General features: G+C 36.8%; 1 protein-coding gene across 2 annotated transcripts; it reads left to right on the forward strand.

Moving 5' to 3' along the window:
• The first annotated feature begins 38,298 nt into the window (after positions 1 to 38,298).
• Positions 38,299 to 171,803, forward strand: LOC128863604 (putative neural-cadherin 2). Of its 2 annotated transcripts, none has more exons than XM_054102838.1 (13): positions 38,299 to 39,766; positions 65,573 to 65,716; positions 86,569 to 86,684; positions 100,950 to 101,114; positions 106,867 to 107,004; positions 123,615 to 124,035; positions 124,164 to 125,066; positions 126,225 to 128,541; positions 131,148 to 131,318; positions 135,390 to 135,631; positions 167,731 to 167,952; positions 168,238 to 168,459; positions 168,558 to 171,803. In XM_054102838.1, exons 1-13 carry the CDS (start codon positions 39,715 to 39,717, stop codon positions 168,842 to 168,844), a joined length of 5,400 nt encoding a protein of 1,799 aa, XP_053958813.1. In that variant the 5' UTR covers positions 38,299 to 39,714; the 3' UTR covers positions 168,845 to 171,803. The 2 variants fall into 2 exon arrangements, with proteins under 2 accessions (XP_053958813.1, XP_053958814.1); XM_054102839.1 differs by having other exon boundaries at positions 168,238 to 168,408.
• The last annotated feature ends 116,555 nt before the right edge of the window (positions 171,804 to 288,358 follow it).

Raw genomic sequence — 288,358 nt, forward strand, 5'->3', positions numbered from 1 at the left:
TGAATGTTTGGAAGAAATTAATTTTTAAATTCTGTGTGGAAGAAGAGTTTTATTAAAAAGTTGAATCTTGTTCTAAAAAATTAAAAAAAAAAAAATTTTAATTGAAAAATAAGAAAAAAACTTATCCTTTTTCTGCAAAACTTAGAATATTAATGGGATGTGTTTCAAAATTTGCCCAGAACTTTTAATCAAAGTACTGAAATACAAGTATTGAGAAGGTATATATTTTACGGAAAAATTACAAAAAAATAATTTTAAATGAAAAAAACACAATCAAAAAAAGTTATATCTATTTAAAATATAGTACAAATTTAATATAATATACATTAGAAAAAAATTTCGTCGTTATTGTCAAAAATTACCAAATATTTCAATGGAATATTTTTTAAATTAATTTTTATTCCTTTTTAATCCTTTAAAGATATTAAAATTTTCAGAGATATTAAAATTTTTCAAAATCTTTTGCAGTTTACTTCTTATTGTACTCAATGCTACAGATAAAATAGTTCTTAGCGCCATTTTCTCATCTAACCAATAGAGTACACTTTGTTAGCGAAAAAATATGCCTCACTTTTAGGTGCACTTTGGCTCGTTTCGTTTTCTCAGCAACTATGCGATCAAAATATTTTCAATTGCGAAAATAAGGTAATGAATTTTCAACTGAAAAGGAAAATTCGTTCATCGCCTGTAAAAATAATTAGAGTAGTTGCCGATAATACCGAAAATGCTTAGATCACCTGGTACGGAATCACTCGACTGCTAATTCTTTTAAATTTTCGCCTGCTGTTATGTTATCACTTCTGACTCTTTTAAATTCAATCGCCGTCTGCGTACAATATTCTGAAGCGCCTTTTTTAATATTTTTGATGCATCAGAGCCTTAAAGCACCAACTACTTCCTTATAAGTATCACACATATTTTGACCTCCTTTCTTTTATTACATGCGTACCCACAAATACATATCTACGCATATGCACGGCTGCATTTCTGTATGTATAATTAATAAGATTTTTTTTCTTAGCATCAACTAATGATGTAGTTTTCCACGTAAATTCTTTTACTTTTTTCCCACGAGAGGTAAAATAACTCGTCTCAGCATGTCTGCTACATAAAGCAGTTATGTGATGCAATTGCGTGCCCCAATTGTACCACAAGTAACGCGAATCCTGCTGACTTGAAACTTCGGTAATGCTAAAGTTTGGATAAGAACCCCAGCAGAAAAGTAAGTTTTCTTTTATATTTTATTTTGCAATTGAATAAACTGCCTGGGGCTAATAATAGTGAATGAAAAGTTGTATGAATTGTTTTATTTTATTTATTTAAAAAACACATAACTTAAATCCGTTGACTGCGTTGTGGTGCAGAGCTGCGAGTTGTACTTATTTATTTTATTTATTAACCAACTCTTAAGCGGCAGAAAGTTTGGGAATTCAAGCATCAGCTTTGTGGAAAAGCACAGCGATCATTAATATACTTTGAACCATATGAGATAAGGTCTTAATGTGCAAACAGAGTCTCCAAATTTTCATGCGGGTCTTTGTGAAAGAATCGACCACGACTATAACAAAACCAACTCTTTAAGTTGGGAGTAAAAAAAAATTGATCACAAAAAGATCTCGATTTGCAACTGAAAAGTTAAATAACGTAAAATATATATGTACTAGGGCGGGGCGATTTAAAATTCGCTCATTGGGCAACCATACCCCTAAAACGAATTCTGATGTCCCCCAATTTGGGTCGAACGAAAAATCCCACTTTGACCCATTTAGAGTGCTCCAATCGAGTCCAAATGTATGACCGACCCCCACTAACTTTGGACGGCCGATCCACCCATGCCAGTGGTACACCCCCTAGAACTCCCCTGAGGGGTTACCCATACAATCATTTCAAAATATCACCATTTTTGGCCTTTACATGAGAAAAGAAACTAAAAAGTTCGACCCAAATTGGTGGACATCAGAATTCGTTTTAGAGGTATGGTTCTTTCGGCAAAGTTTCTTATTTTTATCCCTAGAATATGATTTTCACAGAGCAATGGGTGATTTTTTTGCCTCCCCACAAATCGACCCGGCCTAATATGTAAATATACATATACAAATATTCATGAGTCATTAAAAAACTACTTTTTAACAATATTTAAAGTAAAGTTGATTTATAACTGCTAAAAGTCCTGGAAGTCTAGCCCTTTAGCTTTGAGCTTTCAGCGCTTTCTACTTTTGACTCTTTAAAAATTCAATTGCACTGCAGGGTATAAATACATATACACACATATACTTTTTTCATTTATATGTGCATAGATACGTGCCTTTGTATACTTCAGCCAATTTTCGCGCATGGTTACGTTTGAATCTGGAAATAGAGCGCTCCGAAAATAAGTACGTCTGGAAAAAAAAATACGCACAACAAAAATATAGGAAACCCCATAAGTGAGAGTTCATTACACTCTCGCCAATGCCGAAGCGGTTTCGCACGCAAGCTAAAGCAAAAATAAAAAAAAATTATAGTTTCAAACAAAAACAAAAAAATTTACGCAATGAGAAAATGGAATAAATGCGCGAATTCTAAAGAGAAAATTTTTCAATAGAGTACGCATTACTAAAGCTGCAGATAAGTATAGTGCATAGATGAAATTGCAAACATTACAAAAAACTCAGAGAGAGTAAATAGTTATACAAATAAATATATGTAGATGTATTTACTTGTAGGAAAAGAGCTCAGTTCATCTATTGTAGAATTAAGTTACGTAACTTAACTTATTTTTGCCTGGTATATGGAAAGCTGAGTTAGCGCTTCGTTTAAACTTAGCTTAACGTAAGAAATTTGAGACTCTGGATGGTTAGAGATTTTTAAGTTTTAGTCTTATCTAAATGAGAGTAGTAGCGAATCGGGTTTGCCATGTCTTCGATTTCTTAAAAATAGTTACTTATAGAAATCTGGTAGCGAGAGGCTAATCACCTACCCTGCCAGAAAGCAAAATAGATTAACGAAACCAACGCAAGACTGAGTCTTGTCGAGGCTCCCGAGTGGAGTGAACAAGGAAAAAAGAAAAAAACTTATACATAGAAATAACTTCAAGCACTCAAGCATAGTTAACTTTTTGTCACAAATGAATCGTTATTTTTGTTTACCCTTCGGCTGTACTGCCTTACTATTGCGACACCTATCGACTAAAAGGAACGATAATAGATATTAAAAGATCGTAAATAATTTTCAAGTCGAGGCAAAATCTGCAGTTAATTTGAATAAAATTATTTAGTAAAATGAAAATCGTGTCAGTTGAAAAGATTTTATTTGATGTGGAGTTATAGGAAGCAAGATGTTAAATGAATGAAATTGGAATTTTTAATTATAATTCTTTAAGTTAAGATATACTAAGTTATGTTATGTTAAGTTAAGCAAAGTAAGGTTAGGATAAATTGAGTTTAGATAAGTCAACTTAAGTTCGGATAAATTACGTTAAGTTAAGATATGCTAAGTTAAGTTAAGTTAAGATAAGTTAAGTTATGTAAGATAAGTTAGGCTAAGGTAAGCAAAGTTAAGTTATCGTAAGTTACGTTAAGATAAGTCAAGTTAAGTTAGGATAAATTAAGTTAGGTTGAGTTAAGTTATGTTAGAATAAATTAAGTTAATATAAGTCAAGCTAAGTTATAATATATTAAATTTAGATGACTTAAGTTTAGATATGCTAAGTTAAATTATGCTAAGTTAAGTTAAGATAAGTTAAGTTAAGTTAGTTTAAGATAAGTCAAGCTAAGATATCCTAAGCTAAGTTAAGATAAGTCAACTAAAGTTATGATATATTAAGTTCAGTAAAGTAAAGGTAAGTTAGATTAAGATAAGTTGAGTTAAGATAAATCAATTTCTGATATGCTAATTTAAGTTAAGATAAGTTAACATAAGTCAAGTTACACTAGGATAAATAAAGTTAAGATAAGTCAACTTAAGTTAGGATAAATTAAGTTAAGTTAAGATATGATAAGTTAAGTTAATTAAGATAAGTTAAATTAAGACAAGTAAAGTTAAGATAAGTCAAGTTAAGTTAGCATAAATTAAGTTAATATAAGTCAAGCTAAGTTATAATATATAATATTAAATTTAGATGAGTTAAGTTAAGATATGCTAAGCTAAATTATGCTAAGTCAAGTTAAGATAAGTGAAGATAAGTTAAGTTAAGTTAGTTTAAAATAAGGCAAGCTAAGATAGTCAACTAAAGTTATGATAAATTAAGTAAAATAAGCTAAGTTAAGTTAAGATAAGTTAAGTTAAGATAAGTTAAGTTAAGTAAATATAAGTTAAATTAACATAAGTCAAGCTACGTTAGGATAAATTACGTTAAGATTAGTTAAGTTATGCTAATTGAAGTCTAATTGAGTTTTGAGTACGGGTGAAAATTTTAATAAAGAATTGGTGTTAGTGGTTTTAACTAATCTACGACTAGAATTCGAACTGATATCTGCCAGTTTAGTGACAATCTGGTTTTTATATAACTTTACGCGTCTAATTGCTTGGCTGTTTGTCTACTGCATTGACTGATGTATGATGTCATTTAAAAATATTATAAATCTTCCAATAGGCGAATTAAGTTTGCGCCACCTCGCACTAGAGTTTTCATCACTCAAAAACTTCTTTTTTTACTCAGTCATGTCATATTTCGGGTTGGGTCTCTTTGCGCGATATCTCTAGGTCACACAGGTCGTCTCTTCCCTCACACTTTCGCATTGCATGTCATTTTTTAAAGTATTTCGCCATGATTTTGGTGATCCTCTTTTTAACTTCTCCACCTGCAACACTTGCCTTATTGCGTGGTCCTGTGGTATTTTCATTACATAGCCGTACCAGCGAAAGCGAATTTCTTGAAGTTCTGCGCTAATTGGAGCGACTTTTCTGCTACCAAAAAACATTGCTCTGTATCTTCTGGCATCTGCACTTCTCTACGTCCCGTTTCTCTTCTAATTTGCGGGATATAGCCCAGCAGTCGGAGGCGTATGCCACTGTTGGTTCGATAATGCTTTTGTAGATTTCACCGTTTAGCTTTTGTGGTATTTTCTTCTCGCACAGTGAAATAGAAGCTGATGCCCGGTTATACCATAAGCATTAAATTCGGTGTGTAATTTCTCGTCCATCTTCACTAACATACGAACCCATGTATTTTAAGCTGTTCACCATTCTGATAGGGACGTTATCGATTGATAGAACTGGCCACTCGCAACTCGCTGCTGCAAAATGGAAATCTATAGCTTTGGTTTTTGTGCGGCTTATTTGTAAGGGCGTGTAAGGTTCAGCTTTTGCTGAAGGATGATTTTGTCGGGTACGAGAAGGGCTATATCTTTGTTTAAGGGGGATTGCTCTGGACTTCACGCGCATGGAAGCCCATCACCTGATTAAATAGCAGCGAGCTTAAAGCTGAATCTTGATGTGATCCCACGATTACATTAAAGCATTGGGCCAGACCGCTTGCACATTTTACCTGGGTGATAACTTGATCGTAGCTGTCGATGACATGTTTTTTGATGTTTTCCGGAATGCACTTTGACAACTGAAAAGTAGAAATACTCTATTGCAGAATAATAATCACACTCTGCTATTGAAAAGTGAAGTCCGCTCTTGTCGCACATCGGCGTCCAAAAGCTTGAATAATGACAGTAGAGACCGAGGAGTCTGTTAAAATAATCAAAAAAGAAAACTCTGACTATCCTGAAATTCGGCCTAATGAACTTCCTTCCATAACTTTGACATTTTATAACCAATTTAACGATATAACGATATACTGTTAACGAATAAACGATATACTGTTGTATTATTTAACTCTGAAGACATATTTCAATTGTAATTATATCAAAGGTACATAGATTTTTGATTGAACAAAATTTAAAGCGAAAAGTTAAATTTTCAAGCCATTTTTCGACCCACTCTAATACATGCGCTCGCAAGGCAGCTACTTACTTTGCAGTGCAACTGAATACTTCATGTTATGTGCATCATATGCTCCTACATGCGCTTATTTGCGCACATTTATGCAAACCTACTAAGAGGAGTAAGTATATTTGTATGTATTGTGTCGTGAATGCGCACAAGGATAACAAAAGTTGCAGCACGCTTGCCAAATGCCGCAAACCCATGCACTCTAAAGGGTGCACACGCATGCAGTATGCATACGACGAGTTCATATATACCTACATATGTGTATGTATAAGTGCATGAATTTTCCGTGCAACTATCAACTTGAAACTTGAGACTCGCAGCTCGCAGCTCGCAACTCTTAACTCGCAACTTGGCTACAGACAATCCGTATACAACAATACTTATAAAAAGGGATAGTTTCAAAGTATATATGTACGTATATACATATATATGTATGTATGTGTATTTGCACGCGTATATACTCACTGCGTTCTATTGTTGTTGATTTCGCTAAATATTTGTTTGCTTTGATTTTTTTCTTTTTCAATCTTGAATTTTTAATAGGTAATTAGCTGCACAGCTGCTACTCGCAGGATACGTAATTAAGAATGAACAAACAGGTGCTTCCTGTAAGGATGCGCACAATATTCCGTGCTTTTCTTGCATTGAAGTGGCTAAGCTTGACGTGGCAAGGAAAAACTAGTGCAAAATGCAATTCTCGATATTAGTTTTAATTTTGTGAAAAGGCAAGTGGCGAAAGCTGTTGAGATCCATATTTACTCCACTCAACCATTTCGTGGCGTAAGACAATTTAATAAATACGAATACTACTCAAATGAGTTATGAAGCTGCTGGGAGAATTCTCATTTAAACTTTTTCCTTCAAACAGTTCCATTCTTATCTGCTATTATGAAATTTATAATTAAATTGTTAGAAAATAATAATTTCTGTTAACGCAGCGCGAGGCGAGTCGAAGTGTATGGATGATTCCCTTCTAATGGGGGTACTTTTTTTATGTAAATATAACAAATATGAAGCCATAGTAAATTCTCGTAGATATTATCACTTGCACTGTGATGTACCCACTAGTAATTAGTAGTTGTTGTGGTAGTTGGTAGAAGTAGTGGCTCATTTTGCGCTTTCTTAAAGCTTTTCGTTATTGAAATTTAGTTGCTCTACTGAATAATTTTTTTTTTTTGTTTCTTTGTTTGTTTGAGCATAGAAAAAAATACTTTTGTTATTAAAAAAAAGCAAAACTATGGTCCGTTCATGGTAAAAAAATAAAAGTTGCTTTCCGTTTGCAATTTTTCGAGGAATACTGGCAATTTTGAAAATTCATAATTTGTTAAGTTAAGGTTTTTTTCTTACTGATTTATTTAAGCCTTAATTTCTTTTTTGTTGACTTTTTAATAGTTAAATTCCGTCAAATATGCTCCCGAAAACTAATCGCTTTGCTCGAAATCTATGTTTCATTTCCACAGAGGATTTTGGTATATCTCTCTGAACTTGAACGAGCTTTGAATATGGATTCTTTGAACTCCTAAAACAAAAATTGAATTTGGCGCATAAGTACAGAAACCTAATCAACCAAATAACTTTTTTATTCTTACATTTACGCGCCAAATACTTAATTTACGCTAAAAAATTAACTACATACTTTTTTGTATACATTTCCCTTTGTAAAACTCAAACAAAACATGGAAAATAAAAATTACGTTCAAAAATAAAAAATTAAAAAAAATTCGGATTTTTCTAATAGAATTTTTACCAATATTCAATCAGTCCTCGATACAATAGACCTAAAACTATTGTGATTATGGCCAATGATTATATGATTATGCCATTGGAAAACATTATAAATCTGCGTATAGGGTGATTAATTTTGCGCCACCCTGCATAATCTATATATATATATTAGGTCAGGTCGATTTACAAATCACTCATTGCTCTGTGAAAATCGTATTCTAGGGATCAAAATAAGAAACTTTGCCGAAGGAACCATACCTCTAAAACGAATTCTGATGTCCCCCAATTTGGGTCGAACGAAAAATCCCACTAGAGTGCTCCCATTTATAGTGCTCCAAACGAGTCCAAATGTATGACCGACCCCCACTAACTTTGGACGGCCGATCCACCCATGCCAGTGGTACACCCCCTAGAACTCCCGAGGGGTTACCCATACAATCATTTCAAAATATCACCATTTTTGGCCTTTACATGAGAAAAGAAACTAAAAAGTTCGACCCAAATTGGAGGACATCAGAATTCGTTTTAGAGGTATGGTTCCTTCGGCAAAGTTTCTTATTTTGATCCCTAGAATATGATTTTCACAGAGCAATGGGCGATTTTTTTGCCTCCCCACAAATCGACCCGGCCTAATATATATATAGAATTGGCGCTTACACCCATTATACCTCCTTCATATATCACCATATGCCTATATCTCATGCATCTATGAATACAATTTAATATAGAAAGAATCTAACTAATTTTGTTTTTTTTTTTTTTGTTTTTTTTTAATAGAATTGTTCATATTTCGCTACATCACAACCTGCAATAAAAATGATCAATAAAAACTAATTCTCCTTATAATCTTATTTTTAGTTAAAATACAAATGCAATCAAAAAAATATTACATTTGCAGAGTTTACTTATGAGATCGGTCGTTTCTTTTTCGAGCTAACTGATGGCAAATAGACAAATCAAGTGAAGGCAAGCCTGTCTCCGGCACTTACTGGGCTGGAGCATCTGAATCAATTCACATAGCGTAATTTAGCTAGCGAAGTCACTGAATCTTTCTTTCCCGCACTATTTATTTATTTCTGGAGACTTCGCACAAAGAGAGCCGACCCGAAATAGGATAGGGCTAGGTTAAGAAAGAAGAAGAAGTGCTAAAGCTCATCATTCATTCATATGCGTTCTTCGCCGTAGTCAACGTTCAAAGGTCTAAAAATCTTCAACAGAATTTTTTTAACGTACACTCCAAGGGCCAACTCATCGAATATTATCATCGCCCAAGCTTCTGCACCATACTTTCTTCTTGAAGGCAGTAATTTTTTTATTCAATGCTTTTCCAGGTTTGGTACTTGCTTTCGTTACTCTTTTTAAAGTATTTTTTATATTCGAGCGCTAAAATTATTATTGATCACATATTCATTCCATTTACTTTTCTTAAAATTTCTACTTGAAATTGCTTTCTAAAAATTAAGACTTTGCAATGAAAAAGTATGCCTGTTGGGAGAAACACAAGCTACTTTTTATAGACGACTCCAGAAAGTATAATCGCAATATTGATGAAGTGAGTCGCTAACTGAATTGTAAGATATCTATTTTGAAAGTAAATTCTTTAGGGATGTTTAGAAAAGTAATCTTTTTTCATCTCTTTATAAAATGTATCATATTTATTTGAAAACAGTAAATATAATTACATAAAAAAAGGTCTTCTTATCAGGCATATGGTATACAAGGTAGCGCATAATTAATCATTCAAATTTTGTCTTGAATAATTCTTTTACTAAATAAAAAAATATTTTGAGTGCTTAAAATCTTCATTATGGCTTTTACGCGTTTCATTGCTTGGCTGTTTGTATACTGCAGCTGTCCAGTTCACAAGCCTCAAATATGATTGACGTACGACGCCATTTCCGAAAATTATAAATCTTAAAATAGTGCTTTTTCATGCCTCAATTATTGAGGATGATTTTTTGATTAACTTTTTAGGCTAAATAATCAGTTAAATAATTTTTGTGTAAAGGGAGTTTTTTTTAGAGGTTAGGTTTTCAAGTTGGCACTACTTTTTTTCGTAGATGGTCTTTTTGACAGCTGTCACTTGATTTATGCTCAGTTTGGTTTGCCATTTCATAATGAAAAGACTTACACCTGAACAACGCTTGCAATTCATTGAATTTTATCACAAAAATTCGTGTTCTGTTAAGAAAGTTTAAAGTCGAAAAATTTTGTTCAGCGATGAAGCTCACTTTTGGTTGAATGGGTATGTCAATAAGCAAAATTGTCGCATTTGGAGTGAACATAATCCACAAGCCATTGCTGAGACGCCGTTACATCCTCAAAAAGTCACTGTTTGGTGTGCTCTATGGGCAGAGGGAATCATTGGTCCATATTTCTTTAAAAATGAAGCCGGCCATAATGTTACAGTCAATGGAGAGCGCTATAGAGCCATGATTAATGACTTTTTCGTGCCTGAATTGGACGATGTTGATGTGGACGACCTTTGATTCCAACAAGACGGCGCTACATGCCATACAGCCAACGCAGCAATCGATTTATGGAAGGAAACTTTTGGTGAGCGCATTATCTCGCGCCGTGGACCTGTGGCGTGGCCTCCAAGATCGTGCGATATAACACCGCTGGACTATTTCTTGTGGGGCTATGTGAAGTCGCTTGTCTACGCAGATAAGCCCGAGACGATTGACGTCTTGGAAGAGAATATTCGGCGCGTTATTGCTGACATAGCGCCCCAATTGCTGCAAAAAGTGGTCGAAAATTGGGCCTCTCGGCTGGAATTTATTCGAGCCAGCCGCGGCGTCCACTTGCCCGAAATCATTTTTAAAACATAGTGGCAAACCCTTACCTTTATAATAAAGCTAAATTCTTGGTCATAACATTAAATTATATACGTTTTATTTCATCTTGAAAACCTAACCTCTAAAAAAAACACCCTTTATTTCCCTTTTTGGAACTCTTACAAATCATATGGAATTAAATTTTCGTTCAATAAAAAATATTAAAACAAAAATATTCTAATTTTGATTGCTTTAATATTTTATGTAAGCGATACTTTCTACCAATATTTATCCAGTACTCGATACAACTGAAAGTATTTTTTATATTTGGTCGAGGGTAGATTTATCAGGTCTGATATATTATATTATATAATCAGTTCGTTTCCGGTGAACTACTTTCCTTCACATAATGCGCTGAAATGAACTTCTGTGCGCTGTTCAAAAAACTTATTAGGCCACAATTGGCACAGATTGCAAGACCACTTTTTTCGATTGAGCACAATATATTTAAGACATGTATTGAACCGACGGTATTTTGGATAGAAGCTATTGCATGCGCTTTACCCACTGATTGACTCCGTACTTAGATACTATGAGAAAGCCTACAGTCTAATAAAGTTTATTTTTATGTAAAAAATAAAATAAAGTAAAAGGCAGTTAGACCAATGCCACCTCAATTTGTGATTTTGCTCAGCCACTAAAATCCAAAAAAAAAACAGCAAACTATCTGGCAAAAAGTGGGCATTTAATTGTTCCCCGCTAGAAATTTGTTCTATTCACATACCATTCAAGTAAGAACTAGTCACTACCGAATTTCCACTAATTTGATAGCATTCAAAAATATACAAAGGCGCTAAATCTTCAAATTTCCAAGTTTCGCAAAATTTCTAAGTTTTCATGGCAGCTGATTTCCTTTGTTGGCGTGCAACACAAAGAAGCAAAAAAAGTAAAAATAGTGGATTAAATTTTCTAGCTAAGTAAACTCATTAATTAGTCGTATTAATAGCTATTGCTATAGCTATTCCTCATTTTTGCAAGTAGGCGTTTATTAACGCCAAAAAATTATCCATCACTCAAAAATTCAGAAGGCAAAATAACAGTTCAATGCAAGGGAGACGCTCATTTTATGTTGGCAAATTTTCGATAGCAAAAATTATCCATCACCACAAAAATGTGATCTGAGAGCTCTTGACCGAACTTTTGGTAAAAAAAAAATTTTTTTTCTGTAAACTTTGCCATTTTATGCACCTCTGCCCTTGCGCCGGTTTAAAATTTGTAGTTTAAAATTTGTAGTCACAAATGATAATTTTACTTTATGACAATTTTTTGGACAACACAAAATTTGTAAACAAACTTAGCAAAGCTCTTCTTCCGATTTTTGCAAATGATGGCAAATTTTCCGTTGGACTACAGTGGGTCGAACGAAACACTGTATCACAGAACAACGAAAGCTGATTCTGAAATTGAGAGCAGATGGAAGATCTTACAAAGTAATACAAAATATTCTTTCAGGTTCAGCAAAAATTATTCCAAATGTAATCAAATTTGTGGAAAAGCCGGTAAAAAGAGGAGGAAAACGAAAAACCTTTCTGTAAGATCGCAGAATTGTAAGGTGAGAGAAGAGAGAACCCCTCGAAGTCAACCATACAAATTAAGAAGTGGTGAACTTAAATGTTTCTGGCATGACTGTATGTAAAATATTATGGGAAACTGGATTAGCAGCTCGCTGCCTACGAAAAAAGCCTTTCCTGACACCAAAATATAAGGCAAAACGTTTGGAGTTTTGGATAGCTGGACTGACGAGTCTAAAATAGTTTTGTAACACGGCAATATGTTAGGCGCCTACCTGGCACCAAAAATCGGCAACAATACACTCTAAAAGCCATTAAACATGGGAGTTCAAAAAATACATGGTACTGCTAGTTTCGTGTTAGCATTTAAGGGGTTTTCCACCTTCCAAAGGGTGTTAGGTGTTAAACAGCAGAGATAATTAACGAGAGGTGATCACAATTGGCCACCGAGATCTTGTGATTTAACACTTTGTGACCTTTTTCTTTGGGGCGACGTGAAAGAGAAGGTCTACGCCAAAATCCCAGGTTGGAATTCGTGAAGCTATCGAGGGCATAGGGCAGCCACTTTGCGATTGGGTTATGGAAAATTTCATGAAAAGGATATTGTCGTGTAAGCGTGGTCGTGGTTGTCATTTGACTGATGTTATTTTCCACTATTAACGGCATACCTTCCTCTTTATAATGAAATAAACATCCGATCATTTATATTAAAACATAGCATTTTTCTTTGAATATCAAAATAACAACTCTTATTGAAAAACCCTTTATATATATATATGTCATACATATATATATACATTTTTTGGAATTTCTTTTCATTGGGAGGGAATTTTTATTTACTCTCTCGAGGTGATTAGTGGCGGGGGTGATACAACGACACTAGGGACGATAGACCCTAGCACTTACAATAAAAACGCTCGTATAAAAATAATATATAATCTGTGGCAAAATTGTAGGGTCATGCTATGACTATTTATTTATTTGATTTTTAATTTAAATTATTTTTTATTTTTAACATAGTTCTCCCTGCAAAAAATATAAAATTAAGCCTTCGTTGGGGACCCGGATCTGACCAGACTATTTCGACTTTGGACGTGAATATAACATATTTCTATTATAGCTAACGACTTGAGCTTACAGGATGCTTCTTAATTTCTAATTTAATTTTCTATTGAACCATGGATACAACCTTTTGAAAAGGATTCTCGAACTGGACGAAAGAAGGCCAGACCCGGGAGCCCAACTGAGGCTTTTAAAAAAGGTGTTCAACGATGGGTTAATCCACGATTCAAAATTAGAAAAAAAAAACATTTAGGTACCCAGTTTTATAACTCATTAAATTGTTGTATAAGATGGCGCAAAATTAGTCATCAATTTTGCTTTTGAATAATTTTGTTACTAAATAAAAATGGTATGATTTTTGGTGATGGAAATCTTTATTTTGACCTTTACGCGCTCCATTGCTTATCTGTTTAATTACTGCGGCTGTTTAGTTCACAAATGTCAAATACTATAGGATGATTATTTTTGCGCCACCTTATATAACAAAATGCAGTTTTGAATTTTCTGAGAAATCTCGTGGATTTTTGATAATTTTTCTCCTTATAAAAAAATGACATGGCGAACTCGTTATATGGGGAAAATATGCAGCACCATCAAGCCAAAAAAATAACTACAATCAGCTAGAATTTTCAGCAACTTCAAAAAACTAAATAGGACATCCAAAAATTTAACAAAAATTCCGAATAAATAGTGCGAAATTTTTATGGAAATTGGTTAAATACTTAACAATTTTACAAATGCCATAGTTTGAAACTTCGATTTATGTGGATTTTATTATAGCATGAAGTACATACATTTTCATAAAACATAATAAAAGCTCTATTAACAAAAATTTATAAAAACTTGGTGAAAATTTGTCTCTGTGTCATGACTTTATCATTAAGTCACTCATTTTGCATTTATTCGATAAACTGCCGTAGAGTCACTCATATCCAGTAAATCTTGAAAATATGAAAGGCTCATTTTATTGCGACAAAACAAAAAGTGAATGATTTGATAAACATTTAAATTTACAACATAATTTCAACGAGTATTTAAAAGCTGCTGATCTTTATTAAACAATAAATTTATTCGCTACAGTAAAATGTAAAATCGTTAGTTAACTGTGAGCTAACACACCACGGCTTAACAATGAAATACATATTGACTAGTAAAAATTCCATCCAAGCTTCAAGTTTCTCTTCTTTATATCTCTCAATTTCCCCAGCTTTATGACCAACCAACCAATTAGGTCAAGAAGCTGAAGATCTCGGCTAGCAAAGAGACTTAGGGTCATTAGAGGGAGCAAAAGCTTAGTCGTAAACAGTTAAGTCCTAATCATTTATGTACTCATAAACACATTAACCATTGCAACTGCCATACACACTTAGATATATATCTGTCTTACTAAGTAGTAACGCTTGTTATATACTTATATATATATATATATATATATATATGTATATATGTAGCACCTCCTTCGTTTGTTTTACGATTTGTTACAAACATTGCCACATTCTTATCGTCATCATTTAGTCTTCCGCCATCTTTCGTATTCCACTTAATTTGCTTTTGTCGTTAGCTGGTCATTGTCCCTTAGATCATTATCAACACTTTTATGCGCAGTCATGAAGTGTCACTCGCCATTATCTGATTTACTATTTGAGTGCATTAGTGTGATTGTTTAATGAAGAAAAGGAGAGCAAATACAAGAAAGAACTCGATAAAATTTAGTAGGCCAAGTAACTTGGTATTAAGGGAGGACCTCATGAATTCTGTTTTCAAAATTTTTCATAGAGAAAGGATATGTAAGCGCGGTATGAAAGCAGCGTTTGGTTTATGAAAATGGGCTCGCTATGTACATATGTATGTATATGATGGAAGATGGTTTTAATAGGCACAAGTCGATGCTCATGATATTTATTTAATCAGTGATGCCAAATCAACAGAGTTTCACGATTGTGGATCATGCACAAATGATACAACTTTATTATGAATGACTTAGCATAATGGTACCACGCTAGTCCCAAAGTCAACATAACTTAGGTCAGTGCTAACAAGCAGATGGATATATGCAGTAGAGTTATTGAAAGCTTTACTCAGATTCGTGTTGAAATCTCCGTGAACACTTGAACGAAACAATATTTCATACATAACGGTATACCTGTAATATAAAAATGTAAATTCTCATACCTCACCAACAGCTTTTTATTCCATTTCAACATCAAGGGAAACTTAAACAAATTAAAAATTGTTTTTTTTTTTTTAATTTTCTGAGAATTGTCAGTGACAAATAGACTATGCAATGGTCCACAAAATCCTACTTTCTTCTTTCAATATTACACTTTTAAAGATATTAAAATTTTAGGTGACTGTATTCAAAACTGATTTAGTTATGTGTGCAGTCAACATAAAAAATGCAAGCTTGAAGTTCAAAAATTTAAAAGAAGGGCTTCAGGTTTTAAAGGAACTCCCTGCACAACGAACGGTCTTGAATAAAAATACATTAAACGAGTGCGTAAAATTGTTTTTGCAGACATAATTTTTTATAAATATAAGTTTTCAGGTTCTGAGAGTTCCTTCTGAAAGTTTTTTGAAAAAACTGGAGCAGCAAATACGAAGGGAAAAAGAAAAGAAAATTTTCATCATCATCAACGGAACTTTTTGGGATATAAATTTCGAGCTCCTATAGACCCAAGTGATCATTAAAAGAAAATATGTCTCAGTCTAAAGCGGTCTTACTTTTTTATACGTAGAAAAAAATAAAGCGAGCTTAGCCTATAACTAGTCGAATTATCAAGTTACAAATATTTCTGAATAATATAAAAGCTTAATAAAATGTTTCTATTGTATAATTTTTTAATATAAAAGAATTAGTTTCAATTTACATTTTTTTTGCAAATAGAAAGTATTTGGACTCCTACTTTCGGCCTTAAACATTTTTTTTTTTTCGTTTTGCAAACCAAATCAGAACTAAAAATTTGGAAACTCCGTCCAATCTTTTCTTTAATTAGTTATTTTAAAGCATACCGGGTGTTTTCTGAGATGCATGAGAAATATCGATAATTATAGTCCGGGAGCCAGGGGTCATTTTGACCTCATCATTTCATGCCGACTGATTTTAATACTGAAGGCAGAGGCCATCCAATGAATGACGAAACCAACCGTCAGCTGGTCCAGTAGCGGTGGGTACGCGCGTGGGATGCTGCGAAACGTGTCGTAAAAAATTTTTAACAACTCATTTAATACCGGCTGAAATTTTGTTTGTGTATTGTTGACATTTAGTAGAATAAAAAAACAGATAGTCAGCTGCGCCGTAGAGGGGAAAAAATACGTCAGCTGAATAGCCGAACTTGCAAAATAAATTAAAAAGTAAAACTACTTTATGCCGATTGAAATTTTTTTAATTTTTTTTATTATTATAAGGAAATTTAGCACTGCGACCTAAAAGATCTGTATAGTTATATAATATAATTTTTTTTTTTTTTTGAAAAGTTACATAAAAATAAGCTTGAAACTTCGTTTTGATTTTTACTGTGAAATAAGAAAATAATGAATGAGAATTTGATAGTTAAAATTTGTGGTATTATTTGAAATTTCATAATTTTACTAGTTCACTGAAAAACAATAAATTTTCTCGAGCCGAATTGTGCAGAAGCACTCAATACAAGCAGAACCAAATAACGAAAATTTATATTTAAAATTGAAGAATAAATTGGGTTGCATCGGTTGTCCACTAGGGGATACACTCAGGCTCATAGCGCACAGTGATGTCGCTTGGGGAACTTGTCCTTATCAATCCGCGATTTGCAGATATTTTAAAGAAATAGCATTATTGATTGCACCCATTGGTGTGAATACCGATTCTGCAAGAATGCTTTTCATGACAGATCCCCCTCTTGCCAATTCGTCCACTTTCTAATTTCCTTCAATGTTCTGATGCCATGGGACCCCTTAATCTTTGGTTATGGTTTACACTCAAGGTGGTAAGACTATTTCTGCTTTGTTCCGAGAAGACATTGAAAATATTGGAAGAGTCTAACATTAGAAACTAATTTAATAGGTCTATTTATAAGTTCGTGCGGTTTTACAACAGATGGCGTAACTTGATTATTATTCCATCGATCCACATTTCCAAACATTCATTGGAGAGCTACTGTCGTAAGGCACAAACGTCAGTATAAGTTTTTAATTTGAAGCGTAAACAACAATATTTTTACCACACTTGAAAATGTCGAATTTCGTGCCAAATAATGTGTTTTTGCGGGGAATTCTTTTTCATTATTTTAATATGAAGAAAAAAGCAGCCGAAAGTCATCGTATCTTGGTGGAAGTTTATGGTGAGCATGCTCTATCTGAGCGAACGTGCCAGAAGTGGTTTGCACGCTTTAAAAGTGGTGATTTTGGCTTGGAAGACGAAGAACGCGAGGGTGCGCCGCCAAAGTTCATGGATACCGAATTGGAGGAATTGCTCGATCAAGATCCGGCTCAATCGCAAGAAGAGGTTGCAAAAACTTTGGGAGTTGATCAATCAACCATTTCCAAACGTTTAAAAGCCATGGGAATGATCCGAAAGGTAGGCCATTGGGTGCCGTATGAATTGAAGCCAAGAGACGTTGAACGCCGTTTTATGGCATGCGAACAACTGCTTCAACGGCACAAAAGAAAGGGTTTTTTGCATCGAATTGTGACTGGCGATGAAAAGTGGGTCCATTACGACAATCCAAAACGTCGGGCAACGTATGGATACCCTGGCCATGCTTCAACATCGACGTCGGCGCAGAATATTCATGGCCTGAAGGTTATGCTGTGTATCTGGTGGGACCAGCTGGGTGTTGTGTATTATGAGCTACTGAAACCGAATGAAACGATTACGGGGGATGTCTACCGACGACAATTGATGCGTTTGAGCCGAGCACTGCGAGAAAAACGGCCGCAATACGCCGATAGACACGACAAAGTTATTTTGCAACATGACAATGCTCGGCCACATGTTGCACAAGTGGTCAAAACATACTTAGAAACGCTCAAATGGGATGTCCTACCCCACCCGCTGTATAGTCCAGACCTTGCGCCATCCGATTACTATCTCTTCCGATCGATGCAACATGGCCTGGCTGACCAGCACTTCCGTAATTACGATGAAGTCAAAAAATGGATCGATTCGTGGATTGCGGCAAAACCGACCGAATTTTTCACAAAGGGAATCCGTGAATTGCCAGAAAGATGGGAAAAAGTAGTAGTAAGCGATGGACAATATTTTGAATATTAAATTTGTAACCATTTTACGTCAATAAAGTTTCAAATTTCGAAAAAAACCGCACGAACTTATTCATAGTCCTATTAGAAGATAGTCACATGTATTCTTTAGAACTACACATGAAGTATATCTGGAAAACTATTTATAAATATAATTGCAACAGACGCTCATACAAACTAACACAAGGCATCTTAAGTAAAAAGATGTTTTGGCTTAAGCATCTGAACGACATAGAAGTTTGAAGAAATCATCACCGACACAGACTGGCAAGATCCCTGTGTGCAACTTCTTACCAAAATGAAAATGAAATACATCAACATGGCAAGGCAAAAAGCACAGTCAAGCGCGACGCGAATTTATAAACATTTAGACTACTCAAAAGGGGAATCATATATTACAGAAGATAGCCACATACAGCAGATATTACGCCAAATTTCAAAGCAAGATGTGGTTTACTGAAGCTAAGTCCAACTACGTATGGAAATGTTCAGAAAATATGCACCCTCTGCAATTTAAACGAGGAAGAAGATATGCAGCACTTCCTAGGAAGATGTCCGGTACTGAAGGAGATCAGAATAAAATATCTAAACGCAGCGAAGCTAAATGAAGCAGAAGTAATAGATATACTTAATGGCCATAATTGGAAAAGACTTACTTTCATTATATATACTCAGCCTTATGCTATAGAAATTTTCTTATTGCAGAGTTTAATTTTTGAGCTGTGACTGACAACATTGTTATTGCCACAAATTTATTATTTTTGTCTCTATATATTTATATATTTAAACGAATTATTGTAAAAATTATTTAAATGTATGATGAAATATTTATAAATAAATAAAGAATTACTACTACTACTACTACTACTCGTACACCAGCTCCAACACCACATTCCATATTTGAATCGTCAGGGTAGATTGTAAAGTGGGTGAAAATTTCCTGTTGAATGTTAAGGTCGGGATGATGTAGGCAGTCCTCACCGAGTTTGTCGCAAAAAGAGATTGGCAAGATCATAAGTTTTTTCCCTCCAGCGCCCCGCTTCATTTAACAAAAATGAACTCATGATTACAATTGCTGGCGTATGCCGATGATATTGACATCATCGGTCTTAACAACCGCGCTGTTAGTTCTGCCTTCTCCAAACTGGATAAAGAGGCAAAGCGAATGGGTCTGGTGGGGAACGAGGACAAAACGAAGTACCTCCTGTCATCAAACAAACAGTCGGCGCACTCGCGTATCGACACCCACGTCACTGTTGACAGTTATGATTTCGAGGTTGTAAAAGACTTCGTTTATTTAGGAACCACCATTAATACTGATAACAATGTCAGCCTTGAAATCTAACGTAGAATCTCTCTTGCCAACAAGTGCTACTTTGGACTAAGTAGGCAACTGAGCAGTAAAGTCCTCTCTCGGCGAACAAAACTAACACTCTACAAGACTCTCCTCATGCCCGTCCTAACGTATGGCGCAGAAGCTTGGACGATGACAACATCCGATGAAGCGACGCTTGGAGTGTTCGAGAGAAAGATTCTGCGCAAGATTTTTGGACCTTTGCACGTTGGCATCGGCGAATATCGCAGACGATGGAACGATGAGCTGTATGAGCTTTACGACGACATAGACATAGCGCAGCGAATAAAGATCCAGCGGCTACGTTGGCTGAATCAAGTCGTCCGAAAGGATACAAACGCTTCGGCTCTGAAAGTATTCGATGCGGTACCAGCAGGTGGTAGTAGAGGAAGAGGAAGGCCTCCTCTGCAATGGAAAGATCAGGTGGAGAAGGACTTGGCTTCACTTAGTGTGCCCAATTGGCGCCGGTTAGCACGAGAAAGAAACGACTGGCGCGCTCGGCCACAATCGTGTAAGCGGTTATAGCGCCAATTAAGAAGAAGAAGAAGAAGAACTCATGATAGCCATCTTCTTGATTTTAAGATCTACTGTCTCTACCTTTCGTTGGTATTTTGGGTAAAAAATGACGCAATTTACGAGTTTTTCGATTTTACGAATTAATCGCACAACATAAAGCTCGTTATAATGGACGCTTACTGTACTGAGAAAAAATTTGATGTAGAAATCGTCTGAAAAATGAAAAAAAAAATATTTTGGTATATCTAAAAATTAATTTTACTATTGTAAAAAAACTTTACTTAAAATATTCCTATAAACACATTTCTGTACTTAAAATAACCCCAAAAGTTATCTAAACGTATCACCCTGTGCTTAAACCAACGCAACGGTCATTGCTAAAAATATTTTATGCATACACAATAACAATAACAATGCATTTGCGCAAATACCATAAATATGCTTCCGAAAATATTGAACTGCATTTCGGTTGACTCGTCTGTTACAATGCTAAATTTCTATTTTGTTTACATACCTACAAATGTATGTTTTCCAAAATTGTTGAAAGCCAACACATGTTTATGTTACGACTATCAACAACACTGAACAATTTTTATCTGCAATACCGTTATTTATATTATGTAACTACTTAATATTAATGTGTATGCAAATGAAATGCCAAGCCAGCAAAGGTCGAAGCGCAAGCACACACACGAACCGGATAGCTTTATGGTATTTTAGTTTAGGCAAACTATGTTGGTATCGATCACAATGGAAATTTCGTAAAATACTCGTACTATCCATGCCCGTGGGTAAATACATAGACAGACTAGCCATATTCGATTACCATCAAGTGCATATTTACCATAAATAATCGACTACAATTTAACTAAATGATGGATTGGATATTTTGCCATTCATGCGCGTACATTTAGGATGGATATGTATGTGTCCGACTATGGAAATTTGAAGTAGAACTTCACAAATATGTATGTATGTATGTATCTACACAAGTCAAAAAAAGTTAAGTGTAAACTGTAATCTTTTGCTAAGCAAATAAAAAATTTGTAAATTTTTACTTCTCTACTGGGATCAGTAACTACAGCACTGGGACTCATTGACAGGTTTTTACATTTTATTTGTTTCTTATTTAATTTTAATAATTTTTTATGAGAAAATAGCTCATGCTGTTACAAAAACCATAGAAATGGAAGTTCCGAACTTTCTGCTGGATGAATCGTATTTTACTCATAGAGTGAGTGCAAGTATTTAATACCATTTTGTGAAATTTTAAAGACCTCTAAAAACTAATTTGATTAAAAATTAAAAATTTGGTACGAATGTATTCCCGGATAACCTGAACTGTCGCACGAACGCTACAAATTTCTCAGTAACTTCGAGTTCATTTCTATGACAACAGAACAGCGCACACCATTTACATCCTCAAAAATAATTAGCGGATTGAAGGCAGCTTCTAGAAATAGAGAGCAGCGAAACTATGCACGGATAGCTCGAAGTTCGATAGAAAGATTGGGGGAGGTTTTTTGCGCAAGTAGTTACATATTAAGGTTAAATTTAAGCTTCGGGATATCTGTATCATATTTTCTGCAGTTATACAGGGTTTTATTGAACAGTAATGAGCCTTCCCGCGCGGAGCGTTTGCCAAGCGATCAACTGAAGCGGCTGGTGGGGGAAAATGATCGTTGGACCTTCCACTAGAAACCGGTCCCAGTTCGCTGGCAACAGCGGTGTAGTCAGCATCGCTCCGCGCGTGAAAGCTGTTTTAAAAGTGTGTTAGGATTTTGCAGTGGCGAAAGTGCAGCGATCGTTGGAGCAACGTTACTCGATCAAATTTTGCGTAAAGCTAGACAGTTTGTATCTCCAGGAAGCACTGTAAACGCGGCATTTTACAAAAAAGTGCTCCTTCGGCTGAAAAACCGCGTCGCCCGGGTTCGGCCCGACCTCGTCAACAATTAGACCCTTCATCACGACAATGCGCCGGCGCACACCGCCTTCTTCTGCTTCTCCACCCTTCCTACAGCCCAGACCTGTTTCCTCCGGACTTCTCCTTGTTCCCGCGCCTGAAAAGAAAGCTGAAGGAGAGGCGTTTCGACTCCATCGAGGCGATCCAAAAAACTGTGACAGCCGAATTGATTCCGGCGGATGAGATTAAAAAATGTTTCCTGCAGCGGAAGGACCGCTACCAGCGGTGTATTGACGCTCAAGGGTCCTATTTTGAAGAATATTAGTTGTACAAGCCAAAAGGTTTAATAAAACTGGTTAAAAAAAGAAGGCTCATTACTTTTCAATCAAACTAACTACGATCAGCCGCCGCCTTAGCAGAATGGGTTGCTGCGTGACTATTATTTTAGTCCAAAGGTTCGAAGTCCTGGACAAGAAACACCAAATGATACAATAAAAAAAGTTGTTTTCTAATAGCGGCCAGCCCTCGGCAGGTTATGGCAAACTTTCGATTGTATTTCTGTCATGTAAAATTAGGTGCCATAAGCGCGAAGTATAATGGCTGTTATACATCTATAGACTACTCACTAAGGTAACAATATTTGAGAATATAAACATCTGAGAGCCAAATACGTTGCTGAAATTTGTCGGTGAATGTCTGATTTACCTTTCGGTCGCATCTGAGTGTCTCCATCCAGCTTAGTAGCAGGACACCAGGAGCAGAAAAAGACGACGTAGTTTCGTTTTGCAAAGAGAGTTCTTAATCTGCGTGGCTACTTGATGTCTGCTTTTGAAAAGGTAGGCCACCAGTAAACTCAGTGAGCGATGAGAAGGACGCTCACTAACTTGTAAGTCTTTCTGGTCATGCAAATATTGGAAACACTCAAGTAAGCTTGAATCACTAACAAAATCACGACTCTCTATTGTGGTTTATGTCCTAATCGGACGTTGTTAGCTAGGCATCCAAGCAGTGAAACTAAATGAAATGGAATCATTTCAGCGCTTAGTCCTCAAGCATTCTGCTTACGTAAACTAAACTTAAAACTTATTCGCTTTGCCAATTTTAGTACACCCATACAGCTATCGAGCTTCGGTATTAGCCGCTTGCGGAATTTTGTCATCAACACGCAATTGACGCTTACTCTTCCACTCTTTCTCACTTTCAATGGTAAATCACAATGAGCTAATAAATTTTCCCGCATTTTACTATGTTCAGTTATGCACCTCAATTGATGCGATAACGTTTTTAATAGAGCTGTAAACTTTACGGTTCCCACAAACTCAATTAAATTCAACAAATTTGCATTTGATGGCTGAAAATATTTGTGAAAATAGAAAAATTTTGAGAAACTTAGCTTTTCAAGAAAATTTAGTGAAGTCCTCAGTATCTCTGCGGAGATGTATCCATTTTTACGTTGGCTACGAAGCTTCACTCGCGAGTGGCCTCAAATCAAGGAAAACCGTCACATTACGCTCATTTCGCCCAAGGCTTCTCCTGTTTTTGATTTTAGTGCTTTTTTTATACAATTTGAAAATAATTTAATAAAATTAAAAATAAATTTTCCTACTGTTTTTTTTATATATTTAGCATCAATTTTGCCACCCAGTTGTTTTCTCATTTTTGTTGCCATAAGTACTTCAATTTTAGGATGGCCTAATTGGACAACTTGGGTGCATGTCTGCACATAGTTTAAGTGAGCACAAACCTTGGATGTGATTATCTGGGGCTGGTTTATCGAAAAATCAAGCGCTGCCTCCAGAACTCCTCAGAGTGTTCCCTTACAACACATTTAAGGGATTTATCGAATGTTGTGTCTAGGTAATTGAATTTAAAAATTCCAAAAAACAAACATAAGGCGGCCACCGTAGCGGTTTGGTTTTGTGTGTGACTACCAGTTGGAAAGTCCCGATTCGAAGCCCACTGATGATATAAAACATCGAACATCGGTAGAAAATTTTCGAATAGACATCGCCGTCATGGAAAAAAATTGCATGAAAATTATTTCTAGCAGTAAATGACTCCACTTGTAGCACAACATCATAAATTGTTTCACAAAACGGTTCAACACAGAATAAACGCTAGTTGTACAAAATTCACAAAAATTAAAAAAATATTTATAATAATTGTTCCGAAAGTCTCAACTTTTTAATCAGCACATGATGGAAAATCTTTTACAATTTGCGCAAAATTAGTCCCCCAAGTTTATTTTTTAATAAATTTAAATAATTATTTTGTGCGATCAAACTCTTTATTTTCACCTTCACGCGTTCCACTGCTTGTCTGTTTGTATACTCCACTCGTCTAGTCCATAAGTGTCAAATGTGATTGACATACAACCCTATGTGCAAAAATTATAAATCTTCCGATAGGATGATTAATTTTGCGCCACGTTTTATATGAAAGAAAATGTTCAACATCGTATGCAAAAAAACAAATTTAAATCAACGCGGTTTTTGAACAACTTCTAACACTCAATTTATTTTACTAAAATTAAATGGGCTGCTGGGAATGATCCGAAAGGTAGGCCATTGGGTGCCGTATGAATTGAAGCCAAGAGACGTTGAACGCCGTTTTATGGCATGCGAACAACTGCTTCAACGGCACAAAAGAAAGGGTTTTTTGCATCGAATTGTGACTGGCGATGAAAAGTGGTCCATTACGACAATCCAAAACGTCGGGCAACGTATGGATACCCTGGCCATGCTTCAACATCGACGTCGGCGCAGAATATTCATGGCCTGAAGGTTATGCTGTGTATCTGGTGGGACCAGCTGGGTGTTGTGTTTTATGAGCTACTGAAACCGAATGAAACGATTACGGGGGATGTCTACCGACGACAATTGATGCGTTTGAGCCGAGCACTGCGAGAAAAACGGCCGCAATACGCCGATAGACACGACAAAGTTATTTTGCAACATGACAATGCTCGGCCACATGTTGCACAAGTGGTCAAAACATACTTAGAAACGCTCAAATGGGATGTCCTACCCCACCCGCCGTATAGTCCAGACCTTGCGCCATCCGATTACTATCTCTTCCGATCGATGCAACATGGCCTGGCTGACCAGCACTTCCGTAATTACGATGAAGTCAAAAAATGGATCGATTCGTGGATTGCGGCAAAACCGACCGAATTTTTCACAAAGGGAATCCGTGAATTGCCAGAAAGATGGGAAAAAGTAGTAGTAAGCGATGGACAATATTTTGAATATTAAATTTGTAACCATTTTACGTCAATAAAGTTTCAAATTTCGAAAAAAAACCGCACGAACTTATTCATAGTCCTATTACATTAATTCTAATTAACTACTTTAATTAAAGTAACGATAAATAGTTTCTTAAAATTTTTAGCAGATTCCGTAAAAAACTAGCTCAGTGCGTAAACTTTTTCCAACTGGTGTGTACTTACTTCTTCATATACATATATACTAAGCACATTTAAGTGCATACACATATATGGCACATAGTTATATGGGTATAAAAGCATTAAATCCACAAGGTTAATAAAATAAATATTCCACTAGCCGTTTATGCATATTGAAGCACAGAATATGTAAATAGAGCAATGAATCAATTATTTTACTGCAGTAGCAGCTTCCACTTCGTCCATTTTTTGTTTTTTTTGTATATTTAGTGCTTTAGTTCGGGTTGTATGAATGCTGGCTGCTTGATTTCTGGTGCTTTCGTAGTAGGAAATATGATAAAATAAAATAAATAAAAAATAAAAAAAAATCAAGATTGAAGAAATAAAATAATACAAACAATTGCAATACTTCAATGCAACACTTGCCGCATAAATTTAAATGAAAGTCGCATTATGGCCCTCCATCTGTGTTTGCTGTTCCATGACTTATTTCCACCAATGCGGTCATTCTATGCAGATGCTATTGCTGATGCAGACTGATGAATGCTTTATATGTAGTTGGTAGCTTAATGCTGACCGGATTTCCAAACAGAAAGAAACAGAAAGCTCAACTAATGTTTGTGAATACAACAATCGTATTATTTTTATTTGAGTACTACGACGTTGGAGTATCACTTGTGTACGCATTCACTCCTTGCGGCCAAGTGGAAGGAAATGCTAAAACTCTCTTCACTAAACTAAAACAACTGAGTGCCATCTACATATATACATATATATATATATATATATATATCCTAGTATGTATACAACAATAAATAAGTGGGTGAGCATGAGTGCAATAGGAGAAAACCAAAAAATTGAAGTAAAAGCATGAAGAACAGTTAGGCTAAATAGTGTGGAAGGTAGTGTTTTTGTAGAGGCAGGCGAGAGTAGTAATAGTGACGAGAAGGCAGCTTCGTCAGTCTTCAGCTGAGCTAAGTGCTTGCTCTAGAGGACACTTTAGCAAGTGAATTTACCTAATTTTCTGTTTCTTTAGTGTTCATTGTAGGGGAAAATGGCAAATTTGAATGAAAATAATGTATTCATTGAGACTGTCGACCGTCGTGCTTTATGAGTAATGGCAAACAGTAAAGAAATGTACGTAAACATAAATGAAATTAAAATCAAGGAATGTTAGGCAAAAATGGAGAGGAGAACTGAAATAAAATTTGAAAAAATGAAATAAAACTTGAGAAAATGAAATAAAAATTAAGTGAAAATTGCGCACACAATTTTTTTGTTTTTTTTTCTTTTTGTTTAATTTTGCCATGCAATCTAGGTTAGTGGTGATTTTTTAAAGATTTTCTTAAGCAAACTGTAGCGCTGATGGGGAAAGTAAAGAAAACAAAATTAAATAAAAGTTCGTGAAACATTCTTTAATTAGTTATAAATACAACAGCTGCTGATTTTTCAGCCCGTTTTGCTACGAAATACTAAACAAAAAAACAAGGAGTCCACCAACGAAGTGCCAGAGGAACAAATAAATTGAAGCAGTTTTTTAGAAGTCCAACATGCAGAAAGAAGAAGAGTAATTTCTGCAAATGCAGATTCCAGCAGACTGCTAGCGAAAATACCTTTTAATTATTTTTTTGTTTTGTTTTGTACATTCGCTCTTACTTAGGCCCTCACTTAGGCCCTCACTGAAGTTTTGACATAGACATGGAAATATTCTTTTGAATAAATTGAACTGAAGGTCAGAATTTAAGTAAACCGCGCAATTTTATATTATTTCATTTATTTGGTCGGTCGATATTTCCATTTCACCTTTAGGATTTTAGGGCTATGCCTGGTCGGCATAATATAAAAAAAAAATATTTATAATTAGACAAGTAGAATTAAATTTGTATTATCAAAAATGGCTTTATTGTTTTTCAAATTGAATGAAAATCAATACATTTTTGTGAACCAATTTTCGTAACACTTTTTGCATTCTGATTGAGGTAACTCCAAATTATGTGATGTGAATGCATCCACCGTTTCTTCAGATGCCAAAAAATGTCAATCTAAATATATTTGATTTTTCATCTGCAGGAATAAGTAGAATTCCCAAAGCCAGCGAAACACGACGATACTTAATCACTGAAAACCGAAGCAAGTTGACTGCTGTTGGTTTCGTGCAATTTGGAGGTCACAGAAACTCAAAGCACGAAAATATTCACGATTTAATCCCATTTTTTACCAAGATGGATTTTTCTCGTACCTCTAGCAACCTAATTTCACTCGTACGATAAAATTTTCTAAGTCAATTATCGCTAAAAAGATTAATCTCTGCGCCAATAATGTCGGATTTCACGTATGGTGTTGCCATATCTCAAAATTCAAGTAGCTACCATAGCAAAGGAGTCTTTATGCGATTAGCCCCTTGCCGTGCTTTAACAAGGCTGATTCGGGATGAACATTTTGGCCCAAACAAGAATATGACGAGCCAGGCTCGTGAATACATCGTCGGGCCAGACGTAAATATCACGAGCCAAGGTCGTGTACACATAGTCGGATCAAACATAAACATTACGAGCCTGGGTTGTGATTGAATATTAGTTTCTATCTGTATGCCACCAGAGTTAGTCACGAGTCTCATAATTGCTGTTACAGCATCTCGCGCATTAGTCTGATCTGCTTAGAACGCGTTGACGCGCAACACTTGGGCCCAAGTTCCGTCGATCTAAATGGCACGACAAGCGATTAGTCTTCAAAATTTAAAGCTTTGTGAAGAAAATATCGGATTAGACGTTTTTACAGTTATCATATCTTAAAACTTAAGTAATTACTGTCGTAAAATAATCTACATATGATTATCATTAAAAATGTGCGATGACAATGTCAGATTTAGCATATTTAAACTGTTGCTACCATATCTCAGAACTTAAGTAGCAACCCTCGTTAAAGAATGGATATTAAAAAATTGGAATGAAAGTATCAGATTATATGTTTTCCCACTGTTGATACCATATCTCAGAACTGAAGTAGCAACCCTCGTAAAATAAAAAGTATCTATGTATTGTAGTATAATAGAGTAAGACGGAAATCCCTAAAATTTATTAAACCAACGTCGAATTAGTCCCAGTCACACTGGTTTTGCCATTTGTCAAAACTTAAGTAGCAACCCTCGTAAAGTTATCTATACTCGATTACCATTAAAACTGAAAAATTTCGAATGAAAGTATCAAATTGGATTTTTCAAACTTTTGCTGCCATATCTTAAAACTGAAATAGCAACCCTCGTAAAATAAAAAGTATTGTATATAGGAGTAACACTGAAATTTCTAAAATCTATTATAACAACGTCGAATTAGTCGCACTCACACTGGTTTTGCTATTTCTCAAAACTTAAGTAGCAACCCTCGTAAAGTTATCTATACTCAATTAGCACTGAAATTAAAAAATTTGGAATGAAAATATCAGATTAGATATTTTCACACTTTTGCTGCCATATCTTAAAACTTAAGTAGCAACCTTCGTAAAAGAGTCTGCAAGTGCACCGGATAATCATTGAAATTGCTTAAATTTATTAAAAAAACTTCGGATTTCTCGTGCTTCTATTGGTGTTGTGATATCTCAAAAATTAAGTAGCTACCCTATTATAAAAAGCTACAAGTATTCATTAAAATTGTTAAAATTTATTTAAAAACGCCGAATTTGTCGTGCTCACGCTGGTGTTGCCATATCTGAAAAATTAAGTAGCTACCCTAGTAACAGAATCAACAAGTATATATATGGGATTTCCTTTAAGAATGTCCAGCTTTGCAATGGCAATCTCAAATTTAAATTATTCCCACAGTTGCTACCATATCCCAAAACTTAAGAAGCAACCCTCGTACAAGAATCTACATTCAAGTACGATTAAAATATCCTGCCTAGCGATGGCAGTATCAAATGTAACATATTAGCACTAGTGCACTAGTTACACTAGTTAGTGTTGCGATATCAAAAAAAAAATAAATGCCTACCCTCGTAAAGAAGCCTGCATAATTCTGCAATTGTAATTACTATACCTATTTATGAATTTTCGCTGGATATTCCATTATTTTCTAACCATATTAAATCTCAAAAGTGCACTTTGATTTTCAGCGGTCACTGAGGAATGCAAATAATCACGAAAAGTTGTGTGCATTTCTAAACCAGATTTCATAAAAAATAGAGAATTTATTTTTCTTCAAAGTTAAAATGATTAATTTCAGCATAGAAAATACAGTAATGTTACAATTATGAAGTTGATAGAATTTCTGAAATAGAAAATTTGATTATAGTCGGATTGCAAAGAAACACTACGACTACACACAATCGTGCATATCCTGCCAGTGAATTTAGCTGCATACGAGTATGTTTGTATTTGTGTATAAGTATAAGCATATACAATACTGATGTGCGTATATATGTATAAGGGCACCCTTTTATGTGCATACGCCAAAAGCAGATAAGAATTAGTCAGTTTGTTTTATTTATTAAAAAATCTTATTTAACTCTTTGAAGTCCAATACTCGTTTACTGAAGACCATTGCGAAAACGAATGAGCAGAGCTTTTCGATTTACTATGGCATGCATTTTGCCAAATATTTATGAATGCCGTTTTATAATTGACATTAGAATATTTTTTATTTTTTTTATTTTCGTCTGTTTTATAATTGACATTAGAATATGTTTTATTTTTTTATTTTTCGTCTGAACAAATTCACTTCTGCTTGCTTGCTTTGGTGTTGCAAATGAATATTCTTAATTATACTGTGGAAAGCATTTTGTTGTGGCTTTTATAGAATACTTGGCTTGTCTGATATAATTGAATTAGAAATTGGTCAAGCATGCACACAGTTATAATTGAATTGAATAGTCGCACATACATACATATTTATGTGCACAAATTTAAGGCAGACACTCTCTGAAATATTTTTGGAGCTGTTAACTTTATTATTGAACTTTATTTAGTTGTACATTTCGAACTAAATTCTTTTGCTTTGTTGGGCTCTTTTTTGTAAACAATAAATTTTAACATAAATTGGCAAACAATTTTTTTTTGTATTTTTATTTATACTTTTAAGCATTAATATTGGCTTAAATAAATAGCTTTTTGCTTTGGTTTTGGAATTCGTTGCTTTCCATGATTTTATGCTTTTATCAATATTTTCGACGATTTACCCACTAGAATAGATTAGAATTTACTATTGCATTCTATGCTGAGTTAAGCCCATAAAAAGCAGACATTTCAGTGGTCGCCTGCTCCGATTTTCCAACTTGGTATCTTATTTTCGCCTTTTTACTTCCATTTTGGAACGCTGTTAAATAGAACTAACTTTATTATAGAAAATCATATGAAATGCCCCTATGCAATGTATACATCGAGTTGCGTGGTTCACGGAAACTGGATATATCTAAGATTATTCGTACTAATCTCAGTACAGTCAGTAGAAGATATTCCCAATAAAATGCAGGTAGCTCTAAACAATATTGAGCATTAGTGAAATTTGCATAGTCTTTCGGTGAATCCCATAAAAAGTGTCTTAGTACTTTTCAATATATCGCAAATATCATACTTAGCAGTAATCCCACATAGTAAGATGACCTGTAAGACGCACATTGAACAGAAGACCCCTCGAACACTAAAATTCTTCTGGCAGTGTAAGAGAACCTTTGACAAGGCGTTGAGTATAAGACCGGCAATAGTACACTGCTCACACATCACCCGGATTAGACCCATATTATACACGAAGACTCTGCAAGCATACCACCAGGCCCTGAACCCTTTCTAGGTGTCAATACTTCATTGATTCACTATGGATTGACGACTCCATGAGGTCTACCCATAGAAGGCTTTTTTATAAGTTGGGCTCCTGCAGAATAGCCAGTGCTTTGTGAAATAACCAAACAAGAAATTAGCGGCCTTTCTCCTAAAACTTAATAGGAAGGGCCTGGGAGTACTAGTGTTTGTAATCACAGGGCACAACGCTTATAGTAAGCACATGGCTACCATGGGAATCATTGGCGACCCAAAATGCCTACCCCGTCGTGAGAATGAGGACACTATAAAGAATATTCTCTGTAGCTGTCCGGCGTTTCCTAGAATCAAAATTAGGCTTTTGGAGTGCGATTCCGGATCTCTTAAGATTCATCAGAGAGTCCAAAAGATTCCAGAAAGAGTGCAAACTAAATTTTCCGCCTTACTATCCATACTTTATCTATCCTGCTCCCCTATTCCTTCCACTGTAACATATCCGGGTGTACTATAATGGTCTTCCTAACTTAGTTCATGAACTATATGGTCCAGTTTAAAAATATGCAAGGTGATTTCAAAACAATAATACACTTGAAAATATGTTCTTTGACACGTTTGTGTTTAAGGCGGCCCGTTGTACTTTACAGCCATCTAAAGTGAAGATATGAAGTTGAAAATGTCATACATTCTCCAGTATCTACCTCTATGACCAAGCAGAAATGTTGGAGCAGGCGGTGAAAAAGGTTTGCACTTTTATGTTATGCCAAAATATGAAGCTACTAAGATTTTCTTAACCATTTACAGTAAAAAATCGTTAGAAAATAAATTTAAGGAGTTATTCCAAAGCCGAATTTTATTACGATTTGATCGTTTAAGTAAACTTTTTTGATTTCCTGAATGTATTGGGGCAGACATTCTTCTCAGCTTCTCCAAAACTTGCTGTGTGCATTCTATGCAATATAAGCAATTTAAGTACCTTGGAGTAACCATTAATCATAACAACAAATTTTCTGCTCACAGAACCCTTTTGGCGAACAGCTGCTAATTGTCTTTGTGCAATCATCTAAAGAGTTGCCTTCTAGTTGTCTGGGGTGTCTTACAGCCGCTCACACTTACTCAGATAGCTCTAGAGAATCTTTAGCAGGTCTGCAGGTCTTCGAAAACTTTCTCGCCTCTGTTAAAGGCGATTCGTGCATCAAGCGTGTTTTAGAGGTGTTTTTTAAGAAGCGTTTCTATGTCAGAACTGCGCTCAGAAACTTGCACTGCAACAATAATATTCTCAACAAGTCAGATTCTGAGCCAGAGCTGGTAAAGTATTAATATAGTGTTTTAATGTTTCCGAATTGGTCACCTAGGAGCCGTTATAATGTGGCAAAAGTCAGATGTTTCTTTATAAAAAAAAAATCATTTTCATAGCAGAAATGCACTCGGCGGATAGAACAAATTTTGTTTGATGTTTATGGTTGATGTTTTATTTCATTGGGTATTCAGGAGGCTTGGTACTGGGACAACCGATTAGTAGTCACTCACATATTTACTTGGCTACAGCAATACGTAGTATGAAAATAATTTATGAATAATTCGAGTACAATTTCCAGCTCGTTTTATGGAATTGTTTCTACTAAAAAGAATCGAGCGCTAAATATTTTGGAAAATCACAGAAATTTACGCATGAAAATTCTTATAAAATATATAATCAAATCCATTAGGATTGGAATTAATAGGTCTATTTATAAGTTCGTGCGGTTTTACAACAGATGGCGTAACTTGATTATTATTCCATCGATCCACATTTCCAAACATTCATTGGAGAGCTACTGTCGTAAGGCACAAACGTCAGTATAAGTTTTTTATTTGAAGCGTAAACAACAATATTTTTACCACACTTGAAAATGTCGAATTTCGTGCCAAATAATGTGTTTTTGCGGGGAATTCTTCTTCATTATTTTAATATGAAGAAAAAAGCAGCCGAAAGTCATCGTATCTTGGTGGAAGTTTATGGTGAGCATGCTCTATCTGAGCGAACGTGCCAGAAGTGGTTTGCACGCTTTAAAAGTGGTGATTTTGGCTTGGAAGACGAAGAACGCGAGGGTGCGCCGCCAAAGTTCATGGATACCGAATTGGAGGAATTGCTCGATCAAGATCCGGCTCAAACGCAAGAAGAGGTTGCAAAAACTTTGGGAGTTGATCAATCAACCATTTCCAAACGTTTAAAAGCCATGGGAATGATCCGAAAGGTAGGCCATTGGGTGCCGTATGAATTGAAGCCAAGAGACGTTGAACGCCGTTTTATGGCATGCGAACAACTGCTTCAACGGCACAAAAGAAAGGGTTTTTTGCATCGAATTGTGACTGGCGATGAAAAGTGGGTCCATTACGACAATCCAAAACGTCGGGCAACGTATGGATACCCTGGCCATGCTTCAACATCGACGTCGGCGCAGAATATTCATGGCCTGAAGGTTATGCTGTCTATCTGGTGGGACCAGCTGGGTGTTGTGTATTATGAGCTACTGAAACCGAATGAAACGATTACGGGGGATGTCATTCCCATGGCAGCCGGTTCTACGTTACCGGAATGACTCGGGCTTTTATTCCCGACCAAGGGCTGCCGCCCCAGTACACTAGCCCTGTCTAGTGTATCGTATATCACCCCACCCCTTACGTCACAGGAGCAAACTCCCGCAGCTAACCTGCTCCAAATACTTCTCCTCAGGGCTGGTGTCGAATCCAACCCTGGGCCAGAGGTATTCTACTGCTGCGTCTGCCATCAACGGCTCCACCCGAACTCCACCTCGGTTAGGTGCAATAAGTGCAACGGGTGGAGCCACCTTAAGACCTGCTCAGGCCTTAAGTCGCACAGGGAGTGGTCCACACGGTATGTGGCCACGTGTTGCTCCCGCCAACAGGCGTCTGATGCCTCCACGGCTACTACACCCCCTGATAGGCCGGCACTACCAACCGCCACCACAACCCACACCTCCACGGTGAGGAGCCTATCGGAGCAACACAACTCCCCTTCAACCCCTCCTATCCCTTCCTGCTCCAACCCCAGTGCGGGGACAAACCAGCAGCTCCTGGTCCCCCGTACAGTCTGTTCCGTGTGTCAGACCGTAATACCTCGGAATCTGGTATCAGTCCAGTGCAATTCCTGCAATGGCTGGTGCCATTTTCGGAGATGTTCCGGCCTGCGCACCACCCGTGAGTGGACAACTGCCTACGTTGCCCCCTGCTGCAGAGCTCTGCACCCACTACCTCCCCCGGAGGAGCGGCCGCCCACCACCATCAGGCCGCAACAACCACAGTGGATTGCACAGCAGGTCCAACGTAGACAACCCCACGCGTCCCTCACCCCCCGGATTACACTGACCTCACCGAGAAGCTTCAAGCTTCTCCAGTTTAACTGCAACGGACTTACGAGTAAGGTCGACGAGATAGTCGACTTTATGAACCGGCACAGTATCAAGATAGCTGCGGTCCAAGAAACAAAGTTGCACGCTAGGTCATCTCTGATCACCAGGGATGGCTATAACGTGCACAGACACGATCGCGAGCGAGACAACGGTGGTGGCCTAGCGTTTATAGTCCACCACACTGTGCAGTATCGTCTTATCGATGAAGGAATCGACCCCAGGGACAGCACCTTAGAATGTCAAGGCATAGCTGTCCGGTCAGGCGATTCCGAGCTCGAAATTTTTAATATATACATACCCCCTGTCACCTGCTGCCCGGCAGGATATCACCCTGATATAGGTGCGCTCATCAGAGGTGAAAACCGATTGGTTGTAGGTGACTTCAATGCGCATCACGATCTTTGGCATTCAAGCCTGCCAAATGATCGTAGGGGACAGCAATTGGCAGAGCAGATAGACGACTCGACATTCAGCACAGTGAACGACGACGCCCCCACCAGGGTAGTGGGCAATTGTAGCAGCTCGCCTGACCTAACAATAGCTAGCGCGGGTCTGATAAATAGCATAACGTGGCGACCTATGCTATCGCTTGCATCAGACCACTTGCCCATTATCGTCTCGATCGAGAGACCTGCCGATTTCGTTTCCGCGAATCACCGGTCCTATTTTAACTTTATAAAAGCTAATTGGGCCGGCTTCACGGAATTCACCGAGGACACCTTCGCCGCTCTTCCCATCCCCACTGATGTGCGCGTCGGCGAACGCGCATTCCGCAAGGTGCTCACAGCTGCTGCGGCTCGCTTCATCCCAGCTGGATGTTATAAGGACATCCGTCCCCACTTCCCAGCAGAAGCAGCCAGTTTAGCAAACGAGCGTGACCACCTACGCCAGGCCGATCCCGGGGATCCCCGCATAAGGGATCTCAATTTGGAGATCCGGCAACTGGTAAATCAACATAAGCGGACTAAATGGGTTGAGCACCTGAAGACTTGTAACCTCACCTCCGGAGTGAGTAAGCTCTGGTCCACCGTTAGGTCCTTGTCGAACCCGACGAAACACAACGACAAGGTGGCTATCACCTTCAACGGTTGTACTTCGTCGGACCCGAAGAGATGCGCGAGCTATTTTAGCCGGCTGTTTACACTGCATCCTCCGGGCGACAGAACCAAACGTCGTGTTACCAGAAGGCTGCACAAACTGACGAACGACAGTGCGCCACTCACTTTCTCCGGTGATGAGGTTCAGGGGGCCATCAACAAGTCGAAATCTTCGAAAGCCATTGGCCCTGACGGACTTAACGCGCTGATGCTGAAGCACCTGGGACCCCTGGGAGTAGGATACCTCACAAGGGTCTTCAATTTGTCTCTGGCCACTCTCATCATCCCTGACAAGTGGAAAGCAGGGAGAGTGGTCCCACTATTGAAACCTGGGAAACCCGCCAACCAAGGGGAGTCTTATCGGCCGATAACTCTCCTTTCCCCAGTAGTGAAGACACTTGAAGCCCTCCTACTCCCACTCTTCACGACCCACCTGGCCCCAGCCCCACATCAGCACGGATTCCGACGAGTGCACAGCACCACCACGGCACTCACCGCCATAAACGCCCAGATAAATCGCGGGCTTAACCAAAACCGCCCCTGCGAGAGGACTGTCCTAGTAGCGTTGGACCTAAAGAAGGCTTTCGATACAGTCAGCCATTCCACGCTACTAGATGATATTTATCAGTCGACACTCCCGCCAGGGCTGAAGAGGTGGTCCGCGAACTACCTGAGCGGTCGGCACTCGTCAGTGATTTTTCGAGATCAAATGTCAAAGCAGAGGAAGATTAAGCAAGGCGTACCGCAGGGTGGTGTCCTCTCACCCTTGCTTTTTAACTTCTACATCTCGAAGCTCCCCCAACCACCAGCGGGAGTTTCCCTGATCTCATACGCTGACGACTGCACGATAATGGCGTCGGGCAATGACATCGATGGCCTGTGTTCCAAAGTGAACAACTACCTCACCGACCTTTCTCGCTTTTTCACTGCGAGGAATCTCCAACTTTCCCCCACTAAGTCCACGGCGACCCTTTTCACCACCTGGACAAAGGAGGTCAAGCTGTCCCTTAAGGTAAAAGTCGACGACACACCAATTCCGACCGTGAATAACCCCAAAATTTTGGGTGTAACCTTTGACAGCTTGCTCTCCTTCTCTGCGCATACAACCGCAATTGCCACTAAAGTCCAAAATCGCAACAAGGTCCTCAAATCGCTGGCCGGCAGCACTTGGGGCAAGGACAAAGAACTGTTGCTTTCGACATTTAAGGCAATTGGCCGGCCGGTTCTAAACTATGCTGCGCCTGTCTGGTCGCCTGGCACTAGTGATTCGCAGTGGATAAAGCTTCAGACATGTCAGAATACCGCCATTCGGACAGCGACCGGGTGCCTCCTGATGTCACCCATACAACACCTGCACAACGAGGCACAAATGCTCCCAGTCGCGGAGCACAACAAACTGCTCAGCAAGCAGTTCCTGCTGGGGTGTTACCGCAGGTTTCACCCCTGCAGACACCTGCTTGAGCCTGAGCCGCCTCCCAGGCACGTCAGGAGACACCTCCTCGACTACGCTGACGAACTCCAGGACAAAACTGACCGAGACCTACTGGACCGGACAGTATTCAGACAGTCAATAAACGACATTCACCGGGAGTCCGTTACCACCTTCATGAACTCCCGTCCCGTGAATGCCGTAATCGGAGTCCAACCACCACCCATTGCAGATGAAGAGCTCCAGCTTCCCCGTGAGACTCGTGTAACATTGGCACAATTACGTTCTGGATATTGTAGCAGGTTAAACTCCTACTTATCCAGAATTGACCCCGACATACCAAACACATGTCCGGCATGTGAAGGTACCCCGCACGACACTAACCACCTCTTCACATGCCCCCTTAATCAGACTCATCTAACCCCCCTCTCCCTCTGGACCCAACCCGTCGAAACAGCATGTTTCCTGGGCCTACCCCTAGATGAGCTAGACGAAGACGACCGATGATATACCCACACTGACAGGGCTAACTATGCTGTTAAAACAACAACAACAACATTACGGGGGATGTCTACCGACGACAATTGATGCGTTTGAGCCGAGCACTGCGAGAAAAACGGCCGCAATACGCCGATAGACACGACAAAGTTATTTTGCAACATGACAATGCTCGGCCACATGTTGCACAAGTGGTCAAAACATACTTAGAAACGCTCAAATGGGATGTCCTACCCCACCCGCTGTATAGTCCAGACCTTGCGCCATCCGATTACTATCTCTTCCGATCGATGCAACATGGCCTGGCTGACCAGCACTTCCGTAATTACGATGAAGTCAAAAAATGGATCGATTCGTGGATTGCGGCAAAACCGACCGAATTTTTCACAAAGGGAATCCGTGAATTGCCAGAAAGATGGGAAAAAGTAGTAGTAAGCGATGGACAATATTTTGAATATTAAATTTGTAACCATTTTACGTCAATAAAGTTTCAAATTTCGAAAAAAAACCGCACGAACTTATTTTCAAGTTTTTACAGAGAAAATAAATATTGAAAGCTCTCAAGTCATTTTATAAATGTTCTTCTTGCTCAAAATTAAAACGCGCTTAAGCTCCTTGAGCAAAGCAACACAACTGATAATCTGTGGCATTCATGAAAACCAATTCGGTGACGTCACCATACCAGTGATTCATTTCGCCAATAACTTCAAAGGTATACATATGGATGTATGTTTGTATTTTCCAATTTGTTGTGATTGCACTGCTTCGATTTCTTCAACCCTGAACTTAACAGCTTCTGAACGCCATTACATACAAATTTTTAGAAGAATGTACAAATAGCTCAGTAAACTCGTTTATTTGTTTTTATGTAGACTTAAGATTATTTACTGATAGCAAATAACTAATAAAATAAATGAATACAGCAGAGTAAACAATGTTGCGAACAAACAAATCTAACCGCAATACATTTGAGCTTTCGACGCCTATGTAAACCGACTTTCGTGCAAATGTGGTTGTGTGTGTGTATGTGTGTGAAGAAATCAATGGGGAAAAAACTCCTTGCTAAGCCGAATTGAGCCGGCAAAGGCAAAAAGTGGCAGAGAACAACAACAATAACAATAGCAACAACAAGAAGGCATACATATAATAACAACAAAGCGTATAGAGAAAATCAAATTGAAAACGGTAAATCGAAATTGCCAAATAGTAAATAAACTAATAGAAGAAGCAATTAATTGGTGGTTGCGACACTTGTGGTTAAACAGAACATTTTTTGCGTTGTGCTGTTGGTTTGTACACATACGTGTTGACTTTAATTATGCAAAAAATTCATAATAATTAATTTTTAATAAATATTATATTAAGCTAGCAAACGCTGAATCGTGAATTTACAGAACAAAAAATGGTACAAGTGGAGGGCAAATATTTTTTAAACTACACAAAAAACTAAACTAAAGACTACGTGGAAAAAAAGCGAAAAAAGTGTGCACGTGTAGGTGCAAAATGTAAAAAAAATGACTTCACCGAAAAAAAAATAAACTCTGCAAATAGAGGAGGCAGAAGAGAATAAAATAGTTTAATAAAAATTTTAATGAATTATAGTACACGAAACTATAATACAAAATTTAAGAAAAAAAATAAAAAACAAATAAAATAGTGTAACTAAAAGTAAACGAAATTCAAAGAAGAAATACAAAACAAGTATATTAATAAATACAAAATCAAACCCCTTCAGCGCGCAAAAAAGTTAATTTTATTTCACCTCATATCAGCACCGTTCAATCACACTAGCTCTTTAATTTCTAGTAAGACACCTTTACCCTAAAGATATCATCATAATTATTGTCCACACAGCAACAATTTTCTCTGTCACCCAACACCCTGCACATCCCAGTGACGTGCTTCGTCTGCTTGCTGCCTTTGCCTGGCAGCATTTAGTGTTGTTGCTTTTTGTATTGACACTGTTACCGCAAGCAGCAGCGCTACGATCATCTATTATTTCATGGAGTAGAAAAGAGTTCCAGCAAAGCTGTGTTCCGCACATTTTCTCACGCTTTGTAGTTATGGTCGATCCGTTAAAGATCTTTTGGGTACTCACAAATAGCACTTATCTGGGTAAGTAATAAAAATATTTAATAATTATCTTAAAAGTGAAGCAGTTATGAATAAAATACTACAAAAGTATTGTTTTTTTTATTGATTTAACACCGTTTAAAAATATCAATTCAAGGCCAATGTGAAGGAACACTCGAAATTTAGTCTTTTATATGAAAGAACTCACCCAACACCGTCAGCGAAAAAAATTAGCAAAACACAAAGAAATTTTTGAGGTACTTCAAACTGGCACTTTATTAGACCCAAATTTTATGAGAAATTTTTGAATAAAAAAAAATTTTTAATTTTTCCAAAAATTCTAAAAAAAACTTTGAAAATTTGTTTAATTTTTTTTTAATTTCCACAAAGTTCGAAATTTAATATAAAAGTTTATCGTTTTTGTTGAAGAATTGCAAATATTTGCACAATAAATTATTAAAATTATAAAGGAAACACATAAATTGTCAAAACTAGCCAATAAGGTCTTGTTGCTTAATGGTACATTTCGTAAAGGTAAGTAGTATTTATTAGGTATTTATTGCGGCAGGCTAATCACCAACCCTGTCAGAAAGCAAATAGATTAACGAAACCTTATAACTGACATAAGAAATAAAAATTCCTTTTGGTGCTCAAACAAAATTTTCTTATTTGTGACTAAGGTTACTTCAAAAAATTACAAATGACGTTTAAAGTATGAATCTGAGCTAATTATAATCTTCGGACACGTGAAATAAAATTTAAGAAGCAATTGCCTCGTAAGATATTTTAACCCATTGTTATATATCTTAGTGGGTATTTTCCAACCTTTATTTCAGAAGTATCTGACAATAGCTGTTAAAATGAAGTTAGAGGGTTAAAATCTTTCGCAATTATATTCCTTGGAAAATTTCACTTTGGGTCTTCTCTCACAATAACTTCATGCAATTAATAAAAATTCCTGAAAAATTAAAAAAGGAATACCTACGGCTTGATCTTATATTTAATGCGAGTTGGTTAGATTAGAAATGGTCCCAAATGATAAAAGGTTTTCCAATAAGAGATGTTATTTTGATATTCAAAGAAAAGTGCTATTTTTTAGCATAAATAATCGGATGTTTATTTCATTATGTATTAATAGTGGAAAATAACATCAGGCAAATGACCACCACGACCACGCTTACAGGACAATATTCTTTTCATGAAATTTTCCATAACCGAATTGTAAAGCGGCTGCCCTATGTCCTCGATAGCCTCACGAATTCCATCTTTGAGGTCTTGAATCGGCCTTGGGCTGTTGGCGTAGACCTCCTCTTTTACGTGGCATCAAAGGAAAAAGTCACAAAGTGTTAAATCACGAGATCTCGGTGCCTAATTGTGATCACCTCTTCGAGAGATAACCAGGTCCGGAAACTTTTCCCTTAAAAGTTCAATGGTGTCGTTGGTTGTGTGGCACGTAGCGGCGTCTTGTTGAAAATAAACGTTGTCCAGATCAATACCATCCAATTCCGGCCATAAAAAATCGTTAATCATCTTTCGATAGCGCAATCCATTCACCTGTAACACCTGTTATTGGAAAACCCTTTATTTAAACCATTTCTGTGAATTGTGTTTGTATTTTAGTTTCAAATGTGTAAGTTCCAAAATTAACCTTAAATTTTCCCCACAACATCTGAGAACATCGCTCAATTATCGAGCCTGAGCTTTGATTACCTTCAACAGCTTTTCTATTTTTCCTTAATCACTTATGTAAATGGTCGAAGTGCCAATCTGGCCCTCCCCAAGTAGCACTTAAGTACCGTTTTGATACGATTAGGAGGCCTCCAACAGGCAGATATCTACAGCCAACAGAGTTGTTCATATAATGGAGAATATTTATGGGATTTAGGTTGGCGCACTGCTCCAAGCTGTCGAAGAAAGGAGCATCCAGTGCTTTTAATCGTCTAGCTGCCCAGGCCGGAGGTTTGCAGAGAAGGTGCTTAACAGTCTCCTTCTCTGAAAGGTCCCAAATGGAGGTCTGCAATGGAGGTTAAATGGTAAACCTAGCTTTTCCACTTGTACGTCGATTGTCCAATGACAGATAAACAGCTACGAGCTTGGAAATTGAATGGCGTGGAGTCCCCAGGACTTTCTATTGTATTGGGACAAAGGGTTTTCGAAATAGCTCATGCGCTTTCCTAAGAAATACATAAGTTGTGCAATTCCCTTTTAACAAGTGTCAAGGGGATGGCGATGTCTAGGTAGGAGGTCTCTGTGACCAATTCCCTCCCCTTTCTGGCAAGCTTATCAGCAATTTCATATTTCTCTTTGTTCCTCTATCCCGGAAGCGGGTTCAGAAAAATACTGCCTGTATACCCAAGAGATTTGAAGGATTACAGGAGTTGACTAGTTTGGATCTGCACCATAGCGTCGCCAGAGCCCTGATCGCGACTGAACTCTCGGAGAAAATTTTAATATTTCCCTCGCTCCCACGATCTCTCAGCAATGTGCATGATTTCGGGATGGTAACGGCTTCTGCCTGAAAAACACATATTTGTAACTGGATTTGGAATTCTTCTTATTGATTGGCGCGATAACCGCTTACGCTATTCTTGCCGAGTTTAATAAGTCGTTTCTTTCTCGTGCTAACCGGCGCCCTTCTCGTGCTAACCGGAGCCCTTTTCCACCAGATATTTCCAACGTATAGGAGGCCTTCCTCTTCCTTTGCTACCACCAGCTGGTACCGCATCGAAAACTTTCAGTGCCGGGGCATTTGTACCCATTCGGACGACATTACCCAGCCAACGTAGCCGCTTGATCTTTATTCGCTGCACTATGTGTACGTCGTCGTAAAGCTCATACAACTTATTGTTCCATCGCCTGCGATACTCGCCGTCACCAATGTGCAAAGGTCCACAAATCCATCGGATGTTGTCATCGTCCACGCTTCTGCGCCATACGTTAGGACGGGCATGATGAGAGCCTTATAGAGTGTTAGTTTTCTTCGTCGAGAGAGGACTTTACTACTCAGTTGCCTACTTAGTCCGAGAGTAATTAAGATTAAGAAAGTAAATAGCGCTAAATTGGAAAACTATCATTTTCTATCCCCAAGAAAAGTTTAGGGACTTTAGCTATTTTTCGATACACTTTTTCACTGGCTCTCCACGAGTCACCCCATTGGCGTATTTCTTTACCTACAGTCCTATATTGAATTTAGTTCCCTTATTAAGGGACTCTCGACACCATAGTCTATCTGGGTTTGTTCTCGGTCTGGTAAAATGTTATTATGTTCACATTATATTTCCTTTATTGCCTTAGTTGTTACATTAATGTATAGCGTTTTTCAATAGGTGCGCTTCAACTTTTTTCCGATAGGGAGGGCGAACGACGCAATATTTTTTATTTTTCGCTTGTCATTTGTAAACTTCATTAGTATACATTTCATCATGGAACGCTACACACTTGAGCAACGCTTTCAAATCATTAAATTTTATTATAAAAATGCGTGTTCTGTTAAGAAAGTTTAAAGTCGAAAAATCATCTTCAGTGATGAAGTTCACTTTTGGCTCAATGGCTTTGTCAACAAGCAAAATATGCGTTACTGGGCAGAAAGCAATCCACACGTGATTCATGAGGCACCGTTGCATCCCGAAAAAATCACTGTTTGGTGCGGTTTACATGCCGGCGGCGTAATTGGCCCATATTTTTTCGTTGACGAGAACGATCACCACGTTACTGTGAATGGAAATCGATACCGCAACATGATAAACGATTATTTTTGGCCGCAATTGAATGGTATGGACTTAGACGATATGTGGTTTCAACAGGACGGGGCCACAAGCCACACAGCACACGCTACAATTGATTTGTTGAAGAGTAAGTTCGATGAGCGCATTATTTTCAGAAATGGACCGGTCGAATGGCCGCCGCGCTCGTGTGATTTGACGCCTCTAGACTATTTTCTTTGGGGTTATGTGAAGTCATTGGTCTACAGTAACAAGCCGGCGACGATTTGTGAGCTCAGAGCCAATATTGAACGCGAAATTGCTGGAATTTCGGCCGATTTATGCAAAAGAGTGGTCGAGAATTGGGTTCAACGATTGGACTTCGTAAAACGTGCACGCGGTGGTCATGCAAAAGAAATCGAATTTCATACTTAAATGTATATGTTCAAACTCGATAAAAAAAAAAAAATTAATTAAAAAAGTCAAACCGTTTGTGTTTTATTCGAAAAAAAAAGTTGAAGCGCTCTTACTGAAAAACGCTTTACATAATATACAAGAGGATTTTTGTAAACTTAAATAAATGTAGGTTGCTTCTGTGCCCCTAAAAACGGGGAAATAAGTTTTCAAAATTGTAATTTGATCCAACAAAAGACGGTAAGTTGAAAATTTTAAATTCTTTCTTGAAAATCTTAATTTCCAATAAGCTGATTATTTAGTGCTGCGTATTATTGAACATTTTTTGAAATTATATTTAAAATTTTTAAATTAAATTAAATTTTAAATCAAAAAGCTTTGAGAGTTTTTCTTTAGTATTCCAGTACCTTAAATCCTTTTTTATTTCCATACTTCTATTTACTTTGTATTTGTTCTTTTATTTACTTTTATAATTTATCAAGGAATAAAAAAAATCCTGAAGCTCTGTCATCGTGCCACCAGGCAATGATTCTAAGAATATTGCATTGACGCCTACAACTTTGAAGAACAGGGTACCAAAAATTCAAGTTTCCCTTAGTGCAGAAAGTTCTCCATCCATTTACAATTAAACTTTCTGAACTATTTTCCTCCAACTAGAATTTGTTAAGTCATTTTCTTACCTGGTGCCCTATGGAATGCTGCTTTTGGATATATATCGTTTAAGTAGGTGACTTTAGGCTTTTTAGCAGCTGCTAACAGAATTTATTCAGTTATGTGAATGGAGTTTTTACACAAAGAAAAAAAATTAAGTTTTTTGGGTAACGCCATTAAGTACGAAAAAGTTTACATCAAATGAGGAATTCGAAGTATTTTCTCACCTGAATGAAAAATTGTTTCACTCATGATAAAATTTGTTCTTCTCTCATGACACATTTTCTACTATGATACATTTTTTTTCTCCCATGATACATAGTGATTTTTACATATGATGGGTTAAAATTGTGTCTGCAGTGGTTGCTGCTCGGCAGGTAAAAACAAATATCAGAGCACGATTCTATCATAAGAAAACACTTATCGCTAAACCCTATAGGTAGGGGCTTCGCATTGCTCCTTTTTATGTAGAGCAATAAGAAGGGCATCAGGAGTTAGAGAATAAGGTCGATCAATCATATAAATTTGTGGGGTATGTACGTCTTTTCGTTGTTCTACATAGATATGCTACATTTTACACATATATGTATCTAATGCAGTATGTATGTATGTAGTACTTCTTTCGATGTACCCCGTTAGTTATACTTTTTAATACTTAACCTTTGTACGAATGTTTGATGCACTGGGGAACTTTAACTTGTTAGAAACAGAATATTACGCTTCTCACAAGCTGAAATACCAAAAGCATTCATATGAACAGGGATTTTCCATTTTCGCGAACAACCATAAAAATATGAACGCAGGGATGTAGACGTATGCGAATAAGTAAGGTTAAGCCGCGCTTGAGAGATCAACTTCGAATGTTGTACTCATAAAAATGGAAAATTATGTATAAGGTGCGTTTCATAACTATAGGACACATAACATGAATATTTAATCTTTACTCCAAAAATATGTAGGTACTCTGTAAAAATAAATGAATATATGGAATAATACCGTTATTCTTCTTAGTATCAATAAACAACAACTTTTCATCGTGGTGTTTTTGTGTTTGTTTGTACCGTTACTTTGAGCACGAGTCAGAGCAATTCGTTACTACTTTTCCCGTTTCATAAAGTGCATACACGTGTTCGCTGAGTACTACTTTTAATTAAAATAGTTTTTAAAGACAATAAATGTCAATATGCCACGTGGTTCAAAACTTTCCGAATTCGAGAGAGGTAAAATTACTGCGTTGGATGAGGAGGGTTTCTGCGTCACAGAAATCGCGAAAAAATTAAGTCGCAGCCGACACGTGGTGACAAATTTTTTATCAAATCCGGCAGAATATGACACAAAACGACGCGGAGGACCGAAACCGAAGCTTTCTGATCGGGACCGTCGAGTAATAATAAAAAATGCCAGTAATAAATCTACAAGTTGTTCGCAACTGGTGAATTTAACTTCAAAAAAGGTGTCAAAATCAACGATTTGGAGGGTGCTCCATCAAGCCCCAAACATATGCCGCCAAAAACTTAAGTTGGCACCGCATTTGACTGCTCGTCACAAAGCTGCTCGAATGGAATTCGCCAAACAACACATGGCCACGGACTGGTCTCAGGTACGTAATACCACACTCAAAAAATGGTAATTGTAAAAAAATTTCTATCACTTTAGATAATTTTTTCAGATGAGAAAAAATGGAATCTTGATGGCCCTGATGGCAACCGTGGCTATTGGAAAGATTTAAGAAAGGAGCCCCAAATTTTTTCTAAGAGAAATTTTGGTGGGGGATCGGCTATGGTTTGGGGAGCTTTTTCGATGGATTCGAAGTTGGAGCTGCAATTCGTTTCCTCCAAAATGAAAAGCCGGGACTACACAAACGTGCTCCAATGCAGTCTGCTGCCTTTTTTAAATGCAAACAGGCAGAAGTCATGGATTTTCCAGCAGGACAATGCTGCAATCCACACTAGTCGGGAAACGAAAGGGTGGTTTTCAGACAAAAACATCCCTCTTTTGGGCTGGCCAGCATGCTCTCCGGATCTCAATCCAATAGAGAATATTTGGGGCCTGCTAGCCAGGAAGGTTTATGCTGAAAATCAGCAGTATAATAAAGTTGACGATTTAAAAGCTGCCATTCTACGAGAATGGGATGCTTTAGATGGAAACCTCCTTAAAAATTTAATTAATTCTATGCCAAAAAGAATATTCAAATGTATTCAAACGAATGGAAACACAATTTAATAAACAAATAATTTTAAACCGTTTTTCTTTTGTTATTTTGTTATATGTCCTATAGTCATGAAGCGAATAATATAGGGCCAAAACATTATACTCTTAATTTAAAGCAATATTACATTCACAAACGGGTCGGTCAGATAATAAAAGTATTATAGATGCAAGCTTAGAAGCGTTTGCTACGTTTTCATATTTTCCACGCCGAAATCTATGAGGGTAAGCTATGTCCTATAGTTGTGAAACGTACCTTATATGTATGGAGATATGAGCGCACATCAACTGACCTACCAATCTACCGCCCATTAATAATCACTTTTTACCCCTTTCAGCTTTAGTATATTAATTTTCCTTTCCCGCTTTTTGCTGCGCTTTTGTACGATATCTTTCATGCGGCGTATGTTTGTTATTTTCGGAATTTTCTTTCACACAATTAATTATTATGTGTAATAAGGCATATGTGAAGAATGCCGAAAACACCATAAAGAAAGAATGAAATAATAATAATAAAAGCTTTTAGTGAAAACATTGCGCACGTTAGTATGAAATACTCCTTTAATGGGTGTGTATGGGGATGATAAAACAAGAATATTTTTAAAAATTCATTTAAATTAATAAACGTTGCTCTCGCATTCGTCAATGCTTCATAAATTCGCCAGGAAAGCTAACCTCAAAACCAAAACACAAAAAAGGGCTGCTAATTCAAAGTTTTTCAGAAAAACCATCCGTTTTATATGTAAATATTTTGGGTCATCTCATTGAAATTCATTTGTTTCCTCTCAGAATTGCTGCAAAAACATCTGTTAGCGGAATTTCGTTAGTAGTCAAACTTATTTTATGAACAAATATGCACAGAGCGCCGGAAAAACTCCAGAATCATATTTTACTCCAATGCTTTGGTACGCGTTGTCATTTGCATTCGAAGTTTTCATTTGCAAATTTTCGCGCGCATTTTTAATTATGAGCAAATTTCATTTTCTTGTTTTTGCTGCTATGCGCAGCCACAGCGAGCAGATTCATGATTATGCGTAATTAATATTTTATGAGGATGGCTTTTTCTTGTACCCAGAGGCCAATGGTTAGCAGGGGATGGGCAGGTGGCAGCGGCACTAGCATAAGGGTCAGTGAATTTAATTAGTTACAGAGTGACGCACCGCACTAATGGGTAATAGAATAAGGGTAGATGACCTGCAGGTACATGAAAAAATGCAAATAAATTAAATGAAAACAAACTCATGAAATATTAGGGACACTAAATTCAGAATAATTCAGTTATAAAAAAGAAATATATGGGGTAAATATGAATTTGTTTATTTAGTGTTTGTCGTAGTAAGGAAAAAATATGGGGAAGGTTGATATTCGCCGAATTGGGTTGATTTCAGTTTTTTTTTTTTTCAGGTATGATTTTGAAGAATTTTTTGTATTTCGGGAAATGTAGATATACAAAATTTGATTGTTTCTAAAATTCGACACCTTTATTTTATGAGAACTGGAAACTTCTTTTTCCCTTTGACTGTAAAAAATAAGCCAAAAATTAACGTGGAAAACACGTATATTCTCAAAAAGAAAGAAAAGTACTTGGTATTAAAATCAGAGACCTTCACTAGCTTTTAAGTCGTCATTCCCAAGTTTTTGTCGAAAGCAAATTGCTCTTATACTCAGGAGTTCTAAACCTCGTGTGGGCATATGGTATTCAACTTTGGGGCACTGCGGCAAACTCCAATATCGAAATTTTACAACGATTTCAGTCAAAAACATTAAGAATGATCAACAACTCACCCTATTATATTACAAACTCGCAAATACACCGTGACCTCCAAATATCTACTGTTATGCAAGAAATAGAGAAATATGCAAGATCCCACAATCTCAGGCTCTCAGCTCACTCCAACTCCTTTATAACGGAAATGATAGCAAATCCCAGCGCTTTTACCCGACTCAAAAGAAAATCCACCACAGATCTTCTCTTTTAGTGGGAAAAAATGAAATGGGTTGTACCACAGGGTGCATCCTATAAACGACTGAAATTCTCTAGCTGCTAGTTTAAGTTATTCTACAAATATTGCTTAATGTATGTATACAGCTAAAAGTGTTATTAAAATAAAAAAAAAAGTAAAAAAAAATAATGAAATTGAAATATCGTTCGCCAAATAAGTAAAACATGAAACTGAGGGATTTTTTTTTTAATTTTGGTTAAAAGTATGCTTAAAAACAAAGTATTTTCAAGGCTTTTAATTTTATTTTTTTATCTTAATTTCGGATTTATGTTTACAATTTTGCGATTTTTTTTCCGCCAAGTTCCTAGCTGAAATAATGCCGAATAATGTGTCCTAGAAATTTAAACTCCGGGCTAAAAATCATTTTCAAGCTAAAAACCATTTTCAAATTTAAAATGATAAAACAGATATATTGTTCGAGATCCCGAAATTGCCATAACGAAATCCCGAAAGTTTCGGCATCATAATAGAAAAATTCAGCCGCCATAGCTGAATGGATTGATGTGGGACTACCATTCAGGAGTGCGTACGATCGAACCTCCGTGCATCAAACAGAAAAATCTAAATTTTTTTTTTAATAGCGCTTGTCCCTGGTCAGGTAATGGCAAACCTCCGAGTGTATTTCTGCCATGAAAAAGCTCCTCATAAAAAATAACTGTCGTTCGGATTCGGCTTAAGGGGGCAGATACTTGTAAAATTTCGAAAAAAAAATATTTTTTTGTTTTTTCATAAAATGTTAAGCTGATTCTTTAAGAATATGTCAAAAAAATTTTAGAACGTAAATTTGAGTATTTCAAAACTTTGGCGTTTTTTTTCAAAACTATATTTTTCGAATTGGCGTACACGATATCTCGAACAGTTATCGACCGATCTCCCTGAAATTTTGCACACATCTTCCTTATGATAGTACTTTCTATGTGAATTTAAGTTTTCGAAAATCTTTTCAAAAAAATAATTTTTTCGAAGCAAAAATAGTAGGAAAATTCGCCCCAAAATTCATTTTTTAAGAATTTTATTCCGCGGATTTTTTTTACATTTGTTTTTAATTCATATCGAAATTGTGACATTAGTAAACAAAAACATTTTTGGTTTTTTGTATTCAGGTCACTGACGCAGATGCCCGCCGATTGAGCAACTCCGCTGCGACCTTCCTGGAAGAATTGAGTGTACATCCGCCATTTTAAATGATAAAAAAAAATTGTGTATATTATTTTAATGTATAAATTGAAAAATATCATTAAAAAGGTCAAAATAAAAAAAAATTGCGGAAATGAATTTATTTTATTTAAGAAGGTTCTATTAACTCTCCAATTTTCAAATCAAACCGAGAAGCAAACATTTTACTTTTTTATTGTTTGTTTGTTTATGTGAATTTGATAGCAAAAAATAACTACAGAAAAGGTTTAAAGAAAAATGCAAACTAAGATTGTGTAATATAATTTTATTGAAAGATAATTTTTATTAAAAGAAAAATATTACTGACTCGTAAAAACTCTTTTTTAAACTTTCAACTTTCCAGCATTCATCATTCTCACCTGCCATGAAAAAGCTCCTGGTTAAAAACTGTCTGTAGTTTGGAGGCGGCATGAAACTGTAGGTACCCCCATTTGTGGAAAACTATCAAAGAGGAGAAGCTCGACCCAACACCCCAATATATAATTACAATTTAAAATAATTTTGAAAAACGCTTTTTTTATTGAAATTTAACTCTTAAGATAAGTGAATCATTTTCAATTAAAAAAAAAAAGAGAATAAAAAAAAAAGTCAGCGTCTGAGTTAGTCTAACATCACTTAATAAAAATAAGTAAGCTGTGAATGACACTTGAAACTGAAGACTTAAATTGGCGGCAAATTTAGAGGCAAAAAAATTTCGTATTTTTGCAGTAACAAAAGATTCAACCACATAAGCGCCCGCAAAACACATTGAAAAAAATTTTTTCACATACTCGCATCCCGCCAACATCACTCGAGTCTGGTCTACTTTTGTGCCACTATGGGTATGCATAATCTTACAACACAAAGCGAAAACAAAGAAAATATAGATCTAATAAACAAGCGAAAATCACAAAAATATTGCTGTATTTTTTAAATCTTAATTTGTTTTTATTCTTTCCAAAAACTCTTTCCCTATCAGCAGTGCATGCGAATTATGCAAGTATCCGCACACACACACACCTATACGTATTTGTGTATGTATGCTGCACGTGAGCACACATGCAAACATATACAAGCCTTCATGCAAGTACATTTGAGCTGCACATTCATTAAAAAAACGCCCCGCAGCTCTATATCATCAACGACAGCAACCGGAATCGGTGCAAAAGAGCTCCGCATACAACAACAGTCAGTCAACAATGTAACCCAGATTTCAAACGAAAAAGGTATCAGAGATATGTACGTATAAAAGTAGCGCCAAATAAGTTAAAACAAAAGCCTCTGAAAAAAAATCGGCTAGGCAACGACTGCACAACATGCCTTTGGTGATGTCTGTTATGACATTATTGCAACATACATACGTGCCTCATGCACTCACACACACACACGCGCAAACGTTCGTCAAACAAAAGCTAAGATTTCAGCGAAAGCTGCCACATTTAGTGGCATCAGTTGGATCTCTACTGACTTAATGGCCATCGCCTTGTTTCGCAAGCAATGAAATATTTTGTTACACAGTGTATGCAAATTTTATGAATAACTAATTTCGTGTAAGGACACAGATTCCCAAAGAGTAGACGAGAAGGGGAAACCATGATGAGGTCAGTAAGCCGTATTAGATTTAAAGGTTTCAGGTATACTAACAAATCCGCCTGTTCGGGTCAGAAAATTTTGGGATTGATAAATAAAAAAAAAATAAATAAAAATAAAAAAAATTATGAGGCTTTCTTGCACTAGAAAGAAATTAATATTTCCAATGCTTGGCTTTAGTAATCTGCATCTCGCGGTTCAAAAATGTGATTGGGGTTGAGCTGAAGACGTTAGAAATTCGAAGTTTTAGCAAAACGATTGACAAGGAATCATCTATGCCCTATCGCCAAGCTATTATGACAAACCGATACTTAGAATAATTTGGCTTACTAAAGGAAGACATTGCCCAGGAGAGGCCAGCTTAGGCCAAGAGGAAAGGACTTGTGTTACGTCCGCATAATGTCACGCCACTCACATTGACAGTGAAACGCCGAAAGCTTCGAGAGATGGATTAGGAGGATCTTAGGCATCCACTGCGTGATCTCGTACCAAGTGAAAGGAAGTGTTTGGCCTCTCTAAGGCAAAAAATTTTACAGTAGGAGTCTCTGGAGTAGCTTGCAGAATTGCCGACTTTTTTGCCTGGGACGATTCTAGCAAACTTCTGTGTGTTGAGTTCTAAATGAGGATTCCCCTTCTATGATGTAACAACAATTGCCAATAACTTTGGAATTTTTTGCGTCATTTAAATTTAGTTAAAGCTAAAGTGCTCTACTATCACGTCAGCCGGCGAAGCAGATGAAGATGTCAACTGCAGGCTAAACCAAGCAAGGGTGGCGTTCCGACGAATGCATACAATAAGTGCGAGTTCGCAAATCTCCAGGCACTCTAAACTGCAAATATTCAGCTCATTTGCGAAATCAGTATAATTTTATGGAAGTGAAACATAGCTGGTCTTTAACACCATCACACAGAGGCTGCAATCTTTCGTCAACAAATGTCTCCGCATCATCTGCAGAATATTCCGAGCACAATCAGCAGCGACGCGCTGTGGAGATCAACGAACGAGGAACACATCCTATTACAAATCAAACGCAGAAAGTGCAATGTATAAGTCACATGCTTAGCAAACCACCAGATAGCATCATGAGAATGTCATTGGACTGGAACCCGCATGGGAGCAGAACACGTGGTCGGCCAAAGAATGAAAAAGGTCGATTTTGCGAGAGCTAGCAGATGCCGATATCACATCAGACGGCGCAAAAATAACAGCCCAGAGCTCAGTACGACGGAAGAGTCTTGTGAAGACCCTATGCTCCCGGGCGGAGTGAAAAAAGAGCAAAAATAAAAATAAAATAAAAATTGCAGTTAAGACTCAGAGAGACTTTGCGCTCGTTTTCGAACCAAATTTTGCATAAAATGCAGTAAAAAATAAAATACGAGGGGTGCCTTTTATATGTCGGGATTTGGCAACCCTGGTGTTGCAATCTGGCAACTGAACTCTCTATCGCAAAGTTTGACATTTTTTGGCTTTTACGTAGTCAGAGCGTTTTGAAATACCAGCGCTATTTGTGTTGTTTACAGTAACTTAAAAGATTCAGATGGAATTAAATCGTGAACATTTTCGTGCCGTGGATTAACTCAGCAACATTGCATGGCTGAACTTAATTCATTTTTTGGCGATGAAGCTCCATCAAGGACTAGTGTTTATCGATGGTATGGTGAAATCAATCGTGGCCGTAGTTCACTCCAAGACGAATTTCGTGAAGGTCGTCCAAAATCAGTTGTTGTTCCGAAAACCATTGATGCTGTGCGCGAACTGATATTGCAAGATCGTCATATGACCTATTGTGGGATTGAGACAATCTTAGGCATTAGTAGGACCAGCATACATTCAATATTGCATAAACATTTGACTGTCAAAAAAATTTGTTCGCGTTGGATCCCACACAATTTGTCAATCGCTCAAAAAAAGGCTCGTGTCGATTGGTCGAAGGAAATGCTCAAAAAATACGATCGCGGGGCTTCGAAACACGTCTTTGACATTGTATCAGGTGATGAATCATGGATTTACGCGTATGAGCCCGAAAGTAAACAGCAGTCGACGGTATGGGTGTTTCAAGATGAGCCAAATCAAACAAAAGTTGTTCGCGCACGAAGCACTTCCAAGCAAATGGTCGCCTGTTTTTTCGGAAAACTGGACATGTCGCAACCGTACCAGAACAACGCAGAACAGTGAATTCTGAGTGGTACACAACCATTTGGTTGCCAGTTGTCTTCCAAGAAATTAGGAAAACCAATCGCCAAAGACGGATCACTTTTCACCAGGACAATGCGAGCTCTCACACATCGGCTCAAACAACTGCATTTTTGAGCACTCAAAACATCGAATGAATGGGTCATCCGCCATATAGTCCTGACTTAGCACCGAATGACTTCTTTTTATTCCCGTGCGTAAAAAACAAACTGAGAGCTCAACGTTTTTCGACACCTGAAGAAGCGGTTGCGGCATTCAGAATGCATGTTTTGGAGGTACTTCATTCAGAGTGGCAAAAGCGCTTCGACAATTGGTTCAAACGCATGCAAAAGTGTATAGATCTTCATGGAGAATATTTTGAAAAACAATAAAGTGATTTTCGATGATTAAAATTTGTTTTTGTTCTCTAATCCCGACATATAAAAAGCACCCCTCGTATAAGTAAAAAAACTCAGCGACTGCCGTAGCCGAATGGGTAGGTGCTTGACTACCATTCGGAATTTACAGATAGAACGTAGGTTCAAATCTCGGTGAAACACCAAAGTTAAGAAGAAGTTTCTTTCTAATAGCGGTGGCCCCTCGGCAGGCAATGGCAAACCTCCAAGTGTATTTTTGCCACGAAAAAGTTCCTCATAAAAATATCTGCCCTTCGAAGTCGGCTTGAAACTATAGGTCCATCCATTTGTGGAACAACATCAAGACGCACGCCACGAAAAGGGTATACGCGCCAATTATATATATTATATATAAAAATACAGTAGGACATGCTTTGGTGATATATTTCTTTTTCCATTTCGTCTCTCAGTTTCTTTCACTGTTTCTTCAATACTCTGATTAAAATTCCCCAAAACAAAATAAACTGACACCTCTTACGAATACATTTGAGACCACAACACAATGGTTTCTGCTTCGAAGAAAGGCGGTTATAGAGGTCTTATGGGCGATGAAATTGTGAAGTTTTCACTTGGGCTTAACTATTTACAAGTTAGCAGGAATTCGATATATTAGCTGGCATCCAAAATATTTCAGTAAACTTCAACAAAAGTAGAAAATGGAATTTTTTAAGATTTCAATATTTTATTTTTTTCACGTTGTGTCAGGGCTTCAAACACTTTCTTCTTCATTGTTTGCGCTTCATTTTATAGGAAATCCTTTTTTTTCTATATAAATATTCGAGCAAACGAAAACTTATAATTCTACTTATAAATAAGTTAAAAAATATCGATAGGGCCAATTAACTTAAGAAGGCGAACCACTTAGTAAATACGTTATTAGTAAATCTTACGACTACTCACTTTCATATCTGACTAAAAACAAATTTTATATTTCTTCGTAATTTTATTTTACATTATCCTTTTAATTATTATAAAATGAAAAAGATTCAGAAAATTTCTAAATTCTTAGTACAGTTATGGGAAGCATCTAGCCCGAGGAACAAAATTTGATGATTTGGAAAAACGACTACAAAAATTCAAGTTTAAAAATTTGAGTAAACAAAAAAAAATTAAAAATATTCACTAAGACTTAAAACCTTTTAACCAGAATTTTCAGAAAAAATTGGCTATGCAATTTTACAGCCAGTTGAGTTTTGGTATAATTAAGTGTAAGTTTTAAGATGCTCAAAATTCGCGTTGATTTTTGATAATTACACAGGCCAACAACCAAAAAACTTTTCCGATAATTTTAACTAATTACTTTGTAATTTGGTGTCCTGATTACGAAACAAATTATTAAAAAGTTATATCACCCATCAATTTTTCACATTTTACAATTAAGTAAAAATAAAGTTTATGTAACAAATGTATCGGATATATTTCACAGTCCTGCGAGGTACAGTTTCTAAAACGGCTATGGGTGTTTCTTGAAGGTTTTTTTATGCTGAAAACGAATATGACCTTGAAAAAGCTCCAGCACGTCAGGATTTTTGGCAATTCGAGGTTAAATAGTCAAAAAATGCAAATTTTGGCCATTTCAAAAATTTTTTTTTTTTGCAAGATAAAGTTTTTTTTTAATTTTCCACAACGGCATCGCAAAGTACTAGTCTTCAGCTTTAAAATCCATTTTTAAAAATATTTTTGCGATTAATATCAAAAAAGTTATACTATTTTGAATTCGCCCTTTACAGGGGCGTTAGAGAGTTGGAAAGATTGAATTTGCATATCTAAAAGTCTCCAATTCAAAATAGAATAACTTTTTTTATTTTAATCGTAAAAATATTTTTTAAAAAGGACCTTAAAGCTAAGGAGTAGTACTTTGCGATGCCGTTGTGCAAAATTAAAAAAAAACTTTATCTTGCTCAAAAAAAATTTAAAAAAATGGCCAAAATCTGCATTTTTTGACTATTTAACCTCAAATTGCCAAAAATCCTGACGTCCTGGAGCTTTTTCAAGGTCATATTCGTTTTCAGCATAAAAAAACCTTCAAGAAACACCCATAGCCGTTTTAGAAGCTGTAAAAGAGCGAGATTTTGCAGGCCTGTGTTGTATGTTTTCTATACATGAAGCAAATTTCGAGCATTCATTACACAGAGAAAATGCGCTTGATATACAGCAGAAAAAAATTTCAAAAATCAACACGATTAAAAAATTTCAAGTTTTAATGAAAGTTTTGGACTTTTTTTTTCATTTGCACACAGTCGAAAACTGGAATATTTTTGGTTTTTTTTTTGGCGAATGAACTATGTTTTTATAAGAAAATTATTAAATTCATATATGAAAGTGTTCAGAGCGCCATTGCATAGTTAAATGACATCACCTACCATTATTTTGGAATTTATTTTAATTTTCGCATAGTTTAAAACTTCTATTTATATATTTTTGATATAAGAATGAACTATATTTGTATAAAAAAATGTTTAAAATTAAATTAGATATAAACAAGAGTTCAAAGCTCTTAATCAATGCCAGTGCTATAACTATTTAACGCCGTGTACTTTCAGTTTTTCTGCTCATTAGCGAAAAAGTCGGCTAAAATAATAATGTTTGCTACATTTTTTTGGTACTCCCAATTAATGAGGGACCAAAATTTTGCTTGAATATCCCACTACGGTACCACTGTGCCCTGTGAGCCACCATTTACTTCTTACATTCACTTTCGGCACAGATTTGCGCTTTATGTCGTTGTTGCTTCTATGGTTGCCATGTCACTGTCCAGTCAAAGTTTAGCTGTAACTGCTTTCAACAACCTGACTGGTAAAAACAAAGCGTTGACATAACGATGAAAGCGAAATTTATGGCATGCAAAAGAGGAGACTGTGCCAACAATTATCTGAACCCCGCACTAAGCATCCTAACTGAAACAAAAGAAGAGTAAAGGCAAAAGCAAAAGAAAAAAATTAAGCAACAAAAACTGCCTGCAGATTAGAGATTGCAGCTTACGAAATGCAAGTGTTCGAAAAGTAAAACAAATATTGCTTATCAAAAACTTTCCTAGTGAGGAACACCGCCAAGCTGAGAGTGAGGGTGAGAGACAGTGCCTAAAAATCGCAATTTGCGCAAGCTTTTGTTTATATTTTTGATGCCATAAACTTTCCATCCAGGGCAGCGCGCAACTATCTGTAAGCCATTTACGTAGTTATACATTTTTTTATGTATGTGTATAAACAAGTAATTCATTGTGAATTCCCTTTTCTTCCTGTCACACAGAGTCAATCGGATTAGATCCACCCACCGCTTTTCCAGCTAGTTCATGCAACATGTTTCCCTTTCAGCTACTCGTTATCCTTGTTGTGTGTTTTTGTTTTTGTATTTCATGCTCGTTTCTGATGCTTTGGCTTAATTCTTACTTCCTTTGACATTTATCAACCTTAGCGTGGAGCGCAACAAAAGAGTGGCATGAGCCGTTGAAAGGTCCATCGACATAAAAGGTAAAAACAAAACAAGAGTTGTATCTCACGGCAGGTTTAAATTGGAGTTGTAGAACGAAACAAAAAACAAGTATGAAAATATAGGTATGCAGTTTGCGTAATAGGGGCATTTTTATTACAATTTCCTGCATATAACCAATAAATCCAGAAAATAGGCATTGCCGTCATTGAAAGTGAAAATATCATATGTAAGACATTTTTTTTTGGAAAAAAATTAAAAATTTCTTCTAATATTAATACATAATACTAATACTTAGGTATAACTTTACACTCACATTCTCATTTGTGTCCTAAAATAATTTAAGAGAGCATTTTTCCATTTTTCAAGATCTTCCTCTTTTGTTTGATACCCATTCCCATACATAACCCAACGTACAGTTCCCGAAGATTATTTTAATTAAGCTTCGACAAATAAATAGGAAAAATTATTGAATTTGTTGTTTAATCATTTTTGAACTGTTCTAAACCTCCAGATACAGTGAAGCTCCAGAATCACTTAGAGAAAGGTCTGTCACGTTGAAGAAAAATAGGAAATAGTTATTATGAGCATTTAAAAAACCATTTTTTTTTTAATTTTTTTATACTCGTATATAAAACGCTGTTCTGCCGTAAGGGCACACTACATATAATTATATGTACAATACATACGAAAGAGTAATGAGCAACACTTCCAAATCCGCACAAATAGAAATCCTCTTTTCATCTTTTCATCTTTGGTCCGCTTATTTTCATTTAGTGAAGTTTGGCATACCCAAACAGAATTTTTTAATTTTGATTTTGCTTAAAAATTTTAATACTAATAGAGAATTCTCTGGAGGGTAAACAATTCACACAATTTCCAGTTTTAATGTAAATACACATTTTTTATGTACCGATTGAAAGCCCAGTTCATATATTAAACTTGAGATTGAGATGAGCTGGGCTGAGTGTAAGTGCCCTTCTTCTGGCCGCAATTGGCCGAAATGTCTCAATCTTCTGCGCGCTAAAGCGCCCTACATATTGACATAAATTTTTCAGTTTTAATCTAAATATAAGTTTCTTGTGTACCGATTGAAAAGTCCTCTACAACAAAGAAATCTTTTCATATGCCTGATTACTTTTCAAACGGCTATAAAAATGAAAAAAAATGAGCTTGCACGCGTCACAAAGGTAAGGCAAAGGTCTAGCCTATACACTAAGAAAACAGGCTTTCTATTGTTCGACATAACTTCCAAATTTCCTTTTTTTTTGAACTTGCTAAATTTTTAAATTACTTTTCATGCTTCTGCTTGAACGATTCACCGACCAAAAATAGCAGTTGACGTTCCTAAATTTCCAAGTTTTCCGAATTTTGCTAACTTTTAAACTTTTATAAACTTTGTTGCTTCTTACCAACTTCTTTTAACTTGCCACGTTGAGATTGCGGATCGCAAAAAGTAAACTGGCATTGGCAGTTTGACAAAGAAAGTAGAAGTCTTACTGAAAAATCTCTTATATACGTATGCATGCATACACCTGCACACCCTTCAACACACACATATTTCATAGAAAAAAACTCAATTGACACACGTTACCTTTATGTAAAATATTATTTAATTGCTGCATGTATGCAAATGAATTTAGTTACACAACAATTCCCTTGCAGCAACTAAGGAATTACAAAATTTCTTTATTTGCCTATACTAAAATCTCTAGCCTTGTAAAAATAAAATATTTTGCAAGCTCCGTTCACATCTCACATCAGAATGCAAAGAGCGACATAGCACAAGCTTTGCATGAAAAATTCGAGCTCATATTGCTATGAAGTTGAAAATACAGGACAAAAACGAATGGTTGAAATTGTCTAAATTGTCTGCAGTGAGTGTGAAATTTGTAAGCAAATATGTGTAAACGTGTGGAATTGCAAAGAAAATGCCCTCCCCTCTCTCCCAATTAATGCGCTTCATACGAAGGCAGTAGTTCGACCAGTTCGCTAAACCACTGTCAATTTAACTACTTACTCGTATGTTAGAGCTAGCACGGAATTATGTACATAGGTCCTTAGGACTCGATACTGTTTATTGATGTATCTCTAAGTACTGCTTTCATTTGCCTACTTTTACGTGCTGATTCCCTGTGAGTTATTCATTGTCGCCATTTATAGAACTTTGGAATATGTTCCATACTAGTTACTTTTTGGACGGTTTGTCGCCTTAAATTCCAAAAGCGGAAAAAAACTGCAAATCAGCTCTGGCTACCCCAAAGGTCAGAATGGCCGATATAGTAGAAGATTAATGAAACATTGCAGCGTTTCTAACCTCAAATCTGCAGAAAGGAAGAATTTAAGTCATTTTAATGCGGTCGGTATCAAATGGGGACTAACACCTCGTATTACGCACTGGCTCTATGGTGGCCATCTGCTCAAAAGGCGACTTACGCTAAAATCATGAGCAAGGTCCAAAGAACAGCTTTTCTATGCATCTCTGGCGCTTTAGGACTACCCCAAACAAAGCGCAGGAAGTGCTAATCAATTTACCTGCCCAAAATCTGGTAGGGAAACACGTGGCCGCCGACTCGGCGCTTAGACTCAAAAGTATGTCGCTATGGAAAGACCGGTGGTTTGGTCACGCTTCTATTTTGCACTCTCTGAATAGTCACAATTAAGAAATAGACTACTCTATCTCTAGACTCACCTTTGAAAGGCTCTTCAAGACGAGTATACCGTCAAGAAGGGAGTGGCAGAGACCAAGGCCATGGAGAGGGGGGGAATTAAACTTTTATACAGATGGTTCCAAGCTAGACGATAAGGTTGGCTATGGAGTTTTCTCAAAGGAATTAGGACTGGAACTATCCGTTCGACTACCAGACTACTGCTGCGTCTATCAAACAGAGGTACTAGCTATAAAAAGAATGATATTAGTGACGTATTCAAGGTCAACTTTATTTGGGTTCCGGGACATAGAGATATTGAGAGAAACTGTAAAGCTGATGAGCTACCCAGAAAAGGTACTGCTCTCCAACTGCTCAGTGATAAAAGTACCATTGGAATACCAATGGCCACGACTAAACTAATAATAAAAAACCACATTATCCAAGAGGCCAGTAGGTCATGAAGAAATGAAGATATGTCTGTTAGACACGGCTAGGCTACTATGGCCGCAAATAAACAAGAAAAGAACAAAGGAATTGCTTAGTCTCTCAAAAGACAATATCTCGAAGGTCGTGGCTTGTTTAACCGGACGAGGAGTTTACTCCCATGAATATTGCAGAAGTTGCAGAGATGATGAAGAGGAAGAAACAGTCGAGCACTTCCTTTGCAATTGCCCAGCGCTAGCTAAAATCAGAGCAGGTTGTCTAGGTAAATACTTTTTTAATTCTCTTACAGAACTGTCTGGCGTGGGGTTGGCATCAATACTACGTTCCATAAGAGCCACAAAATGGTTCCACGAAGGAAGATAAATGAGGTTCCCGTGTAGCACAGTGATATCACAACGGACTTGTAAGGTCTAAGTGAGTTGGTCGTGCAGACCGACTACCACCATAACCTAACCTAACCTAAAGCAAACATTATTTATTATTAATAATTTTTTTATTTTGAAAATAATCTGCCGAGTATTCTGGCCAAACATCATCTCAAATTCAAACCTCTACGCTTTGACAAACTCAGAAATAAATAGGAGAAAATGAGCTGGAATGGTTATGATCTCCGAAAAGACAACACAGACATTGCGAAAATGGCGTGCGAGTGGAATCCGCAGGGAAAAGAGCGCGTGGTCGATCAAAGACGAAGTGGGCGCAAACGGAGCGTACTGAAAACGAGAGTTTTGGTTCCTAGAGTCAAATAAGGAGTTATAGATACCGCAGAAGAAGTTGGAAGAGGCTAGGCTCCGTCCTATGCTCTGACGAAGAGTTTAACATTTTTAAATTTTTGACTGAAAAGTTTGAAATTTGAATGGTTTTTCGAATTTTTTTAAATTTAGTATGAAGTTTGAAGCGTTGAGTTGTATGGTTTTTATTGTAGTATAAACTGCTACTAACGGGTGATTTTTTAGCTATTATCTTTTTAAACAGTTGGTTTAAACAGCTGACGCACGTTTCGTGTTTTGTTTCACTATCAAACATCTTCAGTTTGGTCTAAAATTTAACCACGAATCTTACAAACGAACAACGCTTGCAAATCATTGAATTTTATTATAAAAATGCGTGTTCTTTTAAGAAAGTTTATCGCGCACTTCTTCCATTTTATGGTCAGTTTAATCGACCCACTGAAGCGGCTATTCGAGCTATTGTGATTAAATTTACAATAGAACCAAATTTACATTATTGGACATCAAACCACCAACACGCTTACGTAAAGTGCGAACTGAAGAAAATATCGCAGCCGTATTGGCCAGTGTTAATGATGACCATCAATTATCGATCGTCGCCGTTCGCAGCAATTGGGCCTCTGTTACTCAACAACGCTTAAAATTTTGCGAAAGGATTTAGGTGTGAAGCCTTTCAAAATACAGCTAGTGCAAGAATTGAAGCCGAACGACCTACCGCAACGCAGAGTTTTTGGTGAATGGGCTCTTGGAAAGTTGGCCGAAGATCCACTTTTTTATCGAAAAATTGTGTTCAGCGACGAAGCTCATTTTTGGATCAATGGGTACGTAATAAACCAATGTATCCAGAAAAGATCACAGTTTGATGCGGTTTATGGGCTGGAGGTATCATTGGACCGTACTTCTTCAAAGATTCAGCGAATCGTAACGTAACTGTGAATGGTGAGCGCTACCGTGAAATGATATCCAACTTTTTTTTGCCCAAAATGCAAGAGCTTGACATGCATGACATGTGGTTTCAGCAAGACTGTCCCACATGCCACACAGTACGCGTAACAATGGACTTGTTGAGAGGCGATTTCGGTGAGCATTTTATTTCACGTTCGGGACCTGTCAATTGGCCACCCAGATCATGCGATATAACGCCTTTAGATTATTTTTTGTGGGGCTATGTTAAAGCTCTTGTCTATTCAGACAAGCCTGCTTCAATTAACGCATTGGAAGACAACATTAAAGCAGTAAAGCTTGTGAGATACCGGCCGAAACGGAGAAAGAAGAGTATGCCAAAATTGGACTAAGCGGATGGACCATTTGAAGCGCAGTCGCGGTCAACATTTGCATGAAATAATCTTCAAACAAAACATTAAATTATATGGACTGTACTATCGATTTAAATAATAATTTCATGAATTTTTCTGAATTTTGCGGGTGTTTTTTTTTTGAAAAATTTACTATAGCTCTTAAAAAATCACCATTTTTATATTTTGTCACAAGCCTGTAAAATCCCCATGAAAATTTCTTTTAAAAATTTTAAACATTGTGCTTAAACTAAAGCAGTTTCGTGATTTGTGAGCTCTTGATAGCCTGTCAATTGCACTTATTCTTTGGCTCCCTTTCCGTACACTTTCGCTTAAGATGGAATTCGCCTAATTATATCCCCGCATTATGTTTCGCTTTCTTTGAAAATTCATAGCGTAAGACTTGAATATGCTCACATCCACTTTGTATCTCTTGATGCAACTGATAAAATCAGCTTAAAATCTCAAAGATCGCATAACACCACTCTTAGTCTCATCATTATGTCGGATGTTTCTCGAACATTTTCGAAAGTTCTACTAACCGCCTCTATTGCTTTTTGATTAGCCATTTTGAACACATCTCATATTCTTAGCTGCAATGGCTAAAAATTCTTGTTTTATCGCTGTTCCTGGAAATGTAACATACTGGGGGCTCACCCACTAAGAGTTGCTCAGTAGAATAGACATAATAGAATAAATTTTGGCTTTAACTTCGACCTAATGGCCTTTTCAACGCTCTACTCATCACAGTACCTCAACCAAACCCAATTCCGTTATTAAACTTAAGATTGAGGGGAGTTGGGCTGAGTGTATATGCCTTTCTTCAGGCTACAATTGGCCGAGATGTCTCCACCTTTTTAGCGTTACAATTCCACATTTAACAATAAGGTTCATTGGAACATCCGGGGATAAGTCGTAGGAACGAACCATGTCCCATATCGCCGGGCATAGCCTCATAATTCGACACCAGCTAACATCTTTTGGTTTTAGCTTTTCACTCTTAAGCTTCTCCTTGATGTGTTATTCCTTAGCAAGTAAGCGATTCGGTCCAATGCGTGAGTTACGTCGTTTCCAGTTATACTCCTGGAGTTGCTCAGTGATATAGGTTCCGAATTTCAACTGATGTGAAATATGAATAAATATTTTCAAAATTTCTTGACCAGAAAATGTCTAACCGGCAATTATCGGTAGAAATATGTTTATCTGTGTGAGTAACATAGTAATATATGTTTTTACTTATCTAATTAATAATTTTTTTAAATTTGAGCTGAGCCGCCATATTAATGAACTTTTCATAAGCATGTCGACGTCAGCGCCAGCTTTTGAGTAATACTCTTAAGGGAGGAAACCGGTTTAGGAGGCCGAAATTTTGGTGTTTTCGATAACTTTTGAAACAGAGAAGGAATAATCAGACATTTTTTAACATGGAGGGTATTTTACTCACATCTTTAAGTACACTTTAGAATTCTTTCAAGTCATTTCCGCCGGAAATAGTGGCGTTTGAGCGTGTTTTCCATGGATCGCCATCCGAGTATCTTGCTGGTGGGTATTCCTGAAGTTGCAATTTTTCTCCGTAATCAACAACAATTTTTTTTTTTTTCGTTAACAACATATTTCCTAAGAATATGAACCTAATTGTGGTAAAAATATATTGAAAATTGCATGCTTTTGAGGCGCTTGAACACAAAGTAGTTTTTTATGCCATATTTTTTCATCTATTTTGCTTAAAAATATATTTTTAATGATAATATAATCCCAAAATTAGGTTCATATGGATTAGGATTGAATAAAGAATACTCCGAAAAAAATTTATAACGATTGGTGTATAACTTTTTGAGCTAGAGTGCCCACCAGTTAAAAAAAAAGTAGTTTCGAGAAAAACGTCGTTATAACTAACGCGCGGTATGGTGCGGAACCGACGGGCAGTCACTTAAGTGCTCATAGAATCGGGAATAATGCGAATTTCGCTTTAAAATTTTTACCACATATTCTTCAGTAGTTATACTAACAATTTATGCAATAAAAAAAGCCGATTTTTTGATAAGTCTAAACTGGTTTCCCCCCTTAAAGTAACGCACAGCCTATACCCTGATCAGAACATTTCTCTACTCATCAGTGAAAGTGCCGTCCAAATCTGTTTGCCTACTCAGGAGTTTAATGTATACAGAAAGACAGACAGAAGCTATAAAAAAAAACTAGTTAAAAAGTTCAAGTTTTTTCAAAAAGTTCGATTTTTTGATAAGTCTAAACTGGTTTCCCCCCCTTAAGGTAACGCATAGCCTATAACCTGATCAGAAAATTTCTCTACTCATCATTGAAAGCGCCGTCAAAATCTATTTGCCTGTTCAGGAGTTTAATGTATACGAAAAGACAGACAGAAGCTATAAAAAAAAACTAGTTCAAAAGTTCAAGTTTCCCTATCAACTAAATGTTCTGTATATATATATTCTAAGTAAACACACGTCTTCGTTTCCTGTAGACTTAACACATTTTGAACTCAACAGCGTTCCCTCTTGCGAAAATGTTGCAAATTCCATTTAAATAAAACAAAACATGCAAATATTCACAAGTAATTGTTCTGAACTATCGCATGGGCAACCAAATTCCTTTGCAACGATTGAAGTGCGTTTCCGAGTGAGTGCCATAGAAAATCAATGAAATGCATTGCAAACATTTGCAACTATTTGGAGTGAAGTGAACAACTTTTTTTACATATTTTTATATATTAACATACATACACACATATTTCGCATTGTAAACTTGTGAATATCAGAACTTTTATCTCCATTTAAATCTCTTTCAAGAGGAATAAGCAAATTTTCTCAATGCACATTTTGCATTTTAAAATAGAAAATAAATAACAGCACAAAAGTTAGTTTGAAATACTTTTTTCCAGCAACTTAGGCAAATGAATAAAAGCTTTTTAATATCAAATATTTATACTTATAGTTATATATTTATATTTTATCCTTTGTATCTCTTTGCAGTTACAAAATTTGTACGCATTGGTATTGCCGATAAAAACGACTCTCCACCGTATTTCGACAGATTTCTCTACGAGACTGAAATTGATGAGAATGCCGATCTACAGACAACTGTACTCACTGTCAATGCCAAGAATCACAATGATTGTAAGTATTCGTCATTAGAATATGAGTAATATTATTCAAATATAGGCTATTAACTCACTAGTGTCCTATGATGCCATTTGGGAAAAGTTATGCATAGTTTGAAGTAACAGTGGCCGCCTATGCGTAACAAGATAATATTAATAATAACTAAATAAAATTCTGACAAATTTATGCATTTTTAAACTGCATATGTAAGTGGAAGATGTTCATCAGAACTGATGGCTTCATCAGTATTAATTATTATTTCAACCAGGCTTGCTGCTGAGATTTTATTTCTAATTCAGATAAGATTTAGGAATTCATACATCACTTTTAATTATTATCACAAGCAGACCAGATGCGAGTAAGCGGAACAACTGGAACGAGATACAAAACCACACACATGAAACTTTTGAAAAATTAAAGTAAATGGTGAAATAGATTTTACTTAGCATTGACGATGATTGAGATGTTCTAGTTGCGGTAGTGCTAATACTCTCTAAGGAGAGAGCTATTGGCTAGTGATTGGTGACTAGTGACTGGAGATTGTGGACTTGTGACTGGTGACTGGTGACTTGTGACTGGGGACTGGTGACTGGTGACTGGAGACTGGTGACTGGTGACTGGTGACTGGTGACTGGTGACTGGTGACTGGTGACTGGTAACTAGTGACTGGAGATATGTGACTTGTGACTGGTGACTGGTGACTGGTGACTGGTGACTGGTGACTGGTGACTGGTGACTGGTGACTGGTGACTTGTGACTTGTGATTGGTGATTGGTGACTGGTGACTGGTGACTGGTGACTGGTGAGTGGTTACTAGTGACTGGTGTGTTGGCTAGTGACTAGTGTGGTGAATAGAGTGACTGGTGACTGGTGAGTGGTTACTAGTGACTGGTGTGGTGGCTAGTGACTGGTGTGGTGAATAGAGACTGGGGACTCATGACTTCTGTTTTTCTTATAACTGGTGACTGGTGACGACTGACTAGTGATTAGCAGCTATTGTCTGAGTAGCGGAATAACTTGAATCAACTTATAAAACAATATTTTTTTGTACTTAAATGTGCATAAATGTAATTCAGAGTACCCAATTAAACAAAAGTAGCTTTTATTAGTTCACCGGCCAGTTTCTAAGACATACTTCAAATAATAATCCTCTCTAGTGGAAAGAAGTCAAGTTAAATTGACTTAAAGGCTCAAATACTAATTCGAAAATAACTCAATAAATTATGGTTCTATAACTCTAAAACCAACTATTAATGTAAATAGGAAGGAGTTGAATATTCCATAATTCCATCTATATAATTCGTGACTACGAATGTTGGGTTCTGAAGCAATAAATAGGAGAATTTTGTAAAAATATGTCAAAACTCCTTTGAGTGGCTTTAATGTATTTTTAATAGGCTGATAAAAATGTTCCCAATACATCATTGGATAGCTTATTAAAGGTACTTATATAACTTTTAAACTTATATACAGAATAATATCAGCAGCAGCTAATACTGATTTGAAATAATTATTTTGAGTAAGGGAAGTTTCGATTTTTACCTTTATGCGCTACGTTGCTTGTCTATTTGTCTGAACTGTCGGCTTCATAAGTGTCAAAAAATATAAAGCCATTAGCAAAAAATATAAAGCTTGCGATATACTTGTATATACAAACGGCGTGTATATCCTTTATTGGTAGTTGACCGAGCTCCTCCTCCTCTTTGTGGTATGCGTTTTGATGTTTTTGGTCCACTTTTGAACAATAAGATCACATTTGCTGGCCTCTAATAGAAAATTTTCATCCAAAAACCCTATACTACTTAATGCTACCTTAATCTGGATCTCGGAACATCGGAACATTGAAGGTAACGAAAAAGCATATGAACTGACAATAGCGCGTTCCGGCACAAATAACTAGGCTGGGGCAGGGCTGAATAGAGCTAGAGGGAGACGTGACTTAACCAGTGCCGCTGTTGTATTTTCATCCATTAGGATAACCCAATAAAAGCAATTTCTCTAATGCTACCCCTTAAATTTGCTATATAGCCAACAAAAATAAGACACCTATTTTTTATTGCTTTATTAAATGCATTAAGCATTTCAATGCCATCCGACTAGAAATTATAAGACACCTAAAAGAAAGTACAAGTTGTTGTTAGGTGGCCTGGCTTCTTTTCCTGTAATGAGCGTATCCGTATTTTCATTTGGGTTGTATTCAAATCGTATTTCTATTTTATTTCTATTCAGAAATAATAACACGTTCTTCATATAAAAGACTTTGTATGGCGGATATTCATTTGGAAGCTTGTTATTGTCTACCAAGCAGTAATTGTTAATAAGGGTCTGGAAAATTCTCACAGGACTAACTATCTCTATCTCTGTCTCTATTCTTTCCTATCTCTTTCTCTGATACTTTTCTCCCTCCCTCCTTGACTATCTACCCCCTTTCCAGAGCTTTAAATGCAATGGGCTCTTTAGCCTGAGTGTTTTAGGAGCACCCAAATCTCCTGGTGCTCCTTGGCTCGACCTTTTTCAAATTCAAATTCAAATTCAACTGTTAATAAAATCAAATCATCTATTCTTGTCGATATTTTCTTCCTGAAAAATTGGAATCGAACTGACAGCATTCAGATTCATTAAGGAATGGAGAGCATAATTCTCCATACATATAAAAAACAGTCGATACTGGTTTTTCATCGAAATCACAAAAAATATTTTATAGTAAGTTTCCGTCAAAATATTTTGAAAAAATATTTCTACTTAGATGAGCTATGCTAACCAAAAATCGGGCTTTTTAAAAATATAATAAGTTTTTATAAACATTTTTTCCAAAAAAAAAAATCATCTAAGACGGTCGAAGAAAACACCTGCATGGAAATATTGAACAATTTTGTCAATGTATATTAATTAAAATAGCGAAATTTGCGAAAATTACTCAAACATTAAAACGAAGGAATGAAACGGGCTAGAAAATATCTTTACAATTACGCCTTGGAAGTCCAAATCAATCAAAACTTGGCTGAGTTATTCAAATTTTCCTTGAACCTGTCCTACAAACAAAATTTAATTACATCGAAAAAATATTTACCGAGACTTTCTAAACTTAAACTAATCCATCATCTCGGGGTCACCAATGCGAACAAAAAAAATTGATTAAATTCGTCGATACGGCGCAACCGGCATGCCTTGGGTGGTTTCTTTGAAAAAATATTTTTAAAAACTAATTTTTTTATAGATTTTTGGAAACATTTAGTAATCTGCCCAACTCACGGAAACCTTAAAATTTTTTTGGAATTTTTGCGCTACTAAATTTTATTATCCGCTGGTAAAACTGTAACTCTAATGTGCTTACGTATTACAAAATCTGCTACTTCCAGTTGGAATTTATAGCCGATTTCAACCGCATCACTCGAATTTCCACCCAAGTGTTGCATCAAAACTGTACATTTGCCTACAGAACTGAGTTAACACATCTTTGCTCACCTAACAGCAAATGTTATTTTAATAGCACTAGCAGGTAAATATTTTTTAATAGACACTTTCAGGCAGAGCCAGGGTTGTTGCTATACAAACACAGGAGTACACAGTAATTAAAATTTCTGCGTTGAAAACTTTTTACAAAAAGTAAGTTTTTTATCTAAATATACTCGTATATATATAATTGGCGCTTACCCTCTTTTTGGTTGCTTGGCCAAGTTCCTCCTCCTACTTCCGGTGTGCGTATTGATGTTGTCCCAAAAATCGAGGGACCTCCAGTTTAAGCCCGGAATCGGCTTATTATTTATGAGGAGCTTTTTCATGGCCGAAATTCATGGCTGTTTCAAGCGCGGAGACTCGAACCTTCCGACTGCAGAATGGTATTCACGCACCAACCCATCCCGGAACGACCCGGATGTATATCCGGCCAAGTACTGTCACTCCAGCAGCATTCTCCGTCCGTGTATGTTTATGCTGCTACAACAACAACAAGTACAGTGGCCGATTTTCTTCTATACTTAGCGTAAATATATACACAGTAAGCACTCTCATCATTTGGAAATCAAAAGTGCTAAAAAAGCAAGCGAATAGCATTAAATTTGCAGATTACTGCCGTAATATAAAAATACAGACAGCTCTGTTATGAGGAAAACTCAAATGTAAATAAAACTCGACTCTTTAAATTAGTTTATTGTCTAGGAAATACTCGATATTTCCGAAATTTAACGTTGCTCTTAAAAGTGGTAAAGTTCTTGTTGTAAATAGCCTGTTGGATTTCCTTAATGTAGACGATTTTCTTTAACATCTTACAAACTCTTCAAATTCAAAAGCATTTAATTTCGTTTGTATGAAAAGCAGACATAAAATTTAAATGGAAAATGAATTTATGTAAAGTTGTACAATTGCAATCATAAATTAAATCCGCTTTCTGTAAATGACATAACACAATTTGCGTAGCGGCGGTGTAAAACGCCTGAAAATATGCAAATGCTTTCGTTGGTTAAGCATTTATTTCGAACACAAATATTTTTCCATTGCTCAAAGCTTTCACACCAATTGCAAGAGGCGCGAGAATTACGAATATAGAGATTTGAATAATACCCTTACTCCCGATTGCGCCAATCGCACGCTAGTGTTTAATAAAATTGACATCCATTTCACGGATAAAGAAAACATACATACATGTCCGTATATATATGTGTACATGTGCATGGAAGGAAGTGATTGTACTACCCTTTTGTATATAAATACTTGTAAGGAAATTCGCTCGAGCGCGCTCAACAAAGCCCGCAACGTCGACAGACGCCTTCAAGTCTCTGCCTTAAATAGCAGCAAATAATAAAAGGAAAATATTTCAAGACAAATGGCGAAGGCAGAAAAGGAAGCTGTTAGTTGAAGAAGTAAAAATATGAGAAAATGTGAACGTAAGGTCATGGGATGGTAGCGAAAAGTAACGAGTAGTGAGCACATTAACCCAAATGGAAAGATATTTACGGCAAAAGTATCCAAAGGAATGCGCATGAAAAGGCTGTAAACAAAATAGTAAAATGACAAATTTCAAATGAATTAAGGATGAAAGGATACACTTTGAGAATGTTGAACGAGCATGGCTATACCCTACATTAAACCTTTGGGTATAGAATGCAGCAAGGGATTTAAATTAGATACTAAAGTAATTTTGTGGGCAATGAATCAGGGTGATAAGAAGCAGAAGATAAATTCAAAAGCCGTTAATATTTTTGTGTAGTCAATATAAATTAGCTATGCTTGGTATGTACACAAAAATTTTCGATTGTAATTCAAAACATGAAAAAACATTTCCGGCATGTAGCGTGCACTACACGCGCTCAAAGGCACTCGTGTGCGCAGCTATGGTACATATTTCCACTCATATGTTTACACTCATGTCAGATGCCCTCAGTACAAACACATATACGCTTCACACACACTTGCATACTTATAAATGTGTTTATGCTCATAATGTTTATGCTGAAATTGTTAAACGTTTGGAATTTATGAGCAAAAATTTATTTATGGCATATGATAACAGCCTCAAGGAAAACAGAATTAAGTAGGAAGGAAAGTTATTCCGCTAAGAAAAGATTTTTCAATTTAAGTGTCGGATAACTTTTAAAAAATAATTGAATATTTTCTGCACATACTAAATAGTATAGTGATTAGGAATTGAAGAATTGTCGCGGAAACTTTTAAAAATAAAGCGAATTATCTATAAAAGCAAAAATTAAATATAAACTATTAAGAAGAAAGGGAAGTATTCAGCTAAGGAAAGATTTCATTCGAAGATTTTGACAATTTTTAAGACACATTTTCCTTTTTCTACAAAAACCACTAAAGTGATTCAAAATTTGAGAATTTTTTTGAGAATATAAGGAAACAAACTATCTTTTTTTTCAATTATTCAGAAAGAATTATTATTTATTTTTTCTACAATTTTGCATTTTATTAAAGTTCATATAGTTTACCAATTTCAATTTCATAAAAAGGGCAACAAAACAAAGTGTAAAAACTAGCGCGGAATTTCACTTCCAAACACAACTTACAAATTAATTGCAAAAGTTGCCAACGATAGATTTATTAACTACGCCGAAAAAGTCCCAGACTAGGAAAATCGACGACACACCAAATATTCTATCTGAAAAAGTCAATGGAAATGTGCTATAAACACAGCATCGACTTTACCCCTTATATTTCAACGATGTGGAGTCCCACAAAAATTAACGCGCATAGTACAGGGTCCGGCACTCGAAGTGTAACCAATTAAACAGACTATAATTTAGTTAAGAAAATTACTTTTACTAAAATGTGTGAAAATAATACAAAATTATAATTCAATTTCTGCTCGATATGACCACCTTTTGCCTTTACTATGACCATGAGAGGGAAAAAACAAATCGCAAGCTGCCGGAATGTCACTTGCAGGTATTTTGGCCCACTCGTGGACAATGGCTTTTTTCACCGGCTCGAGACTGGCAAATCTTTTAGTTCAGACGTTGCACTCTAAAATGGTCCAAAGAGAATAGTCCATCGGATTCGCGCCTGGTGAATTTGAGAGCCATTGTGTGGACATTATGAGATTCGGAACGTTGTTTTTTAATCATTCTTGGTTCACTAAAGCTTTGTGAGATGGTGCCCAGTCCTGTTGAAATGTCCATGGTTTGCCACTGAAATTTGTGTCTGCTCACGGCTTCAAAGTAACCTCCAGAGTATTTTCCCGGTAATATTTCGCATTTGCCTTGACGTCAAGCTCGATGAAAATGATTGGAGAGCGCCCATCTGCGGTTACAACGCCCAAACCATTACCTGTGGCGGGTGCTGCCTCCTGGTGGCCAATCGATGACTCAAATTCTCGTATGAACGGTTGTTCAAATAAACCCTATCGTTTTGGGAGTTTACGAATTGCTCAATTTGAAAAATTTTCTCAACAGGTAACATAATGTTGGGTAATTGATCGCTTTCAGCCAAGCGAAGCAACTCCTTCGCTCTCTCAAGTTTGACTTGTTGCTGCTTTTGTATGAGATCATGCGCCTTTTGGATCTTATAAGGCTTTGAGATCAGTATTCAGTATGCGGCGGATGCTATGGTCAGATATTTTCAAATCTTTCGCCATTTGATTACCACTTTGCCGGGGATTTCGCTCAAGTCGCTTCACCACTTTTTGAACCATTTCACGTGACGTTGTAATCTTTTGATGACCACCTCCATGACGTTTCGCGATGCTACCAGTATTGTTGTAACGAGTAATGGTGCGATAAACAAAAGCTTCATTTACTTTAAGGTGCTCAAGTTCACGAGCAATCGGTAAAATTGCATTAAAAACTAATGAAAAAAATGAAAAAAATCAAATAGAAGTTTTTGTCTAGAAACCATCAGATAGTACCCAGCACAAAGGAAAAAGGGACATTTGAACTTGAGAGTGTGAACACTTTTCATATTTGGGATTTAAACTAAGTTACCACAACTCAATGGGCATCACAAATGGCTAAAAAATACTGCTCTATGGTATTTATGGTATACCTACTTTTCACTTTCACGCTCTTCAAATCAAAGCTGTTTAATAGTCCGAGCAAAATTACGATGTATAAATCTGTAGTCCGACTAGTTTTATGCTACGGATCAGAGTCGTAGACATTAAGTGAAAAGGACAAAGCCAACATCCAAATATTTGAATGAAAATATCTTCTGAGCAGTCAAAAACAACAAAGGTGAATGGCGCATAAGATGCAACCATGAACTGGACCGACTAATAAAACGAGAGAATGTTGTGCGCTTCATCAGAGCCCTAAAAATCAGATGGCTAGGTAATGTCACGAGAATGAACCCGACGAGGGTTCAGTGTAAAATAAACATTAAACATGAAAGACGACAGAAAAAGGTAGACCAAGATCAAGATATATTAACGAACTGGAGGCTAACATGAGAAAACTCAAAGTAAAAAACTGGAAAGTATCAAACAAAGATCGAGTCAAATGGATACATTTTGATCAGCGGGCAAAAGCTCACACAGAGCAGAAGCGCCAAACGATGATGATGATAAAGTTTACCAATTATGTAGTCGAACCAATTGGAGAAAACAATTATTAGCAGTTGTGCATTTGAATGGGACTGAACATTTACTTAAATTTAGATTAAACATTTACTTTTGATTTCTCTGCTCTATCCTCTTCGATATCTTTTTCCATTTAGACGAAAATTTAAAAAATTTCCGTGACTAAATAAGTGTTCGTTCTTATTCTGGAGCGGCTCATTTTCACAAGCGTCTCATGGATATTAAGAAAATTCTGTAAATGCTTGAAAATACAAGTATGATAATCGCATGTCTGGAGTTGACTGTACGGTTAGGCTCTTGAAGCTTCTGGTACGCAGCGAAAAATGTGCAAGGCCTAGTGTTCCCTTTTGTGGCACGCAATATTCTTTCTATCATATTTGCTAACACTTGGTCGGTTGCTGACAGCAAAGATCTGATTTGAGTGTTTGGTTCAATTGGAACAGCTTCTTTTCGATGACTGCCTTTTAATCCACCCAAACATTTGGAAAAACGTTCGAGTCAACTAAATCATGCTAGGCGAATCTTTGGGATGGCTTACCGCGATTTGACAGCTATCTTTTTCAGCTGCGTTTTAATAACTATGTTTATCCACTTCAACAATTGGCCAAATTTTCTTACATTTCAACCAAGAACGGGAGATATTAATTCGACACTCGAACGTGTAGAGTCACATGTTTATGTGTTATGCAAGTTGCTTTTGCGTCAGTTCGTTGGCACCTAAGCAGCTAAATTCTTCCTTAGAACAGCCACATGCAAAAAGCACTAAAGGTCTTCTGGTTAATCTTTTGTTCCTAAGTAATGAAAGGGTTGTCAATCAAACTTTCCGATTTTGATAATTTTATCGACATTTTTCACGGCTGGTCTGCAGAGCGTAACGCATATTCGACACTTATCTCGCCAGGACGAAAATATTCGTGAGATTATTTCTGGATGTGACGTAAAAAAGGGTAAACAAGAAAGCGAGCAGCATAAAACGATAAATTAGCTCGTTAATAACAATATAAATGCAAAAAAAAACCGATGCAAATTAAATTCAGAGAAAGCGGGAAAGCGGTTCGCAGATGTCACGACCTTCTGTATTCTCTCGACCGTCGAAATCGTTGCAACCAATGGTGTTCTGTTACATGGCTTTTAATTACTTACCTATTCATCAGCATTCTGGAATGATTGAAAGAAGGTCCAATTGGTTCTCAGTGAAAACTGTTGAACTCCTGTTAGTTTTGTTCGTCAGGGTTTTGTTCACCTTTAAACTAACCTAACATATCGTTTCTTGTTTACAAAAGCTCACTATTTGGACACTTTCTTCTTAGCTCCAATATCATAGTACTGATCTTGATCAGAGCTCCCATGACGGGTGCGTTCTTTTCTTATAGAGTTCTCCTAAATCCAATATGGTAAAAATCAAAATTACGATGCGCTCTAGATGGGGTATTAAGATAGGTTCGCTTTAGCAGGTAGGGGCAATCCATAACGCCTTGAGTAGTATTAAGCAACAAAGATAAAGTCAAAATAGATCACCGAGACAGCAAAGATTTCAAATTGATAAGCACGTACTCTAGAATATTAATGGGCATAGGAGCATGAAAACGAAGGGAACGTAGAGCACAGTCAATGAAAACTTTTTGTATACTTTCAATTCGAGTCAAGTGACAGGCATGATATGGTCCCCAGATGAAGGATGCATATTCTACTTTAGAAGGAACTAATGACGTGTAGAACAATTAGATAGTATAAGGGCTTATAAATTCTGTACAGTTGCGCCTTAAAAGCGCTAATTTAATGTAAGATTATTGTATGTATATAATTAATATAACTAGTAAAAAAGAACTTTGCGTCAAAAATAACTTCTAATATTTCACCAACCGATCGCAGACAACAATTAGTGATCAAATAAGATACTTTCAGGTGTGAAAAAGTAATGGCGATATTAATGTTCCGAGATATCTTATATAGTTAAGTACTAATACTCTAAGAAAGAAGCTCATTTTGAAGCATTTGTGAATCGGATGAGTTTCTTACAATAGATTAGATTTTAAGTTCGCCAGCATAAAGTAAAAACTTGGCATATGAAAAAAAGTTATGTCAATGATAAACAAGACAAATAGCAAAGATCCCAAAATACTACCCTGTGGGACCCCATCTGACACAATAAAAGGATACTCGTATGAATGATTATTGCCAACAACAACCACACATCTACGATTCAAGAGATATCACTCCAACCAACGGAGAAATATGGAGTGGAAGCCAAGGCATAGAAATTTTTGAACAAGCATTGAATACAAAACTCTGTCAAAAGCCTTAGAGAATTCTGTGTATACAAAATCAACCTAGAAACCTCTCTGAAAAGCTGATATGCAATCTTTTGAAAAAACAGCCAAATTTGAAACAGCCGATCTACCAGGGATGACACCGTGCTGATTGGGACGTATTAAACTTTTGTCAGCGAAAAAAGATTTTATCTTTTACAATGCATTCAATCAACTTAGAGGTAGTAAACAGCTGGGAAATAAGTCTATATTTTCTCACGTAACTCTAGTTTTCGCTTTCAAATAGAGGTGTAATAAGAGCCAATTTCCAGTTTTCAGAGCATTCTTCATGTAATAGTTTATAGTTAAAATACAAGCGAAAGGTGACACCAAATTTTGTGACCAGTGGCAGGACAGATTTCTTTTCGGTGTCAAGACTGAGGATGATTCCTTTGCGTGCTAGTGCGCAGTGGTTCTAAAATATGATTTCTTTTCCGGAAGCCCCGAAATGCCTGGTAACTGTCGTAAATTTTTGGATTTTTTGTTGCCAAACCACTAAAATATCTGATATTGGCTTTTTCGGAGTCAAGCGATCGCATATTATGTGGCTCTACTTTTATGCTTGTGGCTTATCGAAACAATACAGATAATATTAGACTAATACTTTCATAAGTTTCTTCTCCGGACTTACCTCGCGGACCCTGTGTAGGTGCAAATATACTTGAATTTACATTTACACGAGTATTGTTGTATATCCTATTTGTTGTATCTAAATTAATTTATGCTCATGTATGAGTACAACGCAAAATAGCAGTCATGAGAAATAACAAAAGCAACAACAAGAAGCTATATGACAAGCTTTATGATGATATGCGTAAGGTATTGATAAGACACGTATAGCGGGCGCCAAATATTAAGACAGTTTAATGAGAGATGAAGGATGCGAAGTATTATGAGCAATAGTCTATTTGTATGCATGCATGGGTGGGTGTCTAAGTGTGTGCAAGTGAGTGTAAGCGTGTCAACTCGTGTGTGCCGGTATGCGAAGTAATTTCTAAAAACACGTAATTTCATGCTGAGCTGTTGTACAACTTTTTGATGACACTGTGTTTGTTGTTTTAATCTATACTCATTATCAGCCATTAAGTGTGACGGCAAGGAAGAGATACGCAAAGTAGACACTTGTTTAAGTATACGCGTATAATTGAGCTACGTGATATGTTTTCGTGCTGTTTTGGCAAAATATTTTGGCTTTTTATGTAGCTGATGGTGGCCGTCCTTGGCGAGTGTGATTGCTCGTGGTAAAAGATTCGAAACTTGTGGGTTCGTTTTTAAGCTTTGGGTCGTAAAATATGTGAAGGTAAATGATGACCACCATTCAGGGTGCTAACAAACAAATTCTGTTGGATTTTATTTTTTTTTTTTTCACTAAAATCTTACTATGTATGAACGAGACTTATTTAATAAAACACAAACGGTTAATTATTGTTCAATTTTTATTTTATCTCCTTCAAAGTAATCACCATTGGAGGCGATACACATATGCCAACGTTTTTTCCAATCATCATAGCATTTCTGGAAGGCCGATTTCGCTATGGATTTCAGTTCCTTCTTCGAATTCTCTTTTATGACTTCAATTGTCTCAAAATGTTTTCCACGGAGCGGCAACTTGAGCTTGGGAAACAGGAAAAAGTAAGGCTAATACGGTGCTTGGGTATGAACATTATTTTTGTTCAAATAATCGCGAACAAGACGTGATGTGTGAGCTGGTGCATTATCGTGATGCAAGAACCATGACTTGTTGTCCCACAATTCCATCCTTTTAAGACGAATTGCCTCGCGCAAACGCTTTAAAACGTCTAAATAATATTCAGCGTTAACCGATCGGCCTTGCGGAAGAAACTCCGAGTGCACCACACCTTCGTAATCGAAAAAAAAACAGTCAGCATAACCTTAATTTTTGAGCGACTTTGGCGTGGTTTTTTGGGTTGATGTACGGCCCTCTTTGAACGATTTGTACTACTGGAAAACACGTGCACGCGATAGAGCAGAGTCCTTATAGGTTGTCTGCAACATTTTTAAGGCGTCTGAAGCCGAAATTTTGTTGGAATAACAAAATTTCAAACAAATTCTTTGTTCAACTTGAATTTCCATCGTTAAATTCGAAAAACACACTCGAGCTTGGCTTGTTTACAGTAGCACAGAAAACAAACTATGTGACATATCACGCTGAAATTTGCCATGTAAGCTTATAACAGTCCTACCATCCAACAAAAAATTTATTTTTGCCATACCTATGTCATCCGCGGACCGTTTTATTGATAAAGTCTCGTTCATATTTGAGCAAAAGTATTTATGTATTATCTGTCACTTGGTGGTACCAAAAAAGGGTGGGCTTTCCTGCACTAGGCCAAAGCTTTCCTGTCTCAGAATATAATTACAATTATTATAAAAGTTTACATACGCACCACATGTGACAACAAAATTAAGATAATTTTTTCTCCTTTTTTGCTTTCCTTTTTACTTCGTAAATTTTATATTAAAACATATTTCTTTGTAAAACAAAACCTTATAAATTAAAGTTCCATGCTTTATACCCAATTCACAAAAATTTAACAAATTTACTAATATTATTATTAAACGTTTAACCTTTTTTATAAGAATTTTTAGAAAAAATCAGATTAAGCAATTGTATATCTCTATAAACCCCCTCTTTTGGGTGTTTGGCCGAGCTCTTCCTCCTATTTGTGGCGTGCGTCTTGATGTTGTTGCACAAATGGAGGGACCCACAATTTTAAGCTGACTCCGAATGGCAGACATTTTTTATGAGGAGCTTTTTCATGGCAGAAATACACGCGGAGGTTTACCAATGCCTGCCGAGGGGCGACCGTTATTAGAAAAACGTTTTCTTAATTTTGGTGTTTCGCCGAGATTCGAACCTACGTTTTCTCAGAATTCCGTATGGAAGTCACGCACCAACCCATTCGGCTACGGCGGCCACAATCGCCATTTTATAGTCCCTTCAATTTTAGTATAATATAGTCGCTCAAAACATACGTTTCAAACTTGAGTATGCATCCTTCATTTGGTCTCTGTATCATACGTGCCATGCTGCTGGAATTGAACGAACCCAGAAAGTACTCCTACAGCTAATCTTAAATCGTAATTTACGACTTTCGGATCCTATCCCTATATATGAAACGCGATGCTTATTGATTAACTTAAAATCTTTGCAGAACAGAGAATAATCTTATTTTTGTCTTTCATTCTTGATTTGAGCCGTGATGCTGTTGACTGTCCAGTGCTTCTTGAGAGGTTTTTCTTTAAAATTCCGGTCAGAACTCTTCGTAGTTCTGAGTTTTTCTATGTTGGTATCTGAAAACACCTTTAAGCTCGAAATGTTCGTATTGTTAGAGTCTTAATCGAGTTTAATAATAAAATCACTAAATTTGTTGATGTTGATTTTTAATTTTCAAAAGATCGCCTATTAAAATGTTTGAGTACCATATTTATTGTATTACAAATAACTTAATTGTACTTTGTGTTTTTTAATGCCTATTAACCTTAAAATTGTTGTATTGAAAGTATTCCTCTGGTAGCAGAGGAAGAGGAACGCCTCTTTTGCGTAGGAAAGATCAGGCGGAGAATGACTTGGCTTCACTTGGTGTGTCCAACTGGCGCCGGTTAGCACGAGAAAGAAGCGACTGGCGCGCTTTGTTAAACTCGGCCAAATTCGCGCCAATTAACAAGAAGATTAACCTTAAAATATGTGTACTTAGCATATAAGAATCAGTTATATTCATTGGCTTAATAATTAAATAAATAAAAATCGCGTTGATTTTTTTAAGTTTTTTATATGCAATTTTGGGCATTTTCTGTCATATAAAAGACTTTCGAGCATGCGCTTTATATGGAAGAAAATTGTCAACACTGTAGGAAAAAAAAATTAAAAAATTAAAGTGATTTTTGAACGGCTTCAAACCTAGATTTACTTGAACAAAATTTTATGAGCTGTAAAACTGCGTACATTGAAGTTGCCTAAAGATTCTAATTGAACATTTTGACGAACATTTTTGAAAGTTTTGTGAAGTTTGTACAAATTTTGGTACGTTGACTTACCAAGTATTTGTCCAGCAACGAACTATGTTTTTATAAAAAATTAACGAATAAATGTGGCTTTAGAAATATTACCCATATATTTATAAAGAGGAAGTGACTACCTAAAGTATGAGAACACGACTGTAGCTCGCAAATTGTGTACTCTGTGCAACATTAAGCCAATTAACATCATATTCTTGGATGTCGCGCCATTTGACTCGCAGCAGAAGGCAAGCAAACTGGAGAAATTTAAATTGTAAAGAGCAAAATAAGTTGAAAAAATGAGTAGAAGGAAATTGGAGTCGCAGCAATGCATTTAGCGCAGCGAACTATGATACTTACGTGCCTTTAACTTTACATGTCGGCACTACCTAGCAGCAGAAAAGTGCAAGTATTTGAAATTCTACGGAAATAAACCTTTCAATAATACCGTAAAGCTTTCACCTTTGCCATACTTATACGTACATGTACGTCTGAAAGCCATTTTCCTTTTTGTACAAACAAGCGCTTAACGCTTAAATTAGTGAGGTCTTGTGTGCTTCGGAAAAATGCATTGATTTATGCAACCTTGTGAGTGAAGTTAAGCTGGGAATGCAAATGGGGCAACTTTTACTTTCCCTCAGATATATACAAAATTGGCTGATGCGGAGGAGTAAGAAGAAAGCAGGACCTTTTTACGATGTTTTTGTTTTCAACTTACTTTATTTCTTATATTAAATTACTTGCCACTCAACACAAAATTGAGTAAGTCTGATATTTCTACTTGCGTCACGTCCACTGGGCTTATAAAGAAGCGAACTTCAAATTTTTGAGACACGGGAGCATTGGGCACTGCCATAGAAAGTGGTGAATTAAGTATTTCTCTTCTTCAGCTTGACTACTTCTACAGAGGATTATTGGCCACTTCTTCAACTTGGCCGCTTCTACTTGCACTAACCCCAAATAAATTTGAGAATCTATTTTCTATGAGTAAAAATACGCAACACATTTGCGAAAAAAAATTATGAAAAATCAGCGGTATTTTGTTGTCAATTGAGACTTAGTCATTTTGCTTTAAAATTCAATGGGTTATAAAACAGCATACCCAGAAAAATTCCGAAAATTAAGTTAGAAAAATGGAAAGTTATGTCAAAATTTTTAAAACTTAATGTTTAAAACGTTTTGTTGTAGGATGAAATATGTATTTATAGAAAAAAAAAATAGTGGCGTGCTTATAACTTTACAAATGAGGCGTATATGAAAAGCAATAATGGGCATACAATAGGCCAAAATACTAAGGTGCAAAGTAACGTTATTTGTAATAGTAGTAGAAGTTTTATACAGCCTTGAGCGAGCGTTTATATTATACCTACCCAACCTACGTCAGAACGATGTTGACATTTCACCCGAAAGCAAGAACGCTGGGGTATATGGCACCAAAACAAAACTGTCTGTGTCGATGTTTTTCTAGTACCTGTCAAGTGAAATATATTTAGAGAGACATGAGTAAATTGTCTCTTAATGATATGAAGTTTGATATGAAGTTCTCCTTATTCTGGCAAAGAGAGATTAAAGAGGCTAGGCTAACGCACAATCGCATTCATTTCATATGAATATCGCGACGCAGAGGCATACTTGGGAATGAAGCAGCATACATCTTGGTTATTGACGCTCAGAGCTCGAAATTAACAGAACTCAATCTTTTCCGTGCCAAATGAAGAGCTAACGCTACGAGGCGTAAGCTGGAACGAAAATGTTGGACTACACCAGACGAAGTTCTTATTGTGAAGATAATAGGACTATGAATAAGTTCGTTTCGGTTTTACAACAGATGGCGTAACTTGATTATTATTCCATCGATCCACATTTCCAAACATTCATTGGAGAGCTACTGTCGTAAGGCACAAACGTCAGTATAAGTTTTTTATTTGAAGCGTAAACAACAATATTTTTACCACACTTGAAAATGTCGAATTTCGTGCCAAATAATGTGTTTTTGCGGGGAATTCTTCTTCATTATTTTAATATGAAGAAAAAAGCAGCCGAAAGTCATCGTATCTTGGTGGAAGTTTATGGTGAGCATGCTCTATCTGAGCGAACGTGCCAGAAGTGGTTTGCACGCTTTAAAAGTGGTGATTTTGGCTTGGAAGACGAAGAACGCGAGGGTGCGCCGCCAAAGTTCATAGATACCGAATTGGAGGAATTGCTCGATCAAGATCCGGCTCAAACGCAAGAAGAGGTTGCAAAAACTTTGGGAGTTGATCAATCAACCATTTCCAAACGTTTAAAAGCCATGGGAATGATCCGAAAGGTAGGCCATTGGGTGCCGTATGAATTGAAGCCAAGAGACGTTGAACGCCGTTTTATGGCATGCGAACAACTGCTTCAACGGCACAAAAGAAAGGGTTTTTTGCATCGAATTGTGACTGGCGATGAAAAGTGGGTCCATTACGACAATCCAAAACGTCGGGCAACGTATGGATACCCTGGCCATGCTTCAACATCGACGTCGGCGCAGAATATTCATGGCCTGAAGGTTATGCTGTGTATCTGGTGGGACCAGCTGGGTGTTGTGTATTATGAGCTACTGAAACCGAATGAAACGATTACGGGGGATGTCTACCGACGACAATTGATGCGTTTGAGCCGAGCACTGCGAGAAAAACGGCCGCAATACGCCGATAGACACGACAAAGTTATTTTGCAACATGACAATGCTCGGCCACATGTTGCACAAGTGGTCAAAACATACTTAGAAACGCTCAAATGGGATGTCCTACCCCACCCGCTGTATAGTCCAGACCTTGCGCCATCCGATTACTATCTCTTCCGATCGATGCAACATGGCCTGGCTGACCAGCACTTCCGTAATTACGATGAAGTCAAAAAATGGATCGATTCGTGGATTGCGGCAAAACCGACCGAATTTTTCACAAAGGGAATCCGTGAATTGCCAGAAAGATGGGAAAAAGTAGTAGTAAGCGATGGACAATATTTTGAATATTAAATTTGTAACCATTTTACGTCAATAAAGTTTCAAATTTCGAAAAAAAACCGCACGAACTTATTCATAGTCCTATTATTTTGTTAGACAACTCATAAACCTCACTGACGACAAACTGAGAATGCTCGCTGGCAATCTCACAGATCACGCAAAATATTGCAGCCATCTGCATAGGTTCAGCAACTTTCGTCGTTTTTGTCACCTAGTCCAGGAAACCTCTACACTTGATTCTCTAACGCGATACCATAGCAAAGAAAAGAAGTAGGCATTTAGACCCAGTACGAACAATCGAAAGGCGCATACACCCAACTCAGACCTGTTTCGTCCTCAGTTTATGAAGCGAACTGGGTTTGGATGAGGCAGTCTGATGATTTGGCCTTCAGGTCGAAATGCAAACCTCCTTTTCATTCCATTCCATTTCTTTAACAGCTCAGGCTTGAAAGTTCCAATATCTTAACTGCCAATATTATTTTCAATGATGACTTGTAGAAAACAACTACTTTATCCTTAGAGTTGTGAAAGAACTCCTCCTGAAAGCGGGGGTTGACTGTCTAATCAGCATGTTTCTATAGAAAATACTGGCTCTGGTACCTCTCTTTATCAGCAAGTCAACTGTAGCAAGTACTGTTGTTCACTATTTATAGGTCCATTTCTCTTGATTGTTGAAAAGTTAGGTTTGGTTGACCTGGCTGGCTGAAAGCCATCACATAGACTTGTTAGTAATACCAAATGGAGCTAAACCTTTAGGTTTCTCTATAGTAGAATTCTTGTAATAAGTCTGCGTATTTTGCGAATCTAAGTAAACTCTGAAGCTCTAACGCCGAGATTCATTCCAACTTCTCTCAGTTGCTGAAAACTTTATAGGAATCTTATTTATTTAAGTTATTATTTTTTATGTACTTAGCTGGCTATGTCTATATTTGGCTGACTTCATTTTGTTTATTTTTAACTAGAGCATATATTTTACGAGCAATTGATGACATTTGAAATATTTCGATGCCTGCGCCACCTAGCGGTTAATAATTTTAGAAAAAAACCAGCCCGTAACAAAGTCTTTTACCTGTCACCTGCATTTCATTGAGCTTTGTCTCCAATTTTTAGTGTTCGCCTTGGTGCTGTCCGGCAGATGGAGGACTCTATAGTTTTATATCAACTTCGCCAGTTGATTTTTATGAGGAGCTGTTTTCATGGTAGAAAATTCACAAGTAAGACTGTAAGGCGGCCGCCGTAGCCGAATGGGTTGGTGCGTGACTACCATTCGGATTTCACAGAGAGAACGTAGTTTCGAATTTCGGTGAAACACCAAAATTAAGAAAGCCATTTTTATAATAGCGGTCGCCCCTCGGCAGGCAATGGCAAACCTCCGAGTGTATTTCTGCGATGAAAAAGCTCCTCATAAAAAAAATATCTGCCGTTCGGAATCGACTTGAAACAGTAGGACCCTCAATTTGTGGAACAACATCAAGACGCACGCCACAAAAATGAGGAGGAGCTCGGGCAAACACCCAGAAAGGGTGTACGTGCCAACTATATATATATATATATAAAGGGTGGTTAAATTTCAAGGGCCGATGTTGAATGGGAACCACACCTAAAAGTCAACGACACCGTTGAACTTCTTTCTTTGGGGTTATTTGAAAGGAAAGGTGTACGTTGATAAGCCAGCAACAATTCAAGAGATAAAAGATGAGATAATTCGGAACATTGACGGCATAGAACCTCAATTATGCCTGAGCGGCTATTTGCCGCGGCGGCTATTTGAGTGATATTGTATTCTATACGTAATTGATATGTACCAGTATTATCATAATAAGGAGAAATGACAATAATTTCTAAAAACAAATGTTTTTTATTCAAAATCAACACCGGCCCTTGAAACTTAATCAGCCTTTATAAGACTGGCCCTATCTGTCAAGTAGTGGCTGCTAATAAAAAAAATATAAGAAAATGCTTTTTGATTTGAACTGTTTTAATAATGTCCAAGTATGATGGTAAAGCTTTTTCAATATTCTGTTGCTTTACATCCACAGTGAGACTATTCGCGTGATAATCACGCATGACACCAATTGGCACTGGCGGCCGCCAATCACAGACATATTTTATTTTATTATACAAAGTGGCACAAAATTAATCACATGTGAACCAGACAGATGCAGTATTTAAACAGCGTAAAGTCAAAATAATGATTTCCATCAATCAAAATAATTTTTATTTATTTAGTAAAAAAGTTATTCAAAAACAAAATTTAATTAATTTTGCGCCATCCTGTTTAACTCTATGAACTCATAAAAGTTATATACTAAAATCATAGACATATGCACTTATAGTACATATATATATTACATATCCACTTTTTTCAGTTTTATTTGAAGAAAATTTTCTTGGAAGTACTTATGAAGAACAGTAATTCTTAGAAAATGCGAATTCCTTCACAGTTATCTGGCTTTGAGTGACAGTACCAATTTACCTTAAGCACTACCAGTAATGCTTAAGCCTTAGTACAGACATTTAGACAAAAAATACATAAGACGCCATTGCTTTACCGCTGCTTATAATTATTTTGCAAATATTTCGAGTGTGTCGCTGTAAGCTGTGCCGAAAATATGCTAATCTCTCGGAAATTGCGCCCTAAAGTGAATATTTTAAGTGCAAATTAATCCAAAGTGGCATTTAATATTTCTATTAGGGAAATAGCAATCGTCGTAAAGAATTTGAAGATTACACATGCGGCAGTAAGCCTCAGCGAGGAGGAAATCGATGTGTGGGAGTACTACAACTCAGTTGCAGAAAGTTTGCGTTTTTAGGTTTTTAGCAGCGTACAAATATGTTTTAATACTTTTAAAAGTCTTTGAAAACTTCACTATAATCCTGTATATGAAAAATAATTATGAATCTATAAGATTAGTTACAGCAACTATCAAATGAAAGGGGAGTATAAAAGATATGTGTTTCCTGTATAGGTGACCTTATTGAGGGGTGTGAAAAATATTTTTTGGAATTTGTATTTTTCAAGTAAATAATTTAAGAATTTGGCTCTTCTCTTATATTACTTATAAAGTAAAACTTACCAATTTGGTAGCGAAACTATTATTAGCTTTTACATTAATGACCGGTGCTCATAGGTCAATGCTGCCTAAACGATTTGTAATACAAACCTTCAAATAATCTGAAGGAACTTTTTACATTTATTATTTTACAAAACTAAATAAAATTTTATAAAAATATAGAAATTACAAAATAATAAATAAATAATTAATAAATATATTTTTTACTTATTTTAATAAGTTTTATAAAATTGCAAAAAAAGTTACTTGTTGCATTGCCTCACCTTGGTTGGGCTGGTCAAAAATAGTCACATATACTGTACATATGTACATATATGTATGTGGATCAAAATTATCCAATGAGTTATAAGTAGACCTTCGCATTTAAAATTTAAAATATTATAAAAATTTTCGTATATAAAGCAAACATTTCAACATATTTTTCTTATTTTCTCTCTTTCTTATAGCCTCGAATATTCGATACCAGATCACAGGCGGTAACATAGGCAATGCCTTCGGCGTACAAAATACAACTGGCGCGATTTATGTTGCCAGTCCACTCGACTATGAAACCAGACCAAGGGTAAGTAGTGGTATTTATTTATGAATATACGAATGCAATGATGTGTTATCCCAGCAGAAAAATGCAATAGTTCCAAATTGGTTTCTTACAAATTTCATTTAATGGCGATGTAATTTTCTGTTAGCAAACTAAAAATAGTATGAATAAAGGAAATACTTTCTTAGACGAATCATACGTATGGAGATGTATAAGTGTAAACTTAGGTATGCTTCACAGTGACGAAAACTAGTGAAGAACTTTTAGGGCTAGTTGGTGGCCACATAAATAACATACAAGGAAGAATGAAAGTATATAGATGAAAACTCGGATTTTAAAACACATAGTTTTTTATTGTAAGGGCAAGTTTCCCACGAGGCATCACAAAGGGCAATGAACCTGATTGTGTGCAACAGTGGAAAACCACAGACCACAGTGGAAAACCACTAACCTAACCTAGAGAAATTCATGGCAAACTTTGTCCAAAAGAATTAAACAACTGTTTCTAAGGCACCGAAGGAAGAAATAGTCTAATTAAGCCATTTTTTAAGTGAACAACTGAAATCAGGCGCACCAACTCACAATCGATCTCCACAACTTATCATTTCAAGGGCTTGCATGATTAGAAATTAAGACAAGATATGATTGTAGTTACAGCAACGTGGCACACAACATCACACAACTCAAGAAATAGTCAATCTTTTACGCATTTAAATCCCTAATGCGGTTAAAAGCTGTTTAGTCATGTCAGTTGGCCTCTCTGAAGCGGCAATTTGATGCGGTTCCATTTCTGTCTTTAAAGCTCGAGAAGTGCAGAAACGATACAGATAATATTTAGGGGCGATTATCGTCCTGGTTATTAATGAGATAGAGTCCGAAAACAACAAAAAGGTCCTTGAAAACTGTCCACTGTTAATCTAATCGATGTAGCCACTGGAATAGAGGCAAAATTATAAAAGCACCACATGTTGACCAGTTTTGAGTACTTATTTATTTTTTAATTTCAATTATCTTAAAAAAAATAAAGTTCAAAGGCATACAAGGTGGCGCAAAACTAATCACCCTATGGGAAGATTTTAAATTTTTGTAATTGGCATTTTTCATATTTGGTATTTCTAAACCAAACAGTCGAAATATAAAATCAGACAAGAAGACAAGGTCAAAGTAAAGGCTTCCATTACCTAAAACTAATCCTTTTTTAATTACAATAGAAAAAATATATATTATGTTTAAAAATAAATAGGCATGATTAATTTTGCGCCACCTTGTATTTATCCAAATTTCATATTTTGTACGAGGCTTATAAAAATTGGACAAATTTTCATCAAAATTTCAAACTTTTTAATCGATATTTAAAGAATTGAGTTTTAAATTTTAGTCTAATAAAGTTCATGTTTGAGGTGTCTCAAAGTTCTCGTTGACTTTTGATAATTTTTTTCCCTAATGGCGTTGTGCATTTTCGGCATACAAAAAAAAAGTTGAGCATTCATTATGAGAAGAAAATTAGTAACACCGCTGTGGAAAAAAATTGTCAAAAATCAACGCGAGTTTCAGGTAATTTCAAACTTTCACTTTAAGTATTTTTCGTGAAATGGCTGCCGAAATCCACAAAAATTGTATCACCCTGAAATTTGTGTGAAATTGCGTATGCATCTCACGGCTGGGGTACCCAGTTCAAGCCACGAAAACAGTGTGCAACATGATGCCAGCAACGTTTTTCCTCACCTATTAGAATGCACATGGCATTTAAAATTAAGCGAAAACTGTCAGTTCATTTGCGAGTGCAGTGCCTCAATTCAAATACTTCGAAGAGATGGCGTTTTTAAGCGAAACATTTAAGAAAAACTTCTTTATATTTTTTATGTGTATTAATTTGATTAAAAACACTTTTCTTACAAAAATTTGCCTACTAGTTTTGGGGTAGTGCTCATAAATTTGTCGTTTCTTATCATTTGACAATCGGCAAGCCAAATCCATGTTGCTGACGAAATTTCACAGCGGTGAAGTTAGTACTAACCTTTAGATCTAAATAGGCAATAAATCAGCGTACCCAGCATTACTTTAAAAGTTCTTAATAAAAAGTGCTAAATTATGAAGGAAATTTAATGAAGTTTTAAAAATTTTCAAACTCGTACTTTTGTGGTTTTTTTAAAGAAAAAAAATATTTTTGGAAAAAAAAAATTGTTCAAACTAAAAATATATTGTTATAAAAAAAAAATATTTTTTATTAACGTTAAAAGAAAAATTGTCAAAACTTATAGATGAAAGTTATTAATAATAGAACTTATTTTTTTCTAGTAAACCAATAATATGTATGAATATACGAGTATATTAGAGTAACCAAGGGTACCATATATGGGCAAATAAAAAAGCAGATGTTTAGCTGGTGTTGCTGATCGACAATACTACATTTTAGAGGACACTCCGATGTAGTCCTTTTTCTCCGGATGTATGTCTTAGTTTCCACGTGTATCTTAACGCATCCTCTTTTAGTTTCAGTAATCCACTAAAATAAATGTTAGTAAGGGATTGCCCTTCTGTATATGAGTTGGATGGAGTACGGGTTTCTGGACTTTACACCAAGGCTGACAGGATGAAGGGATTTCCTTTGGCTTTGTGGACATTAATTTTTCTATTTAGTGCTTGCTGACAATTTTGGTAAAAGGTTTTGTGAAGTTAAATGTCTTCTGTTCATTTTAACATAAAAGGAAAGAATATTTCTTACTTTTTTTAGGGTAAAATATAATTTTTAAATCAATTTTTCTCAAAAAAATATTTTTTGTTCAAAATTTTTAAGACATTTTTTTATTTTTTTAGGATAAAATATACTTTTAAAAACTATTTTTCTTTAAAAAAAATTTTCTTTTAAGTTCTATTTTTTTTACACAATTAGTGGACAATTTTTCATTTTTTTTATTTTAGAAAAACATTACCCCTCACAACTTTTTCTTAATTACTCATTTTTAAATTTTTTTTATAATTTTTATAAGATAGAAAATCATTTTGTAACAATTTTTCTCCACAAATTTTATTTGTTTGTTAAAAATGTGTGTTCATATTTGAAAAACGTTACTCCTCATAACTGCTTCGTATTTTTTTATTAACTGTCCATTAATTTCTGCAGCACTAAGCCGAGTAGTGAATCTTCTGGAAATGGAATGTTCAAAGAAAAATGTTAGTAGGGGAAGGTCCTTCTGTGTACGAGTTAGATGGGGTCCGCGTCTGTCGACCTTACACCAAAAGTAGTACGAGTAGAATGAATAGATTTCCTATCTCTTTGTGAATATAAATTTTTCAATTTAATGCTTGCACATTCGAAATATTATGCGTATACACGTGGACCGGAATTTTCTCTGGACTAGCGGGTTTTCTTGCATTTGCTTTTAGACTTTGTCACTAACTCATCTGCTGACAGGTGTGAAGTGCTTTCCAATCGATAAAATCGTACCAGTTATGTACCAACAATTTGTCTCACATGCTCCCCCCAACATGGATTATTTGCGACTTTATGCGCTTAAATTTACACGTAATTGATTGTTCTTTTGTATATTTTTTATATTCCCATTTACTGCGAAAAGTTTAATTAGGTCACTGTCTAGACTAAGTAAAAATTGTATTAAAAACGCGATGGAAAATCAACTTAAAAGGGTTTATTTATAGAGGATTTCTTTATTTTCATAACCATCCAAAACAGTTATTGAGTTTAATAATTTTATTAGCAAACTCTTGAATTTGAGTAAGCCTTTGGCTATTAGCAAATCTCTTTCTTTGTTCCACCCTTTTGTTGCCACCCTTGCACTTAACTGCATCTGATGTTCCTTGGTCAGCTACTTCGCTGCACGCTCGAAATCTTAAGCGTGAAAAGAAATTTATAATAAAAAATAAATGCGATTTTTTTTGTTGTTACTTCTTTTAAAACTCAAAATTAGCTCGTATACTCTAGCGTGATTTCCGCACACTACACTTGAGTGCACCGGCACGCGTGAGGGACGACGATAATGATGCCATCAGAGCCATAGCCTTGGCGAATCAGGCCAACAACCCATTGAGAAATCATGTTTACTAAAAAGCCAACGAACTTATGGTGCTGTCGCCACGTAAATCCATGCCCAGAAAACAAAAATTCAACTTTCACTCTGTCCCTCACTCTAATTACCATATATTCGCAACTGACTGCACAATTTAGCCACATGCACGTACATATGTATTTACATCCACAATCAAGTGTATATGAATGGGTATACTCATACATGTACAGTGGGATGTCAGTATTCTAAGTTGAGCACAGTAAAGTAGGCACTTATTTTCAAAAAAAAAATTATATTGAAATTTATTAAAGGATAGTTACGCGATCCTAAAATGCATGCAAATACATAAAGGTGACTGGAAAGTCCATGAAATGTATGGCAAAGCTAAAATTATACAAAAGAGTCCTTTTCAGCGATAAAGCAGGATTAAAAAATGCAAAAAGAAGGGATTTGGGAGACTGAAAGTTCACACCTTTATTTAGCAGCTATATAGTAAACGTCTAACAATGAACTAGTTTAAGACTTCCCGTTCTGATCTGCTGAAGTGGGCTTTTATAAAATCTATTCGACAATTTAAGCCCATCTTAAGCTCAGTTCGCATATAATTGAAATATTATAAAGTGCATAAGAGCGAATCCATGCTAAGTGATCCAAGTATTTTGAACAATGTAGTCAATTCTTCTGGAGATTGAGTTATTTGTAAGCCCGAGGATAATAAGGGACAAATTGAAAAAATTTTATAATTTAGAAATTTGATCAATGCTGAAAATTTTAGTATAGGGCTTTAAAGTGAAATGTCTTCGGTTCTTTTTAACATTTTTACAAAATCTATATATATAAAAAGAAGTTACATTTCCTTGGTAATCTTATAACTCAAGAACCGCCAAACCGATTGACATAAAAATTTTAGAGTTCTTTTCTATCTTTAAGGAGGTGGTTTGTGTGAAGTTTGATTGAAATCGGTGCAACCGTTCCTGAGTTATGACATTTTATGTGAGTAATGGTTTCCTCTCATACGAAATGCCTGTATGGGAAAAACAATAACAAATACACAGCCGCTTATGAGCGTTTCTGTTGTACTGTTGTGGTTGTAAGTGTATTATGTTAATATTAATTTTGGACGAAAATATAATAAAAACTGGAGCATTCAAGGAACTGGAAAAACATTTTTAACTTTATTTATTTTAGCATAATTTATTTAGCGTAAAAAATTGAAATGGAAATTAAAGAATCAAAGTTTAATTACAAGTTTTTATCGGCTCTTTCACCTTACCTGTATATAGGTGACCACCACAATCAAATTTTAAAAAAGTACAGAAAAGGCTATTGTGACATCTTTAGAAAGTATGTTGAATGAAAAAATCAACTAATTCAACTGTTTAAACATTTTACGAGTTCTATAAAGAAAACTTAATATGAAAAATTTCTTGCGATATAAAAAAAACATTTTATGTATGGTGGTGCGAAGCCCACTGGGAAATGCTAGTTATATTATATATTTCTTTTAATTTATTTGGACCAAATATAATTTTTAAAACAACTTTTCTGGAAAAAAAATTTTAAGTATAAAATATATTTTCTGCAAAAAATTGCATATTGTTTCAGAAAATTTTTTTATTTATGTTTTATTTTAAGTATAAAATATGTTGTTAAAACAATGTGCCTGGAAAAAACTTTGCTTTTTCTTTAGTTTCACAAATTTTTTTTTAGTATAAAATCTAATTTTTAAAACAAGTTTTCTGGAAAAAAACTTTTTAATATAATAAAATTTTTTTCTGCAAAAAATTGTATTTTGTTTTAGAAAGTTTTCTCATTTATTTTTTATTATTATTATTTTTTTATAAGTATCAAATATATTATTTAAAACAATTTTTGTGCTTTTTTTTAGGTTCACAAATTTTTTTAATGGTAAAATATATTTTTTTATAAAATTTTTCTGGAAAAAAATTTTTAAGCATAAAAAATATTTTTTAAAACAATTTTTCTACAAAAAAAAATGTATTTTGTTTTAGAATTTTTTTTGTTTGTTTTTAAGTATAAAATATATTTTCTGCAAAATATTGCATATTGTTTTAGAAATTTTTTTTATTTATTTTTGTTAAGTGTAAAATATGTTATTTAAAACAATTTTTCTGGAAAAAAAATTTGCTTTATCTTAGTTTCACAAATTTGGTTTAGGATAAAATATATTTTTTAAAACAATTTTTCTGGAAAAAAATTCTATATTTTTTGCAAACATTTTTTTAATTATGAAATACATTATTTAAAACAATTTTTCTGCAGAAACAATTGTGTTTTTTTTTATTTTTACAACATTTTTTAAAGATATTTATTAAAAAAAATTTGCTGGAAAAAAATTAAATTTTTTGTTTTTCTTTTATTTGTACAAAATTTTGTTTAAGGATAAAATATACTTAAAAAAAACAAAAATCTGGAAAAAATGTAAGTTTTTGGAATAAAATATAAAATTAAATTAATAAATAAAATTAATTTTTTTTATGTTAAGTGTTTTTCAGATAAAATATAATATTAAAACAATTTTTCTTCAATTATCTTCTTCTTGTAAGTTTTTGTTGAACAGTTTGTGAAAAGGCTTATATTTTTGTATCACTTTTGAAAAACATTACTCCTCATAACTTTTCCTTATTCCATTATTAATGGTCCAGTAATATCTGCAGGAGTGGCTGTCTGCTGCGAGTTCAGCTTTTTGATGTCGAAAATTCTTTCCGCAGTTAGATGCACATTTATTGCTGCACCGAGACGCGTGCGGATTTTGGCTGCAGCAAGATAGTTAGCCGAGCCGATGTTGAGTCCTTGGATCGTACGTGTATCTAAAATGCTGGAAGCATGTCTCCCATTCATTCGATATGATCGTTCCGGTTTCGCATTTTCGGCCATGAAACACCCAGGTAGCTTGATACCTTTGTACCGAAATCTGGTGCTATAGGCAATCATTTTTCGAACTCCGGCGAAGTCGATTAGCCTCAGTCAGTTAGGGGATGATTGCTCGAGTAGGCTGAATTTTCTGGTTATGGACACAAAACTTCCTTCATTGTTCTGCCTGGAATTAAAGTCACCAAGCACGATGATAGCGGGGGCAGCGCTCAAGTTCCACTCGCACATAGAAGCAGTGCAATGCAATCAAAATTGCCCTTCTCCTCTATTAGAGCATGGGCGCAAATGGCCGAGATGTTGAGGAATCTCACTTTGATGCGGAATATTGCGAGACACCGGAGGGAACGAAATTGCTTGGTGCTAAGGTCTCTTTCCCGATAAAGATTCCGCACCGAATTTGTGCTCCGTTTATCCTAGCTGTAGTAAACATCGCGAGGTTCAATGGCATTCTTGCCTTACCCTGTCCACCGCATCTTTTGAAAGGCGGTTCTCATCTATTTTGCTCTTACGAAGACAGCTCCCCCCATTGAGGGATCAGACATTCCTGGAGTATCTCTTAAATCATAATCCTTAGTTTGTTAGCCATGGTTGTTATCAGAGTAGGGAGTTGTCGTCCGAGTCGTTGTTTTTTATTTTCATTGCGAGTTTCTTTTTCACTTGGCGCGTCACAAACCCAGCGCGCAAGCAGATATCCTATGCTATATCGCCATCTCGCTCCCAAATGGGTGTTCGGAAGCTACCCAGAAGATATTTGGCAGAATGCCAATCAGGGTATTTCCCCCCTTATATGGACTTCTACACACGGATGCATCCTCTTTGCCATGAAATTGCTCATATAAATATAATACGTTATTATTATTATTAGAAGGCCATTACGCACTGCGACCAGAGCTGATCTATTGTGAAAGGCCTATTTTGTAACCCTAGAGTTTTAGGCTTTTTAGAAATTTTAGCACAGTTTTGGGTTTGTTGTTCCAAAGATTGCATGGAGATACTACGATACCACCAAGGTGGTGAAGTCTTTGTCTGCCCAACGCAGGACATTCACAAAGCACATGTTCTGAGCTTTCTATGTCCATTTCGCAAAAGCGGCAGACATTGGTCTCGGATAGACCAATATTATTTAGATGGTACCTCAGGCTGCAGTGACCTGTAAGGTATCTGGTTAAAAGACGCAGATCTACTCTGTTTAGTGAGAGAAGTTTGTCAGATATTCCTTTGTTGGGACTTAGGAATAGTTTGGTTTGACGCTGACCGGCACAGTTTAGCCAGTGTGCGGCAAGTTTCCTTTCTTCCCATTTCCTAAGGAATTCATTAATGTGGCCTTTTGTCAGTCCACAGAAAGGCTCAGGACCAGTAAGTTGCATATTTGCTCCTTGTTTTGCAAGGTCGTCAGCCATTTCATTTCCCTCATGTCCTTCATGTCCCGGAATCCAGCATAGTGTTACTATGTTGAGGTTTCCTAACGTGTTTAGAGGTGATAGTTGTTGATAGAAGTGCTTTTAGAGCCGCTGGGCTATCCGAAAGTATGTAGATGTGAGTACCTCTCATTCTCCTTCTAAGGCATTCTCTCACACATATTTCAATGGCATGTATTTCTGCCTGGAATATTGTTGGGTACGATCCCATCGGAATCGATTTTTTGAATTTGAGCCCATTGATTCCTGCCCCTGTTCTACCATTTTCCAATTTGGATCCATCAGCAAACCATAGCTGGGATAGTATATCATCCCTATGAAGAATGGGACTATGTAGGAAGTCTTCTAAGATCTTTAAATGTCCTTTCATATCCCCACTTTTGAGTTCAGATATGCCTTTTAATCTTAAGGCACTCGAGCGAGCTGATACGTTAAAGTTTTCACCAACTTTTTGCGTGAAAAAGTTACCATATTTTAGCATTTTAAGCCACTGTTACATTTTGATACATTTGTGTACATTTTGTGTATGTATATATGCGCATTTTTTAAGTGTGTGTCCATGCTGAATTGCATGAAAAAATTATTACGTAGCTTACAAAAAACTTGTGCACGCAAAGAAACATGCAACATCCTGTGGCGAGCTCGACACAAGTGTAGCGGAAATAGCATATATACACATACATACCTACTACGCGTAGATCGGTGCTGCCTTATGGAGCGCGCTAAAATTCAATTCACAACTCAGCTGCCAAAATATTCGAAATTTTTCGACAAAATGCCAACCCACGGCGGCATGCAGCATTCCCAGCACGCCAAAAAATTTGTATATAAGGAAATGTGTATGCACGCATGGATGTGTTACATGATGTAGTGATATTTGCATATGTATGGATATATACATATGTACACATGCATCTTCATGGAATTCTTCACATCAACCAGTTCAGAACTCTGCTCAAAATTCTTCGCAATAAAAATTAACGCATTCTGTTCGTCAAAATACTCGCAAACCTATACCCTTTCAATTAACAGAATTTAATATTCAAAATGTCGTCACTACTGTGGCATGCAAAAGACGCTGAAATCGCAATTTATAAGTAAAATGCAAAGATGGACGAAAGACATCGCCAAGACCAGTTCACAAATCTTTTTATACGTAATTGAGTATTCATAGAGGTCGGTCTCCATCTGGTATCGCTAGGAACCAAAATGTCTATGCGTGGCTTATTGTCAACCAGGCTAACCTAACCTAACTTATCGAGTAAATACTTTAATTTACATTTTTTAATTTAATTATTTAATTTTATTTATTTATTTTATTTATTTATCTACACAACTAAAAATCAAATTCTTAAATCTAATGTTAAATAAACAATTGCGAGAATTCAAATCAAATTTAAGATTAAAATTAAGACATGAAAATAAACACTGGATCTTTATAATTTTTACATTTGCTTAATATCGGATGTACAACTAATTAATTTCGTATTTGCTAGTAACCTCATATCTATTTATGTAGTCAATATTTTGACAGTGGTAGCTACTGGGTTGCCCATATTCGTGTTTTTTTTTAATCAAAGAAAAACCCAATTTTTTTGATGTTGACGATAGTAATCATTTTATTTGGTTCAAGTAGATTTGTTGACATCACTTTTTGAATAATGACATCTCTCAAATGGCTGCCTTGAGCCTGTACGGCGTATTGTGTCCATTTTGCAGCATTTTCCATAGTTTTAGCTAACATTTCGGCTGGAATAGTGGCTATTTCCTCACGGATGTTGTTCTTGAACTCTTCTATGGTCTTTGGCTTATTAATATAAACCTTTGATTTTAAATATCCCCACAAGAAGAAGTCAGGTGGCGTTCAATCGGGCGAACGCGGTGGCCAGTCAAAATCGCCATTTTTCGACATCAAACGACTAGGAAACAATTTCCTCAAAAAATCGATTGTGGTGCGAGCTGTGTGTGGTGGAGCGCCGTCTTGTTGAAACCAGAACTGCCTCATACGCTTTCGACGAATAATTGGCATCACAAAAGTGGTTATCATATCGTGATAATGCTCCTGATTGACGGTAACAGCTTGACCATCTTCATTTTCGAAGTTTTTGGGATGTCCTTGGCAACGTCTCAACACTGGCCCGTACAAGAGCAATATTCTCATCCGATCGCCTTGGTCGGTTTTGATTTGGCCTCTTTGGATTAGAAAGAGCATCAGCAGTCGAAAACCTTTCGTTTAAACGTTTAATGGTGTTCTTAGAAGGCGCACTTTTCACATTATTTAATTTTTTATACGCACGTTGAGTTTTTACAATTGACTTCTTTTGTTGAATGCAAATTTCAACAATTTGGGAACGCTCGCGTAGCGTGTACTGTTCCATGTTAAAAATCTGCTTGGACTGACGTTTCCAACGCGGTATATCATTAAGCGATCTGACGTCTCTGTCAAAAGATACAGGGTTGCCAGATGGGTCCGTGGAATAAGGGGTTGCCCATATGGGTCCGTGGAATATGGGCAACCCCTTATTCCACGAAAAAAAATCAAGTAAATTTGATATGTCACAGTGAATATTAGTATGCACACAATTTTTTTTTTTTATTACAGTAAAAATGTCAAATTACGTTGCAACAAAACAGCATTTGCGGGGAGGTTTGCGTTTGTTCTTCAATTTAAAGAAGAGTGCAACAGAATCACATCGTTTACTCTCAGAAGCTTATCCTGAATATGCTCCAGAGGTTAGAGTATGTCAGCAGTGGTTTGTACGATTTAAAAGTGGTGATTTTGACACAGAAGACAAAGAGCGATCAGGCCCATCAAAAAAGTTTGAAGACGAAGAATTGGAAGCATTACTCAATCAAGATCCATGTCAAACTCAAGAAGAACTTGGAAAAACATTGGAAGTCACTCAATAAGCCATTTCTAAATGTTTAAAAGCAGCCGGATACATTCACAAACAAGGAAATTGGGTGCCACACAAATTGAAACCGAGAGACATTGAGAGACGATTTTGCATGCCTGAAATGCTGCTTAATCGCCTCAAAAAGAAGTCGTTTTTGCATCGTATTGTCACTGGCGATGAAAAGTGGATTCATTACGACAACCCAAAGCGTAAAAGATCATATGTGGAGTTTTTTTCAGTTTTTAATCCAAAAAATACGAAATAATTGAAATAATAATATGATTCTAATAGGGGCGATAGCCAGTGATGTTGTAAACAACATATTAAAATTTCAGACGATTTTCTGAATAGTATTTTTTTTTTTGACAACACCAGACTGAAAAAAGTAGTTTTAAGATAATTGAGTTTAAAATTTTGAGAGTGGATATTTTCCATTTATGCCGCTGCGTAACGAATCTGACTCTAACTGATAAAACGGCGGTTTGATGGTATATTCTTAAGAGCCTATACTTTCGAAATATCAAAAAAAAATTGATTTTTCGAAAATTCTGAACCACCGGAACCCCCTAAACGGAAGCTGGATCGGACCACAAACTTCGTTTTCTCTGTATTAATTTTTAGCCCAGTATTTGGTATTATTGTTTCTAGTTTTATAATTCCATTATTTAATTCACTTCTGCCGTTCGCCATAATATGATAAGTTTATCATAAGCATATGCACAAAGCTGGAATGGCTTGCTGTATATAGTCTCATTTGATTTTACGATTTTTCTTGATTCTCCTAACACAGATACAATTTGAGTTACATACAAGGATACATGATTTCCGAATCCTTGTCCGAAGTAGGCTGGCTTTAAGATAAGCTTATGCTCTCTCTTACTTGCGAATTATTTTTTCATAATTTTTATTTTTTCGTTTATTCCGTTCAAAGTCAGTTGAATTTTATTTAGTGGAATGAAAAACAGGGTTTGATGAGGACAAATAGGAACTTTTAGGGAAAGTCAGTGATTTATGCCTGCAAAAATTAGTTAATTTTAGTTTCTCATAAAGATTTTCCGGAGCTTTGGCATAAACCCTAATCATTGAGTACAATATCCTAATCGGATCCATAAGCACTGTTCCAGTCCTCTGCCAGCTCTTTGATAATTAATTGACTTGATGGAATATGATCTCTTCTGAAGCGTTCATGCCACTCATAAACGGCTGTTTTCTTTAGAGCCACCTTAGCCGAATGGGTTGGTGCGTGACTACCGTTCATTAAATACGAAACGGTAGAAACTGTTTTTTCTAATAGCAGTTGGCGCTCGACGATCAATGGCAAACCTCCGACTGTTGTTCTACCATTAAAACGCTCCTCATAAAAAACCATTCACCGTTCGGAGACATTCTAAAACTGTATTTATTTACAATAATTTCATTTAACCCATTATAAAATTTTTCTGTGTATAAGCTTAATTTTTATTAACATCAATATTTGAAATTTTACCACTTTTGCACGCACATAAATTTAATTTTATGAGCAAATGACAGTTTGTAAAAGCATCAATGATGCGATCGCGGATGTTATAAAGCCGAAACTTGCTAAATTCCGTCCGTTCACGTATCGTATTCCGAAATATAAGTTATTCAGTCACAATTTGGGCCCAGATTTGTGTGAGGCAGCTTTGAATATCACCTATTGAGTTCTTGCCATAAGTTATCTTTTAGCCTAACAGAGCTATATTTGCACAAAGGATACCATAATTTATTTATAAAAAAAATAATAAGTCTTCAAAAATCAAAAAGTCAAAAAGAGTTGAGTCTATTCATATGTTGTTAAGTATTTTCAATCAAGCCGTAGAGCAACTATGCTTAGGTCTAAATTCGGACAGTCACGGGAATAAAATATTGTATTTAGGAACAAATGATGAAGCCTGTGCCACAAGAATTTCTTAATAAAGCGTTTTTCAGTAAGAGCGCTTCAACTTTTTTTTTTAATAAAACACAAACGGTTTGACTTTTTTAACTAATTTTTTTTTTATTATCGAGTTTGAACATATACATTTAAGTATGAAATTCGATTTCTTTTGCATGACCACCGCGTGCACGTTTTACGAAGTCCAATCGTTGAACCCAATTTTCGACCACTCTTTTGCATAATCGGCCGAAATTCCAGCAATTTCGCGTTCAATATTGGCTCTGAGTTCACAAATCGTCGCCGGCTTGTTACTGTAGACCAATGACTTCACATAACCCCAAAACGGGACGGCTTGTTAAATGGAAATGGCCGTAATGCTCTTTAAGTAGCAGCAACAGAACGATTATTTTTATAAAAAATTTGCACGATTTGCAATCGTTGCTCAAGTGTGTAGCGTTCCATGATGAAATGTATACTAATGAAGTTTACAAATGACAAGCGAAAAATAAAAAATATTGCGTCGATCGCCCTCCCTATCGGAAAAAAGTTGAAGCGCAGTAGATTAGTTCATTTATTTCAAAAAACCCTATTTAAAAAAAAAGTGCAGCCTTAACGCCAATCACAAGAGGGTGGGTCATTTCTACACCGTGTTTTTTTTACTTCGAATTTCCGCGGAAGAATAAGAAAACGTCGCACTGATTTTTGAAATTGGTTAATTTTTATTTTGGCCGCACTGGGTGTTTTCTTCCATATAAATTCCGAGCATTAAAAAAAAATACAAAATTAAAAAAAATAAAATAATTCCGAGTTTTTAGCGAAATGGAACCTGCACTTTATTACATCAAAATTCAGTGGGCTTTTCAAATGTGTACTTGAAAATTCTCTACGTATTCTGAAGTTTAAAGTTTTGATGAAAATTTGTTGAATTTTCTCTTTTTAATTTACATAATCCTGGATTTTCATAAAAGATAGTATTTAAATTAAATAAGAAACAAATAAATTGTCAGCACTTTTCAATAAGTCCCTGTGGTATAGGGTACGATACAATTTGGAACTTCATTTTATGAGACATTGAGAAATTTATATAACTCTATTTACGTCCTTTCTTACTACCCTCAAATTTATCTTTCACTCTTGGATTTTTTCTTTTTCAGTACGAGTTACGTTTGGAAGCGTCCCGCAATCGCAAAACCAACTACACCACCGTCGTCATCAACGTACGTGATGTCAACGATAATCCACCGTCATTCGATCGTCAAACATATCGCACACAAATCACCGAAGAGGACGATCGTAATCTTCCCAAGCGCATACTGCAGGTTTGTCAAAATTCAAAATATTTATCGCATATGCAGAAAACAAATCGAAAAAAGGGAACAAAAGGTTTGGAAATGATGGTGCGTGAAGCCCACATATACTTGTACGTACATTCATAAATACTTATATTAAAAGTGCAACCTAACTTCTACTTGTTAAGATGGACAGATAGATGCAGTGGTAAAAGCTAGTCGAAATAGAAAGGTATAAAATATTATTATACATAAAAATCTTGGGCAACTGCGAACGTAGTAACACAACTGCAGTTCATTTCTTCATTATTTACTTCAGTCAAAGTTGTTAACTTTTGTGTCACATTTAATTTTTTATTGATTTTTTGATTTTCTGCTTGCTTTTGAAGAAAACTGTTGCTGAGGTTGATCAACTATGACTAAATCTTAAAATTATTAGTATTTTCTCAAAATGTGTTCTGTTTATTTAAAAAATAATAAAATAAATAATTGGCGCATTCACTTCTGTTAGGTGTTTGGCCGAGCTCCTCATCCTATTTGTCGTATGCGTCTTAATGTTGTTCAAAAATGGAGGGGCCTACAGCTTCAAGCCGACTATGAACGGTAGATATTTTTTTTATGAGGAGATTTTTCGTGGCAAAAAAACACTCGGAAGTTGCTATTGCGTGCCGAAGAGCGAACATTGTTCAATGGCGATTTAGAGGTTTCGAGAAAAGCTTAAGAGTTTTAGTATTTGGTGTAGCCAAATAAAGCCAAAACAAAAGTAAGAATGAGAAAATTAAATGGAACAGTTCAGTATAAAGCAGGGTGAGAAAATGCAGTATGAAAAGCAATAGCAAAGCTATGGTTCTGATGATTCTGCTCTGGTCGACTAAACCTGTAAAATGTAGAAAAAAACAGTGAAAATCAACGAGCCGGATGGAGATGTGAGCAGTTATTTCAATATTCAGAAACTGACAATTGTAATAATTTTCGTAAGAAAAACTATAACTTTATTGATTTCATTTTTGGAAAAAAACGGAAAACTATTTGGAAAAAATTGCATACGAAAAACTGTCACTTCATCTTCGAACTAAAGCGAAAAACCATTGAACACTTTTTACCTCACCTGGTTTCGTATGTGTTTGAATTTTCAGCCATATAGGCATTTACCAACAAAGCTGCTAAGCCGCATAAGTATAGCGAAAAGCATTTAAGTGCGCATATATGCCGTTAAATCCTAAGTACCCACGTATTTTTGTGTATGTAAAAACATCCGCAACGATTTTCGTTTGATTTTCCAGCAGCAGTAGGGATTTTATAAAAATGTGCCAATTTTAAGCGCCGAATACGAGTAGTGTTGAAAATCAAATGGAAATCCGCAACTTTGAAAAGGAAAATAAACATGCGATTGAAAAAGTAGAAATAACAGTTCGAACAAAAATAACAGTTTGGTTAAAAAAGAAAATTTAAATATAAACATTCGATTGACGCACGATTGTGAAAAGTGTGAAAGTAGCATTAAAAACGATTTGAATTCCGCTGTTTTTTTAAGCCGCGAAAAAATTAAATACAAACAAAAAACTTTGAAAGTGCCTTTCTATCTACACCAAAATAAATGCAGTCACTTTGGCAAACGTAATATGTACATTCATGCATTTGTACGTATGCACAGTGGCTCAATAAAGAACTCGGACATGCATGGCAAGCAGCTTCAATATCAAAATTTTTGTAAGAAACGCAAGTTAAATATTTTTAATTTTTATATTTTCTTGCCATTGGGTATTCGAATTGGATTTTAAAAATAGTAATAATAATTCACAAATCCATTACCTCCTTGGTATAAAAAATTTACCATGAAGCATTCGCAAAATTGGTATCAAAAAATGAGTTGCGATTAGTTGGCACTTTAAAACGAGGAACCCCAGATTTACTTTCCTCTCGGTAGAACAGTGCCTCGAAGAGAACTGACTACATTGTCCCGACGGTAACATTCAATAGAAATTTTGCCACTGTCTTTACATCTAAGAAGGAATGGAATAAGGGTCACTAAACAGTAAAATAAATTATATTCTCCTAGACTTAAAATTGAAAAATCTGTGCCTCTCCCTAATGCTTGCAGTGTCTTTCGGACAAAAGTACTGGCAATTGGAGATTACTAATCGCAGATCCCTCTTTTAAGGGCAATATCACTATTCTTTCGCATAGCCAAACTGCAATCCAGGCACTGGATTCAGCGACAACAATCTCTAAGCTGAGCGAAAACCATAAAGTTATTCTAATCAGGAGACATCGGAGCATTGAAGGTAATGAAAACGCAGGTAAACTGGCAAGAAGTGGTATCAAAATGGGCATCCCTCACAACACATGCTGTCACTGTTGCAAACAACTGGAGAAAAAGAAAACAATCTTCCGTTTCCTCTGCGAATGCCGTGCCCTATGGAAAAACAGAATGTTAACCCTGGGCAAACCGCTGCTCGAGTGTCTCGAACAACTGTCTAGTTTAGATGTCAACAACCTGATAAGGTTCCTGAACCACAAAGACTGAATATAGCCATGCTGTAAATAACTGGTAAACAAGTTGGTAACGAGGATGTGGCAACAAAATGGTGCGGAAGTGCTAGTTGTATTCTGGAGGAATCACCACTTAAACCAGCCAACCAGTGCAAAGAAAGAATCAAACGTAATAAATTAAAGTGAAACTTCAGTCGTGTTTTGTTGAATAAAAGTCAGCATTATAAACGTGGGTAGACTGCGAGGACAAAGCTCAATACAAGTCAGCAAATTGATTATTAGTCATCATGAAAAGGATAAAAACGTTCGGGAAATCGCACAAATAGTGAATAGTGCCTGTTCGACTGTATACGATATGATAAAATGTTTCAAAGAAACAAAATCCGTTGAGAATTAGAAGAAATCGGGGCGACCAAAAACGTTTTCGCATGCAGATGAGCGGTGGATTGTGCAACGAATTAAGAACACTCCACATTTGAGCGCTCGTAAGCTCGCAAGAGAACTCGCCCAATACCTTAATATTAACTACAACTCCGAAAGTATATGTGAAGTGTTGCGGAAGAATAACTATAATGGAAGAGGTGCACGAAAAAAACTTTTCTACAACGTGATTAATCGGCGCAGGAGAATAAAATTTGCAAAGCGTCATGGGGATAAGGATTTTGAGTGCTGGAATCACGTTTTATTTGCAGATGAAAGCAAGTTTAACATATTTAGGTCACATGGGCAATCATGTATGTGGAGCAGACCTAATAAAGAGTTGCTGGAAAAAAACTTATGTTCGACAGTTAAACATGGGGGTGGGTCCGTACTGGTATAGAGGTGTATGTTCGCTGCTGATACTGGAAATTTGAGCTTCATTAACGGCAATTTGGACCACAAAGAACTCCTTACAATTATAAAAGAAAATTTGGTCCAAAGGGCTGAAAAGTTGGGAATTAAGTACAATTTCCAGTACTGTCAAGACAACGAACCCAAGCATGAGGCATTTGTTGCCCATCTTTGGCTTAAGTACAACTGCCCTAAAGTACTTGAAACACCTCCACAATCTCCAGGCATCAATGTAATTGAACATCTGTGGGCTATTAGGAACAAAAAAGTCCTAGAAAATGCTATTAAAGAAGAGTGGGCGGGAAATAGATCCTTTAGCATGCAAGAAGCTGGTCGAATCCATGCCAAGAGGACTGAATGCTGTAAGAAAAAATAAAGGCTTGCCGTCTAAATATTAATTTTATTGTTTTTTTCTTAAATATTATTTGCCTAACTTTACTTTATATTATCAAATGTACGAGTCCTTTTTTGTCATGTATTTTTGCTAAGTTTTTATGTTTGAATGAGTTGAAGTTTGTTTATGTTTTTTGTACTTTTAAAAAGTACGCTTGAAGAACAAAAGTAAATTTGACACATAAACGCATTAGATTTACATTTTAACACATATTGGGTTGGCAACTAAGTAATTTCGGATTTCACTCATAGATGGCATCAGTTGAATTTTTATTTCCGCAAAGGGAAAACCGCATCGCAGGCTCATAAAAAGTTATGTGCTGTTTATGGTGACGAGGCCTTAAAAGAACGGCAGTGTCAAAATAGGTTGGCCAAATTTCGTTCTGGTGATTTTTCACGCAAAGATGAAAAACGCTCTGATCGTCCAGTTGAAGTTGATGACGCCATAATCAAAGCAATAATCAATTCGGATCGTCACAGTACAACACGTGAGATTGCAGAGAAGCTTTATGTATTACATACATTCATTAACAACTTGGTTATGTTCAAAAACTTGGGTTCCTCACGAGCTGAAAGAAACGCTTTTAACGCAACGCATTAGCAGCTGCGATTTCCTAAAGAAACAATGAAAATGATCCATTTTCAAAACGACTGATAGCTGGCAATGAAAAATGGGTTTTTACCAAAATATTAAGCGGAAAAGATGGTGTGGCAGGCCAGGTGAACCCACTCAAACAACATCAAAAGCTGATATTCATCAAAAGAAGATTTTGTTATCAATTTGGGTGGGATTACAAAGGAATTGTCTACTGTGAACTCTTACCACCCAACTGAGCCTTTAATTCTGATGTCTGTATTGAAAACTAACAAAATTAAATAATGCAGTTCAAGAAAAGCGGCCCGAATTGACAAATCGAAAAAGTGTTGTGTTCCATCATGACAATGCACGGCCACACGCATCTTTGGACGCTCGGCAAAAATTATTGGAGCTTGGTTGGGATGTTTTGCCACATTCACCATATGGTCCCGAACTTACACCATCTGATTACCCTTTGTTTCGATCTTTACAAAACTTCTTCAATGGTAAAAATTTCTACAATGATGATCATATCAAATCGTACCTGATTCAGTTTTTTGCCAATAAAAACCAGAATTTTTATGTACGTGGGATTATGATGTTGCTTGAAAGATGGCAAAAGGTCATTGATCAAAATGGGCAATACATTACAGATTATAGTTATTTAGTTCCATGAAAAAATTGTCTTTGAATTTCCAAAAAAAAATTACTTAGTTGCCAAACCAATATTTTTCAGTTTTAAAACCACATCATTGGGTGTCCGAGTTCTTTATTGAGTCACTGTATGTACCCACAGGCATAGCATATACGGCGCACACACACACACATGCCTGAGCCAGTTGGCGCCATAAATTGCCCAGCATATGCAATGAAATGGAGTTAACAATAAATTATTGTTGTGTGTTGCATGTTGCACGTAACGCAGCTTTTTCGTGCGAATAAGTTGAGAAAAAAATTTTAAAAAAATCAGCAAGTAACAAATACATACCCGCTTTTAATGAAGAATAATAAAGAAAATTTGTCGAAATTTTTTTTTGCTGCGCACGAAAATGGGCGCTGTAAAAACTTTAATGTTTTTTAAGCGGAAACAGTTGTGTACCTATATCTACATAGTAACTCAACATTTCGGGTGCACCTTCTACCCTTTGCCCTGCACAATTTTATTTATTTTTTCAATTAAATTGAAATTTTAAATATTGTTTCAATGCGGCGGGGGTACGCATACACATCTGTATGTGCTTAAAAAATGCAATTATTGAATATATATGGAGTATTTACATAAACGTGTGTGTGTGTGTGTAGGTAGTACATGCACCTTCATGCACGCATCGCTGCAATAAATCTCGCTGGTATTTAATAAAAATCTCAGCAAACTTTAGCCATCATTTCCAAACAAAACCCATCTGAGCTTGAACAGGTAATTTATGATTGTTAACCTTTCGATTATGTTTGTTTGTTTTGTTTTGTTTTTTCATCTCCTACATGCAGGTTACCGCTACGGACGGCGACGTAGATAGACCGATGAGTATTGTATATTTTCTAACCGGTCAGGGCATCGATCCGGATAACACAGCAAATAGTAAATTCGATATTAATCGCACAACTGGCGATATTTTTGTACTAAAGGTAAGTGGATGCGATAAAAATTTACAAAAATACATCCATAATATATAAGAACATTTATTTATATGCTACTAAAATCTCATACATGCCAGGGCATATGCAATGCAAGCGTGCAATGAGTTTGAATTTAAAAATAAAAATTTCATTTGTTGGAGTTTCACTTTCATTTCACGTAGTTCATAATTAGTAAATAATAGAAGAAAACTATTCTTCATAAGAAATTGGGAATAGCTCTTGGGTGAAAATTCTTGAAGTGGGCCGTACAAATACAGGGCCCGCCATCTATCGTTATGGATTTGAACTAGGTATTATTTGAAGAATGGTAACACTTAGCTGTCATCTGATTTGGTAGAAAATTAGTTTTATTCTTCCGCTGAACGAAAATGGTTGTGTATACGCTCAAAGAACACTGGGAAATATTGCGACATTACTTTGAAAATCATGGTAATGTTGCAGAATGTGTACGAAAATTACGTACGGCAATGGGAAGAAGAAAAGCACCGAATGAAGCGTATGAAGCGGTTATGTTAACAAGCAAAATTGCCGCATTTGGGGCTCAGAAAACCGGCACGCACTCGAAGAAAAGCCGAAGCATTCACAACGAGTCACTGTTTGGTGCGGATTTTGGTCGAGAGGCATCATTGGTCCATTTTTCTTCAAAAATGAGCGAGAAGTGGCCGTAACCGTCAATGGAGAGCGTTACCGGGCCATGTTGAACGAATTTTTGTTCCGAGAAATTGAAAAGGAGGATATTGGTGGCATTTGGTTCCAACAAGCTGGCGCTACTTGCCCCACAGCGAATGCTGCGATCAATCTTTTTCGCACTGCCTTCGAAGATCGCATTATCAGCCGAAATTCTGATATCGTTTGGCCGCCTCGGAGCTGCGATTTGACACCGTTGGATTATTATTTTTGGGGTGCCGTCAAAGACCAGTGTTATGCCAACAAACCAGCAACAATTGATGCACTGAAGACCAACATACGCGATGTCATAGCTGAAATACAGCCACATACAATCGAAAATGTGTTGAAAAATTGGACCGATCGTATGGGATGGTGCATGGCTAGCCGAGGCAGCCATATGAATGAAGTTGTATTCCATCATTAACCGGAAGGATTGTACTTCAAAATAAAAAAAAACAGTTTGCAAAAATATGGAGTAGTTTCTTTTTTATAGCATTTTTAATTCCGTAAAGTTATATTGCGGACCCTGTACAATATTGCTTATCATTTTAATACCTAATGCTATCTAGTTTTTTCTTAACAGAATTTCTATTACTACGATTAGTACTCACTCAATGGTTGAAATTCAACCAGTTTCATCTTTATCTTTGCCTTATCGTAAAGCCTGTTTTCAAAGTAGCTGGATATGATTTTTGGAGATACATATGTCGGCACCGCGAAACCTCTCAGTGCATTCATAAACTGGGGCCAACTTGCGATTTTATACACATTTTTTATGTCTAAGGTAACAACAGTGAAGTATTTCTTCGTGCCACCTTTCTATTTTCTGCCGCTAGTGGTTTGACGAGCAATACTCATTACAGTTTGTATTGCGTCCACGGTTGAACGGCCTTTTCTAAAGCCATATTAGTTTGGGTAAAGCCCTGTTGGTTTCTTCAGAAACTCTTACCATCTGTTACGTATAATGCGCTCTGTACTTTGCCGAGTGCATCTAGCATACACAGTGGAGAATATGATGATGGATGGTCCGGCGGCTTTCCCGATTAGAGTAGCAGTATCAACCTTCAACACTTTTGGAAAACCGCCTTCGTTGAGACAGGTGTTGTACAATTTAGCAAAAACCTCTAGTGATGATTTAATTGCTGCTTTCACTGCTATGTTTGGGAAACCATCTAAGCCCGGAGCTTTGTTATCAGCAATGCGCTGTACTGTGGAAAGCATACAAGAAGTGACTCCTGGGATATCAGCCACCATCACCCGTTGTGTCTGTCGGTGGTTTGACTCCACCTGATATGGAAATAATGTGGAAACCACTACTCGTAATAAAGCTGGGCACGTTGGTTGTGGTCCTCTTGGATTCTTAAGGGTTCTCATAACAACCTTATATCCCATTCCCCAGGAGTCGACGTTCACACTCTCACAAAGCTCATTAAAACAGCGGATATCGCTGACTTGTATACCTTTTTCAAGCGCAATTTTACGGGTTTTATGTTATGATAATAATGCGTCGACGGCTGGTGTATCCCGTGCTCGCTTAAGCTTTCTGCGCACCCGATTGCAGTCTCCTCTTGCTCTTGCGATGGGACTATTTCACCAATATACCGCTTTTCTGTGTGGGCTTCCCGATAACCTAGGCTTGGTTAATTCATGGCATGCGTCTTTATATTATCCACCAAGCAGAGAGGTCTACAATTTTGTACACCACTAAATGGCAGCTGATTTTTGTGAGTAGATTTTACTTATAAGAAATGGACTTGGAGATTTGCCATTCACCTTGGAGAACCGGAAGCTTGAGAGACTGCTAAATTTAATATTATTGCTCTGTTTCCAAAGCCAACTTGCCAGTACTGCTTTACGGCCAGTTTAGTCCCGATTTTGTGGGCATGAAGTTTTCGGCTGCATTTAACACCCCTCGAAAAGCTGATCGCAAAAAAGGTTTTGCAATTATCATAGATTACATAACAGTTCCATACTTTCTTTGTATAACTCAAAACATAATTTTTTTATAAATATTCTGCCATGGTCAGTATGTATGCTCGGAATTATGTTTCAGATAAATTATATTCGAAGACAATGCTGCTACATCAATGATCTTTTAAACAAATTTCGCTTAGATCCTCCGTTGATTTTACTATAGATATGATATGATTTCGAGCTTAGTCGTTGCACCCTCTTTTGTTCCAAATTTTTTTGTCTTAGGTGCGTGAAAATATAAAATATCTGGGTATCTCGTTAAATAAATATGTACTATATTAGATTTAAGAAACGCCCCATTTTTTACGCTTTCTGAGACTCTATCGCATTAATGCAACACAATGTGAGCACCGTGATCGATAGAATTTGGAGAAGTTTTGGTGTGAAGTCATTTACATAGACACCTTTGGTTTCGCATCAGTCCGATTCACATACTTTCTGGTATACCATGGCACAACACTATCAACCTGTATACGCATAACCAACTATTTTACACATGGCCTTGAATAGTCGCACGGTCTCACATAATTAATTGGAAAATGCCCAGCGGTGGCCTCACGTCTTGTAGCGAAACCCCCAAAACTAATACCGGTGGGCAAATATAGCGCCAAGTGTTGAATAAAATTACTAATTAAACGCTTTTTCTATGACTTCGCTTCTGTGCGTCAAATTTACCATGATTTTCGTCAGCAATTTTCCAAAAGGAAAATTTTCAACTCGATTGACAAACTTGAAAGTGAAATCACAAAAGTTTTGCAACTCTTAGCGACACAAATTACATTTGAACAAACACTAACAAAAAAATAACTAAATAAATATATATATATGTATATTAGGGTGGTTTGTTTTTAATATTAGGAAAATAAATACCTGAATGTCTCGATTTTTCCATGAAATATTGTAGAACGGCAAACGTAAGCAAGAAAGTTTGTGGTTAAATAACATTCAGCCAGAATGTTCAATGTAGTGGATATGGAATATGAGGTGCAAGAAAAATTAAAGTATTATTAAAAAGAGAAGGTATTTTTAATATATTATAAACTAAATTTTTTTCGCTCAGATCCACTTAGATTCTTAGTGACCAGTCCTGTCAATTTATGATTGTGAATATTTTGTCGCCAGAAAAATTGTGTGTATGGCTTAAATCGAAGAACACGATAACGAAAATGTCAATATGTCCCTACGAGTATATATTGACACTAACACATTTTATTGCGTTTTTGGCCCAGCTTCTCTTCCCATTTGTGGTGCGTGCCTTCATGTCTGCATTTTATGCCGTCTTCAAGCGTCCGATGATATTTTCTATAACAAGCTTTTTCAAAGCAGAAGATTCGGAGATTTGTAATTTCCTGCCGAGGGCCAACAGCTATTAGAAAAAGCTGTTCCTATCATTTGGTGTTTCATGCACGAAGTTTCGAACCCAGGCACACGAACTCGCGCACCAACCATTCGGCTACGCCGATATTTATTTATTCATTTAAACCACTTATCTTGAGCCAGCAGAACAAGTATCACAGCTTAACACAAATCGACCGTCTTTAGTGAATAGACGTAAAGTTTTGTTTCACCACGACAACGTAAGACCTCATACCGCAAGGCAAACATTAGGCAAGCTGAACGAGCTCGGATGGAAGCTAATGCCGCATCCACCATACTCTTCGGGTATTGCACCTTGTGATTATCACCTCTTCCGTGGTCTTCATTCCCATATGAGTAACAAGAACTACTCCTCAAAAGAAGCTTTAAAAAGTGATATCGAAGCGTATTTTGGCTCCAAGGACAAACAATTTTTTGAGCAGGGAATTAAAAATTTGCCTAAACGTTGGGAAGACATTGTTAATAGGGAAGGAAAATATATTATTGATTAATAAATACTTTAAACATCTTTTTTATTAATTTTGAAACCACCTTTAAAAAACGCACGAACTTATGGACTGACCTGATACGAGTATTTTTTTCTTCTTTACATATAACACCGTACGGCAAAAATTTAATTCTTTGTTGTCCAGGAAAAATTGCATATGCACAGCAAACTATAGGTTATAACGAGTAATGTTGCTTGCATTTAAAGTTTCAAAAGACAAACTTTTTAAAAGATTGATATACTTACCATATAAAGGCTGATCAATTTAGGAGGTATCGGATTTTAAATTGAAATAAAACTACGAAAATTCAAATTGATTTAGCAAACTTTATTACTTCTGAGTAGAACCATTTATGACATTTATATAATCAATTTCAAATTTCGGCCATAACTGCGCCGTAATTCGGCCATACGTAAACACCAATTTCGAGTGACTCCCTGGAAGATTTCGGCCGGTCCCTTAGTCGGATAACTTTCGTAATGTTGACTTCCAATACCTCAATCGAAGCTGCTTTATCCACAAAGCACTTAGACTTTACATACTCCCACAAATAAAAGTCAAAAGGTGATCTTGGTGGGCAATCCACTGCTCCGATTGTAAATCTATTGTCTCATGGGCTGTTACAAGTAAAGTCGGCGTATGAAAATATAATGAATTTAGTTTTATTTGATCATGGAAATATTAAAAAAAAATCATTTGAAATGGTCACTATTTGCTTTTATACAAGCCTTCAAACGATTAGGCCTTTCAGGCCATTGACGTCGCTGCTCGAACCAAAGATAGTTTGAGGCTCTCCAAATTTGTGTGAGTTCTTCGACAGGTCATGTTCTCCTATTCTGACCACAAGCTGTACTCCACTAGTTCGGACGACGCGAGGTCGACCACTTCTTTTTTCTCTGTCACTTCAGGCGTTTGGAAAAAACGATTGCTCGTGCGGTGAACAAAAATTCTTGCATTATTAAGTTTTTCGGCAATTCGTAAGTCTCACTTGCACTTTTGCCCACGGCTTTTGTAATGCAATCACAGCAATGCGATTTTTCTCAGCTCCCCACTCCATTGTGAAGAAATGAAATTTGCTACGAAACTTAGTGGAATACGAACAAAAGCGAGAATAACGAAACTTTTTTCTGCAAATTTGTTCTTGCCGTAAGCATTCTAAAATTTGTCGCAGACTAAGTAGACTTTTTTTGATTCTTAGTTAATAGAATAGACAATAATAATAAATATTTGCAATAAAAATTATATTTGTCATATACCACTTTGAGAGATATCCGAAAAATCCGATCACCCTAATGTACAAAGCAAGCCAAAAACGTACAATAGAAGGCATACATGTGAATAAATGAAAAGTAGCACGCACACATACACAGTCACATATTGGTAAATTAAAAGTTTGTCATGCTGGCAGAACATATCGTATTACAAGCGAAGCACTCGATCCTGTGTATTCTCATGTATGTATGCAACCGCCTGTGTCTGCGTTTACTTGTTTGTGGGCGTGTTGACAAATGCCAACAATGAAATTTGGTAACACATAAACTTGTGCATATACATATGTTAGCATCCAATTGTTCACATGTTTTTTTTTTTTCGGGTACGCATTGCAGTCACAGCTCGCACATGCAGTTGAAAATAACGCATGGTTGTTGATGGTGACTTCCGCGAAACATGATGGTGACAAGCGGTATTTTATTATTAGAAAATTCCAAAGTTTTTTACCATTTAGTTGCCAACACAACTGCAGTACAGGCAATCAGCTTAGAATGAACCAGAAACTCGTCAAGTGCCATGCTATTTTCGATCACCCGTACATACAAATTTAAAATTTATTGGCGTTTAATTACGTTACATACATGGGGGCGTATGAGTAGTATTTATAAATATGCGCTACTTACAGACACATGCTCATTTGAGTTCATCATGTACTTGAATAAAACTTTGTATATCCTAAATTCGCTGAAAATAAATATTTCTGCTCTTACTTGAATACTTTATTGCCTACGAAACTGGTGCGCTCAAATTTACAAAGGCTGGGTTTAAGCTTCTGATTTGAGTATTTTTGCTTCCTATTTACCGATTATTTTGAGATTTAATTATTAATATATTCCTTTTGCTCGGTTCAGTTAGTTGCAGTTCGACGCAAAAAATCAAATTTCCTAGGTAGCCTCCCAAAAAGTTTCACTTTAATTTAAATCAGGAGGATGCGGTAGCAAAGTGCATCTTCCACATAAAATAAAGTACTATACATGGAAGCATCAAGTGCCTTATTAAATTTACTAAATTCGTCTGAACAAGCTTTCTAAGCCGTCTTACTCAGATAATGGAAATTTTATTTTTTTCCTACCGCGTGAAAAGTTGTAAATTTTCATACCCATCGCCAAAAAATTAACTGTTGCATCGGCACTTTCTGAGTTTAACTTTATAATAATAATGGTATGGATAAGACTCTTCTAAGATATTTGAAATGTGTGCGGCGCAACGTACAACTGAATTCATCGAGGTAAATAAAATGTGAAATCCACTCCTATGACTCGCATTGGTGCAGTTACAAAAGTGTTTAACGACATTCATCAACCATCACCCAATTGATCGGCTCATGTAACACCGCCTTGTCGTCTGGTCTTTTTTAAAGCTTTCATTGAGCAACACAGCTTATTGTGCGCAGAGAAAGCAAACCTCATATCTGCCTTAAATAACTATAACACTAGGACTTATTAATAAATATAGGCAATTTATTTGTTCCTTATTTAATTTTGATACTTTGTTTATGAAAATATATTTTATTCTTCTGAAAACCCATACAGGTCTAACTTTCAAAATTTAAAAATACATTTAATTTAAAGTAAAATTTAAAATTATTATTTTTTGTGTTATCATTGACAAAGTTGTACTTCTAGTTAAAACCTAGTTACAACAAATATCTAAACTATGCCTGCGATGGTCTTAAAATCATATTGTACAACAAATTTCCAACACAATTTCCACTTAATCTGAATTTTCTGAAAAATTTCTGGTTGCAATTTTATATTAGGTGCGCCACTAAGTTCCCGCTGTGTGTCAATAGATGCCGTCAGCAGTGTGTGCTAGTCGATTCTATCATAACCTAAACGTCATTAACCAAGCTTCGACATATGGTAAACAAACTGCTTCGACACATTAGTGATTTTATTTTGGTTTTGTAAAAATTTCTGATTTTGCGCCGAATAATCGTCATTTGCGGGAAGTGTGGATTTTCCTCTTTCATTCGAAATGGCGGCTGTAGCGCATCGAGAGCTACAAAAAGTTTATGAAGATGCTGCTTTAAGTGAAACAACGTGCCGCGATTGGTCCCGTCGCTTCAAAAACGGTGATTTTAATGTTGACGACCGTCCGCGTGAATGAAGGCCAACAACCTTCGAAGATGCTGACGCATTGGCATTGCTCAATGAGGATCCGTGTCAAACACAAGAAGAGCTTGCCAATCCATTTCCAAGCGATTGCATGCTTTTGGAATGATTCAGAAACATGGGACTTTGGTTCCTTATAAGTTAAAACCAAGGGATGTTGAACGTCGTTTTTCGCCTATGAACAACTGCTCCAGCCGCAAAAAAGGAAGGGTTTTCTTCATCGCATCGTGAAGGGTGATAAAAAATGGATTCATTACAGCAATCCAAAGAAAAGAAAGTCATGTGGACTGCCCGGTCATGCGTCTACGTCGTCGCCTCGGCCGAATATTCACGCTGCGAAGATTATGCTATGTATTTGGTGGGACCAAGTAGGTGTTATTTATTATGAACTATTAAAACCAAGCAAAACCATCACTGGGATCAAGATCTACCAGAAAGATGGGAAAAGTAGTAGCCAGCAATGGGCAATACTTTTAATGATTCACTTGTAACCATTTTTTCAGAATAAAGTTCTATTTTCATCAAAAAAACAGCGAAAACTTAGTTGCACACCTAATAGTTCATTGAATTTGAGTGAAGAAGTGAAAGTTTCAATTTGCTGAAAAATTGCGTTAATTTTTGACAATTTTTTTCGTTGAAAATCTGGTAAATTTTTCCCACCTACCGAGTGCTCGATATTTTTTATGGGGAAGAACAAAATCCAACACCGTCTACAAATAAATTGTCAACAATCAAGACGATTTGTAAGCTACTTAAAGCTTGCACTTTCTTATATCAAAATTTAATGGGCTACAAAACTGCATACTGAGAATTGGATTTTCTTTTTTACAATTTAAAAAATTCATGTGAAAATATTTGAAATTTTGATGAGACTCGGCTACATTGATTTTTAAATTTCGTAGAGTTCAAGTTTCGTAAAATTCCTTATGGTTTTTTAGGAGAATGAACTATGTTTTCATAAAAAAAATTATTGGAATTAAGTAAGGAATAAATAATTTTCAAATTTACTAAAGTGCTGTTGCATTCTGTACACAAACGTAGTTATTATGTTGATTTCTACCCTGTAGCTCGCCAATCCTCAATTCTTAGAGCTGCAAGTTGAAGCGTGGGGCCACTATGCGTTATGAAGATTCATGATGCCAGTTAACCAACGACAACTTACGAAAGATTTTCGATTAGTTCATAAACAACTCGGTGTGATCCATCTTTGCTTAGAAATCATATGTAATTCTAGTATGGAATAATACCTGAAAACTTCACGAGTAAGGGTTTTTCCCCCAGCACTCGCTGAATTGAGCACAGGTAGTAAAGGGGTTCGAAGAGACCGTTCACACGATTATCGGTTAGTGCGCACAGTTTCTTTCTGAGATGACCCCTTCTGAAATTTTCAACGAAATGATTTTTTTGGAACATTTTAACACTTGGACAACAGCAAAAAATTTCTTATTTTTCAGATTTTTAAAAATAAGTGTTAAAGGGATCCGCACTGGTAAGAAATAAGCTAAGGGTATCACAAAAATATGTGCCATATAAATTAATTGCAGGCTCTTAAAGACAAGAGAGATGCAGTTTCGTAAGAGGTTTTTCAACAAATTTAGATCAATTTGAGACCAAATCAGTAAAACTTCAATACACCGTGAAAAAAATGTTCATGGTTGGAGGCAAAAGCGCGGTTGTCATATATTTAGCAGTTCCTCCTCTTTCATTATTTTCATTATATCGTTGAGGAAATCATTGCGTGAACACAGTTGCAGAAACCTTTTACTGATTATTTTTCTAACAAATTACAATGAAAGAATGGCAATATATTTTCTTATATTTTTTCCACGTATTTTTGAATATATAACTCTATACATAACTCTCTCTTATATACTCTAGCCATTTAGCGTTTGTAACGGCAAAAAAAAATAATCATTTCTTGTAGACTTCTGCAGTGGAAAAGTTTTGAAATAAGTACTTTGTTGTGCATGTCATGAAGTGTATTAATTTATGTTTTTTTTAAATGTCCTTAAAATGTCTTAAAGCCTAAACTTTCGGCTGCAGGCGTCAGAAAAATTTCCTTTTTTTATTCCTTATAAGAAAAAAATTAAAAAAAAAACAACGAACTCAAAGTTGCACTAAAATTTAATAAGCTGTAAAACTGCATACCAAAAATCTTTTTAGAAATTCGTATTAAAAACCGTGGAGTTGGGGGGAAAGTTAATGGAGTTTTTCTAATTTTTGTATGAAATTTTTAAATTGAATTTATATGGCATTCCTTAGGCAACGAGAGAAACCACTGAGAGTAACAGAAAGGGCAAAATATCTAGGACTTATACTAGATAGGAAGCTACATTGGGGGCTCACAGTCGCAGACAGAGCACGTAAAGCTATGACCGCAATGTACTCCTGCGGAAGGCTAATTGGAAAGAGATGGGGATTGGAACCCAGAATGATACACTGGCTGTACACAGCAGTGGTTAGGCCTATTCTCTACTGTGGTATTGTAATATGGTGGAATGCCCTTGAGGAGGGGGTGAACATCAAAAAACTTGACGAGGTTCAGAGACTAGAATCTATTCTCATAACTGGCGCGATGTCAACCCAAGTCAAGCCACCATCGAAAGCATTATATGCGACATTAAACTTCCTACCGGTAGATCTGCAGGCAAAATATATCGCGCGCAGCACGGCAATAAGGCTGAACACTCTAAGTAAGTGGTCAAATAAGAGCTACGGTCACGGCAAAATCCTGGCTGGCACTTCGGAGATTCCCCGATTGGTGGACTATGCACTCCCGCCCACATTTGCCATTACATCGTTCACGACCCTCCTACCCTCAAGGGAAGAGTGGGAACAAGACGATGTAAGACAGGGCGAGTATATCCATGTATACACAGATGGCTCAAAGCTCGAGAGCAGGGTGGGCGGAGGTGTATATTCTGAGCATCTGGCCGAACTGATGGCAATAACGAAAGCCCCGACACTGGTACCATGTGATGCGATATCCGGAAATGACATCTACATTTTCACTGACAGCCAGGCGGCGATAAAATCCCTCACAAAACAGTCGACAACCTCCAAGGTTGCCATGAAATGCCGCACATCGCTCAACGAGATGGCTGAGTCGTTTCGCCTAAGGATAATATGGGTTCCTGGCCATCGCGACATTAAGAGTAACCGTAGAGCCGATGAACTACCGAGACTCGGCACTAAATTTTCTGACAATCACATAGATAAGGATATAGGGATACCCTTACAAACATGTAAGCTTGAAGAACATCCTTGAAGAAATTGGAAGGAAAGCAAACGGGAAAGCAAAGATGGCGTAATGGAGCCACCTACAAAATCGCCCATCAACTGTGGCCGACTCTCATTGCTAAACGCACAGAATCTCTGCTAAGCCAAAATAAACACAGTCTTAGCACATTGATCTCAGTCAAAACGGGACATTGTCTAATAGGTAGGCACGCGCAAAGGATGGGTGTGCAAGCACATGACTTCTGTAGAAGTTGTCTTGATGAGGAAGAAGAAGAGACAATCTTACACCTTCTGTGCTCTATCCAGACGGAGATTTGGTACTCTAGGCAGACAATTTTTTAACGAATTGGAAGATCTCAGTTCGGCAGAAATAGGAGATATTCTAAAATTTTTGAAAAGCTCACACTGATTTTAGGAGAACTAGGGAAAGCTCCTCACACGGCATCACAATAGGCTATGAGCCTGAGCATGTCCCACAGGACAACCGCTTCAACCTAACCTCATACATTTTAGATAAAAATAATGAATATTTCAAAATTTCAAATTCAAAAATTGTCAAAATGTTGATGCGTTAATATAATTTTATATTATATTTTGTCACAGGCTGCTTACAGGGAATTTCCTTCCATGAAAAATGCTGTTCCAAATATACTTAAGACATTTTCACATTATGAGTCGACCGACTTAAAAAATGTGTTTTAGAAAGAGACTCAAATAAAATATGCACATATTGGCGTTTACATCCCTTTTTGGGGGAATGGCTCAGCTTCTCTCCTTTACATAAGAGAGAGCCGAACCGAAATCTCCAATTCACACATTTTTCTCGCTCTAGGCAATTTCTCTTAGGCAATGGCAATTTTAAGATTTTAGTGACTATTTTTTTTTTTTTTGTGAAATTCCTGCAGAGATCAACTCCTTAAATTAGCATATTAAATCATTAAACTAAAATATTTAATACTTTTGCCGTCTACTAAACAAATAAAGGGATTTTAGTTTTTCGAAGACCTGATTTTGACCACTAATAGCACATTATTTTTAGCAAAAAAAAAGTGATATGCTATTTAAACAGGTGGAACACGTGGATAATGGCCATGTTTTTACTTTTTTAGTTGTTCACACGCATTAATTCTAAAATTTTTTACTAAAGCCCCAACTTCGAAATCTCATATCTCGATTTCGGAGGGTAACTTCGAAAATTGGAAAAATTACTTTTTTACTTATGACTCAGACTCTTAAAATCAATTGGTTTGGCCCAATAAAATAAATATGTAAAACAAAGTGTTTAATATTTCTGGTATCTACAGTGACATTTATTTGATTGTTGTGCCATAAAACATTTCCTCTCAAAACGCTAATAAAATACGAAATAGACAAAAGTAAAATTAAAATTGAAAATTTAAACCATTTGCAATTATTTTTATTGCAATTGTCTGCATTGCTATTAATATCATCGCAATCACTAATATTATTTTTTTTCATAAAGTTTTCTTTTTCATTTGGGTCACAAACGTTTCAGTTGGCTGTAGTTGCACGAAAACGTTCATTATTCAACTCTTGATTTCTTCCATCAAATTTATTTTTAGTTTCGTCTGCGATTCTCATTGTTAACTGTAAATATCATTGTCTCGCCAGCCTGGCTGCATTTCACAAACCAATAACTGGGTCAGTGTACGTCAGCGTAATTGAAAAGTGGGCGCGAAGTAATACTTTATTGCTTTTTTGCTATTCGGCAGTCGTGAGATATCCTCGCTAGAAAATCATTTATGTCACAATTGTCGGATTTAAATGGAAAAAAGAATGCAATAAGCAAAAAGAGTGGTATTTGTTTTAAAATTTATATAGGTATTTTAACTAATATTTGAAGTGACATTTTCAAAAAACAAGTAAAAAGTCGTTTTGTAACAAAAGTTGGTCCAGTATTTACTACGATGCCACGCTTCTGTAACTTATATTGCGCAAACTGGAAATTGAGGTCAAAATATTCACTTGAGCAGCTTCAGATAGGAAGTTAAGGCAAGAGTGAGCAACTTTTCTGTTATCATTAAGTCTGCAAATTTGTAGCAGTCAAAAAAAAAAATAAAAATTAAGAATCAAATTAATCATTTGGGGCTTTCCCGGCTGACTTAAAATATGTAGTAGTTATTATATTTATTAAAACATGAAACAAGAAGGATACAAATCATTACAGACCTACATATATCCCTGCTAACACCCATGCCCGAAGTTTTTGAAAAAAATTATGAAGAATGACACTTTTAAACTTTAAAATATATTCTTCGTACTCACAAAATGATACCAAAACCAGCGATTACAACGAGATTCCAAGTATAGTGGCCTCAGGATAAACGGCTTCAATTTGACTGAAGTATACGGCAGTAAAAGACAGTTAATCACCATGAGTAAAAAAAATAATAATTGGCGAGTACACTTCTGTTAGGTGTTTAGGCGAGCTCCTCCTCCTATTTGTGGTGTGCGCGTCTTGATGTTGTTGCACAAATGGAGGGACCAACAGTTTTAAGCCGACTCCGAACGGCAGATATTTTTATGAGGAGCTTTTTCATGGCAGAAATACACTCGGTGGTTTGCCATTGCCTGCCGAGGGGCGAACGCTATTAGAAAAATGTTTTTATTAATTTTGCTTTCACCGAGATTTGAACCAACGACCTCTCTGTGAATTCCGAATGGTAATCACGAAGCAACCCATTCGGCTACGGCCACCATGACTGCACCACAGCAAATTGAAAAATTGGATAATGGAAACTACGACTTCTGGTCCGTTCAAATGAAAAGTCTTCTCGTGAATGCAGATCTTTGGGAGATCGCCAGCGGAAGCCAAGCGAAAAGTGACGACAAGAAGTTTAACACTAAAGACGAAAAGGCATTGGCACTTATAATCCTGACTGTTAAATCGTCACAGGAATGTAATATTTAACATGCAGAGACTTCAAAAGGAACATGGAATAAATTGAAAAGTGTACACCAGCCGCGTGGTCCGGCAAGAAGAGTTACTTTTTATAAATCCCTAACCAACTTGAGTATGCCTGAGAGTGACACAGTGGTACACCACATAAGGAAATTTTGTGAAATTGTTGATAAACTCTCCGAAGTTGGCGTAACAATAAACGATGATTTGCTTGTTTTAATTCTTCTTACAAGTTTACCCAAGTCATTCGAGAATTTCGTTATAGCGGTCGAGATTCGCGATTCGTTGCCTAGCCTCGAAATTTTAAGGGCAAAGTTGCTGAAAGAAGGGGCGCGGCGAATGCAGCACAAAACAGATCAAAATGGCAGTGAAGGTCGAATAGCGTTCGTAGTACAGTCAGATCGGAAACATGTCAAGAAATTAAGTAGAAATTCGGGTTGCCAACTAGTCACAAATTCATTATTTTCCACTAAAACCATTACAATCCAAATAGTCATACTAGAAAACACTATTGATTTTATTGGTATTGGTATTTTTTTAATTTTTCTTATTTGGAATTTAAAAATTTATAAGTTAACAAAAAGATATTTAGTTATTTAAAAACAAACAAACATGTCTGAAAAAAAAAAATAAAAAAATTACTGATTACTTAAAGACAATTTCTAAAACAATTAAACAAAAGTTCCAAAAAAATGTGTCTTATTTTTTAAAATGTTGGTATTTTCCATTTACATTCAAATCAAGGTTTGGAATTTAAAAATTTATAAATTAAAATATAATTAAAAGTTATTTAAAAACTAAAAAAATTCTAAACGAAATTAAAAAATTACTGCTTATTAAAAAATAGTTTAAAAAAATTAAAAAAAATAAACATCTTCGAAAAAAATATCTTCTAAAAAAGTTCTGATTTTTTTCAATTTTCGACATTTTTTATTTTTCTTTACTTATGTTCAAATCAAGGCTCAGAATTTTGAAATTTATAAATTAAAAATATTTTAACAACAAAAAATTTTTTTTTAAATTTAAAAATTACTGCTTTCTTAAAAACTAACAAAAACTACGTCTTCGAAAAAAAATTGTGTCTGATTTTTCACAATTTCAGCATTTTTGATTTTTTTAATTATTGTATGTTCAAATCAAAGCTCGAAATTTAAATCATTTTATATAAGAAAAAAATTAATTACTTAAAAACTTAAAAAAAAATACTGCTTACTGAAAAAAGCTTTTAAAAAAATTAATAATTTTATTCGAATAAAAAATTTTTTTTTTAAGCGCATTGAATTTTTTCAAATTTTAGTATTTTGGATCTTTTTGAAGTATATTAAAATCAAGGCAATTAAAAAATATGGAATTAAAAAATTTTAATTATTGTATGTTCAAATCGAAGATCGAATTTTAAATTTTTATATACTAAAAAACACTTAATTATTTAAAAACATAAAAAAAAAATGTTCACTGAAAAAAGCTTCAAAAAAATTAAAAATTATATCTTCGAAATTTTGTTTTTTTTTTCAAAAAACGTACCTAACTTTTTCTAGTTTTGGTATTTTTCATCTTTTCGAATTATTTTCAAATTAAGGCTTGGAATTAAAAAATTTTAATTAACTAATATAAATAATAAAAAAAAAATTCTGCTTACTTAAAAAATTTCCTAAAAAAATTATAAAAAATACTTCTTAAACAAAAAAAATATTTTAAAACGATAAAAGGTAATTCTTACTTAACATTTTTTTACAAAAATGCTTCAAGGCTTGGAACTTCGTTTTTAAAATGACACTTATGGTTTTATTGTTTGCTCCATAATTAATGATTGAACTTTGTTTGCGAAAGTTAATAAATGCATGTTCAGTACTCAACTGGATTTTTTCCAACAACTGTCCTTTGTCCACTACCAAACACGGTTTCAGATTTCACCGCTTAACAAACTCTTGCCTTTCTTGACCCAGCTCTGTACGTTTCTATGTATCTTTTGAGTGGGAGAAGGGCAATCGTTGCCTTTATTATCAAAGAAATGCATTATTTTCGAATGAACTACATTATTGAAATAATTTCCGACAAGAAAAAATTGACTCTGGACCCGCTCCCACATGATGAATATCATGTACAAACATATAAATATCTGTATCTGTGACTGTTCGAGCTGGTCTTCGCATTACCAACACGTGCCAATTTAGCTGACATTGTTGTAACTTTTTGGCTGAAATGTAAATCACTTAGGGCTAAATGCCATCAAAATGAACCAATGATATCCACATCAAACGAAATTCGATAAATTTCACTCTTACATTCGCTTTTAACTTTATTTTGCTGATATCATTTTCCAATGATATTTTTAAAAACATACTTAGGAGGCTGTTTCTCTTGTTCAAATGTAAACATCCGCAAGCAGTCAGCACACAACCTCATCACTCACCCAAGATTTGCTCGCTCATCAATGTACTTTTCCTAACTACATTCTAATTCTAATTCTCTTTTTCTTTCTTTCTTTTGCCCTTTTCTTAATGCCTCCGCTATCGTTGCCATTTCAATCTACCACAATAGCCACTTGACCGTGATCAACCACATGGCAGGCCACAATGGCGATTTACCGTCTTTGCACAGGATGAGGGAGGCGAGGGTTTGGTTGGCTATGCTGATATCCAAGTGAATCTAAAGGATATCAATGACAATGCACCACAATTCCCGCAAGGCATTTACTTTGGCAATATAACAGAGAATGGCACGGCCGGCTTGTCGGTGATGACAATGTCAGCCGTCGATTACGATGATCCCAACGAGGGCACGAATGCCAAACTTATTTACTCCATAGAAAAGAATGTGATCGAAGAGGAGACAGGTGCGGCGATATTCGAAATCGAGCCGGAAACGGGCGTGATAAAGACTGCTGTGTGTTGTTTGGACCGCGAACGCACACCCGACTACTCCATACAAGTGGTAGCGATGGACGGTGGCGGACTGAAAGGTAAGAGTACACGCATATAGTACACTCAAAAAAGCAAATTTAAAGAGTTGTTGTATAAATACTGTATATATGTATAATTATAATATGTCTTTATTTGTATTTATAAAAATTTATTTTTCTTCTCAAAGGAACTGGCACTGCATCGATAAGGGTCAAAGATCTAAACGATATGCCACCGCAATTCACAAAAGATGAATGGTTTACCGAGGTGGACGAAACGAATGGCACAGCCATACCTGAAACGCCGATACTCACGGTGACCGTGCAAGATGAGGACGAAACTAATTCATTTCAGTACAAAGTGGTGCCGAACAGTGGTTTTGGCGCGGAGAAGTTCGCCATGGTGCGCAATAGTGACGGTACGGGTTCCTTGAAAATCACACAACCGCTCGACTACGAAGATCCAATGCAGAGCAGTGGCTTTCGTTTTCGCATACAAGTCAACGATATGGGCGATGACAATGACAGCGATAAATATCACGTAGCCTATTCATGGGTGGTGGTGAAATTGCGCGACATTAACGACAACGAACCGCACTTCGAGCGCGACCACATCGAAATGGCCATTTACGAAGACACCAAAGTGGGTACAATACTAGAACAATTACGTGCTACAGACGCCGATCAGGGGGGTCATAGTAGAGTTACGTATCGTATAGTACGCGTCACAAATAAGAAACGTCAATTTGCCATTAGTCCAAAAGGTGCGGTTAGTGTGCAGCGGCCGTTGGATCGTGAAGAAACCGACCGACATTTTGTGCAAATACTTGCTGTGGATGATGGCAGTACGCCGCGTACAGCGACTGCCACATTGACGGTGATAGTGAAAGATGTAAATGACAATGCGCCGGTATTCGCGAAAGACTATCGGCCGGTGTTGCCGGAGAATGTATCGCCACGCAAAATTATCGAAATAGCGGCGACAGATGCTGACGATCGAGCGCGTGGCAATGGTGGACCATTTACTTTTCGGCTCGATCCCTTGGCCAGTGATGTGATACGTGCCAGTTTCAAGGTGGACCAAGACAGACGTGAGTATTGAGAGATATTTGAGTTTTTAAATGACATAAGGCAGTTTGTACTTTGATAGAGTTTTACTCCTTTTCATTGATTTTGCAATTATTCTTTGATCGTGACCGAAACCATACTTTTAAATGACATTTTGTCACATACCAATGTCACTGATTTTCAGTTTGCTGTTATGTCCTTTCTTTGTGAAAAATGTTATTGGATTCTAGGCAATATGCAAGAAACATCACTCTTATTCTGATTTCAGAAATTTTGGCTATTCATTTTTTTGGCTCTCGTTCTGGCAGGATAGGGTAGATGTTTCTAAAAACGGAGGATGTTTCTATATTTAGAGTGTAATAGTGTCTCTTAGTCAGAGTTACCCCGAAATAATTTACCGCCATGTGGGAAATCAATTTTGTTCCCTCTCAAGGGGAGTTTGCTCAGATGAACCTTATTTTTTTTCTGAATTCCCCCAAAAAGGTCTGACTTTAGTAAACCTATCAATTTTTCATTTACAATGCATCACACTTTGAATTAATTGTATGCCATACAAGAGCATTATAATTGCTTAACCCACACAAGTTATAGAATGGAAAAATATTGAAAAAAGGAAAGCGAACAAAAATTACAGCATCGACCTTTACAAGTGTGTCCCAAATTGAAAGTTCTGAAACTTTAATGTTTTGCGACTTGCCGAATACCTTGCGAGTAGAACCTCCACCTTTGTTTGACGGTGGGTCTTTCCACGGTATGGCTTCCATACGCACACATTAAAGCAAGTAATTAGAGCAACTATTCTGCAAGCGGGTCAGGAAGGGAAGACATTTTCAACTTTAGGCATTCACTTAACTTTGCTTATTCGACAGAAACGTATTTTTTATATTTCTCTTCCATTTACTTTTCTTGCTACGCAACCCAATCCAACAAAAACAAAAACATCGTTAACAACGGCTTACGCGTCATATTAACAAACCATCCATTAAAAACAAAACAAATGCGAAACTCAACGGAAATCCACTTAAATGTGCTTTACAATCAACCAAATTAACCATGGACGGCCTTCTTATAACCTACCAAAATACCAACACGTGCCATATTGCCCACCAAACTCTTCGACCCTTTGCTCTTCTGTCATCGTGTAAACAAAACAATTTCGTATACACACATTCCATCCGCAGGCGGTGACAGTGGTAATGGCATAGCCATTGTCTCTTCACTGCGTCCCTTCGACCGGGAACAACAAAAGTCCTACCTCATACCAATCGAAATTAAGGACAACGGCACACCGCCCATGACAGGCACCAGCACTCTGACAGTCATTATAGGCGACGTGAATGATAATAAAATGCTGCCGGGCAGTAAGGATGTTGTTGTCTACAATTACCAAGGACAATCGCATGACACGCAAATAGGGCGAGTGTACGTGCACGACTTGGACGATTGGGATGTGCCGGACAAGAAATACTATTGGGAGGCGCAAGAGCATCAGCGTTTCAAATTGGATACAGACACGGGCATCGTTATGATGCGTGCGGGCACGCGTCGTGGTCGCTATCAATTGCGCTTTAAGGTCTACGATCGGGAGCAGGGTCAGGTGGATGTGCCGGCGAACATGACTGTCGTGGTGCGCGACATCACTCACGAAGCGGTGCAGCAGGCGGGCTCAATGCGCCTGGCGGGCATCAGTGATGAGGACTTTGTGCGCGTATGGGACTACACACAGCACAAACTGCAACGCTCCAAGCTTGAAAGGTTTCGCGAAAAATTGGCGGAGCTACTGTACACGGATCGTGACTACGTTGATGTATTTAGCGTGCAATTAAAATCGGAGCAGCCCTTGTTGACGGACGTACACTTTTCTGCGCGCTCTCCCACACAGCAGCCCTACTTTAAGGCAGTGCGTCTGAATGGTGTGGTGCTGATGCATCGCGACGAGATCGAAAAGGAAGTGGGTATTAACATTACTATGGTGGGTATTGATGAATGCTTGCAAGAGCGTAAGCACTGTGAGGGCTCGTGCACCAATCATGTTGAGATACACAATCGCACGCCGTATACGGTGAGTGTGAATAAAACGGCGGTGGTGGGCGTGCGACTTAACACAAACGCCGAGTGTGTTTGCAAAGCGCGCACCTTCAGCCGAGAGGAGACATGTCGCACGCATCACTGCTACAATGGCGGGCGTTGTGTGGATACGCGCAGTGGGCCAAAGTGTGTCGCGTGCCCTGTGGGTTACAATGGACCACGCTGTCAGCAGACAACACGCAGTTTTCGCGGCAACGGTTGGGCGTGGTATCCTGCGCTGCAAATGTGCGAGCAATCGCACCTTAGTCTTGAATTTATTACCAGCGAAGCGGATGGACTTATACTCTACAACGGACCTATAGTTCCACCCAAACCGGACGAACAGCTGCTGCGCGATTTCATTGCAATCGAGCTGGAGCAGGGTTATCCACGTCTGCTCATCGACTTCGGCTCTGGCTCTTTGGAGTTGCGTGTGAAAACGAAAAAAACGCTTGACGATGGCATTTGGCATCGGCTGGATGTGTTCTGGGATAGCGAGAATGTGCGCATGGTGATTGATTTTTGTCGCAGCGCAGAAGTGTTTGAGCTGGAAGATGGCTCGGCACCCGAATTCGATGACAACTCCTGCCAAGCGCGTGGTCTAATACCACCTTTTAGTGAGACGCTGAATTTGAATGTACCACTACAGTTAGGCGGTCTGTATCGGCAACACTTCGATCAAACGCTCTATCACTGGCAGTATGCCTTCACGTCTAAGGGCTTCGATGGCTGCATACGCAATCTCATACACAACTCGGAACACTACGATCTAGCATTTCCAGCATTGGCGCGCAATAGCTATCCCTCCTGTCCGCAAACAGACGAAGTCTGCTTAAAAACCGAGCACACAGCACGTTGCTGGGAGCAGGGTAATTGCGTTGCGAGCCTAGTACAAGCCAAATGCTATTGCCGACCCGGCTGGACGGGACCCACCTGCAATCTACCCACCATACCTACCACATTTAAGCCGCAAAGTTATGTTAAGTTCGCACTCAGCTTTGAGCCGGATCGCTTTAGCACGCAACTACAGTTAAGGTTTCGTACACGCGAGCAACAGGGGGAACTGTTTCGTGTTAGCGATCAACATCAACGTGAATACGCGATACTCGAACTCAGCCGTGGCCACTTACAGTTGCGGTTTAATTTAAATTCGCTGCGCACCGAAGAAAAGCGACTGCAACTGAATGACATAGCAGTCAATGATGGACAATGGCATGTGGTGCGTGTGAATCGTTATGGTTCAGCAGCTATGTTGGAGTTGGATGGTGGCGAGGGTCGGCGCTACAATGAAACATACAATTTTGCCGGGCATCAGTGGCTCTCTATCGATAAGCAAGAGGGCGTATATGCGGGCGGCAAAGCGGAGTATACGGGCGTAAAAACCTTTGAAGTACAATCGGATTTTCAAAGGAGCTGTCTGGATGATATCAGGTGAGTGTGTTTATGATGATAATTAAATTTCGTAAGAAGATTATTAGTGCATTGGTAGAGATTATAAAGGAGTGTTACCTGCATGTGAACGGCACAATTGTATTGTGATGCAGTTGAAATGTGCATCTACATTGGAATGTTGGGTAAAAGCCTAGGGAACTAACGGAAATTTCGCAGTTACACTTAGAGTGATTATTTTCCTATTAATCTTACTGGCATGCAAATATACTAGGGTGTCTCACCAAAATGAGTTGCAGTCGGAACTATAAAACTTATAGTGCAAATTTTAAAGCCTCTGCAGGAAATATCTACTTTGGAAGGATTAATTTTAAAGTGAACTGGATAGATTTGAAAGTGCCTCCAATCTCAGAAAATATAATAGAAGAGTTTAAGCAAAAAAGTATGCATAAAAATATCTAAAAATTTTATCAACGGAATCAAAATACGAAGATATTTTTATGTGGATTTTGACTTTTACTTTTGCTAGATAGGTTAGGCTCCGTTAAATTCGGTGATTGGCCCTCTTCATAGGGGTGCAATGGTCGTCCAGTTATGCGAGTCTGGGTGGCTCATTAAAAAATCACTAGTTTGGACTTAAGTTCCCCCTCTAATTCCTAATTTGATGAAGCCACTTCCTCTTTTGGATAAACGGTAAAATATTGTGGATGACTGCCGATTCCAAGTCGTCCAGGGATCCAAAGAAGTAAGAGTTTAGGCAGCGATATCATATTCTGGCAAAAGCAGTATAGTGGTAGAGGTAGTGCTCAATGCTCTCTACCACCTCCTCTTTTCTGCAGCTGCAACAGAAGTCTTTTAAGGGGAAACCACATACCTTTCCGATGATATCAATCACTGTACCAATAAAACTAATAGCAGGCCGGTCTAGATAGATGAGTGAGCAATTTCTATGTTTATTCCTTCTAGGCCAGTCTTGTCTCTTTACCTGACAAGTGAACTTCGTGCTCCATTTACTGTTGGATTGCGTGATGTAGATCGACCTGATCGAGTGCTCGCTTGAGGATAAATGGATGCCCGCATGTTGAGCAGAATTTACCAATTTAAAATCTATTCCCCGCCTAGCCGGCTCATCTGCTATGGATTTTCCAAGAATATCTCTGTGTTCGGAAACCCAGACAAAGTTCGTGGTACACCGCTTAGCCAGCTCATTTAGAATAGTTGTACATTTGGTCGTCACTTTGGTGGAAGTGCTTTGGCACTGCAGAGATATTTGGCAGACTGACCGCCTGTTGTATGTAGATGGGTTGATCGGTTGTGCTGCGACGAACGGCTCTCTGGCATACAACGCAGCCTCTTTTATAGTGATTAACTCAGCTTGAAAGATGCTGCAGCAGTTTCAGCAATCAGATAGACGTAGTGTTAGGTTTAGCTGCAGTACTTCTGAGCGGAAACCACTTTCAATCCTATTATTTATTGTAGGGCCATTAGTAAAGATAGCCAGTGAACCTGGGGGTCACAATTATTAATATTATCCCACTCATATTTTTGTAACCCTATGGCCCAATCTTGAGATTAGTGCGAAAAAATTATTTGCAAGGAAGAGTTCCGAGAATTTTCGAGTGCTCAAAAAATAGGTTTGAGAAAAAAATTTAAGGGCTTAGTTAAATCCGGACCGATTTAAACTTCACTCATTTTTTTTATCCTTTTTCACTCCTCTCGAGAGCATAGGGCCTCGACAAGACTCGGTCTTGCTTTGGTTTCGTTAATCTATTTTGTTTACTGACAGCCTACCGCTATCAGTCCTAAGTAGTGGGAATGCCCACCTGTCGTTGCTTAGGACCAACGCCTTCTTACTGCTTGGAGCGCCATCTGTGTTTTACATTTTTATGGCAGAAAGATCGCACAGTTGGTTGAGGACTTAGCTAAATTTCGTGTGTCTGCGCTATTACCGCGATTGCCCGCTACCTCATGCTGACGCCACTGTGTAGCTGTGCGTTTTTCTTTGTGTTTGCTTGTTTTAGCAGCCACAATGCACTGACTATTGTGCGAGAGTTTGGATGGAAAGGATAAGGTTTTAGGGTAGAGGAATGAATTTTTTTTTTGTTTTTTTTAGAAACAGCAAAAGTAGGTAAAGTTGGAAAAGTGCGAAGACCATGCTTTACGTGGGAGATGTCGTTGGAAAATTCATTCAGAGCTCTCATTGGAAAATTTTTTTCGCATTCTTTTTGTTTCTTGAAAAATTAATCTACACGCGTTCCAATTTTGATTCTGTTGGTGTAATTTTCAAAATTTTTGTGAGGCCTGCATAAGCTTAAACTATTCTATCAGCTAGGGTGACTTTTGCAATAAATATGTTTAGAAACTAATTTAATTTATACGAAACTCAATTTTTGGAAATACTTTCAAATCGGTGCAGTTCAACTGAAACTTAATATTTTTTCGAAATATTTTGGCTAAGCTCTTAAAATATAATAAATTTTATAGTTCTGGTGATTTCGTTTTTTTTTGTATGTAGATTGACGCACCCTAATAGACATATGTATGCACGAAATGAATTTTCCTGTCTCACTGCATTTGCGAAACGAATTTAAAATTCTCTTTTACTTACCACTACACTTTGCTATTATTCTTCTTGCTGGTTTTGATAGACTGGATGGCAAACACTTGCCGCTGCCACCTTCAATGAATGGTACACAGTGGGGTCAGGCGACAATGGCGCGTAATCTGGAGCGTAATTGTCCATCAAATCGACCATGTTCGAATGTAATCTGTCCGGATCCATTTGATTGTGTGGACCTGTGGAATGAGTATGAATGCACGTAAGTATTAACAAGCTACTTAGCATATAAATTTATTCATGAGCATAAATTCCTACTGACATACATACTAGTATACCAGGTAGATTGAACCATTTGAACCATGTTTATGTATGTTTGTGCTTTAGTTGTTTTTGTTGTTAATGTTGTACTGGTACTCACTTCACTTTATTGGTTTTGCAAATACTTGCCAACCGAAACATTTTCGGATGCTCAGTTTACGTTGCCAACTCCCAGGGTAGGCAAACGTTCGTTGCACGTCAAATTGCATAAATCAGTCGCTAATGATGCAGAAAATGCGAAAACGAATATACAATTCCAAAAATTCTATAAGTATGATACTTGAATTGCGGGGCCTGTTTTCGAGCGATACAAATCTAGGTATTGTGTAAAAAAAGTGAAGAATTCATGCGCTTGTATTCAACACTCGTTTACTGTTGATTTTTTTTGATTGGTCAAATGTACAATTTTTGTTTTTCTGTGGCATAAAATAAAGTCTATTGAGAGAGAAAGCTGTCAGCACTCATTATTTCATCCTTGTTTATTGTCTTCTTGCACTTTCTGCTACTACAGAGGAATACTGATGAATTTTATTTTTATTTCTACTCTGTTGTATTTTTTCTGTTCAGTTCAATCAATTTTTATTATCAGCAATAATAATTTGCTGACATCAAATTTACTTCCACACCTTTTGAAAAATATAATTTATATATGTTTCAAATTTGATACCTACTATTTTATCCTTACTGCACCTGCAATTTTTTTATTAAAATGTAGTTTTTTTATTAAAATTTACTACCCCAAATAATTTGTTACCAGGAAAAGCAACTAATGATATCATAAATATCAGCTCTGTGTTGGCCACTTGTTAAACTTTACTCAAGTAAAGGGAATGCAAAAAGGAGTATTTCTATTCTCACGTGAATAACTTTTGTATTAATTTGAAGATTTTTTTCCTTATATCTTAATTTTTTCTTATTTTGATAGGTTTAGAAATGAGCAAAAAAAAATTCCAAAATAGTTTTCTTATACGCAGGATGGTCGGTGGCAGAATTAGGTTATACATAAAAGCTTCTCCCTAAACGCTAAGCGTATGAGCAAGAAGGGCTCCGAATGAACTTCGCGGGTTATTTAGTTCAGATGTCCTAGTAAACGGGTGAGCAACGTGCGTTCGCAATCGAAACGTATTTTAAAGGCCAATGTCTCGTGTGCATCTGCTAATCGTAGATTTCGTTCCCTTTGCAATATTTGGAATTTATGTTATGCACCAAGTGAAGATTTGATTCCTTGATAGGTGCGAAGATTTCGGACAAAAAATGCAATGGCAAACAGCTCACTACCGGGGTCTAGCCGAACATCGAGTGCAAATTAAAATATTGAACTCGTCGCTATAAATGTACACGATAATCCTCGTTAGTCCTTACGGAGTCAGAGAGCAACTATTCTAGGACTTCCAAAAACGATTGCCTTAGACTTCCCACCTTCAAAACTAAAATCGTGCAAGCGTTTAATCCAACGATTACAAGACAATGTTGGAGCAATTTCGTACGGAGTGAAGAAGCGCATTTTCATTTAAATGGAAAAGTAAATAAGCAAAATTACGGCTATTTGTGCTCATCAACAAGCAATTTCTGCTGATGGTGTCTCTTATCGCGGTATGCTGAACTACATATTATTTTCTACCAAGAATGAGAGAACATCCCTACCTCAGTACATATACATGGTTTCAGCAAGATGGCGCCACCACGCATACGAACAGAGAGACCATGACAACACTGCATGATTTGTTCCCCAACAAACTGATAAGCCGTTTCGGTAACATAGTCTGGCCACCTAGGTCTCCTCATATTACCCCTATCATCTTTTTTCAAAATAATCTCCTCTCGATGAAATACACTTATGCCAACGATTTTTCTAATCCCCGAAACATTCCAAATAGTACATTTCCGGTATAGCCATCAGCACCTTCTTCGATTCAGCTTTTATCTCCTCAATCGACTCGAAACGCGTTCCCCGGAGTGGTCTCTTGAGTTTTGGGAAATAACCAGAAGTCACACGGAGCCAAATCAGGCGAATACGGTGGTTGCGGAACGATATGCGAGGAATTTTTGGCGAAATGGTCACGAAGAACGAGTGCAGTGTGAGACGGTGCATTATCGTGATGCAAAAACCAAGAGTTGTTGGCCCATAATTCTGGTCTTTTTAGACGAATTGCTTCACGTAAACGACACATCACGCTCAAATAATATTCCTTCTTAACAGTTTGGCCAGGTGGAAGGAATTCATAGTGCACCACACCACGAAAATCGAAAAAAACTGTCATCATGACCTTTATTTGTGAACGACTTTGACGTGCTCTTTTCGGTCTGGCCTCGCCCTTAGCACGATATTCGCTTGATTGGTCGGTTGTTTCAGGGTCGTAAGCATAAATCCAAGTCTCATCTCCCGTAATGATGCATTTGAGCTTGTCCTGATCGTCTGAGAGCACTGTTTCACACACATCAACGCGATGACTTTTTTCCAAGAAATTGAGAGTTTTCGGTACCAAACGAGATTTGACTTTTCGTAGGCCCAAATGGTCTTTCAAAATGGTTTTCACAGATCCTTCTCATATTCCGGTCATATCAGTAAGGTCTTTAACAGTCAACCGACGACTTTTGAGCACTAACTCCTTCACTTTATTGACGTGTTGGTCATCTGTTGACGTCGATGGTCGTCCGGAGCGCTCCAAGTCATCAACACGTTCTCGACCCTCTTTGAAGTCTTTGTGCCACTTATAAACATTTTTCTGCGACATGGTCGAATCACCAAATGCCTTCTGCAACATGCTAAACGTTTCCGCAGCCGAAATTTCATTCCGCAAACAAAATTTGATGCAACTTCTCTGCTCAATCAAATCAGACATTGTAAAAATCGAAAAATGCACTCTTGGTCGTTTGGTAAACACACGCGTAAATATATTACCGATAATGACATTCACATGAAAGTTGGCCCAGATGTTATTAACAGTGCTGCCAACTCATGAAAAATATAACTAGAACGAAATTTTAATCCCACCAAGTTTGAAAAATAAATTCACCTTACTTTTTGCCTACATTAGTAAAATAAAACAGGAAAAAATTTAGATTCTTTCTGCTTCTACTATTTTTGTTCAAAATACGGCTCTTAAGAATTATATGTCAAAAACTACTTCAAATAGTTGCCCACCATGAGTACTTAAAGAAGCAAAATCCGCCAAACAGCCGATTCATGAATGCCTAATTCAGCAATACTTTGCGCGCAGTGACAATATTATCAATAGAACGTCCAGTTGTTGGGCTGCCAGTCCATTTTCTATTCTCAGAAGAAGCAGTTTCTTGAAATTTTGTCACCAAACTTTAAATTTTCGACTCATTTGAATGATTGAATGATTTTCATAATAAGTTTCAATAATTTTAATCCGTTGTTCTATTCCACTAAATTATAAAAAAATAAATAATTTGCATGTACACTTCTGTTAGGTGTTTGGCCGAGCTCCTCCTCCTATTTGTGGTGTGCGTCTTGATGTTGTTCCACAAATGGAGGGACCTACAGTTTCAAGCCGACTCCGAACGGCAGATATTTTTATGAGGATCTTTTTCATAGCAGAAATACACTCGGAGGTTTGCCATTGCCTGCCAAGGGGCGACCGCTATTAGAAAAATGTTTTTATTAATGTTGCTTTCACCGAGATTCGAACCAGCGACCTCTCTGTGAATTCCGAATGGTAATCACGCACCAACCCATTCAGCTACGGCGGCCGCCCACTAAATTATACATCTGTCAACTTCACAGTTATCAAAAATGATGTAAATAAAAGATGTACCGTCTAGAAATTATTCACTAGTTACATCTAGGCGTCACTGCTGCAAGACCATTTAGTTATTGAAATTAACTTTTATCATTAATAATAAGTTTTTTAAGTTGAGCTTTTAATTCCCAACTCTGTCACCGGACACCCTGTACATCTTATTTCCCTTCATAACTGATATGTAATAAATCAAGAAATACTTTCATATACAATTTCATATCACTTCTTTTCTTTTCCCCACTTAGTTGTAGCGAGGGTCGCATTATGTCCGCCGATACGAAAGGATGCGTCGATCGCAACGAATGTCTCGATTTGCCCTGCCTCAATGGAGCGACTTGCATTAACCTCGAGCCACGCCTTCGCTATCGCTGTATATGTCCAGAAGGCTATTGGGGTGAGAACTGTGAATTGGTGCAAGAAAGTCAACGCCTTAAGCTGAGTATGGGAGCGCTGGGTGCCATCTTTGTGTGCCTCATCATCATATTGGGTGAGTAGAAATGTATGCATGCACATGCAAGCAATTCCTTAAGATGGGTAATATTTAGCTATTCATTATTAACTATCTACAAATACATGAAATACAATTGAAGTAAAAATAGAAGTTTTATTTTAAATTCAGATAGTAAAATTATAAGTGATATAAGAAATTATAATATATGATTCCTATTCTCACTTTCTACGTCTATTTGAGCTTGCAATGAGTGAGTCAGAGCTTGCAGCCTGGTCCCTGCTTACTAAAGGGTTTTCCAATAAGAGGTGTTATTTTGATATTCAAAAAATGCTCTATTTTTTAATATAAATGATCGGATGACCACCACGACCACGATTACAGGACAATATCCTTTTCATGAAATTTTCCATAACCGAATTGCAAAGTGGCTGCCCTATGTCCTCGATAGCCTCACGAATTCCATCTTTGAGGTCTTGAATCGGCCCTGGGCTGTTGTCTAGACCTTCTCTTTCACGTGGCCCCAAAGAAAAAAATCACAAGGTGTTAAATGTGTGTGATACGTATCGCCGTCTTGTTGAAAATAAGCGTTGTCCAGATCAATACCAACCAATTCCAGCCATAAAAAAATCGCTATCTCTCGATAGCGCAATCCATTCACCTGTAACACCTGTTATTTGAAAACACTTTACTATTAACTCAATTACGTCGTACGCGGCATAATTTTCTGTGGATATTCTATGACTGAGAACTTATACCAATTCCATGGTTCTCCACACAGCCAGTGGTGGAACCTGCTTTTTATTGCTTGACCTGAGTGAAGAGTATAACTGGCACATGACTTTAAGAGACGAAACTTTAGATACTTCCGAATCTTTAACCTGAATTTACTAGACCAGATATTATCAAGGCAAGGCAGGTTTTCGAAGAACCTGGAGACGGTTTTGCTTGACGAAGCATTGCCTACTGTCAATATAAATTATATTTGAATTGAAGTATGAGGTTTTTTTTTATAGACAAATACCGGGTGATCCACTTCAATCTGATGAATAGAACTATTAAATAGCCTTAGCAATTGCTAAATAAGCGCCATCATTAATTGCTCTTTCCAACTGGTGACTCGACTACCATAATTTCGATTTCGTATCGCCGTACACCACAAAAGTACAACGAAATAGTGTCGCCTTACGTCGAAAATATTCGATCGGTTGTGTTAACTTGTAGTTCAATGTACCCGTTGAATGATTGAAAATGGTTTGAAGTTCAACCGTCTCAAGGTCTTATGTAACCTTTAAACAATTAGCAAGAAAACCATTCATTGTGAAACCATGAGACAGAAAATTAAGGTAGGAAGGTAACAAAGGATAGAAATAAAAAACGAACGAAATTCTGATAAAGAACGAAACTATACAGTTTTTTACTTTTTTTTAAGTAATATAAAAAACAATAAAAAAGCGGAATTTTATCAAAACTGTTTAAAATTAAAACAAATAAAATATACAATAAAATAAAAATTTAGTGAGTATATCTGCCATTCCCTTCTGCAGCCATCAAAACCACGGTTAGCAAACAAATTACTTTAACCCTTAACCCACAAGCGAGCCTGGCTGGTTGAGAGAGGCTGCAGATGGACAAAACTGATATTACCTGTCATGTCCTCCCGACTGTTGCACATCCTACTGTCATTAAGGAGAAGGGACTGTAGGCAGCTGGTTGGACTGATGACGGGCCATTTTCTATGAGCGAAGCACATGGAATAATTGGGCGTCTCAGATAGTGCACTCTGCCCAAAACGTGGAGAGAAGGATAAGACGGCGGAACACTTTTTGTGCAACTTCCCGGTCTTCGCTCGAACCAGGCTTGAGGTCTTTAGCACTAAAGTGCTAAGTGGCTCCTTGGCATCAAAGGATCTGCTCAGATTTCTTTGGTGGTCAGGTAGATGCAAAGGAAACTAAAAAGGGAATCCGCGTACAATACAACGGACTTAATGTTGTCTCAGTGCTGTACTTGCTAGTGTGTCCCGACACAAAAAAAAAGTGAGCACTAAAAAAAAATATATAATTTCATCACAACTGGTTAAAATTAACACAATTAAAAATTAAGTGAATATCAGAACAAAAAAAAATAAAAAATTGTATCAAAATTGATTAAAATAAAAAAATTAAATTGAAATTAAATGAACATTAAAAAAATAATAATTTTATCAAAACTGGATTAGCTTAAAACAAATAATATAAAAATAAAAAATTAGCTTTAACATTCACTTAAGAAATAACATCTTTGTCAAAACTGGTTAAAATTAAAAAAAATTAGAACTAAATGAATACTAAAAAAAATAAATGTATCACAAGTGGTTAAAAATTTGATGTACGTTTATCGCGGGCTGTATCTCATTCTTAGACGAAGGCAAACATTTTAAATTTAGTAGAATTTTGAACAAAAAGGTCGAGTTTTTGGTTTGAATGGCATAACTCAATTCCTTGTAAAATAAAAACATTTCATTCACGCTTGCAAAATTTGAGCAGGATCTATTCATATATGTATATACAAAGTAGCGCAAAATTAATAATCCAATTTGGTTTTTGAATCACTTTTTTACTATATACCAAAAAATGAAACTGCAATATTCAAACTCCTCACTCTGAGTGATGGAAATCTTTACTTTGACCGTTACTTGTATGTCTGTTTGTATATTGCAGCTTCATAAGTGTTACAAACTGCACAAACTGTAGTTTACAAGTGTGAAATATGATTGAAGTACGACGCCATTTGCAAAAATTACAAATGCAGTCAAACTTCTTCACCTCGAATCACTATAATCCAGTGAAAATATTTGACTTATAGACACATCGAACTATAGAATAATATTACTTTTTTGAGGCGATAACGTCTTATAATTCGATGTAGCCGGCTGCACGCATCAAAGAGTGCGTCGTTACCTTGCTTGAACTGCAAGCGAGAACGCGGAACGAACGACAAAGAGGCACAATCGGCCCCCGCGTTCGGCAATGATCGACATCTGGCTCTCTCCTACTTGAGAGAGCATATATATGTATGTATATGCGCATTTGTATAATATATAAATTCAGATATTTGTATTTGCATATGCCTTCTTCCTGTGTGCTTGGTAATGAACCATTTCTCTGTTGAGAATAGACGATGATAGGAAAAGTAGGAAATGAAAGGGAGTGTTTCGAGGGTAATGTATCTTGAAAAAGTCAAATCGATGATGGTGCCTCTTAGTGTTGTTGACTTATGAAATTAATTGAAATCTAGGACGATCAGCACCGAACTAGGAGGAACAATCAAATCTATTAAAGCCACAAGAGGTTGCCCTCAAGGTGGCGTACTTTCTCCTCTTTTGTGGACTCTAGTCATAGATGAACTTCTCCACAAACTGAATAACCTAGGATTTCACACTCAGGGTTACGCTGATGTCCTAGTAGTTTATGTATTAGGCTGGCATGAGGAAACCATTTCGGATCGCATGCAGCAAGCCCTTACAATAATAAACAAATGGTGCACGGAAAAAGGGCTCTCCATTAACCCATCCAAAACAATACTTGTATCGATTACTAGGAGAAGGATCATAAATCTCAAATGTCCGACCCTTAATGGAACAACACTTCAACTCTCGACAGAAGCGAACTATCTTGGCGTTAGTCTTGACAAAACGCTTACGTGGAATTCCCATATTGAGAGAGTTACTTCAAAAGCCCCAAGGGCATTCTTTGCTTGTACAAGGCTTTTTGGTAAGACATGGGGACTGAACCCTAGAATGACCTTCTGGACATTCACCACAGTTGTGAAACCCATAGTCACTTATGCATCCTTAGCATGGTGGCCCACGGTCAAGCAAAGAAAGGCAGCAAACGAATTAAACAAACTGCATCGCCTGATATGTGTTGGTATTACAGGGGATATGAAAACATGCCCCACGAATACATGGGGTGTGCTCCTGAACATACCACAGCTTCCAATTCTAATTGAAAGGGAAGCTCGCTCGAGTGCCTTAAGATTAAAAGGTATATCTGAACTTAAAAGTGGGGATATGAAAGGACATTTAAAGATCTTGGAAGACTTCCTACATAGTCTCATTCTTCATAGAGATGATATACTATCACCCAAACCAATACTCTTCAGGAACTTCCAAGCTATAATTAATGAACGAACAGACTGGAGAACTAACTCTATCACTTTCAAACCTGGCTCCCGGCTATGGTTTGCTGATGGGTCCAAATTGGAAAATGGTAGAACAGGGGCAGGAATCAATGGGCCTAAATTCTAAAAATCGATTCCGATGGGACTCTACCCAACAATATTCCAGGCAGAAATACATGCCATTGAAATATGTGTGAGAGAATGCCTTAGCAGGAAAATGAGAAGTTCTCACATCTACATACTTTCAGATAGCCAAGCGGCTCTAAAAGCCCTTCTATCAACAACTATCACCTCTAAATTGGTAAACGATTGCCTAAACCTTCTCAACACGTTAGGAAACCCCAACATAGTAACACTAGTCTGGATTCCGGGACATGAAGGACATGAGTGAAAAGAAATGGCTGATGACCTTGCAAAACAAGGAGCAAATATGCAACTTACTGGTCCTGAGCCTTTCTGTGGACTGACAAAAGGCCACATTAATGAATTCCTTAGGAAATGGGAAGAAAGAAAATTAGCTGCACACTGGGTAAACTGTGCCAGTCAGCGTCAAGCCAAACTACTCCTAAGTCCCAACAAAGGAATATCTGACAAACTTCTCTCACTAAACAGAGTAAATCTGCGTCTTTTAATAGGATATCTTATAGGTCACTGCAGCCTGAGGTATCATCTAAATAATGTTGGTCTATCTGACATCAATGTCTGCCCCTTTTGCAAAATGGACATAGAAAGCTCAGAACATGTGATTTGTGAATGTCCTGCGTTGGGCAGACAGAGACTTAATCGCCTTGGTGGTATCGTAGTATCTCCATGCAATCTTTGGAACAACAAACCCAAAATTGTGCTAAAATTTTTAAAAAGCCTAAAATTCTAGGGTTACAAAATAGGCCTTTCACAATAGATCAGCTCTGGTCGCAGTGCGTAATGGCCTTCTAATAATAATAATAATATTAACGTCTGATGCACCATCGAAATTGAACATATCTTTCATGAATTTGATAAATGTTTCGTCATTTTTCACGTTTGTGTAAATGTAACTTGATCAATTCCATTTGATGCGATTCCATTTACCGCCTTCACTATATCCATACAAAATATCTATCAAACAAATAAAATTAAGATTTTCTTTTGAAAAATGCAACCATTACATCAGTATTTTCTTATGACGTTGTCACGTTAAGCTATCGTCAGTAAACCGACTTTGCAGACAACCTCTTTTTTTAACTGCAAACATAAGTTAGAATGCATTAAAATAATAAGAAATTATTGACAAAAATCCTAATCCCTTTCGAAGTTTTTATTAAAAAGAGACGCTAATTTGCTTAAAGCCTTACAGGGATCCTCCATGGTAGTGTCATTCCTTTGCAAACATAAATGATTCCCTCCACTCTACCTTCATCATCACTATCCATTCCGCTCAAATCCGAATCCTTTGCGATAAGGCCTAATAATTCCGCGGTTTGTAGAAAAACTTGCCATTAAACTGATGGTCAAACGTTATACAAAGAAGAAACATCACGCTTTTCAAATACGTAAGTACTTTTCCGAATACACTGAAAAACTAAGGAAGCACATAATTTGGGATTTCCCATAAGTTCATCTACTTAGAGAAGCATGTGCCAAAATTCAAGTTATAGAGAAATTCGGGGTAGAAAAGTTTAAGTTATGGGACTAAAATTGAGTCGATATTCCTTTCTAAAACCTATTCTCAACCGATTTAGTTTGAGTTATAGAAAAATCTAGTTTTAGAAGTCCGAGTTATGGAAGTTTGACAGTAGGTGGGGCAAAATTAATCACCTTGTAAATTTTTTTTTCTGAAAAATCAGGCGAAATATGAAAAAATGGGATATTTAGGTTGACCCGAACTTTTCAAAGCCCTATCTACAACAAATTTTCTCATAATTTTCTTGAACCTTCGAAAGAATTTTTTAGACATATTGTAGGTACTGTGATGGTTTAGTAAGCAAACAAACCTAATACCAGATGGCAACAGCACCTTTCGAAGACTTGGCATGCCTTATATTTTCCATCATAAAAATCCGATCTATCATTGTTGTACTATTCTCTTACTTCTCCTCCTTTTCGTGACGCTACCAAATAAATCAGGTTGTTACTTAAGAAGAAAATCCTAAAATGTGAAGCTTATTGTTAAGCACCGCACACTCTAACCTAAAGTATCATTTAGTAAGATAATAGAAAAATATTGAAACCTAATAAAAAAAAACAAAGAATATTACACATTGTTGACGTCCTTCAATGATTCCCTTAGCAAATTTTAATTAGCGCACCATGTACTATTTCGATAAAACTAGTTCGCATGCATTTTTCATATAATAGTTAAAAAAAACCAATTAAAATCTAATGCATATAAATATGCGTATATGCGTGCAGCCAGTGGTCAAATATGGGGAGCGCTTTTATGACCATTTGGCCACCGCATACGCCATGGGGTCCTGCCATGTCGCTATTTATTATATATGGACTGTGGTGGCTACTAATAAGCTGCTTACCGCCGCTTTCATTTATTAATAGGATAACGGCTTTTATGAAACTTTTTATGGTGAAAGCCATTTTTTTGTTTTTTTTGTTTTAGAAATTTTCAGCTGCCTCCGGGTACATTGACGCTATTGATTACAGAGTTGCCTATATTATTAGGTAAGGTAAACAATTTTCAACGTTCTAGTATTTTCGATGGAATTTAAATAGGCGTAATTATTTTATGCAAATAGTTTATTTATTTATTAATTTTACGATGTTTGGAAAACATGATTTCACACTAACTATTAAAACTAAAGGAAAGGGAATTATATGCGGAATTAAATTACAACTTAAGTCTAACTAAACTAACAGATAGAGTTTAGGAGTACAGAAAATTCTTTCCTTGAAACTGAGAAATCTAGGAACTTAGCTCCAAGCAGTTTTGTGATTAGTTTATAAATTCCTGGACAGTAAGCGCTCGCATGACGCTCAGATTCTTCGGTTTCTATGAGTCTATTGACGCTACCAAAGCGTGCCTCAACTTCGACGTGCATATTACTAGAATCAACAACAATTTGCGCACAAAAATCTTTCAGCGGTGGCGTACGCTGATGATGCGGTGTTAATGACGTCAAGACTGTATCCTAATGAGATCAGTGGGATCATCCAAAGGGCGTTAGGCGAGCTTAACTCATGGGCCATAGGCTGTGGCCTAGGGTTAAACCCGCGTAACACAGAACTTATGCTTTTCACCACCAGACATAAGGTACCAATTTTTACCCTACCAAATATTAACGGGAAAACTCTCTCACTATCACCCAGCGCAAAGTACTTAGGGGTAATTCTGGACTCCAAACTAAGCTGGAAATTAAATGTTGAGGAACGGGTAAGGAAGGCAGAAATTGCTTTATATGCCTGTAAACGCATGCTTGAAAGAAGCATACATTATGGTTGCATAAGACGGTTATACGACCCATTTTATCGTATGGTTCGGTAGTTTGGTGGAAAGCTCTAGGGAGAGAGTACAATACCATATTACTCGGCAGAATATAAATATCAGCCTGTGTAATAACGGTCGGTGAGAGGCTCTCGATGCACTGACACACGTTATTCCAATAGACCTACATATTAAGAAGACGGCAACAATGAGTGCCTTTAGGTTAAATGAAGCGGGTCGCTGGAGAGAAAAAATTGATGGTCATGCTAGTCTATTATTGCGACAAAATCAGTTAATCTCGGTGAGAACTGACTACATCGTCCCGATGATAACATTCAATAGGAATTTTTCTCTCTTTTCATCTAAGGAAGAATGGAATTAGGGATTATCTCTAAACAATTTCGACGCTATAGTCTATACGAATGGCAGTAAAATGGGCTGCGGTATTGGAGCCGGTATATATTCTCACAGACTTAAAAGTGAACAATTTGTGCATCTCCCCAATGCCTGCAGTGCCTTCCAGGCGGAAGTACTGGCAATTGAAGAAGCTTGTAGGCTACTAAGGGCAATATCGCTTTCTTTCGGACAGCATAGCTGCAATCTAGGCACTGGATTCAGCTACTACAAACTCTATGGTGGTGGAACAAAGTAGGAATGACCTTTCCACCTTGAGTGAAAACCATAATGTTACCTTAATCAGGGTCCCGGGTCATCGGAATATTGAAGGTAACGAAAAAGCAGATGATCTGGTAGGAGGGAACTGGAGAGACCAGACGAAATGCAAAATTAGCAGAACGTTATGGAAACTGGCTTCTGGTCTGTCGGGGAACAATCAGTCAAAATCGGCAACCCTTTCAACACATATTGTCACAGTTGCAAACAACCGGAGAAAAATGAGACAATCTTCCATTTCCTCTGTGAATGCCCTGCCCTATGGAAGGACAGAATGTTAACCCTGGGCCGACCGCTGTTCGAGAATCTCGAACAACTGTCTGACTTAGACGTCAACAACCTAATAAGGTTCTCAAACCGCACGGACTGGATATAGTCTTGCTGTAAATAACCGTTAAACAAGTTGGTAACGAGGATGTGGCAACAAAATGGTTCGGAAGCGCTAGTTGGATTCTGGAAGAATCACCACTTTAATTAACCAACCAACCAACCATCCTTTCTGGTAAACAAATTTAACATTCTACAGGTAGCTCTTCGATGGGCTAGATCCGTGGTTTTCTTTGCAATCTTAAAAGGACATGCAATGGTCACATGGGAATAGAGGACAGATCATTGGATCTAAGCGATGGTGATTCAGTATTTGCTCATTGAATATTGTATTTCCTCTTTTATGAAAATGATTTTTAAGTCCCATTAAATGCGCCCTTTTGTCATAGAGCATTTACCAGGGTACTCTACGCATCCTTAGACTGGAAACGCTGCAGAATTTCTACATTTATTTAAATTTGATACCTTCTCCAGTTGTGCCCAGGTGCACAGTTGGATTCCATAAGTCCAGACTGGTTTGAGCACAGATTTGTAAAGGATAAGTTTGTTGTCCACTAAAAGGGTTTTTACCATTTAACAGTATAACAGTACAATACATGTAGGAATTCTTTATTATTTAGCAATTATTTCCAAAGTTATTAGTTATATTAAAAGTAAATCTATTACATAGTTCATTTAATACGTCCACTATTGAATCGCTCACATGTACCTCACTGTTCACCACTCCGTTCTCCAATGTCTATTGTATTCTAACATCTGTGGCGTCCGTTCAGTTTGATGTTTGTTCGTCGTGTTAGGGTTGCCGTGCAGGGGTGCATTTTATCCTACATACATACTTCGAAATATTAATACTAGAACTTTCCTTTTGGCAAATATTTGCATTTTCCACATAAGCCGTTTATTCAAATCAATGCCTAGGTATTTGATAGTATCAGATTGAAGAAAATGAAAATTAGAATAGGAAATTAAACGTATTTTATTCAGTCATACCTTGGGTTGCCATGCGCTGAAAACGTTTAAATTATGTTCGAATATCCATTTTAAACACATCAGAATTCTTACTCTCAAATATTGATTTTCTACAAAGAGTAGATGCCAAGGGATCCAAGTATAACAGTAGTATGTAAATCAAATCATTCAATGTCTTTTCACGTGAAATTTTTTGCGTATGAAACTAGCGAGAGTTTCTGAGGTAATCCAATAAAATAATTCTGCACATGCCGAGCAGGCTCGAAAATTTTACTGATTTTATCAACTTTTTAGGAGATTGGCCTATAGAATCACTTGAACTACCTCATTTGAACTTTGATCTAACATTTTAGAGTTTTTTCGGCCAACGAACAGCAAAAGTTTTTCTGGGCGCCTACCCGACTTTTTACTTTTGGCCATAAGGGTGGGGAAACTTGTATCGAAATTGCAAATTTTTAACTTCACTATGAAAGAAGCTAACACACAACTAACTTTACTAAACGAAAAGCTATTAAAAAATTTCAAAATTTCCTTACAATATGACCTGTAAGAGGCGGCCGCTTTAGCTGAATTGTCTGCTGTGAAACTACCATTCGTCATTGCGTGGGTTTGGAATCCGGAGAAAATAATAAAAAAATGTTTCTCTAAACGCATTCGCACCTTGGAGGGCAATGGCAAACCACCAAATGCATTTCTGTCCTGAAAAAGTGCCTAAGACAAAAAGCATCTGCCGTTCGAAGGCGGTGCTTCCATTTGTGCAAAACATCAAGACGCACATCACAGATAGGAGGAGGAGTTCGGCCAAACCCAAATAAAAAGGGTGAACTGATCTGATGCGAAAAATACTTCGTGATATGTGGCTCAATAAAAACATCTACCAGAAAATGCTCAGAACTTTCGCTTAATTTCGCTTAATATAACTTTTATTCCTTGTTTTCAAAATAATTTCTATGAAAAGTGTACAATTATTTTATGTAATCAAAAAAATAAAAAAGTGTTTAACCTTTCCTGCTAAAATGATGCCAATTACCATCTAAGCAAATGAAATTTTATATTGCGCCAATAAAAGCATAATAAGGTTCCTCATTAGAGTTGTCTAAACAAATATTTTAATTAGCTGAATATTCTTGAAATTCTCATATTCAACAATCTAACTTTCGTAAAAGTCAACAAATCATTTTTTATTTATTGTTTAATATTTCACCAGTTAATTGAATTTGCGGCTTTATCAATGCGATTGATCGGCCACTACTCTTCTCCTCATCCCGCTGCGCCCATCAACTTTACCATAACCTGTGCCAACCGCATGCTTGCGCCGCTGCCCGTAGTAATAATTCTACAAAGTTTTAAGCTAATTACACTCAGTGGTATTTTTAATTGCCTCACCGCAAAATTCCCAGCTCCACCACAACGCCACGGCGCACACCGCTCAACTCCATCGAGATGGGCTTTATTAGCCACCAAGAAGGGCGTTAAATAAAATTTATTTGCCCAACATTGACTAACGAAGTCATGCAAAAATTAGATGGCGCAAGCTGTATACTTTGTCAAGTTGAATTAAGTGAAAATTGCTCTTAAATTAAGATAAACAATCAGCCAAATTTGAGTAAAAATGTTTGTATATTTGTAAGTTTATGCGTAAATTAAAAGCAAGCGAAAAAAAATTCACTTAAAATTGGTCAATATAAATTTTTAATGGCTAACTGTTTGCTGTTTATTACCTTGTTCGTTGCTGTCTGCAACGAAAAATCTGCAAGACAAACGAAAGCGTGAGATAAAATGAAATGCGAAAGAAACCAGAAAAAATTGCCAAACTTATCTTAAGTGGTGACACAAAAAATCCCGCACAATAGAGAGACAAACAATGAAGGCAGCGCCAACAAATGCCATCAAGTGACATGAATCCGTCCACGCCACTGCAATCTGAAACAAAGTCGCCTTCAGGTCAAGAATGATGCGCGTGCAACAATGGGATGAAATGATAGATGATATGATAAAATTAATTTGGCATTGATGAAGCAATTGCGGCATAGAATAATGTTAGGGTCATGAGGCAAAAGAGTTCCTTTGTTCTTTTGTCATTAGTTGCCATGCTAGCCACCTTACATTTGAACAGATTGAGTGCCGTTTTATCAGTGCATGGTTAGTTAATACAATATTAGCTTTAAGTGGTGGTTACTTTATCGATGATGATGAGTTGAAATGATAATTTCATTTTTATCAAGGTCTGATTTGCAAGGTCTTGATTCAGTCAAAGCGAACATTTTGGTAAATAACTCTGAAAAGCGTCTTTCACCTCCAAGAATTGTATGCCATTTATTTCGTCGTTTTCCATGTTTTATCTGTGCTATCTGCGTTCTTTCTTGCCTAATAATTTAACTTGATAATAATAGCTAGTTAAACCACAAAGTGGCTACCAAATTGCTTGAGCATAGAATACAAATTTTGCTAACCTTTTCGACTAGGTCTTTTTTGCAAAATCTGGAAAATCGTTAAGGTCTTGCAAGTATATGTTGCATGTGAAAAATATCTGCATTATACGAGTATTGATCTCCTCGATGAGGTTTTGAATCAAGTCAAGTCATTTTATAGCAGTCTGATTGTAGACGGCATCAGCCACTTTGGGGGCGCTGTGTTTCAACTCTGGATGAAAATATCAGAGCCATGTAGCAAAATCTACATTTTCGGGTACAATTACTTTTATAGCCTAAAAGATTTTTAAATTGTGTACCTGAACACTTTTCGCAAAAATCCAAGAAATGCTGAAATACATGTTTGAGTGAAGTAATTAGCTTGAACACGTAAAATAGAATTTAACAAGAAATATTTTGTATGCTATTTTAACCCATTAACTCCTTCTAAATAGTATCATTTTGACCCTTTTTTTTTGAAGTAAATTGAAAAACAGAGTGGCTAGTAAACTTCTTGAGTGCCGAATACAAATTTTCCTAACCTTTTCGACTATGTCTTTTTGCACAAACTTCAATTTTTCTCACCTGAAGTGTCCGGCTTTAAATATAATTTTTTTTGTTAATCAGAGAAACTTTCATATGCAGGTGAAGCTAAAGATTTTATGTAGTAATGCTGCATACTTAGTTTCCCACTTCTTCTTGAATTAAATTTTGAAGGACTTTCAAAGAATTTCTAAAGACTAAATGTTAGCATTTTGATAACAATATAAGTACTAAAGAAGTCTTGGTTGAAGAAGTCTACTAAAGAAGAGTTTATTCTTGCATTTCTTTTATTAATATTACGAGTAGATTTAGCACTCTGACCCCTAAGCTCAACTTCCTCAAATAATTTTAGAATTTATCTTATTCTATTGAGTTTTATTTCCTTCTCTGGTAACAAATGTTTTCCCAAGGTTTTGTCCCACTTAAGCATCAGCACCAGGCATGATTGGCGGTTTCATCTTTCTGTCTACAGAAACTGCACCTTCCAATGGAGTATATTCCCAGATTAGTATATTACTATGATGATGATTCGGTTTAAAATGCCCTGTAATGATTCTGACCTCTTGTAATGATTCTAAAGTTATACTTATTTAGGTTAAAACCAATGATAAGTATCTAGTTATGATTTCGATAAACCTGGTGGATTGTCTCAATATTATGTTCTTCGTCTTTCTTCTACTTCCTAAATAAAGGAGTAAAAGTTACTCTTTCCTAGGCTGCAAAATGGCTCTGCGCCTAAAAATGTGAAGGCCATCCCTTTCCTGTCTAATTCATCTGTTGTTTCTTTATCAGTAATTGATATGTACCCTTGAATCCTTAGAATACGTAGCAGGTTCTTGTGGCCTAAGATATTCAGCTTATCAAGACATTCCAGATTTGATATAACCTGGAAAGTGTTGAGAGCCTTGATTGCTACCTGGCTAACTGTAGGAATAGTTATGCTACTGTTGTTATAGCTGCGTTCAAAGTGAGCGCACCTTTCTATTGCGTAGACTTCCGATTGAAATAGGTGTGTTTGTATTCTTGCCTGGCGCTTCTGAGTACCGTCGTTAATACTTTAAAGGCTTTTCACGCCTTCCCTCTTTTGTGGGTATGTACGATGTAGACAGCTATTAAAAAACGAAAAATAGTTTAAAGAATTAAATTGAATTACTCGAAATGAAGATCATAAGCTTTTCGTTCTTGAAATTAGAACTTTCTTAGCGATAGTCAACCTGTACCTTGAAATTTTATGAAATTGAAAACTGACTCCAAGCGACGCCTCTCTTCACACAGAAACGACTGAACAAATTAAGATGAAATTTGATATACAAATCGCTTCTTGTATTTATGCTAGAAACGTCTGCACAAAGTTTGACGCTGCCACATTCAGTTAATCCCATCCATCGAGAGTTACTTGTGAGCAAATTTAGGCTATGTTGATATAAAATTTGCTTTAAACAGTATTTTCTTAAATGAATATTTCACTCAACATTTGGTAAATCAATTTCACTTACACATTTATTATATTATTTTTATTAATATATAATTATGAAAAATTTTAAATTCTAAAGCTTATTGCTGGGGACTGAAAAAACTGTCCGCCAAACCTTCCGCAATTTTTTTAAGTTTATTTTGCTAAATATCTTGTAAGTTGGCCATGTATTATTTGATTGGACATATTTTGGCAACCCATTATCAGTGATTCATCAAACAAATTAAACACATCACTGCTGCTAGGCCCGTCAATATGCGGTATTTCTCTCACGCAACATTTCTCCCACGCAGCACTTCTCTCACGCAACATTTCTCCCACGCAACTGTAGCCGAGTGACATTCCAACGCTTGGAGAAGCCTGCAACCTAAGATATTTGTTCGAGTGGGGTGAAACCTCACATTGCTTACCGGGTGCTGGTGCTCTATAAAATCAGCATCTGGTAAATGTCCACACACAAGTCCACCGTAAGCAAAAAAAGTCACCAAGGCACTCAAGTCAGCGATTATACTAACCAGTTGGTTTTAGCTGTCATTGGGAAAAAAATCATACTTAATAACTTTCTGCTTGCAGACCTTTATAAGATTTCAAGCATTAGTAATTGTAATTTAATAAAATTTGATCACTTCGAAATTCTAAATGAACTTCCCGCGAATTTGTTTAATCCAGACTATTCTATACCAATTTTTAATACTCAACATAAATCTTGTCAAGCCACGGATATAAAGAATACTCTTTACCGGACCTCTACTTTAACTTTACAGTTATCTAGACGTATCTCTTGAATAGCTCAAAAATAGACGACCCGTTCTGAAATGAAGTAGAGTGCCCTCGTAAAAGCTCCAAAATCAAGTAATTAAGAACAAGCAAGCCCCTTTCTAAGGCACTAAAAAGTACAACTACCCACACAGGTAGCAACTTTGTGTATTCGCAAATGCGTATGAAAGAAAGAATAAAAAGAGTTGTATACCTTAAGAGGACCTAGGCAACTACCTATTTGCTATTTTCATTTCTGCAGACTTTTACTTTCTTTTTATGCAGATTTTGTCTGAGAAGTTCCCTAGAGAAATCTTCCGTGGAATAATTTTCTAGAACATTTTAACCCTTCAGCCTTCAGAAATGCATTGTTTTTCAATTTACTTCAAAAAAAGGGTCAAAAGGATACTATTTAGAAGGAATTAATTCTACTTTACGTCTTCAAGCTACATATTTCACAAATATGTATTTCAGCATTTCTTCAATTTTTTCGAAAATCGTTCAGGTATATAATTGAAAAACCTTTCAGGCTATAAAAATAATTGTACCCGAAAATGTAGGTTTTGCTACATGGCTTTGATAGTTGCATCCAGAGTTGAAACACAGCGCCCCCAAAGTGGCTGAAGCCCTCTACAATCAGACTGCTATAAAATGACTTGACTTGATTCAAAACCTCATCGAGGAGATCAATACTCGTATAATGCAGATATTTTTCACATGCAACGAAGGTTTGCAAGGCCTTAACGATTTGGGAGATGACAGTAAACGGGTAGACAAGCAGAAGAACATTATTTTCCAATCTCAGTATCAGTCAACAAGACAGACATCAATCCCATCTGGGCACCTGGCCATAGGCAGCAGAAAGCAGGAAATGAGAAAACTGACGAAATTGCAAGACAATGGCATTCTATCATGGATCCGCCGCCATAGAAATAGGCTGTCCGAAGGCGTGCGCAATAGGGATATATTCTCGCTATTCTAGAAGCAGGCCGTTGACAGATGAACTAACACGAACAGCTGCAAAATAGCAAAACAAACGTAGCCCAGTTTCAACAAATCCAGAACTGAAGAGTTGTTAAGAAAGCCATTAGCAGACTTCTTAAGAATTAACAGGCCATTGGCCTTTGGGAGACCCTACCAAGAAGATGGGATGGCCGTAAAACAATAGATGTAGAAGCTACAATCAGTAAGATCTAAGAAAATATTTTTTTTTCTAACTGTGTGAGTGCCCACGATTGGGTGCTCTGCGACATAGAGTGCTGGGAGAATTGTCGTTGGCTAACTTGAAAATAATCGCAGAAAGGAAAATTGATGACATAGTCAAGATGGTTCGACTAATAAAAATCAATGGTTCTAAAGGGTGGCTAAGTGTCAAGGGCCGGTGTTAATTTTGAATAAAATACAATTTTTTTAGAAAATTATTGTCATTTGTCTTTATTATGATAATATTGGTACGGCTCAATTGCGTATGAAATAAAATATTGGCCAAATAGCCGCCGTGGCCTCGGCGGCACACCTCCATCCGAAGGTCCAAATTTTCGATGACGCTGAGGCATAATTAAGGTTCTATGCCGTTAATGTGCCGAACTCTCATCCTTTAGCTCTTGAATTATTGCTGGCTTATCGACGTACTCCTTTTCTCTCAAATAACCCAAAAGAAAGAAGTCCAACGGTGCCGTTGACGTTTAGTGGTGTTTCAAAGTGGTGTTTCAAAATGGCTTCTTTTGTGCTAATTGGATCTGGGCTGAACTAGATTTCAACAAGTCTGCCGAGAGCCGACTGATATTAGAAACAAATTTGCCTTTTTTTATTTTTATTTTACTTATTCAAAAGAAAGCTCTAATCCACCTTCTTTATACTAAAAATTTACATATAATTTACGAAAGTGCTGCGCTGCGGCAGAAAGTATTATAAGAACACGAAAACTATTTCATCAACAAAACACCACTGTGCCAAAGAATAAAGGGCAGCTAATGCTTGTTACAGTTAAATAAGTAGGAAAATAGCAAAAAAGGAAAAAAAACAGACACGACTTATGTGGACAAAGGAGGAAACAACAAATCAGTATTACGAAAGGACGAAAATTCATAGCACAAATAAACTAGATACCAAATACATACATCTGTACATAGATAGGAGGACCTGCAAACAGCAATAAACACCATTCGCGCGCTTAATGAATATAATCAAATGGGCTGAGAGGAAAATAAATGCTATGCTTCAGCGCAAAGAATAAAATTTGCAAATAAATAGCAGGTAGTAAAAAAAGCCAAAAAGCTTAGTGCTATGGTACGTGTAGTTGCAAGGTACAGCAGCTAATGTCAATTAGGTTAATAAAAGAGCAATGAATGAATGAATAAATGGTGAATTCGGCACATACACACAGCGATACATACCTTGTTTGTGTGTATGTGTGATAACGAAGTCTAGGTGAAAGCAATAGAATAGAAATTATGTGAGGCCATCAGCATTTGATGAGAATTATGTACAATAAAAAGTGGAGAGTTAATGAAGGGAGAAAAAATTACAAAACATAAACATAGAAGTGTTTACATACACTCATGGTCCAATTAATAGGTATAGCATACATATACAGGGTGCGCCATCTTTTATGTCGGTATGTAAACGCTAAATAACTTTGTCATTTACCAACCGCTAGAATTCAGCATACATGTTTTCCATACGTCAATTCAGTACAATTTCAACCAAGGATCGCTTTACACTGAAACAATGCGCTGAAATAGTGACGCCATACATCGAAAATAGTCCTTCTATTATTCTAAACTAAACGCGCATATCGCAAAAAGTATCACGGCAAACAGGCACCGTCTGACAACACTATTCGTCGTTTGGTGTCGAATTTTTTTGAGCACGGGACAGTAGGAGATCGTCAACACGCCGTTCATCAACGATCAAGACGTTCCAATAAACTTGTTGAAGCAGTGAGGGAGAGCGTTAACCAGGAGCCAACAGTGTCGTATCGTCGTCGCGCTCAGCATTTTGGCATCAGTGAAACCACAATGCGGCGAATTTTAAAGGACGATTTAAATTTGTTTCCGTATAAAGTGTAATTGACACAAAGAATATTGCCGACAGACCAGTCACGTCGCTTGGCTACGGTCGAAAAGTCGCGCGAATGGTGGACACTGAATCCAATTTTTGGAAGCAAATTTTAATGACTGACGAAGCACATTTTAACCTCTCTGGCAGCGTGAATAAACAAAATTGCCGCATTTGGGGAACTGAGAATCCAGACGAGATCCATGAAACGGCATTGCATGACCGGAAAGTAACTGTTCGGCGCGGCATTTGCGCCAAAACCATCATTGGGCCATATTTTTACCGAGAAAATGAAACGGTCGATTGATGCTAGCTCATTATGTCTGCCCTCAAATGCATGAGAAAGGTTAGGCGGTCACTGGTTTCAACAAGATGGTGCACCATGCCACACTGCGAATGCAACAATTGAATTTGTGCAACGAAAATTCTCGAGACGTCTAGTGTCAAAAAGAGGCGACATCGCCTAGCCCCCAGATCACCTGACTTAACCCCGCCGAACTTCTTTTTGTGGGGTTATCTGAAAAGTAGGGTTTACGCCAACAAGCAGCAGACTATTGACCACCTTGAGGCAAACATTCGTGTCGAAATCGACGCTATAAAGCCCGAAATGCTTGACAAGGTGATGACAAACGCAGAAAAAGGATCGCAGTCTGTGATTGCTAATAAAGGTGGCCACTTGATTGATATTGTATTCAAAAATAGTTTTAATAAATTGTAAATAACCAAACCAAATAAAAATACCTCACTTATACAAATCAGTTGTTTTTTTTCCAAAGTTATTCAATGTTTTCGTACCAACATAAAAGATGGCGCACTAGGGCGGGTCGATTTAAAAATCGCTCATTGCTCTGTGAAAATCATATTCTAGGGATCAAAATAAGAAACTTTGCCAAAGGAACCATACCTCTAAAACGAATTCTGATGTCCCCCAATTTGGGTAGAACAAAAAATCCCACTTTGACCCATTTAGAGCGCTCCAATCGAGTCCAAATGTATGACCGGCCCCCACTAACTTTAGATGGCCGATCCACCCATGCCAGTGGCACACCCCCTAGAACTCCCCTTGGGGGATCCCCATACAATAATTTCAAAATATCACCATTTTTAGCCTTTACATGAGAAAAGAAACTAAAAAGTTCGACCCAAATGGGGGGACATCAGAATTCGTTTTAGAGGTATAGTTCCTTCGACAAAGTTTCTTATTTTGATCCCTAGAATATGATTTTCACACAATGGGCGATTTTTTTGCCTCCCCACAAAAGACACTAAAAGTTCGACCCAAATTGGGGGACATCAGAATTCGTTTTAGAGGTATAGTTCCTTCGGAAAAGTTTCTTATTTTGATCCCAGAATATGATTTTCACAGAGCAATAGGCAATTTTTTTGCCTCCCCACAAATCGACCCGGCCTATGGCGCACCCTGTATAAAGGTGATAACATTGGAAGTACTTTCTCCAATAGGGCTTTTTTGACAGCATTACTAAGTTATTCACGAGATACCGACCGAAGTCCTCCAGCGAGGCATTCAAAATTGGTGTTTACGGATTACCGAATTATGACGTAGTTGCGGCCCATAGTTTAAAGGGATTATCTTAAAAAAATAAAGGTCATGAATGGTTCTACACAAGAATAATAAAGATTGCCTAACCAATTTGGATACTCGTTTTTTTATCTCAATTTAAAATCCGAAACGTCTAAATTGATCACCCTTTATAGATATTTATAAAAATTCGACAAAATCTCATTAAAATTTTAGACTATTTAATAAGAATTAAAAAAATTATATTTGAGAACGCAGTTGTATAGCCCATTAAATTCTTTAAAGCCCAAGCTCGATGTGACTCAAAAAGCGTTGGATTTTTTGAAAATTTTTTCGCTGGCGGTGTACTCCTTATATGGAGAAAATGCGTAACACCATCAAGGAAAAATATTATAAAAAATCAACGAGAATTTTGACGCTATTCAGACTTGCACTTTATTGTACTAAAACTTAATGGGCTATAAAACTGCGTACTCAATTTTTCGCTTTAAATTCTAACTAAAATGTTTAAAGTCTTGATAAGAATTCGCCGAATTCAAATAAGTCTCATTAAAAAGACTTCTAAAATTGATTTATATAGCTTTTGATGCCGAGTGAGGTATATTTTTACTACAAATTTATTAAAATTAAAAACAAGCGAAAAGTAGTCACAGCTATTCAAAATATGGTGTACCTGTTACTTTGCCCATGCGTGTATATATTGTATGTAAGCACAAGTATTTGCAAAAAGTCATGTTGGCTGGTGATAAGAAAACATTTGTGTTTTTTGAGTAGTCTTACATGCTTTTATCTGTAGGAAGTTTTTGTGACCTGCAGATAAGAGCATGTCAGAATAATAGAAGTTGCAGACGCATGTCAATGTGTGAAATAGAAAGTTGAGGCTAGTGTTTTTTCCCCCATGTTTTTATTTATTTTCTTCTCTTGCTCAAAATTTAACAATTAAGATTTCATTGTAAAACTTTTGCCACACTAATGAATTCCTTACAAATATCTTAATTTGTGAAACAAATGCAATCATCGCTTAAAGGAATTTCCATTCATCCCCAACAATTCCCCATTAGCAGTTACTGCATTGCATTGCACACCGCTACTCACATGCATATTAACAATTTTATGCCACTAACAAGTGGAAGCATCTTCACAAAACTTTGCTACACTTTAATATCTCTAAAGTTGTCAACTTCCTTCGAGGGCATTAAAACGAGTAATAGAAAAAGTAGCATTTGGCCAATTCCTCTCTAAAACAGTTCGGCTTGAGGGCCGCCCTTCTGCGTACGAAAATCTCCCGAAGATGACAAACGGCAAAGTTTTTGACTTTGCCTCAGCATATGGAGCTGTAAAATAGTACAATCAGCAAGGGAAGCAGCTTAAAGATGAAAGGAAGCTACTTTATTTCATGCATCCTGCCTTCCTAGAATTTCTATTTCCTCACTCAATTTCTTTAGCTTCCTACTCAATGTTTGCTGTACCTGACTTATTTTGTAAGCTTCTTATGAACAAGTGCAGCTACAATCGGTAAACTAACAACTCTTGCCGCTTATTAATACCCCACTTACATACTAATTAGATTGGGCAAAAAGTTTTGCGACGCAAGTGTGGCAAAGTGGTGAATTCCCCAAAAAAAAAAAAATTCAACAAAAATGCCAAATTCTTAGGTGGCGGATGCAACTTTTGACAACATAAATATTGCATGCAAGAAACTTAGTTCAAACAAAAGTCTTCAAATATCTCCATAAGTGTTGCGTCTGAAGTCTATAGAGTCTACGCGGAATGTGTGCGCAGTGGTGGTAAGTAGAGTGTATTAGCTACGCAAATACGCTTGAATGTTCAATGCCTTTCGTTGGCAGCGTGAAAAAAAATGATCGAATAATTGTTACAAAAAAAAAACTTTTCAAATTGGATTCCAGATTTTTTCTTTGTTAAATGGGCGCATATGTCCCCAATACATTTTGGTAGACATTTTTCACTAATAGAAGGACAAATTATGCATAATTCAGTGCACTCGTTGATTGTTTACTATTTTTGGTCAAAAGTAACATCGTAATCATACTTAAGCTACCGTATTCACCGCGCTTAGGCCCACTGTATTGTGACACTATTTGTTGTCCACCAAATTTCAAATACTCATCGTTGAAAGATTTGCTACGGGGCTTTGATAAAGTGCTGCGACAGGTGTGTTAAGCTGAACAGAGAATTATTTTGAAATGAACAAAGTAGTTATAAATAAATATGTTTCGATTCAAATAGGAAGTCACACTTTATTTCAACAAGTAAAGGGTGGTTAAGTTTCAAGGGCCGGTGTTGATTTTGAATAAAATACAATTTTTTTAGAAAATTATTATGATAATATTGGTATGGCTCAATTACGTATGGAACGAAGTATTGGCCAAATGGCCGCCGCGGCCTCGGTAGCACACCTCCATCCGATGGTCCAAATTTTCCATGACGCTGAGGCATAATTGAGGTTCTATGCCGTTAGTGTGCCGAATTATCTCATCCTTTAGCTCTTGAATTGTTGCTGGTTTATGGACGTACACCTTTTCTTTCAAATAACCTCAAAGAAAGAAGTCCAACGATATCAAATCAGCTGATCTTGGCGGTCAATTAACATCGCCGCGACGTCAGATTATTCGGCCATAAAATTTTTCGCGCAAAAGAGCCATTGTTTCGTTAGTTGTATGACAAGTGACACCATCCTGTTGAAACCACATATCGTCCACATCCATATCTTCCAATTCGGGCCATCAAAAGTTCGTTATCATCTCACGATAGCGAACACTATTCACAGTAACTGCCTGACCGGCCTCATTTTGGAAAAAATACAGCCCAATGATGCCGCCGGCCCGTAAACAGCACCAAACAAGCATTCTTTGTGAGTGCATTGGTTTTTCGGCAATCACTCTTGGATTATCATTCGTCCAAGTGCGTCAATTCTGCTTATTGACGAATCCACTGAAGTGAAAATGTGCCTCATCACTGAAGATGATTTTCTTCACGAAGTGCGCGATATGCATTTGATTTGAACGCCCGTTTTCATAATAAGCCTCAATAAATTTAACGCGTTGCTCGATTGTGTATCTTTCCATGATTCAAATTGAGTTAGTCTGGTATTGAAAAGTGTCACATCAAATGCAGAAAAAAGCTTAACGTGTAGGTGTGGTTTACATTCAACATCGGGCCTTAAAATTTAACCACCCTTTGGTATATATATCAAACTGCCCCATCGAGTTAGAGTACTTGTCATAACAGGCGACTAAAATCCACACCCCAGCTTGTTTGCTATGAGCTTTGATTAAGCGAAACAGGCTGAGCGCAATAGGTACAGAAATGACTTAGTGATGACGGCAACATTGGCGTCATTGTAATAAAATATATTAAAGAGGTTGACCTCAAACAGATACTCTGAATCCAGGAAGGGATCACAATAGAAGTTAAATATGCTAAATTTCCTCATAATAATAATAGCACAAGGATTAATTGACAAGTTTTAACAAATTAGTTATTTTTTATTTAATTTTTAAAGTCGTTTTATGAAAATATAGTTTCTTCCATGTAAATCCGAGCTCCGAACTTCGTGAAAAAAAAAATCAACCAACTTATTTCCAGGTTTCAGAATTTTTAGACAAATTTGTAATATGCCGTTTAGTAGCTCATTTAATTTAATTTTGGTGCATCTTTCGAGTGGAGTAAAAGTCGCGCTGATTTTTATACATTTTTCTTGCCTGCGGTTTTGTGCATTTCCTATACAATGCTCGACATTTGTTTGTATGTATGAAAGAACACACCTAGGTGCTACTAAGGTAAATTTGAGAAGGGAGTAAGTACCCTTGATTAAAATAGAAACTCATGGGGCTTAACGGCTTCCAGTTTAGTCCAGTTTGTTGAAAGATACTAAAAAGTGAATTTCTACGATGAATTAAGGTACTTGACCACCTTATAAGTTTCAAAAAATTAAATTTTTTTTTTTTACATTTTTTCAATCCTTATACTTTTAAAAATCATCACCTGAAACTGTTTTTTTAAATTCGAATTTTAACAAAGTGAAATCAGTGAAAATGTGCAGGCGCATCCTGCACTCATTACTTGCTGACTCAGCTGAAAGAAAATAGCAAGTTTTAACTTTAAACGCGTTTTTCCAGAAATTACTTTTTTTCGAATGGCGGACACTTTATCTCCGAAACTGCTTAGCCGATTTTAATGATTTTGGTCTTGTTTTATTTGTTAAGATGTTTTGTATGCCAATTTACCACATTTTGCAAAAAAAAAGTTAATAAAGTATTGCTTTTTAAGCATAACATTGTGAAAAACAGGGGTGTTTTCTTAACTTTTTTTCAAACATCCGCCATTTTTTTATTATTTTTTTTTTGTCAGTTTGTGGTAAATTCTCACGCAAGGAACCTTCCTTTTGAAAATTTTGTTTCTCTCTTTTGTTTTAGAATTACCATTTCTAAGATTAACTGTCCGCCGCAAGACATGATTTTCTTCAGGCCTCGACTTTGGCGCCTCCTGGATATATGTTAAAAAAAGAAATTTTAATAAATCAATTTTTTTTTTGTATTATATAAGCTCTAAATAAAAATTAAAAAAAAAATTTATTTTAATATATTATACAGAACATGAAAAAAAAATTATTGAATATGTTGTACTTTTTAGCTTTCCAAGGTGGTCAAGTACCTTAAACTGAATTTTTACTATGAATTAATGGTGATTTATAGATATGTTGATTTACAAAAATACTACTATTAACAATATCAAAAATGTTACCAGTTTACAGCATAAGATGATTTATTAGACCCACTACAGTTTCTGCAATGAAGGATCATGGAAGTGTAGGGGTACCTTACCAGTACTCGAGTGTTTACATAAGAACAGCATAGCTTCTTTTAGCAATACTTGGATTTTTGAAAACACTAATGAATATGTTAACGCAAGTGGCTTTCGTTAAGGCAGTCTGTAGAGGAGCAGAGACGACGACCACTTATGCACAAATGGTGATGTAAAATATTTCGTACTCATAAAGTCGATCTCTCAGTAGACTCAGTTGATCACATGTTTTCATTACTCGGTTTTCTAGCTCCATTTCATGAATGTTTCCATCATTTTAGCAGCTTTGATCTCAAGAGGACGTCGTCCGCAAATGGTACTCATCATGTGCTGAAAGATTAAAAAATTAGGCGTATACGAAGAAAGTGGAGCGCTAATATGTTCTATCAAAGTTTTCCTGGAAGTATTCTAAATAAAATTATTAAGTATGTGTTATATCCTAAATCTAAGCATCTTCTGCTTCTTTATACCACTTCTGACTAGGACGGAGCAAATTTCCTGCACCCTTAAAAAATTCAGATCTGAACCTTAAAAGCAGTCATGGCATTTGGTTCCCTTTACCATGAGCTACTGCCAGAGTCATAGACTTTTTTTCGGTTTTGTGCAGTGGAACTTAACCCTATAAAGGTGAGCTTCACACATTTTGCTAGTTTAGCAAATTTGCTCTGAATATCTAGCGCAAGATCATCTAGTTCTACTAAGAGTTTCGAACATTTTTCATATCAATTAATGGCAAGAGAAATGTAAAATGCACGCAATTCTACTTGGAATTGCAATAGAGCGTATACACTTTTTTTTTTGTTTTGATAAAATATAAAAGTGAGAAGTCGTAGAATATACGTAAGTAAGCTACCACCAGGCCTAACCACTACTAATTCGTACCCCTACCATTTCTTGTCGTATACAGCCCGTTGCAAAATTACAACCACACTTTTTTTTTTTTTTGTATAAAAATATAGTTCATACTACAACAAAAGCCATATAACCCAAATTCTCAAACTTTATTCAACATTTTTGAAAATTTCGTCAAAACTTTCAACTTTTAACCACAATTTTTAAAATTTGTCTGGGTATAAAATTTTATGGCCCACTGGATTTTAGTATAATAAATAGCAAGTATCAAGTATTTTCATAATACAGTTAAGTTTTAGCAACTTTTTTTATTCACGGTGATAGGATTTTTCTTCCGTACAAAAAAAATTCGACCACGTAATTTGTATTCGGAAAAAGGCGATATATGTATGAAAAAAAATCGTGGGGGTATGAATTAATTTTGGTTCGGACAGTTCTGGTGTTACTTCTAAGGAGTTTACCTCTCTAAAGGTACAGCATAATGTTTTTGTCCAATTTTATAGTAATGTGTTATTGTATTTTCTTATTATTATTTCTTCAATTCCTAACGATCAGTCTATATGTATGGTTTCCCTAATTTATCAATAATATTTGTTTTGTAGTTAAAATGTCTTTTATTGAGTGTACTTCTTACAAAAAAACAGTCGGTTGTCAAATCAATAAATGCCAAATAAGAAGATCAAAAACCGGGCCACATCATGAGATCGTATGATGAGATCATGTGATGAGACAATATGATGAGATCGTATGATAAAATCGTATCATATGATCCTTCACTTCAAAATAATTTCAAATGCGGAAATCTTTCCTTTTTGAGCCATTACAGAGAAATACATATCCCTACAGTTTTCAGGATACCATAGGTATATATTAGGCCGGGTCGATTTGTGGGGAGGAAAAAAAATCGCCCATTGCTCTGTGAAAATCATATTCTAGGGATCAGAATAAGAAACTTTTCCGAAGGAACCATACCTCTAAAACGAATTCTGATGTCCCCCAATTTGGGTCGAACTTTTTAGTTTCTTTTCTCATGTATAGGCCAAAAATGGTGATATTTTGAAATGATTGTATAGGGAACCCCCCAGGGGAGTTCCAGGGGGTGTGCCACTGGCATGGGTGGATCGGCCGTCTAAAGTTAGTGGGGGTCGGTCATACATTTGGACTCGATTGGAGCACTCTAAATGGGTCAAAGTGGGATTTTTCGTTCCACCCAAATCGGGAGACATCAGAATTCGTTTTAGAGGTATTTTCCCTTCGGCATAGTTTCTTATTTTGATCCCTAGAATACGATTTTCGCAGAGCAATGAGCGGTTTTTAAATCGACCCGCCCTAGTATATATCTTCTTTAGCTATGCCGTCCTCCGCGTTTTTAAAAACTTATTGCTGATAAATTTTAATTGTATAATGGAACCAAAATCGAGGGCAAAAGTGTTGACAAAAATTTCTTTAATTTTAGCCAAACTGGAAAAATCGATGTCGTTATAATTTTCAGCATATCTTGCTTATATTTAGAAGACATTCGCAGTGTATGTCGCGCCTTCAAACTAAAGCTAAAACTGGCCCCTTCTCTGGTATATTACACAGTACAAGTATGCTTAATCTAAGTGATAGTTTAAGGGGGGGGCGGGGGGGGTAGGGTTTAGCGCTAAAAAAAAACACTTTTTTTTTTAATTTTTTACAGAAATATGGCTTAAGATACTTTAATAAAATCAGTTGCATGTTATTGTACATCTTTTCAATAAGTTTTTAAAAAATATTAATAATAAAATATTGACAAATAAGCCCATGGCAAAGTTTTTTTGGAGATATGTTTTTCGAGAGGTGCTCTGGGTGCCAATCGGCATTCGTCGTAGAATCATCTGAAACTAAAAAAGTCGAATTTTTCAGTTAAAGTATGACGTAATGCTCCACCCTACATTAATACAATTTTTTTTTTTCATTTTTGTAGTTTTGGTGGCAAAAAAAACGTAAAACGGGCATTTTTGGCGAAAAATTTCGCCATATTTGTAAGTGAAAAACAACCCCCCTTAGGGGGGAGGTATTTTTGATTTAGAAAACGTGTGCCAAATTTGAAAAGAATCGGTTGAATAGTTTCGGAGTTGTGATTGGCACCGACTTTTAAGAAGTCGTTTCGGGAAAAACGCGTTTGAAAAAATGACTCTGAGAAATTATCGATGCTCCGCATTCGAGGTAGAGTGCCTACAAAGGCTATAACTTTGAGAGTTCTGCTCCGATCCACTTAAAATTTTGACACAACATTCTTGAAATGATTTACTATAAGACGAGTGAAGAAAACAATTTCGATTTTGTGACCCTACCCCCCCCCCCCCCCCCCCCCCCCCCCCCCCCCCTTAACATAGGATTTTTCAAAGAATTTGGTTAAAAATATTTTTTTACTTTTTTTTCTGGCATGACGCCCGAAACTCTCATGAGTACTGCGACATAGTATCATTGAATGCACAACTTGTAGCCTCACAGCTATCCCTACGTACTAAACACCTCTCCACTATCTACCGCTCTCCCCGCGGAACTGCCAAAGAGGTATTACCTCACGGGGCTGGTCAGCTCATAGGCTGCTAGTTATTGTTGACGTCTGCTAGGCTCCGCGCGCCTTAAGTGATTAAGAATATATTTTACATAAGCGTAGACTACCTCCCGGTTATCAGCTGATTTCAGCTTAAAATCTACAATATTTTCTTCGTGTAAATTTTGAAGGTTCTGCGAGTATAGCGTGGGCATCGGAACAAGACGTGATTAGCATCTTCCTCACTCTCCGTGCAGATTGAGCAGTTTGGAAGTATTTTAAAAATATTCCGTGCGCTGATAGAAACTGTAAGAAGAGTTACGACAACACGAATATATATTTTATGAATATTCAAGAACGTCAATTAATACGTTTTGCCTAACAATTTGAGACATTTATTGAAAAAAAGAATTGAAGGAATTTCAACAAAAACTCCGATCATGGCTGCTGAAAAGTTGTTTGTTACTTTAAGGTAGATATCCAAACTGGAAATGTTTAATTATTTACACACTGCTTTTTGGGTAGTTGGCGGAATGGTAAGAGTGTAAGAGGTTTAACACCTTAAGGGTGGCTTCTTATCAGGCGGGAGGGCTTCAAAAAAAGGTTTTTTTTCTCAATTTTTTTTTTCGAGGCGAAAAAAGCGACACACAGGAATAATCTTTTGCATTTATTTGAAGGCATGAGTGAAGAGTAATAAATAATTTTTTTAACATAAATAGAAAACCAAAATTATTGAAAAAAGTGCTCTTTTCGCTATTTTTTTCAAAAAAGGTGTTAAATAACATTAAAAAATAATTTTTTTTGTATTTTGTTAGTTAATTAGTTTCGCATTTTAATTATCTTTATATAGATTAGCGGTTTGAAGCGATAACTTTCGTCGATTTTTTTTAATGTTACACGCCATTTTCAAAAATATGGTTTTGAGAAAACTTGTTTCAAAGTTTTCAGAAGGTAGACAGTATACTCACACGAGGGACGGTACACAGGCCTGTAACTCCAAAATCCCTTTGAATTCCGCTTTAAAATTTTAAGGGCATATTCTCCTATAATACATCTATCGATTGCAGTAAAAAAAATCGATTTTTTGAAGCCGACTGATAATAGGCCCGCCTTAAACCACATAAAAGCAAAATAAAAACTTTAAGAAAAGTAATACATCCTGTTTGCGACCTATGAGGACCCATTTGAAATTGACCAGAAACCCATTCGCAGTATTTTTTTTATTTATCCAAACTAGTTTATTTAAATTAATTAGATTTTCTTTAAAACATTTTTCAAAAGTAGCTCTCGTTTATTTTACAGTTGCAGGAAATTAAATGAAATGTAACTAATTCACTATAGCAAATCTGTTACTCCGATCTAGCCACTGGGCGATCGAATGACGCCTTTCTTCTGCCAATATCTTTACGCCTTGCTGCTCCGTTGTTTTCATATAGCCCTACTAATATATACTCCCTTCATTTCTTTTGCCCAAAATTTCTATGGGAATTAGTTTTGCAATGGCAAGTGAAGCCTCATCGAAAGTTGTGCGGAAACCGGAGATAGTCTAATAGTCTTCGATAGACGGCTATACGTTTTCTTGTATAACTATTTATGTTCAACGCATCAGACCAGATGAGTGCGGCGTGCAAAAGAATTGAGCTGACCACATCACCATACTGGTATGTGGAACTGTTGGAACTGGAAAAGTCATACTTGTGGGGTTGAGTAATTTCTCTGCTCTCTGAAATCACTGACAATAATTTGGTGCTTATTTTCAGCGTCGTAACGCTCCACTCAAAAGGATTCATTTTTCCGAGTAGAAATGCTTGCACTTCTCCCCATTTGCACCACAATTTTCAACGCCAATCAGCTTTTCACCAGTTTTAAATTTTTGTACTACCTGTACTCGCACATTTGCCATAAAATAACATTGGCCTTCAACGTTCACACTCATTGATAAATGCACTTGCCAACTTTTGCACTTTTCCAATTGATGCCCACTTCAATATTTTCACTCGTGGCCTTCAACGCTGCAACGATTCGAAGTTTTAAATTTCTCACAATTTAAATTTCTCTGACTTTTATTTTATTTAATTTCTATACCTCCATTCTTTCGTTGTTTTTAACAATGGTGGCAGTCGGAAAGTTTTAATCAGTTTTATGTGGCCCCGTTTTCCAAACCAGCGAAATTTAATTAGGAGTATACCGAAGGGGATTGGCAAAGGAAATTGCGGACGTTTAGATATGCGCTCATTCTCGTTTCCCAAATATTTTGAATGAATAAATTGAATGCTTTGTACGGTACAAAAATTGTAAGCAGTGCAAAATTTTAAGAACAGAGGTTTTAAAATTACAATACTTATTAAAGAAAAAATAGTTCATGTATTATAAAACTAAAAGCCGAATTTTTTAAATTCATATATGTATACTACGTATGTATATATGTGTATATGTGTATTAAGAAATATTATTTAAATATTTAGATATTATTCTTCCTTCAAGGTACCTAATTGAAAGGGATTTCGAGATCGTTCACAGTAAACTGGTGATTTCAATAAGTAAAATTTGAAATGAACTTGTAAGCGTAGACCACATAATGCATACTCAAATATAACAGTTATAGTATTAAGCAATATATTATATATAGGGTATAAGACATATAGTGACCAAACGAAAATGTTCCCAGCTTCCCATTAATACTACTGTGGGCGGTTGACTGCTAAAGACCTTACTGATATGATCGGAATATCAGAAGGATCTGTGAAAATCATTTTGAGAGGCCAATTGGGCCTACGAAAAGTCAAATCTCGTTTGGTACCGAAAACTCTCAATTTCTTGGAAAAAAGTCGTCACGTTGATGTGTGTGAAACAATGCTTTCAGACTATCAGGACAAGCTCAAATGCATCATTACGGGAGATGAGACTTGGATTTATGCTTACGACCCTGAAACAACCGACCAATCAAGCGAATATCGTGCTAAAGGCGAGGCCAGACCGAAAAGGGCACGTCAAAGTCGTTCAAAAATAAAGGTCATGATGACAGTTTTTTTCGATTTTCGTGGTGTGGTGCACTATGAACTCCTTCCACCTGGCCAAACTGTTAATAAGGAATATTATTTGAGCATTATGCGTCGTTTACGTGAAGCAATTCGTCTAAAAAGACCAGAAATATGGGCCTACAACTCTTGGTTTTTGCATCACGATAATGCACCGTCTCACACAGCACTCGTTCTTCGTGACCATTTCGCCAAAAATTCCACGCATATCGTTCCGCAACCACCGTATTCGCCTGATTTGGCTCCGTGTGACTTCTGGCTACTCCCAAAACTCAAGAGACCACTCCGGGGAACGCGTTTCGAGTCGATTGCGGAGATAAAAGCTGAATCGAAGAAGGTGCTGATGGCTATACCGGAAATGGACTATTTGGCATGTTTCGGGGATTGGAAAAATCGTTGGCATAAGTGTGTTTCATCGAGAGGGGATTATTTTGAAGGGGATGAAATTGATTTACCAGAATAAATAAAGATTTTTCATTTTACAACCAAATTCACTTTACTTTTTGCCCACATAGTATTCTGATATGCGCATAATGAGCTTGATTTTTGGTATTTAATTACCAAGTTGTCAAATCTGTACTAATACGCAATCTGCGGTACTAATTTTCCGCAATCGATTTCGGTTCGTTATCCGCCAGCAGATGGGACAAGTTTCAAACTAGGTACAGGAATTAAAAAAGTTCAACAAATTTTCATGAAAGTTCGAAAATTATTAATTAGAAAAATTTCCCGTGCACAGATTTAAAGCCAATTAAATTGTAATGTAATAAAATGCACGTGTGGAGTGTCTAAAAATCTTGTTGATTTTTGCCAATTTTTTTTTTTGGAACTATTTTGTGCTTTTTCCCTATATCAACAAATTTCCAGCATTCGTTAATGGCAGAAAATGCATAGCATCGTCATTGAAAAAAAATGTAAAAAATCAACGCTGTTATTAAGCACTCCAAACTTGCACTTTATCATTTTACAATTTAATTGGCTATATACAAGAATTTTTTCTAAAAATTCTCATTAAAGGGTTTGAAAGTCACCTTAAGCTGCCCAAAATTTAGTTGGAGATTCAGATTAAGGGGATTGCATTTCTAATGAAAGTTTGTTTATTTATTTTAAATTTCCACAAATTATAAAAATTTTAGTTAATATAGAATTTGTTTTATTATGAAATGAATTTTTGTAAAAGACTAAACAAAAATTATATTAATTATAAAATAAATAAATAATGAAAACAAGTATACTACAGAATACAAAATATGACAAAGCGTATTTTTTAGTACGAGTATTAAAGAGAAGAATTTTGAGATATCTTTAAACATAGCATCCCTGCCTTGCTGAATGCTGATACTTGAATAAATGATACCAAATTTGTATTTTTTTCTTGTTTTTCATACATGCAACGAGACTTGAACTATACCACATTATTTTAGAATACGAGTATAAGTTGATAAAAGAGATAAAAATATACTTTTGAAAGCTCTTAAAGTACTTATCGCACACACACCCATACACTGATATGAATTTAATAAAATGCACTCAACGTAAAATATTTTCTCCTTTTTCTTACTGTACTTGCAGCACTTTCACTTATCTTCGTGCTGTATAACCGCAAACGCAAGACAACGAAAAAGAAACGTGCCGGCCCGGAGAAGGATGTACGTGAGACAGTTATTAGTTACGAGGACGAGGGTGGTGGTGAAGATGATATGACCGCATTCGATATAACACCACTGCAAATACCCATCGGCGCCGGTGGTAATATGCCACCTGATATTGCGACTTGCAAAATGCCAATAATATGTGAGTAGTAACTGTTGTATAAAATCCAGAGCAAAGTGTAGCAGAAGCTATAAAAATATTTTCTATACAAGAAAGTATGCCGAGAATGCAACTGAAATAATATCACGTAGAATATTAAAAGATTAGTAAATAAAAAAATAAAAAAGAACAACAAGAAATAAGCAAACTAATATTTATGTTTGTAGTAAAAGCTGGCAGCAACTATTTATGCAGCTATTTTTATTAGTTAAACCTTATACCTTACCCCTAGAATTCAACTTCTTGTTCTCCACTCTCTCTTGCTAGATCCCGTCATGACATTGCTGCCAGGCCAAGAGGTGAACGTCGGCTTTCTGATGGAGGAGCGCAAAAACCGATTCGATAAGGATCCCAATGCGCCACCTTTTGATGATCTACGCAATTTCACCTTCGAGGGCAGCGGTAGCATAGCCGAGTCGCTGAGCTCCTTGGCCTCAGGTGCGTACCGGCACACTCCGACCACCATCGCCACCACTTCTTTCATGCACTGTAATTTTTGCTAATGTTGTTATTGCAATTCCAGCAATAAAACAACATTTTCTCTTAATTTATCGCTGTTTCCTTTACTCATTTCTATACCATTGCAGGCACCGACGATGAGAATCAAGACTACAACTATTTGACGAGCTGGGGCCCGCGTTTTAATGCGCTAGCCGCCATGTACGTACATCATGACCGGACAAAGCTGACGAGAGTGGTAGCAACGAATGAGGCGGTTATGGCAGCAGCGACAGCAGCCGCGACGGCTGTGCAAGGGGGAATAGGCACAGGAACAGGACCGGGAATGCTGGCGAAAACGACGGCAGCGGTAATTGAAGAAGAGGATGAAGACGATGACGAGGAGGACGAAGAGGAAGGAAATGTGGCATTATAAAATTAGGCCAAATGGCAGACGCGCACGAAGTTAGTGCTAGGCGTGACAGGAAAGGGCCGCTGCAATGGCAATGCGTGTAAATAATTGCTGGCAGGCGCTCGCTTAGCAGCGATATGCTCATGCATGTGTATTGGTTTTGCAGTAAGCGGGGTAATTAAGGTCAAAGTAAAGAAATGTTACTTTAGTGAACGGCTTGACATGTTGGTGGAGAATCGCCTGGCGCCCATTGACCGCAGTAAGTCCAGTATCAAGACTAAGAAAGAATAGAAAAAAACAAATGAAGAAGCCAGCTGAGAGATACTTGAAACTGGCGTGCGATGTTAACGGTTGTAGTGGAAGTGTTGCATAAAAGTGGGTCAGAAAAGCTACAGAAAAAGTTGCCTGCGCATAAACGAACTTTTTAGATTTTCTGCAACTAAAATTTGATTTGATTTTGCTTTACATGAGCAAGTGAATTTCATTAGAGATATGTAAAATAACATTGGAGAAAGGCTGAGCAGAACCAAATGAACCTAATTTTGTGTAGGTGTATAACTCTGGACATACAGAGGCATTTACGCAAACTGTACACATACTTAAACATACACCTAAATGTATTTTTGAAAATCAAAGAAAGAGTAAAAAACAGGAACTAATGCGCTAAGAATACATATGATATATAAACATATGTATGTATATACTATTAGACTGACGGCCAATTCCGAATCAAATAGTTTGAGGGTTTGTGGCGTCATAAGAAAATTAACGCAGTTTGGGTGTAATCAGTTAGTTTAGGGCACTCGACCACTTCAAAAGGTAGCTTAAGAGATATTGATTTTAGTTATTTACTACAGTTGCGCGCAACTATTTTACAGCGACGGCAAACTGGATGTAAACCTATAGATGTTTGCCTTTGCTTTCAGAAGTTTGGAGTTTCACACATTAAATACAAATTTTTTTAGTATACGGATACACTTTCCTGTGGAAACAATTATTACCATTGACAGTTGACAGTCTTCAAATGATGAAAATTAAACAATGAAAAAATTCAGCCTTTCACTAACTATACTCTTTGTCAACAAATATTCGATGCATTTTTATAGGAGTTTTCAAAATTGGGATGTATCCCTCATAAAAACTTTTCGGAGTTATTTCGGAGTAATTTTCGAAATGGTTTTCGAAGTAATTTTCGGAGTAACATTCAGAGTAACTATCGCGGTTTAAAAAAGTTGCACATACCACTCATTCCTAAATTTCGGAATCATTTGTTTCGGTATCCTATATTTTGAAATAATATTCCTAAAAATTTCCAGAGCTTCAAAAACTCTTCGGCAGCGTTCATACACAAGCTTTGGAGTTATTTCGCATTAAGTTTCGGAATGAACCTTTAAACTTAGGCAATTCTAGGTAGCATTCATACATATGTTTCGGGGATCCGTTCTATGAAATTTGGAAATATTTTTCCTAAATTGGAATATTTGGAGCGTTAATACACCAAATTCGGAGTAATTTCGGAGTAATTTTCGGAAAAAAATGTTCGCTTAAAAAATGTGGAAAAAATTGATTTACAAACCGCTGTGTGGCTTCGGAGTTTTTAGGAGTTTTCTCGGAGTAGTTTTCGGACTATGTTTCGGAATGGTGTTCATAGTTTAACAAATGGGGGCACAAAATTGATCTACAAGCCGCATTGTTGTTTCGGTGTTTTTAGGAGTTTTATCGGAGTAGTTTTCGGACTAGTTTTCGGAATAATGTTCAAAGTTTAACAAATGTGGGTACAAAAGGTATATACAAGCCGCATCGTTATTTCGGAATTTTTAGGAGTTATCTCGGAGTAGTTTTCGGACTAATTTTCAGAATATTGTTCATAGTTTAACAAATGTAAGCACAAAATTGATGCACAAATCGGAGAGTTGTTTCGGAGTTTTTAGGAGTTATCTCAGAGGAATTTTTGGAACAGCTTGCGGAACTTACAAACATTTTTGACTCGCACTCGCGCACAAAATACATACATACATGCGTAGAAACAAATGCTCTCATTTACAAAGTTTAACACTACAAATGCAATATAATTATAGATTTTTTATTACAGCAGAAAAGCCAATAGCGAATAAAAGTATAAGTCTATTAGTCTGTATGTCTATTTGTTCTATCAAAAATGAACTGCAAAATCACTGAAATTTAATCCATTTCCCAAAGGCGTGAGCTATGCTTAATTAAAATTATTTTTCCAAAAATCTCCCATAACGCATTTAAAAATGGAAACACAGCAGCGGAACAATTAAGAACTTTTTTAATTTTTGAAATTATTTAGTGTCCCCTAACACCATTACCTTGTTTGAAAACACCCGAACTGCCTCAGTTTCATATAATATCACAAACTTTCAGAATTTAGAGCGTACAATTTACAATCTCCGAATCTTCGGAAATGGCGGTCACCCTAGTATATGTATACATATAGGTATAAAAGAAAACCAAGAAATGGGACCAACAACTCAATTGTAATATAATTTCTTGTAAATATCATAAACGAAAAATCAAACGACTTACTTAAAATTAGCAAAAGCCACAAAATAATAAATCCGAAAACAAATAATTATTAGTGTAATTTTAAATTTGAAAGAAAAAAATCATCATACTATATAGTAATATTAACAAATATGTTATAAGCGTGTATGGGTGGCAGCACTATGCGAACAACTACTAGTATAGTTAAATACAATTTAAAATAAATTTAATGACAACCAAAAATTAACTAATTATAATAAATTAATTAACAGAAAAATACAGTTTAAATTAAAAAAAAAAATATTTAAAATAAATACTACAAAAAACAAAAATAATTATTACTATATGCGATATACAATAGTTGTAGATTATGTTTAAATGAAACAATTAAAAAATGAGTCATTCCTGCATTTATTAGAAAAAATATATATATAAAATTAAAAAAAAAAAATGTGTAACAAATTAAACAACATCAAACAGGTAATAAGTTAAAAACTAATAAGTAACATTGAAATCAAAAGAAATTAAAGAAAAAATACAAATAAATTTAGTTAATGAATTGTTAGTTAGCCATAAGGATATTGATTTTTTAATAATAAAAATAAAAAATAATTTAAAATTATAAACCAAAAAAGCAACAAAACTCTTGCATTTTATTTTCTCAGCCAAGAGCCATAGCAGCGAGGACTTGAACGGTAAGTAGACAACAAAAAGATACTCAGATCGCAACTTGCACGCCTGCAGAAATTAGTTCCGGCTGTTGCCTTCTGTTTGTGCTACATTGCGCGCTTCATTTTCGCTTTGCGCTACTTATTGCCTTTTGCTGTGCTTAATGATCCTTTGAGGCGAATATTGTAAGAGCAGCCCAACAAAGCTTAAACTAATCAGCCAATAGCCCAGTCGGCTGCCAGTCCAACGTCACATAAAGTGTCACTCAAATGTGAAAGTGGCACGGACCTGTAGGCTTGGTGAAGGCGGCAACTGCTAGAGCATGAAACTGCCAGTGGTGGCAATGACGACGGTAAGAAATTGCAGCGTAAGTAAAAGATAAACATTTTTTCAGTTCTTCACTGTTTGTGTGGGTATCAGTGCGCTGTCTAGAATAGTTAATTGCACAAGTAATGAGATGACCGAACAGTGTTGCCGTTTAGGTATATTTGTATCAAAATTTGTAGAAAATAAGTGATATTTACACATTGCAAAAATATTAATTTGCACTGCATCATTCAGTAGTTTTTACAGAGTGGCACAACATGAGTTGTGCCTTGGAAAGAATAAGACCGAAATAAGAATAAGAAAGGACCGAAAACGGAGTGCTTCCAGATTAGAACCAAGAATATTAACTGGAGATAATTTAAATTTTGAATGGATAACTTAATCTCTTAACTAAACAGTAATAGTTTTGGTATCTAGAAAGAAGATGAGGGCTCCGAAATCATAGTCATATATGACCAGTCATACATCAGCATGGATTCTGCGAGTACACAGCAGCACCACATCACTCACCGCCATAAACATCTATATAAGCCGCGTGCTTAACAAATACCGCCCCTGCAAGTAGACTGTCCTGGTAGCGCTGGACTTGAAAAAAGGCTTTCAATGTAGTCAGCCACTCTACGCTGCTAAATGCTATTATACAGTCGTCCCTCCCACCGGAACTGAAGAGACCAAAACTCAAAATCGGGTCTTCCGCAGGGTGGTGTCCTTTCACGCTTGCTTTTCAACTTTTACATATCGAAGCTCCCCCAAACACCACAGAGAGTTTCACTGGTCTCTTATGCCGACGATCGTTCGATAATGGCGTCGGGTAATGACATCGATGACTTGTGTTTCAAACTGAACGTTTATCACGCCAGCCTTTCTCCATTTTTCACTGCGTGGAGTGTCCAACTTTCCCCAACTAAATCCACGGCGACTCTTTAAACCACCTGGACTATCAAACTGCAGCTAAAGTTAAAAGTCGGTGACATAACAATACCGACAGTAACAACCCCAGAATTTCGGGCTTAACTTGGACAGTTTGCTATAATTTTAAGCGCACACAACTGCAATTACTATTAAGGTCCCAAAAGCGCAACAAGGTCCTCAAATCGTTAGTCGTCAGTACTTGGGGCAAATACAGAGAAATGTTGCTGGCGGCATCGAAAGCAATTGCGTTCAGAATTATACTAAGCCTGTCTGGTCGCTACGGGATGCCTACTGATTTCCAAACCAACAACACCTCCACAATGGGAGATCAATGCTCTCAGTTAAGGAGCACAACCAAACGCTCAGCAAGCAATTTGTTCTAGGGTGCTATCGAAACTATTAACCCTCCGGACATCTGCTTGAGCCCAAGCCACCTCCCAGGCACATCAGGAGGCATCTCTGAGATCCAGGTCAGAAGACAACAACAACTACTGGACCAGACAGTATACAGACAATTATTAAACGACTTTCATTGAGAGATCCTTACCATCTTGCTAAACCCCCGAATCCCGTATCCGATACCAACTGCCATCTATTGTAGATGAAGAACTTCAGTTGCCTCGTGGGACGCGCATAACTTTGCCCCAATTGCGTTCTGGATACTGTAGTAAGTCAATCCAGAATCGACCCCAATATAAATGCATATATTCAGCATGTGAAGACATACCGCACGACACTAACCACCTATTCACATGCCCTTTCAAACCTACGACCCTAACATTCCTCTCCCTCTGGACCCAAACTGTCGAAACAGCGCGCTTCCTGGGTCTCCCGTTAGATGAAAACGACCGGTAACTACAAATCACGAGTGTAAAGAAGTTTGAAAAAAAAGTCGATTCCAGATCTTCAATATATTAAAATACCTCACCAAACAAGAAAAAGCAAATTTAAAGCATTTTATAATTCCAACACAAATATTTTAGGCTAACCCAGGGTTATATGTGAGGCTAGGTCCCTAAGAAACTCAGTAATTATTTTCAACACGTTGGCAGAATGCTTTTACAATTAACTCAATTTCATAGTTCATTTCTATTCTCAGCTTTTTAATTTCCCAATAAAAACTTTCGACACGAAAAATTTCAGCTTCACAGGTAGTTTTTAGCAGGGTCGAGCTCACGTGTAACCTTGTATTTGGATTCAATGTTTGTTTTTTTTTTTTTTTGTACGAAATATGAGGAGCTTTGATGTATGGTACATTGATACACAATCGATTTAAAGTTGCACGAATGAACTGGAGCAAACACACTTGTGCTCCCATAATTAAGGCACTTCATCTTTATGCAATATTTAAAATAGTTTTCTAACTAAATTGTTTTCGTTAATATTTTGTAAAAATATATTCTTTATATAAAAAACCTTGTAAATCAAACTTATACAATAAATTTTGATCCTACTTTGTGCAAAATTGAAACAATTTCAATTGTCACCAAAATTTTTAACTTTTTATTCAGAATCCTTAAAAAATTTATATTATATTTATATTTAATTTCAATATAAATATTTGTAAGTTGAAAGTCGCTGAAAAACTGCGCTGATTTCTGACAATTTTGTTTTAGGTCTGTTTGAACTATTACCTCCACATAAAAGACTCCGAAACATGAGCAAGAGGTTCTACGACACCCTTCAACAACGCCAGAAGACATTTTCACGGTAATGCAGGGTTGAAACTGGCTCCTGTAGCACGAAAGCAATAGGAACGCTGACGACCTGGTGAAAAGATGATCAGCAACAGCAACTAAAACTATTCTGTGAGCACCTCCTATAAGCTAAACTATATGTTTTAAGTGTTTGATATGTACTTAGAATATTAAATTCTAGGATAGAGCCGATATTGGGTATCGAACCGGTCACAATTGATTGCAGTCTCCCTGTCAGTCAGTTGGTAAACATCTGGTAGATGATAAATAAAGATTCGACAATTTTAAATCCTAAATATTCGAAATTAAGGGATTTGAAATTACATAACTTGTGGGTCGTGGAAAATCAGGTTGTCAGTCAGTTGGTAAACATCAGGTAGATGATAAATAAAGATTCGACAATTTTAAATCCTAAATATTCGAAATTAAGGGATTTGAAATATCAGAACTTGTGGATTGTGAGAAATTAGAGAATTCAGCGAAACCAGGGCGATGAAAATAAATGCAACTCAGCGGCTTCAACTTTGCGACATTCCCAACAGATAAACATAAATTGAGAGAGTGTACTTGTCAAGGTTGCCTATGTTCTGCGCGTATTATTCGCACTTGAAAGCTTTGATGCGCTGACAGTTGCTGGTTGGACCATCGATCGTTTTTCATTTTTCTAGACCGATGGCAATGTTACATTTGGTTACTCGCAGATACTTTATCTTTTTTTAATTCATTTTTCATTTCTTTAATGTAATTCAATTTAAGCTCGATGGAAAATAAACATTGCATTTTTTTTTGTAAAGAAAGTAAATCTAACACAGTGAAGTTTGAAACACCAGGAATAAGGCAGTGTCGCTTTTACTCTTAGGTGGGTTTGAAAATTTCAAAAAATCGAATTTTTTTTTGTCTTATTAAATAGTACAGTACAGTGTGTTTAAAATACTCTCCTAAAATTTGAGTCGATCCAAGTAAAATTCTAAGAGATAGACCCTTCAGAAGTTCCGCCCATTAGGCCACGTCAGTTGAGCGCATCGCATTTTTTAAGTCGGTGGACACGATATCTCGAAAACTTATGAAGCGATTTAGATCAAATTTTGTACAATACAAATCTTTATTTATCTAGTTATTGAATGAAGGATATTTTTTTGAGCCAATGTATGACGACAATTTCACTAAAAAATGTGTTTTTTGGTTCAAAGCCTGTCAAAAATTCAAATTTTATTTTTTTTTCTTCGTACAACAACGAGAATTATCCATGTACTAACTAAATCCGTTTGGTTTTTTGATTTTAGATGAACCAATAATGAGTTATGCTGTCCAGAGCATTTTTTTTTTGAAACGTCAAGGAAAATGAGGTACCAACGGCTGAGTTTTCGAAATTTTTATCTAAAAATTTCACAAAATACTACTTATATATGTATCTTAAATATAGTGAATTGTTTAAATAAAATATATGATTTTATATACTAAAAAAATAGTCAAAATCTTCTTTTTTTCAACCTCTGAAACCCACCTAACCGCTTAAAACACTTATTTCTTTATCTGTCCATGTACCTCTGATGGTGGAATATTAAAAATATTAAAAATTCAGCGGAAAACTGGTAAAGAATTCATCAACTCTTTAATAAAATAAAATTTGATAGAAATGCACGACTGGAAACTAAAACTATCAGCAGAATTATCTGTAACTCTATTTTTCATGCAGTCGAATCTTCATCTACATCTTGGATCTTGACGGCAATTTAAAAAAAGTTGGTTTGCTTGCAGGCTCGACATAAAGAGAGGTAAACTGAAAAACTTTTGGAAACAAACTTTATAATTTTAAGATTTATTCTAAGTTGAAAGTTATGGTTTTGAGTTATAGTCTGTATTTCGTGACATTTTTATAACAAAACATTTTGTTCATTCAGCATTTTTGGAAAAAAAAAATAAAATTAAAAAAGCGTTAAAAGAAGTTTTTTAAAAAATTAAAAAAAAATATAAAAATCGCGGCAAGAACCGAAGACATTTTACTCCATACGATAATTTGCTAATTTTTTCTTTTTTCCTATTTTTTGTTTTTTCAACATGTTTTTAGTTTTTTTTTTATTATACTCAAGCAGACAAATAAACCAATTTTTAGATATGTAGATTGACGACAATGCCCAAAAAGCTTGGATCACTTGACATGGAATCGCTCCCCTGTAAGGAGAATGATGAGATGCTGTCACCTCATCGCAATGCTTAGGTTTAAATCTAGTCATTTCAGTTCTCACTTTGACGAAACCTTGCTTGTATATCAACTACGTAAAACAGTTTTTCATTAGCTTGCGTGTTATTATTTAAATGTTCATTACTGTATGAGAAGCTATGTCGAAACATTTTTAAACGCACAATAAATTAAAAGGTCAATAATGGCATAATAAACTTAAAATAATGAAGCCAAATTAAAAATGCTGAAATGATTTAACATTTTGAATAAAAAATAAAGAATCATAGTAAATTACCGCGAAATGTTGCCTGTGTGTTTGTATTAAAGTTAATTTCAATATTTTTCATATAAACATTGCACAAAGCAAACATCCGGCGCAGGCAAATTATGGTTTATATTAAAAAAAAAATAGAAAAAAGTATTCTAGCATTTACGCAAAATAGTTTATAGTTGTGAATTAAAGCAACAAACTTTAAAAGCAAAAACGAGCAAATAAATTATATAGGCCACTTACGGCTGATGCACGAATGTAGCAAAATAAATAAGAATTTAATATATTTACTATCGTAGAAGAGAGGAGTGGAAGGAGGATTTCCACTGTGTACGGACTATGCACGTATGATTTTGGAGAACCTGTGGTAGTAAAGCGGATAGCGTAGAATCTATTCGGCGTAGCTTCGCATGGGGCGGGTATATGCAACTGCTAGACTTAGCGACATAAAAATCGTGCTTGGCGACTTCAACGCCAGGGTGGGCAAGGAGTGAATTTTTGGTCCCACAGTCGGAAAATTCAGCCTGCACAACGAAACATCCGGTAACGGACAGAGGCTGATCGACTTCGCCGGGGCCCGAAACATGGTAATCTGCAGCACCAGATTCCAGCATAAAAAAATCCACCAAGCTACCTGGCTGTCTCCTGATCGAAAAACGCGAAACCAGATCGATCATGTTGTGATAGATGGAAGACACGCTTCTAGTGTATTAGATGTACGTACGATCCGAGGACCCAACATCGACTCGGATCATTACCTTGTTGCAGCCAAACTGCGCACCCGCCTCTGTGCAGCAAAAAACGTACATCTACCTGCGCAAAGAATGTTCGACATCGAAAAGCTGCAATCACAACAGACAGCCAGAAGATTCGCCACTCGACTCTCACTCCTGCTCTCGGAGAGCACTGCCCAACAAACCGGCATGCGCGAGCAATGGAGCAACATTTCTCGTTCCCTACGTACCGCCGCCGAAGAAGAAATCGGATTCCGGCGAGCCCGAAAAAACAATTGGTACGACGAGGAATGTCATGCTGCCGCAGAAAGAAAGGATGCTGCCTATAGAGCCCCACTGCGATCGGGCGCACTTCTCGAACCTGTTAAACGGGGACAGCTGCGCATGTCATAGAGAATGTGAAGATCCCGATACCCCAATCGTTGACGACGGAATTATCGTTCCGTTACCCGACCATGACGAGGTGAGAATAGCAATATTACGGCTAAAGAACAACAAAGCCGCGGGCGCCGACGGACTGCCGGCTGAGCTATTCAAACATGGCGGCGAGGAGCTGGTAAGGTGCATGCATCAACTCCTATGCAAAATATGGTCGGATGAAAGCATGCCTGCCGATTGGAATTTAAGTGTGCTCTGCCCAATCCATAAGAAGGGCGATCCTGCAATTTGTGCCAATTACCGCGGGATTAGTCTTCTAAATATCGCCTATAAGGTCCTAGCGAGCGTATTGTGTGAAAGGCTGAAGCCCACCGTCAACCAACTGATTGGACCTTATCAGTGTGGCTTCAGACCTGGAAAGTCTACCATCGACCAAATATTCACAATACGCCAAATCTTGGAAAAGACCCATGAAAGGAGAATCGACACACACCATCTTTTCGTCGACTTCAAAGCTGCATTCGACAGTACGGAAAGGAGTTACCTGTATGCCGCTATGTCTGAATTTGGTATCCCCGCAAAACTAATACGGCTGTGTAAGATGACGTTGCTCAACACCAGCAGCACCGTCAGAATTGGGAAGGACCTCTCCGAGCCGTTTGATACCAAACGAGGTTTCAGACAGGGTGACTCGCTGTCGTGTGACTTCTTTAACCTGATGTTGGAGAGCATCGTACGAGCCGCAGAACTTAATCGCTCAGGCACAATATTTTATAAGAGCGTACAATTGTTGGCGTATGCCGATGATATTGACATCATCGGCCTTAACAACCGCGCTGTGAGTTCTGCCTTCTCCAAACTGGATAAAGAGGCAAAGCGAATGGGTTTGGTGAACGAGGACAAAACGCAGTACCTCCTGTCTTCAAACAAACAGTCGGCGCACTCGCGTATCGGCACTCACGTCACTGTTGACAGTTATAATTTTGAGGTTGTAAAAGACTTCGTTTATTTAGGAACCAGCATTAACACCGATAACAATGTCAGCCTTGAAATCCAACGTAGAATCTCTCTTGCCAACAAGTGCTACTTTGGACTAAGTAGGCAACTGAGCAGTAAAGTCCTCTCTCGACGAACAAAACTAACACTCTACAAGACTCTCATCATGCCCGTCCTAACGTATGGCGCAGAAGCGTGGACGATGACAACATCCGATGAAGCGACGCTTGGAGTGTTCGAGGGAAAGATTCTGCGTAAGATTTTTGGACCTTTGCACGTTGGCAACGGCGAATATCGCAGACGATGGAACGATGAGCTGTATGAGCTTTACGACGACATAGACATAGCGCAGCGAATAAAGATCCAGCGGCTTCGTTGGCTGGGTAATGTCGTCCGAATGGATACAAACGCTCCGGCTTTGAAAGTATTCGATGCGGTACCAGCTGGTGGTAGTAGAGGAAGAGGAAGGCCTCCTCTGCGTTGGAAAGATCAAGTGGAGAAGGACTTGGCTTCACTTGGTGTGTCCAATTGGCGCCGGTTAGCACGAGAAAGAAACGACTGGCGCGCTTTGTTAAACTCGACCAAAATCGCGTAAGCGGTTATCGCGCCAATTAAGAAGAAGAAGAGACTTAGCGAGTAGCATTTGGAAGTATTTGCCATCTGGGAGGCATGCAAAGCAGGTCTAACCTCGAACTAACCTCGGAAATGTGTTAGGGAATATTTAAAACTTAGTTAACAATTTCTTCTTGAATAGGAATTTTCCAGCTCATTTTGTTGTCACTAAATTGAGGTCGTGTGAACACCCAAGCAAAAGTTTTGCAGAAATTTTTGAAAAATTCGTTTATTAAAACTATCGCGAATTTCAAAATTTTTCATTGCTCAACAATTTTCAAATATTACAATATATACCTGAATTTACACTTGTTTTTTTTTTCTTTCTAATCGTCAAAATCTTCAAAATGCTCAAAATTTAAAAAAAAATTCCAATTTTTGAAATCGGAAAAAATACCAATAAATCGAAATTTTCTAAACTTTCAAGTCATTCAAAGTTAAAAAAATTTATTATTTTACTTAACTTGAAAAAGTTTTTGAAACAATTGGAATTTATAAAATATACAAACTTTGTAAAATCTCCGTAATTTTAATAGTCCCTAAAATTTTGTAAACTTTCAAAAAGCTTTCAATTGCCGAAATGTTTGAACTGTCTGTTATCAGAGTTTCAATACCTTCACAATTTCAAAAAATTTCTAAACTTTAAATATTGGAAAATCCTCAAAGTTTTTTAATTTTAATAAATTTATATTTGGTGTATATAAGAACAGACAGAACTTTGTAAATATTTTTCAAAAACTTTCAAAAATCAAATTTTTAAAATTTCCGTAATTTTAAAAATTAGCACACTTTTTAAAACTTTTGAAATTTTCAAAATATTTATTTATCTAAATTACCAAGAATTTTCAAATTATCAATTCATAACTAAAAACTTTTTAAAATTTTATTTATCAATACATATACATTTTTTTCTTTCTAATTGCCAAAATGTTCAAAATGCTAAAACTTCGCATATTATCAAAAAGTTCGAAGTTTTAAAAATCGGCAAAAATTCCAATTTCCTAATTTTTTTTTAATTGTAAATATTTTAAACTATCAAAAGTTTAAAAATTTTCTTAACTTCAAAGAATTTTTGAAACTGTTGAAAATTTGCATCTTAAAGATCTCCATAATTTCAAAAATTGCCACAAATTTTAAGCTTTAATAATTTTAAAATGTTGGAAATTTGGAAATAACTTTGAAAAGCTATGAAACTATCCCAAATCTTTAAATTATCGAAAAGGTCAGTATTTTCAAAATCGAGCCTAATTTAAATTTTTTCAAAATTTTAATAATTTTCTTATCTTCAATAATTCTTTGAAAGAGTAGAAACTTTCACAATATGCAAGTTTATGAAATCTTTGTAATTGTAAGAACTACCAAAATTTTTTAAAATTTCGAAAAATTTGTAAGTGTCGAGATTTTCAGCAATGTCAAAATATCTAAATTTTCAACAATTTCAAAAAATGTATAATTGTCTAGGTATAATTGTTAAAATTTTCAAACTATCAAAAAGGTCGAACTTTTCAAAATTAAACTGCTATTTTATACATAATATTTATTATTATTTATTTTTAGAAAATATTTTTAAAATGGTTGAAAATACGAATTATGAAAAATGTCGATATTTCCAAATTGGCGAAATTTTCTAAATATCAAACTTTTCTAAACATTCAAAAATTTTGAAAATTTCGTAGATTTCAAAATTTCCAAAAATTTTAAATTATCGAATCTTTCAAATTATCAAAATCCTCACATTTTCCAAATCTCCAAACAAGTTAATGTTTCCTAATATTTTCTATGATCTAAAAAAAATATCAATTTATGCTTTTATGTCTTCCCTGATTGCCGTCTTAACCGTGCGATTGGTGCGCCACTACTAATCAGTTAGCCTCGAGTTCGATATTCACAATTAATACTTGCATAAATAGTCAAATAACGAACTGTTTGGTGCCTCATTAGAGGCCTATAGCTGTAGCCCCTCGGCAGGCAATGAAAGAGCTTCTCATAAAAAAATATCTGCCGTTCGGAGACGGCTTGAAACTGTAGGTCTCTCCATTTGTGGAACAACATCAATATGCACAACACAAATAAGAGGAGGAGCTCCGCCAAGCCCCCAAAACGGGTGTACGCGCCAATTCTATATACATAGATACATGTATATACCTATATATATGGTGCCTCATTCGTAGGACAACATCCAGATGATCTCCTTGAAAGTAAACTCTTAACAAATTGTGTATTCGACTATTGCTCTCATATATTCGTATGTAATGGTATGATTTTCCTGCGCGTATATACAATTTTTTTAACGATATGTTTTAACAAGTACTTACAACTTTACATACCTACCATCAATCAGACATCAACTATTTATTTCACTATAAGTACCTCTTTACAAGTTTTTTAACTCTGATGACCTTGTCAATTATTTATTGCCAATAAAATAATGGGCTTGGCCTTTCCTTGGTAAGCATTTTAAAATCAGCAAAAACTTTGGCTTAAAAAATTCATAAATTGAAAAGTAGGCAAATGAGTTTTCACGGATTTGAGTTTTTATTAAGTTGGGCTTTTCACTTTCCGCAAGTAGGTCAGTGTGGCGAGATTTCAGACTAGTTTAGTGGAATTTGTCGAAATAATATAAATTTTATTAAATATTCTATAAAAAAAAACACTTTTCGATATTTATGTACTACTTTTAGCAGGTTCAAAAATCTAAAATTTCATTTAATAAATTAGTGGCATTTTTTGCCATATGTAACGGTAGAAACCTTATTGGCAATTTTGCTAAGCTGTTGCAGCAACAGCGCAAATACTCGTTCACTGACAACATTAATTTTGCATGAAATTGGTAAAAGTGTTTGCGCGCACACAAGTGCATAATCCTACCAAAACAAACATGTGACACACATACATACAAACGTAGTAACGTGCCTTTGTGCGCATTAGCCACACTTTTGCCAGTATTGCACGCGTCGACTGGCGGCTTGGCTGATGATGTTGCAAACGAAATGCAAACATGGCAGCAACTAACAGCCGCAAATAGCCCAGCATACAGCCATTCGCTGAGTCTACACAAATCGAATTGTGTAAAAGCATATGCGAGCGGGCATGTATGTTTGTCCATTTGTGTGTGTGGATGGGTGTGTATATACATACTCTTGAACGTACGTAGATCTGCAAACATACAACACTCGTAAACTATCAACACAATCGACGGCATCCGCATCCGTCCGTGGTTCACATCCGCCACATCCTGCCCACGAAATCACATGCATATTTGGACTGACCAAGCAAATGCACTGCACAAAATTTTATTTGTATCACCCTGTTGTTGGCATTGTTGTTATTAGACTTTTGGCTTTGTTATTACTTTGTTGTGTTGCACGCGGCGCATTTACAGCATCCTGTCCAATAGACATTAGTAAAATTCGCAAATACTTTTATCCAATTCAGTTGTACGTAAATCGCTGGCATTTTCATTTTGTGGCAAATTGGCAAAACAAATTCACAGCCAATACAAAGAGTCGGCACATAACGGCACAGTGGTTTTAACCTCCGTAAGGCCTGTGGGAGAAATTTGAGGCTATTGTAGAGCAAAAATAGTTTTTTTCTAAAAATAGAACCGTGGTATTTTTGATATTTAATTACTTTTAGTTAATTTTGAAGCGAAATTGGTATTTAATTTTTTCAGGACATAGATACGACTATTTATAAAATTATTCAAGCTACAAATATTTTTTGATTCGTGCACATAAGGCCTTCTAGTAAAATTTAACCTTACTTTAATAAGTTTTTTCAACGCTGAGAGGAATTGTCTTCGCAATCATCGGTAATATCATCATCAATCATCATAAATACTGAAAGTAGCTAGTTAAAAAAAAGGTCCGCAATACATATACATAGATACTCTATATTAAAGCAGGCAACCCTCATAATGTTGTATGCTATTAATAGAATGTTTGAAAATAGGCCGTTTGGTATTGAACATTTTCAAAACTTTCACAACATGCTCACTTTTGCAAGCTTTTTAAAAATTTAAAATTTTGAAACTCTCCAAAATTTTCAAAGTCTCCAAAGTTTTCAAAGTCTACAAAACTTCAAACTTTGTTTCTTCGTAGTACGCATTGTATTTGCGTTTTTGGTTCTGGTGGAGAATGAGAAGAAAACTAAGTATCTCCTGTCATCAAACAAACAGTCGGCGGACTCGCGTATCGGCACCCACGTCGTTGTTGGCAGCCATGATTTTGAAATAGTAAAAGATGTTTATTTAGTAATCAGATTTAGCACCCACGACAATGTCAGCCTTGAAATTCCACGGAGAATCTCTCTTGCCAACAAGTGCTACTTTGGACTAAGTACGCAACTGTGAGTAGCAAACTATAGTAAAACTCCCTCTCGTCGAACAAAAATAACAAATTTATAAGTCCCTCCTCATACCCATCCTATTGTATGGTGCAGAAGCTCGGACGATACCAACATCTGATGATGCATCTTTTGGAGTGATCGAGCGTAAGATTGGCGGCTGCTAATATCGCAGACGGTGGAGCGTTGAGCCATATAATTTTTGCGACATTGGCATAGTGCAATGAATAAAGAACCCGCTAGTTATAATCCAAAACCCAGAGAAGAATTTGAGTTACTCCCCAAAAAGTGTGAGAAGAGTCTTCAGGCGATTGTACGACCTTTTATAAATGATGGGGTAGTAATCTGAGCGGATATAATCACACAGCAGGGAGCCACCAAGATGTTGACTAAGCAACAAAGGCTCACATAAATTTTTATAGCGGAAATGAGTCCTTTCGAAAAGAGTTATTCTAAGGATGACTTGTACCAATATCGATTCCACCGAAGCTTAGCTATATAAAAATATTCAGTACGGGACTTGGTAACAAAAATAAATAGGAAATGTGTCTCAAATGTGCAGAATAAACTAGTATATGGCAACCTGAAACTCTGATGAGTCAGTTACCGGGGTTACATGGGTTTCGTCGGGTAAAAAAGGCCTATTTTCAATATTTTTTTTCTGTCTTAAATGTAGATACATATTTAAAGAATAATTTCTGAAGTTTTCAAAAAAAAAAAATTAAAACTCCGTCATTGTGACGTCATTTCCGGTGACCCCTCGAAAAAAAGGTGCGTTCGCGTTGTCAGCATAACTCCTGACGGGCTCATCAAAAATGAAAAAACAAAAATAAGTGCTTTAGTTAAGACCATAAACTCGTGCTTGAACGAAGGAAAGAGAAAAAAATTGGAATTTTGGCAGACATTTTTGCAAAAAAATGACAATTTCGGTCAAATTTGCTTGAGATTTTGTTTTTTTTAAATAGTTGTAATTGAAAAAAAAACAAAACTCTTCGTTCAAACACGAGTAAATTGTATTTCGAACGCCTGTGTAAAATTTCATCAAGATCGGTTGAGTAGTTTTCGAGAACATTTGACAACCGACTTTAAAAACACGGTTCCGAGAAAAACGCGTTTAAAGTTTTGAGTAACAATAAAATTGGCTTGGAGCGCACACATTGCAAAGGCTGTATCTCCGAATTTATTATTCGGATCGACTTGAAAATTTAGGATAATATTCCTAGGATGTTGTAGAAATTAATAAGCAAAAAAAAAAAAAAAATAATTCGATTTTTTGAACCAACGGAACCCATGTAACCCCTTAAGTAATTTCAAAGCCACGAGAAAACAAATGCGCTTTTTTCAATGCGAAGAACATACTTCAATATCAGACTACCAACGAACTCAAATTTAGCGAGGTAAGCTCTAAGGCCGCCTGGGCGGCCGCCGTAGCCGAATGGGTTGGTGCGTGATTACCATTCGGAATTCACCGAGAGGTCGTTAGTTCGAATCTCGGTGAAGGCAAAATTAATAATTAAAAACATTTTTCTAATAGCGGTCGCCCCTCGGCAGGCAATGGCAAACCTCCGAGTGTATTTCTGCCATGAAAAAGCTCCTCATAAAAACATCTGCCGTTCGGAGTCGGCTTGAAACTGTAGGTCCCTCCATTTGTGGAACAACATCAAGACGCACACCACAAATAGGAGGAGGAGCTCGGCCAAACACCTAACAGAAGTGTACGCGCCAATTATTTATTTATTTTTTTTTTTTTAAGCTCTAAGGCACACCATATACTTGAGAATTACTCTGCACAAATGCACAAACATAAAGGGGACCTGGGAGGTCAACATATAATAGACGACATGATGAATTTTAAGAGCTGAGTGTCCATGCTAAGGTTTCTCTTGGAGGGAGCGTGATAGATCCAAAAGTCGAAGTGCTATATCCCCAACAATAATAGTAATAATAACTTAAAATGTAATGGCGGTAAAAATAACTTAAAATGTAATGGCGCCACTCAAAGAGAGGAACAACATTTGCAAAAGGAAAACAAATCAGTAGCTCTAAATAATTTTCTGGATACATTCATGGATTTTATGTTGTTAACATCCTCTAATCATCATTGAAACAAAGGCTGAAAACAAGAAAAGAACATGATTTTTATTAAAGAAAATTAAAGGAAAAATCAGTTCAGGAAAAGTCGTCACCTACTATGCCCTTGAATGTTGATAAAATCATGGAATGATGAGGGATATTTCTTTAAATTCCTTTCAAAAAGACTTGTACATTTAAGTATTTATGGTGAATGTATATTCTACCAATCCATTTGTGGAACAACATCAAGACGCACACCACAAATAGGAGGAGGAGCTCGGCCAAACACCTAACAGAAGTGTACGCGCCAATTATTTATTTTTTTTTTATTATATTCTACCAATGTTTAAATTTTTACTGGATTAAGGAAAGTTATGTATCGGGACAAACCTCGGAAAGTTATGTATTGGGACCTCGAAATTTCAAGATCAAAAATTACCGCTAATACTGGCTTCTCTATCGAATACTTAGGTATTAAATTGAAGTAAAAAAAAGAAACAAATAATTAGAAAAACGAAAAGAAAAAAAGGAAAAACTAAAGACCATAAAGAATTTAGTGATATGAAATATCAAATATTGAAGCCATCAAATTTTCATATATTGTATTATATTTTAGTAAAACTTCCAAGATATAAAGGTTGGTAAGCTATTAAAATCACTGTCAGATAATACCCTCTTCATATTTTACATATTATGAAAATGAATGTAATTTACACTCGTGGGCACCTATGCACATAGGCAGGTAGATAACCTTCTTCACATTTGATGGTTTTCTGTCGCTTGCAGCATTTAACAGCGCATCATAAATTAAAGCATATTGTTTTGACATTTTGCTTCATACAATTTTGCTATGTTTAAGTTAAATCTATTTACATATGTGGATGAATTGTAATTCGCTCAAATTATTCCCATTTTCTATCAATGTCAGACACTTTGACATCTGTGCACCTTTGCAACCTTATTCACCTGTTTTGTCAGCAGATTAATAAAGTGACGTCTGGTTCTAGTATTCAAAATTTTGGCGAACGTGTAACTAATACACATAAATGCATATATGTATGCCTATAAAAGCTGGTGTTCTAAGCCGTTTGTTATTTTGACAAGCACATCTTATCCTTCGCAAGCAAAAGTAGTCCGGAGTCCAAGCAAAAGTCGATGGAGGGAAAAAAGAAGGCGAAATAAATTCAAAGTGGGAAAATTGGTGTAGAATCTGTTGGCTAATATTTTCTGAGAAAACCTGGGATTGCTTATAATCTGCGAGATTCACAGAAATTTTGATGCTAGAATCTCTTCAATAAGATTAGCCAATTTTTTACTTGTTTAGAGATCCATTTTACTCAACTGTGAAAGTCCCTTCAAATTTAGTTTTCATGTGAGGTGCCCAACTAAGTTCCCGCTGTTGTCAATAGATGCCGCCAGCAGTGTTTGCTAGTCGATTCTAACATAACCTAAACATCATCAACTAAGCTTAGACATATGGTAAACAAAGTGCTTCGACACATTAGTGATTTTATTTTGGTGTCATATACTTTTGGTTTTGTGAAAATGTCTGATTTTGCGCCGAATAATTGTCGGGAAGTATTGATTTTCCTCTTTCATTCGAAAAAAACGGCATCTGAAGCGCATCGAGAGCTATAAAAAGTTTATGGAGATGCTGATTTAAGTGAAACAACGTGCCGAGATTGGTCTCGTCGCTTCAAAGACGGTGATTTTAATGTTGACGACCCTCCGCGTGAAGGAAGGCCAAAAATTTTCGAAGACGCTGAATTGGAGGCATTGCTCAATAAGGATCCGTGTCAAATGCAAGAAGAACTTGCTTCAGTATTAGAAGTTACCCGCCATTCTATTTCCAAGCGGTTGCATGCTTTGGGAATGATTCAGAAACAGGGGACTTGGGTTCCTTATGAGTTAAAACAAAGGGATGTTGAACATCGTGTTTTCGCCTGTAAGCAACTGCTCCAGCAGAAAAAAAAGGAAGAGTTTTCCTCATCGCATCGTAACAGGTGATGAAAAATGGATTCATTACAGCAAGGCAATGAAAAGAAAGTCATGGGGACAGCCCGGTCATGCTTCTACGTCCTCGCCTCCGCCGCATATTCACACTGCGAAGGTTATTCTATCTATTTGGTGGGGCCAAGTTGGTGTTATTTATTACGAACTGTTAAAACTAAGCGAAACCATCACTGGGGATCGGGATTGACTTCAATTGATGCGATTGAGCCGAGCACTGCGCGAGAAGCGGCCGCAATACGCCGAGAGGCATGCAAAAGTGATTCTACAGCATGACATGAGGCCGAGCTCACGTTGCCAAACCCATTAAAACCTACCTGGAAACACTGAAATGGGAAATCCTAGCCCACCCGCCATATTCTTCAAATATTGAGATGTTCGATTATCACCTGTTCCGATCGATGGCACATGGTCTAGCTGACGAGCAGTTCCATTCATATGAAGACATCAAAAAATGGCTTGATTCGTGGATAGCCGCAAAAGATGAACAGTTTTACCGCGACGGTGTACGAGATCTACCAGAAAGATGGTAAAAAGTAATAATCAGCGATGGGCCATACTTTCAATGATTCACTTGTAACCATTTTTTCAGAATAAAGTTGTATTTTCATCAAACAAACAGCGAGAGCTTAGTTGCGCATCTTATGAGTACTTTCCAAAAATGAGCAAGCAAACCGATAGTTAAGCTATCAGGCAGACAAAACATTCAAAAGTGGTCGTAGTATAAAGATTTACTGGCAAAAAAGATATATTAAATCTTAAAATAATTTTCAGAATAGTTTCCACACAATCTTTTTTTATGATAATAGGCTGCACGCACTAAAAAATGCTTATACGGCGTTATCTTGCTCGTGCGGCGTTACCTCGCTTGAACTGCAAGCGAGAGCGCGGAACGAACGACAAAGAGGCACAATCGGCCCCCGCGTTCGGCAACGTTCGACATCTGGCTCTGTCCTACTTGAGTGAGCATATATATGTATGTATATGTATGTATATGCGCATTTGTATATAAATTCACATACTTGTATTTGCAAATGCCTTCTTGCTGTGTGCATGGTAATGAACCATTTCTCTGTTGAGAATAGGACGGTGATAGAAAAAGTAGGGAATGAAAGGGAGTGTTTCGAGTGTAAAGTGTCTTGAAAAAGGCAAATCGATGATGTTGCCTCTTAGTGTTGTTGACTTATTAACGTCTGATGCACAATCGAAATTGAAGATATCTTTCTTGAATTTGATAAATGTTTCGTCATTTTTCACGTTTGTGTAAATGTAACTTGACCTATTCCATTGCGATTCCATTTACCTCCTCCTCTATATCCATACAAAATATATATCAAACAAATAAAATTAAAATTTTCTTTTGAAAATTGCAACCATTACATCAGTATTTTCTTATGACATTGTCATGTTAAACTACCGTCAGTAAACCGACTTTACAGACACCCTCTTTTTTTAATAACCAACTGTAACCAAATTAATCAGAAATTACTTAAATAAAAATGTGCTTAAATATCTGTGCGTAGAAAAACTTCCTCGATAACCCAATGCAATATTTTCAATGTACGGTCCGAACGGAAAAGTGTTAAAATCATTTATTTAAAAATATTCTTAAATGTATGTACTCAAACCACAGTGCTCCGCATTTTTTCTTTGTTTACAATGATAATTAAAGCAACGTTGGTGCATCGAGAGAAAAACAAAAACAAAAAAATATAGAGAAACCCGACGGCAACAATAAAACCATAGAATTCCAGAGTAGAATTGCAGTTGAGCTTCGAAAATAAACTAAAAGAAAGTTGTTTATTTAACAGTACTGTTGTGGCGACCAATTTGAGGGCCACTCATCGGACACACACACCCCAAGTAAGAAAACAAAAAAAAAAATAAAGAATGGCTTGATGTTAAAAATAGAGTCCAGGAATTTTGAGAAGCTGGTAATTTCAAATGGCCACACAAAATTCGTTAAGTGGAAACGAAACAATAACAAAAAAATTCATTAAAACATAGGGCAATAATAACTCATAAAGCAATAATAACGGCCATTGCCGAACAAATGCTAATTGTATAAAAATAAAAAATATGAAATAGCAAATGTAAAAATGCAAAAAACTAAAGAAATTAATGTAAAAAAAATAAAACGTGAAAATTTGTGCTTTTGTTTAAATATTCAATACTTCAAGGCTCAAATTATTTCCAATAATTTGGAGAGCACTTCATCGCATTTAGTTATTTTCGCTATGTAATGACTTAAATTGTTTGAATTATTAATGAAAGAGTGGACGGTATGCCAAGTGGTATACGGAATTATTTGTAGCCGTAAAAAAGTTTTTTGTGCATTGCGCGGAAGTGAGCAAAAAAAAATATATATACAATACAAAATTTAATTACAAGGAAACGATATGAAAAACTAATTCATTTAATGATATTGATATATTATTAAACAAAAAATGAATATCAGCTTTTTACCACGCTTTTAATTACTCATTTTATATTTAGTTACAGCTTTATAGGATGCCGTTATAATAGATACTAGATAGATTACTAAAATGCACTAAATTTTTTGACTTACTTGTTAGTTTGATTTCACTTGAAGCAGTCTGTGAGAAGTTTTAAAACTTTATTTTAAACTTTAAAACTAAAGCGTATTTGGTATTATCAGGCCAGTCCACAAGTTCGAGCGTTTTTAAACGTGGTTTCAAAATTAATAAAAAAGATGTTTAAAGTATTTATTAATCAATAATATATTTTCCTTTATTATTTACAATGTCTTCCCAACGTTTAGGCATATTTTTAATTCCCTGCTCAAAAAATTGTTTGTCCTTGGAGCCAAAATACGCTTCGATATCCCTTTTTATATTGTAGCTTCATTTGAGGAGTAGTTCTTGTTACTCATATGGGATTGAAGGCCACGGAAAAGGTGATAATCACAAGGTGCAATACCCGGAGAGTATGGTGGATGCGTCATTGGCTCCCATCCGAGCTCGTTCAGCTTGCCTAATGTTTGCCTTGAGGTATGAAGAATTTTGTGTCTATTCACTAAAGACGGTCGATTTTTGTTAAGCGCCTCATTCAGGTTTGATAGCTGATGGGAATAATAATCAGCAGTTATCGTCTGGTGTGGTTCCAGAAGTTCATAATAAATAATACCAGCCATATCCCACCAAATAGACTGGCAAATTTTCTTGGGGTGAAGGCCATCTCAAGGGGTCGGTTCTGGTGTTTCATCTTTATCTAACCATTGGCGTTTGAGAACAGGATTATTGTAAAGTACCCATTTTTCATCACCAGTAACTATACGGTTCAAGAAACTTTCACTTTCAAGCCGTTGCAGCAGCTGAGAACACACATTCACTCTCTGCTGATGGTTGGCGATGGAAAGTCTATGCGGCACCCATTTTCCCAGCTTTGAAACCTTTCCCACCTGAACCAGGTGCCTGTGAACTGTTCCATGCGATGAATTCAACCTCTTACCTATAATATCGACTGTCAAATTTGGCTCAGCTTCTACGAGTTCGAGCAAGGCGTCGGAGTTAAAGACTTCAGGACGACCAGCGCGCGGGGCATCCTCCACATCGCAGTTACCACTTCGGAATTTTGAAACCCACTTTTGCGCAGTCCTTACATTCACGGTATCCTCTCCGTGAACAGTGTTTATTTCTGCAGCAGTAGTTTTTGCATTTTCACCACTTTTATAAAAAAAATACAAAATATGCCTCGTTTACGCGTTCGAAGATTCCATTTTATTTTTTAACTGCACGTGCTTCTATCCGCGATTAAAATCCCTTGTGGAATGCCCAATATATCAAAGAAAATATAAATAGTTCCGTTATATTCCGCGAATAATCTTTTGTATGCAAAAATCGTACAAAAGTGAAATTATTAGTAAAATACGCACGAACTTATGGACTGATCTGATAGGTCAGCAACAAGCAAAAAATGTATTATCAAAAGCCAGAGAGAATTTTTGGTCTGTACTTTGTTTTACTAGAATTAAATAGGCCATAAAACTACAAATCGAAAAATTGTGTAAGGATTCTAAATAAAAAGTTTAAGCAAGCTTCAATAAAAAAATTTTTATACCTGGCGTTGATACATTTTGGTGTTGCCGCATGTTTATATTAAAAAAAAAGTAATTTATCAAAAAACGTAGATAGGGCACGATTAACAAGGTAAGTATTAAAAAAAAATCAATTCCAAAAACAATTTTTTGACAGCGTTGCCACCTGATTTTTACTGCAATTTGCCGCACATTTCAATTGGATATTAAATTAAAGGTATCAAATGAAAGGTGCTTAACAAAGTGGCTGCCACGTATCACCGGTGGTCACAAAAAAAATCTACCCCCAGGTGCCAAGCAAAAAAAGTCATGTTCCCGTTTGAATTTTAACGAGATATTTTTACCAGGAATAAAAGTCACGCTCCTGACGCGTATGAGCATGTTTTTGTGCTGTGTTCACCGGTGACCACTTGCCGTTTTTTTTAAACTATTCTTATTTTTTTTTAAATGTGATCACCGGTGATCACATTTCGAACAAGTAAATCAAAATAAATCAGTATCAAACTTGAGTTCATAGCGAGCAGTTGGTTGCAAATTACAGTGAAATATAGTGAAGTGAAGTTGTGAAGTTACGAATTCCGAGGAAATACGTGACGCGTTGAGTTCAATGGAAAATTCCAGTGTTAGTTGTGAGGATTTTAGTCCAGATGAAGATGAGTACATCCCAGATTCAGGCAGTGATACAAGGAGTGATGACAGTATTGATGAAGACCTCGATGTTAGTGCTACAAATGTTAATAATACTGCTGATGAAGAACAGACGGCAACGACGACAGGATGGACCACACCTGCTATCGGAGAGACTTTAAAGAATTTAGAAGATTTTACCAATCCACCCCAGGTTTTGCAATATGATGCCGGTACGCCATTTCAATATTACAGAAAGTTTTTGACCGATGAGATATTGGATATTATTGTTGAAGAGACAAATAGGAATGCATACTCTCAAGTAACTGGCATCGGTACTCGCAGCAGCAGTAGGATGAATATGTGGAAAGATACTGATCGCCAGGAGATCATGCAGTTCCTGGCCATAGTCATGTATATTATATGGGAACGGTAAAATACCCCCTCAATAACCGACTGTTGGAAACCAAGCACATTGTTCAAAAACGCATTCGTCCCACAAGTTATGGCTCGTAACCGGTTCCAGATCTTGCCCAAATTCATTCACTTCGCAGATAATGCCCAGTCCTCTGAAACAGTGTTAAAAACTTATAAAATGCAAATATCTGACTTTCGTCAAAGCATTATCCTTTTCATGAGTGGAAAAGATAGCGCTTCAATAGCGCGCTCACCTCCGCAAGGAAAACAATTTTTAATAACGTCGACAGAAGCAACAAAGGATGGTAGGCGCAAGAGACATCGTTGCGGCATGTGCTATTCAGAATTAAACACGACAAACTCGTCGACAGCCGCCAGGAAGAAGGCCAAACTAGTGGCAACATACTGCGCCCAATGTCGGAGGTCACCATACCTATGTCTTAAACATTTTCAACAACTACATTAAAATTAAAAACAAAAAATATAGTTTTTTCTGTTTCCAGAATTGAATTGAATTTTCCCATTTTTAATTTCGTATTATTTCAAAACTTTGTATTTTACTATGAAATAAAATATTTTTTCTTTAAAAATAAACTTTCAATTTTCCCAAAACTCCTTCCGTTAGGGTCCCAGCCCCTAAAATCTAGGGGCCTAAGCCTGTATCACTGGTGATACATTGGCACCTGGGGGTAGGTTTTTGAAATGATCACCAGTGATACATTGGCAGCCAACGTGTTAAACTATATTAGCTTCAATAAAAAATATGTGTAGCTGGTGTTGCCACATGTTAATATTAAAAAAAATAATTTAATAAAAAATATGCATGAGATACAACGCAATTGCTAAAAAAATGTATATCGATAACAAATTTTTTGATAGCGTTGCCACCTAATTTTTATTGCAATTTATCACATACAACAGTTAAATATTAAGAAGTAGGTACCAAATGAAAGGTGTTCAAACAATGTCCAATAAGAAATATTTTAGCTGGTGTTGCCACATGTTTATATTAAAAAAAATATTTCTCCAAAAATTTTGATAAGGCTTGATGAACAATGCATATATTAAAAAAAAAATATTCCAAAACAATTTTTTTGATGCATTACAAGATTTATTAGAAATAAAACTTCATTTACTTCCGTAGATTTCAATTGACAACTGATTGGAAATAAATCATTTTTTTATTTTTTCGCTTTAAGTAGTAAGAAATCGTTAAAAAAACTTTAATTTATATGCACTACAGTTCAATTTTTTATAATTTTTTCAATATTACAGCTTCCACACTCTAAATATACTTTAATGGTTGCGAAGCCATCACAAGAAAATTTGATTTGAAAAACTCGATGTGCCACTCTAGCGTTTCAGACGCTCCTAAGTCAGAGTTTTCATCAAGCGCTAAAACAAGGGTCTTATTTTATTTATTCTTTAAATTGTTTATTTTACCTTTTTTTTAATTTTTCTCTATATTGGCTACGCGGCTAGATAGTCAAAAAGATGAAGATTTGCACAAAAAACTTCCTGCTGCTTTATTCCATCATCACCGTCATTTCATTGGCGCTACAGCTTCTTGTGAGCTTTGGCCTGCGTTTCTCCTACTTCCTTCTTTAAATTAACCTATTCCAGGTCTTATTTCACTTTATCTATCCTGGACCTTGGTCTTGCTCTTGCTTTATTTGTGTATGCACTCGCCTCCCGAATTTTCTTTCGGTCTCTTGAACTGTCCATTCGTTGCGCTTTAATGTAACGCACTACACTTTCGCCATTAATAAGTTCGCCCAGTTCATCATTCCGTCGTATGCGCCATTCGTGTTGTGCAATTCTGACTGCGCCAAATATTTTTCTGAAAAACTTCCTTTCACATGTATGTTTGCAGTTTTTTCTTATCTTTCCATAGCACAGCACCTGTACCGTTTTATATAGTGTCAGCTTGCAGACTCGGTCAATGAGTTTTAATTTGAAAATTTGTATAAGCGATGCGTACGCTCTATTAGCTGTTTGAATTCGTTCTTCTACAGTAAGGCTGTTTTAGTTATTATTACCAATCATACATCAGCTTAGCACCAAACGTCTTATTTATCCATATTTAGTAAATTTTTAAATTTTCGATTGTAAAATATTGAATATAATTAGTACTATTTGCGAAATCTCATTATTTACTTGTTTTCTGTAAAGTAAATGAAATAAAATACACGTAAACAAATTCTGTTATGCAGAAAAGTGACTAGCGCATGTTAATTAACATTCATTAACAGTTTCTGATGCGACTCAATGTTAACAACAGCACTCTGTACCCAACGCTCGGACTTAACATTCTTCTTCCACATTTAGCCAAGACACCCTGTGGATTTATGTAATTGTGAAATGGAATGCATTTCCAAACATTTGGTTGCTCCACAATTCATTCTTTAAATCTCATTAGAGGGTGGCAAAGATTTTGTGACCTACCGCATATTGCAACAATGCCCAACTATATGGTTCCTGTCTCTGCTATTTGAGGTTTAGCGGTACACTGAAGGCTAATATTCCTTATCATGTGATTTTGCTGCTAATGTTGCTGGTCTGCCGGCAACATGAAACTAACAATAATTTTTGGTATCTCAATAAGAACATTTATTTTGAATTTACTGTTCGCAAGCCATTTCGTGAAGCCATTTCGTGGCGCTTATGTTTGCTCCTAAGCAATATTTCACATCTTCAAACACACATACATACATTTGGTATACCCGCTTGTGTACGCTGTGAGTTGTTCATTTTAGTTTGACTTGGTTGTCTACTAAACGAACATCTTTCGTTTCCTTCTCCATGCTGGAGAAAGACGAGCTAGAGGCTCTGGTGTTGAGATCAGTGATGTCAATATGCTCTACACATGCGAGAAGTATGGTATTTTCTGTTGTATGTGGTGTTGTTATGTTTGAAAAGGTGCAAAAACTGGCTTTCCTTTTATAAGGAGTAATTTAGATCCGGATGACTAGGCATTTTTGAAGAAGCGAATGTTCGCAGGCTTAGATCTTCCTTCAAGCTCTTCCGCATATGTACTGAGTATACTGGATTTTTGAGAATAGCATCGAGTGGACATTGTTTGAGTTCACGATTCATTTATAAGGTTAATTACCACAGAAATTGACGAAATGTCTCTGCTCTGCATGTGCTTTTGGGCTTTCCCGCTGATTATTTTCAAGCCGAACCAGTTCACGTAAATGTTAATATTTTTCCGAAATAATTTAGTTCAAATCTTAAAATTTAATAACTGATGCACCCTCATATACTTCAACTCTAAAAATGATGGCTAAAATCGGCCTTTAAAATGGACTTCTCGGAATATTTCGATCACATCTTTTCCTAGCAAGTGCAGTTTTTTCAAAAGCCCTTCTTTTTAAGTAAAGGGTGTTTTTTTTAGAGGTTAGGTTTTCAAGTTGGCACTACTTTTTTCGTAGATGGTCTTTTTGACAGCTGTCACTTGATTTATGCTCAGTTTGGTTTGCCATTTCATAATGAATAGACTTACACCTGAACAACGTTTGCAAATCGTGCAAATTTATTACGAAAATAATGGTTCGGTTCGCGCGACGCATCGCGCGCTGCGTCCAATATTCGGTCGACATAATCGTCCATCAGAGTCACTAATTCGATTAACCATGGATCGGTTTCGCACCACGTTTGCTCTAGTGGATAATACGCATCCTCAGAGACGTCGTACAGTGCGCACCGAAGACGCTATTGCTGCTGTGGAGCAGAGTATCGAAGAAGACCCGAATGAGTACATCCGCCATCGCGCGCAGCAATTGGAGATGTGCCCATCCACTTTATGGAAGATTTTGCGGAAGGATCTTGGATTGCGGGCAAAATCCATACAAAATCCAACTCGTGCAAGAAGTGAAGCCGAACGACCATCAAGCGCGTCGCACGTTCGGTGAATGGGCCCAAAACGAGATGGCCACCGATCCCGATTTTCACAAGAAAATTTTGTTCAGCGATGAAGCTCACTTTTGGTTGAATGGGTATATCAATAATCAAAATTGTTGCATTTGGAGTGAACATAATCCACAAGCCATTGCTGAGACGCCGTTACATCCTCAAAAAGTCACTGTTTGGTGTGCTCTATGGGCAGAGGGAATCATGGGTCCATATTTCTTTAAAAATGAAGCCGGCCATAATGTTACAGTCAATGGAGAGCGCTATAGAGCCATGATTAATGACTTTTTCGTGCCTGAATTGGACGATGTTGATGTGGACGACCTTTGGTTCCAACAAGACGGCGCTACATGCCATACAGCCAACGCAACAATCGATTTATTGAAGGAAACTTTTGGTGAGCGCATTATCTCGCGCCGTGGACCTGTGGCGTGGCCTCCAAGATCGTGCGATATAACACCGCTGGACTATTTCTTGTGGGGCTATGTGAAGTCGCTTGTCTACGCAGATAAGCCCGAGACGATTGACGTCTTGGAAGAGAATATTCGGCGCGTTATTGCTGCAAAAAGTGGTCGAAAATTGGGCCTCTCGGCTGGAATTTATTCGAGCCAGCCGCGGCGGCCACTTGCCCGAAATCATTTTTAGAACATAATGGCAAACCCTTATCTTTATAATAAAGCTAAATTCTTGGCCATAACATTAAATTATATACGTTTTATTTCATCTTGAAAACCTAACCTCTAAAAAAAACACCCGTTAGTTTATATGGTGAGTATGAAAATAAGCCGACCATAAATACACCTTTTTCAATAATTCGACCAATACGCTTCGGGCTTAGGTTTTTGTGACTCCAGATCTATTTGTTCTACAATAAAACATTTATTTTTGGGTAGATACGATATAATCCGGTTATGAGCTAAATCGGACCGAAAATACATTCTCTAAGAATAATTCACCCACAGCGCCACCTAGCGTCTCTCGTTTCTCAGAAAACTTTGATTTTGAAATAGCTGAGATATATCTCGCGCAGGAGCCAAGTCGGCCCCAAGCTGACTCTTAAATCTTCCCAGAGGTACCAACTTACAACAACTCCTCGTAATCGAGATGGTTCAAAGTTCATAGTAAGCGAGTGAAAGGCTTAATGAGTCTATAAACTACAAAAAAAAATCACAAATAGGGTTTATTTGTTGCTGTAATTGCAATTTTTATATTTTATATTACAAAAACCAAACATCCAATTACAGCTTTGGTTAGAATTTTCCATTTTAAAGTGTGATCCTCTATTAATAAATCAGTACAAATAAAAGGAAATGGTGATAAAATATTAATATTTAGTAGGTCCATTCTTTGCTTTGATAACAGCATCAATTACACTAGTGAATGAAGTCATTTTTCAGGTCTGTTTACGATGTTATGCTGTCTTCCGTTATCTTACGTTTTAAAATAGCCCACATGTGCTCCAAGGGGTTTATATCTGGAAACTGTGCTGGTCAATCTAACAGTAAAATGTTATTGCATCTAAACGAACGCATCGTAGTCGTCGCTTTGTGACAAAAGGCAAAAGCACAGTTTCTAATACATTTACGTATTTTTGGTTGTCCTTGCGACTCTCGCATACTAGCATTTCGCCGCCACTACCAGCAGGTATACAGCCCCAGATCATAATACTGCCTCCACCCTGCTGAAACAGGTGGTATCCACACGCAATCTGGATGGTATTCCTCGCCAACCCGTTGCCTCACGAACGTTATCTACACCAGTAGTGCGATTCACTAACTCTTATCGATTCGACAATTGTTTGTTTTGTCGACAGTATATGTCGATAGCACTGTCGATTGTGCTATTCACCAACTTATGTTAACTAACACTGAACAGCTGTTTTCTTCCATTTATTCAAACTGATAGAGAGTGGCATCTTTGTCAAATTAAATGTCAAAATGAGCGGCTAACACAAAGAAGAGAACAAAGAAATATACTAGCCAAGCTGTTAGATTCAATTTTAAGTGTTTTTTACCAATTATATTTGCATAAAGTAAGTGCAATAAAATAACTGTTTATTTGAATTTATTCTTTTATTAATACTTTTTGTATATTGCTTTAGGATGACATCGACAGCTACTAAAAGAAGCCGTGCCACACCCGAGCAGCTAAATCGTATGCTTGACTACCTAATGGAAGTCCCGTGTCTAGCAGGATCTAGGTTCCACAGCCTCCATGGTAAGTTCGAATGCGACAAAAAGTGGAGCGAGCTAGCAACAAAGTTAAATAGTCTGGGTAGAGCAGTGAAGACAGCCAATCAATGGCACACGGTAAAAAAATATTGTGTTATTACTTAAAAGTAGACAGATGTTAATCATTTCCCTAAAAAGGTATGGCGGGACTTAAAAAGCCGCACCAGCATCAAAGCACGGAATCGGCGAAGGCAACCAGCTTTAACTGGAAACAGGCCTATCAGTGAGGAGCCCCTAACGGAATTCGAGAGGCGTGTGTCTGCTCTTATAGGGGAAGAATATAGGGGAAGAAATTTTTGGAAATAGCAGAAAAACAGGCAGATGCACTAAAGGTAATTTCTTTTGAACTTTATGTAAAATAATTTTTTTATACCTATTTGTCCATTGGTGATTGTTTTTTTAATAGATGCTAGCCCAGATGCTTTAAAGGTAATTTATTTTCAACACATAAAAGCGGCATTTTATTAATTGTTCTTGCTATTTTTTAATAGATCTTAGCCGAAAGCAGCTCTGCAAGTGCCCAGGCGAATAAAATGATGGCGGAGGCAATAGCCGTATTGGGGAATGGTTTAAGCGCTACCGCGGAAGCATTCAACAATCTAACGCCAATCATAAGCCAAATACTCAAAGGACATATTCGCGCTTTTTAAGGGGCTGGGTGGGTTTCAAAAGCTCAAAATAGGTACATTTTTATGAATTTTTTTTTATTTAATCAACAGAATATTTCATTCCATCAATTTAACACATAAAAGATACATGTTTTATAAGTAGTTTGTGAAATTTTCATTGAAAAATTTTGAAAATTAAGGCGTGGACACGTCGTCTCCTATGACCCCTCAAAAAAAAGTTCTCTCGGCGTAGTCAGGATAACTCATGACAAATTCATCTGAAATTCAAAAACAAAAAAATTTCTGTTAGTAGATGTTTCAAACTCGTGCTTGGACGAAGGAAAAAAAAAAAACAAAAATTACATTTTTGGCGGCGTTGAAAACAAAAAACCCTTATTTTGAGTAGAATTTGCACCCTTCATGCCCTTGAAAAATTACTTGGAATAGAAAAAAAAAAATTCCTTCGTTCAAGCACGAGATAATGGTATTTTGAAGAAGTGTGCAAAATTTGAAAGAGATCGGTTCATAAGTTTTCGACAAATCGTGACTACCGATTTCAAAAATGTAGTTTCAAGAAAAACGCGATTGAAGATTGCTAATAGCTAAGCAGCTGCCTCGATATACCTGCCAATCCAAAGGCTATATCTCTTAGAATATGACTCGGATCACTTTAAAATTTTAAAGGAATATTCTCAACATATTCAATTATGAGATAAGCAAAAAAAAAAATCGATTTTTTGAAATTTTGAAACCCACCTAACCCCTTAAATAAGTTTTTGATCATATAATTTCACAGTTTTGATTAAAAGCACTAATTCTTCTTTATCGTTTGATTTAGCAACACCAAAATTATTGTCGTTTAGATTGCGATAATCGACATCGTAACCAAACAGCTGATTTTGTCTTGTCGATTTTCGTAATGAAATGGGTTACTGAATAGCAAAGTCGTAAAAATTGTGGTTAAGGAAAGATAACAAAGGGAATATCGATAAAATGTGTTAGTGAATCGCACCACAGGTGTTCGAAATACCTGTCAGAACGAGAAAAAATATTTTTATAAGATTTGTGATATTTCCTCGAACTTGGTTGTTGATATTTTAAAATGATGTAAACTAAGCCTCCTTCATTCATCAGATCACAGAATATTCGACCAATCTTCCTCCGTAAAATGAGGATATCGGAAAGCTCATTTCAAATGTTTTCTCTGATTTTTTTTCTGAAAACCACTGCTTCTTTCGGCCTTTGTATCCTTTTAAACTTGCTTCCAGAAGACTTCTACTAGTTGTTCGAGCTTTTAATGAATTTTCCCATTTCTTCCGACAGAGCAGCTGCAAGACCAGAAGAGGATTTTTTACGTTCCTCGAGAGACACGCGTTCACTGCCTCTTAATTGATTTCAAACAAGCCTTCGACAGTGTTAAAAGAGATAGGATCCAGCACATATTGCTTATTCTTGAAACAAATACCTTGCAAACCAATAAGGCTCGTTAGCGCAACGCTCACAAATACACAAGCAAAAGTGATCATTCAAGGGAAGCTCACAGAGTCTTTGCCTATTGAAACAGGTGTAAAACAAGGTGATGCCTTATCAACAGTCATATTCAATTTGATGTTGCACTTTGTCGTAAGGAAAGTCAACAAAGGTGGTACCTTGATAACTAAAACAACCCAAATATGTGCTTATGCAGATGACATCGCTATTCTCTCAAGAAATAGGAATGACTTAAAAGATATATTCTTGAAAATTAACAAAATTGCGAACGATATTGGCCTTTTTGTAAACGATGGCAAGACCAAATATCTATTGAAATCGAGGCGGCCTGCACAGATGCCAAATTTCCAAGTGGGAGCCTATACTTTTGAAGCAAAACAGCATTTATTCGACTAATCCTAACATATGGTTATGAGGTATGGACTCTTAAGGTTGATGATTGTGCTCAGATTGCTCGCATGGAAAGAAGAATTTTAAAAAAGATCTTTGGCCCAATAAGAATAGATGACGGATACCTATAGAATTCGATTGAACTCTGAATTGCACGATCTAACTCAGACCGACATAGCTGTGCGTTTTGTTAAAGCGCAGCGCATAAGATGGCTAGAGCATGTGATCCGTATGACTGTTGACTGTACCGTGAATAAAGCCTTGACAGGAAAGCTGATGGGCCTGAAGGCCAAAGGCAGACCGAGGAACCGTTGGATAGACGCAGTGGAACACGATCTTAAGAAGCTGGGAATACGTAACTAAGAATCAACAGCTCAAGAAAGACCGCTTTGGAGGAGCATTTTAAAGGAAGCTTGGACGCACCCCGTGTTGTACCGCTATGAAAGAAGAAGAATAAGAGACACACGCGTATACGTTTTCGGCCTTCCCGTTCACTTGCATTTACGTATATTACGTTTTAAATCTTTGCATTAAATCGTTAGGCTGACATTTTTTTAAACTTGAGGAGTAGCTTATCTTGAAAAGGTTATTTGCTCGGTTATTCGGATGAGGGACAAGTCGGTTGTTGTATCTCTGGCTGACGCTGTTTATTTCTTCGAAAACTGTCGTAACTTTTAGGTCACGGTGCAATATCTCGTTTCGTACAAACCATGGCGCATTGGCACATATGCGGAGCACCTTTGACTGAAATCTTTGCATGATTTCTAGATTTGATTTTGCAGCTGAGTCCCATAATTGAACTCCATACGTCCAAATCGGTTTCAGAATAGATTTGTAGATAAGCACCTTATTGTCTAGTGCAAGTGCTGAATTGTAGCCGATTAACCAGTTTAGTGATCACAATTTCAGTCCAAGTTGCTTTCGCTTTAAAAATATATGTGATCGCCAAGTAAGACGCCGGTCTAATAGAATACCTAAATATTTGGCATTATCTGTTTGTGGTATTGGAACGCTGTTAAGAGATACTGCAGGACATGAGCCATTTCGAAGCGTGAATGTTATTTGTGCCGATTTGCTTTCTTTAGCTTTTATGCGCCATTTTTTCATCCAGTCGCTAACACTGTTAAGGTTTTCTTGTAGGTAATCAGAAGCAATTGAGGGAAGGGTACTCCTGGCCATGACGACAGTATCATCTGCATACGTGGCTGTATATGTGTTCTTTGATAGTGGAAAATCTCCCGTGAACAAAGTGTACAAGACGGAGCCTAGAACACTTCCTTGTAGTACACCTGCTCTGATTGCGTGAAGGTTAGTGGTTTCGTTGTTTACTTTAACAAGAAAATGTCTATTTTGCAAATATGATTTTATGAGCATATAACAGTTGTGCGGTAAGCCCTGCTTAAGCTTGTATAGCAGGCCTTCATGCCAGACTTTATCGAAGGCTTGCGTTATATCTAAAAATGCCTCTGCACAGTATTGCCGCCTCTCAAGTGCTTGTCTAGCGAAATCATACACACAATTAACTTGCTCTATGGTGGAGTGATACTTACGAAAACCAAATTGGTGCGCTGGAATGAGATTTCGCAATTATTAGATTTATCCTTTTTAAAAGCAGCTTTTCGAAGAGCTTGGAGGCAACAGGCAATAGACTTATTGGCCAGTAATTGGATATCACGCTCGGGGTCTTATCTGGCTTTTGAATGGGGATGATTTCAGCAACTTTCCACTGAGTTGGGAAATACTCTTGTTTGATCAGTGTGCCTTTAAAAATACAACTTTGTAGTCTTTACGCACCAAGTGTGCCATGCCTTTTCCATAATACAATTTATTGTAGTAATCATAGGTTAAAAAACTTTGGTAGCCACTTATGAAATTACTTGTGTTTTATTGGGGTGCCTAATACTTTTGGCCAAGTCTATATTTGGCAATCATTGAGAAAATATTTAGTTTTTTGGGAGAAACTTCTCTGCAACAAAAATTTAATTTTTCCAAAACCAAAAAAGAAAAATAAAAGAAAATGTTCGATATCATTCAAGATATTGGAACAAGTAAATAAAAACATTATTTCTTACCATGACAGCACTGGGTAGACTACTGTTTCCGCAACTAAATATCTTTCTCCAGATTTCTCGATCCTCTGTCAAACGCCACCAGTTTCGTATGCTCATCTCTTTGAGGTCAGCGATAACCGAATCTACCCACCTTTTCTTTGGTCTTCCCTTAGTTCGCTTTCCATACGGTTGCTCCTTGAAGGCTCGTTTTGGTGCTCTTTGCTAAGGCAAGCCAGCGTATTCGTTGGGCTTTTATGTATGTATTTTATAATGTTTCGCCCCTTTATAAGATGTTCAAGTTTCAGATTGTATCAAATACGATATGTGCCATCTGCCAACTTTATTGGGCCATATATTTATTTTTTTTTCAAAACTTTCTTTTCGAGTGTTACTATTTGGTTCACATCGTTCATTTTCATCGTTCATACCATACTCCCCAGCGGTATGTCAAGATTGGGCGTAGGAGGACATGGTACAACATAATTATTGGTCTCTCGACAGGAGGTTGATCTTAAATAACTTTATATGTTCGAAGCATGCCCTGTTTTCTGCTTGTACGCTATCTTGGCTAGGGATGGCTGTGTCATCGGTGGCGCTAAGCACCACTCCAAGATATTTAAATTATTCTACAGCTTCGAAACGCGTATTGCCATTAGCAAGACCAGCTGGGTTGTTTTTGATTTGGTGCGCAACATATACTTGGTTTTGTCGTGGTTAAATTGTAATCCAACTTGCAGGGCCTCCTTTTCTAGGTCACTGAATGCTTTGTTTAGTGCTGCTGCGTCTCTCGTAATTATGTATATTTTTTCTGCGTACGAACATATTTGCATACCGCTGTTGAATACGTATTTTGGTGATTCAAAATGATGAACTACTTCATTTAGCAATAGGTTGAAAACCAAGGATGACAGGGCATCTTCTTGCTGAACTTCGGAGAACACGTCTAGATCTGACGGGTCGTCTTGAACGAGCTCTTTGCTAATTGTGTTTTGCAGTGTAATATTCAGCGAATTTGCTAATTCGGCTGAGATGCCATGTCTTTCTAAGCGTAGGTTAAATTTTGGCTCGATTCAAGCTATCAAATGCCTGTTTAAAATCTACGAATAGGCAGCATAAAATATTTTTGTATTCCTAAATTTTTTGAAAAGTCTGACAGATAGTGAAGCATTGATCGACGGTGGATCTGCTACTTCCGAATCCGCCTATTATCTCATCCACTAACTTGTTTACTTGTTGGTAAAGTATGCTTGTAAATACTGTGTAATCAATATTCAAAAGTGGTATTCCTCTGTAGTTGCCACTGCTAGTTTTGTTCCCTTTTTTGTGTATCGGTATATAGTATGCCAACGATTTTTCCAATCCCCGAAACATGTCAAATAGTCCATTTCCGGCATAGCCATCAGCACCTTCTTCGATTCAGCTTTTATCTCCTCAATCGACTCGAAACGCGTTCCCCGGAGTTTTCTCTTGATTTTTGGGAATAGCCAGAAGTCACACGGAGCCAAATCAGGCGAATACGGTGGTTGCGGAACGATATGCGTGGAATTTTTGGCGAAATGGTCACGAAGAACGAGTGCAGTGTGAGACGGTGCATTATCGCGATGCAAAAACCAAGAGTTGTTGGCCCATAATTCTAGTCTTTTTAGACGAATTGCTTCACGTAAACGACGCATAACGCTCAAATAATATTCCTTATTAACAGTTTGGCCAGGGTGAAGGAATTCATAGTGCACCACACCACGAAAATCGAAAAAAACTGTAATCATGACCTTTATTTTTGAACGACTTTGACGTGCTCTTTTCGGTCTGGCCTCGCCTTTAGCACGATATTCGCTTGACTGGTCGGTTGTTTCATGGTCATAAGCATAAATCCAAGTCTCATCTCCCGTAATTATGCATTTGAGCTTGTCCTGATAGTCTGAAAGCATTGTTTCACACACATCAACGCGACGACTTTTTTCAAAGAAATTGAGAGTTTTCGATACCAAAGGAGATTTGACTTTTCGTAGACCCAAATGGTCTCTCAAAATGGTTTTCACATATCCTTCTGATATTCCGATCATATCAGTAAAGTCTTTAACAGTCAACCGACGATTTTTGAGCACTAACTCCTTCACTTTATTGATGTGTTGGTCATCTGTTGACGTCGATGGTCGTCCGTCGATGGTTCTCGACCTTCTCAGAAGTCTTTGTACCACTTATAAACATTTTTCTGCGACATGGTCGAATCACCAAATGCCTTCTGTTTCCGCAGCCAAAATTTCATTCCGCAAACAAAATTTGATGGCATTTCCCTGCTCAATCAAATCAGACATTGTAAAAATCGAAAAATGCACTCTTGGTCGTTTGGTAAACACAAGCGTAAATATATTAGTGATAATGACATTCACATGAAAGTTGGCCCAGATGTTATTAACAGTGCTGCAAACTCATGAAAAAAATAACTAGAGCGAAATTTTAATCCCGCGAAGTTTGACTAATAAATTCACCTTGCTTTTTGCCCACAGTAGTAAGTGTATTTCATCGAGAGGGGATTATTTTGAAGGGGATGAAATTGATTTACAAGAATAAATAAAGATTTTTCATTTTACAACCAAATTCACCCTACTTTTTGCCCACAGTAGTAATTATACCACTCTGGTATCTATTAGTTTCTCCATATTGTTCTGAAAAGCAGCAATAAATGCATTTTCTTTTGTTGTTTTTCAGCTTCACTTCTCTCTTATACCTCGTTTATTGTTGGCGCTTCAATGTTGTTCTCGGGGGCATAATACACTAAAAGGTCAGGTTCAATTTCGCTATGCTTATTTATGAGCTCGTTGAAGTGTCCGTTCCCTCTTTGTAGTATTCTGTCTTTGTCTTTGATGGTGACGCCATATTTTCTTTACAGGTTTGGCAGCCGCATCGCATATATAGACAGCGGTGCCACTTAGACGACGAAATGAGTCCGTTGTGAGCCGCAGGGGTGGGCTACATTTCCCTTTCCATATAGAACCATGCTGGGCTTTTGACAAAGCGTAAAAGGTTGCTGATACCTAAAGTGTATCGATTATCCATGTTTTTTAAGAAATGGCACCTTAAATATCGGTTCCTGCTTCTGGCTAGAGCCGGGCATAAGCAAAAAAGGTATGGAATTGTTTCCAACTCCTCCTCATTCCTACAGCTACGACAGAAATCATGCATCTAAACGCCTAATCTCCTTGCATGATTTCCTATGATGTGAGGGCCCCTACTAAGGTACTAATTTGAAGTCTACTCAATTTTATAATATTCTTGGACAGACGTAGATTTAGAATTGACCATATTTACCTAGCAATTTTAATTTTATAAAAATAATATTTTCTAAAGCTTCTGTATACCTACTCGCAAACCCTTTACTTTATTTTTTTATCAAAAAATTAATAGCAATTTGTAGCTCTTGGATAAACGGCCCGGTTATTTTCGTTCTCCGCTAGAAAGTGAATAATTTTTTTTTTCTACGATATTTCTTCTGCTGCAAAATTTTACGAATCACTCAGTTGCAATAATAACAATAAAAACTTATGCGGCAAAAGCGAAAGCAGCTTTTTTTTTACCAAAATACTCATTAAACAAACAAACGCCAGGACAAAACGAAAATCTAGGCGGAAAACGCAAACAAATATTGAGAGCTAATGGAAAATAGTCGAACATTTTATGCGCAAAAATTAACGAAAGCAATCAGCAGCCAATTAATTTCAATCACAAAACGATTCAAAGCGATTTATGCGTAAAATTTTACGCAGTCCCACAGTCGACCAGTCCAGCTAAATAGTTGACCAGCCACAAACTGACGGCGCGTGTGTGTGCGTGAGTGTTGTATATGACGTGGCACAAGCTGCGTAGTCAACACTACCTTCGGCCAACTCATGCGAAACCGCAAGTTTCGTGCATTAATTTGCCACAACGAACCGCTGATGCTGCTGTTGCACGCACGAATGCGGCGTGTTGCGCTTGTGGCTGTGACCAATACTGTGGTGCGGTCAATGAATAGACTCGTCCCCATATGTTCATATGTATGCGTGCATGTATCTCTTAGCACTTTTAATGCGCCTCCGACAAGCTTGTGGCAGCGATGGGTTAAGTGCAGGTTAATGGCGCTATGCATAGATTGCAGCGCTCAGCATTTTTTGTATAAATAAAACTATCGAGCGGTTAAGCATGAACATATTCATTAAAAAATTATATTTTTTTTTAATTTTAGTATAAAGTGTTTTTATTTTTTTAATAAGCTAAAAATGCCTTAACAACCAAGTTGGTGCGATATTTTGCGAGGAAACTAAAATTTGATCTTCAATTTTTGTTTTTTTTTATAAATACAGCAAATAACTCAAACAAGTTTGTTGTTCTTATTGTTGTGGTTGAGTAATCGCTGCGTGTACGCTGTTAATTTTGGGGCGCACTACAGCACGTTTCAGCAGTCACGCCCTCACTGTGGCACACACCTCAATGTTGTCTGTTTAGTAGACAAGTATGAAATATTCCTACAGGGAAAAGCTGAAGTATTGATACACCATTTCTAGTTCGGAACTAGTACGATTTCACCAATTGAAGACCACTTTGCTAATCATGTGGCAAGTAGCAAGGCCGGCTAGTGAAGTTGGCTAGTCAAGTTGGTAGCTCATTTGCTAAATTTTTGATGATTATGTAGAAGGCGAACTCTTCGAAAGGGTTACCTTAGAGGACATGGAGGGGGAATACTCCGATCTCTCTGCTATGGAGGATGAGGAGTCTCTCCCCCCTACATCCGATGAAGAGAACGCAGACCAAACCGTGGTTGGCTGCCCTTCAACAACGTAAAAAAGCGATGGTGAGGATTGTACAAATCAATCTTCACCACAGTAAGGCGGCCTCAGTCGCACTCATCCTCCGCCTCGCAGAAAGAGAAGAAGATATCGTGCTCATCCAAGAACCATGGGTCGTAAAAGATCGGGTTTGCGGTTTGAGCAGCAGAGAGTACAAATTGGGTTATGTCACTGACAAAGGTATATAATATATTTACTAATACAATTTAGCGATGCGGATAACGTAATCACGGCAGTGGAGTCCTGCGGAAGGACGATATGGCTTGCCTCATCTTATATGGCACACGACGCGGAGAAACCATCTCCATCGCAACTCATAAGAGATGCAGTTCATGAAGCATCGAGATGTGGCACCCCATTCATATTGGGAGCAGATGCTAATGCACATCATCATGTCTGGGGCAATTCAGACACAAACGCACGTGGTGAGTACATCTTTGAATTCATTATGTGTAACAATCTCTATATTAGTAACATAGGTGATACCCCTACTTTTGTAACAACTACGAGAAGTGAAGTTCTAGACATCACGTGTGTCAATGAACGAGGGTCCCAAATTTTAAAGGACTGGAGAGTGTCTACAGACAACTCCTTCTCAGATCATAGGTACTTAATGTACACCATTTCATTGCCAACTAAACAGTTCAAGACACACAAGCTGGGAGAAGTTTGAAACCACGTTATCCAGCAATCTCCCAGCAGCGGCATACCAAATTAACTCCGAGCCACAGCTCGACTCAGTGGTTGATGAGCTGACTTCAGCAAATTTGGGTGACACATTTGTTAAAAAATTTTCGATCAGGGGCACACCCCAAGGTGGGGTAATTTCCCCACTTCTGTGGAACCTAACTGTCAATAATCTTCTACAAGAACTTGAAAAAATTGTAGGTAAAATAATATCATATGCCGATGATATTGTAATAGCAATCTCGGGGAAACACCTTCCAACATTATGTGACCTCCAACAAAGATCTCTCAACAGACTATCACTTTGGTGTAAAAGTCGAGGACTAGAGGTAAATCGGGAAAAAACGGATCAGATACTCTTTAGTAGGAAACACAAAACACCTGCTCTTCAACAAATATTCCTAGGAGGGAAACCACTTAGAGTAATGGAAAGGGCAAAATATCTAGGACTTATACTAGATAGGAAGCTAAATTGGGGGCTCACAGTCGCAGACAGATCACCTAAAGCTATGACCGCAATGTACTCCTGCGGAAGGCTTATTGGGAAGAAATGGGGATTGGAACCCAGAATGATACATTGGCTCTACACAGCAGTGGTTAGGCCAATTCTCTACTATGGTATTGTAATATGGTGAGATGCCCTTCAGAAGGGTGTGAACATCAAGAAACTTGACAAGGTGCAAAGACTAGCATCTGTTCTGATAACCGGTGCCATGTCAACCACACCATCGAAAGCATTATATGCGACATTAAACCTCCTTCCGGTAGATCTGCAGGCAATATATAGCGCACGCAGTGCGGCAATAAGGCTGAACACCTTAAACAAGTGGTCAAACACGGATTATGGCCACGGTAAAATCCTGGCTGGCACTTTGGGGCTTCCCGGACTGGTGGACTATGCACTCCACCTATACTTGCCATTACATCGTTTACGACCCTCCTACCCTCAAGGGAAGAGTGGGAACGGGACGACGTGAGACAGGGCGAGTCCATCCATGTGTACACAGATGGCTCAAAGCTCGAGGGCAGGGTGGGTGGAGGTGTATATTGTGAACATCTGGGGATCTCCTTCAGCTTTCGGTTCCCCGACTACTGTAGTGTCTTTCAGGCTGAACTGATGGCAATAATAAAAGCCGCGACACTGATACAGTGTGATGCGATATCCGGAAATGATATCTACATTTTCACTGATAGCCAAGCGGCGATAAAATCCCTCACAAAACAGTCGACAACCTCCAAGATTGCCATGAAATGCCGCACATCTCTTAACGAGATGGCTGAGTCATTTCACCTAAAGGTAACATGGGTTCCTGGCCATCGCGACATTGAGGGTAACTGTAGAGCCGATGAACTAACAAGACTCGGCACTAAATTATCTGACGAGCACAAAGATAAGGATATAGGGATACCCTTACAAACATGTAAGCTATTTATCCTTGAAGAAATTGTAAGGAAAGCAAACGAAAGATGGCGTAATGGAGCCACCTACAAAATCGCCCATCAACTGTGGCCGACTCTTAGTGCTAAATGCACAAAATCTTTGCTAAGCCAAAATAAACACAGCCTTAGCACACTGATTTCAGTCACAACGGCCCATTGTCTAATAGGTAGGTACGCCCAAAGGATGGGTGTGCAAGCACATGGCTTCTGTAGAAGTTGTCTTGATGAGGAAGAGGAAGACACAATCTTACACCTTCTGTGCCACTGCCCTATCTATCCAGACGCAGGTTTACTATTCTGGGTAGACAATTTTTTAATGAGTTAGAAAACCTCAGTTCTGTAGAAATCAGAGATATTTTAAAATTTTTGAAAAACACACACTGGTTTTAGGAGAGATAGGGAGAAGCTCCCCACGCGGCATAACAATGGGATATGAGCCTGAGTGTGTCCCACAGTACAACCGCTTCAACCTAACCTAACCTAACCTAGAAATGTATGTAATGTATATAAAATTGTATGATCGCCTATATTCGAAATCAAGTTGACAAATAAAAAGGAAGATGTAGGAATTAATCCAAAACCGAATTCCAAGACTTTGGGCTTTCCCAAATATGAGTCAAGTTATCGCTATATATTATATATGAACTGAATCTATACGCATAAAGATCGTCAAGCTGATCCTACGCGCCTTATTATACTTTATTGTGGAGCGACAATCCCGTCCATCAGCAAAGAATGCCAGTTTTGGTTTACTATGACTTCAAGCTTTCAAGAGAGATCATTCGAGTGCGAATATTCCCACCAAATTTCCAAAAAAGTGTACCCATACCAATGTTCAGCTATCCTATCATATTCCAGTCAGAGGTATTCCCAATTGAAATAACTATACCCAAATGTCTACGCAGAAGGCAAATGAGTCTAAAGTGCATTTGATGATGGATGGTTACGCTAACTTAAAGCATTTAGAATCACTTAGAATAACATCGGAGCTTGTGGATGACTAAAGACTAAGACGTATTTTAAAACTTTACTTGAGGTGCGCTTCTTAGCCGGAATGCTTTAATTAACAATGAAAGGTCGCAACGTCTTGCAAAGCGAGGAGCCCAAACACATCCATGTGGTTCAGAACGAAACATCGAATCATCGACGGAACTATTAAGAAGATGCATTGTGGGTCAGAAGTCCCTTACAAATGGCGGAAATACATATTGAGACATTGATTCGAGATTTTAATGAAGCTTCGCATAGGGAGTTTTTTGGGGTCGCTAATTGAGATTCGATTAGTTTTTCAAAATGCATACCACTTTAAATAATCATCAAATTTTAATTAAACTTCAGATGTGAAGCGAGCGTCCATGGCTAATCTATCTTAGTTTAGTTGCAGTTAAACGTTGCTTGGTTTCATATAAATAAAGAAAAAGCTTCATGAAAAAAAAGAACCATTTGCTTCGCATACACTGAAGGACTTAAGGCTATATACAGCAGCATTTTTCTTATGTTACTTTTCCAATGTTTTTTTTTCGTAGGTGAGGTAGGGTTCAAAATGCCTTCATACGTACAGCTCCCGTCGTCAACTGCGTCGAATAGTGAGAATAGGGAGACTCCCTTCCCGGAACTACTTTTTTCATTACTTCGGCAAGGTCCAGAACGGTGTCCATTAAATGCTATTCACCCACATCTGGGCCCACCATATTTGTAACCAGCTTCATGCTATAGGCTCCTCCTCTAATGTCTCTGTGCCGTCCTACCAGTGGTAATTGGGGCATGCTCCCAGGTACCTCTCACATAGGCGAATGGAAGTTATGCGCTATCGATAGTTTCTTTTGCATCTGCAGCAAACCAGAAACATCGGAAGATGTTGCGATAATATTGTACCGTCTTATGCCGTCGTGAGCAATGCACTCGAGCATCTGTGATTTGTAGTCAGTTCGTAGGCAGTCCACCTCCTGACGAGAACTTTTTCAATGTTGGATTTGCTTGAGGGAGGCAAAACAGATGAATTTATGTATGCTTTTGTCATACTACTTTTTGGTGGTTTTGTTATTAGGAAGTAATAATTTTTTTATTATGAAGCAAGTGAAGTAATTTAATTTTTGTGAATTTATGAATGATTTCCGAATAAAACTACATCACCAGTTTTTAAATGATTGCATACCTCCTGGGAATAAGAAAATATGCCTCTGTATGTAGACTTAAGTCTTTAACTGTATATAGCGCTTACATCCTTTATTTAGTGTTTGGCCGAGCTCCTCCTCCTATTTGTGATGTGTGTCTTGATGTTTTTCCACACATGGAGGGACCTACGGTTTTACGCCGATTCCGAACGGCAGTGGTTTTCATGAGGAGGTAGAAATACACTTGTTCCTCCCCCAAAACCAATGCATCGCCAAGCAATCAGACAATTAATTAAATGATTTTCAGCGTACCAAACGTATCAAAAAATTTAAAATAATTTAAATTAAAAATTAACAAAATTAGAAAAAAAAAATTTAAGAATTTTTAATGCCAAAATTCAAAAAAAAGGTTGAAAGATTTACAAAAAATTAAAAAACAAAATTAAAAATATAAAAAAAGAAACAAGAAAAAGAGTTCAAATATTTTTCAAAAATAGTTTAGCAACCTGCAAGTGGCAGACCTTGGAAACCAAATTTTTTGTAGGGGAACTGCAGGCGTCTGGTAGAACTCACAACAAATTTCTAATTAGCGCAGACAAAGAGACTCGTTAAGGACGAAAATTTGGATGTGGTTCTAAAAAGTTACAAAAAGTGGCATAGATTCCTTATTGTGCATACTCTAAGGAACAAAACGAAGCCTTTTCAATGTGCAGGTTAACGGATATCAATGGTTTTCTAGAACGTCAAGAACGAAAAATAGGAGGAATTATAAGTTTCATGTAACTTCAAGTAAACATAGGCATCACTAAAAAGTTAAAATTTTATGAATCTTAACAACTACCTTTTTGTTTTTTGAAGAAAAAGAGTGGATGGAAGACTTATAATCGATTTTGTAATTAAAATAAGACGATAATTTTCAAAAAAATTGGAACGCGGTTTCCAACGAATATCAAAGTTTAAGTTTAAGTGTACCAGCAAATATTTCATTAATTTACATGAAATTCGGGCGTAAGGTACCTTTAAATTTATACAGATGTGAAAATTTTTATAGATAGATATACACTTTTAGATAAAGGGTTTTCCAATAAGAGGTGTTCTTCCCGTAAAAGATCAATGGTTTCGTTGCCTGTGTGGCACATAGCGCCGTCTTGTTGAAAATAAACATTGTCCACCCGACTAGAAATTCTGGTAAGGCGGTGATTAGGCGCAAATAAGGCAGATCGCATTCAAAATTTGCGCCTCATAAGGCAGCCAAACTAGGCCCAAGTCCCGAAAGGTATCGCCACACAAAACCGAGCTTCGGTAATACTCCGGATGCCCTTCTACAAATCAGTTAGGGATTCCAATTTATGCCTAAGTGAGACACGGCCACAGATTTTCGTGACCACAACCAAATTTGGTACTGTTCTGGCATGCCAATCTTTGCCTTGCCTAACGTGGGCCTGGTAAGGTAATAGTGAGGCGTGCCTCAGTAAGGCCTGCCTAATTCGGGCCTAACTGATTCTTCGGCATGCCTCACTGTAATTCTAGTCGGGCAGATCAATACCATCCAATTCCGGCCATAGAAATCGTTAATCATCTCTCGATAGCGCAGCCCATTCACCGTAACTGTTGCTCCAGCTTCACTTTCGAAAAAGTAAGGTCCAATGACTCCGCCGGACCAAAAACCGCACCAAACCGTCACACGTTGAGGATAAAGAGGCTTTTCAGCAATAACTCTTGGATTTTATGAGCCCCAGATTCGACAATTTTGCTTGTTGACGAAGCCACCGAGGTGGAAATGGACCTCATCACTCAAGATGATTTTTCGATGGGATTCCTGATCATTGGATGCATTTCAACGCCCCAATCAGCAAAGACACGACGTCGTTGAAGGCCGGCTGGCTTGAGTTAATGTGTTAACTGGAATTTATAAGCCTTAAGGGGTTATACGCAGTTATGAAGCAAATAAAAGACGGGATGGCAAGGATTTATCCTGAAGAAACTTCAGAATATTTTAATTTGAAAATTTTTGGCGGTTATAAAAGCATCCTTCAAGAACGTAACAAAATTTTTTATTTATGAAAATGTTGATTACAGAGCGCGCTGCAGGCGATTTCTGGAACCTCCTTTAAAAAAAGACGATTTACGGTGTACATCGTAACTCAGGATTGGATTATCTGAAACAAAAAAACCAAACAAATTTTGTTAATATATTAGATTATCTAGTAATTAATCGTTCGGCTAATCAAAATAGTGAATTTTCACAAAATGGCAGCTTTTAAAAGAAATTATTTCGATTTTTACGTTAAAATTTGGCCGTAAATTGATTATAAAATGGAAAATAAGTATCAGATTTACAAAAGGAACGATGAATTACTAGAAAATGTATCTTTAAAGATTGAGTTAAAACGGTTGACCGATCAAACAAGCCGTTTTCGAGATATCGTGTACACCGACTTGAAAAATGCCGTTTTGAAAAAAACACGTTTAAAGTTTCAATACCTACCTTAAAACATGCCGAGGCATCTCTACATATTTAGGTATAACTCCGAAAGTATTGCTTAGATCTACTTCAAATTTCGTGCGTATACTTTTGAATATATGTACATTACAAAAATGCAATAAAAAAAATCGATTTTTTTGAAAGTCATAACTGCGTATAACCCCTTAAGACCCAAATCTTTATGCAACATACGGTGTAATGACGTTTGTGGAATGCCTAATTCCAAAGAACGCCGAGGAATGGACAAACTTGGGTTTTCTTCAACATTTTCGGCTACAACAGCAATAGAAGTTTGTGACTCATGCTTTATATGAAATAATTTATCTTAAAACTAATGTTCCTTTTTTAGTTTAATGTATTATTTATAAGAAACTATAAGACTTAATGGATAAAAATGTGATTTATTTTTTATTTGAAATGTTATATAATAAGTTGTTTAAAAAACCATGCCAATTGAAAGAAGGCTATTCAATGTTAATTTTACGCCAAAAAAATAATAAAATTTTATGAGTTTCGTTAAATATTAATTTTAAAGGAATGGACAAACTTGGGTTTTCTTCAACATTTTCGGCTACAACAGCAATAGAAGTTTGTGACTCATGCTTTATATGAAATAATTTATCTTAAAACTAATGTTCCTTTTTTAGTTTAATGTATTATTTATAAGAAACTATAAGACTTAATGGATAAAAATGTGATTTATTTTTTATTTGAAATGTTATATAATAAGTTGTTTAAAAAACCATGCCAATTGAAAGAAGGCTATTCAATGTTAATTTTACGCCAAAAAAATAATAAAATTTTATGAGTTTCGTTAAATATTAATTTTAAAGTATCTAAATAAAAATAACAAATCAATTTTGATACCTATTTTTGTTGACAACTTTTTTTACAGCTTTTTAAAATACATCGTAGTCAAAATGACGAAGGATGACGTTAGTGTACAATAAATAAGGATGACGTTCTAGGGTTAAAAATGATTTCGGGCAAGTGGCCGCCGCGGCTGGAATAAATTCGAGCCGAGAGGCCCAATTTTCGACCACTTTTTGCAGCAATTGGGGCCGTATGTCAGCAATAACGCGCCGAATATTCTCTTCCAAGACGTCAATCGTCTCGGGCTTATCTGCGTAGACAAGCGACTTCACATAGCCCCACAAGAAATAGTCCAGCGGTGTTATATCGCACGATCTTGGAGGCCACGCCACAGGTCCACGGCTCGAGATAATGCGCTCACCAAAAGTTTCCTTCAATAAATCGATTGTTGCGTTGGCTGTATGGCATGTAGCGCCGTCTTGTTGGAACCAAAGGTCGTCCACATCAACATCGTCCAATTCAGGCACGAAGAAGTCATTAATTATGGCTCTATAGCGCTCTCCATTGACTGTAACATTATGGCCGGCTTCATTTTTAAAGAAATATGGACCAATGCTTCCCTCTGCCCATAGAGCACAACAAACAATGACTTTTTGAGGATGTAACGGCGTCTCAGCAATGGCTTGTGGATTATGTTCACTCCAAATGCCACAATTTTGCTTATTGACATACCCATTCAACCAAAAGTGAGCTTCATCGCTGAACAAAATTTTCTTGTGAAAATCGGGGTCGGTGGCCATCTCGTTTTGGGCCCATTCACCGAACGTGCGACGCGCTTGTTCAGGTGTAAGTCTATTCATTATGAAATGGCAAACCAAACTGAGCATAAATCAAGTGACAGCTGTCAAAATGACCATCTACGAAAAAAGTAGTGCCAACTTGAAAACCTAACCTCTAAAAAAAACACCCTTTAGTTTGCGTCAGCTGGCGCAAGTCAAGTGCGAATTAGCAATCAAAGAGGTACTATCAATAGTCTGCAGAATCTAACTAATCTCATGGTCTAATTTTTAGGGTACTGAGGATTAATATGGTATAACATCTCAGTATAATAAGAGGCTTCATATTTGGTGGGAGATTGCAGATTTTGTTGGTTGGCTGGGAAAACACCAGAGCATATTCGTATAATATACAATATGATTAACCAATTATTTCGGGAACAGTGACTTTCATCCCCATGAAAACATAAAAAAAACATCACACCCTCAAAAAGGCTAAACTTCTAAAGGCAGAAGTAATGCTTCAACAATTTTTGAAATACGACACACTTTTACTGAGTTGTTCAGAAACAAAAGTGAGTTGTACGCTATTCGTGAGACTATCACATCGCCAATTCGTATTTTCTCTGCGTGAGTTTGCATTCTTTCCGATTTACCACTGGGTATCTTGCCTGTACATTGCACATACGTACGAAATTGAAGTTTGCCTACATCAGTAGATTTGTTTGCTCACAGCGGCATGCGGGCCATTGGCTGCCGTTGACTAGCTGCGTCAGATTTTTTATTATTTGTTTGCATCTGTCTGACGCACATTTGATGCAATCATGGTGTTGAAAACTCTTGGTGCCGCAAATTTTTCAACTCCCAGCACATTGGGCGGAACCTGCTAAATGCGCAAATCATGCGTCTTTAACTTTTCGCTTTTATGATCTCCAAAGGTGAAAATGCGGAGATTAAATGAATTGATGCGAAATGCCTGTACCAAAAGCTGGCACACACGCCCTCAGACACACTGGAATCAAATCCCTTGTGTAATGAATGTGTCAATAAAGGCGAAAATATTAATTTAAATCAATACATACAGAGGTTTATTCAACATGCATACAAACATAGGTGTTGATACCAAGATATTTTTACTTTTTTTAGTTAACTATGTGTGTGTGAAAATTGCATGGTTGAATGAAATATTGGAACCGGGTAAACAAGCTTGCTCGAGTTTGAAGGTAAAGGGTGTTGAAAGCGTTGCTATCTAATATTTGTAGGAAATATATGAACTTTTGGCAGAGTTGAATTAAGGTAGTAGTCTGGTAACTTACACGTTTTTTGAAGCGATGTTTGGGACATTTTTTGGAAGGGAAAATAAAATTTAATCGGTTTGATTTTCTGATATGTTATTAAAGGTATCAGAAGGTGTACAAAAACAAATTTTTTTTTTTTTTAATGTTTTGATACTATTTTTGTACACTGCAGCAAGCGGCAAAAAAAAGGGGTACAGTGGCTGGCCAGAGTGATTTCGTCACTTGTGGTCATCTGAAACAGAAAAAACAAATTGCTTATTAATCAGTGTGCTTGTCGTTCTGGCGGGTAGTAAGATCAAATGATTTTGACAAAAAATAACAAAATGGCGGACTTCGTAAGAAAATTGCCTTTTTTTAAAGTGGAAATCGGATTAAAAAATGGAAAGTTAGGGACGAAATAAATTATGTCTACTACCCGCCAGAATTATCGATGTGTAGAAAAACATATCTAAATTTCAGCTCAATCCGTTAGATAGAAAATTTGTTTTCACGACGGCCATCCGGAAAAACGTTGTTTTGAGAAAAACGCGTTTAGAGTTTTAGCGGCTTAGCGCGCGCAAGTACGAACCGCTCTCATGTATGTGCTATAATTTCGTCAATATTTCGAATTTCAGTCTAAAATTTGTACAGTATATTACCAATATATCGCACTTTCAAAATATGTAAAAAAACCGAAATTCGAAATTTTCAAAATAAGTTACCAGACTACTACCTTAAATAAATACCATAATCATAGGTCTCAGTCGGAAAGTCGGTGATTTGAAAAGCCTTTAATATAGAAAAAATATTTTCAGCGGCTACTTTTTAGTGAAATTATAATTGATACATTGATTCCAAAAATATTTCACTAAATAGTCGAATATGTTAACCATGCGAAGGTTGTTTTAAACGCTTTCAATAAAAATATATTTATTTCTGAGTGGTGTTGCCACGTAATTTTTACTGCAAACATAAAAAATGAATGCAAAATTAAGTTAAATATTAAAATGTGTGTCTCCGTCGAAAGGTGTTTGAAAATGATGAGATGATGTTCAATGAAAGAGACATATTGACGGGCGTTGCCCCCTAATTTTTGGTCGAAAAATTTAAAACAATCACAAAATCGAACTAAATGGCTGACAAATTAAGCGAAATGTGCTTAAAAAAGCATTAATAAAGGGTTTTCCGATAACACGTGTTATTGGTGAATGGATTGCGCTATCGAGAGATAATTAACAATCTTTTATGGCCGGAATTGGATGGTATTGATCTGGACAACGTTTATTTTCAACAAGACGGCGCTACGTGCCACACAAGCAACGAAACCATTGATCTTTTACGGAAAAAGTTTCCGGACCGTGTTATCTCTCGAAGAGATTGGCCACTGAGATCTTGTGATTTAACACCTTTCGACTTTTTTCTTTGCGGTCACGTGAAAGAGAAGGTCTACGCCAACAGCTCTGGATCGATTCAAGACCTCAAAGATGGAATTAGTGTGGCTATCGAGAACATAGGGCAGACACTTTGCAATTCGGTTATGGAAAATTTCATGAAAAGGATATTGTCCTGTAAGCGTGGTCGTGGTGGTTATTTGGCTGATGTTATTTTCCACTATTAACGGCATATCTTCCTCTTTATAATGAAATAAACATCCGATCATTTATATTAAAAAATAGCACTTTTCTTTGAATATCAAAATAACACCTCTTATTGGAAAACTCTTTATAAAAATATTTTTGATTGCTGTTGCCACCTAAACTTTAACGGAGCGTAGAGATTAATCATAAAACTGAGTTGAAGAGTAACATATGGATGTCAATCGAAACGACTTTAAAAAATATTGAATCAAGAACTGATTTTATGCGGTGTTGCCACATAATTGAAAAATAGAATTTATTTGCTAACTAAATTAGGAAATAAATTAAGTTAGTCAATCGAAAAGTATTTGAAAATGTAAAGTATAATAAAAAAAATGTTTAAAGAGCCGTTGCCACTGAATTCTTAAATAAAATAGAAATTAATTACAAAGCAGAACCATAAAAATGAAACGAGAGGTGTTAAAAAAAGTGCAACAACACTTTTTTCTTCAGTGGCGTTTTCACCAAATCTTTAAAGATAAATACATATTGATCACAAAAAAAATTTAAATAGCGAAAGTGAATATAAATCTAAAGGTGTTTGACAAGCCGTTAATAAAAAATAATTTTTGAGCAGATTATGTTAATCAAGTTGAGTGGAGCTCCCCGCTTTACATGCTGTTGGTTGACTCTAAGAAGACATTCGACACAATCAAACGAGATAATCCATCTCATCAGAGTTCTTTACGAGAGTTCTCAACTGACAGTGTTTCACAATGGCAATATCAGCGACCCATTCATCACCAATGCAGACGTAAGGAAATGTCGCCCCTTCTCTGCGCCATCGTCCACAACGACGTAATGAGCCAATAGACCCTGCACAAAAGAGTCATCGTATAGAGTTTCACCAGACATCTTGAGGACCTGGACTTCGCAGAAGTCTCTGTCTCCTCTCTCATATACTCACTGGCTTGCAAGCGAACGCGGACAGACGAGTCACGCTGGCACGCACTGATTGGGGGTCAACATCATCAAGTCGAAGGCTATGAGAGTCAACCACCATACAGCAGCACAAATAAGGGCTGAAGAGTACCGGCTTGAATTTGTTGAAAGCTGCTGCTACTTCGCCTGCACTATCATGGCCGGCGGCGGAGTAGATGAAGATGTCATCTGTAGAATACTCGCGTCCGAACACCATCAGTAATGACGCGCTGTGGAGAACAACGAAAGAGAAACCCACCCTATGGCAAATCAAACGTAGAAAGTGGCGATGGATAGGTCACACGCTTAGAAAACTACCAGATAGCGTCACTGGACTGAAATTCGCAAAGGACCAGTGGTCGCAGTCGGCTAAAAATACGATGTTTGTACGCGCTAGCAGATGCCGACATAACATGGAATGGCGCTGGTGAACAAGGAAAACCAATTTTAATCAAACACGTATCCTATATTAAAAAAAAAATAATTTTTAAGTGGCGTTGCATATCTTAATTTTAAAGAATAATATAAATTTATTTGTGAAGAGGAATTACCACCCAGTTGTTAGTGCACAAATTAAAATGTATTCCGTAACTGAGTTGATTATTCCGAAAAAATTTGTTTTCACTGTCTTGTATCCTATTTCTATAAGAACGGTCTGGCTGGTAACAAAAATAGTGATGCTTTTAGCACACAAAATTAAATATTGCATTAGAGGAGCTGCCTTCTCTATATCTGCAGTATGCTGCTGTTTTCTGCCAGACGATATGATGATCAGATCTGCAGGTTCCCCAAGTAAAGCACCGGCTCCGCAGCGTTCCTCTACCTTCGGACCGTCAGTGTACTTGCATGGTAATACCAACTTTTCTTGTTGGTAAGTCCATCTGTTACTCTGCCATGACCGAAAATGCTTGAGATGCGCTACACGAAGTCCCAAATGGTCATAGATGCGCTGTCGCCCTGGGAACAACTCCTAAAGTGTGCTATCTTAGCAGTCATTATCTTACAGTGCAGCTGATGAAATTCTAAATATTCTATCTTTGGCCTACATAGCAGATTTGTGGCTGCCTTGTTTTTAACACTTTTAAATATCAAACTTCCCCCTCGCCGGTCAAATGAAATAAAAAGATAAAATTAATAAAATTGAAATGCTCTTTGGATATGATTTTCTCTAGAGTTGAATCACCTGCCCTCTTATTGTCTTCCTTGTGCCTTTGGCCAGTTGGTTGTGGACTGAGTCACTGAGCTGAATTCCACTTCGCATAGCTAATTTATGCTAAATCGTATTTGGTTACAGAAAATTAAATAGAAAATTGAGCCAACTGGTTGTCAGAATTATTTATTCTGGCACATCTGCCTTTGCAGTTTTAATTCTTAAGTTTTTGTTGATTTCATTTTAGGCTTGGAAGTTAACCTCATGGTTTACCAGACCTAGCGACTGAGCGACACCAACAATTTTTCAGCATAAACACCTACATCAACACCACAGTTCCTATTAGACCAGCCTTTATTGGATTAAATCGCTTTTGCGATTCTGTTCTTCCTTCGATAGAAAGAGTAACTGAAAGTTCATGTACAAATTTAGGTAAACTATGACACCATGGAGTGCGTCATGCGACCAAACTATCCAAGAATGTATCTTGAAAATTTCAGAAGCAAATTCTAAATATTTTCGGAGTTACAGAAGAAATTGTGAGCAAGCGTCGAGCAGGTACACGAGCGGGTTTTTTATATACAAAAACTTTGACGCGCGATTCCTCGGCTTTTTATTTTTACGATTTTTTTTAATTGGCGGGAAAGATAGAAAAAGGTTTAACGTCCTACCGAAACGAAATAACATTGATTTTTGGGTTTTTGGTTTCAGATGAAAAATGCGACCTGCATCTTTCGCTCGACACATGCACACTCGAGGCGCCTCGCCAATATGCTTGTACCAGGCATAATATGACATATATTTTAATGAAAAAAAATTTGAGAAGACTGCTGAAATATATAAAAATAACACCTGAAATTTTCGTTTCAATCGAATAGTTCTTTCCTTCCAAAAAAAAACCCACGAAAAAATCGATTTTTTGAAGCCTCTGAAGCAGGCTCCCCCCTTAAAACTAAAACAAAAGATGTTTTTCTCAATGGCTGGATGATTTTCAGATTGTTATCAGAGTCATTCACGGCCGTTAATCCTTAATGTCCTTCACCTCAAGCAATGTCGAGGTGCAGTGCTGTGACTTTGGCATACTGAAGAGCTTTTTCGGCCCTTTGTCTATGGCCGCCTTCAAAATTGTTAGCTTTGCTTCATCGGGTAGCTTGAGTCTGAGTCGGCTTAGTTCTGTGACTCCAAGGTTTCCTCCTGGGTTTCATATATTTTGCGTTCCCTGCACTCTTTTCCTTTGTTAGGCTTAGTTGGATTTATGTGCTGCCAAGTGGCCATTCAGTTGCAAGTTTTAAGTTTTCTCTTTTATAGCAATATATTCAATTAATATTTATTTAAATAATTTTCAAAAATTTTTTTCTAAGCAGGAATAATTATTTGTATACAAATTTGGCTACTCAATTAAGGCGACGTGAAGCTCAAATAGTAATATTAAAATATCAAATGTTCACTTCAAGTGTAATAAATATTTAGTAAACAGCATTTCAAAAGCATCTGCCGTTAATGGAATTGTAGTTTATGGTGTTTAAAACAGTGTAATATTAGATTATATAATAATACCCTGAACTTTTATGATTGATGAAAGAAGTTGTACTGAAAATACAAAAGTGCCAGAAAAACAAATGTAATGCCAGCTTTCATGAGACTCGCAGTCAAAACAAATTAAGGTAGCTTAAAACACAACTGATGAAAAGCGGATATTTACAAACACATTCGCGTATGCAGCAACAATAGTTTAAAGTAACAAGTGGCTCAGAAAATATGTAAAGCACATAATTTGAATAAGTGCCAAGAAACACTGTAGGCCACAACATGGAGGGTGGAGAAAACACAGCAAATGCTATTTAAAGAAAAATGCATAATGGTGTTAGTATACCTACGAACATAGCTACGCACTATTAGGGAGCCCCACTGGCTACTCATTTACGGAAGACGAGCTTAGTAATGCCCCCAAGTATTTAATGATATATTTATCTAAATGCTACATGAATGTGATATAACTTCGCAATTAGTAAAGATGTTATTACAAAAACAAAGTATGGAATTACATTATGCGGCATTCGAAAAAGGGATCGGCATAAGCGGTTAGGGGTAGTCAGAATTCTCAAAAATTCAATTTTAGGTTTTTGCATTATCTTCAAGAATATCTAATATCTTAAAAATATTGTGTGAAAATTTGAAGGAAATCCGACAAGTGTATTTCGAGTTATTCAACAATCAACAAACGGTGCTCGGGCGTTCTGGAGAGTTCGAGAACAAGTAGTTGGATGCTGCACGTATGAAAGTGGCAAATGAGCGCGCTTACGATAACACTCGAGAAGGCAGAATGCTACGTAGGCTACGATGGCTGCAGAACTTTTATATGGTCCACGAATAGATGAAACAGTGCGAGTAATTAAATAATTCATATAACTCTACATACCTAAATCGATAGCAAAACTTTAGATGCATTTTTCTCAAACCTATGTTTTTTGTACTAGTGATCACCGTAACTTAAAAACCGCTTAGCAGAATTCAATAAATGCATACTTCTTTTGAAAAATATAAAAACTTGTGCCTGATCGAAGAATTTTTTGTTTCAAAAATTTCGATGTTTTTAGACAATTAATTGTCGGCTTTTTTTCTCGAAAATCTGAAATATATTTCCTGAGGCCTCCATATTGTTAATTTTGGAAAAAAAATCTTCGATCAAGAACAAGATTATCTATTAAAAAAAATACAATAATTTCTCTTGTCCGATTGATTTCAGATGAATCTCCGCAAGGGCTCCACACGAACAACGATAACTTTTACAATTATTAACCTAACCCTAAAGGGAAAAATCATCATCATCTTTTGGCTCTACAGCTCTTTGTGAGCTTTGGCCTGCTTCATGTGGGACCTCCATACGTCTCGAACGCTTGCGACTTTTTTCCAGTTCGTTATCCTAAGTTTCTTGATGTCGTCCTCTAGTTCTTCGGTCCATCTTGTTCTCGGCCTTCTTCTTGCTCTAGTGTTGAACGCTCTGGTTTCTACGATTTTCTTCTGCGCCCTCGTACCGTCCATTCTTGTAATGTGACCCAGCCATCTTAACCGCTACGCTTTAATGAAACGTATAACATTTTCGCCCTTTATCAGTTGATCTAGTTCGTCGTTCCATTTGCAGTTTTGTTTTATCTGCTTCAGCTGCATAGCATAATACTGGTCTAATGATGGTTTTATACAGAGTCAATTTGCATTGTCTGTTTAGTAGTTTTGATTTGAAGAGTTTTATTAACGACGCATACGATCTGTTCGCTGCTAGACTTCTTTCATCGATGGTGAAGCTCATTGAATTGTCTCTACTCAGTTTGAAGCCTAAATAGGTAAAGGATTCACTGATTTCAAAAGAAAAATAGCCAATTTTCAGTTTGCCTGATGTTGGTTTATTTTGTCTGGACATCATCATATCTTTCGTCTTATTTTCGTTGATTTTAAGACCAATTTTACTAGCAGCAATTTCAATATCAGCGAAGATTTTGGTTAGGGCGTGGATATTTTTGCTAACATCTGACAAAATTGAGCAACGGCTTTTAGATATATAGCCATACTCCAATAACGGCAGTCTGAAATTGAATTCTACTAAGTTTACTCGGATTAGAGGCCGGGTGATGCTCACTGTTGTGACGCTACTTAAAATTTTTCAACCAATAATTTTATTCCAAAAAACATGTACAAGGTGGCGCAAAACTGATCACCTTATCGGAAAATTTATAAATATTGCTAATGGCGTCGTTCGGGAAGAACAGAATACAAATGGATAGACCGACACGAAAAGTTGAAAATAAAAATTTCCACCACTCAAATCATTTTTTTATTCAGTAAAATAATTACTAAAAAACAAAAAAATTGGAAGATTAATTTTTCTTTTCAAAACAGATTTATGTCTCAGAAAAAAAAAATAATTTTTGTTCCAGACATTCTCTCGTTACTCTACTCAGTAGGTAGGTAATTGGGGTGGCTGTCGCAATGACACTCTTAGACCTTTCAGAGGTCCATTGTGATCCTTACCCTATGCGTTCCTTTTCAAACCATCCGGATGCTTTAATGACCGAGCAAAGCTTCGTTACTTTTAGATGCGCCAAGTCCGCTACATCAGTTAAAAATGCCATGTCAAGAGTGCGGAGACTCCTTGTCGCTAAGCTTTTACACTAACATACTCGTGAAAGATGTCTGACTGTTTCCTCTTAGTCTGTATTAAGACAGCTTCTACAGAAATCGAAGTACGGAAGCCCTAACCTTCTACCATGACTACCTATCAGACAAGAACCAGTTAATACCCCTATCATTTTTCTTACAGTTTTTTTGTTAAATCTTAACAAGCTTTTAGATAGACCGCTTTTCCATTTCGGCCGCGTCTGTCTGCTTAGTTCGCATGTTGAGAGGTTTTGCCAACTCGTATTTACCTTATTGATGGTTTCCCTATCTATCAGTAGTTTACAAGTGACATGGGTATCAGTGTCTTATCCACTTGGAGGTCAAGCGTTGTACCGATTCGAGCAAGTTCATCCGCCTTGCAGTTCCCTGCTATATTCCTGTGGCCTAACGCCCAAATAAGGTGTACTTTGTAGTATTTTCATACGTAATTTAGAAGTTTAAAGATTTTTGGCGAGTGTGTTTTAAATTCTAGCGCTTTTATTGCTGCTTGACTGTCTGAGTATATGAAGACTTCATTTGAGGATAATACTCTCGTTTTTATTACCGTAAGTCCGTCTTTTATGGCAGTGACTTCCGCATGAAATGCACTGCAATGATCAGGTATGCGAACTCCAAGTTTATCGGCTAACTCCAAGTTTATCGGAGTAAACCTCTCCACCTACTCTGTTGTCTAGTTTTGAGCCATCTGTATAGATGTTTGCATCATTTTTCTTAACAATAATCCCAGTAATCCCACTCCTCTTTGGAGGGAAATACTTTGACGAAGGAGTGTTATAAACAGGTGAAGCAAGTGAGCGTATTTCCAAATTTAAAGCGGTACGGAAAAATTCAAAAAAGTCTATTAAAATTACAGACTTTTTAATCCAAGTTTTTCGCAAACCAATTTTGAGCACATTGATTTTAAAGTAATTTTAGACACCATAGAATTTTAGTATAATCAAGTGCAAGTTTAAAGTGGCTGGAAAAAGGCGTTAAATTTTAACAATTTAATGTTTTTGTGTGACTCGTTTAGGGGTTTTCTTCCATATGAAAGAATCTCGAGCACTCGTTAATTATATGGAAATTCAATGGACTATGAAACTAAATACTCGAAATTTTTCTAAAGATGTGAGTCATTGTGCTCTAGTTATGAAATGCATTCTGTTCATGGAATCTATTTTTTATGAATTTTTTTATATATATATTTGTATTTTTTAGGCACATCATGATTTTCGTTTTTTTAACAACTAGAACAAATGCGCCACTTGACACTATCAACGTCACAATCTCGTTAGCAGGCAATGGACAAAAAAACAGCAGGTATGATTAACAAAGTGACAAAAAAGCAGTAACAGATGCAGGAATGGACAAGAGCACAAACAAAAACGCTATTAACACTCACGATCGCTCTTCGTTATCGATTTGAAACCAGATTTCCGCAGCTGCTGCTTTGGCGGGTGCATAAAAACTAGGCTATTTTGACTATTAAGCTTACAAATTGTTTGTTAATTAGAAGCGGCATCAACAGCGACATCAGTAAATGATTGTAAATGGGTAAAATTTGTAAAAATTGTAGTAATGGGAAAAAGGTGAAAAAAGGGAATTGACTTAAAAAAATGTATATGTTCGTCTATTTGTATACACATAAACGCAGAAGGGGGTGTGAACACATAAATTCGAGTGTGTGCTATGTAAATTAACCGGCCTTGGCATGAGAGCTCGTCATATCAAATCAGTATTTTTTGAAAATAATATCGATCAGCTGATGACTGTAAAGTCCTCAAGTAACTGCGACGCTCTATTACTCAGACTAATTCAAGTACATAGTATCTATTTATAAAAAAAAAAAGTTAACAAGATGCAAATAAAATTGTTTTTCATTTCCCATATACAGTATAATAGGATTTGAAGAAACCCTGGCTTAATTGAACTCCTCGACGGAATAAACAACAAATTTCTTTCCCTGAGTATTCTGTAAAGTCAACATGTAATTCCTTGGGAACTGAGAAATTGAAGAATAAACATTAAGGATTGTTTGAAAAATATGTTAAAACGGCATCAGAAGCTGTTGCAGGCTTTGACGAATTAGATATACCCTTTGATCAGAAAGTACCGGGAAGGTGATGTTGACTATTTTCTTCGATTGCCAAGGCGTAGTGTACCATTAGTACCTTCCACTCGGCCAGGCAGCCAATAAAGAGTATTATATATCCGTTTTGAAGCATTTGAGAGATGTTGTACGTCTCAAACGGCCGGAGATGTGGTCAAACAATTCTTGGATTTTGCATGATGATAACGCGCCCAGCACCGTATTCACCGGGTATGACACCGTGCGACTTCTTTTTGTTTCCCAAGTTGAAGTTACAACTTGGTGGAAGGAGATTTCAGTCGATAGAGGAGATCAAAGATAATGCGACGAAGGAGCTGAAGACCATCCGTCGGCCTACCAGGTGCGCATGGAGGACTGGGTTAAACGTTGGCACATGTGTGTTGCTTCAGACGGGTCATATTTTGAAGGAGATAAAATAAGTTTGCCTGAACTTTAACTCTGTTTTGTTTTATTTAAACATTCACGACACTTTCAGATCATAGGGGTATTTTTACTTAAAGAATTAGTTTACTTAAAAGAAAACAAAATTTGCCGAAATAACTTGAACACCGTCAATGAATTTTTTTCTCAAAGCCACTTTCTCGTTTTGGTAATAAATAATAATCTGAGGGTGCTAAGATCTCAGTTAATTTAGACTTAATTAACGTAACTCAACGTAATATTTTGGCCAACCTGTTATACGGAAAGCTGTGTTAGCGATTATATAAAATTTAATCTTGACTTAAGAAACTTAAGGAACTATAGATTTTGGGTAAATTTGGAGTGATCTGAGATTTATTAAAAATAAATTGTTTTCCAATAAAAGGTGTTATACCCATAAAAGATCAATGGTTTCGTTGCTGTGGGGCACTTAGCGCCGTCTTGTTGAAAATAAACGGACAACGGTCCAGATCAATACCATCCAATTCCGGCCATAAAAAATCGTTAATAATCTCTCGATAGCGCAATCATATCATTCGTCGTAACTGTTGCTCAAGCTTCATTTTCGAAGAAGTAAGCTTCAATGACTCCGCCGGACCACAAACCGCACCAAACAGTAACACGTTGAGAATAGAGTGGCTTTTCAACAATAACTCTTGTATTTTCTGAGCCCCAGATCCGACAATTTTGCTTGTTGACGAAGCCACCGAGGTGGAAATGGACCTCATCACTCAAGATGATTTTTCGATGGAATTCCGGATCATTTGCATGCATTTCAACGCCCCAATCAGCAAAGACACGACGTCGTTGATGATCAGCCTGCTTGAGTTCTTGTGTCAACTGGACTTTATAACTACTATATATATATATATATAATATATAATTGGCGCGTACACCCTTTTTGGGTGTTTGACCAAGCTCCTCCTCCTATTTGTGGTGTGCGTCTTGATGTTGTTCCACAAATGGAGGGACCTACAGTTTCAAGCCGAATTCGAGCGGCAGATATTTTTTATGAGGAGCTTTTTCGTGGCAGAAATACACTCGGAGGTTTTGCCATTGCCTGCCGAGGGGGACCGCTATTAGAAAAAACTTTTTCTTATTTTTTTGATCTTTCACCGAGATTCGAACCGATCTTCTTTCGCTGAACTCCAAATGGTGGTCACGCACCAACCCATTCGGCCACGGCGGCCGCTTTATAACTTTTTTTTTTTTTTTTTTTTTTTTTTTTGTCGGGACAACTAGCAAGTGCAGCACTCAGACATTAATTGAGTCCATTGTACTACACTTGGATTCCCTTTTAATTTTCTTTAAATCTACCCGATCTCCGAAGAAATCTGAGAAGATCTTGTGGTGCCAAGGAGCCAAGATGGTCGCTTCTTAACACATCAGTGCCAAAGACCTCAAACCTGATTCGGGCGAAGGCGGGGCAGACACACAGGAAGTGGTCCGCCGTCTCATCCTCCTCTTCACAAGCTGGGCAGAGTACACTGTCTGAGATGCCCAACCTTTCCATGTGCTTCGCCCACAGAAAGTGGCCCGTCATCAGTCCAACCAGCCGTCTGCACTCCCCTCTGCTTAATGACAGAAGGGTTTGCGACAGTCGATCGGACATGACAGGTAACATCAGTTTTGTCCATCTGCAGCCTCTCTCAGCCTGCCAAGCTCGCTTGTGGGTAGTAGTTACCCATTTGCTAACCGTGGCCGTGATGGCCGCAGAGGGGAGTGGCAAAGCGGGCTCTGGGCCAAAGAAGTTGGCTTCAGAGCCCATCTTAGCCAAGGAGTCAGAGGTCTCGTTACCCGCAATACCCACGTGTCCCGGGACCTATGTTAGCATCAGGCTATTATGTCTACCGACGTAGTTCAGCCTGGATTTACAGGACTTCACTACCCCTGATGTGGTTTGAGGGCTGTCTAAGGCCATAAGCGCTGCTTGGCTGTCGCTGCAGACACATATAGATCTGCCTCTCCATCGTTTTTCCACAACAAAGTTCATCGCTTCTTGAACTGCATACACCTCCGCTTGAAACACAGATGCATGCATTCGAAGAGCAAAGTGCAGTTTTGTCCCGCTGGATTCCACGTAGACCCCAGAGCCGGAGCCATGCTCGGTCCTGGAGCCATCCGTAAAAATGCGAAAACAGTGTTTGCCGGGCTCATTTTCTGAGTCTCCCCACAACTGAGCCTCTGGTAGCACTACACTGTATCTCTTTTCAAGTACGACTCTTGATGGCATTGAGTCAAGGGGCATGGAGAGAATCGTTGGATCGATGTCCATGCCTTCTCTGTGTTCCAATGCCGGACAAGGACCGTACCAGTTCCCACTGTGTTTCAGTCTGCAGATGGCCTTCAAGGCCTCTCCTCGGATGAAAGCATCAAGTGGTGGTAAACCAATCAGAGCATCTAGTGCCGGGCCTGAAGTAATCGGAAAAGCTCCGGTGCAACAGATGGCCGCAGTGCGTTGTAGTCTCGATAAGGTCCTCCTGACTCCCACTAGGGATAGTCTGCTCATCCAGACCACTGATGCATAGGTGATAATGGGTCTTATCATAGCCGTGTAGATCCATAGGACCTTGCTAGGAGAGAGACCCCACGTTTTCCCAAAGACACCTTTGCACTGCCAGAAAGCTGTCAGTGCTTTGGATGCCTTTGCTTCAACGTGTGATTTCCATAGGAGCTTACTATCGAGGATTACTCCAAGATATTTAATTTCCTTGGATAGCTGGATTGTGACTCCTTTTAGCTTTGGCAGAGCGAGTCCATCAAGCTTCCTCCTTCTGGTAAAGAGGACAATACCAGTCTTGGCGGGATTTGCCGATAGCCCGTTCGCACAGCACCAAGTGTCAATCCGATCCAGAGTTTTCTGCACTTTCCTGCAGATGTTCATAAGCGAAGGGCTTGTTACCAAACAAGCAACATCGTCCGCATATGCTTGTGCGTAGACTCCCGACTCGTTTAAGGTGGTGAGCAGAGGATCGATTACCATGCACCAGAGCAATGGAGACAGCACACCGCCTTGGGGGCAGCCTCTATTAACCCCAGATGACACCAGCAGATCTTCCTCTGCTCGCACCGGAACGATTCTTTGGGCCAGCATCGAACGAATCCAATTTACTAGCACCCGGTCTACGCCGTGCCTACTGGCAGAGTTACACATACTGTCAAAAGTGGCATTATCAAACGCCCCCTCTATGTCTAAAAAGATGCCCATAGCGTAGTCCCTCCTGTCGATGGCCAGCTCTACCCTAGCAACAAGGTTTTGCAGTGCCGACTCGCAGGATTTTCCACTCTGATAGGCATGCTGAAATAGAGACAGAGGGTGAGCCTTCAGCGACTTCTAACGTATGCGCAGTTCCACTAGTCGTTCGAGACTTTTCAGCATGAAAGAGGTCATGCTGATGGGTCTGAAGCTTTTGGGGCTGGTGTAGTCGTCTTTTCCAACCTTTGGGATGAAGGCGACCCTCACCATCCTCCAAGAGCGTGGTATGTAAGCCAGTGCCAGGCATGCCGAGAAGATTTTCTTCAGGGCCGCTGTCACGAACTCCGCACCCTCCTTCAGCATGGCAGGATATATGCCATCTGGTCCGGGCGACTTGTAGTCGCCAAAAGATTTGATGGCAAATCGAATGGCGGCCTCATTCGCCACAGATCTGGCAACGAACCAGTCATGCCGAGAAGGTTTAGCAGCTCTGACAACTGCCTCTATCAATAAGGGCTGTTGCCGGCTGATGCTTATCTGATTATCAGGAAAGTGAGACTCCATCAGCAAGCTGAGTGTCTCACTTTTCCGCTCCGTGAAGGAGCCATCAGATTTCCTAAGTGACCCCAGCTTTGCCGTTGGGTCCCTTTTCAGGACCCTAACCAATTTCGCCGTGTCACTCAGAGATTCAATACCGCTGCAGAATTCCCTAAATGAGGCTTTTTTCGATTCCCGAATAAGCCTCTTGTAGTTCTTCTGAACATCACGGTATCGCTCCCAGTCCTCTGCAAGGTTAGTCTTGAGGGCCCGTTTTAGAAGTTTTCTCGACTCACGCCTCAACATCTGGAGCTCTCGATTCCACCAAGGAACGGGACGCTTTATAACTACTACCAACTATTATATTCGAATTTTGCATTTACGTTTTCACGATCTTAAAAATGTTTCAGCAAATTTAAGCGTAAACTACACACCAACTCACTCCTCAGCAGTTGGTATCGCAAAATTAATGAAAATAGGGTTCCAACTCGTTTCACATGCCATATTCTCCACACTTGACTTCCTTGGATCCCTCGGACTACAAATTATTCCTCGATTTGAAGAAATTGCTGGCGGGAAAAAGATTTTATTCAAACGAGGAGGTGATTGCAGAAACAAATGGCTATTTTTCAGACCTGGACAAATCCTATTATTCGGAGTGGTCAACAAACGAAAACAGCGTTGGGTGAAGTGTATAAGACTAAAAGGAAACTAGGTCGAAAAACAAAACAAAAAATTCCCCAAATAGTTAAATAATTTTTATTATAGCACAGACTTTTCAAACGATTCTCGTACAATATATGTATGAACGACATATAATGTAAAATTCAGGTTAGATTAGAAAAAAAAATTGGCAAGAACTTTTATTCGGCTAGACCAAAAAATAAAATTTATGAGAAACGAAAAAAAATTTTCTTGAAAATAACTGTAGTTTAAAACCGAAAAATTAATCCTTTGATTTGCCGTTAAAGTTTCCAATCTAAAAAATCAAATAACTGCTATTATTGGTATTTGATAAAAACCAAACATTGACGTATTGAGCAATCTTAGCCAATTTCTTAAGCCAAATTAAGTTAAGTTGGCAAAGTTGAGTTCAGTTAAGTATTGTTTATCTGAGCCATATTAAACATGGATTATTTGGTTTGGTACCACTTGCTTTTAGGAAAAAAAAATGCAAATTTAAATTTTTGGCTTAGGCTCTAATTTTGTTGAGAAATTGTGTCAACAGACTGCCAAATAGAGTTGTGTGAAAACTGCGATAAAACGACACGCATCAGGCATTAGTGGAACTTTTAAGAGTGCTATTTCTCAAACGTTTATATGTATTCATTTTTGGAGTATATTCAGAATATGTTATTTAAAAACAAAAAATAAAAAAAAAATATAAAAAATTGATTTTCATACATTTCAGTCTCTGAATGAAATTTTTTCAAAAATAAAATAAAATCCACTAAAAAAAATTGTCTACCACTAGACCTATTACTGTAACGTCTACCCTGGTACTTTTTTGTGTTTTGTTAAACGAATTTATTTATTTTTTATTTAGATTCGCACAGGGAATGGCTTCGAATACTTGATTCATTAGAAATAGCAGAATGAGTAGAAAAACTGCCTCTGAATATAGCAAATTTAGAAAAGTTGATAAAATGGTAGACACCGGAACAACTTGAATGAATTACCGGAACGTCACAGGGCTCCACCTCTTAACACTTTCATTCCAATTAAGTTAAAATTAAAATTACAATTTTTTAAGAATATTCAGCATGCGTTGTACTGTGTAAAAAATAAAATTAAATTAAAAATTAAGAAAATTAAAAATTAAGAAAATTACAAACACAGGTTTTAATAAAAATAAAATTTAGCCCTTAACTGGTATTAAGTATTGAAATGAATTTTACTCAAAACAATTCTTTCCGAACTAGACTTATGACTTTTAAGTCCACCCTCGCACGTGCCTTTTTTTTAATTATTTTTATTTTGTTTTACCAATTTAATTACAAACTTACATAATTTATTCAGACGGCGCCAAATGCTTGAATCATTAGAATCACTGGAACGAGTAGAAACGTGAAAAAACCGCAATTTGAAATTGAAAATTTAGTATTCGTATGCACGCTTCAGAAAAACAAATATGCCACTGGTAATCTCACCAATGATTAATCAATAAAAATTCGGATACTATATAAAAAATGTTAAGTATTTATGCGCTGGTCGCAAATTTATGCGCACATTTCATTCAATTTTTTACAAATATTAGCAGGAGAAAGATAAGCCCAGGGCTAATGTTATCGCTGCGCGTGAAATTTATGGATGAACTTTAAACATGAAGAATGCAAAAATTTAAATTATTGAATTTTGGAAATGTTTGAGGCACGGGTGGAAAATTTTATTAACATCCACCAAATCTATTTAGGTCAGTAGAAGAAAGTAGTGGTGGATAAGCCACATGCTGTGAAGAGCAGCATTACCAGGTAGAAGCTAGATTGGAATTCAAAAGGCCATTAAAGTCAGTAATGCTCCAAGAATTTTCTAGAGAAAATACATTTTTCGTAAGCTTAAAACCGTTAAGACATCAATATGACTCGGGAATGCGTAAAAAACATTTTACCGTACCTCCCAACAACCTTAAGAGGGAATCTGATTTAACTCATTTATTCCCATTAACCTTTAGAACTAAGGGCTTGTTTTTATTTGCTTTAAATTTTATTAACCCGGACACAAATAAATACAATTTGTGATGTGACAATTTTGCAATGGAAAAATGTGTATTCGTTCTTTCTCTTCTAGTAAGTAAATTTTTAAAATACAATATCAAAATATTTGAAAAAGAAAGTATTTAAACAAAATATTTGAGAAAAACTTAAAAAAAAATATATTTCGAAAAAAATATTAAAAAGAACAAATTATTTAAAAAATATTTGAAAAAACATTAATTAAAAATGTAAAAGAAAAAAATGTAATAAAAAATGTAGGAAAAAAGGTGTGAAAAATTGTTTGAGAACAAATAAATATATTTGGAAACAAAATATATTATTTCAACAAAAAAAAAATTTTTACTTAAAATATTTATAATAAATCTTCAAAAAATTATTTTAGAACAAATGAAGGGTTCTCCAATAACACGTGTTACGAGTGAATGGATTGCGTTATCGAGAGATGATTAACTATTTTTTATGGCCGGAATTCGATGGTATTGAACTGGACCGTTGTCCGTTTATTTTCAACAAGACGGCGCTACGTGCCACACAAGCAACGAAACCATTGATCTTTTACGGGAAAAGTTTCCGGACCGTCTTATCTCTCGCAGAGATGATCACAATTGGCCCCCGAGATTTTGTGTTATGACTTTTTTCTTTGGGACCACGTGAAAAAGAAGGTCTACGCCAACAGCTCTGGATCGATTCAAGACCTCAAAGATGGAATTAGTGTGGCTATCGAGGACATAGGGCAGACACTTTGCAATTCGGTTATGGAAAATTTCATGAAAAGGATATTGTCCTGAAAGCGTGGTCGTGGTGGTCATTTGGTTGATGTTATATTCCACTATTAATGGCATACCTTCCTCTTTATAATGAAATAAACATCCGATCATTTAATTTATTATCGTTTATTAAAAAATAGTATTTTTCTTTGAATATCAAAATAACAACCCTAATTAACTATATTAATTTTTTGTCAAAATGGTCTTACACCACTTTCAAAGAAAACGGCTCATTTTGTTATGCCCGTTGCACCATGTAAAGTTCCCTGAGAAGTAATCGCAATAATATTTTGCGATTAAAGAATTCGATTACATCTGTAAGGTCATTCAAGCTCAGGCATGGTATTTCAGCTAGAAAAAGGGGAGAATAAAATATTTAGAACTCAATAATTTCATTTCAATTACCAAACAAAAAAATATTTTCCGTCACGTCTTCAACAACCAATTTGCCATGATATAAATTCCGCTACGAACGGATTTCTTAATCACCATATTCCGTCGATTTAATCAGTGACATAAACAACTTTTTCCAAACACAGAGTCGCCACAGCATGAAAAATTCACAATTTCAGAGCTATTTATTTCATAAAAATATTTCCATTAATTAACGAACTGATGATGTCGAAACACGCCTTATTGTGTATAGTACCGTTATGTGTTGTCGAAGTGTGAACGCTTTTTCCAAATCGTAAATACGAAAAAAGAAATACTCTTTAAGAGGTTATAAATACAAATATTTTCTTTAACTGAAAGCACTTTCAAATTTATTCAATCTTAAATCTTAAAACGGAAAACCACCTCAAATGCTGCAAAGCTACATAAAACCAACTAAAAAAAAGAGCTAAACAATCGGATTATTCGGCGATTGGATGAATTGAGCGACACAGCGGCTGATCGGCCAAGCTTAGTTGAATAAATGCATCTTGATGTCGAATTGAGATTAGCATAAATAAGCACCGGCGCGAATCGAGAAGGAGATTTTTCATCGACTTAACAGAACCCGAAATTGAATTTCAATGATTCTCATGCCACAAGCGTTTGGTAATGCTAAGAAGACGCAAAAATAAAATAAGAAAAAAAAGACGTTAAAAGTTCAAAAGCGGTGAGGTCATCGCATAGCGTATTTCTATACTTAGGAACTGATTAGCGGAGGGAAAGTGGCGGCCCATATAGAGGGGATAAAGAAAGAGGAAGGGGTGTGTGAGTTACAACCTTTTATTAGTGGGTTGTTTATTTGAGCCTGATAGCTCGGCTGGCTTGTTAGCGCACACCAATATGGTGTAGTTACGTACAACTTATTCCAAACTGTAGAGGCTTGCGACTCGAGTACTTCAACGGAGTAGTTTTGCTCTTATGCGAAGAGAGAGATGCACATGTTCGATGATTATGGATACATGAAACATCGATGCATTCTAATCGGATGGGTCGAGACCTGCAGCGTTTTATATATGCATATTCGGATAAATAAATAAATTTTACTTTTTTTCAAAGTGAATACATTTTATATGTTTTACTATTTTTTATTTATTTTTTATTTAATATTTACTCGTGCAACTAACGCTTTGAAAATTATCATTAAATTCCCATGTAAGAATGCACTTTTCCGTATATTTGGTATAAAATATTTACATATCGATATTATTTAATCCCCTCTTTTAATTTCTTTTCACAAAGTAATAATATTTAAAAATAAAATTTTAAAATGAAAACCTCCCAAAAGTGCAAAAATTTAGTAAATAGAAAAGCAAAAGCATTTCTTCGGTTTTTTTATTTTTAACCTAAAATTGTTTAAAAACAAAAGAATGTATTTTTATGTTGGCTTTAAGTATTTTTTAAGTTGTTTAAAAACCTGTTCCGGACATTTATTTTCTTTTTTATCTACCAAGAAAGCTGTAGTCCCTTCCAGGGCTCCCATATACATAGCTGGTATTAATGTTGGATTTTGAACTTTATTTAAATATCGAATTTTGTTTATGTAAATTCATGTGTATGTAACTAAATATTATATTAGTTTGGGTACAAATAAACACATTATTTTCTCGGTAAATGGCTGTAGTGATCGATATCTCGTAGATCATCGACCAAATTATTTACAGCGTATGCTCGTTGTTAAGGTGACATTTCACACTAAAAAATTATTTTACTGTTTTTTTGTTTCTTCTATTCAGTTGTGAGGTAAAGGATATTAACAATGGAAATCAACAAAGAGAAAACTCGGTACATTTTAGCAGTTTTAATCAGGCCAAACTTGTTTCCAATTTGTAGTTTATGCCTTGCTATGGCACATTGTGCGTGCCTTTTTCATGACAAAAATGCATTCGGAGGTTTTGTCACTGGCTGTCCCGAGGCCATGATTCTTCTTGATGTTTAATCGTCAGAGTGGCGATCGAACCCATGCTGGTTTATGCTGGTTTGCTACGTTCAAATACATGCAATTACCATCGATGTACCATTGAAAAATTGCCTGTGGATGACAATGTCATCAACGATGTCACTGATATAACTTTAAAGGGAAATAAAACACTATCGTTAAATTACAATTTTAAATTCACTTCCCGTCAAGTAGGAAATCATGCGTCTCCCTCCCTCTCTTGAATGGATCTTATGTACAACTGACCTATTCGAGGAAATGTCATGATACATTGTTCAATAGACAGGGCTTGACAGAACAAAACTAACAGACAACTACTGGACCAGACAGTGTTTAGACAGACATTAAACGACATTCACCGGGAGACTGTTACCACCTTCATGAGCTGCCGTCCACCGATAGCCGTAATCGGAGTCCCACTACCACCTACAGCAGATGAAGGGATCCAGCTTCCCCGTGAGAACCGCGTAATACTGGCACAATTATGTTCTGAATATTGTAGCAGATTAAACTCCTACTTATCCAGAATTGACCCCGACATACCAAACATATGTCTGGCATGGGAAGGCACCCCGCACGACACTAACCACCTGTTCACATGCTCTTTAAAACCTACTTATCTAACACCCCTCTCCCTCTGGACCCAACCTGCCGAAACAGCATGTTTCCTGGGCCTATCTTTAGATGAGCCAGACGAAGACGACCGGTGATATACCCCACACTGACGGGCTTGTATTACTGCTACAACAACAACAACAGGACATGTCATGCAGCGCGTCATAGATACGCTTAAGCAGTTTTTGAAGCTTTGTGCTAAAAAGTTTGCAAGTTTGTTGATTAGAAAATAGAGGGAAGAAGATGTCATTGTGTTGCAAAAGTCGTCGTAAGAAGTATAAAGAGATAAACATTTCATATAGGAAAAAAATAGAAACTGGGTTTGTATGGCATGATAATTGACATGTCATGATGACAGTGATGTATCCAGTGGGATGGCTGAAAAACCTGACAGTTGATTAAAAAAGTCGTAGATGGCAATTTTGAAAAGTAGGTGGTAGGTCTAGCACGACATTCTATGCAGACTGCATTATGTCCAGCTGGCGGTTTGAGGTATAGGAGTATCATACATATCTACAAGGTGAAGTCCAAAATAAACAATACTGAGCTAAAATAGAAACGACAGGGGCTTTGTTCTGATAACTTCGAGTTTATTTATTCAAAATAGTCCCCTCGGGACTCGATTCACTGTTTTGCGTGATCCAAAAGTTTTTCGAAAGAGTGTTTCAGGTCATTGACCGGAATGTCTTTCAGGATGTCGATACAAGTCTTTTGGATCGTCACTATGGGCGCAAAACGTTTTCCTTTCATGGCCAAACACAGTTTTTCGAATAGGTAGGTGAGTGATTGAGAATGCGATTTCTAGTCAAAAAATCAGTCTCACTCTTGTGGGATCGATGAGGTGGTGCATTATCATGCAATAAGCGCCAGCTTCCTCCTTCCCAGTATTCAGGGCGAATTCGACGAAAGGGATGCAACAAACGCTTCAAAACGCCAAGGTAGAAAATTGCTTTGGCGGTTTGGCCTGTTGGCACGATTCCCTTGGAATTGTAAAAACAAATGAGCATCGACTTGATTTTTGAATTCTGCAAACGCGATTTTTTAGGTAGTGACTCGTATGGGGCCTTTAATTCGGCACTTTGACGCTTAGTTTCAGCTTCATGGTGGGAAACACAAACTTTCATCACCAGTTCAAATGTTTTTTCGCCTCTTTATTGAGATCTTTCGAATGTTGAATTCAGAACAATTTTTTGTCCTCAGTTAACTTGTGCGGAATGAAACGTGCACAGACCTTTCGTAAGCCCAAATGATCAGTTAAAATGCGGTAAATCGATGTTTTGGGAGATATTCAACTTCGATTCCATGAATTTAAACTATGATTTCGGTTCATTTTTCACAAATTTACGAACAATTTCGATGAAGTTTTCTGTGGTTACTGATTTTGGGCGGCCCGTATTTTCATTGGGTTTTGTGTCCTCACAACCGTGTAAACCACTCATGAACTCTAACACGAGATAGAAAATCAATGCCATAAACTTTTTTCATCAAATAAAATGTTTCGGTGAACGTTTTACCGATTTTAAAACAAAATTTGATAGTAGCTCTTTGTTCGAAACTCATTTTTGTACCGATGACACACACATACCAACACTTTAGACACAATAATTTCGCCAAATATGGCGCCATCAAAAACATTTTTATGACTCTAGTCTTGTTTATTTTGGACTTAACCTTGTAAGTCCTCCTTATTTTCAAATTTTTGTTTCGATTATACTGGTCATCATGATTTTTGTAATTGGCTTCGAATATCTAATTTTAATTTCAAGAATACTAAATTTCTATGCACACAGTTAAGATTTAAGATCTCAAGGCAAAACCTACTGAAGCCAGGTAAGTATTTTGCCTTAACTGCGTAGGGCTAAATGACTTCGTCGCGATACAAATTCATTGAAAACTTGTTGTACATAAACATTCGAAATGCAAGCTAATATGCATTGGTGATATTGGATACAGCCTAGTCAAATTAGTTTACACTCCACTTACCCAGCGTATTCGACTGAGGCTGCTCTCCAGTTGCAACAAGCACTTGCTTTTTCGGATCCTTCGGCAAATGGAAAAATTCCATGAACACTACTGCTCATCCATCTAAAACATGTCATGTACATACAAGTGAAGTGTCTGATGCAGCCATATGTATGTATATGTACATAAGTCGGTATACATGCATATCTGTTCTAAACACGTGCTTCACTAAATAACCGCCAAATGCGTCTGTATGTGTTTCCCCTCTTTCAATTAGGTCTCGATTTGCCTGCAATTAAGCGCTCATTATGATTAACACAAAGGGCATGAGAGATGCGGCGAGAACGCCAGTTTCCGGCTGCTTTTATATGCTCCTATTGTAGGAAAGCAAGTGGTTTTTGTTGTTGTCGTTTGCTGTTGTACCTTTCACTATCAGCATACTATCGCACAAATATGCAATCAAAGCAAATAGGAAGTTGAAGAGCTCGTTAACCGAATCTCACCAACTTCCGCCCTTTGCTTTTACATGGAATAACCAAAAGCTCCCCTTTGCCACCACGAAAGTTAAATACATTTGTGTGTATGCAGTTCTTTTTGTTTTTGTTTGGTAGTCGGTTTAATTTTGTTGGCATTCATTGGCTTCGCTCTTGTTTTAATCGGTTAGGAGATGCTGCTAGGTGTTACTGATAACAGATTTTATCCCAAAGCCATTGTTTTCAGAGGCTTTTTTTGATGACGCAGAGTATGGAAGATAACAACTAGAATAAGATCAGCTTATGCCAAAGAATAAGGGAACAAATTAAAAACAGTAAGTATTTAATATAAAATAAAATTAAATAAATTAAAGTGAAGGAAAGTAAAATAAATAAAAAATAAAATAAGGCGAAGTGAAGTAAAATAAAATAAAGAAAAATGAAATAAAATAAAATAAAATAAAATAAAATAAAATAAAATAAAATAAAATAAAATAAAATAAAATAAAATAAAGTAAAATAAAATAAAATAAAATAAAATAAAATAAAATAAAATAAAATAAAATAAAATAAAATAAAATAAAATAAAATAAAATAAAATAAAATAAAATAAAATAAAATAAAATAAAATAAAATAAAATAAAATAAAATAAAATAAAATAAAATAAAATAAAATAAAATAAAATAAAATAAAATAAAATAAAATAAAATAAAATAAAATAAAATAAAATAAAATAAAATAAAATAAAATAAAATAAAATAAAATAAAATAAAATAAAATAAAGTAAAATAAAATAAAATAAAATAAAATAAAATAAAATAAAATGAACCGCAAGGGCATCTCTCATTAGAGAGTTGACGGGCATGACAACCCCGCGGCCCCTAGTCACGACCCCGCACGGACATCCCTCACCGAGGGGTGCTGGAAGTAACGACTCCACGGCTCCGAAGTTTCAGCGAAGAAGAAAACATACCGCTAAAATGCCTAACATGCCGGCTGTGTGAATGCATGTCTGAAGGACACAGTTAACCCAGAAGGAAATCTGTAAACCACCTGGCAGAAGGTTTAAAATGCAAGTACCCGTTTCGAAAAACGGAGAGCCGCATTATGGAGGAATCTAATGATTGCAGCCGAGCGAGGATATTCGCTCAAGTGTCGGCAGAAGCCACGGCTGCCGGCGAGGGCTCTGCTCATCGACATCAGATAGCGGAGTCGCCAGTGGCCCAACAACACGAAAACCCCAACACTGCGACAAGTGTTTCCCGAGTTAATCTTGGGACCACAAGAGCAGGCCGTGTTAGACAGCGTATTCAATGGACAACGGAAATGAATGAATATGTCCTGCGCTGCTACTACATCTCCACAAATTGTGAAGAACCGGAGCACATGACGACCTATCGTGAGAGAATGCTAGACCTGTTTCTAAGAAGATACAGACATCTGAATGGGAAGCTTACCGAAAATAGCCTTGCTACAAGAAAAAAAGCAATCTTTCAACACGAATATGTAAGAAAAGAAAAGCAAGAGGAAATTAAAAGTGCAATACGCAACGAGCTACGAGGAGTGGAAAGAAGAGATGAAGAAATAATACCAGATATATCCGAGGCACGCAACCCACAGCCTGAAAATTTAGCGGAATTTACCAACTTACGACCTGAAATAAATTTGATTTATGAAAGTACTGAAAGCGATAGTCCAGAAACTAATGAAGAACGGGAGGTAAAAGACACTTTCCATAATTATCTGGCGAATTATGAAGGTATGGATCCTTTACAAAGACCTAGGATACCCCGATTAGGCGAATCGGAAAAGTTAAACGAAGTGGTAAAAACACTTAACTCAAAAATTCTGCCAGCATATGTCGCCAATAGCACCAACTTGGAATATGTTAACACTCTTATTTATGTTTCTGCCCTCACTACTGTACGATTACTGGGGAAGCACCCAAAGGTACAGACATTTAAAAATACAACAACGCAAAAAACACTAGTAGTTCCCAAGTGGCAAAGAAGACTCGAAACACGAATTGCCGGTCTAAGAGAATCTTTAGGGAGGCTTACTTCATTTAAAAATGGTGCTAGATCTAAAAGGTTGTGTAGGCATATATCTAAAATCATCACGCCGCTTAAACCTCAGACTGTAGAAATTGACCAACTATCGGAGATAATTGATAGGAAAGTGCAGCAACTCGCCGCTTACTCAAAACGATTAAGAAGATACCTCAAAAGTAATCTGAGACGGAGGGAAAACCAGCTTTTTCACAAAAATCAAAAGAGCTTTTATAGAAATCTGGAACAAAAAAGCAATGCGGAATCTCAGACATCGTATCCACAACAACAAGATATAGAGCAGTTTTGGGAGAAAATATGGGCACAAGCAGAGCACTTCAATGCTGATGCGAATTGGTTAGCCAATGAAAAAGAAAAATCGGACAACGTAGCACCAATGCACTGCTGCGACATTACAGCAAAGGAAATAAAGATTAGTATATCTACTACAGCTAACTGGAAATCCCCTGGCCTAGATCAGCTACACAACATCTGGCTTAAAAAGCTTTCAGTAATGCATGAAGCACTCGCAAGATGCTACAACGAGCTGTTGAAAAATACGGCTGCCATCCCAGAATTCCTTACAGCCGGAGTGACCTATCTCCTCTCAAAGGACACACCATCTGCTGATCCAGCAAAATATCGCCCAATTACTTGCTTAAGTACCACATACAAGCTCTTATTATTTTTTACTAATCGGATATACGAACATTGTGAAATTAACGGCATTTTATGTGAAGAACAGAAAGGTTGCAGGAAGCGCACAATGGGCTGTAAAGATCAGCTTATTATAGACACTGTAATCACAGGAGTAGCTCTGAGAAGAAGGCGGAACCTAAGCGTTGCTTTTATTGACTACAAAAAAGCTTTTGATTCAATGCCGCATGATTACCTATTAGAAATATTAAGAATTTACAAAATCGATGCTGCCACTGTTGCCCTCTTGGGCCGCATAATGAGCAAGTGGAATACTAAACTGGTTTTAAATGGAACTGTTTCAAAACTAATTCCAATCAAACGTGGTATATTCCAAGGGGATGCCTTAAGCCCCCTATGGTTCTGCATTGGCCTCAACCCGCTTAGCAGGCTTCTTACACATAAGCAAAACGGCTTTACACTCAAAACAGAAATAAGAGAGCATACGTTCAACCATCTTCTATTTGTTGATGACTTGAAACTTTACGCAAACAAAAAGCATAAGCTTCATGAGCTAATAGGTGCCACTAAAGCTTTCAGTGATGATGTAGGAATGGAATTTGGGACAGAGAAGTGCAAAATAATACATCTAATTAGAGGTCAGCTTAATGAAACCGAAGAAAACTACGCAGTAGATCAAAATATTATTATAGACAACTTGCATAGCAGCGAATCTTATAAATATTTAGGATTTCTGCAACTTAAAGGAATCAACCACACGCTAGTAAAGCAAAACCTCATTAAAAAATTTGAGGCACGACTGAAAGCTGTATTAAAAACTAGTCTGAACAGTGGAAATAAATGCAAGGCAATCAATACCTGGGCCATACCCCTTTTGACATACTCGTTTGGAGTAATAAAATGGTCTCAGACAGACATCCTTCGGATTGAAACGCTGATACGCACCACTTTTACAAAGTTCCAAAGCCATTACCCTCAAAGCGATGTGGAAAGAATATCGCTTCCTCGAAACGTTGGTGGGAGAGGAATCATTAATATAGCGCGTCTACACTTTTCGCAAACTTTGAAGTTACATACATATTTTCTAAGCAGCGAGTCCCATCTATTTAAAGCTATCGCTATGGCAGATAATGGCTTTACCCCGCTAAGTCTGATGGAGCAGGATTTCCCAGTACCTGAGGGGGTTAAATCCCCAGCAGAAATGAGCGCAGCATGGAAAGCAAAAACAATACACGGTGCCCATCCCCATGATCTCGAAATGGAATGGATAGACGCACAATCATCCAATTTATGGTTGAAAAGAGGAAAGCTATTTTCTGAAACAGAAGGTTTCGCAATCGCTATTCAAGACCGAGTTATCCCAACAAGGAATTTCCGAAGGTCGATACATGGCGAGGCAATAGAAGATAGATGCCGAAGGTGCGGCATTTACGGTGAAACAATCGACCATATAATTGCTGGATGTAGCGTACTTGCCCCCCGTGAATATGTCATGAGACTTAACAATATAGCAAAGATCCTCCACCAACAACTTGCGATAAAACACGGTCTCTTACAAGCAGAAGTCTTGTATTTTAAATATGAACCAAAGGCAATATTGGAAAATGCAAATTTTAAACTGTACTGGGACAGATTTATTTCCACAGATCAAACCGCAGCTGCCAACAAACCTGACATCATCTTGTTCGACAAGATAAACAAAACAATCGAAGTAATCGATATAGCGGTGCCCCTTAATCGCAACATCCAAAGCACATACTCCACCAAAGTATCGAAGTATGCAGCTTTGGCAATAGAACTGAAACGGATGTACAAAGCGAGGGAAGTGAATATAATTCCAATAATTATATCGTCCACTGGATTAGTGCCTAAGCATTTAATAAAAAACTTGAAGAATTATGACTGCCAACACCTCTTAGAAGACATGCAGAAGTCGACCATACTGGACACATGTGCAATAGTTCGTAGATTTTTAAATATTTAAACAATAGTAATCGCATGGGCGTAGAACTTGGACTACGCTCCACCAGAGCACAATCCCTTGAAAATTTTATCCGGGATGTGTAATCTCCGGCAATAGCCGAGATGGATTAAGCTCAAATAAAATAAAATAAAATAAAATAAAACAAAATAAAATAAAATAAAATAAAATAAAATAAAATAAAATAAAATAAAATAAAATAAAATAAAATAAAATAAAATTAAATTAAAAAAAATAAAATAAAATAAAAAAAATAAAATAAAATAAAATAAATTAAAATTAAATTAAATAGAACACAATAATTTATAATGCACGAAATTTTTTAATAAAATATAATAAATGAAATACATAAAATAAAGAAGAGTAATAAAATAAAAAAATAAATAAGAAAAAATGAAATAAAATAAATTTAAAAAAATTACACAAAATCTGTTTAATAAAATAAAATAAAATAAGTGAAAATATAATGAAATCAAATAAAATAAAAAAGAGTAATAAATTAACATAAATTGAAGTGAAATAAAGTAAAGTAAGCTTACAGCCGCCGTAGCCGAATGGGTTGGTGCGTGATTACCATTCGGAATTCACAGAGAGGTCGTTGGTTCGAATCTCGGTGAAAGCAAAATTAATAAAAACATTTTTCTAATAGCGGTCGCCCCTCGGCAGGCAATGGCAAACCTCCGAGTGTATTTCTACCATGAAAAAGCTCCTCATAAAAATATCTGCCGTTCGGAGTCGGCTTGAAACTGTAGGTCCCTCCATTTGTGGAACAACATCAAGACGCACACCACAAATAAGAGGAGGAGCTCGGCCAAACACCTAACAGGAGTGTACGCGCCAATTATTTATTTTTTTTTAAGCTTACAGAAAACAAAATATACTAAAATAATATAAAATAAAGTTAAGTTAAATAAAATAAATTAAACTAAATTAAAATAAACTAAAATAAATACGGCTAAATTAAACAAAAAACTATTTACAAATAAAGTGGAACTAAATTAAAATAAAAGAAAATAATATAAAATTAAATTAAGTAAAACAAAATTATAAAATTAAGTGAACTAAAGTAAGAATTAAATTAAACTAAATTAAATTAAATTATTAGCTCCTCTGATAAATTGGCAAAGCGCGCAAAATTTAGTTTCTAAATCCTCTGTTTAATTGAGTAATAAAAAAAAATATTTCCCAAAATATTAATGATTTCTTCTATTCAAAACAGTTCGGACTTTCTTCCAAATAGAGAGTAATTCGTCGTAGGCTTGATGCATGACCACCACTCGCAAGCCTAGCCAAATTAGTTTTGGTTCGAATCCCTGTGCATGAAGCACCAAACGATAGACAAATTGTTCCTAGCAGTGGTCACACCTCGGCAGGCAATGGCAAGCTGCCGAGTGTATTTTTGCCATGAAAAGCTCCACATAAAAAGTCACCTGCCGTTCGTAATCGACTGAAAACTGAGGATCCCAACAACATCAAATGGAGGGAGGAACTCGGGCGAACACCAAAAGGATAAGGTTGTTATATAATTAATAACTGCCCACAGGTGGATTAGCTTTAGTCCAATAAAAAAAATTTCCGTATTGTAAAATTGGCTTAAAACATATTTTAAAAGCAAACTATTATGTGTTAGTGAAGTCGAACGATCGAAAATATTAATAAATCTTTGTAGAACATCTAATTATCTTAAGTTGGTACTGCGCTAGTCAGTCAGGTGCCAGTCTGACTTACTGTATGGTTGCATTATCTATTAAAGTTGTGGCAAATGCGACACTCCACATTTTCCACTACCGTACTTTTTGAAGTGATTGCCATGCAACATTTCACGCTTCATTTCACAAACCGTTGGCGGGTTGCTGTACTCTACGTTTCACGTTGTTACCTTCGTTTTGTTTTAGCCGAAAAGTGTCTCTTTTTGGGTCATTTAATTTAATGCACAGCCATTGAAGAAGCACCCAGGTGATGCATACAAAAATAGAACAATAAAAAGTATATGAACAAAAAACGTAGGCCAAATGCGAAAAGGGTGTGTTTATGAGCGAAACATGTTTATCACGTTTTGTTGTTTTTTGTTTGATTTTTTTTTACTTTCGTGGGAATCGTGGAGTACAATGGGAGCAAAGCAAAAGGGAGTGACAGATAGAAAAAATTCGCAAAAGAGCTTAACCGATAAACTTGATTGCAATTATTCGTAAAAAATTGCCAGTATAAATGACGTTAATGCATACTATGTAAATAATTGTATGCTGGTTTTATAAAAAAAGGGTGATTAAAATAACTCTTTTTATTAGGGAATGCATTTAAACCAGAAACAGTGCAGGAATAATAAAAAAAAATATACGTGAAAATTGGTCTGTATTTTAATATAACAAGTTAATTGGCAACCCTATTTCAAAATTATTTGTACTAAAAGAATAATTTATTTGGTACTCGCATTGTAATTATTACTTAAATTTTAAGGAATTTGAAATAAGTGGCAATTTTTCTATATAGATAAATTCCCTTTTATAATTTTTCTTTTTTAACCAACGCATATTTGTTCGTAACTTTAATTTACATTTTTATAATTAATCAAATAAACACGTTATATAAAAGTTATATGGCAATCCTATTAAAAATTATTTCAATATTAAGGTGTATAGAGCACAAATAATTTAATTAATAATGTTCGCACACGGCTGGGTATTGGACTAAACCATTTTTTTAAGAGATTGAATAGTAAGTATAAGTTTGTTTTTTAATATTAGATTTTTAGTTTTTCGAAGGTCTGAATTTTGACTCCTAATACGACGTGTAATGTAATTATCAGCAAAAAAAGTGCGTGTAGCATAGTACACATATCAGAAGTGAAACTTTCAAGGCACACAAAAAAAGAGGGAGAGACCCGAGAGAGAATGAGAGAGAGAGAGAGAAAGAATATATATCTAAATAACTTCACAACACTTGCAGAGAATACCAACAGACAAAATTTACAAAAACCGGAGAAGGGTCGACCGGTGTAGGTAAACGCAGGACACAAACCGTGGCAACAACGCGCACTACTCCGAGCGTTTATTACCCGCACAAACGCAGCGATTCTAGGACCGCAGCAACGGCACAAATTACCGCAAGGCAATACCAATACTAAATCCGACGCCGGAATGGATAGCACTTTATAGCACGCACAAGCACTAGCCAGAAAACGGAAATAAGCACCAAAAAGAAGGCACAAAAAAAAAACGCCAAAAAAAATGGGGACCAAAAAAAGGCCCCAAACAGTAGGCACCAAGGAAATATAACGGCAAAAAGTAAGCACCAAAATATATTTCCTACAAGTTTGCACCAAAAAATAGGCAGTGTTATTTCTCACTAGAAATTAGCAACCACAAGGAAAAACTCAGGAAAAACAGCCTAAAGTGTATCTAAGATATATATAAGGTATAACTCTCTCTCCTTTTCCGCTACGTTATATCTTTTTTCTTTCTGGCGGAACGAAAATGCCCAAAACGTTGCATGCCCTTAAAATTTTACTCTCCATTCTCGCTCGTCCATCCACGCCTAAGAAGTTTCACTTCAAAAAGTGATATGTTATTTAAATAGGTGGAATAAGCGGATCACAACCATATTTTCACTTTTTTAGTTAACACATTAATTTGAAATAATTTTTTACTAAAGCACCTTTTTCGAACTTCGAAGCCCACATCTCGATTTGGAAGGCTAACTTAGAAAATCGGACAAATAAATTTTTTACTTATTACCCAATCTTTTAAAAAATCCAATACTAATACTTTTTTAGCAACGTTCGCTGGTTACCTGCCCATACATGGCGGCATTTATTTAAAGTAATTAAATAATGAATTAAAAATTTAATATTAAAAACTTTATATTCAAAAAAAAAAAATAAAAGCTCGGCGGTAAGCCTGGGCTGAAATATTTCTTAAATGTGTCCTTAAAAAGTCAACCTGAGATTTTCCTTATTTTCTAAATACATATAAGTAATTGAAAATATGTGGTAACCATATACGAATATTCGCAGAGATAACAAATATCCAGATATAATTTTTTTAACGCATTTAGATTGCTAGGAATGTGGAGTTGCATGCCTCCTATTTGAACTTTTTAAATATTTCAATAATAAAAATTGTGTATTGTTAACTAAATGGCAACCTTTATTCAACCACTTTTTAGTATTTAAATAATAGTAACAATTATTTCAACTTTTTAAATATTTAAATAATAAAAATTGTGTATTGTAAAGTAGATGGCAACTCTATTCAACAAATTTTTTAGTATTTAAATAATAAAAGAAACAATTATTTCAGCCTTTTAAGTATTTAACTAATAAAAATTGTATATTGTGAACTAGATGGCAAATCTATTCAAACATATTTTACTATTTAAATAAAAATAATAACAATTATTTCGAATTTTTAAATATTGAAATAATAAAAATTGTATATTGTAAACTAGATGGCAACTCTATTAAAACATATTTCAGTATTAAAATAATAATAATAACAATTATTTCAACCTTCTAAATATATAAATAATAAAAATTTTATGTTGTAAACTAGATGGCAACTCTATTTAAAACATTGTTTAGTATTGAAATAATAATAGTAACAATTATTTCAATTTTTAGATGTTTAACTAATAAAAAAATTATATTGTAAACTAGATGGGAACTCTATTCATACATTTTTCAGTATTAAAATAATAATAGTAAATAATAAACTTAAAAAGTTTACTTAAATAGAAGATTCCAGCCAAATCGTTGGAACCATTTTCGAGAAAATAATACATACATACACATACATACATCCATTCATATGCGAGATGAGAATAAAGAATTCCGGAATGAAGGGAACAACAACACTTTAACTTATCTCTGTTTGGCGACTTAATAGAATCTCCAACACTAAATTTCAATCAATCCGGCCAATTAAGATATATCAAAACATTCAATCAGTCAGAAAATATCAACTTTGGAGAAAATTGAGTTTTGTTCCATGGCTAAGTTTCCCACTAAGCAAAAATAAATATCGCAGATCATTACTGAAGAGAGGGCATCTATTTACAGGGACTCAGAACAAAATTATTTCTTTATAATTAAATTATATTTAAATTATAAGCAGCTAAGAGAAAACGATCAGCGTTCCGATAATATTGGTATTTCCTAGGTCAGCACAAGATGGGTGCCGAGTATGCTGTGTGTGTGAGCAGAGTTAAATTTTTGTACCTAATTGTTACTTGGGGCAAAAGGCAGATTCATGGCTATGAACCAAAGTCGAAGCACATCACGCCTATGTAGTGACACAAAAGAAGGTCCATCACTGCGAAAGAAGTTTAAATTGTTGTAAATAGAAAAAGGATTTCGGCCAAATGCCCAGGAAAGGGTGAAAGCGCCAATTACATACATACACAAGGAGCAGGAGCTGGTGGTGCCACGGCAGTTCGTTCTACGTTACCGGAACGATAGGGATTTATATCCTCCCAAGGTCTGTCACTGCAGCAGCATTTCCCACACATGTATGAGGAATGTTTATGCTGCTACAACAACAACAGCAGCAGGAGCTGGTGGTAATTTCTACATGTGAAAAAATGTGCTCTGACACTTTCGCAGCAAATTAGCTCTTAATTCTATTCCCGGACTCACTGAAAGACTTAAAATTTGTATAACCACGTCATTATTATATCGTTCGCTTCCGGCGCTTATTTTAACATATATTAAGAAAAAATTCATAAGGCATCTTCTTAGCTTTAACTAAACATATCCGAAGAGATTTTTTCAAAATTTTTATTTTAATAATATTTTATCATAAATCAATGGTGTGAAATATGCACCGTGCAGTAGTTTCATAAAAAATTCATGATTTCTCAACGAATTTGCCAGACATGAATGACCCATCGGCATGGGATTAGACTTATTATTATTTTTGTTTTTCGTAGAGAAGAAAAAAAGGTTTTCTGAAACAAACTCTTTTTAGCTGTATCATCACGGAATGTAAACAAAAGCGTTCATTTTACCGGCAAACGAACCCTCAAACCGGCTAAGCGCATTCATTTTACTTTGGCCTCTCACATTCATTTGCCACTAGAAGTCTCTCTCCCACGATCAGCACGTGCAACGGAACCAGTTGTGTGCCACACAGGGTCCAACAGAAATGGGGAGGCAAGGCAGCTACACATCAAAACCAGCACAAGCAACAGCCAACAACAATAATAAATGCGCCAACTAGAGAAGGAAGCAGCGCTACGATCGCTAGCGACGATCTGCAATCAGCCGGCTTCAGTTCGGTGTAAACAAACGTGGCGCGCGGTTGTGTTGCTGATCTACGGTAGAGCGCATCTTCCCAACACGATTGCTAAGAAACTCGTACGTTTAACGAGCTCCGTTGTCTTGTTTGGCGTGAGCCCGCACAGAATTGTGTGAAAGTGAATGTTTGTTTATACGAAACGAGAGTGATTCGCACTAACTTTTTTTTTTGTTCTATTTTTCATATTTTTTTATGCGCTACCGATTGAGATTCTTCGCTATGTGTATGTTTGTGTGTGTGAGTTACTTTATTTGTTTTTTTCTTTCGGATTTTTGACGCCGGATGCGTGGAACATTTGGTGCACATGTTTTGGCTTGAAGTGTACAAGTACGTTATGTTCGCACACGATTTGGCTATTTTCGTCGCGGCGCGGCACAAAATCGACAATTGCAACTGAACGCATTTCGCTTAAGCTTCTACTTGCACACATACTTGCATAGAGATGTGAGCCTGCGTGTGACTTGTTGGCAAGTACGCATGCAGGGCTTGAGTGCAGCCGACAACCAATTGCGCGCAAATTTCGTTTTAATATTTTTTTTGTTTTTGTGTTTATAAGCATTTTTCTCTGACGCGTCGGTGGGGTGACTGCTTTCCATCTTGCTTTGCGCGTCAGAATGTGTTTGAGTTCGTGCCTAATGTTTGTGGGTGTGTGTGTATTTTTTTTCTCTTTGTACATCCGGTGTATTTCAGATTTTCTTCTACTGAAATGGATGCGCGCTGGGGTGATGCAAATATAAATCGACGGCAACAACTTAAAGTTTTTCTGTTGAAGTTTTAAAATGCATTCATGTGCCCACAAATAACAACCTCAGCCCTGCTGAAGGCCAACACTGGGTTGCTAAACGGTTGATGCTGGCGTTGGACTATTCGCCCATACATCTATGTATACAAACATACATACATACATAGTGACGTAAATATGCATTTACATGGATGTACATTTATGTGGTTTAAGGCATGTACATTTTTTTCAACATCGTTCCTAACAGACTCGGATTATGCATAAAATTCTAAGGTAAAAAGTCCGCTAGAGCATAGCAGCAAAGTCTATATAAAGGCCTCCCGAATTTTAAAAGAAGCTTTATTGAAGTAATTCGAAGGTTTTGTGAAGATTAATTTTAACCAAAGTATAAGTACTATAAATGATTTTTCTTAATACAAACTTTTACTTGAAGATTTTTAGGCACGAAAAATTTATTTCTGATATTTAATTTTTATTTAACGAAGGCAATGATGCCACTACAAAGCAAATTATATAAATATGTAATTTTTTTAATATTGCGAAAGGATTGGATTACAAAAATAAAAACCATCTGCTCTTCGGAGCGAGAATCTGGAACGACAGCAAAATACGCTTCCGAAGCTTTCATCATTTCATGAAAAAGGCGTTCCAAGCATGCATTTTTTTAGGTATACTAACAGATGGAAGTTGCTAGGGGCCAAATCTGGTGAATACGGTGGCTGCTCCAACAATTCGAACTTTAATTCATGGAGTTTAGCCATTGTCAAAATGGTTTTGTGACACGGTGCATTGTCCTGATGAAAAATAATTTTATTCTTTTGCAAACTGGATGTTTTTCATGAACTTTTCGCTTCTGAACGGTTACATTATTTTTCAGAATTTATTGTTTCACCAGTTTGCAAGTAATCCACAAACAAAATTCGTTTTGCATTCCAAAACACTGATGCTAACACCTGCTTGGACGATTTCTGGATTCGTTTCGAATTCGTTTCGGAGACGAAGAATCAGGTTCTTCTCTCCTTCTTAATTGGCCCGATAACCGCTTACACGATTTTGGCCGAGTTTAACAAAGCGCGCTAGTCGTTTCTTTCTCATGCTAACCGACACCAATTGGACACACCAAGTGAAGCCAAGTCACCAACTGGGATCTTACGCAGAATCTTTCTCTGAAAGAATCAGGTTCACACCACTCTTTAGCCTATTGTTTTGGTTTAGAATCATGACGATAGACCCGATGAGATATGGGTATGGATGAGACATAGTGATGCAGCGACGCTCAAAATCCACTTAATCTTTTCGTAAACGATCTAAATGTAGCCGAGAAAGTCGCTTTCGAATGTGTTTTTGTTCCATTGTTAGCGATTGCGGCACCGGTTGTGCACACAGTTTTCTGAAACTCAATACTTCAGTCAAAATATTGCTTACACTGCCCAATGAGATGGCTAGGGCATCTTCCAAATCCCATTCAGATACTCGACGATTTTCCAATATTTTTCTAATATCTTTTCACGGATTTCTAGTGTTGTTACTTTTTTTGGGCGTCCCTGACATGGATCGCCTTTAAGGCTTGTACGACCTCGTTTAAATTCAGCAATCCATTTTTCTATTGTACTAATTGATGACGAAAAGCAAAACGTCCTTGTACACTTTCAACATTCGTTCACAAATTTTCTTTGCTTTTAAACCCTGCAAAAATAAAAATTCCATCGTTGCACGAAATGAGATTTTTTCCATTGTAGAAAATACTTTGCCACTTCGATACTAACGGGCTTCTAAATAAAGAATGAAGTGTCTGATTAAAATGAGACATGCCAACATAACAAAAAAAAAGTTCGGCTAACACTAATGCCCTCTCATAACAAACCACAAAACTTATTGAGCAGTATTTATTAATATATGTATAATATGTAATACTTAGATTAGAGAAGTGAGGATTGGGAGACTCGAAATTGACTTTAGAGCTATGCTCTAGTCGACTTTTTTCTTAGAGTGTGATGTAGAATCCGAATCTGCTGGAAACAATGTCGAAAAAATGTATTCCATACAAATTGGCCCACCCTAATGAAGTTATATGCACATTCGCGCAGTGCAAGCTTGTGTTGTTGCAGTAACTGTGTCTATTTATAGATATTTGTGAAATATGCGAAATGATGATTTAACCAAGAAATTTCGAAAAAAGTGAGAGTGAAATCGGGGCAAATTCAATCGCATGTTTAACAATTCTTACTTAAATATGTATGAAAATAAGGCAAAAAGGTGGAAAGAAGCTAATTTTACGGTAGAGTGCAATTTTGTTTGCCTACCTATAAAATCTTTTTGAGACTGAATTGCCCAGCGTCAACGCTTTTAGCTACAAATTTTTAAGTGTGCGAAAACTGTGACTTGAAATCCATTGTGCGAAAACATTAAATATTTATGTAAGGAAATACATACATGCAGTGAGTTACAATAAAAATCACCTACCTTAGTATTTTTATCATTTTGAACAAAGTAAATAAGTAGTTCAAACTAAATTCGATTTTTGCTTCGGAAGTCGAATGATATTTTACAATTATAGTTTTTTTAAATTAAATAAGAAACATTTCTTAACCAAATTTAAAAAAATTTAAAAAGAATTTTAATTAAATAAATGTGAAGCAAAAAAATGTATATATATAAAATAAAAAAAATAAAAAAAAAAAAACAAAAATAAAAAAGTATAAAAAAACTATTTCTCTTAAAAAAAAAAAAAAAAATATAAATTTCAAAATAAAGATATTTAAAAAAAATATTTTTTTCATTTTTATTGAACAAAGTAAGCAAAATAAATCAAACTAAATTTGGTTTTTGCTTCGAAAGTGGAATGATTACTTACGATTATAGCTCTTTCAAATAAAAAGTTAAAAAGAAAGTATTTAAATAAAAAAATTAATAAAACTTTTTTTTGTAAATAAAGAAATTAAAAAAAGAAATTATAATAAAAAAAAAAATTATTTAAAAAAAATAAAAACCATTTTTTAATAATATCTTCAAAAGAAGAGGTAAGCAAAGTAAATAATAAGAAAATTATATAAAAAATACAAATAAATAAACTTAAAAAAAATGTATTTAAAAAAATGTTAAGTAAAAAAATGCAAAAAAGGAAAAACAAAATTAAAAAAATAATAAAAAAAATAAAATGTAAAAAAAAGTATATATATAATCCATTTTTTCTCTATAAAATCAGAATCTGGTAAATGTCCACACACAAGTCCACCGTTAACACGTTGAGTGCCACCATACAACAAAAAAGATGGGGTTCGTCCGGCCACGATTTTTTTTTTACATAATACAATAGAATATTGTTCAACAAAATGTAGGCTATATGATGCCACATTGGTCTCACACCCATAGGCCAAGCAGGATAAACAATGCAATGGCTCTAGTATGGCGTGAATACACTACTACTAATAGCCTCTAAGAAGCAGCTGCATCAGTACAAACCGAAATCTCACACATTATACCGCGAGACCAAGTGTCACCACGAGGCCTGAAAGACTCTTCGCACTGTAAGACCAACCTGGACTCACATGGCACTCAACGTGTTAACAAAAAAAGTCACCAAAACACTAAAGTCAGCGTTCATACTAACCAGCGAATAAAATCAGACTTACTAAATTTCTGCTTGCAGACCTTTATAAGATTTCATGCATTAGTAATTGTAATTTAATAAAATTTGATTACTTCGAAATTCTAAATGAACTTCCCGCGAAGTTGTTTAATCCAGCCTATTCTATACCAATTTTTGCTCCTCAACTCAAATCTTATCAAGGCACGGATATAAAAAATATTCTCTTTCGGGCCTCTATTACTTTAACTTAACAGTTACCTACTCGTGTCTCTTGAATAGCTCAAAAATAGATGACACGTTTTGAAGTGAAGTAGAGTGCCCTCGTAAAAGCTCCAAAATCAAGTAATTAAGAACAAGCAGGCCCCTTTCTAAGGCACTAAAAAGTACAACTACCGACACAGGTAGCAACTTTGTGCATTCGCAAATGCATATGAAAGAAAGAATAAAAAGAGTTGTATACCTTAAAAGAACCCAGGCAACTATTTTGCTATTTTCATTTCTGCAGACTTTTACTTTCTTTTTATACAGATTTTGTCTGAGAAGCTCCATAGTGAAATTTTCCGTGGAATAATTTTGTAGAACATTTTAACCCTCCAGTCTTCAGAAATGCATTGTTTTTCAATTTACTTCGAAAAATGGTCAGAACGATACTATTTAGAAGGAATTAATGGGTTAAAATATCATACAAGAATATTTCTTCTTAAATTCTACTTTACGTGTTCAAGCTAATTACTTCACTCAAACATGTATTTCAGCATTTCTTCAATTTTTTCGAAAAGCCTTCAGGTACACAATTTAAAAATCTTTTAGGCTATAAAAATAATTGTACCCGAAAATGTAGGTTTTGCTACATGGCTTTGATATTTGCATCCAGAGTTGAAACACAGCGCCCCCAAAGTGGCTGAAGCCCTCTACAATTAGACTGCTATTAAATGACTTGACTTGATTCAAAACCTCATCGAGGTGATCAATACTCGTATAATACAGATATTTTTCACATGCAGCGTAGGTTTGTAAGCCCTTACCGATTTCGCAGATAACTGTGCAGTAAAAGGATAGACCAGCAGAAGAACATTCTTGCCCCATCTTAGTACCACTAGCAGGACAGACATCAATCACCACAATCTCATCTGGGCACCTGGCCATAGGAACACAAAAAGAAATGAGAAAGCTGATGAAATTGCAAAGGCATTCTATAATGAATCCAATGCGGTAGAAATAGGCTGTCCCAAGGCGTGAGCAATAGGGATATCTTCTCACTATTCCCGAAGTAGGCCGTTGAGAGTTGATCTAACACGGATACCTGCAAAATAGCTAAGCAAACGTAGTCCTGTTTCAACAAATCCACAATTGACGACTTGTTAAGAAAGCCATGAGCAGACTTATTAAGAATTAACAGGCCATTGGCCCTTGGAGACCCTGCCAGGAAGATAGGGTGACCGTAAAACAATAGATGTTGAAGCTACAACCAAAAAGAATCAAAGGAAACAGTCTTTCACTATTTTTGTGACTGCCCAAGTCTGGGTTCTTTGCGGCATAGAATACTGGGAAAATTGTCGTTGTAAATTTAATGTAGTTTCTGTTTATTTTACTTGGAAAGAAAATTAGAAAACAAACAAAATTCATTTAAACTATTTTTTTTTTCTTCCTTCAATATGAGAAAACTATTGATATAGACAAATACATTACCCATTTGTTGTGATGAAGTCAAACTTAAAAAAAACAGATAAGTTTTTTAGATTAGTCTGCATAAATGTTCACAAGTTAATCTTTTTTTTTTTTTTGGGCGTAAAAAATCATAATCCTACAAAGACATAGTAAATTGAAAGCATTGAATAAGTTTTGCTCGAAATCTCCGTTTATTGCGTTATGACACACTCCTGCAGCAAATGAGCGACATGATTCAGACTCACTGTACTCACATACATGCACATTATCCATAAGTCATACAATAGTCTCCTTAATCTTTTCGATTATATCTATGTATTTGTGTCGCGCAAATTATGTTCATAATCGTTGCCACTTCATAATTTATGCGGTTTCTTATCAGTGAATTGCCCGTAATTTACCATAATTTCACGGATTATCTGCGCGATCTACGCGTGTGCACTTTTGTCCAAGCAAACCTGCAAACATACAAGTAAGTACAATTATACATACATATATGCCTATGCACTTATATATTCACATATACACATTTACATATGCACTTGTGTGTTTGTATGTGTGTGGAAGCAACAAAACGCCTTTAACTAATTCCGGGGTATCCGTTTGTTTTGTGTGGCTGCTGTTTTGCTACAGTCAATTGGTACTTACACTCACACAGCCACACATACCTACGTACATATGCACAATTTCGCTGGTAAATCACTCAACTCCGGTGGGTGCAAATTATTTTGCAAATGCTGATAGCTGATGTATGTGAAGTGTACCCGTTGAGTACAGCGTCATAGACTTTGCCTGTGGGCTATTTTCATGGGTGGTGGTCGGTTGATTTATCCGAACGATGCCAAAGAAAAAAAATCATGCAAATCTATTTAGTTCTAAATGAAATAATAACAGGCAGAAGGCTGCTGAGAAATTTATTAAGAAACAAGAAGTCTGTAAAAAATTGCAAGCAAATATATGCTTGATATTGATTGAAAAGTAAAAATTTTCAGTTTCAGTGCTTTATATTTTACAAGTTTCAGATGGGTAGAGAGTTGATTATGAAAATAGATTCACGCCCTTTGAGCAGAAGATCTATTACTCCGTCTACACTTCACAATACTTTATCTCATGCCCTATTCGCTTGGGAAATCTAGAACGGCATTGAGTAGTGGTTTGTCCATACTGAGCCGAGGTTCTCTGAGAACGAGTTGGAGAACCGTCTTAAGGAATTCAACCATATACCCAGTTTTGCAGATAACTTCGTAGATTGCAGGGTAGCCTTGATGCTTACTAACTTTGCTCTTCGTAATCTTTATGAGTTGTTTGAAACTAAAAATAAAAGAGCTATTTTTTTAAAAACATGTAATTTATTATAATATTCAAAAAACAATTAAACACAAAATTTTAAAAATATTAAAAAAAAAAAGAATTTATTTTATAAAAATTTAGACACCTATGAAATTAGACTTTCAGCTATTAGTCCATAGATGTCGCTAGGAGTATTTTTAAACCTTCCCAAATGTCTTGTTTTTTCGTCTGTCATCTATCAACAACATTCAGTTCATTGTTTGTTACGTTTCATGCAACAATGCATTTTTGTCGCTCATAAAAATGTCGAATTTCGTGCCTTCAAACTATGATTTGCGGACATCGTTGATTTTCTGTTATCAATTGAAAAAAAAAACGCTTCTTAAGCTCAGCAAATGCTTATAGAAGCTTATGGTGGACATGGTCTAAGTAGAGGACAGTGCTTGAGGTGGTTTGAAAAATTCGGAAGTGGTGATTTTAGCGTGGAGAACGAGGACCGTGGCTGGCCACCGAAAAAGTTTGAGAACGCCAAAAGGCAAGCATTGTTGGATGAAGGATAGTCAAACGCAAGAAATGATAGCAGAGCAGTTGTGAGTGACCCAAAAAACCATTTCCAAACGTTTGAAAGACATGGGCATGATTTTAAAGGTCGGAAGATGGGTGCCGCATGAACTGATTGAAAGGCAGCAAGATAATCGAAAAACCACTTGTGAAATGCTGCTCTCTCGGTTCAAAAGGAAGTCTTTTTTGCATCGAATCGTTACGGATGATGAAAAATGGGTGTATTTCTCCAATCCCAAGCGTAAACAATCGTATGGTCCGCCCGGCCGCAAGCCAAAAACAACGGCCAAACCAAATCGCTTCGGCCGGGTCTCCTCCGTTTAAGCTTGGCATGTGGGATGAGACCTAGTTTCTGATAATTGGCCCATTAATGGCCAACATTTGTTAACTTATCAAGGAATTACCAATAATAAGAATTAATGTGTGCGTAGATTGTCAAAACTCATGGAAATATAGTGACCTTATTATAAAGTAACTCATTATATTTGTCATGCAATTCCAACATGGTTTCTCCGTGTTACCTTGCACTCTCCACCATTCACTTGGCCCCAATTCGATGTTCACTGTGGATTTGAAAAAAATGTGTCGAATTGCGTTTAATCTTTCAAAGACATTGGCAAGCCCACGAATGCATTTTGTCAGTTGACACAATTCACTGCTACCTTCAAACTATTTATCGACGAGTCCTAAGTGCACTTATTTTATTCACAAAACTTCTTGAGGTCACATTTTTATATATATATTTTTTATATAAAAAATAGCCTAGTATCAGGTACTTATTATGCGCCAATGCGGAACAATCACAGACATAGTGACTTTATTCTTGCGGTTCTCGAGCTGGTAGCTACTGCACCGAGTGATATGCGTAGAGGTGTCATTCGCACGGCAGTCGGTTCTACGTTACCGGCATGACCCTAATTTATATCCGGTCAAGGATTGTCACTCTTGCAGCATTCCCCGTTCATGTATGGGAATTGTCTATGTTGCTACAACAACCAAAACAGCACACAGGAGGCTCATTTCAACTGTAAGTCCACCAAGAGTTTTTCTAGTGGCGGTTAGTTTGAAAGTACACCTTATTGGCCTTCTTAAAAGGTATTCTGTTCTTTGACTTGCCATAGTTGGTTCAAATGTGCTTCACCAGTTTTCAGTTGTTTATCTTATTCTATCTGTATTCTTCATCATCACTTTCAGTGGTTTATGTGAGTTGTAAGGGCAGTTCGCTTCTAATTAATATGTACTAAGACAGCTTAGTGTTACTGCTTCGGAGAGGTTATAATAGTTTCTGGCTCTAGGCTCAAACTCTCTTGTCAGCTCATTGTTTACATTTATATGGTCTGATCGGTTCTTAACACAAGATTTTTACTCCCATTCCAGCATTTTTGATAAACCTTTAAAAATACGAACTATTTTAATAAATATTTTTTTTTAAGCTGAAGAATTTTTTTTGTAGCTGAACAAATTTTAATCTCCACGCTTAACTAACTATCAAGACTCCATGTCAAGTCATTCAAGTATTTTAGGATTTATTTGTATGCTGCTGTATTTTAAGAAGGCAACTGAAAACTTGAAAAAAATATATATTATTTTGTGATTTATTCAACGTTCAATATTTAGCAATAGAGTTTTTTGAAGTGAAATTTTTTTGATTAGTTTTGACTTTTAAAAAATTTTGTTTAATGCTTTAGGATAATATTTACTGTTAAAAATATATTTATTGTAAAATTATTTATAAAATTTATTTTATTAAAAATTTTCGGGAAAAAATAAAAAAACATTTTTTCGCTCTTTGAGGATAAAATTTACTTTTAAAGAAATATTTTTTGAAAAATTATTTAAAAAATTTATTTTGCCCAAAATTGTTGGGAAAAAATTAAATATCACATTTTTTGGATAAAATTTTGTCACTTCGAGGATTAAATTTTCTTTAAAAAATGGTTTTTAAACATCTATTTATAAAATTAATTTTAATAAAATTTTTAGGAAGCATAAAAAAAAAGTTGGGAAAAATTTAAGGAAGAAATTAAAAACAAAAAAAGTAAAAAAATTATTTTCGAAAAAAAAATCTTTTATTTTATTGAATATTTTTGGAAAATTTTTTGGTTTTGTTTGTCATTTTTGATAAACTGTCGCCCTCAGAGGTGTTTGCTTATCTATTGATTAATAGCTGAGAATGTGCTCAGTAATCTCTAAAAGCGTCATAGTGGTATTCTCCTAACTTTTCACATATGAACAAACAGCGAACCAGCCTTCTGCTACATACAATTCGCTTCCTCATTAATATTAACGTACGTCTCATAAATGCATAAATATACCATTCCAGTAGTGCTCATCAGCAGCTATTTATTTGTATCTTGTTTTCAAGCAGAATAACAAATCATATTTTGCAAGGCGGAAAGATTTGTTGACATCCTTTCCACTCGCTGTACCCCGGAACCATACATTTTATTTTAAAACCACAAAAATTTAAATGGAAGTAGAAAATATTAATAGAGCAAAAAACAAAAAGCCAATTACGCTGACGACAATAATTTATTGTGATTTCTTTGATAGTTGCTTCTTTCGACTGATTCCACTCTGCACTCGCTCTTTTCGCTCAGATGCCACCCACCACCATCACTAAAGCTCTGGAACTGTGACATGCACTTGTCACTTGACTGAGGCACTTCCTTCAGTTTGCATCATTTGTTTGATGTGCAAAAGAAAAAGACAAAAACAAAAACAAAAACAAAAAAGAGAAAAAAGGCCAAACAAAAATAAGAAAAATGGAAAACATATTATTGTTGTTATTTTATTTTATTTTTTGATTGCCAGTTGTTGCCAGTTGTTGCCTCTGCTAAGCAAGCGCTTTCGTACAAATTGCATTGCATACTGTTTGGGTAGCAAAGGGCCCAATGCAGAGGTACGAGTAGTTCAAGTACTCTCCATAGTATTCGACAACCCAAACGACATGAGCAACAACAAGTGCAGCAAGTGGAGCAGCAAACAAAATAAAATATGTGACAACCACTTGGGGGGAGTTGGTATATGGACACTTGTGTGCACAATAAAAGCAATGGGATATATTGGAGGGTTTTGAATATTTCTTTATTTTCTGTTTTACTTAGAGTTATTTGTTTTAATATTATATAATACAACTCATACTACAACAAAACCTATATATGTAGCTCAAAGCATCAAACTTTGTAGAAAATTTAAAAAAATCTACAAATTTCCCTGAAAATTTAAAACTTTTTAATGGGCATTTTCTGAATAATTCAAAAAGTTCAAATCTGAAGTTCCTCAAAAATGGCGCTGATTTTTATTTTTGCTGGCCATAGGACTAGATGTTATATTGTATTTTGTTCGTTTATAAAAAAAAAAGTTCGAACATTTCTTATATGGAATAAAATGCATAATGAAATAGATGGAAAAAATATCGAAAATCAATGAGAATTCGGAGCCTCCTTATTAGCAAAAATTCAATGGGCTACAAGGTTTGTTCCTAAAATTTTGCTAAAAAATCTGATTTAAAGTTCAAAATTTGTTGAATTTTTTTAAATTTCACACAAAGCTTGAAAATTTTAGTTAACTGATTTTTATTATAATTAGAATGATCTATTGTAAAGCCTGTCTTGTTATATGGAGTCATAGTCTGGTGGAACTCACTAGAGAAGACGACATTGGTGAAGAAGCTGGAGAGAGTTCAGAGGTCGGCACTCATTGGAATCAGTGGGGCGCTTCGAACGACTCCTAGTCTGGCGCTCAACGCAAAGTTAAATGTGGTACCCGTCGATATCGCAGGCAGAATTGCCGCTACACGTACCGCAATCTGACTGAGGGGCTGGAGTTATAAGCTCAACCTCACTTATGGGCACTCAAGCATCCTTAGAAACTTTGAGTTCATCCCTCTGTCAACAGACCAGTGTATACCCTCGTTTAGTCCAACCGGAACATTCTCCACTCACATCCCGTCAAGGGAAGAGTGGACGGAGGGCTTCACTTGGGGGCAGGGCCTGGTGAACTTGTTCACGGATGGATCGAAGTTGGAAGGAAAGTTTGGCGGAGGAGTCTTTTGCGAGGAGCTCGCCATCAGACTCAAATTCAGGCTACCGGACCACTGCAGTGTGTTCCAGGCAGAGGTAGCCGCAATCAAGGAGGCAGCCGATTGGCTGCTCAAATGCGTATTAACGGTGAAGAAAGTAAATATTTACTCCGAGAGCCAAACGGCAATAAGGGCCCTCGGGTCTATGACGGTGCATTCGGAATTGGTCAAGGAATGCTTGACCTCACTTTCGACTGCGTCCGAATTCTTTGACACTAGCCTCATCTGGGTTCCCGGTCACAGCGACATTGCGGGAAACTGTGAGGCGGATGAGCTGGCCAGACAAGGGACATGTGAGGTGATTCCCCGGCGGAGGGAGAAAATTGGGATCCCCCTGACTACCTGCGGTCTGCTCCTGGAAAGATGGGCATCGCGCCAACTCAGCGAGCGTTGGGCAAATACACAAACGTGTAAAGTCGCGAAATCCTTCTGACCACGTGTGGGCCGAAGGCGCTCGGGCGAGCTTCTGAGGCTGACAAAATATCAGCTCTCCAATCTAGTGGGTTCTCTCACAGGACACAATGCGCGAGGAATGCATGCTGTGAGACTTGGAATCACCTCGAGTCCTTTTTGTGCTGGATGTATGGAGGATGAGGTGGAATCATCTCAGCACCTTCTCCTTAGCTGTCCTGCTCTAGCGGGGCTAAGATTCAGGCATCTTGGCTCTTACTTCTTTGCCACGCCTGCTGATATAGCTGGCGCTGACATTAAAAATCCGATGAGTTTCATCAGCAGCACAAAGCGGTTGACGCAAAAATAGTCATCGCTCATAATGCGCACACTCCTAACCATTCCATCACCACCTCTCCCTGCACCTCATCGGTCCTTCCCTTCACCTCACTTCCTCATCCTCACAAAGGACGAATCCCTCTTCGTCCAAGTGTGTTCACTCCCTGGGCAACCATACCAACCTAACCTAACCTTGAATGATCTATATCCCATAGAAAAAAAGTAATAAAAAATAAATTATTAGTAAAAACTTTGCAATATCTCACGCTGCTTTTATTGTGAACACAACTGCATGTGTATACTTGTATATGAATACGCACATGCATACATATGAATGTATTTATACCACAGAAGCATGCAACTTGCTCCAACAACGATAGCAAAGATACTTGCAGTACCCCAAATGCGGTAAGTTGTAAGGTCACACGCTGAAGCCACTTGGCTGGTTCGTACATACACAAAAGTACACTCTCACATGCATACAAACTCATAACAGTACTTATGTGTGCATAGGTATGTTTGTCGTGCGCCCACACACTCATTCGCACATAAGTAGTCGTACTTATCACTGGGGCATGCAACATTTGCTACTGCCGTTCAGCATGTTGCTGTTATTGCTCTAGTTGTTGTTGTTGTTGTTGTGTAATTTCGTAGTGTTTTCGGTCGTTTTCTCAGTATTTGCTGATATCGGCGCTTTTGCTGTTTTTGTTATTTATATGTCTGTGTAGTTGTTGTTATACCCACGCACTTATGCCCAAGGGTATAATAATTTTGTGCACATAACGGTTGTGTGTAACAACATAAAGGACTCGTGATAGATATACCAAGATTTATTTACATGTATAAAAATTCCCTAAATTATTAGAGAAGTCGATTTGGTCAGGTGTATCCGCCCATTCATCCGTCTGCCCCAGCGGGCGATAGCTCGAGCGAACTTAGTACGCATATTTCTTTTTTCTTAGGTTGGTTGGTTCAAGTAGTCATCCATTCAGAATCGAAGTAGCGCTTCCGCAGCATTTTGTTCAAACATCATCGTTACCAACTTCGTTAATGGTTATTTGCAGCATGACTATGTCCAATCTGTGCGGTCTAAGAACCTTTTTAGGTTGTTGAAATCTTAGCCAGACAGTTGTTCGAGACTCTTGAACAGTGGTTTGCCCAGAGTTGGCATTCTCTCCTTCCATAAGGCAAGGTATTCATGAAGGATATGGAAAATCGTTTCCTTTTTCTCCGGTTGCTTACAACTGTCCTGATAGAACCGAAGCCAGTTATTACGGCCGTGAGTCTGCAGGCATCCCTTTGTTTTATATATATCAGTATTGGTGTTTATTTGTGGTTGTAGGTGGGCCATAACGTTCTGCTAACTTTGCATGTTCTCTGGTCTCTCCGTCTATAATCCGCGATTCGGAGGTATTTTGAAGAAATTGTCTTCTTCAGTGCACCCAGTGGTGTGAATACCAATTCAGCCAGAATGTTATTCACGGCAGATTCCTTAAATGTCCTGGGACCCAGATTAAGTTAACGCTCGAGGTGGTCAGACTCTTTCCACTTTGTTTCACCAGTTTAGAGGATTTTACCTTGGCTATCCGAAATAATGGCTACATTGTACTTAGAAGAGAAGCCTGCATTTAGTAACCTATAAGCTTTACAAGCTTTCCTTATTGCCAGTACTTCCCACTGGAAGATGCTGGGAGTATTGGGAAGATGTACAGATTTTCCAACTCTAAGTCTATGAAAATATTATATATACCAGCATCAAAGTTACAATCCATTTTTGAAGCCACTGTATATACTGTAGTGTGGAAGTTGTTTAGTAAAAGTCCCTTACTCCATTCCTCTCGAGATGGAAAGAGAGTGACGAAATTGCAATTGAATGTCACCGTTGGAATGATATAATCAGTCTTCTCAGAGGTAAATTGACTTAGTCGCTATAATAGACTTTCCTGACCAAAAGTTTTCTGAGCTAGTTTGTTAATGAAAATAGGCAAAACCGGTGAGTAACCCGCGCCCAAGTGCAATGTAACGGTAATTCTTATAATAGAAAAAAAACGTAATGTCTCTAAAGCAAAATTACTCAAATAATGAACCAAATAAATAAATACGTCGCAAGTAAAGAATAGGCGGTGCCACACCCTCCTTTGGACAAGTGTGTGTATCTCGATGATGACTTAATAAAACTGGCCCAAACTTGATGCACATACGGCCTCTCTACCTCATTTACATGCTACTTACATTTTATTGAAATCGATAAAAACCCAGCCCTTCTTTTATTAATTAAAAAAAAAAAAATTATTAAAATTTCGCTTCATCCGCCAAAAGTTACAAACCCCCTTACACTCCTTGCCTATGACTTCGTTTGCATCCAAAAATCCTAACAGCCAGCCAAAATTAAATTTTACTAAAATGTGCGCGGGTATACGAATTCCGGTCCGCACCGAATTTAGCTTTCCCTACACTTTGTTTTTGTTATTTTTACTATCGCTGCACAGCGCAACATTATTTATTTTAAACTGTTGCGGTTACACCAACGTCTGCTGCAGAGTTCCGCAGCCGAGAGGAATTGTCCCACAATTTCGTTGATTTTTCACTCAAATTGTCTCTGCTTTTTTCGGTTTGGACGTTCGGTTATTTGCAATCTTCACTCGCTTAACTGACAACAAAAATACATCTAATGCCTTTTTTTGCGCTTACGACGAGCAGTGTGGGAATAAAAGTTTTGTGGTGTACTCTACAAATTTTCGTTGCATGCAACATTTTCAGTTGCTACTTATTCGCGTAGAGTTCGAAAAGAAATAAAAAGTTTTTGTTTGTTTTGTTTTTGTGCATTTTTTTCTCAGCATCACTTTTGACATAAAAAATCTAAAGATTTTCGCGAAAGCTCGTAATTTTGGGTAATAAATAAAACTGACAACCCAGCCCCGCTTTACGACCTTCTTCGCCATGCAGCAGCCGCATTCCTCTTGGCAATTTTGCTTACGACATTTGGTTGCGTTACAACAAAACTCTATTCAATGTCACGCACCGTTTTTAAAGAATGAACAGAATTATTATTTCGTATTCAATACTGTCGTTAGTCAATGATTGTGGCTCGCAAAGTGACCACACTAGACGCTGGTCAATGACAAGGAAAGGGTCATAAAGTTGGCAAGGTAGCGATCAGGTTACTGTACAGTGTTTTAAGATTGTAAAAGTAAAGTTGTATTTTTTGTTCTTAAAAAAATTATTCGCGGATTTTGAAGTCACTGTTAAAGTTTAAGTCAATCCTTAATATAATAAGACTTTGATTTGGTTCCTTTTGTAGTTTTGTGCTCAGTGCCGATCACTTACAATCCTATTTCTATATCTTCGTTCTCTGCACAAGAGATCTTAGGTTAGGTTGGGTTGGGTGAAGTTTTCTCTTATCCAACCTGTGTATTTAATGAATTTTGTTAATTTCGGAAACCCTATTGCTAAGACCTCTTCATTGGTGTCAAGAAAGGCGAATCCGAGCGCGGAAACCCTAATTCTGTATAGATCAATTCATATACCTACACAAGAGCATCGACACGATAGCTTCGACAAGTGTTATTTTGTGGTAACCGCTGTCTATTTGGATGCCTTCCAATTAAACAATGCCTTGTTAGTAGAACTATCGCGCTTCCTGTACCACTAACATATCCTTCCTCCTAAGATACAGTCGCGATTTTGCGCGGCCGGTATTCCATTCTCGCCAAGTTAGTCTGAAAATCTTAAGATTGGAGTGTGAACCTACCCTCTTTTTTATTTCATTTCGTTTCATATCTTCGCTTTTAAAGCTCTGCTACGAGTAATTTCCTTTAATATCCACATTACTTCCTGCGATAAATGAAACTTTAAATACAACTAACTACTAAGCGATGCTCTAATCTCAGCAGCCGATTGAGAGTCGAAATATGAAGCTTTAATTCGGGCTACTGGACCATTGCAGCAATTTCCAGTAGGAAGCAGCCTCAACCAATGAATCAGTTGATTGGTTGTTTACTTCTGTAACCACTGTCAGGGAGGTAAGCACTTGTTCCAGCAACCAAGTAGCAATTAGAGCTTTGGGCCCTATCTTGAACCCTTGAAGAATATCTGAATATCTTTTCTTTCAGCCGCATCTGAATATTTCCACATTAAGCTCATTTAGTTTTTTGGTCACCGAGCAACTGCTGAGTAGAAAGCCCAGCTGGACAGAGTATCCTTGAAGTGGTTTCCTCGCAATGTGAAAGGTTTGGGTTCCTCTAACTACCTGCGATCTGCTTCTGAAAAGGTGGGTGATTGGTATCAATGCGTGTCTTTCAGCCAATTCTCGCCAGAAGGGAATTCAGGCATCTTGGCTCGTACTTTTTGCTACACCTCCGCATACTAATAACAGTTTTAGATATCATACAGATACCTGGTGAATTTTATTGGTAGGTGTTAACACAGCCGTAAGTAGTCTTCGTTTCCCAAACATAGCTTCGTCTCCCTTGTCCCTTTTTCTTGTCCTTAGCCCTTTTGTTCTCACAATGACATCACAAGGGACAAAATTTTGTGTTTTTGTCCGAGTGCGATCTTGGATGTGCAGCCATATAAATCCAAACCTAGAAGTGATATTCTATAACTTTAGTGATAAAGCTCGTTAGTAAATTTTGTCGCAGTAGCTGCAAACGCCTAATCACTGTCCTTGAAGAATGTTTGTCACTTTAACGCACAAATTCCTGCCCCTCATCAGCCTCATACAGCTCAGTTCCGCCAACAAGCAACAATTCGTGAAACAACCCAAAACTCTCAGAAGCCGCACTAAACAAATGGTTAGTTTTCCCCGAATTTCTTCTTCAAGTTGGCATTTCAATAGCGGCTTGCACATACAAGTAAATGGGATGACCAACCCAGCATGCTGGCGTTCCATTGCATCGCGATTTGTAAACATAAGAAACAAGAAGCGTGTGGTCGTCCCAGCCGAGGTTGGGCCAGCATTCCATTTGGGCGGTCGATTGTTGGGCTGTTGGGCTGTTGTCTGTTTCTGACTCGGCTCTTGCCTTTACTTCTTTCTTTCGCTTGCTGGCATTTTTATGTGCTTGACTTTTACTTGCCGCTTGTGTGGCTGGGCGGCTTTGTCGGGCTAAGTCATTGCTCAGTTCGTCCCTCTTTTGCATATTTACGTCGTAATAGAAAAAATAAACTACGGTAATTGCATTCATTATCATTGTCTTGGAAATACCTTTTTTGTGAGAAGGTGTAACGCATAGCAGAGGGGAGTGTAATAACATAAATATGATTTGTCTGCAACTGGGCAAACGGCACATGCCACATGTGGGACATGCGAAATACCGCTTGGCTCTGTGTTACGTAGTAGATGGTGTAGGAAAAATATGTTGGCTGATCTTCAAAACGTAACTGGGTACTAAAGCTGGTTTGTATTTAAGTAGCTTGCAAAATAAGCTTGCGTGTATGCGAGTGGGATTTTGCGTATGATTTTATAGCTGAAATTTCATTAAATAAGGTAGTAAATTTTTGGCAGTGGGTTGAAACTATTAAAAAGCCGCGAGTTGTAATTAGGCGGTGATGATTGAAGCTTACGCGATTGAGACTAATTAATGGAGAAATGAGATGAATTACTTACTACGAATGGGGAGTAAAGACATGATTCAAGGCGCTACTATAAAAGTTCATAGCACAAAAAACAAAGAAAAAGATACGTTTCTGACGACGGCTTAAGGAATTGGGCGCCAAGCAATGATATTTAGCATACTGCGTTTTTTTTTTGTAGGAGGGATCCAAGTTTACTGCTTTATAGGATGAAACGGTATACAAGTTCACAAGATCCTTGCATTTAAGGTATAAAACTTATTCAACTATTGTATGTGGTAGTTGACATATACAATTGAAGGACCCTCCGAAGAAAACAGCGCCTGTCTCAAAGTAAGCCACTGCGAAAAGCGTCTGTTCTTTAGGTTGGAAGCGGCCTCATAGTGCGGCCTATGGAGTATCTGGTCATCTTACGTATTTAGGGACTTTATTTTGTAAAATGTAGAAATGACGTTAAATCACGTTATTTACTATAGGAGAATCAAGTGAAATTTTATGAGCTACGAGTTTTTAGCTTGACTCTTAATCATCGTCTTCTGACTTCGTCATCGACTTTTGAAAAAAAAATTTAATCATCTGATAGAAAAATATGTTTGTAGTATAAAACTTTTTTTGAATACTTTTAAACAGTTTGAAATTTTATGATAACCTTATATGGTGTGACTGTGATGATAGTCCGTCACTAGAGTCCTGCCATTGAGATGATGTACCACACTTGCAACATTCAACTAAAAGGTGGCACAAATTAATCATCATTTGTGTTTTTGAAGAATTTTTTTACTAAATAAAAAAATGATGTCACATAATCGAAATATTTATTTTGACTTTTACGCGATCCTTTGCTTGTCTGTTTCTCTGCCGCAGCTGTTTTGTTTTTCAAGCGTCATATATGATTGACGCCATTTACAAAAATTTAAATCATCTGATAAGGTGATAAATTTTGCGCCACCTTGTTTTCGGTTACGTCAACATGTTTACATTTTTCATTGATGAAGAAATCAAATAAAACCTAATACCCTATGATCAAAAAGTACCGCGAAGGTGATTTTGACTATTTTCTTCGTTTGCCAAGGCGTAGTGCACGATGAGTACCTTCCATCGGGCCAGACAGTCAATAAAGAATATTATTTATCCATTTTCAAGCGTTTGAGAGATGCTGTACCTCGCAAACGTTCGGAAATGTGGGCTAACAATTCTTGGGTTTTGCTTGATGATAACGCGCCATCGCACCGAGATCAAATTGTGCTGGATTATTTGACCAAATACCATCGTGCAAGCTCCGTATTCACCGGGTATGACACTGTGCGACTTCTTTTTGTTTCCCAAGTTGAAGTTACCACTTCGTGGAAGGAGATTTCGGTCGATAGACGAGATCAAAGAGAATGCGACGAAGAAGCTGAAGGCCATCCTTTCGTCTGCTTACCAGGGGTGCATGGAGGACTGGGTTAAACGTTGGCACATGTGTGTTGCTTCAGACGGGTCATATTTTGAAGGAGATAAAATTGCCTGAAATTTAAGTCTGTTTTGTTTTACGGAAGCATTCCTGGTACTTTTTGATCATGATCCACATATTAAAAACTTTTTGTTCACTCACATTTTTGTTCAATTTTTTTTCTATTAAGGAAGCCCATATTTAAAATATTTAAGTACGAGTCATTTATTCGCATATACATATTTTTGCCGTGTTAAACCAGACTTTTGCCTGTTTAGCCAATCAAATCATGAAAAATTCTAAAAATTACACTGCAGATTTTTCAGCTGTAAAAAGAAATTCATATTTTTTAATTAAAACATAAAAGGAACAATAGAATGCTGAAAATCCATAATGCGTAGATTCATCGTGTAGAACGAAGTTACTATATAGTCCAGCATGCCTAATGGTTTTTTTTTTGGTTACAGTGAGTAAAGGTTTCCAAATATTTGGTAATATAATTTTTTTTTTTTCTTTGTTCGCTCCTCTCGGGAGCACAGGGCCTCCACAAGCCTCAGCCTTGCGTTGGTTTCGTTAATCTATTTTGATTTCTGACAGCCTGCCGCTACCAGTCCTAAGTACTGGGAATGCCCATCTGTCGTTGCTTAGGAACAAAGCCTTCTAACTGCTAGGAGCGCCATCTGTGTTTTACATTTTTCAGGCAGAAGGATCGCACAGATGGTTGAGGACTTTGCTAAATTTCGGGTGTCTGCGCTATTACAGCGATCGCCCGCTTCCTCTTGCTGGCGCCACTGATGCAATGCCACTGTCAGCAGTCAAAATATAAATAATGCGCTGACTAGAAATTTATATTAGGTGTAAAAAATTCTCAAAATCGAATTTCGGTTTTAAATCGAAATATTTTTGTAATTATTCAATAGTGGAATTCCACGAGAATAGTTTTTGTAGAAAATTGTAGCCCCTCCAACTCCGTTTTTTATTTGCCAATTTGATTTTTTTATGAATATTCTATAGCAGAATTTCGCATTTGAACATTTTTGCCCTTTAGCTCGCTTTTTTGTTAATTTGACCATTTTCGGAAGAGAAGTGTAAAAATAGGACATTTGAGGACTAAAATGTTCTACAGAAATATTTTACTGAAAATTTCAGTCAGGGTTAACGGAGACAGAAAAGCCGTTAATAAACAAATTTGCGAGTAATTGATAAATATACTCATCTAACCTTAAAGAACACAATATATTGTGTACTTATAAAAGTATTTTCTCTATATAGAGAGAAAGAGTTTATTTTCAAAGAGTTTCTTTTCATAGGCTTACATATGTATGTATGTACAATATATAAAGGGGTTTCCAATAGGAGGTGTTATTTTGATATTCAAAGAAAAATGTTATTTTTTAAAATAAATGATCGGATGTTTATTTCATTATAAAGAGGAAAGTATGCCGTTAATAGTGGAAAATAACATCAAGCAAATGACCACCACGACCACACTTACAGGACAATATCCTTTTCATGAAATTTTTCGTAACCGAATTGCAAAGTGGCTGCCCTATGTCATCGATAGCCTCGCGAATTCCATCTTTGAGGTATTGAATCGACCCTGGGCTGTTGGCGTAGACTTTCTCTTTCACGTGGTCGCAAAGAAAAAAGTCATAAGGTGTTAAATCACAAGATCTCGGTGGCCAATTGTGATCACCTCTTCGGGAGAGATAACACGGTCCGGAAACTTTTTCCCGTAAAAGATTAATGGTTTCGTAGCTTGTGTGGCACGTCGCGCCGTTTTGTTGAAAATAAACGTTGTCCAGATTAATACCATCCAATTGCGGCCATAAACTAATCGTTAAGCATCTATCGATAGCGCAATCCATTCACCAATAACTCCTGTTATTGGAAAATCCTTTATTTACATATCATAACTCGCTGCAGATGATAGGTTCTGGGTACTCTACTCGTGTTCTTTATCGCACACTATTTTCGTATTAGAAGACCCTTACTGGAATCTGCCGGGAAGTATTTTTGTGGAACATTTCAACCCTCTATCGTCTTCACGAACTTAAAATATATCATATTTTTAAAAGTTAGTGTTAAAAAAATGGATAAAATGTTCTACTAAAATATGCGGCATAAAATTCTATTAGAGGCCCTTAAACACAATATTGATGGCAAATGTAGTTCTATGCGTGTTTTCTGCAAATAATTTAGACAAACTTGAGACCAAATTTGAAAATGTTTATGCATTAAAAAAAAAAATTTAGTTCAGTACAAAAAAAGTTTAAATTCATTACAAAACGGCAGGTGGTCCAATCTTCAACAGCTCTTCCTCTTTCATAATTACCATATCGCATTCTTGCCTTTTTATTTTGTTTTGCTCCTGCACCGACCAATCAACACAAATAGCGTTCCCAATAAAATTAAACCCATCCATTGCCACACGTAAACTTCTCACACAAATTTAAATCATTCGCTTATTCCCAAAAAACCATCAAATTACCAAAACAATTATCTACATAAAATTATCCAACCTAAAACCGCCTCGAAACACATTTAAGCCAAAAAAGAAAAAAATATACGAGTACGAGTATATGTGCCAAATTATCTGCTGAAAGATACTTATGCGTTTGCGCGAGGCAATATAAAAAATTTCGTGAGAAATTTCATGCCACAAAAGTGCCATCACGATGTGGCCGTGTTCTGCGGTCGCGCGCACATCAATTTCAGAGTGCAGCTGCACCAAGCACCAACTGACGAACCAGAAGAAGAAGCGGAGGAAGGTGCCGAAGACGAAGCAGCGGTGATAATGTCAGCGACACGTATTGCACTGCGGCTATAACACGAATGATGTGTCGTGGTTTATGCTGTGAATTGTTGAGTCATTGAGTTTGTATAGCTGTGTGCATATCTGTTTGCGTTTGTTTGGGTGGGTGCGGTGCGAAGGAGGGCAGTCTAATGGGGTTATTCGCGTCACAGCAGATATTTGTATAGTTGCAGTTTTATTATAACTGTTAGAAAGGATCGTCTTCTCTTGAAATCGTCGCAATATTCACATTATGTGCACACATACACCCATACAAACAAGCAGTGAAGAAAATATTTCAAGCGATTTTGGCAGTCTAACTGCAATTGCAAATGCGAACTACCAGATGGATACCCAGTAAGTGAATGAAAGAAGGGAAAATAAAATGAGTGCGGCCTTAAGAATCAATCCGTAAGCTAATTCTAAAAATTTAATAAATAAGTGACTCTATGTCACGTGGTCCAAGTAGTTTTGACATTAAGCAAAAAAAAGTTCGTTGCGAAAGAGCAAAGGCGCTTGCACGAACGTGACGAATTTCCTAACATTTTGATTTCTGATGAAAAAAATGTCCCAAATGTGAAAAAAATGTGCAGTTCATAAACACGCAAAACGATCGTGTTTACTCGAACGAACGCTCATACGAGAATTTGAGCCTACGTATGACCACTCGAAGCAATTTCCCATCGCAGGTAATGGTTTGGGCCGCAGTGACCGCTGATGGACGCTCTCCAATCGTTTTTATCGAGCCTGGTGTCAAAGTGAATGCGACTTATTATCGGGAAAATGTTTTAGAAGCTGCTTTAGAGCCGTGGACACGCAAACATTTCGGTCGTAGACTATGGACGTTCCAACAGAACTCGGCACCGTCTCAAAAAGCTCGTGTGAACCAAGAATGGTTAAAAAATCATGTTCCACACTTCATTTCGTCCACACAATGGCTTTCGAATTCGCCAGACAAAAATCCGATGGACTACTCCATCTGGTCCATTTTGGAGAGCAAGGTGAGGACTAAAACATATGCCATTATGGATGCGCTGAAAAAAGCGATTATGCGAGAATGGGCCAAAATACCTCAAGATCACATTCATGCAGCATGCAACTCATTTTTTGACCGTTTGAAGGCTATAGTCAAGGCAAAAGGTGGTCATATCGAGCTAAAGTGAATTTATGCTAAAATTGTAACCAATTTTGAACAATTTTGTGTTTGAAATCAATAAAAACTAATTTCACACAAAAGTTGTTCTGAATAGGTAACACTTCATATCGTTCACCCTGTACAATAAGGAGTCGTTTGAAAAAATTATAAAAACATTTTTATAGTGAGATTTATTAAAAATTGAAAATTTTGTATTAAATTTAAATATTTTCGAGTTCTTCCACTTTAGGATCAAATATGATTTCAAAAAAGTGTTTTTGTTTTTTATTTTTGTTTTAAATTGTTTTAACTTGTTAGCAAAATATAATTTAAAAAAAATTTTTTTAGAAAAATATTTAATTTTTTTTTTTTCAAATTTTTGGGAACATAAATTTTATGTCATTTTTGAAAAACGCTCAGCTTGTTTTCTTATTTCTTTTCATTAATAGCTGAGTCCAAAGGGCTCATGATGCCACTCCCTTCACTTTTCGGGTCATGTTCAAATACGTACAGCGTGAAAATTCAGCGCAAAGTCAGTGCAAAATCAGCGTCAAATTCTCTGGCGACGCGGATATTACGTCCGTTTACAAACATATCGAAGCATCGCCATTTACATTCGTAAGCAGATGCACGGCATTTGTTCGATCAGCTGAATAAACATATCAGGATAAAAGTTAAACTTTTTCCCATATACTTCCCTCTTTTGTGCCAAAGTATGCATTGAAAGTACATGCATTTCTGGACCTTGTCCAATTTTTTACAGTGGGTTAAAGTTACTTTTTTTCTGGTAAAAATGTAATTAATTTACTTGATTTCTGTAAACAATTGATTTCTATAAAATTGCTGGTGTCCTCAGATACCTCTAGCAAATTATTTTTTTTAGAACATTTTAGCTCCTCGCGTTTATTTGAGTGTCTGTTGACCCTATTTAAGATGAAATTTAGTAAAATTTCATCAATAAAGCAGTTAGAGGGTTACGATGGCTGCTGCACTCAGAGACCTATGGTACATTTTTTTCTTGTAGAATATTTTAGCTCACTCGCGTCTACCGAATGCCGGATTTAATTTTAAGGGAATTTCGTAAAACTCCAACCATAAGGCAGTTAGAGGTGAAAGTAGCTGCTGCTCTCAGTGAACTGTAGCCATTTTTTTATTTTTTTTTCTCTTTTTAAAACATTTTTTATATGATACTTACAATAAAGCATATTCCGGAGTGGCTTTTTCATCCTTTTTTGAAAAGAAATTTAGTACAACTTCAACATATGACAGTTATGGCAGTTCAGCGACCTATAGCCAATTCTTTTCTTTTTTTATAAAATATTTTTACTGCTTGGCGTCTCCTTTTACATCTGTTTTTAACTGTTATTGAAAAGATTATTAATAAAACTTTAACAATATGGCTGTTCGAGGGTTAAAGTGGCTGCTGCCTTTAGAAACCTTTAAAAAAATTCTTGTTTCTTAGAACATTTCAGCTTCAGCGGCTCTGCTCTAATGTCTGTTTTTACCCTTTTTAAAAGAAATTTAGTAAAACTTCATCAATGAGGTAGTTAGAGGGTTAAAGTGGCTGCTACCTTTAGCACATTCTTTTTTCGTGGAATGTTTTAGCTACCTTGCGTTTACTGAATGCCGGTTTTTTCACCTTTTTTTAAGAAATTTAGTACGACTTCAACCGTAAGGCAGTTAGACTGTCAAAGTGGATGCCACCTTCAGCGACCTATATCAAATTATTTTCTATATTTTGTAAAATATTTTAACTTTTTGGCGTCTACTTGAACGCCTGTTTTTGACTCTTCCTTAAAAGAAATTTAGTTAAATTTTAGCAATAAGACAATTAGAGGCTTAAGGTGGCTGCTGCTTTCAGAGGCCAGTAGCAAATTTATTATTATTATTATTTTTTTTTTTTTTTTGGTGAACATTTTGTCACCGCAGCATATGCAGGAGTGGCTCTTTTCGGCCCTTTTTTAAAATCAATTTAGTAAAAATTGAACTATAGGGTACTTTAACTCTCTAAAGTGGCAGCTGCGCTCAGAAACCTATAGCAATCTGGTGTTTTTTTACGTTTTTGAAGAGCGTCTTAAATATCCAGCGTCTACTTCAAGGGCTCGTTTTAAACCTTTACCAAAAGAAATTTTATAAAAGTTCATCAAAGAGGCAGCTAAAGGGGTAAAATGTTTCATAAAATTCCAAGTAGCAAATTTTACTAATGTTCACCGAAGACGAGTGCTCAACTCCCACGGTTGAAAGAAGAAACTCCAATCAATCACAGCGTCTTCTGCTCACTGGGTAACCAACTGAAGACGTTTGACCTTCTGTGTACTCAACGTGCGGGAGGTGGTGCAAATAAATCTTCTGACAATTACAATGTGTCGTTTTCCACGAAGAATGTCTGTATGTATGCACGTGCACGTTTAGATTGCTGCAGCAGACCTGAAAGCACAAATACATGCATATGTACCTGTATATGCACCACCGCATGACATTCAAGGCAATTGCACTTTGCAAGTTGCATGTTCGTGTAATATTTCTTTTCACTTGCCACCGCCGCCGCCGGTTGGCTAACTGGCAGATGCGATATTGACAATTACAATTGTGTAATTTCACTAAAAGTGTATAAAATAATGTAGGAACCTTTGGGATGCTGAGGACATTTCACTCGCTTCAGAAAAGGAGGTTTCCAGGTTGCCATTCATGGTGGGAAAGTTGGAATTTCTGCTGCTGCTGCATGTCACCTTACAACCAAAGAAACTTAATACTCATTAATCTTAATTCTGTTTACATGATTTGAGAATTTACTTTTGCAATACTTTCTAACAAACTACCTGTAGAACACATACACAAATGCATGCATACATAAGCATTTGTACTCACTTATTTGGGCAGCACAATCGAAGGATTTGCTATGCAAGATGTCATGTTGAGTATTTCACGCGCAACAAAAGACAAGAGAAAAAATAAAATGGGAAAAAACGCGACATTGCTTTGACAATGAATGCTTTTGAAGTTTCTGATTTCTTCTACTTAGTTTGGCCAATTGAGTGCCCATAAATCTTTGCCTTACAAGCAAAACATTCCGAACTACTTTCCCAACTTGGCCGCTGGCTGGTTGACTCCTCCGCTATTGCTGATTTCCTATTAAGTTCATCGTTTTTCTCCACTGACATGTTCCGCTCGTTTGCTTCTATTTGGTCTATTTAGTAGCAGCAAATACGTGCGAAAACGTTGCTTCTCATCCTTTGAAGATGAGCAAAAATAAATAAATAAATACGGAGAAAGAAAAATTAGTAAACAAACGACAATAAATGGACAGAAAATCTAATGGAGCGACCAAGATGCAGCGGGACAAATGAGCATGCGACGCGTACATAGAGAGCAAAAAAGCAGTTTTTTATGGATGTAGTGATGCCAGACTGGTGCAATTTGTCGGAGAGATTTATGATGTTTTTTCTTCAAGATATTGAGTCAGCTAGTGAAAAGTGGCTTTTAGACAAATGCTTAAAAAGAAGAAAAAAAAACATCGGTTGCGCTTTCAAGATGACTTTCCTTACACTTACCTTCTTTAACCTAGACCGTCATCCTTCGTCAAAGACGCGCTTTCTTTTTTTGAAGCTTTCTCATATTTTTATTTTTAATTTTTTTGCTCTAATTCTTTAAATTATAAACGCGATAATATTAAGTAGCGGGTGTTTTTTAAGAGCTTGAGAACTTAAAATGATAAAATAAAACAGAAATATTTTTGGAATGAATTTTTTTTATTTAATCTGGTAGATTATTTCACGGCATTTATTTCTTGAACATGATATCCGGTGGGAGCGAGGGAAATATTAATATTTTTTCCAATAGTCAATCGGCGATCAAGGCTCAGACGACGCCATAGTGCAGATCCAAACAACTACTAACTCCTGTAAGGCGGAGATCAAATCTCTTGGATGTGCTAGTAAATAAAAAAATAAATAATTGGCGCGTACACTTCTGTTAGGTGTTTGGCCGAGCTCCTCCTCCTATTTGTGGTGTGCGTCTTGATGTTGTTCCACAAATGGAGGGACCTAGAGTTTTAAGTCGACTCCGAACGGCACATATTTTTATGAGGAGCTTTTTCATGGCAGAAATACACTCGGAGGTTTGCCATTGCCTGCCGAGGGGCGACCGCTATTAGAAACATGTTTTTATTAATTTTGCTTTCACCGAGATTCGAACCAACGACCTCTCTGTGAATTCCGAATGGTAATCACGCACCAACCCATTCGGCTACGGCGGCCGCTAGTAACATTTCTTTAATTGAGATTACAAGACATAGAAGCATAGGGCGAAATGAAATTGATGATTAGTTTGCTAGGAAGGGGACTGAATTGAGCTTAGAGACCTCCAGAGACCGGTCATTGGCGATTGCATTGGAATTGCACAGCTTATTTCTCAGGAAAGCGCAGAAAATATGGAGCTCCATTTCTTCATGTATTTTTTCGGAAATCTTTTTGGTCCCAGTACAATACAGGGTTTGATTGAAAAGTAATGAGCCTTATTATTTTAAGCAGTTTTATTAAACCTTTTGGCTTATACAACTGATATTCTTCAAAATAGGACCCTTGACCGCTGGTAGCGGTCCTTCCACTGCAGGAAGCTTTTTTTAAACTCATCCGCCGGAATCGCGTTCAATTCGGCTGTCACAGCTTTTTGGATCGCCTCGATGGAGTCGAAACGCCTCCCCTTCAGCTTTCTTTTCAAGCGCGGGAACAAGAAGCATTCCGAAGGGGACAGGTCAGGGCTGTCGGGAGGGTGGGGAAGCACTCGAACCCCCATCTTGGCCGATGCAGAGGTGCAGAGGAAGGCGGTGTGCACCGGCGCATTGTCGTGATCGAGATCGCTGTTCGTCTTCGACGACCTCTCCCTTGAACGACTTGTGCCACCATTTTACCTAGGGACTGGACAGAGATTGGTTCCCGTAAGCCTCCTGGTTGGTAGCCCAATGGTTTCGGTACTCGTTTTGTTTAGCTTTACGCAAAATTCGATCGAGTAACGTTGCTCCCACGATCGCTGCATTTTCTCCACTGCAAAATCCTAACACACTTTTAAAACAGCTTTGACGCGCGGAGCGATGTTGATTGCACCGCTGTTGCCAGCGAACTGGGACCGGCTTCTAGTGGAAGGAGAAGGTCCAACGATCATTTTCGCCCACCAGCCGATTCGGTTGATCGCTTGGCAGACGCTCCGCGCGGGAAGGCTCATTACTTTTCAATCAAACCCTGTAGACGGAGAACTCAGAAAGTTTTACGGACTCCACGCTATACAATCTCCAATCTCGTAGCTTTGTTTACAGGCCATTGAACGATCGACACACTCGCGGAAAAGATAGGTTTACCATTTATCCCCCATTTGCAGAAGCTGTGGGGACCTTTCAAAGAAGAGCATTTTCTCTGTAAATGTCCGAGTTTGGCTGCTAGACGATTCACGATTACTAGGTGCTCCTTTCTTCTACAGTCTGGGGCAGTGCGTCTACCTAAATTCCATCAACTTTCTCCATTACATCAATAGCTTTGGCTGGCTGTAGATATCCGCCTGTTGGAGGTCTCATAATGATACCAAAATGGAGCCTTAGTGGTACTTGGGGAATGCCAGTCTGATACTTCAACCATTTCACCTACCTTCAACTACCTGTGATATCCGACATGTGCCCACCGTGGCTACGAGTTACGTGGTCCATTCGGCCGGTTCATATTTTTTATACTTTTTTAAATAAATCTGGCCGTATGACGTCGATGGTGGTTTAAAGATTACAATAAATCGATTGGGTCCTGTATTGCAAGATGCGCCGTCTTCTTAGAACCAAACATCGTCGCTATGATTAATTTTTGGAAACAAAGATCCCGTCAGCATGGGTCGATAGCGCTCGTCGTACATCGTACCTGCAGTTCCTTCCTCATTTCGAAGAAAAAATAAGGACCGATGATGCCGCTAGCGCTCTATCAACTTCGGGAACAGATGTAATTTTTCTAAAGTAAATTTCCACAATTTGGAAGCATTGTTCTGGCACCTTATATATATATTATATATATGTAATTGGCTCGTACACCCTTTTCGGGTATTTGGTCGAGCTCCTCTTCCTATTTGTGATGTGCGTCTTTATGTTGCTCCACAAATGGAAGGACCTACAGTTTTAAGCCGACTTCGAATTGCAGATACTTTGTTTATGAGAAGGTTTTTCATAGCAGAAATACACGCGGAGGTATGCCATTGACTTCCGAGGGGTGACCGCTATTAGAAAAAACTGTTTTCTTCATTTTGGTGTTTCACGGAGATTCGAACCTACGTAGGTACTCCGAATGATAGTCACGCACCAACCCATTCGGCTATGGCGGCCGCGTTACTGTATAGAAATTTCGATACAGTTTGTCATTCTCAGTTGTCAAACCATAGTTATCGATATTTATATTTCTCACGCAGCTAAAAAACACACCCGTTATTTCCTTTAATGTTGATATAACTACTCGCCCTTTGACTTCTCCCACTACCATCATATCCTAAGCTTACTATTACAGCAATCCGTCCGAGCCAATAATTTTCAGCATATTTCTAGAACACAATCTGGTAACTCTCCAGATCAACCTACAGCTGCAGTGACTTGTCGTACTTTGACTAAATATCTTGGCATGATTTAACTTTTGTAGCTTTGCTGCTCAATCACACAGATCGGGCTGATCGAAAGCACTTCAAAATATATTTATGTGTACGAGCACATCGATTTATCCACGCAATATTCCCCCTAACCCGGCCAGTCTTCAATATTATGCCACATTCATCCACATTTCATTTGATGACTTCAGGCTGCGATTCCTTGTATTGACGTAAAATATGCGCACACGTGATGTAATGATGATTCAAACGAGTTGTAAGTGAGCGTTCCGCGTGTGTGTGTGTATGTGTGTGTGTAGATGAAGCTAACTCGTTGCCAATGCCGCTTCTTTTCATGCACATTCACGAAACGATCGACCAAAGCGACAGTCGAACTGTACAGAATCACCGTTTAGCTGTTCGTAGGACTTGTGCAGTTGGCCAGACGTATATTCACGTGCATGTATGTATGTATGCCTACGCCTTTGTATGGGAGTGCATCCAGCAGTTGACGTGAGGGAGCGTAGTCGAGTGCAATCACTCTTCGATCATTTAAAATTCGCTTTCACGATAGTTCTTATTTGTATTCTGTGAGACCCGTTGCATGTTCCATTCTCACAGATCGCAACCGACAACTTATTTTTATTGCTATTGCATATTTACTAGTATGTTTTTGTGTTCTTTTTTTTCGTGTTTGCCGACATGTTTTGACTTTGTTTGGCATTCATAATGATACCGAACTAATGTTTCTTCGATTGCAAGAACTTCAGCCACTATTAGCCCCTTCTCTTTGCGAACTTCTCATCAACAATTTACTACTCTACTGAAACATTACAAACATTGTTCTTCTCATCATCACAAGCCACGCTGCTTGTTTAGCGCTTCTGCGCCTGCCTCATCGTGATCTAAACATAACCATTGTCATCGTTGAGGCTTGTCTTGTTTTTTTTTTTTTGGTTTGTTCTATTTTGCTCTTAGCTATCATTACCGTGATCGTTTTGGCCTGAACAAATGGGAAATGTCATTACATACCTAAATGATTGTCTTCTGATTTGTTGATTTTGTTGTTATTCTTGATTTATGCCATCAGGTTTGTATGCCTGTATTTTACTTACCGAATCAGTGGTCGAACACAATCAAGCATTCTTATAATAAAAATATTTATTTATATATGTATGTGATACACTCACGATCAAAATAATATAATATATAATTGTATGCATAGGTAATTTTTGACCACTCCCATTTTTTTCATACATTTTTTATAAAAATATAGTTCTTTGTACAGCAAGCAAAATTTAAATACAGCAACATAAATTCTCAAAAATATGTCTTATGATAAATTTTAAAAGTACCTGTCTGGATTGTCAGCTAGCAAAAACACAGACTACTCCTTGAGGACGACAACTAAGAATTTGAAAAAGCCAACGAACAAAGTTCCTCCCTTAAAAGACTCAACTTTTGGTTGGTTAAAAACTGATAAGGACAAAGCCAATGCCTTCGCAAAACACCTGGAAACGATATTTACGCCTTTTCCGTCCATGTCATCATCAGATGAAGCTGAAATTTATGTGTTTTTCGAATCTGCGCATCAAATGGCTCCTCCGATTTCACCTACAAAAACAGCCAAAATTATAAACATACTATTTAAATCCATCAATTCTTCTTTAAATTGTAGGTAAACATAGTACTTATTGTTATTATTATGACAGATTGTATGAAATAAGTGAAGATCTAAAAAACCAAAAAAAATCAAGTCAAACAAGGCTCGACGGAAACCAACCGAAAACAGAGAAGCATCTGGTGCCTTATCACCAATTTAGCTTTCGGAAAATTCACCCTACAACTGAGCAGATTCAGGGGGTTTACGAGTATAAAGAAAATATTCAGAAAAGATGTTTCACAAAGTTTAGCATCTATGTTTGCTTTACAAATTAAAACATTTGCTGCCACACACCTAATTTGAAGTGATAAAATCATATCTAAAGTATAATTCTTCGGAATAAAGTTGGGAGATGCAGTTACTAATCTGGCTCCGATTAGAAAGGTGTTCCGAAAGAAAGCGTCCCAAACCCAGTTTTATACTCATGGTTTACTGCTGATACTCTACTCTGAAGCAAGATTGATACGGCTACATATGCAGACGATACTATCCTGATGTCATCGATTCATAGCGGCAAGCTAACAACACAATTTTTGCAAGACAATATTCATAATATAGGGATAATGGCTTAATGAATGGCGAATTCAAATAAATCCTACCAAATCTACGCAAGTCATGTTTTCACTGAAACGAGAAACCTATTCTGCAGCCACTTTATATAACCAGGAAATTCCACAAGTGGATTCCATTAATTTCTTGGGCATACATTTGAACAAACGTCTCACGCGGCAAAAACACATAATGACTATACGCACACAACTTGTCTCAAAGCTCACGCCCCTATACTAGATAATGGAATCTAGATCAGTATTACCGTTGGAAAGCAAACAAACATAAAACAAAAACAAAAAACGCTCAACACTCACCATAAATCATGTGGTGCGTAAGTTATAGGTGCGTGCCTTTATCTTCGCGAGGGAATCCCCCTCTTTTTGATTTAGATATTTTTAAATAGGCTTGTTGTTAAAAACACAAAACACATTGCAATATATTTGGAATAAAAAAAATTACAAGAAATGTCATATAAAACAAATATCATTACTAAAGTAATTTGCCAATCTGATGCTTCTTTGGTAAAACAAGATTTAAACCCCCCTGTCGCTTGGAGTGTCCAAAATAAGCATTCACTTCATATAAAAAAATGTTCATGTCACCTTTTCAAAAACTCGGAATGCTATTCCTTCCTCTTATAAATGCTTCATCAAATGTTCTTTCGAAAGTTAAAGAATTCTCTTACCTAGGCGTGACATTCACACTCAACCATCAACCTCGTACAAAACTACCAAAATTATGCCAAGGACTTGGAATACGAACACCAAAATCTTTATTTGATCACTCTATAGAAAAGGCTGCAAAATATTGGTTGGAGTACTGACGGGACACTGTCTCCCGCCACATCACGCACCCAAAATGCGATTAGTCCGAAGCTATGTGTGGAACACATGCAATGAAGCGAATGCTAGGGGTGCTTTGGAAGACCTACCTTATCATTGCTTTCGTCCTTGTTGGATATTGCAGACAAAAGGCTGAATGGTTTGTAAAAACTCGCTCAGACGTGCATTATGAATTACATGAAATAATATCTTTGACTCCAAATACATAGCACTGGTAGCACAATGGGCCTTAGAGATCTATGTGAGCCCTTTTTACAGATCAGCCAGCACTACCTAACCTAGGCGTGACATTTGACTCTGGTTTCACATTCATAATAAATTCGGTAATCATGATTATGCCGAAGGCTTATGTTAATTTAGCATATCTGAAGCGCTATGCGGGAGATTTTACAGACCCCCATACTAGAAAAATTGTATATTTATAACTCCATAGTTCGTTCTGATCTCAAATATGCGTCTTTGGTTTGATATCCAATTTAGGCCTCTCATTCAAATAGAATTAAAAGGGTACAGTGAAATTTTAGGCGATTCGCTCTGCAACCTCTTCAGGTCTCTGGCCCACTACCACCCTGCAGTGCTCGGTGAATGGAAATAAATCTGGAGTCGCTTGCCAATAGCCGTACCCTTTAGTTCTTGTAGTTTGCTTTTGCTATTATTTGTGGTTCTGTTGATTGTTCCGAGGTTCCTGAACATATTTGCTTCAATGTTTCTAACAAAACCTTACGAATTTACTATCCATTTAACGTCAAAAACAGTCAAATCAAACTATTATAACTTTGTACCTATTACGAGGGCTCTTATTAAGTGAAATAGCACCTACAGATTACTCGACCTAGATTTTGTTATGCTAAGATTTCTTTTCCATTTGAGAATCCGTGCGAAACATTATATCGTCCCCTTAGTATAACAATAGCCTATGTGCTCATAGGCTATTATTTTTTTATTGAATTTTTGGGTTCTCCATCGTCGATTTTATATGTGGTCAAAATTTTGTCAAATTCTAGTTCCACAAAGTGGGTCAAAACGTCAGTCAAAAAATAATAAATATTTACAGACATAAGGAGATTTGAGTGAGAGCTACTTTCGACAAAAAGTTTGAAATTCATTTTCTCAAAACATCAAAAAGTTTATAGGCTATTTTAATACTAAGGGGACGATATGTTATCTTAGGTTTACTAAAGTTTGGCAAACTTTCTTAAAAATTTCATACTTTTTAATCCGAATTAAAAAAAAATTTCAAAAAATGGGTATGCAGTTTTGTAGCTCATTCCGGGTAAAAAAAAAGTTCAAATTTAAAGTGGCTCAAAAACCGGGTTTTTGGCAGTTTTTTTTTTTTTTGTTTTCGGTATTGCGCATTTGCTCCTTATATCGAACTTATGGTATGGGTATTTCTGATATGGAGGAAAAATTCTTACCACAGCTGAAAGAAAAAATCATCAAAAATCAACGAGAATTTTATTATATGTACTCGAATTGAATGAGCTATAAAACTGTGCAACCAGATGGTGTTTTTAAGTTCTTATTGAAAAGTTTGAAATAAAAATTTGTACATTTTTTTAATCTGGTACAAAATTTTAAGCTTTGGCTTATGTGAATCTAGAATGAATTAAATTTTTATTCAACTTCAATTCAAAAAATAAGGACAGTAGTAAACAATATATATATATATATATATATCCATTATTATTACTATTAAATTAGAAGGCCATTACGCACTGCGACCAGAGCTGATCTATTGTGAAAGGCCTGTTTTGTAACCCTAGAGTTTTAGGCTTTTTAAAAATTTTAGCACAATTTTGGGTTTGTTGTTCCAAAGATTGCATGGAGATACTACGATACCACCAAGGTGATGAAGTCTCAAAGCACATGTTCTGAGCTTTCTATGTCCATTTCGCAAAAGCGGCAGACATTGGTCTCAGATAGACCAATATTATTTAGATGATATTATACCTCAGGCTGCAGTGACCTGTAAGATATCCTGTTAAAAGACGCAGATCTGCTCTGTTTAGTGAGAGAAGTTTGTCAGATATTCCTTTGTTGGGACTTAGGAATAGTTTGGCTTGTCGCTGACCGGCACAGTTTAGCCAGTGTGCGGCAAGTTTTCTTTCTTCCCATTTCCTAAGGAATTCATTAATGTGGCCTTTTGTGAGTTCACAGAGAGGCTCAGGACCAGTAAGTTGCATATTTGCTCCTTGTTTAGCAAGGTCATCAGCCATTTCATTTCCCTCATGTCCTTCATGTCCCGGAATCCAGCATAGTGTTACTATGTTGAGGTTCCCTAACATGTTGAGGATTTGGAGGTGATGGTTGTTGATAGAAGGGCTTTTAGAGCCGCTTGGCTATCTGATGTGAGTACCTCTCATTTT

This window comes from Anastrepha ludens, chromosome 5 (genome assembly GCF_028408465.1).
Source record: "Anastrepha ludens isolate Willacy chromosome 5, idAnaLude1.1, whole genome shotgun sequence".
NCBI lineage: Eukaryota > Metazoa > Arthropoda > Insecta > Diptera > Tephritidae > Anastrepha > Anastrepha ludens.

What these genes read in the sequence shown, in the direction of transcription:
- LOC128863604 (XM_054102838.1), top strand. Translation starts at nt 39,715, where the DNA reads ATGGTCGATCCGTTAAAGATCTTTTGGGTACTCACAAATAGCACTTAT. An exon ending in GCGATATTTTTGTACTAAAG is followed by an intron (nt 107,005 to 123,614) that starts GTAAGTGGATGC and finishes CTACCACAATAG; the next exon opens with CCACTTGACCGTGATCAACC. An exon ending in AGCTGTCTGGATGATATCAG is followed by an intron (nt 128,542 to 131,147) that starts GTGAGTGTGTTT and finishes TGGTTTTGATAG; the next exon opens with ACTGGATGGCAAACACTTGC.